At 38.3% G+C, this 253,025-nt stretch overlaps 2 protein-coding genes across 4 annotated transcripts; both read left to right on the plus strand.

Moving 5' to 3' along the window:
* The first annotated feature begins 53,269 nt into the window (after nucleotides 1-53,269).
* On the plus strand, nucleotides 53,270-209,901 carry kirrel3a (kirre like nephrin family adhesion molecule 3a). Of its 3 annotated transcripts, XM_059539536.1 has the most exons (17): nucleotides 53,270-53,672; nucleotides 136,011-136,160; nucleotides 150,360-150,509; nucleotides 160,677-160,834; nucleotides 170,104-170,254; nucleotides 180,299-180,404; nucleotides 185,803-185,951; nucleotides 186,096-186,223; nucleotides 187,721-187,847; nucleotides 193,275-193,375; nucleotides 195,142-195,340; nucleotides 196,741-196,848; nucleotides 198,516-198,599; nucleotides 198,788-198,897; nucleotides 199,945-200,031; nucleotides 208,484-208,992; nucleotides 209,115-209,901. In XM_059539536.1, exons 1-16 carry the CDS (start codon nucleotides 53,618-53,620, stop codon nucleotides 208,946-208,948), a joined length of 2,328 nt encoding a protein of 775 aa, XP_059395519.1. In that variant the 5' UTR covers nucleotides 53,270-53,617; the 3' UTR covers nucleotides 208,949-208,992; nucleotides 209,115-209,901. The 3 variants fall into 3 exon arrangements, with proteins under 3 accessions (XP_059395519.1, XP_059395518.1, XP_059395520.1); XM_059539535.1 differs by having other exon boundaries at nucleotides 208,484-209,901; XM_059539537.1 differs by lacking the exons at nucleotides 198,788-198,897; nucleotides 209,115-209,901 and having other exon boundaries at nucleotides 208,484-208,623.
* Nucleotides 209,902-235,451: 25,550 nt separating this feature from the next.
* Nucleotides 235,452-238,275, plus strand: smfn (small fragment nuclease). Its single transcript, XM_059538779.1, has 7 exons — nucleotides 235,452-235,705; nucleotides 236,123-236,206; nucleotides 236,476-236,553; nucleotides 236,660-236,771; nucleotides 237,247-237,355; nucleotides 237,523-237,576; nucleotides 237,733-238,275. Exons 1-7 carry the CDS (start codon nucleotides 235,475-235,477, stop codon nucleotides 237,848-237,850), a joined length of 786 nt encoding a protein of 261 aa, XP_059394762.1. The 5' UTR covers nucleotides 235,452-235,474; the 3' UTR covers nucleotides 237,851-238,275.
* Nucleotides 238,276-253,025: the final 14,750 nt, after the last annotated feature.

Genomic DNA, 253,025 nt, shown 5'->3' on the forward strand with positions numbered 1-253,025 from the left:
CTTGAACGCACCATAAGGTAAAGTTGTTTGAACATCATAAAACAATATGTCTCCCATAATGGTAGATTAAATCTTAACAATAATTTGGCAAACCAAGACTCAAAAAGTTTTTATACATAGTCAAACTTAAAAATATGTGAATATAATGTCATTTTAACCTTTTTTCAAGAAAAACATTTCACTAAAGAGTTTGTTTGAGTTAAAGAACATAAAAAAAAATTAGTAAGTGCAACCTGTCTCAGAACATTTTTTCTAGCTCAACTAATGACATACCAACTGCAATCAACCTCTTAATCTGGAGACTACAAAAAAAAAAAAAAACATTCCAAGACCATCTGCTCAGTCTTACAACTTTCTTGCTAATACACTTTCTCCCTCTCAGTTTCTTTGATAGGTTTTTCTTGCCATGGTATTTTTGCCAGGTTCTGTGATTTGCATCTGTTCTCTGTGCTGTACCACAGGCTGCTCTGCTGCTCTCATTAGAAATCACCCTACTGTGAGTGACGCACTGTGAGTCAGTGTCTAATGTGATCCGCAGCATTTAACTCTGGCTAGCCACAGCAATGCTTATCATGCTGCGACTCCATAGATCTGCACACACACAGAACAACAGAATGACTGACAAACAGGAAAGTATGCTGGAAGAAATCAGCCAATTTATATGGACACTTCATTCCAATTACAGGGTGGACGTTTAGAATTGTGTGTTACAAAATCTGATTGGATGGGCCACATTTGAACCCGCTGTAAAATAACCAATATATACACAACTGTTGTGCACATACTATTGAATTATAAGGATTGTTTATTTTAATGATTTTTTAATTAAGTGTCAGTCCCATTTGATCAACTTGGAATGGATGTATTTATTTATATCATGTTTTATGTTTATTTATTTATTTTTTTGTCTACATTAGTTGGCATAAACAGTAGAATTTTAGTATTAGCCTAATTTATATATATATATATATATATATATATATATATATATTTTTTTTTTTAATTTTATCTACATTTTTAGTCATTCTTGTTTTTGTCGTCTTAGTGTATGTGTGTGTGTGTATATATGTATATATGGTCTTAAATTCTTTTTCGTATTCAGATTTAACTTGCAAACAAGACATACATAGCTTGATTCCCACAAAAACGGTAAATTGAAAACTACACGGCAACAACCAGTGGTCTGAGTTTGGGGCAGATCTATGTTTTTTGTCCTATCAATGGTACACGAGAGGAAACCTGTTTGGTAACAGTCATTATTTTTGTGATTCCATGTGGCAGAAATGATGCACTTCATCTTTAAGTGTGTAATAAAGTGACGCTGGTCCATTATTCAGGGTTTTTCATAGCTTTTAGCATTAACACAACAACAGAAGCCTGCGTCATGAAATCGGCCGCCGTCTGACTTTTCGATCACATCTGAGCCTTTCCGAAGGGCTGCGAAGAGATGGAGCGGCTCTTCAATTCCAACTCCGCTCTCCTCTCAGCTTTCAAGCCGCTCAGCTAATTCCTTCACTAAGCTGCACCTACCCCGAGGAGGCACTGAAGTATTCAATACTCAGTCAATCCATTAGGAACTGAAGCAGCTGCCTCAGCTCCAGCCGAGAAGAGATTCAATTTCCATGGAGCTGAAGAGAAGCCTGAAACCTCTGAATGAATACAATAACAAATTCCATGAAATTAATAATTAATGACAGAGAAAGACTGCGGGGACCAGGGTGAGTCGATAGGAAGAATAAAACCATATCCCCGTTTCAGATATACACAGAAGCCTGCAGCCCTTAGAAAAACCTGAACGGGGAAAAGAAAACCCTATTTGAAAGCCTTGTGGCATTTTCTGTTCCTAGGGGCTCCCTTCATCTCTATCCGTGCTGTTCCTCTCATCGCTTGTTTTAAATTCAACCTTAAATAGAAGAGTTTAGACTCGAATGTCTGTTATTCACCTGTCTCAGTGTCAGTTATGGGGCCTATGTTAACTAAAACTTAACTTGTTTTTCTGTCAGATTCACTATATTTAATTGTTTTATTTTTTTATGCAGGACTGTCATACTCCATCCATCCATAAATGAATGTAGGAAGAAAGGAAGGGACAGCTATGGGGTCACTTGGTGCACAAGGTGTGATAAATCATTGTAATATACATATTATAAAAAGTCAAAAGTGCACAAATAAAAGCTAATTGAACATTTTTATAGAAACTTTTACGAATATTTTGAATGAGATTTTATTTTTACACTTGACTATATAATTTTCATTTTAATTTCAGTCACATTTTTAGTAATGTTTCATCTAATGTTTGTATTTTTCAATTTCATCTTTATTTGAATTGAAAAAGTTTTGGTTTTTGTTAACAATAATCCTGATCTGTATGATATACGTGACATTTTTTTTTAAAGAGACTGTTTTAGATTAATAAATTGACAGTGGGGAAAACAGGAGAATAGGAAGGAAAGCCACAACCTATTTATAACAGGCTGTTCCAGGTAAATTACAAGCAAGTTCCAAACGGAATACGCCTGTGTTCAAATCAGAAGGTGAAAAAACCCCACCACAGCGGCATGATCCTGGTACAAAAGCTTGTTGTCTCGGTCTCTGCTCTCCAGGGTCTAGACTCTAGACACACAGGAACATTTTCTTCAGATGGAAAAGGGGCTTGTTACCCCGCCAGTACCAGCAACAATGTGGGTGTCTCTTTCACACAGAGGATAGAGTTCCTAAATGTGAGTGGTAAAAGGACAAGCAGCCATAGGAGCACAGAGCCAATTAAAGCTGACAATAGAACAATACGGGAAGCCTCAAACTGCTCCAAATAGGTATAGGCCTCAAATTTAATAAACCCCTTGCTTTTGGTGAAATCAGTGTCATCTTTGTCTAGCAGACCTTGGAGAAGAAATATGAGAGGCTTTTCATCATCATTCAAACGGAGGAATCTGATTGGCTGCAACACATCAATAATTAGAACTGAAGCTGCATCCTTCAAGAGTTTTATTTTTAGGCCATGAATGATTGTATTTATAAAATGCAAACATGTGAACATCACAATCTTGTTATTAGCAGCAGTAAATCAGGAGGAAGCATATGAATTAAAGAATCAAGTTGGAAGTTAATTGGTGTTGATCATAATTGTTGTTGGCAGTGTGAATGCTGAAAGTTGTGAACAGAAGTAGTGTTGATGAAGACAACTCATTTACTTGGTTTTCTCTCCATATGGTATTCTCCAGAACACAGATTTGATCAGAGATCTTGCTGCGCCTAAATTAATCATGAGAGAGACTGAAAGGTACAGTAACTATACAGTAGCAAAGGTAATGAAGGTCACGCTGTTGTCAAGCTCACTCAAGCTGGCCTCCGCTCACTCTAGGCCTCCGGCATCTGCTCACTCAAGGCCGTGGTGTGTGCCACTGTTTCGTTGAGAGAGTGAAACTACTTTGTTTAGCCTTCCAAAAGAGGACACAACTAGAAATTATGTTTATATCACGTTTATAATGGGTTTTATGTTTATATCTCGTCGCTCTGGCCTCACAGGGGATCACAATATGGTAAGGGGCGTAACATTTCTGTCACATGCTTGAGGTATTCGGCCAATCACAACACACTGGATAGCTGGCCAATCAAAGCACACCTAACTTTTCCGACCGATTAGCCCTGTAAAAATCGACGCGTTTCAGAAAGGCGGGGCATAGAAGACAAACAAGAATGTACAGTATGTGGAAAATAATGCGTTTTGTTTAACCTTGAATAGCATAAAAACATTTCATTACACCAAATAATGTTCTTTTTAGCAGCATCATATGACCCCTTTAAAAATAAACCCAGTAATGAAATTAAACGTGAATGTTTACAATCAAAATACACAGGGATTAATCACTAGAAATAACGTGAAGGCTTAATTAACCCAAGTTTACGCAGGGTTACACTAATAACGTAAAATATTATTACAATTTAAATCATCTGTTGTGAATCATCACACGATCCTTCAGAAATCATTTTAATATGCTGATTTGAGACATTTACTATTATACGCAAAGCTGAAAACAGTTGTGCTGCTTAATATTTTTGAGAAAATAGGATTCTTGATTAAATATTTATTTGAAATAGAAATATTTTGTAACACTACAAATGTCTCAACTGTCACTTTTGATCAATTTAATGCATCCTTGCTGAATAAAAACATTAATTTATATATATATATATATATATATATATATCATATTAACCAATGGTTGAATGGCAGGATGTATTGTAGCTTGTAAAAAAATGCTGAGTTAGTCCTTAGATGCATTAGTAACACCAGAAAATGACAGCTCAATGAAATGAGAAGGAAGCAAACATTGCACTGCAGATCGAAAAAATGTGCCAAACTTTAGAAGCTTGATTTGAAGTTGCGCGCGTGTCCTCTTTTAGAGCATGTTGATTTATTCATATATGTTTTGCACCAGGCCCGAGGCTGCAGGGAAAAGAGGCCACTGTCAGCCCTTCTTCTCATCCTAAGCCCTGCACAAAACCCAAAAAACACACTCTCGCTGGAGAGCTGACAGTCATGTGTCCGTCTCAGTGGATCTCTCCAGATCACGTCACAGGCATCAAAGGCTGGCCCTTGTCACCACCGTGTGGCTCATGACAGTCGTCACACATAAGAATAATTCAGGGGATGAAGCCCACCGGGGAAATGGGCATGGGCGCACATGTGTGTGATTCTTTTCACCACACAAACTCGGTTTCTCTTCCCACATGCATTTGCCCCAGGCACAGAGGCTTACAAAAACTCACCTCCCCTTGCAGCTCACATGATAAATATGAGAGGTTTGAAAACCCCGATCAGGGAGTGACAAACAGGATTACATGCTGTTTGCACCTGGTTGTCATAATTAGAGCACTGATGACAAGGGAGGAGTTAATTGAGATGAAGATCACACCAAGGTGGGTGCGATGTGCACGCGGCTCTGCATGAACGCTCAACGGCTGTTTAGAGTGATAATTACTCCCTCGGTCACCTTAAATAGCATTAACAGGCTTTTCGACAGTTAAGGCCTGAAACATAATCTACACATAGACGTGAGGCAGGTACAAGAGCTCGGATTTGTGACTTGTTGAGATCTGGAATATGTCAGTTCACCACAAGGGGTGCTATAGTGTAAATAAGAAAAAATTCATGAGTGTGAAAGTGTCTGTTCCAATATCCACACTTGCTGTTTTTGCATTTGACCACTTGTCTACTTAAAAGGAGCATTCTGTCTAAATAAGCTGGGAATGCTCTACATACTCTAATCATTTGAGAGAATGAGTTTGGGGACTGGCTAAATATTAATATTACTTCTAATTTCCTTGTCATTTAGGTGTAGCATAAGGCTTACATGATAAAATGTTGGGAATACTGTATGTAACGGTCCATAAATTATTTATTTGTCACATGACATTCATTTTCTGCCAATCTGTTCCAGTTACAGAGGGATTCATGTGAGTGCATTCACAACAGCTTTGGCGCCTGTGCTCTATTGCTATGAATCACCATTACTGTTGCGGCTTCTCATTGGTTTATTGACATGTGGTTCTTTTCATGAGCAAGAAGGGATGTCAGTGAATTTCTTGCCATGTAAAACTGTGCTATTGCTGCCAGATTTTGATTACCGAAAATCATATTGTATTTGATGCAAATCTAGTGCAACTACGTAAATCAAATGAAAAAAGTTGTTACTGTATATTTTTGTTTTAAGCCAAGGTAATTTTGAAAGTCTGCCGAAAATGTATCATCTTACACTTTTGCTGTAGAAGAAGGGCCTGTTTACACCTCACTTAATGCATTTTCTCTGATCAGCTATCCGATTGTGAAAAGACCAGGTGTAAAGCGTTCTACATTGCACGATTTAGGCAATCCTATAAGATCATTGCAGATAAACACTGTGTGATGTGCATCTAATAAACTTGGGTACGAAATGCTACTATAGAAGAATAAAACGACATCAGATTGTGCTTGTGTTAAACAAAAAGAAATGCACTTTAGAAGCTGAAGTTTTCATGTGTGCTGAAAAATAGTGAAAGCATTGAAAGAAGAGGCAGAAGCGCTTGAGGAGAGCAGTTTTGTTTTAGTGCCATGTTGCACTGATTTCATATTGCATTTTTAATGGCTGCAATGATCTTGCTGAATTTCTGACACTGTCAGAAAATTATGCAAGTCTGTCTTTGGTCACAAGACCATGACAACTGCTGACTTTGAACTTCTATCACTGTATGACAAGACCCCAAATTAGGAGGCACAATCACAGAATTCACTGCAATTGTTTCTCGATGCCAATCTTTCATCTGGGACAGCCATGCAATGTCTCGAATGCATTATACAGCATGAACACATTCGCTGTATGCCATGGTGGATCGATTCGATCCATGATCATCATTAAGGGCTGCTTAAGAAGCATGCACATTAAATTATCCTGACTCACTATACCTGGATCAAATTGGTAGGATTGCATGTTGTTCATAGAACCGCTTTACCCCGGATTGATTTGTTAGGTTATTTCAAGTCAGGACTTTAATCCCCGCATTTCTTAGCATCTTGTTTGAAACAGCCCCTGGGTGAAAACAGGCCCAAAGTATGTCGAAGGTATAGTTGGTATCAACTTGAAATTTTGCTGAAATATCGCTATATCACTAATGTGATTTTTCAGACCTGGGATAGTCTTGGACACTTTTTGTAATGTGCATACGCTCTCAAGTGCCCAAGACTATGGGTAATGGGAAGGTTACTCAGAATATGAATTGAATTGGAATGACAGCAAGAGAAATAATTCTCTTTTCTTTTAAAAAACCTATTTCAGAATTTTTAAACGGTTCCAAATAATAATAATTATTATTATTTTTAATATTCAAACTTCCCTGCACTTAAATTCCACTTGCAATTTTTGCTTCCTCATTTCATATTCAATTAATTTCTGGATGGTGCACAACCCTGTCAGCTGCTTGATGAGACCGTGCAAGTTGAAAGGGATAGTTCAGCAAAAAATTGTCACAATTTATTCCCCCTCATGTCATTCCAAACCTGCATGACTTTCTTTCATCTTCAGAATGTGAGGAATGTTGGGAACCAAACAACACCGGAGCCCACTGTCTTCCATTGTATAAACCAAAACCAAAAACCAAAACCACCCACCTAGGTATTTCCCAAAATATCTTCATTTTATGTTTCACAGAAGAAAGACAAGTCATGCATTTTGAAATTATATGAAGGTGAGCAAATGATGACCGAATTTTCATTTTTGTCTGAACTATCCCTTTCAAGACATTTGAAGGTAACTCTATAGACCCCTACAGTACTGAGATTATAGCACCAAAGTAACACTAGACAGAAGTATACTGTCTAAGCATTTGCTTCTGTTTATTATTATGAGGTATGTTTCATGCCTAAGACAGGCAAAAAAAGTGTCTCTCAACAGTTCTAAGAAAGATGTCACCCTGATACTTTCTCTGACATTCTAAGACGGTGTTGATGTTTAACTCCAAACCTTTGTGTTTACTTTACAGAGCTCCTCAGTTTCTATCTCATTGACACACATATCAATACAGCCTTTGCCACTAAATTCCAAACCACATTAATATTTGAGTCTGTAAATTATGTAGATTGTTTTGAAAAACTGGGAACATTTCTCACATCAGTACTGGTTGAGCCGCTCCACTTGGGCATGTTTTGATGTGAACGTGGAAGGGAACGCTTCCATTAGCCACGTTCACGTTATTGATCCACACCTTTTTAGAAGGGAGCACGGGAACAAAGGCTTTTCAGAGCCGAATGAACTGCTGTTTGTACTGAGGAAAGGTTTTGTTCCCGAGCTACACAGAGTCGCACCCCCACAGTCAGAAATTCAGATGAAGAAACTGAACAAAGTCTTAGTTTACTAACCTAACACCTATAGTTTGCATCAACTTGATAAAAATAGCCTTAAATAAAGCAACTTTGTGTGAAAACTGTGTCTAGGGTTTATCTCACAGGCTCTTGGCAAGATATTTTCTTCAACAAAGCTTCATTTTCTCTAACATATTTGTCTTATGTTATGTGTGAGTCGTGCACCCAGCGTTTATTTGCACTATTGTGAGAGAACTCATACTGTCAAGACCTCACTATGACATTTATTTGCTCATCTCTGTTTCAAGAATAAATGCTGCAGTCATAAGTTTCCAGAGTTTATTTTGCAAAGGATGATCAATGTGCTTTAATGGGGTACAATAAGCTAAAAGACCTACTTATAGGAGTAGTTCACCCAAAAATGAAAATTTTCTGAAAATGTGCTCACCCTCAGGCCATCCAAGACGAGTTTGTTTCTTCATAGGAACAGATTTGGAGCAATTCAGCATGACAACATTTGATCACCAATGGAAACTCTGCAGTGAATGGGAGAAATCAGAAAGATAGTCCTAACAGCTGATAAAAACATTACAGTAATCCAATCCATCAATTAACGTCGTATGAAGTGAAAAGCTGCAAGTTTGTAACAAGCTTCTGGCTAAAATGCATGTCCTTTATTGCTTTCTCCAGGGAACACTTTTAAGGAACAAAGTGTATTGTTTGTATTTCATGTCTTTTAGTTTTTCATAACATATTGTCATCTAAAGCTTCGCAAAACTGCAATACTTTAGATCAAATTACATGACAATCAGTCGTTTGCCATTGCATTCCATGACCTCATCAAACTGAAAAATGTTGCTGTGCTGCTGCTAGCCTATATGAAGTGTTTCAGGAGAAAATAAAATCAAAAGTGCCTTTTACACCAGGGGGCCTTTAGCCCGTTGCACCCTACCCTCGATCAAAGCACTTAACCCCAGGTTACTCCATAGGGACAAAGTGTGTGCTGTATGTCACTTAGCAATTTCCACTGACCATGGTTGTGTGGAAATAAAAGCTAATTTCTATATATCGCTATGTGAATGCTGTCATCTGTACACAACACTCCACGGAAGGCAATGTATACTGTACATATGAGCTAAAGATATCAAAGCTATGAATATCACTAAACAGTTTTCTTCTCATATTTGTTTTATGGCATCACCTAGAAGAGGGTCAGTACAATGTGGTCATTTTGATCCTGAACAGCAATTAGGTAGATTATTTTTGAGCTGCACAGAGAAATGGTATAATTCATGCAATTTGCTTTGGCTATATTTAGAGAGTAATTGCTAGTGAAGGTACTCTCATCAAGAGCCACAAGTGGTTATTTCTACCTAGCCGCCCTCAGGTTTCTCTCCTTTATTTTTTTAAATAAATAAGTTCAGATCAAACACAGCAACTTTAGGTTCTTGTCAGAAAATAGTTGGCTGTGTTCGGCATGGCAGAAGCATTTGAGGATAGTATTGCTTACACTGTGGCTAAAGGTATAGGCCTAGGCTAGAATCTAGATGATGTTGTTTGTCTCTTATTGGCTTTCAATCACTGGACCATTGTGATATGTTCCCTACTGATGTGGTTCCAACTCTGCCTGTTTCACTTATGACTATGAATAAATGAGCAAAAAGCGAAAATTATGACATGTAATCTTCTGGCATTTTGGCAGTGCCATTTATATTTGCATTTGCACTTCTGTGTTTTGAAAATGGGATTTCTTTCAGGGAGAAAATAGCATTTCTTTCTGATGCAAAATTGTCTGGAAGTCACACTGAGAAATCCAATGAATGAGAATCAAGAGCTGAGAATTGTATCTTCATCATATTTTCTGTCTCGAGTCATTTTGCGTTAACTGGCGTGTTCTGTCGAACATCCCCCAGCTGAATCCGCATCACGCACGTGGTGTACGATCGAGCGCGCGTGCATGTACAGTTCAGCGCGAGAAGAGAATATCACAGCGCTCACCGCAATACTTCTGAGAAAATGATTTGTTTAGTTTCAAATGAGACACGCGCAATTTGCATGATACTATTTCAAGCCTCATTGAAACTGAACCTTTGGTGCACTTTCGGTGTCTGATAGGAAAATAGTGTATGGGGTCTTGTCATTTTTCATCAAGTCTTAAGATTTTTTGATCTTTTATGAGAACGCACTGTCAGGAACAGTTTACATGACAAGAAGGTTTGAAAACACATCAATCATTCCAATGATAAACATGGCTCATGTCATCTCCTCTTCCTGTCTGCTCTCTCCATTTATCCCACTTGTGAACGTGTCCTTATTATGTCACGTTCAATTAGTGAAACGCCTTTGGAAAATGGAGACCTCTTGATAGGTGACAGAGAAGAAGAGCCTTGGCGAACGGCAGGAATGTGGGGTATGGGTTCTGACGCTAACACACTGGGCTTCATGTCTTTGAACATATATTTCACGAGTTCACCCTTACATCTAATCAGAAGGCGAATAGTAGGCATATTTTGGCGTGCTGTCCTGGGGGAGCATAGCCCGAACCCAGATAACTCCCCCTATCCCTAATTTGGGATAAATAGATTAGAAGTGAGGAGTTGGGGTGGTGGAGAGATGTCGAAAAACTGTCGTGGGACAGGAGGTAGGAAGACTGGATATATATACACTTGTGTGCTAGTTAAGATGATTAGCTAAACGAGATGCTGTGCCAAATTGGATGATTATCTGATCATGCTCCTCCCGAACTTTGTTAATAAAACCATATATATATATATATATATATATATATATATATATATATATATATATATATAAATTTTTTTCACAAAGCCAGCTCATAAAATGTGTAAAATAAACCTCTAAAATTTTATTAACTCAAGCCAGCCCCATGTAAACACTCTTGAATTATAGTGAGGGAAAATATATTTTTATTTCAAATCAGCCAGGAGTGTAAAAGACAGAGGAGCACTCTGAAAATACGCATCAGTGACAATATGAAATTGAGTCTGACACCTCTAAAATTACCCAAACCTTTTCAGTCTGACAGCTGTAGCAGACTGGCACTTTAAAATGAACAGCTCCTGTTTTCAAAACCCAACAGAGGCTATATCAGCACGGCCACGGATAGTTTCGCAGAGGGCCGGTTCTAATCGTAAAGGTTCAGTGTTTTTGGCAGGAGAAGGCAGGTTCCAGATAAGGAGAGGATTTATGCACAGACAAGATTAGAAATCCGCGCGGCTCTGTCACGGCGCATGCAATGCAGTGATACTGAAACTAATCTCGCGGCAAACATATTGGAGATCCTGTAACACAAACCTTGATGGGAAGGAATGGGCTAATCTATCTGCATTCGCGCCATCGGACTCCACAAAGGACGATGTTTGCCGCGGATGCAGGCTATGACGCTGCGCAGATGTGGCCTGTGAATTAACCTTTTTTAAAAGAGAGATGATGCTCAGCCCCTTTCTATAGAGATAAGAGTGCAAATCAATATCTCCCGTGCAGCCAATAGCAGCTCTCATGCTATTCAAAAAAGGTCAGGTGACACAGAGGGAAATGCCATTGCTTCAGTTCTAGACTCAGTGGAGATGTTTCAAGCATCAAGATGTTTCTACTGAAATAATTGAAGAGAAAAATTTTTAAACAAGAAATGCAGTTATTGACTTGTTAAGAACGCAGATCATTTGGTCTTGGAAGAAATGTGTGCATTCATATTGAAATATTCAATGCCATCTTGGAGATGGGATAGGTCACCCAAAAAATGAGAACTCTGTCATCATTTGCTCACCCTTTGTTCCAAACCGGTATCAGTTTCTTTCTTCTGTTAAACACAAAAGAAGATATCTTGAAGAAAGTTGGAAACATTCAACAGTTGCTGGTAGCCATTGAATTACACAGTGTATGTCAGGCCAAGAACCACCTGATGTGCAACGCAATATTTGACCGGAAGGGGTATTTTCATCAGTTGTGACTCGTTAGCACTAGCATTCTGACCGCTTCACATTGATTACCACTGTGAAAATTTATAAAAAAAAAATAGCAAACATCATTTTTTTAAGTAAATTGCATTTAGAACAATGCTTATTTCACGTTCTAATTTTTTTCTTTGATTTTTTTTTTGTTGTTCTGGATAAAGCGGTGTGTTTAATAACTCTGCTCCGCTCATTACCAGTCTGAATTATATCACTTTGCACTAAAATATTTAACAACATGGGTTTAAGGGCTCATTAACAAATTGGTCAAATCAGCATCCGATAAAGAGGTCCATCTGTTTTACTGAAGGCCCCATGTGGGTCGCTATGAGATTCACAGCAGCAGAAAATGATGTTTTGTTTTTGAAATCTAAATATTATTGGATAAAGAGACATTTTCATTAGCCGATGCCACGTAACCTCTGAATCCAATAAAACTTCAGTTTGGATAAATATTGAGAGATGTTCACCACTGAAATGTGCATCTAATCTTCAAAATGACACTGTAAAAATGGAAGCTGATTCTCTGCTGTTCAGCCTCCATCTGGAAACCCATCTGTACCTCCTGTTTTATGGATCTGATTCCCACTGTATCCCATACTCACATGAAGGTTAATGACTGGACAAACTGTAGCATGCTAAGGTCATGCATTTAACCACAGACAGGGTCAGGAAGGGTAACCAGAGCTGTTAGCATATGGGTAAATATTGAATATGAAATAGGATAAGCTTAGGGATAGATCTATTGACAATGCTTAATGCGACCATACACGCTAAAGACAATCCTCTGGGATTATTTATTTATTTGTCATATCTATATTCTAGGGCAAAGCTATTCTGTGACATGAAGCAATTAACACTGTAATAAGATAACGTCTTTGTGAGGGAATGCTTGATTCAAAGCAATTTAGAATTGCTTTGCTGTGATCGTAGTTAAAGATCACTCATCATGTAATACATTTGACAAAGATACTGTCAAAAAGATACAGTGTCAATGAGGCTCTACTTCACATAAAATAAGAGGCACTATGATAAGGAAAGATTGATTACCCCATGCTTTAGGAACTTTTGATATTGTGTGGAGTCCTGGTTTGGAAAAGAATCATTAACTGCACCTGCTGTTGCATTACCTACATCTGTTCCTTATTACAGTGAAGCAAGACACTTGCTTTCACATGATGTGCCAGCTTGAAACATTAGCTCATAAGCGTTCCGGTTTCTTTGACACTATCAACGATCGACCCATAATTGCACAATTATCGGAAAAGTCGGCTGTTTAGATTTTGCTGAGAAATCTTGAAAATCAAATTCACTTTCATCATTTCTGAATAATTTCCATCAGCATGTAATTCTTTGGGATTCAAATACATTCAACCAAATCTTTTTATTTATTGGACTGAACGAATCTGTGTGAAACCCAACTGAATTTTTTTTTAAATATCGGTTTTATTTTTGTTAATTAAAAACAACAAGACACACAGGGAGGCATGTTTGAATCAATAGAGAAGAATAAACTTTTTTTATGTGGAAAGAGTTATACATAAAATCTGTTTAATCACAAGAGAGCAGAAGTCATTTGTGGCAGAAATATATATATATATATTTTATTTCTCTTTAAACTTCCCATTCTTCTATCCATCCATCTATCTATCTATCTATCTATCTATCTATCTATCTATCTATCTATCTATCTATCTATCTATCTATCTATCTATCTATCTATCTATCCATCCATCCATCCATCCATCCATCCATCCATCCATCCATCCATCCATCCATCCATCCATCCATCCATCCATCCATCCATCTATCTATCTATCTATCTATCTATCTATCTATCTATCTATCTATCTATCTATCTATCTATCTATCTATCTATCTATCTATCAAAACTTTATGAAGATGCAATTATTGTCAAATTAATTTAGGCTACTTTGCAGATTGATGTTGAGAGAGACAGCTTGTAATCTGAGGTCAACCATTACAGCATAAAGCCAGACAGTGTGATCATGACCCAGATGTGAAATGCAGGGGTTTTGTCTTACCCTGAAGTGTTATTTAAGCAATAATGACCAATGGAGTGTAGAATTAACCCACTTATTGCATGACTAATAAATCAATCAATATGAACTTCTATAAGAAGACAGACCGTGGCGTGATATAGTGACTAACCAATCAGAATGACGTATTGCAGAGAGCTGCATAATTGTGGGGTATTAATAAGCCAGTTTTTTTAGTTGATTTACCCGCTGTTCATTAGTATCAAAGCTCGTTTACCCATGAGCATGTTCATCAGCATGTTTTCTGCGATGGTGGCTTTTGCATAAGGGATCTGTGGATCTGTATCCGGCTGTGTTTAGAACGAATGCACATGTGCAGAAGGCACAGGGAAGATTATTCATCAGGGGTTTTGAACAACAGTACACATGGACAGCGAGGAGGCATTTATCTCCCCGGAACAACACAAACACAGAGCTGCTGCCCTGGAGACTTCAGCTGCATGCTCAAATCACCATCCCTCTTCATATTCCACTGTGTCTAATTAGCCAATTCAGTCCAGACCACATTTATAGACCCGCTGGAACATACAGGCACACACACTTATACACATGCACACAAAGAATCTGTCCTGGAATTCACATGTAAATTAGATTGTAGTTCAGAGAGCCTTGTTCCTACGGTGTGGGCGTCTGCCTGTAGACACTTTGAAGACGACGTAGTCGAAAGGACCTGGGCATATATTAGATTAAAAACATCAGACTCCGGATTTGTATGTTAATAAATGCAATAATGATATTCCAAACTCAAGTGATTCGAGACACAGCCAGCTAGTGATGCAGATTGGGCCAGTATGTTCTCTTGAGGAGAATCACACTGATGTCTTCTGACAAGCTTCATTCCACAGGAGAGAGGGGTCTGTCACCAGGACACCATCGCCCAAATGCTTGCCTGAGGCCATCTTCCCCACTGTCTCACATTCTACAAACAAGACACAAAAAAAACATCTTAGAAAAGGTAGGAAAAACAGCACGAAAAAGTCCAAAGTAAGATTTTTTTTCCTTCTAAGGAACTCTTTCTATTGAATATCTTTATTTTTTTCTCTATGACTTCATTTTAAATCAATTTGTTTCAAATAAGTGGCTGTGTAAGTATATCCAGAATTAAAAACCCTTTGCCGAAACTTTTACAAAAAGCAAAACTCAACAGATGTGACTCTAAAACACTGACTTGGACATCTAAAAAGAAAGCAATTTCCAGCATAATTCCAAATAAATGATTCTTAAAGGACACCATGCTGAGTCCGCTTCGCGTGTAGTTAAATTTGGAAATGATTCAAATTGGTTTAAATGTGCACATTAAAATAAACGTTATTTAATGTGCAGGAACAAACTTAAAGTGTGGATTTGCAGCTGATTTCACCTTATAATTGCAAATTAGATTGATATGAGTAACTTTAAGTTTGGAATTAGCATATGTTCCTGATTTGTCTGCAGCATGTCTGTTATACCTTGAACTCTGTTTGGACTAGAAACTTGTTTTAAAGCATTGTGACAACATTGCAACAAATGGAACTATGGGAAATCTTGTCCTAATGGAACATGGAGATTTTTGCTTTTCCATCAGATCTCAAATTTTAATGAGAATGTCATTGTAAAAAAGTCAATGATCAGAAGGAAGGGGGAACCGGCAAACATTCAAATCAAACTTTAATAACCAAATAAACACAAAACAGCATGACAGCCCCTCGCGGATGACTGCCGCGCACAAATAAAACCAAAACACAAAATAAAACCCAGGCCTGGTCCTCTCTCGTCCTTCACTATCCTAACTCCTCTTTTTATCCTTTTGGATCTCCTCCATGGGACTCGAGACCGGTGGGTGGCGCATGTGGCGCTCATTCCAATTACTCCACCGGCCTCGACCCATTCCCATGGCTCTTGGTCCTGCCCCACTTGTCACAGTCATCAACGAGAATGAAACTTTAATGTCAAAAACTTAGACAATATAAAAATTTACAGTTTACTGCATGTAAATGAAGAGTAAAAATAAAAAAGTAATTGTTTAAGCATAATTTTTTTTATAATTAATTAAATATAAATTACTGTCCTGGTTTGAATGCAAACAGAAAACTTCGCTCACTCAATTTAGTAAGATTATTATTATTTTTTTTATATCATGTTAATTTAGAAGATCTTGTTTCGTTGCTGGTTTTTAATTATTTTTAAATAACTTCTGTATTTTTGTGTTTGCTTGGTTTTTATTTTATGTAACTTATTCCAACACTTTTTTTTTATTTTTACCATAAATGCTGACATTGCAGTATAAATAAAAAACTACTCCTACTGACTTTAAATTTATGCAATTATTTATACAATCTACAGGCTTGAATATAGAAAAAAGATTAGCATTTTGAATTTTTCAGCCATGTATCTTGACAAATTTGTTTCATAGTAGTCCAGCATAAGTCGTAGTGTCGTGCACAAATAAAATACAAATCTGTTTTGGTCTCTTTAAAGGGTGAAAGCAATGATAAATCCCTGCAAGCTCACACTCATCTGCCTCCATACACTGAGATGTATGTCACAATATGAACTACTTCCTGTTCATTGTGACTTTAATGTGGCATTATAATATATGAGTAAATAGGCCCTTATTTTACAAGAGCAACTTACAGCCGATAAGGCAATGAGTTCACAGGTGACTTGCAGTGCTGGTGCTTGAAAGGAAACTGTAGGTGTGATTCATAGCCGGTGGCACCATGCCATCAAGACAAGCAGAGATCTGATCAGCCTCTGCTGGGGCACCTCATGATCATTTCCGATGATGAAAGTCTAAACACCCCAGGTTGAATCCTCTAATGATGTTCCAGAAAACTGCACTGAGCTTATTCATCTGCGGAGGTGAATGTTTTATGACTTTTTTTTTTACACAAAATAATGTTTTTATGCTTTATGCATTATGCAATTTGTACTCGAGGGTCATACATTCAACATGGCTTTTCTAAATTATTATTATTTTTACATTTTGGTGGCTATCCTTTATATTCAAATGAATGCACGACTTATCCCATAATTACGTGATAACTAAACACAGCTTTGCAACATGAAGACTTTCATTATAATTTCATTATAAAATATAGATTCGTACTCATCTTTGAAAATTGTTGATTAGCAAAAGCTATTCATAAATAAAAAGCCATAAAAGTTTACTGAGAACTTTCTGGGAACTTCTTAATGGAATTTTAAATCCAGATCTTCTGATCCTTACAGCGGATGGTGGCGAATTAAAAAATTTAAATGTACTTTGTATTTTTTTTTTCACTCATCAAATAAAGTTTACTTTAAAATAAATTAATAGAAAGCTTAACATACATGTTTAAAATCATATATGATCAGATGAGATGAAAATCCAGTCATGGGAAACATAGGTTTGTTTTACATAGAAAGGGTCGCCTCATGAGGGCCACCATTTGGAGATCACCCTGATGAATATTCTACTAGCTAATCAAAACAGAGAAATAATAGTAATAATGACTGTTTTCATACAGGTTTCCCAAATGTTCTTCCCATCTGCCATTGATTGTAAAACACACAGCCCCATCCCAAAGTCATAACATTATTTGAGTCAATGCTGCTGCATTGTTTCCAAGGGAATCAGCATACTAATGTTTTCCTTATAAATGTCTCTGCATATTATGCTGTGATAGGAGCATAGAAAATATTGCTTACTTCACCTTTAACCATATTTTGCCCACAAGGTTTCTCATAAACACTTCAGACAGCATGGAGAATAATCCCCATTAGTGCTTGGCTTTCTTCTATGAGAAACATCCTCAGGCAGATGTATAAAATCTATTCCAATGGTGCCGTTACAAACACCTCCACTCCATTTCTTACAGAAGTACCTGTTTAAAAGCCCTCTATCTCTTTCAGAAACTGTTAGTGATTTGCTGATGACGAATGATGCTGAATTTGAGGCCATTAGTTAATTAGCAGATCATAACATCCCTGAGGACAAAAGAAGCCCCAGAGTGGCTTCCTCTATCAGAACCGTGTGTCATTAGATGAGAGAGAGACACTAATTAGGGGCTGAAAGAGTCTAGATATTATATAAAGCCTCCCTGAGCTTGATGCTATACACACACGCACATTTAAATGTAATACAGACCTGTTTTCTCCCCGCATAGAGAATGCCTAAATCTAATTTTGGGGTTTTCAAAATCAATAACCTTTTGCTAAAAGCCAAGCTTGTTAGTGCGAGAGGTGCATCTGGGAAATGGAAGCTGTATGAAACAAAATTCTGAGGTGAGACTGAGATGTAATGCTTGTGTTGTTAGAACAGTAGATTTTAAATAGGCCATGTTATATGTGAAGGCGCAAATGAATAAAAACTGTCATTAGAGTCTCGCATTCACTAAGGCTACACCTCATGAACAGAATAGAGTAAATAGACAATTTTAATAATTTAGCTTAAAATCAATATGAAATGGTATTTGCAACTCATTTTGCTTTCATAATGTAAATATATATTTTTGGTAGAACAGGATGTTGTATGGTGGGGCTTGATTTAATTTTTAAGTGGAAATTGATTGAATCGTGAAAAGTGGGGTGGTAAGAGGGAAAGACCGGAAAATAAAGAGAGCTTAAATGAAAAGTGGACATAAATTTGTTTTAAACACAAACTTTCAACGTAACAGCGAGCGCCAATATTTTTGACTTGTCATTTGGTTTCAGTTATTTTAGTTGTACTAAATGGTCTTTTATGCTGTTTGATCTTATCACTTTATTTAAAATGATCATTTATCATAAACACACTGGTTTGTAGCAATAAATACACTTTGCTATTCTAGTTATTTACCTATACACTTTTACAAATTATTTTTCAATGCAAATTGACTGGTTTCCTAACCAGATGCCTAGAATAGTGTGTACACTCTTAAAAATAAAGGTGCATAATAGGTTCATCAGAGCGATGCCATAGAATAACCTTTTTTTTATTGTTATTGTTTTTGGTTCCACAAAGAACCATTCAGTCAAAGGTTCTTTAAAGAACCATCTTTTTCTTACCTTTTTATAATCTGAAGAACCTACTTTTGTGAAACAAAAATGTTCTTCAGATGTTAAGGGTTCTTTATGGAATCTTTTAGATGAAAAGGTTCTTCTGTATGGCATCGTGAAGCACCTTTATGTTTAAGAGTGTACTAGTGTAGTATTCGGCTGGTCATGTGATCTGAATATGGTAACCATCTTAATGTGGAATTAAACAGTTTTGTCTCGGCCACCGATGTGACTCACAAACACTTTATTTGTTGACAATGCTATTCATTTCTTTAGTTGTAAAGCCTTTCAAAAGTGGCCAAAAATACCTAGCACACCTCTAAGCAAATCGATCAAAACATCATCAGCGACCTCCGGCGTGACACACCCGCCGACAGATCTGATTCCTTTTATCAGTGTCTCATTATGAAATGGAGAGGCGTTTAAATATTTATTTATTTTTCTCGGTTCCTGATGCACGTCTCTGACAGGAAAGCACTAACCACAAGCGTCCGGTCAGTGTGCTGTTGCTCTGCTTTGAATCAATCAATATGCCCGGGCCTGCAGGTAGCACATACAGATTGAATCTTTTTTAGATGATCAGATATGCAGCACTGATGCGATGAGACGGGCGCTAAGGTGGACTCGACGCATGTGAGACTCTGCTCCACATGGTAATGAGCCAGCGAGTCTCTGATGCCTGCCTGTTCTTTGGCCCATCTGCCCGCTAACGAGACCCTGAATGCATCATCGCCTGACTGTCCGCATCTGTCCCGCGGTGTCATAATGAAGCTTGAGAGGCCTCACACCTCACAGACACCACTGCTCCCTGCCGCCCGATGCCTTTTAATGGCTTGTTTGTTTGCCTTTGTTTTATTCCTCCTTTTCAAAAGGCGACGGCATGCAGTCCCAACGAAATGGCCTGAGGCTCTCCTTGATGTTTATGTTGCATGGGAAGTGAATGGGATTGGAGCAGACAGAGCCGTTTATTGCCGAAGGCGAGTGACTCCGTACTCGATATCTGAATGGGGTTATTAACATCCACTGTTTGCACTTCTTGGATGGGATTTTTCAGCAATCATTTTCACTCGTGTGCAAGGCACTGGAACTCGAGAGAGAAAGATGCGCGCTTGTAGGTTCAGGGGTTTTATATAGATTGGTGGAAAAGTCTCTGAGCTGCTCCAGCGAGAGGTTTGAGTAATTCTAGCTTAAGTACAAGAGGTCAGCAGATTTGCAAACCTTAAGCAACGGACATAACACCTTCTGAATTATTCAAACCTTTCCGTATCGTCCTTGCTACAAAAAACGCAAAAGTCGAATAAAATCCTTTGAGACCAGCATCTTTCAGTGGCCCAGTAAATGTGTCTGTTTTGAAGTGGTGTTAAATCTGAAAATACCATGGCCTTAAAAATAAAGGTTCTTTGTAACTTGCTGCTTAATACTAACATTGAAACATTGATGTTAAATGATTTTTCTTTACGTTAGCCAGATAAATTTCAATTGGCTTTATTCTGGAGGTAAAAAAAGTTTTGGTGTCAGTTTTGTGGGCTATTTTTATGGGATCTTAATAGCGCCTTAAAAGCAATGGTCAGATGTTTTGTAGTATGAGTGTATGTAATTTATGGAGCAAAATAGTAAATTAATGTTAACCACAGACATTAATTTTGAAAATTGAATTGAAATTTCCGAATTTCCCCGTTTAACTAAATATCTTTATGTAGATTATTTTAAAGGGACTGTAAGTAGGAATTACTCCCATCTAGTGGTGAAATTGTATTTTGCATTCAAACTAATTTTGCTCTCCAGCGCCTCGCTTTTTCAAATGCGCGTTGCATCTACGGTAGGCAATATGTACCAAAAAGCTTTGACAGAATAATTTCCATGGAATGACTTACTTACCTATCTGTTCCACTGGAAATGCTTGACAATGCTGGAGCATTTGCCACTTGAGAACGTTTTGCCTTGAGGGGGGTTGATGTGTTCCTAATACAAAGGGTACTCTCATAACTGGACAAATCAGATGGGAAAATCAGATCAAGGTTTATTGACAAATTAATCTTACAAAAAAAAAAAGAAAATTGACTCCAGCAGTTGTTGACCCTCTTCAACGTTCACAAATAACACTATACGCGTAAGATACTGAATTACGGTATGCGTCTTTATTACATTTACATTTATTCATTTAGCTGACGCTTTTATCCAAAGCGACTTTCAATTGCTATATATGTCAGAGGTCGCACGCCTCTGGAGCAACTAGGGGTTAAGTGTCTTGCTCATGGACACATTGGTGTCTCACAGTGGATTTGAAACCAGGTCTCTCACACCACAGGCATGCGTCTTGTCCACTGCGCTAACACCACCCCGCATTATTATTCAATGCGAGGACACAGTATAACTGATAAATAACAGAAAATGTCAGATAACATTAACTTGGTAGCCTTAGGTGTGCAAACAATGCAAGAAAAATCATATGCTCTATTAAAATATTTCTATAGAATTTCTGGGTTACAAAAACTAAAACTTACAAATATAGTTTTTAGCACCTTCGCTACATTACTCAATAGCTGCTATTCATCAAATAGCCTGTTTAACTTTTAACTATAAATGTTCGTCTATCTATATAATAACAACCAAGCAAAGAAAAAATATTATAATATAGATTGTAACACTGATTTAAGTGTCGAGAAGAAAACAGGCCACTTCAGCGTCTCTTTTGACATCTTTATCCAGCATTAGCTCTTTCCACCTAGAAAAAGCTTCCCCGACATTAACTCTTGTTTTCTGTAATCTACAGTCACGTTTCCTTTTACGTTCTATTTTTGACTGTTTTGGCGACGATGTTTTCTTCTCCTGTGGCGCGGCATGCACGTCCTGATTTTGCTGAGTTAGATGTGTTCCTAGGTCAACATATTTTGTTGACCCTGGAACAACATTTTACTCCACAATTTTATTCTTGACCATATCCCTACACCTAAACCTAACCTTAACCATGAGTAATCCCTAAAATCAGAAGAAATGATAGATGAATGACACTGATGTACAAGCACCAAACAGTGGTTTTAAGCATAAACTTCACAAAATCTATAAACTGGTTCTTCAAATCTGATTCTGCCGCGCGGCATATGTATGGTCCATAATAAGAATGCAATCCAGACTTTTAAACTTGCCGGTGCAGTTTCAAGCGCCTCTCACTGCTCTGCACCTGCGTTGCATTTCTGGCTCTGACCGAAAACGCGTTGGCTTAGTACTTTTGTCCCTCTCTGCTATTATAGTTTTGCAAGATGGCGGAACTACATGGAAGCCTCCGTCGACCTACCCGTCCCATGTATATAAAGATAATAAATTCTTCATTTACGAGGATTAGTTTAAACATTGGCATAGGTATTTGTACACCATTGAGGGCATATTTATGAATAGAAATATTGATTTTAGATAATAAATTACCTAAAAAGTTACTTATTGTCCCTTTAAGATATATATAGGTTTCCGGGCTTTTTAAAGCCCCAGTGGAGAATTCAGAAGTTCTTTGTATAGATCTTAAAATGTTCCCCGGTGTTGCATCAGGCTGTAAAATCTTTTTAGTTTTTAATTGGAGCCTTTAAGTATATTTGAAATATTTTTGCATGCACATCATCTTCAAAGACAGAGGGAGTCTTGGATGAGCATTTACATCTACTGGTTAAAGGTCAGCAACTCATGCAATTACCAACATCATATAGAATTATATAGATGTTGCCATATAAAGCATTGGCAGTTTTCAATAATGCTGGTGAACCAGCAATTACAAGATGACTTTTTGTATGTGGGTGTGTGTATAGCCTATGTATGTTACATCCAAGGTTATATTCTTAAATAATGAATGCCACATATGCTGGTGCCATAAAGAACAGATTAAAACATGCTAAAGTCATGCAATCACTTCTAGGCCGAGACATCTGCAATCTCTAGTTTTCCAGTCCAGTGGACACTACATTTCCTTTCTGTTCGTAATAGACAAATCACTCAAAGCAGCCCAAATATGGTGAGAAATCTAATTTAAAACCCTTCAGCCTGGAATTTCAAAGCCAGATCAGCCAACCCAAAAGTGCTCCAGTGTCCTGATGACATATGAATGTAATCACATGACAAATCAGAAACGCAAGGAAAGACACGAATATCTTACCCTCCGCCACCTCCAACCCCTGGGGAAAAGTTGCAAAGAGGAATCCATTTACCTGTTGTATTGTCTTTCTAAGATGTGTCCTAAAGTATTTCAGTATTTTAGCAGAGGGAAAAAGTCTGGATGTACATTCAGTGTGCAACACTGCTACAAATTGAAAATTCAACTTTACTGTCAGAAACAAATGCGCAAAGAATGATAAATGCTAACATACATCGTTCTTCTTTGTGATAAAATGTCATGTTTCAAAACCTAGTGAACTGCTTTGTTGTCTGTTTCCTACACAGCCAGCTTCCTTCTAAGGCAAGATATACTGTACACCATATGGTTAGCAATTATGTTTTTAAAGCACAGAGTAGTTTTAACTGATGTTTGAGGTATGACAGACTTTCACGTTTTATTCTAAAACCACAAACCTTATTTTACAGTGGTATTCTAAAAGCTTCCTAAAAACCAATCAAGGGAACCCAAGACTTGGAATTGCTAATTACAGTATCTTTTATGACTACATTATGAAAAGCTTAATTGGATTACTTTATTATTTACATTTATCCAAAGCACTCCTGAGGAATCACTGCATTTGAGCTGTATATATTTCCTTCTAGTATTAGCTTGTTGCTAAGCTAACGATGCAATACATTGCATTATAAATAAGACTTGACTGTTTTTATTGTCACTTCTTGTTACTGAATGAAATTAATTGAAAGGCACCATCTTGGATGTTGTTTTGTAGAGCTTAGAATTTGTCCAGAACAAAGTATCTTAACTGGCAGCATGGTGTTGCATGCCTTTAATGTCTTAAAATGCCGTCTTGGTAGGGAATTTAGGTTTTGGAACAAAACTTGTATATCTTTCAGACACATTCACGTTTTTTTTTTTTTTCAGGTTGAGAGAGGAGAAATGATTTGTCATGCAGGAACAGTTCAGCTGTCCACAGAGATGAACAGTCACGTCAGTGAGGCTTGTCAAGCTGTCAAAGAAGAGCAATAGCTGCATCAAGCTATCTGAGCATTAATCTCAACACCAATCCAAATGGTAAAGATTTGGGGCTGGAGAGGTGCTCTAAGCCTCTTAGAAGAGCGCCCGTCATTTCAATTTCAGGTTAAGATGTTGGAGTCCTTGGTTATGCCAATCATGTGTTCGAAAACTTAAGATTAGACACTTATGACATTGCAATAAAGGCGCAGTAATCGAATTCTAACACGCCAGAGTCACATTTTCTTCATCCGTCAGCCCTCGTCAGTGTGCTGGCTTTATCTCTAGAGGAAGACATCACACAGAACTGTGAGTAAACCCGCACACACTTAAATTTATCAGATGACATGGTTTTCCTTCCATCAAATAATCTACAGCGAAGATAATAAAGAGATTAAACACTTCTACTTCTGGACCAGTTTCTCCGTAGAGCAGAGCCGAAACTGTTACGGATGGTGGAGCTCATTCATCGCGTAGTTATTTAGAAAGAGGGGGGAAATGGATTCTGCACTTTGACTATGACTAATACAACATTCAGTTAAATGTATAAGAAGCCAGCGAGCCGTAAAGAAGCAGTAGAGGCTTAACATTGAGCTGAATAACACACACTCATGCTCAAAGAGGTGGGAGGGTAAAATACCATGATTAACGATTTGTTTCTGTACGATGTTGGTATGTTGATCATCACTTGGCTGCTGGAGCAGAGAACTACTATAAACCCAGCAATATATATGCTCATGCAAATCAGATAGAGTTGTTGGCAGGGCCAGATTGAACCTGTGGCTGTGGAAAGAAAAACAGGGTTTATTAAATATTTTGTCTAACTGGCCCCTTTGCAAAGCTCCACCCCTCCTTGGTTACTGTTGCTCACTTAGATAAGCTTATCCATCTATACATGTATCCAAATCTTTTGTTACTTACTTACTCAGAACTTATATACTAATTAAGTTATATATGTGTAGTCTTTTTGTGTTCAAAGATTTGAAAAATAACAAAAAATACTACTGAAATCCTCTTTTGGGTACCTTGTGTCACTATTTTAAATAAGTTAAGTAATACATTTTTTTTGGATAATTTCTGTACAAATATCTGAAAAAACATAACACAAGCCTTTTCCTGAACCTTTTCTGGAAAATGGCAGATGGCAACACATGTCATAGTTGGATTGAAGGTTAATAATATGGTGGGGCTTAGCAAAGGGTCTGTTTAAAATGATCTCTCAGCTGCCAAAAAGACCAATCCAAGATCATTGTGAAACATTTGCTAGTGGTGACATCTCTGACAAACAACATTACATTGCTTTTGCATGTTTTGTCACACTTTCTAAGTGAAATGTTCAATAAGTTGTTCTAAAATTGTGTTCATTTTTATTTACAACAGATGAATGTGAATATGGCAGCATAAAATGTATTTGTCCCCTAAAGGAAATTTGTCTTTGGCAAAGAACAGTGTTGTTCTGAACAGACAATAATAATAAATAAATCAAATGAAATACAACAGTTAAAAACAATATATTAAAATACAAAAGTGTGTAAGTATAAAATGTAAAATATGTACAATGCAAAACACAATAAAGTGCTAATACGCTATAGGTAGGTTGTTCTTGGTAGAATTCTGTATTTTAATCGAGGCAGGAACAAATGAAAGCTTCAGTGTATTAGTTTTACACAGTTACATTAGTTTCTTTCCTGATGGCAGTGACTGATTTTAACTAAAAAGAGGATATTTGGAATCAGTACTGGTACTTATTCCTCTTCTCATCACTGCCTGTTCATGTAAAGTCTGAATGGACTCATATTGTTTTATTCCTATGATTATCATGATTGTTTTGTGGATACAAGCCAATTCAACAGACAAGTTTCCAAACCAGACTATGAGCAGGTAACATGTAATTCAATTTTTTATAAATAAATCATTAAATGTGACCCTGGACCACAAAACCTGTCTTAAATCACTGGGCTATATTTGTAGTAATAGCCAAAAATACATTGTATGGGTCCAAATTATTGATTTTTCTTTTATGCCAAAAATCATTAGGATATTTAGTAAAGATCATATTCCATGAAGATGTTTTGTAAATTTCCAAATGTAAATCTATTAAAACTTAATATGCATTGCTAAGAACTTCATTTGGACAAATTAATAGGCGATTTTCTAAATATTTAGATTTATTACATTTTTTTGCACCCTCCAATTACAGATTTTCAAATAGTTGTATCTCAGCCAAATATTGTCCTATCCTAACTAGGGTTGGGTATCGTTTGAATGTGATTCCCTGTTTCGATTCCAGTTCCTAACGATTCTCGATTCCGATTCTTTTAAGAGGCAGGGTCAAAAAAAGTTTAGGATATTTTAAATGATCTAGCTAACCAACGGTCTTTCTGAAGGAAATAGTCTGACCTTTTTCATCAATTTTAATTCTATGAAAATTTTACTTTTTTCTTTTAACTTTTTTTTTTTTTTTTTTTTTTTACTTATTTAGAGAGACGACAGACTCTGAAATCACCACGAGCGTCACGCGCGCTTCCGTGTGTGTGATGAATGACGACGCGCTTCTGCGCCATTCATTAACACAGACACGCAGAACATGCAGGATTCATATTTAAATAGACTTTTCCGGCTTAATATTTACAGATACTAGTCCATATCACTATTTGATGTAAGTGCAATGACCAACTTCTGATTAATTCATTAAAAATTTGGCAAATTATCTGACATTCCGCGTTAAACTGTAAATTCCGTTTTAATGAATGGATTCCGCGATTCCGTCCGCATTTTGTGAATCGCGGAAATCATAGGGTCTTACGATAAGAAACAACTTGTAAAACCCAGTATAGATTAGCAGCAGGTACAGTATAAAATCAGAAACAGTTCTTGTTTAGGAAAATTATCATATCTGCCTTCTCAGGCAGGATGCGTGAGCGTTCTGGACAGATAACTTTATTATCTCCTGCTGTGGTGTAGAAGAAGCTTGAACGCATAAATAGGAGAAAAAAGAAGCAGCGGAGGACGGTCGGCGCAGCACGTCAAAGACGGGGCACATATTTATTTCTACTGCATGAACTCAGAGGTGCATTATCATGTTGGACGTGCACCCTCCTATGCACGAAACAATCTTAATGCAAATGTTGCATTTTGCCGAGATTTCGTTCTGTTTAGGAAAGTGAAACCACACTTAAACTCGCTCGATTATGCCAACACTTCTGGTGTACGCTTCTTTGTTGGTGTTCAGCGGTTTCTTCTTCTTCTGGTCGGCGGACTAGGAATCGAAACTAGGAATCGAATTTTAAACTTTTGAACGATTCCGGGAAAATCGCAAAGCTAGTCCCGGTTCCAATCGATACTCGATACTCGATACCCAAGCCTAATCCTAACAGACCATAAATCAATGGAAAGCGTATTTATTCAAAAAATTTACCCTTATGACTGATTTTGTGGTCCATAGTCACATATAACAAAAATTTTCTCTGAATTTGTCTGAAAATGGTTGAATGCTATACAGCATTCTTTAGTTGTACTTTTTAAACACATTATATAGGTCAGCAAAATAATATGAACAGCTGTTTATACACCCTGAACTCCCACAACTTGGGTTTTCAATTTGAATCGCCATTTGATTTCCTTTCATGAAGGTAATGGTGATAGTTTGTAAAGACCTTTTTTTTTAACATGTAAGCAACAACAGATAATGTAGATGTTCTGGAAAAAACAACAACAGCTATGTTTCTCTTTGCTGCATGTTTAAAGCTTATGATCCCCTGAACTCGCAAACTCGGATATCTAAATTATTGAGTTTCCTATTCATGTCTAATTCAGACAAAGAAACTCATATTCACAATGAATCTGTTAGAACCTGAAGCCAGCATAACAGTCAGTGTTGCCATGATGCCCTGTGGCTCATGAATTGTTGGTCACACGGCATTTACAGTTCAGCTGATTGGTTCAAAGCAACCTGGCAGCTTAACTTAGCACCCATGATCTAAAATTAATGGAATTTCGAGTTCCCAGTTAAAAGTTCCTACTGGGAACTTGGAATTTCTGACTTCAGAGTACAAATGCAATGCATGTGTCCATATCCCATTCAGCTTGATGATGTTGTGAATGATTACAGATAAGCAACATGCAAATAATAAGCAGATAGATTTAATTGAAGCATCTGAATACATGTAATATATTGTGACTGAGTGATCAATTTGAAAAAAGTCAGTTCGGTAACAGGACCTTGACGTTGTGAAAGAAAGCATTTGGGTAATTTGCAAATAAAACCTCAAACTGAAATCTCCTCTGTAGACACACACCCACATACCTCTTCATAAAAGCCCTCAGGAGGCAGTCGGATGTGTCTGTTTGTGGGAGATAAAAACTCGTTCACCGGATCCCATGAGCTGGAAAGTTGGCGCAACACAATCTGGCAGTCACTCTACTCCTATAACAAGTACTGCCACTGAGTGAGTGAGTGAGTGAGAGAGAGAGAGAGAGAGAGAGAGAGAGCAGAAGAGAGAGAGAGAGAGAGAGAGAGAGAGAGAGAGAGAGAGAGAGAGCAGAAGAGGTGCTGGAAGAGAGAATGAGAGAATCATTCATTAATAGAATATTACACTTTTACAGTTGGGTAGTTATGTACAGTTATCAAGCCCACAATTGATATAAACTTAGTCCCCCCAACCTTTAAGTTGAAATTTTGTAGACCTAATGAGGGAAAGTATAGTTTAGATGCCTTGACCTTTTTACAGTTTATTTAAATTGTCCTGCAGTGTGACATTTTCTGAAGTAAATATCCCATGGAGTCTTCAGTTTATTGCGCATGTGGACCTTCTGGGAAATTCTGTCAAATCTTGTGCTATTGCTAGAAGAACTAAATTATAAATTTGTGTGTTTTAATGGATGCTTGACATATTGGTACCTAATTGTTTTGTTATGAACCGGTATTGTTGAGATTGGATATTCAGTTGTGCTTGCTTATTTGACATTATTTTTTCACTTAGATTTACATTTGCCGTCATCTAACGGTCAAATAATAATAATAAAACTAATAATTTAATATAAACACTAATATAAATATAATATAAATATGACTATCCTTTGTCTGTTAATGTTAGCTCAGGTCAAATACGGACAGATATTTAAATACAGATTTTTTTTTTATTATGTATTAGCACATGTTGAAATTAATGTTTGTTATGTCTGAAAATGTTCAGCATTGGGTCCCGTTGGACTATGTTTGGTTATGCACTGCGAGTGACAGGTTACTGTGCCTTTAAAGGTTATGGCATTGATTTATGGCAAAGGTCGTAGAATGTAAGTTTCACGTCAGTTGATAAACGGCAACATAAACAAAGCTACACGGTGTGATTATTGAGTCCTTCGCAAACACAACAATTGGCGAACGAGGATGTCTGAACTTGTCCTACCACCTCCGCCACCTTTCCTACCTGTTCCCGGTGATCCAGCTGTTCCCTGGGATCGCTGGCTGGCGTCGTTTGAGGATTATTTGCTGGCTTTAGGACACTCGGATCTAGCGGAGGCAAGGAAGTGCGCGCTTCTGCGCCATTGCCTCGGGCAGGAAGGACAGCGAATCTTCGCCACGCTTACCTTATCGGATGATAAGTACGTCACAGCCACGGCCGCCTTGAAGGCTCACTTCAGCTCTGGAAGAAGCCGGCGGATGCACCGTTTTGAGTTTCGTCAGAGGACACAAACGCCGGGTGAGACCGTTGCCCACTATGTATCAGCATTACGTGAGCTGGCTAGACTTTGTGAGTTTGGGGCTTTGGAGGATGGACTTATAGTTGACCAGTTAATAGAGAAAACGTCATGTAACCAACTGAGGGAGAGACTTTTACTAGAGCCAGACTCCACGACACTAGCGGACGCTTTAGTAATTGGGAAGCAGTTGGAAACGGCTCTAATGGAGGCGCGCAAGTTCGGCCGCGCTGCGCACGAGCCTATGACGTCATCACCACCATCAGTTCAGCATACAGGGACGGCAGCAGCGGCTGACAGGGTGAGTGACAGTTTGGACGTACAGAGAGTGGACAGGGGGCCCAGGGAGAGTGGGCACAAAAGCTGTAGCAACTGTGGTTCCCCTAAACATGCAACCAGAGATCAGTCATGCCCTGCCCAGGGAAAACGTTGTCGTAACTGCAACAAGTTGAACCATTTTGCACGCTGCTGTCGCTCCTCTCCAGCTTGCCATGATACTGCTGCTGTTCCCATAAACACTGTACAGACCTCACAGCCTTCGTTCAAGCTCTGCACTTGCCATGTGGGCACAGCTCTCATTCCACTCCTCGTGGACACAGGCGCTAAAGTGTCAATCCTGAACAAATGTACATATGACCGCTTCTTCAGTCACGTGCCTCTGGAAGCAGCGGCTAAACCCCTGTTAGGCTACGGCCATTTCCCCATCTCTACTCTGGGTGTGGCCTGCCTTCCCGTCAGATATGATCAACAATGTGCGCCTGCCACCAAGTTCTGTATTACCCGGAAGGGAGCTGACATTATGGGCCTAGACTTGTTCCTTGCCCTGGGTTTTACTGTGAGTGATGCTAGGGGCCTGCATGTCCTGCAGGTTGCCACCTCCTGGTCTGACCGCTACCCACAACTATTCAACGGCCTGGGCCACATGACTGGATTTGTACACCAGCCCACTGTTGACCTGGCAGTCCGCCCTGTTATCCAGCCCGTGACGCGTGACGCGGTGGAGGCCGAGCTGCATCGCCTGGTGGAGGCGGACGTTATAGAGCCCGTCGATGCCTCGCCGTGGGTGTCTAACCTGGTGATAGCCAAGAGAAAAGGGGGCGGACTGCGACTCTGTGTCGACCTCACAGACGTTAACAAAGCCATCATTCCTGATAAGTACCCCCTACCAACGGCGGAGGAGCTCACTAGCCATTTCCACGGCTCCATTGTTTTCAGTAAGATGGACTTACGTAACGGCTACCTGCAGGTTCCTCTAGCACCGGCCAGCATGGACCTTACAGCGTTTGTCACGCACGTGGGGGTTTTCAGATTTAAACGCATGGCATTTGGACTGTCATCAGCCCCGAGCTGTTTTCAGAAGATAATGTCACTCATATTGGCTGGTATCCAGGGTGTCTCCATCTACCTAGATGACGTGGTGGTGCATGCGCCCTCGACCACACTGCATGATGATCGCCTGGAGCAGGTCTTTCAGCGTTTCGAACAGCATGGGGTCACACTGAACTCTGAGAAATGCATGTTCGGTGTTGAGGAGGTCGAGTTCCTGGGTTTCAGGCTCTCAAAAGAGGGCATCGCCCCGATAATGTCACACACTGAGGCCATTCTGTCCCTACCAGACCCGCAGTCGCCATCCCAGCTGTCTTCCTTCCTGGGGATGGCCGCCTACTACCTCAGATTCATGCCACACTACTCTGACTCAACGGCCCCCCTGCGCCGGCTGCTCAGGAAGGATGTTACCTGGGACTGGACCCCGGCCTGCCACGAAGCTGTGCGCATCATCAAACGGCAGCTCACGTCCCCACCCACACTGACCCATTTCAGCTTGACCGCGCCCACCATGGTCACCTGCGACGCCTCCGGGGTGGCGCTAGGCGCTGTGCTCTCCCAGACTCAAGAGGGGGTGGAACGCCCGGTGGCTTTCGCCTCACGGGCACTTACTACAGCTGAGCAGAAGTATTCGGTGGGGGAGAGGGAGGCCCTGGCCTGCCTGTGGGCATGCGAACGCTGGCATGTTTACCTATATGGGAGGCCTTTTACCATCCGCACAGACCACCAAGCGCTGACGGCACTGCTGGCGACTCAAGGCTCGGGGCACAGGCCCATGAGACTGCTAAGGTGGGCTGACAGGCTGAACCAGTATAACTTCAGTCTGGAGTTTATACCTGGGCGGGCCAACACGGTGGCCGACCTCCTGTCTAGAGCTGTGTCGGTGACGAAAGATGCAGGCGGGGTGACATCAGACACAGAGAGCGATGAAGACTGGGTCCACATCCTGCATGGGCCTCTCAGTTCAGTAGTCACTCTGGCGGAGCTGCAGCAGGCCTCAGCTGCTGACAAGGCCCTCACAACTCTCCGTACCTACGTCCAGGACGGCTGGCCTGCCAAAGTAGATGACAGACTGCTCCCCTATTACCGCTTCCGCAACGAGCTCTCCTGCTGGGGAGCGGTGTGCCTGGCCCGTGGCCACCGTGCGGTCGTTCCTGAAATTCTCAGGCCCAGAGTGCTACACATGGCGCATGAGGGGCACCTGGGGGTGGTTAAGGTGAAGCAGCGCTGCCGTGACACAGTGTGGTGGCCCCACATAGACTCGGATGTTGAGGAGCTGGTACGTAACTGCGCTTGCTGCCTCCTGAGTGGGAAAACTGGTCAGCCTGCCACAGCCCCTCTCACCCCGACCTCTTGGCCGTCCTCACCCTGGGAACATATTCAGATCGACCTCTGTGGAGAACTCCACGGGGCACCGGCTCACGCTCGCTACCTGCTGGTTGTGCACGACCTTCATTCGAAGTGGCCAGAGGTTTTTCAGCTGAGCTCCATCACTGCTGACTCCATCATCGACCGCCTGGACAAACTGTTTGGGCGCTGGGGCCTCCCCAGGGTCATCACAACGGATAACGGGCCCCAATTTGTGTCTGGAGAGTTTATGGAGTTCCTCACGGTACGGTCCATCAAGCACATCAGGACGGCAGTGTATCACCCGGAGAGTAATGGGGGGGTGGAAAGACTGAACAAAACTCTCAAAAATGGAATCAGAGCCTGTCTGGAGGAAGGGAAAACCTTCAGCGATGCACTCAACCAAACTCTCCTGACCATCCGGGCATCCAAGCATTCCACCACGGGAGTGTCACCTGCATTGCTCATGATTGGGCGTGAACTAAAGCAACCACTGGACTGCTTGAGAGCTGAGCCAGCTCCTGCTCGTGGGAGCCCAGGGCTCCAGGAAGCCAGAGCTCAGGTAAAAGGTTCACAGGCTCGGATGAAAGAGAGGTTTGATGCCACGCACAGAGTGCAGATCCCCTCACTTTCTCCAGGGGTTTGGGTCAGGATCAAACACCTCCACCGCCAAAATAAGCTACAGTCATACTGGTCAGAACCCCTGAGGGTGACTAAGAAGTTGGGGCCGGCCACTTATAGACTGGAGAATGGGACTCGTTGGCACTCGAACCGCCTGCACAGAGTCGCAGCTCCCTCAGCACCTGCATCACCTCTGTCCACAGCAGCGGCTCTGGGTTGGCAGCCTAGGCCAAGAGCTAACCGGTTGGGGGGTAATCCACCAGCATTGCCTGACGCCTTTTCACGGCCAGCACGCCCTCAGAGAATGAGGGTCCCGCCTGTCTGGCATGGGGACTATGTGACAGGGTGATAGTGAGTGACACTGGGGAATGTGGGTTAAAAGTTATGTTACAGTTTCCAGGGGGGTGGGGGGAAAATGTTATGTCTGAAAATGTTCAGCATTGGGTCCCGTTGGACTATGTTTGGTTATGCACTGCGAGTGACAGGTTACTGTGCCTTTAAAGGTTATGGCATTGATTTACGGCAAAGGTCGTAGAATGTAAGTTTCACGTCAGTTGATAAACGGCAACATAAACAAAGCTACACGGTGTGATTATTGAGTCCTTCGCAAACACAACAATGTTAATATTTATTTTAAATAATAATAATATAATATTTTGCGTCGGAGGTGTTACAAACTGAGGTAGTGTTAAACGAAGACTAAAGTGCTTGAGGAGGATAAGGAATAAATGAGGAGTTTACTGACGATAACGAAGAAGATCAAGTTACATTTACATACAAGTCACATTTACATACATTCAGGTTTACATAACGATAATCACGGACCAGGGAGAATTAAACACACCAGGTATTTAAACACACAGGTGATGAGGGAACTGGAGACAGGTGAGGATCAATCAATTAACTAAAACAAGAAAAGGAAGATGACCAAATAAGGAAACAAAAGTTCATAAACGTGACAGGAGGGAGTTTCAGACATGCTTATAAATGGAATAACTTAAGTAATTTGTGGATTAGTTCACTAAGAAGACCTGGTTAAACAGAATGATTCATTTGTGATCCAGACATTACTAGACAAGACAAAACCAATAAAAACCCATTACAACCAGTGGGGAAATAATAACTGATAATAATGACTTGTATTGTGTTTTTACATGTTACGTTGCATATCGCGCTGCCTAAACATAAAACCATGTCTGCATTTGTGATCAGAAAAACAACAAGCTTACTGTACTTTGCTCAAACTCACGTTTGCATAATCATTGGCAAATGATTTAAATATGAAAAAAACATACTTACAGGCTGTGAGTCAGAAGCACCAGACTGTCCTTGCAAAGTTGGAACTGCGCCACCTTATAGAAACAGCCTTTGTGCCACAGACGCATTGTAGGCTACTAGTTCAGGAAACAGCCGTTTTCCTCCATAAAATGCGCTGCACACAGCGGTGTTATGCAAATCTTCCCACATCATGACGTAGACATGTGGGGGCATGTATAAACAAGGCATTTTAGGAGGTCATGGACAAGTCTTAACTTTTGTAAAGAACATCTCTTTGGATTTGAGACTTTAGTCTTTGCAACTTTACAGATTTTCCTTATGCACCAGGAGCTAGTAACACTCCAAAGAGAAACAATTTAGATAATTTTTTTAAAATCACATCATATGACCCCTTTAATACAAAGTGTCTCACACAGCTCCCTGGGGGGTGAACAAAGTCCTCCTGTAGTGAATCGATGTGTTTTTGTAAGAAAAATAACCATAAGCCTTATGTATAATGCCTTATAAAAGTAGTTTTATTGCATTAATTAATGCATTTTATAATGCATTGTACAATCTCATGAATAATTTTAACCACAGTTAATACAGTGGGGAAAACATTTATTTGATCCTCTGCTGACTTTGTAAGTTTGAAGGGTCTTTAATTTTTATAGGTTTATTTTAATGTATAGAAAACAGAATATCATCATCAACAACAACAACAAAAAAATACATAAAGAAAAGTTTATAAATCCAGAAAAAAACACATTTATAAAGGTTGAAATTGATTTGCATTTCAGTGAGTGAAATAAGTATTTGATCTCCTACCAACCAGCAAGATTTCTGGCTCCCACAGATTAATTTTTTGGTTGATATTCTGTCTCTATCTGTTAAAATAATGTTACCATAAAAATTACAGACCCTTCATTTCTTTGTAAGTGAGCAAACGTACAAAATCAGCAGGCGATCAAATAAATATTTTCCCCACTGTACATTATAACACTTATCAATTCATTGTTATACTATACATTTTAAATTTGGTTATAATAAATTACGAAAAATATAATGTATTACAATGCACATTATGAATAATTATAATGCATTATACCCTTTAATAACCCTTTATAATGCATTATACATAAAGGTTTTAAGTAAAGTGTTACTGTGACGTTTTACTTAAATCCTAAAATATGAGTTTTCGTATTGTAGCCAACATTATCATTTTGTGATGACTCAAATCACGTGTAGTGTTTATTTATTTATTTATTTTTGTTATTTTAGACAAATTAATATATAGTGAATAAAATAGTACAGAGTAGAATAGTTTCAGGGATTTATCAGCTGTTGGTCATTACATGACAATAATTATCGGCTTATCGGTATTGGTCAGAATTTTTCTATTAGTGCATCCATGAAAAAAAAACTGCATGGAAAAAGTAAGATATGTTCACTAATATGAAGTTATGTAAGTAAATTTTTATTTTTTGGAATCAATTTGAAGAATGTTGTTCAAAATGGATTCAGATGGAGTATGAAAAAATTCACATCGCAGGACACTGCTGTGAATTTCACAACTGCCTGATTGTGACTGATGACACTGATGACAACAGATTTTACCTCTTTTGGCAATTAATGGACTGTTTATGCAGACATATGCTGTACATCATCAGCCTGATAAAAGAATGACTTTTTCATATGGTCTGTATTAAGCTTTTTAGATAGAGGGTTAGACGGGTCTTTAAAACTCCCTCAACCTTCCATTTTCCTCTTAAACTTTGTAACATGTAAATGGATCTCTGTGTCTTCAGTGACAGTGATATTCTCTGTTGTGCAGCAAGATAGTTTGCAGGTAGAAAGATTGCGCTCCGAGGAACAATCAATATCCTTTAAGCAGCAGGAAGTAGGCAGAGGATGTGGAAGTCCCTTGTGTCTAATCCACGCGCAAAATACAAGCGCGTACTTAACCAGTCTAACCAGTCTTTCCGCAATTAACAAATTGTGCGATTCATAAATGTTTTATGGCGTGAGCTTGTCTTTGAAGCATTCTGATGTCACTGGGATCTAAACAAACGTCAGTAATCAAATCAGCCATTTGTGAATTGTGCGGCTTTAATTATCGTGCTTTGAAAGAAACTTTGTGCTTTGAATATCAAGTCCTAATCACAGCAAATGATACGCATACACGCTCTTTTGTTAAAACATAGCAGTATTTATGCCCCAGGCAAAAAAAATGTAAGCTTGATTCATTACCAATTATTTTATTGTAAAAATAAGAGGAATGTTTTTGCTGAGGCTAGTTTTGGCGGTCTTTTGAGATTTTATGTATGCACTGTGTTCTATTCAAACTGACATGAGAGCTAAAGCCCGGGCAAAACTAATAAAAATAAATGCCTGGGCAAAACTAATAAAAAATTCAAACGGTGAAACTGCACGGCTCATAAATTTACTCATAAACTCCAGATACCGCGTCAGTTCATTTGTTTCTTTATTTGATTCATCTCTAGCACGGTCCATTTCATGGATTGCCACACATCTTTCTCTGAAAACCATGTTTCTTTCTGTCCACTGTGCACTGATGCAGTTTACACACAATGTGATTTAGCCAAATAGGATATGTTCCTCCATTAACAGTCTTTATTGGTTCTGCAACAGCATTTTTTTTTACCAACCAATCATAGGCCAGACCCTAGCTCTAGCCTTACAACTCTTAAATCTGAGGAAAATTACACGTTTATAGTCAAGTCAAGTGATTTTGATGAAGATTCAACTGCTGGGCAATTTCGTATTTGTCTTTTTTTTACTTACTGACAACAACAGGGAGATATTTTTTTCAGTAGTGCAACAAAATAAAAAAGCAAATGAAACACAGAAAGTCTGTATTTTATCACTTATTGTGTTGCGACAGAGAATGATGGGTATTATAGTTTGATTGCCAAAATCTTTTAGTTAATAAAGCAGTTAAATGAGTAGTGCTTCCTGGCTAGCTTTGTTGCTAACTGTACATAAAAATTAAATTGTACAATCAGAATTTACTTTTACAACTTTTGATTCTGACTGGACAACAGGACTGCAGACAGGGCCAGCCAAGTGTGTTGTTCCAGGTTCATGTCATTTAAAATTCAGCACAATGTAAAGATCAAATATACATAAATAAGCCCCATGGAAATTGCCGGAAAGATTTGTTCTTGCAAGTGAACACTCTAGTTGAAGAAACATTATCTGTAAGTATAATCCTGTCTTTTAAAACAAGTTAATCTTTTATTAAGTTAATATAATGCGGTCTTCTCAAAAATTGAATAAGTGAAGTTCACTAATTGCTAATTGATTTAAGTGTTTCTACTCAGTAATTTCCTTTGATTGGCTCTTATCTAAATTATAATCATCGTCATCATTAATTATACTGTCATCATTTGACTGACTGAGTTAAACATGATTTAAACAAGTGCTCCTTGGTTTTTGCATAAGCTTATCGGTGTGGAGCAAAATGGCTTTTATTAAAGTCTTCAAACGAAGTGCTAACCAATCTATCTGTAAATGCACACAAAACATCTTAAACTAGCAATAGAGTGCAGATAAGATGTTTTTGCAGGCTAAAACTTGGAAATGCATTAGAATTTTTGCACTTCCGGTTCCATTGTCCCAAAGTCGATGGTTTCCAAATGGCTTTAAATGTCTGAAATAAGGTCTGTGGTTAACAAAAGTTCAAAATGGTTTTCACATTTTATTATATCACATAAAATACATTAATAATGCCCCCTTGTCACCTTTTCTGTAAAGCTTTTAAGCTTGTCTTGAAAAAGGCAGTTGTTAGCAAGTGCCTGAATGGGACTGAAATAGACTGAATGAATACTGAAGGAGTTGTCTGAAACTTAGTGATGGTGACATTTAGATTTTTACTTCTGGCAGCTGTATTTAGGCTTCAAAACACGTATTTGTGTTCATTTGTGAAGATTATCATGACAAACCAAATGTGTCAGAATCGTAAACTTTTGTTTCCGCAGAGCTCACTTTCGGCAACAATCCAAAAGGAAAAATACTATTGGGTTTTTTGTTGAGGAAACCAGCTTGATGCAAATTTCTGGGTTGGCTAACAAAAATATGTAATCACTGCAGCACTCTATTTGCACATCCCTCTTTTGAATTAATTCAAGTGCAAGGGCTTATGGGTATTCCCCCAAGCTACATAGCTCAGTATCACAGACAATATTATGAAGTTCATCGCTAAGCTTTAGCTTAATTAACGATGTATCTTTCTGCATAATTAGCTGCAGTGAAAACATATGGATTCGGTCAGATCAAAGACAGTGTGGTATTTCGTAACTGATCACTTAGAGATATTAACCTTACATTTGTGAATTTTTTTGAATCCAGAAGTTCAAGGAAATGTGACATTTCAAGTAACGTTTAATTAGGACAACTTGATGCGTTTTTATTAACTGACATTAGGGTTTACCGTGTGTCATTTAGCCCAGAGGGCCTTTTATATTGTTTTTGGAGAGTTCAGAGTGATAATAGTTGCTCTTGTGCATGCTCTGAGGCAGTCTGTTTCATTACTGAATATCATTTCACCTGCACAATAGGGAATTTTACCCTCATGGTCTGCATTGTCAAGCACTGACAGACCCCCTGTGGATTTGAAAAGAGAGACGTTAGAAGATCAAACGCTGAGTTGAGCTCTCAGAGATCCACTGTAGAGAATGCAGTGACTTCTTCAAATACGCTGTGGAGGTCTTTTAAAAGCTACATAAAAGAGCTGAGGTAAAAAAAATGGAGGGCTGTTGGTATTTGATGCTGCCAAGAAGTGAAAAACCTGAGAACGATCCGAGTTCGAACTTCTAATCTGTTTGGAAGTGGCGAGCAGCACGAGGGCAGTGGACTTTAGCTCCTCTGCATGGTTCCTGATGGTTGTTTTGCAATTAGACTTCATTTTCCTTACTCTTTTAGTTCCTGGAAGTGCTGATTGCACCTCGGACTACCTGTCAGGGCTGAGATTCTTGATCACCGGCCTTGAGTAAACCTTACACTTTTTAAAGATGTTTTAATGACATGTCTTGTACCCACGGCGCTCACAATTGTACTATTAGTGCAGAGGCAGATGGGGGACTAATTTAAGTGTCACTCTGCGTTGAATCCACTTGAACATTAAGTCTTTGTGCTTCCTTCCACATGCTAGGAGGATATTCCATTGAGTTGTACGTATGCATGACAAAAGCGCTGGAGTCTCAATGTGAATATCATCATACAAAGTCACATGAAAATAAAAATAAATTATTAAATTCAAGGCAACACTCTGGGTTCTTTCTATGAGGATATGAATGGGATGAGAAGACTGTGAGTGTCATTGAAAGATATTTTCTATATTACAGACTTTGTGTGAGTGGAACTGATTGAATGAAAACAACAAACCACCAATTGCAACACAAAAAAATGTCTGAAAATTTGAAGGTGTCTAAACATGATGAATGATTACAAATAAATATAATTGTGATTTGCGAATGTGCCTTTTAATTTAATTTTTTTTTTTATCTCAAAGGTTAGCATACAGCATTTCTACAGTAATTTCTACAGTATTTCTTCATATCCTTTCATCTCTGTTTCCAAACCATCCCTTTGCGCAACCTGGCGGTTGTTTTCGCGAATTATTTTAACATGCGACTGACTTGCAATTAACGCCACGGCCCTGCGGCGGTGGTGGTACACGCGGCGCTATTACCCATTCTGGTTGTTTTTATTCTTAAATCGTTCACGAGTCAAGAACCGGTTGCATCGGTTTTCGGATCACCAGTAGTTCTTTCGGACAGTTCGATTCAATAAACCGGTTGAAGAAAACGGTTCACCGGTTCTTTTGCGCTCGACATAATGGCGTCATTTGCGATGATTGCCCTTGATTCAAGCCTTCGGTTTACCCGCGCTCATAACACTAGCACAGAATCAGTTCAGAATCAATCACCAAAAGAATCAGTTCGGTTCAGACGATCTGTGTGTCAGTCTGCTTCACGCTGAATCACACATGCGCAGTATCATCAGCTCCTCGATTCTTCTTATCTGGCTCGGCTCTGTGTTTATCTTCAGTTCTCTCTTCACAGCAGTTCAGTCAGTGTACTGTTTGAGTACATTAATTACTCAGGAATATTGGTTTGTTTGAACTCAGAGGGAGTGTCAGCCACATTAAAAAAGTTAACAGCTTAAGTAATTTGTGGATTAATGCGTATTAGAGATGCGAACCGTTTAAAATGATTCATCCGATTCATCGTTCGTGAACCGGATATCCAGACTGCTTTGTTTTGAACTCTCTCACACAACAGACACGGAAGAGAAGACAATGCTGAATAAAGTCGTCGTTTTTGCTATTTTTGGACCAAAATGTATTTTCGATGCTTCAAAATATTCTAACTGTGTTCCAAAGATAAACGGTGGTCTTACGGGTTTGGAACAACATGAGGGTAAGTTATTAATTACATAATTTTGCTATCTGGGTGAACTAACCCTTTAAAGTTGCTATGTCTTCATAAATCAATTTTACCTATAACTTCAAGTTTGCATAGTCTGATAATTATATTTTCTATGATTAAATGTGAACACCCACTGCAAAACTGATCTTCTGATCTTATGGTAAACACTGGAGGTAACTACTGTTTTTGTGTGCACTAAATGTGTCATTTTTTTCATACCAGTCTCACAGCTTTATTACTTATAAAATCATTTCTCCAGGTTGATGTGTCCAGGTGAAACATGAATAGACAATTTGCACAATGTGCAACAATCTATTCATTCGACATCATTAAATTTGCTGTCACAAAATGAGGTGACTCACAGTTTCATCAAAGGATCTAAATGTAATGGTGATTGGTCCAAAATAGCCCACATTATTAGCTGTGTTTCACAGAGAAACATAATTTCCTGTAGCCTCTTCTTTGCCGCATATGCGAGTGTACCACCTCGTAGTCCAGAGCTTCTTTGGCCCACTGACAGATATAAAATGTCATGTTGCAAAAAGCAACAGAATGACAACAGTTATTTTTTTTTTCTCACATCCCGTCAGAATAAAAACAAAGATGGCAGCCCATTGCCGTCATTCCACCACAGTTCCCATGGACCTGTCAGAACTCTCGCTTTTCTGTGAACGCAGTACCAATCATCTTTTTCGACTCTGCCGATGAAATACTACTGCTGGCCATTCCAATGCTTTAAACATCCGCTGATATTTTATTTATCTCTAGCAGACAGGATCCAAATGGCGAGAGATTTGCACATCCTGAGAGATATATTGAGGAAGACACATGTCAACAGCCTCATCTCTCAGAATGAAATATTTCAGTAAAATTTTGATCATAAACCTTTAAAACTACTCTTTCAAATCAGATCTGAATTTGGCAGGTGTTTTATATGCAGTACGGCTGGTTCTCCAGAGGCGATTTAAGCCATAACCATGGGCACAAAAACTTGCATGAAAAAGATGAGTGGAAAACACAATGAAACAGGACAGAAAGTTTATTTATATCAGGTTTATTTAAGACACAAACACATTTTTAAAGATGCTGTGTCAAGGTAAAAACAGCTTCTTTCACTGCAATAACAGGTCTTATATTAAAGGTACAATTTGTAAGATATTTGCAGTAAAATATCCAAAAACCACTAGGCTAGTGTTATATATTTTGTCCAGCTGATTACTAACAATATCTCTAATGTTTTCAACTACTTGTAAATCAGGAGAAGGTTCCCATTCTAAACAGTGACACGGGGCAGTGCAGTCACCTGTCAATGACGTTAGTTATCCTTTGTTACCGCCTTTACTGACGTAGAAACCACATGACAACAGTGTCGTGGACAAATGCGGAAGTAGTGTCTAGCGTCCAGCAAACCACTGGCTTGCTTCAAGCAGTTCCTTATTTACTTCTTGCACGTTTTATGGTGGATTGTATTACTTATTTATGGAACATAATTACTGTTAACCGTCTGCCGCTGGTTCTGTCGACAAGGACAGCTCCCGTAAACGTAAGCGTACGAGCCAACCAAACGACCCAAGAAGAGTTTGGGACAAGAGGATAGAAAGAGCGAGGATTAATATCTGTGTTGCATTTTCTAGATGGAGAGAGCTTTGCGACAAACTTCAACTAGAAAGAGATGCCGATCTTGCTTGTGTTTTACTCAACAGGTGAGTTGTTTTGATTCCTATCTTTACAGAAAATGTATGCTATTATAACGATCAACAAGATTAGTATTATGGGGCATACACGCCAAACGTGGGGCATCGCGTCTCTAGACTCACGCAAGGAAGCGTCTGATCCATAGTCTGATAGCGTCTTTGCTTTTACTTTGTATGTTATCTACTCGTGCAAATCGTTGAAGTCACGTTTGCTATGTATGCCCAATTATTGTGTTAGAAGACAACAAATCCCATCATTACATGCTCCTTCTTTGCGTCATCAAACCACACAATTGTTATTGTTTTAGTAGTGCGTCCTCTAGTGGCAGGTCCCACAACCTGTACCTTTAATGGGAACTTTTTTTCCTCATGATTGTGACTTATAATATATCTCGCAATGTGTTTTTATATCTCTTTATGAAGAGTTTAATTCTCCTAATCGCAATGATATATATATATATATATATATATATATATATATATATATATATATATATATATATATCTTATGATTCCGAGTTTATATACAGTGTGACCATTTTTATATATATGTTTTGTCCTTTGTTTTTTGTTTTGTTTTGTTTTGTTTTTGTTTTGTCCTATATGTTGAGTTAAAAACTAGCTTCTATACTATTGGATCCTTTACGAATTTCTAGTGAATTTTAAGAATAGCAGTTGTAGTAAAATAAGACCTGCTGTAAACTTTTTACTGAAGATACTTTCCAATTTTGTTCTAAAAATACGTCATCACTGGAATTAATAAACAGCAGACAGGACCGATGTCTTTTTGATATTATTTGTGGTTTGTTTCATGCTTTAGAAATGTGATGTTATTTCCGGTAAGGGAGCATAGTGAGCACTGATGCATTGTGGGATTTTTCAGGGAGCGAACATTCCAGTGCACTGAAGGGATTTCACGAATGGGACAGCCCTAAAAAAAGCAGACTCCCTGATCATCTAATGATGTCTCATTCATTCTGAGTTATTTACACTGTTAAAAGAGTTGGATTTTCATGCTAAACATGGCCAAAGTTTAAAAAAAAAATTATTTGGACGTGTGATGGATTATTTCTGTGCCGAATACACTCCTTCCAGTTTTGTATAAGTTTCAGAATTTTTTTTTTCCATCAAGGCCCCACTTTTTCCGTGGTTTCTCTCTTCGGATAATCTGTCCGTAAATCCCGACTGAGACCTGAGTAAGTTATTCATCGATTTTGAGGATTTCAGGACCTATAAAGACAGACTCTTGAGATTAAAATTTCTCTGACTGATGAACATTTGTTAGATATTGTTCCATGCGGTCACTGTGGCAATTCAAATACATATTTATGAATATCGAACAGAACATAAATAAAAAAAAAAAAAAACAGGAAATGAGATGAGTAAAGTACACGAGACATTGGAGAATAAAACTATTTTCATAATCTGTTGAATTATTCAATATAATGTTAAGTCACATAGTTCTGAAATAGTTATACACAATCTCTATCTGTCACCCTGCTTGGAAAGGTCTATTTTCTGAAGGAACATGGCAGGTTTAGATGGTAATACAGACCAGTTTTGGCAACAGTAAATAAAAATAAAGCAGTTAATAACTTCAGTCTCTTGAAACTTTTATCAACGCTTTAAATGTTTCATGCATAATTTTTAGGCAGCTGTTCCATGTCATGTCTAAGTGATTCATTTCCAATGTCAGATGGCACCGAAAGAAAATGTATTTTCTTCTGCCAGGTGACCAAAACATGAGTCAAAGGTGTATAATGATTTTTAAAAACACTTGCTGAATCCTCATATTTTACATTCAGTATCTTGTTTCTTTTAGAAAGAAAATGATATGATGTATATACAAAAGCCCAGTTTGCCTGACTGCGATAAAACATTTCCTTCTGCATATCTGAAAATTTTTCACTTGACACAGAAGGCCTGCAAATTCAAAAGAAGTTCTGCAACTGAAATTAGTATGTTTGATTAGTTTCTATTCATAGAGTCACTTGGTAATTGAAAATAAGAGTGACTGATGTCTAAAAATACCAATGAAAAGCGGAGGTTGAAGTTCATGTGTTTGTGTCTTCTGTAGTGATGTTGAAAGAATGTCATGTTAAATAGTAAAACTGAGTGTGATTTTAAAACAGAGTTTCTGCAGATTTTACTTTTTCAAGACCAAACAAAGAAAATTTTAGGAATACATTTTAGGGTACATAATATGTCAGTATATTTTCTTAATGTAAATGTCTAGGAAATCTAACGAGTTTAAAGTTTGAGATACAACTTCGTATAGATTACCATTACTTTATATTTGTACTGTACCTTTTAATGACAGTGCAAAAAAAGTGCTGTCCTTGTGTTTTTTTTCTTGTTTTTCTTGTTTTCCAGTAGAGATGCTTAATTTAAGCATGAACTTGCTTCATTTGGTTCAATTTCTAAGCAAGACTTCATATAATAAGTTTGCATCTCAAGTAGCCTACATGTATCTTGATTTAAGGATGTTTAGATATTTGTACTGGAAAACAAGACATTATTATTATAATTATTTATTTTTTTGCAGTGCATACAAAATTGAAATGTCATGAGTTGAACATTTCTGCTCCGATTTAAAAACATTTTAAGCCCTTATTTGTGAACATTTTAATAAACACTTTTTAATGCCCACAGAAACTCTGTTAGTGCAGAAACCATTTATTCGTGCATTTGAAATTGGAAACAATATGGGGGAAGCGATTAAAAATAAGTTGTTTAAGACAACACTGACTAGAAACTACACATTCCTGGTTTCAAACGATTCATTACACATTTTATCCAAAATGCAAACGCTGTCTGTCTTTATAATCTTTCATTAAAATGTAATGTAACTTCCTATTTTAAAGAGACATTTTAGGTTGATGTCACCAGTTCCTTGTATTTTTCAAATCCTCACTTTAATTTTTACGATCCTGTCAGTTTCCTATGGATAAAATTACATCCCACCCTACAGTTTTTCTCATCTTGTCTTGTTTCATTTTAAATATGTCAGATTATCAAAGTAATGTTGTGAACATTGTTTCATGATGTCTTTAACTGAATGGTTGGTGATGAACTGAATGAGTACTGTTGATGATAAATAGCAATAAAGCTATTAAATCTAAATAAGAACAGACCATGAACGAGGAAGCCTATGTTTCTCTAGCTTAGTACTTGCTATGTTGTGATAATGTGATATTTAGAAATTCATTAGCTTGTACATTATGTTGCAAAAATGATGACATATTCACTGAGGATAAAGCCATAACAAACATAGTATGTCATGATGACATGGTTATTAAACTGAGATTTAGACACAGTCAGAGGTGAACATGTAGTCACATACAGTCTGTCACAACAGACGACTATTGCACCACAGTTTCTACAGAATGACAGCAAGTAAATGAAGCAAGAAAAGAGATAAGTTTGTGTATGATAGGAACTCATTCATTCAAAGTAAAGTCAGATTGAGGGGACCTTTGGCACGAATAATGTCTGTATTGTGAATTTAATTTTGGTGTATGTGGGCAACACTCATACTGTATATGTAAAATATACCTGACAAAATTGTTATTGCTTTAAAATGATCTTGTACTTTTTTCAAATGTGCATAAAATGCTGTTTGGGGTAATGTTAGGATTAGGAAAGGACCAGCCTATACATTAAGCTATTTAAGTTGTGCCTTGACTCAAATATGCAGCATTTTAATTTAATAAAACCGCTTAAAATAAGCTAATATCTTAATCTAGGCTATTAATTGAGCTTTAGATGACCATCAGCCCAGTCCAGAGGTGTTTAATTAACAGCAGTGTGCTAACAGGTTGGGTGTAAGTTCATGAAAAGACTGAGGAAGGCAGTTAAAACAAGTGCAAGCATTGCTTCTATCATCATTCGTCATAGGATGGAGTCTGAGTTTTGGTAAAAAGACTTAGAAATCCACAAAACGACCTACATACACAGTGAACCAGTAAGATATATAGAAAGAAAAGTAGCACAACTATAATGAGTAGTCAGTAAAACTGTGAGAAGATGTGAGTTTTCAGTGTTGGTTTCTGCTTGTTTTACTGATATGTCCTGACAGGAGGTAGGTAGCACAACCTACATTCTGTCAGCCAGCCTCTTTGATTTCAAAAAGGAAACATGAATCCAGAATGTTTGTAGAAATACCTTTGGGCAATGTATTGTATTTATATATACAATCAATAGCTAACCCCTGTTCTGTCACATCGTCCTATAAGAGAATTTGCAGCTGTCATAAAATCTGAAATAAGAAAAGAGCCTTTTTCTTTGGCCTGTGCTTTACTGAATCCTGACAGCAATTGAAATTGTCAAAAAGAGCTTCTATAGAAGCCTTGGCAATTTCAATTGTTGGCAAAAAGTTTGCAAGCTGCTATTTCTATGCACGGTTGGGTTACTTTTAACTAGACTAGTTTTTATTTGGTAAGGGGTTTCTTATTTTTTAACAAACCAGCAAGTACACAAAGTATAGTAGGACAGATTAGTTGCTTTATCTACCGATGTTTGGTTACTAGTTAGCTTATTTTTAGCCCAACTAGCCCAACTTTTTCAGTCCTTTTGTTTTGCAGCTTTTAATTTTCATTGAAACTGAGTGAAAATGTGAATGTGCTTTGTTATCTATCCATTTGGGGTACTAGTTATGCTATTTTTAAACCAACTATTTTTGTAGTTTTCCTTTTTTTTACTAATCAGCAAGTTTGTATGCGCGAGTCTCACGAGGACAATTTAAATAGCAACGGTCTTCAGAGGTTAGACACTGCAGAGAAAGATGTTGATCTGATTGGGTTACTATATAGCCTGTTTGCAACCCAACTACTGTTATTTATTTATTTATTTCAGTTAGTATGATTTACCATCGCATACCTTAACATTATTGCGATGATAAGACACTGAAACCCCCAAAACAAAAACATTTACCTCAGAATTCGATTCAGTTTGGCACGGCGTTTTGACGACGGTGTTCAGAAACCATCCAGCTCTCTTTCCTAAACTGAAAATGGTGATAATTTAATTCGTTAAATCATATTGCATGTCTATGGGGTTAGAATTGTTGCTTTATTCCAAATAAATAGATTATGATCCACAAATAAATGTAACAAGATTCACAAAAATATATCAAATTCACAAATAAATGTACAGAGTTTCACAAAAAAATATAAAACTCACAAATAAATAAAATGAGATTTGCAAATAAAAATATATATATTTACAAATGTGTTTAATGTCACAAACACAACTCTACCTGGTATTTATTTGTGAACCGCTGTCTGTGCATTTGTAAATCACTGCACGCATTTGTGGATCGGTTCCTGTGCATTTGTGGATTTGAAACACTTCTAGCGTCGACGTGCAGATAAATCCACAAATAAGTGGACTCCACCCACCGTTTACTCAAGCCAATCAAATAACGGCCACATTGAGCTGACCAATCGTAGCACGTTATCGCTTCAACCAATCACGTTTTGGCTTAAATCCAGGGGGGGGGGGGCGTCTTGTCTGATCGGCCATGTTGTGCGTACTTGTCTGTAACGTTACTTGTGGACTTGTGAAATGTCATCAGTCGCTGCCCAAGTACTGTTTCCCTTTTCAAAGTTCACATCTAGCCAAGTCCAGTTCAAATCCCCGGATGTGTTCTTGCTCCGCTCCTTTTACCGAGGATGCATGGAGAGGTGACTTGTGCGGACTTGATACGGGCCATAACCCAGAATTCAGCTCGAACCAGGTTAGCATCAATGGCGGAGGAGAAAACTCACAACTGTAAGTTATACATTTCGAAATACTATTGTTGTTTTATCACAAAATGTAACGTAGTTCTAAGAGTTTTGATGCCAGAATGTTGTTTAAACTTCAAAGCTACCGTCGAATTTTGAAAATTTGCTCAGACTATTTCGTTACGAGTTGAAAAGTAGCCTAACCCTCGGCAAGTCCTCCTAAAAAGTAGCTAGGCCCTGTAACATTTTGTAAAATATGGGGCTGCCTGTGTTGATTCTGTAGTGGATAAACATTTGATATATTTTGCTTTGGGTATATCTAATGGGCAATTGTTTTGCCTGAGGGAAAAGTTTCCTAACTAACGTTTGCCTAACGATACTTATATCAAATGCAAACCTTATTTTAGAGTGCTCTTGTCATTTTAACCAAATAGTTTGCTTGTCTTTATTTAAATTTTTTTTACAAATTCTTTTATAATTGTATTATTTTTCATCAACTTAAATTAAGCATTATTTTTTATCAAGGGACTGCTGAGGAAACTCGGGCCTTGATAGAGTGGCGGGCGGCCAACGAAAGGCTTTTCACCGGGAGGCGCAATTCCTCCAAAAGTTGATGGGAGTGAGTATTCATTTTGAGTGCTTGTATAATTCCCTGCATGTCTGAAGGTTTGGAGCTAGATTTGGACAGTCTTCATCCATAAAAATGAATACGTTATTGAAGTGGAATCATGTAAATCTTTATGGTTTTGTTTTGCCTATAGGCATTTTGTTCCACTTCTGGTTTGGCCATAACTGCCAAACAGGCAAAGAAAAAATTGAATAACCTAAAAGATAAATACAAGGTAATCTGCCTGTTTCTCTACTTTCTGTTACTGAAAGAGGCTTACCAAGATGTGTGTAAAGACTTTCCGGTCATATTTGAAACCTAACATAGATGCATTGGCCCTTACATTTTATTTTGTAAAATGTAGTTTACTCCGTTTACATTGTTTACTCTGAGACTGTAAAAAGAATAGTTCACCCCAAAATGAACATTCTGCCATTCACCTACAATTTTAAGTTGTTTCACACCTGTATACACTATTTATTTATTCTTTTTTTTTTTTTTTTGCTTTACACAAAGGAAGAATATTTGTAACCTAAGAGTTCTGGGGCACCACTGACATGTGTAATTTTTTGGTGCCTCAAACTGTTAGGTTACAAAAATTCTTAAGAATATCTTCCTCTGTGTAGAGCAAAAATAAAAAATGTCTAAAAGTGTGGAACAACGTGAGAACATGACAGCATTTTGCTTTATTTCAGGAGCTTAGGGACCCACCCACAGGAAAAGGGGTAGAGGCCGGTAGTGTGACTGCTGCCACTCGGCAGTGGTACACTGCAATGGATGCTGCACTCCAGGGGCAGCACTCAGTTACTATGCCCGTAGTTGTTGCATCAAACCCACTGCCACTACAGGTGGCTCAGTCAGCACACCAGGTTCAGCCCCTTCTGTGGAAGCCAGGAGTAGCCAGCAGTCAAGAAAGAGGCGACGGGACAGCCAGGCTCTTCTTTAGTTTCTAAAAGAACAGGCAGAGAGGGAAGAGGAGAGGGAGAGAGAAGCATTGGCGAGAGAAGAGGAGAGAGAGAGGGCAGCAACAGCCAGAGCAGAGACATATGTCTCTTTTTGAAAAACTTAATACATTCTAAATTAATGTTGTATTTAATGATAAATGATTTTATATAGATTATTTGAATAAAAAAAAATAAAAATGAATGTTTCAATTTCAACCCTGGCAAATCATTGTTATAGCAACAGTGTATTCTTTATATTTACAACAAAAACACAAATAATATAAAATAATGTAATATCCAATGTCTATAGTGGTATACAATTATTTACAATCATGCAGTTAAATCTCAAGAAGAACATACCAACATTAAGAAAACGTATAAATGTATCTATACCCATCTACTTGCACATTTATTCATACCTATCTTTCTAATTAATGTCATAGCTATTTCAACTGTTTATGTTGCTCTTTTAATGAACATGACAACATCTGGAAAGGTTTACTGTCTAGATGTAGTACTGTTCAGTTAGACACCCAGGCAGTTCCACGGGAGAAGAAAGCTGAGCAGCCAGACGTCCTCTGAGATGGTTCCCTGATAGGTCCCTCTCACCCACTGCTGCATTCTCACCATCCTCGCTGTCTTCTTGTCCTTGGCTTTCCTCCTCCTCCTCCAAGAGATCACCTCCCATCACACAGATGTTGTGGAGGATACAACAGGCACCAATCACCTTTGGGGCGAACAGTGGCCTGATCTCTAGGGCCCGCAAGAAAATTGCATGCCAGTGAGTTTTTAACATCCCAAAAGTGCGCTCGATGATGTTCCGTGCTTGTGCATAATGCCTGTTGTATCGGGCTTCAACTTGGCCTGTTAATCAAAAATCGTGTAGAAAATGTGTAGTGTATTGCAAATTCATAACAGTAAAAATTTGGTTTATCGTGTGTGTGTGTCTGTCTGTCTGACATAAAAAAAGTGTTCTTACTTGCGACAGGCTGGCGGTATGGGGTCATGATTGCAATAGGATGCTGCAAGCAAGGGTATCCCCCATCTCCCAAAAGATAGTATCCAGCTGGTGAATACAGAGCCTGCTGGTACATTGGTGATCTGCGCAGCACAAGGGCATCCTGTACAGAGCCTGGATTGCCAATATACACATCTATAAATATGCCTTTAGCATCACAGGTGCCCTGTAGAATGATGGAAGGGAAGATCTTTCTATTTATGTAGCATCTTTTTTGTGGCATTGCAGGAGGAACAATCCTGATGTGGCACCAGCAGCACAGCGGAATGCCTCATGGCCAGCAAGGTGAGCAAAGCCACCCCCCACCTCATCCATTTCCTCTGCTTTTGGAAAATGAATAATTTTGTGGAGGATGGTCATCATCTCCTCCACAACATTGTGAACAGTCCTACAAACTGTTGAAAGTGGCATGCTGAAGTCATCTGATGTGACCCTGTAGGATGCTCAACAGGCAAGCCAATAAACCGTAACAAGTACTTCAATTTCACGGCTCCATCCATGGGCTTTTTGACGGGGCAGCATCTGTACCAGCATGTTGATGCTGTTCCTGGAGAGCCTGAAAGCTGGCTTTAAATCCTCTCCAGAAAAAAACTTGACCAGGATTGGTACCTGGTCATTGATCTGTGAATACCTGCGAGTGGGACTTTGTTCCTGTTAAAATATATAGATAATATATTAAGAATGTTTTTACTTTTGTTGTATTATGTATTTGTTATATGTATTGCTTTTAAAAAGTTGTTACTATATGTACTGTCGTTGCATTGTATTTATTATATTTTTGGATTTAATATAAGCTATATACTCAGTTGTTTTAAGGATTTTGTCTAAAATTTACTAAAATCTGCCATAATTAAATCTCCCTCTAACATTTGCTCTTTTCGTGAAGTATTTCTTTATACTCTATTTCGGTTTCATTCATTTATTGATAAGCTCTAGCACAACATTCATCCCAGAGTCTAAAAGTTGTAGCCTATATGATTATTATAGATAATAAATTGTCCTGTTTGTGTTAATGCAGTAATATGATGTGCACCTAGCTATATAAAGATGATAAACTATCAACTTATTTGAGCACCACAAAGACAAATAAAAGGTGTGTGAAGTGTAAGCTAGTTAATTTAAATGTTATCAACTGTCAAACCTATTGTACTTGTCAGTTTATTTGGTATACTGAAAAATCTAATGTCTCATTACATCCCTGCAATAGTTTACATAACTTTTTGTGAGATAGTACTTTGTAGTCTGTTGATAGGGTGCCTATATGATACATTATAATAAATTTTTATTATGACTTTTCATTTGGATATACCTAACTAAGTCCACATAAGTATATGGGCAGTTTATGAAGAAAGAATAATTAGAAAAACGTACAATGCTAGAGAGACATGCTAATATGGCACGTCTCTTCGCCATCCTCCGCTGCATCCTGGCTTTTCTTTGAAGGATTCGTCTCCTCCGTTCGGCAGCCTCCTCTTCAGCATCTTGATAAATAGCAATTGCAATGGCAATCCTAAGCTGTTCCATTTTGATTTACACTTATTTACAATTGATTTACACCTTTTAACCGTATTATTTAAATTGTAGCTGAGTGGGTTTATTGCTAGATTGTTCTTAATGAAAAGAGGCAGTTGTTTCCACATATTTTATTTATTTTGAACGACGTAAATATAATCACAGTATTAATGTTACCTGAACCACATATTAATGTTTAATAGTTTTTAAAATAAAAAAGAGACAGTCGTTTAATATTATATTCAATTTCATTATAAATATAAAGTGAAAATAATCAGAGTAGGTAAATATTAGTTTTTTAATACTAATATATTTAATATATTGAAAATAAAAAAGAAGTTAATTCAAGTAAAACATGCATGCTGAGTGAAGCTATCAAGTACGCTGCCGTTCCATTTGTAGAATGACTGGACTCGCGTCCTCCCGTCCTCGAGAGTTCGTTCTTCTGAGTCCAACTTGGCATGTCCAAACTCGGAAGGACGGAAGTCCAGACTCTGCGAACTTGGTATTGAGAAATGCCCTGACTGTCTGTTGTTGGTCTCAAGTTCGGTGTCTATTCCCGCAGTTCCCCTGGCTGTAAGCCAAAACGTGATTGGTTGAAGCGATAACGTGCTATGATTGGTCAGCTCAATGTGGCCGTTATTTGATTGGCTTGAGTAAACGGTGGGTGGAGTCCACTTATTTGTGGATTTATCTGCACGTCGACGCTAGAAGTGTTTCAAATCCACAAATGCACAGGAACCGATCCACAAATGCTTGCAGTGATTTACAAATGCACAGACAGCGGTTCACAAATAAATACCAGGTAGAGTTGTGTTTGTGACATTAAACACATTTGTAAATATATTTTTTTTATTTGCAAATCTCATTTTATTTATTTGTGAGTTTTAAATTTTTTTGTGAAACTCTTTATATTCATTTGTGAATTTGATATATTTTTGTGAATCTCGTTACATTTATTTGTGGATCATAATCTATTTATTTGGAATAATGCAACAATTCTAACCCCATACATGTCTGTTACTTGTGTCAGAGACACTCTATGAGGAGCTGGGAGGAGGAGACGGGGGAAGGAGGAGCAAAGCAGTTCAGTGCTCTCCTCTCCACGGCTGCCTTATCCTCCGCTGAGTGAAGGAGAGAGTGAGAGAGTATGGAGCCAGCCAACTGTGAGTGAGCCGGACACTGATGCGCTCTGAGCGGCAGAGTGAGAGAACGCACACTAGCTTCGAGACACAGCGCATGAACAGCTCATATAGACTGCATTTAAGCACTAATATTAGTACAAGCAAGAAGAAAGAGCACAGAAAAGAAACAGGACAGGACCTCCAGAAAGAAAAGAAAGACCGTTTGGAAGAACGCGCTCCAAACTTTGAAGGACCGCAGTGAGCGCACTTCACTGCCTCGGTAACCACCAAGAGATCCTTACCGACTCCAGCGATGCGCCCCGCGGTGCTGCTGCTGCTGCTGCTGATCCCCGGGCTGCTCGGGTCCGGTATGTGAACGGAGTTTTTACAAATGCTCTACGCATCATATTCACCTGTCAGTTAAACGTTTAGACGTTTAGACGCAGAGTGCCTGACCACATGATGTTGTTTACTGAAAAATAAATAAACTAATAATAATTATATATATATGCTACTAAATGATTTGTAGTGTTACCTGTCTTGTGTATTTCGCATGATATGTTATTTGTTTGTGGTGGTACGCCTGTTTTATTTTAGGTTTATATCGCATTGTTCGCGGCATCAGCTGTGTTACGGACATGGCAGCCACATGATATTGTTCTAATCAGTGTAGACATCACTTTGCAACTTTTCTTTGGGTTTCATGTTTAGTGCTCATTGTTACTTGATTTAAAAATGTATATTTAATCAGACATAAATAAGCAGCATGCGAAGGTTTGGGGGTTCCGACCTCCCTGATTAAAATTCGAACCCTTCAAAATGAAGTCAACAAAAAGTCGAGGTCTTTAAAGAACGTAACTTTTCCTGGTTATACATATATTAAGTTCCATATGATATTAATTTTCACGTTAACCAGAAAAGTTAACAAATTAATATTTTTTTTAACTTATGATTGAAAACAGAAACTGTCTGAGCAGCAAACCATAAAAAATACGATAATAATAAAAATAATAATAATTTATGCATAAATTATTGCATTGAAATTTGCCCTGCTAAAATTAATACATTTACACCCCATCACTAAAAAGCCAATTCGCTCACCACTATTCAGTTTTGAGATATTTCCTGCCTAAAAATCTAACAAAGGGTGAGATGTGTATGTGTGAATTTTTGAGGGGGTTAGAATCCATTCTTAACCATTTCCATCTTCCTTGGTAATCTAAGCTTTTTGATATATTGGCAGAGATCATAGCCTGACACTCCCTTCAGCCCTCATTTGAGATTCTATGTTGTTTGATTGTGTGTGCTTGAAATAACCTGCAGACGAACCTCTGAACACTCACATTTAAGGTCCAGCATGGGCCAAACTCCTCTTTTGAATCTGAAACTGGCAATAAAGCCTCCGGTATAGCTCCCGCATGCACACTTGAGTGAATGAACATCAAATCTCAAGAGGCTTTCTGGTTTATTACTGCTTTTTATGAGACTGTTTGCCGAGATGTTAAGCCTCACAGGGCTGTTTCTTTTTCTTTTCTTTTTTTGTACCTCCCTTGTGTGAGTCTTGAGAGGGAGTGCTTTGCCATCAGTCTGAAAATCATTCTTTATGACCTGAGAGGAAACACTGACAGGGAGTTTTGCTGCAGAGTTGTGTTTACGCCATATGCACATGGTGTTGCACTTCATCAGCTCAGAACTTTGAGTTTACACACCGATAATATGCTGCAACCCCCCTTCTGCTCCCATCAAGTTTGTGTTACCTGACAGCATCTCAGCAAACCGAGATACGTTTCATGGACAGTTTCGAAACTATGCATAAAATTAACGATCACCTTCTTCCAGCCGTCTATGCGACAGATTAATCCAAGTAACGGTTATTTATACTCACCGTCAGAGAAGCTACTCCTCTGGTGAGCCGAGATGCTATCAGATGAGACTTGTGTTTGTACCAGTCCCTGGGGATGCTTTGTTAACCATGGCCAACTCTTGTGTTACAAATGAACGCCAGGGTTATTTAGCATCTCTTGCCAGTTGAATCACGGTGCTGTGTCCAGGGAAACAGAAGGAGAGGAAAAGTCGATGCGATCTGACACCCTTCATCTGATCCCTTTATCTGTGCCATGGCCCCGCTGCCTCCCCAGCAGTGAGGGGGAGCAGCAGATCTTTCCCCCGCAGCGACAGGGACAATCTCATTCACGCTTGGCCCAGACTCCACTTATAGCTCTCACTGAACAAGGAGCAGCCATGGACCCCGTGAAACGGACCCTCGGGCAGACCGGCTCAAAGAGACTCCAGAGCGGTTGCCAAAATAAGTGGAACTCTTAAAAAAATGTTTTAGTTTTAACTCCGTCACAGAGAGTCACAGTGTGTTGAACTAAGCAAATATTGAATTTCCCAGATCCCGCCCACCGCACTCCACAACTTCCTGATTGCTGCAGAAGGCATCATGTTTCCTCTTTAAGTGTCATAAACACCATAAGCATTGTCAGCAGTGGCTTGCAGCCGTGGGGGCAGTGGAGCACTGCACAGTTTTGTGTAGCCCACATGCTGCCATACAAGATGCTGTCAACGCTTGCTAACAATTATATTGTAATCAGAGCTTGTCTTTCATAAAACATGGACTGTGGGGGCATCTTGGCTGTTGTTTGACAAGCTACCTTGGCCTTTTGTCTGTAAGCGGCTTGGGTTGTATTATGTAGGCTAGATTTTTACAGCTGTGGCACTCTGATAATCCTGGAAACTGAGTGCCTTTATGTGTATTTTATTGTTTGTTTTTTCTCGATTATATTAGTTCATGAGAGTTCTACACCCTCAGACTTTTTCTGTCAGCCTGGTCAGGCCAGTGGTTCATATTGTTTACATGCCCTGCCAAACATTTTTTGGGAGAAAAAGAAAAAATGTATTGTTCACATTAATAATAGGGCTGTTACAATAGCTTAATTGTAGATATTAGTGAATTAACTTAACACCTCTCTGTTGGTCTGGTTGGCCTAGTGGTTCAGATTTTTTTCTTGTCATGCCAAAATGTTTACTCGAAAAAAGTTATTGTTTGCATCATTTTTGACCCATTCAACTTTGTATTTTAATAAATAAGGTTGTTGCAACCTTAAAGTTCAAACATCATTAATTAAAATAAAAAAAATGGCTAACAATAGCACAAATAAATACAACAGTACAACGATACAAATGAAATAAACATTTTATAGTTTGGTTTAACAGTAGTGTTAAGGTAAGAAATACTACAGAAAATGAAGAATTAAGTCAAATAAAAAGTCTTCTTCACTGTATGAATTAAATATGAACTGATATATATTAGACTGTGGTCATTTTTAAGACCTAATGCACAGTTTCAATATATTAATACATCCTATTTAATCCCAACTTTTTACATTCATAACTGACTGTGTTTGAGTGGATATTCACCAAGGTGGACATTTTGACATAATTCTGTCTATCCAAGTGTGATAAAATTCAAAAGAGAACTCAGTTTAGTACCCATGCGCTGTTTGAGAGGTGGCTTTATGTACGCGATTGCACAGAAAACCTCAGACTGTGTGAGAACTGTATTAAGTTTGCTTAAGTTCTCTTCCTCATTGGTCTTGAATGGTTTAAAATTGCTTGAATGTTTGCATTTGGCAAGACTTAAAACCTTGTGAATTTTGTCAACTGTCCCGAACAGCTTTCACGCTGACCCCGGGTCATCAGGCACTCCTTATTGTCACATCCTGAAGGGATAATAAGGTCACCTCTAAAAGACTTGTATTTCTGTTCATATTGAAAATCCAGAAAGCATCCATTGATGTTCATAATGCAGTATTATAGTGTTCGTTTGTGCTTTCCAAGGACAGCTTGTCCAGGAATTACAGATGCAAGGCTGTATATCTCTTTCAGTTGGTTGAAGCTTAAATTTCCTCCCACCTCTTTCTTTTATTTCACACATCTGTGAACTCTCCACAGCCTCAAAGCTGCATTTAAGCTTCACCCTGCAATGTGGTATTTAAGTGTAATCTGCTCTGTGAAGCACCCAGGTAAACACCAATTTGTTTCCCAGCTGGTCTCATCCCTCTTGCTGTCCGGTTGAGCGTGATGGCTCGACTCAGGCCGGGTCAGCCCGGGAATGAGGCAGAGTGCGTTCCCGACTTCGACTCGGCCCATGCGAATGGGGGTCATCCTCTATGTGCTCTCTCCTCTATTTGTTTTTTTTTGTAATTTGATTTGAGGCAGACAGAGATGGATCAGCCCATAAATAAGTGAAGAGAAAATCACAACTCAGAGAGATGGCAGAGATAAAAAAAAAAAGAGCTCAGTGTTATTTTCGCTGGCTTGCCATCATTCCCAGAGCATTTCCACAGATGCCGCCCGAGATGCATGGACAACACTCATAAAAGAAAAGAAAAAGACTTACCAAGACTTTTACATTTTATCAGTGTTTCTGGCCACCGTACATCTTGCAAACTGACAGTTGGGAGTGTAGACACACTGCTCTACTTGCTCCGGGTTAATTAGATCACATTAAAGCTCGAAGGTTGTCAGATTTTCTTAAATGTCACTTAACAATTTCCATCAAAGTTTCTTCCTCCTCACCCACACTGAAGCATTGACAGGCCTAATGGGATCTAAGCAGGTAATAACAAAGTCATTTCTTGACATGTTTTTATATGAGCAACGCCGTGTGTGAGTGTGTGTGAGGGTCCCTGCTGTGTGTGTGGGTGGCAGTTCGTCTGTGTGTATATGAGGTTTTTTTCCTCGCTCTGCACAATCAATCATTTGATCATTTATTTCTCTCTCTAATTTGCTGAAGGGGGTAGTTTAAAAAAACATCAGCATCATTTTATTCTTGCACTGTATTGCGGCTATGAATCAATGTGACGCTGCCACATATTTGCGTCACATTGCATGCAGTTGTTTGGTTGTCGTGCTGACAGACTCTGAGAAATAGACTTAAATATGCCTGGTAAATTCCACTCGGATTTATGTTGTTGAATGTGAAGTGCTTGATCTGATAAGGGTTTCTGTGTCTGCAGGAAGTTTATGCCACGGACAATTGCATACCTGGATTGACAGGTTTGGAGCTTGGAGTCTGGTGGCATTACATAGCGAGCCTGTTTACCGCAGCATGGATGAGTGCCACAATACAAGCATAAGCCTGGCTCATTTAAATGCAAATCAATCTTTTGACTACACAACAGCGATTTGAGGGTGGGGTAACTGTGCTCTTACCTTTAGATAATTCTGTGTATGTTTTTCTGGGGTAACAATGCATCATTAACAGCTGCCGTTGTAACTTCACCTTCCAAATCCCTGGATCGCTCTGTGGTCACATTTCCGATAAGAGGCTGACGGTGTGCTTCAGAGTGACCAATTTCACAACACAAGATGCTTTGCTGCAGAGGAATGCTTCTGTTGGGAGTGTTGTGTGATCTGAACCCCGTGAGGCGCGGTTAATACTTCATTATTTTGTGCTAGTAAACCGAATGCTTTGATGGCATCTTTTGATGGGAACTGCAAGTAGTCGCCACGGGAGCTTATAATAATTGTTCTCAGCATGCGTCTCTGTGTTGTCTCTCTTTGTTTGAGGCAGATTGGAAAGCCTTAAGGCATTTCCCATAAAGAACCTCTAATAATTTTCTTCTTGAAACAGGCCCAACACCCAAGTTTACTTTCCGGAGACCCTAGCGATGGACTAGCAGAACCTCGTTATTTTGTGTTTGGGGACATCTGCAGTGGTCTGATCTCTGTAAAACATGTGAAATATTTCACTAACAATGAGTTATTTCCTGCTAGTCTGAAATCAAGAAGCCTTTGTGGCAACTCTTGAAATAGACGTAATTGTTTGTTGGAGAATTGTATAAACCTTAGATGTTTTAGCAGACTGGTTCCCTCGCATTCTATCTTGCGAAATCAAGTAAGATATAGATGCATCTGGCAAAGCCTGTGAGACTGTGCTTTTATAAAATCTTGAAATTGAATCATTCCTTCACTCAGAAATAAAAAAAGTTGCCCGAGAGTGTTTGTCTTTGACTCACGTCTAAACCCCTAGACTACCTCGGAACAACTGAGCAACCTCTGTTGAGCGCAATACAGCCATGCCTTTTTCAGCACAGTAAACGAGGCCATCTGTACATTAAGAAGAGCTCATTTTGAATGGCTGCCTCAATTGCTGTGGTGCCATGATTTAATAAAGGAGAACTCTTATTCAATCAGCAGCTCTGAAACTCACACATGATGCGTGGACACATCCGTCCGGCACGCCTGCTTGGCTGCCGACCAAAGCTAAATGGTGCAGCTTGAGTGAATTGACTCCTCCTGATTCGAGTGAGCCAAAAAACACAAAACCATCTTCTTTTAATATCAGATACATCCCGCGAAGGAATGAAACGATGTAGGACGCTGGAGCCAAAGCAAGATTCTGTTAAGATCCTGTCAGTCATCTGCAGTTTGAGCCGAGTATGGGTTGATAAACAGAAAATCTGAGCTAAGTGCAGTTTATTGTCACCTTATCAATACTGATAATGGTCTGTAATGAAGAACGGCTGGGCAGTAATCTTATAAAAGGCATGAAGTCAGATCAGATAGCACACAGACAGATCCAGAGAGCACAGAGTTTTTTAAAAGTAGCCAGTAGGCTGAACCCCGTCTTAAGTGCGCTTTGAAAATTATTCATCTGTCGAATGACATCGCTTGAGATACAGCAAAGCAGGTGAGACTGAAGGTGACTATGTGTTCTTGCCTGACAGCTTTTCAGGACCGAAGGCTCCATTTCCTGTTTGAAAGCTGCTTTTTTTTTTTTTGATTGCTGGAGAAAGATGAAACAAGGTTGAGAAGGAGCTGACAGACATGCCTCAACTTTGACAGGCAGAGTTTGACTCTTTTGTGAGACAAAAGGTTTCTGCAGCATTTTGATAACAGATATATATATATATATATATATATATATATATATATATATATATATATATATGTCCAGGTAGAACATTAACAATAACTCAACTTAACATGTATTGATAGTTATTCAGCAGAAAACAAAGACAACAGAGAGCCGGAGGGTGCAGTTGTAATCTTGAAACTTCAATATTTATTGACAACCACAGAGTCCAGCTGACCTCTGCTAAATGGAAAGAAAATTATTTCTTCAGAGGTTCATATACAGCAGAATGGTGCTTGTATTTTCATGCTGCAGAAATATTTCCCTTCAGGCTGCTAAACCTTCTCGAACTCCTCAGCTGAAGTTATTTCTCCAAAGGACTGGGAGAGGAATATGTTGTAACTTTAAATGTTTATACTTGCATCAACAATTTCCAACAAAAAAATGAATAAAATGCTCTTTGCTATGAATTATTGTGCGTCTCGGAGGGTCTCGGTAGAAAATCTGCATGAAATGATACATTACCCTGAATTGACTATCATGAGCCTTGACTATATGTGGTTGTTTATCTTCCATTTAAGGTATGAATTTATTATAGAGAACAAAAGAGGGCCACTTTCAGGCAACTACAATGCTTTTGCACAAATAAACATTTTAGAAAACAAAACTAGAGAGTCAGGTTTGTCCCATAGGCCCTAATAAAGCATAAATACATAATTAATAGGCTCTCTGTCAGAGGTCCTCACATGAATGCCATCTAATGCCCTAAGCGTATGGAATGATGTAACACCATCTACACTTGTTAAAGATCAAGGTCCCAGAGGATGTGACTAATGTAGGTGGCCTTCCAGCACTTACAGCTTTCTAAATCAGAGGCAATGCTATATATATCTGAAGATGTTTTTACATTTATTGTCTACAGCCCTAGCAGTTTTTAGGAACATCCGCAAAGCTCCTTTTCAGGGACATGCATCAGTGCGAAGGTTGGGAGTCCTGCTAAATCATCTTTGGCTTTGAAGCACGATCATCCCGAAGTGAATTTTTCAGGTAGAAGAGAATTTCGGCTGGAGACACTCTGGCTAATCTGAAGCCTTTTTTCTGGCTGGGAAACTTTAGGGGAGGGTGTTTAAACTTGGTGCCGCATTCTCCTGAACCCCTGCAGCTCCTGATTGCTTGCAGCCCATAATATCTGCTCTCTCTGAATTCATTTGTAGCTTGGCTATATGGCACGTATTGCGGAGCTGGTGGTTGTACCAGGTATGTGGTCCTGTTTCTGGCCCTCGGGTTTCCACGTCCTAGTGCTAATGGTCCAGCTCCAGCCTCTGCTGTGCGTAAGATGATGGAAGCAGGTTTGGTAAATAGCAAAGGCGGACTGCCGTGTTCAGACATCCCTAATGGGACTCTGGTGCAAATTATCAACTGGGAAGTACAGATGACAACAGACGGGGAAAGAGGGAGACAAGACTAATGGTATTCCGTACTTGCATGTTTCCTTTAAATGGGACTAAAGGTGTGAAAACATTCTGAACAACAAATAAAACCACGAGAGTCCATTAGAATATCATTCACAGCTTTGGACTTTCATTTCATGCATCTTCTCTCCGTGAAGACATTATCATATATCTGCTCTCACTCCAGGTGTCATATTGAGCTGAGAAACATAGAAACTCATTCCTTGCTGAGCGTATTAAGATTTACACCTCCTCTCGTCTTCTCTCACTCATTATTTTGATCCATTATCACAAAAAAAAAAACATTCTTTTGAGGTGCAAACAGTCTTTAAGGAGTTTGAGTATCCTGTTAGACTCAGTGGAAGTTTTCATTTCTCAGAGACTGCTCTTCTATAGCTCAGGAGAGTTGGAGTGTGATCAGTTATGTTTCTTTTAGAGGGGTCATTATGAGAAATCTCATTTACCCTTCTAAGTACTATAAAAGCACATGGTAACTTTCAGATCCGAGAACTTTCTTCCAGAAAAAGACTGCAAAATGGATTGACCTGAGCTGATTTTTTTCATCTTACTTTCTTCAATAATTCCATTGAAGTTACTGTTCATGTGAAAATCATTAGTAGAGTTGCATATGTGCCTAGGTTTCAATTTAATTCATTTAAAGACAAAGGGATAAAGGGATGTATGATATATCAGTACAGTTTTTGAATAATAGATAGGTCTACTGGATAATGACAAAATTGATGTGCATGCTTATTTATTTATTTTTATTTTTAGATAAATTTCACCATCATCTTGTGCTCACTTAATCTTCAAAAACATTAATAGTACAATAATACTGTTGAATATAATTTTTGCTAGGACCCAACCGGTTAATAATGAAATAATAAAAAGTGAATAGTTTTACTTTAATTAAAATATACTGCAGTAACCTTAACACATGTGTAATGACAGTTTTAAATATTATGCAAATAATTACAATCTGTCGGATAATTAAAGTGATATAAATGAAACATGTTGTTCAGATAAGGGATTCTGTGTGCTTCCCAAGTTATCTAGGTTATTGTTATCCACTGTATTGACAGTTCTGGAATTGTTATTTTTTTTCTTTTTTGGCTTTACTATTTTTTTTTTTTTTTGAAAATCAGCCAAGGGCAAATTCAAGGTCAAGGTTATTTATATAGCACCTTAAAACAACAAGAATGTTGACCAAAAAGCTTCACAAGCGAAGCAAATAAATACAAATAAAACAGAACTGGAACACAAATAACAAGATAATTTAAACAAATTTGTAACACACACACACACACACACACACACACACACACACACACACAGACACACGCACACACACACACACACACACACATATATATATATATATATATATATATATATACACACACACACACATATATATATAGGGGTCATTATTTACTGACCCCTATCTTGATCCGAACGTTTTGAAAAATATGTTACCCTGGACCAAAAAACCAGTCATATTGAAATGGAGATTTATACATCATCTGAAATCTGAATAAATAAGCTTTCCATTGATGTATGATTTGTTAGGATAGAAAAATCTAAATTCTGAGAAAATCACCTTTAAAGCAATGCATATTACTAATCAAAAATTCAGTTTTGATATATTTACAGTAGGAAATGTGCTAAATATCTTAATGGAACATGATCTTTAATTAATATCATACTGAGTTTTGACATAAAAGAAAAATCTATTTTGACCATTACAATGTTTTTTGCTAAAAATATACCCAAGCAACTTAAGACTGGTTTTGTGGTCCTGTATTCCATCATGCACATTTGAAATGACATCAAATCAAGTAAATGAGGAATTAAATTATTTAGGTTGAACTATTCAAGTAAATGTAAATCTGGCTCTCATTTCAATCTAGGAGAAGCAGTTGTAACTTTACTACAGGGGGTTTCACCCATTCTTTTTTTTTCTTTTTTTTACAAACATAAAAACATGGTCCAGGACTAAAATATGAAAAGGTCACAGCTAAATATCTGAGGCAGACGCATGGGTATCGAGCCCATGGCAAGGTTGTTTTGGACCGCAGTGAGGTTTCCTCCTGGTGATGTAAGTAGGACAAACCCAGGGTACCTCAGAAGATCTCTGTCGTTTTAATTCTGCTAGTGTCCAGAGGGTTCAAGAGACGGAATCCAGTGATAGAGTTAAACCTTCTGCAGAGGGCATACAAGGAGATATGACACGCTGTTGTGATGGGTCTTTAATGCCAGATAGCAAATGGACACCAGGGACCCGTGAGTGTGTGCTCGCACGCTTACTTCTGGCTTTTAGGGGCGTGAAAGAGTATGAATGTTGACATAGGTGCGAAAAAGAGTGGAGACAGCATTTAATTTAGCTTGTCAGTTGACACTGGTCAAGCTGAAGGGAAAACATCTCCTGTGGCAAAGAGAGCTGATGTGAGAAGAAAGCATCCATCCATGTGTTGACTGGGAAAAATGTGAATTATGGAAAAATGCTTCAGAAAAAACATATAGTTAAAGCTCAAGTTGTCTTTTGACCACTGGGCAGTGCCATAGACTTACAACAAATAGCCTCGCTTGTGCCCGTGGAATTACAGAACCTGTCAAGACATTTAAATGTGAAGCAATTTGAAGTGACAGAAAGGATCAGACATATGCTTCCTTTGAAATCATTGACGGACAAATGTCTTTGAGAATCACATGTCATTCAGGGCTTCTGGAACTCGATGATTAGAAAACCTCTTTCTAAAGTGAAAAAAGTGAAAAGTGAAGTGACATTCAGCCAAGTATGGTGACCCATACTCAGAATTTGTGCTCTGCATTTAACCCATCCAAAGTGCACACACACAGAGCAGTGAACACACACACACACTGTGGACACACACCCGGAGCAGTGGGCAGCCATTTATGCTGCGGCGCCCGGGGAGCAGTTGGGGGTTCGGTGCCTTGTTCAAGGGCACCTAAGTCGTGGTATTGAGGGTGGAGAGAGAACTGTACATGCACTCCCCCCACCCACAATTCCTGCCGGCCCAGGACTCGAACTCACAACCTTTCGATTGGGAGTCCGATTCTCTAACCACCAGGCCACGACTTCCCCACGACTTTCTCTGCAAGATGCACAAAATTTTCAGAGACCGTCTCATGCTCAAGACTTCTCTGCATTACCCCTTTCTCGCAATTCGTACTATTCTAATCTGTCTTTAAGGGGTCGTGCTGTACATTGACTGTGTGTTTGGCAGATTGAAGAGGAGCACTGGGATGAAGCATGGACTCAGTGCTGGCGCTGCTGCTCTTTCTTTAACCCATCTGCCCTGAACTCCTCTTTCTTGCTGGCCAGAGAGAATGTCTTCATCGCTGAATTACAGGGTATAGGGGAGGATGGTCATTAAATTTAAAATTTAAATTCAAATATAGCCACACAATTTCTCTTCCACACACAAAGCTCACACATTCCTGACATGCCTTCTGAAATAGCAGGGTTGGATTAATGGGTTAGTTTTCTTTTCAGTTGTATTTGTTTCTACACTCTCATTGATTCAGTATTGGAGAGTGGAAGGATACTAGGGAATGGGGTCAGAAAATGATGTGATCCATATTTGAATCAGCAGGCCATGGCTTTGACAGTATTGGAAATTTTTAAGGGCAGGTCACACTACGCTTTTCATTCCATTGACTTCCATTCATACAAATGTGAATTGGGAGGACCAGAAATTTTTACCAACCATTTTGACATCTGAGGATTGTTCCAGGTTTCCCAGTTTTGATTTGATTCTGCTTCATAACATCATGATATGTTTGTCATCTGCTTGGCTATATTTCTGTTCATTTTTCTTACATATGACAGCTGCAAATGTTTTTTTATTCACAGAAAAGAACTTGATCAAAAGAGCCATTACTCTTTGAAACGGATTTTCAACTAATAACTCTTTCATAACATTTCATCAATAAAAGAACATAGTGTAAGGAATTTACATGACCTTATACGTTACTGGGTTTATTAAATAGAATCGGCGGAAGATTGTGCCGGTAAATGCACTGTGTGTAAGATGAGAGAGGAGGGGATTGTTGAGCTGTCAAATACACTGAGATTTCCCCAGAGCTCTTAATGCTACAGGGCAAACCCCAGCGGTTGACTTTACTTCAGTGCTTTATGACACAGGATTGCCTTAAGTCTTTTTGCATTTACTGTTCTTTTCTTGTAATTCTTGACAGTTTCTTACTAAATAACTTATAAGGAGATACATATGTTGAGCTTGTGATAATTATCTCAACAAGAAGGAGAAGTGACTTTGTCTTAGCATTCAACTTGAATGTGTTATTTTAGTTTTTACTAAAGCAAGCCAATCAAGGCCATGTGTTTGAATGCTTTAAATAATTTGTAGCAAACACTGTACTATAGAAATTAGATGATGTATCATCACAGATTATCTAGCATGTGTATGTGTAGATGTGAATGTTGTGCTATTTGTAGAAGACTGAAATTTGTCCATCACACATATGAGTAGTCTTTGCAGATCAAGCTTAGATATGAAGGTTTTGGCCTTCAGAAGGACTCGCAGTTTCCTTGGCACGGGCTTCTCTAAAACACTCAAAAGCTCTTGCCTTTTCTCTTGGGCTCTGTTTTCTGGCCAGTTGGACGAGACAAGCTGTGTCATTCCTATAGCTGTGTCAGACATGCTGGACATGTGCTGTTTTGATCTTTGGCTTTGATTGCTGGGGCGTGAAAGCGAGTCAGCAAAAGTGTGAAGTGTAAAACTGGCTGAGGGAAAGCAGGATGTTGCACGCCAACAAACATTTTGAATTTAAGAATTTTTGGGCTCGAGATCTTATGAAGACACAATTCTTGCAGTGCACTGGATATTTGCATATTAAACATTATACCACAGAGAAATAAGATACTTTGCAACAAAACTTGTTTATTTGCCCTAAAAGGTGGATGTTATTAAGTCTGTAAATGTTCGCAAATGTTCAACAAGAGACAGATACCAAAAATCCAAAGCATGCTTTGCTTTTAGACTATGCAAAAACAAATAATTACTTTGACTTTGAAGAATAAACATGTTGAATTAAGCTGTAACTAAAGGAAAGATACTGAATTAAATGAGTCTTTCTGTCTTTTTCATCCACTGAGTCTACGGTGTAATTTGTCGTGAAAACATGAAAAATACATTGTCGGCTGCAGTCTGGTGTTAAATAATTACAATAAACTGCCTCAGGTTCCTCTAAACCAGAGCACTTCAAAGAGCACAACTTATATTTGATGGAGAAAAAAACCTTCACGCTGTCATGCTCTATTTTTACATTGACTTCAGCTCCTGCTGAAAACTGTCTGTTTACACATCCCATAATCCCGTTGCCCCCTGTGCTATGTGTTATTGTGATATTTCATCAAAGCTCTTGGGAACAGCGGCGCTGGATGCTAGAAGGTTACTCTCTGAATGAAAACACTGAAATGATGTCTGCTTTACCTGAAAAACAGAAATAAGAGTAGATGATGGCAGCAGCTGTAAAAGTAGATGATGACATTAAAGGCGGTAACCAGAGGCCACACAAGCTCCACAGAGAGCTTTATACTAGCATCGGACCATTTTGCTTCAGCATATTCCTTAATATGTTTCTGTCCATAGGCCTGTCTCTCACAAGAACAACAAATGTTGATGCTGAGAAAATCTTTTTGCAGGAAATGCAATGTCTCTTAAGTTTAACAGGGTCTGCGCTCGGCCATCTGCTCGTGCTTGCATCATTCTGCTGTGATCTCTGTAAGTCAACATGAAATCAAAATTGACACTATCTAGTTTTTAATAAAAGTCCCAGGTTGAACTGAGGATGATTCATCAGTGCACTTTATTCCGAAGATAAACTTGTTTGTAGCAAATTGTTTCATGGAAATGCAATAACTTTTCCACCTGTGAAATTGCATTTCTGCTTGTGTAATCAAGACTGTGTGGGTGGGGAAAAATAATATTAACCAATGATATCGCAGCATGTTGCAATCCACTCAATTCCGGATGGGACTTCACTTTGAACATCACATTGCTGTTTTGTATTTAAAGGCTAAATTCTTTTTGAGCAGCAAATATTAATGTGCAGTAAATGAGCAATGTATTCACACATTCGTTTTGTTGTTAACAGATTAAAGGTCATGCGTGCGCGTACACACACACATGCTCACATGCAGTTCATCCTTTAACATTTTTAAAGTCACTCTAAAGATTTTTCCATTAAGTGACTCTGGGCTGTTGGCAGCGGCAGAGATGAGCGGGCAGAGACAGAATGATGGAGATCAGTAACAATAGAGGGGGATAATTGTGCCAGAATCACAACCATCTGGTCTCAGTCTCCTCACAGATCCCCCATGCACAGCTTGCAATCCTTCCTCTGAAATCCTTAAATCCTCACAATCTGCCACATGCTCTTCTTATGTGACTGCCATCACCCTCTCCTCTCCTCTGCTATCTCTCTTTCTTTTTGCTTTGTCCGATCTCTTCTCTTTCAATCTCTTCCCATCTCATCTCCTTCGATCTCGTCTTGTCTCCTTCAATCTCTTTGGCTTCTAGCTCTTCTCTTCTCTTCTCTTCTCTTCTCTTCTCTTCTCTTCTCTTCTCTTCTCTTCTCTTCTCTTCTCTTCTTTTTTTCAGTTTGATTCTCTTTTCCTTCAATCACCTCTTTTCTTGTCTCCACTCCATCAATCTCTTATTTCATTTGATCTTTTCTCTTCCTTAATATCTTTTCATCTCCTCTTGTCTCCTTCGGCCTCTTCTCTTCTCATCCCCTCTGATCTCTCGCCTCCTTTAGTCTCTCATCATCTCCTTTAATCTTTTCGAAATTCTCTTGTCTCCTTCAATCTCTCCTCTCCTCTCCAATTACCAGTTCTTTCTGATGATGCATGTGTCTCTCCATTCACCTGAGGAATACTCTATTGATTCCAGCTGGACTTAACAAGGACAGATATAGACAAAAACCTTTTGTTCTACAACCATGTTAAGCATGTACTCACAGAGGAATTCATTCCCACCGATTTGCCGAGAGGACTACAGAGCTATGTCCTCCATGGTCAGAATGCTTCAGTTTATCTTTGTTCTGTGTTCCGCTGTTCTGAGCTGCCTGATTCTTTGTATTCCAGGATGATTTATTTGTTTCTCTTTTGTCTCTTTAAGGTTTCTTGGTGAAACCCTGTCACTGGAGTGACTCACTGTTAGGTCTTCTGGTGCTCTGGGTGTACTAAATGATGCTCTGAATGAGGCATGACATTGCAAGTCAAACATAAGTTTAGATAAGTGTTAATTGTGTGAACCTGGCAGAATTTCTTTCCCGTCTTCACGGCTTCAGTTTTTTTTTAGCTCTATAAAGGTTTATATGTGATTTTATATACAACACTTTTGTTTTTACCCCCATTTTTCATGAGCTGAACTGACTTTTTCTATGTACACAAAAGGCCCGTTTCTCTCAAATATTGTTCACAAATCTGTCTAAATCTGTTAGTGAGCACTTTTCCTTTGTCGAGATAATCCATCCACCTCACAGGTCTGGCATACCAAGATGCTGATTAGACAGCATGATTATTGCAGAGGTGTGCCTTGCTGGCCACAGTAAAAGGCCACTCTAAAATGACTGCAGTTTGTTGTCGTAACCGACTTGAGTGGGCAAATGCTCACATTCAATGGCATCTGGCACTTTGGAGATGTGTTCTCATCATGGATGAATCCCAGTTTTCACTGTACAGGGAGGATGGCAGACAGCATGTATGGTGTGTTGTGTGGTTGAGCGGTTTGCTCTTGTCAAAATTTTGGTTCGAGTGGCCCATGGTGGCATTGGGGTTATGGTATGGGCAGGCATATGTTATGGACAATATACACAGGTGCATTTTATTGATGGCATTTTGAATGCACAGAGATACCGTGATGAGAACCTGAGGCCCATTGTTGTGCCTTTCATCCACGACCACCACCTCATGTTGCAGCACGATAATGCACAGCCCCATGTTGCAAGGATCTGTACACAATTCCTGGAAGCTGAAAACATCCCAGTTCTTGCATGGCCAGCAACATCACACAGCCATTGAAGAGGAGTGGACCAACATTCCACAGGCCACAATCAACAATCTGATCAACTCTATGCGAAGGAAATGTGTTGCACTGTGTGAGGCAAATGGTGGTCACACCAAATACTGACTAGTTTTTATTGGAATGTGGTATTCTTAACTGATAATTTTCAGGATATTTCTTGACTGTATATCATTCAATTTTATCCCTTATGTGGCCATTATTTTAAAGATTCACTTAAAAAAAAGAAAAAAAAAACAATTCCAGGACTAAGTATTAAAAAGATTCACCAAATAACTTTTTAATGAGGCATTTATTGAGACACCGGAGTCTGTTTGTTTTTCAAAGGTTGCAATGGTTCTAAAATGGATAATTAAGAAGAAACTTTCTTGAGAATAGCATAACAAATTTGTAAACGCAATCCAATTAAATCCTAATTTCAATTTAATCATTTTAATAGAGTAATATATTTTCAGATAGGGGGTACTTTTAGGTAGGAGGAATAAAATTGGTAAAGCTTAATAAATATGTACCCCATGTCGGGAATCAGTAGTCGACTAGTTAATTGTTGGACAATTAGTTGACTCTTGTGTTCCTTCAGTTCTCTTAAAAACAAAAAGCCTTAAAAACTTTCAGGCGATAGTTTTTTACCACCAAATGAAAATTCTGACATTTTCTTAACTTCATGTTGTTCCAAACCTGACTGAAGTTCTTCCTTTCAAACAACCTTTGACCCCAGTGTTTTTCATTGTGGACAAAAAAGAAAACCCGACCACTGAGACATTGTGTTCCAACATGGCAGTGAGTAGACTTAAATAATGATAGAATTTTCCTTTTCCCAAGGAAATCCATCTAGAACTTTTTTTAAAGAAAGAATCCATAGAGGAATCTGATATTGACCTCTGCTGACCTGCTTGCTAGTCTTTAATGTCTTTCCAAGCAAACTATATTTTGGTGTTTCTGTTTTTGCTAGATAATTCTTTTGATAAGCATCACTCTGTTAATATTGTTCATTCTCAGGGTGTTCTTGTGAGTGTGTTACAAAACCCTATGAACCTGATAGCATTGCCTTTGTTAGTTTCTTAGACTCACGCTGACATACAATAATGACCCTATTAAGTTAGAAAATGCTCAGAACCAGGGCACCTGAAAATGTTTTCCTGAGACTTTTGAGACTCCTTTGCTCTTTGTTACCTGAAAAAAAATGCTAGTTTTCTTTTCTCAAGCACATTATGAGGGCATAAGGTGAGAAATACTCAATCTCTGCTCACCGCTGATGAATTAAAGGTCTGATTCATTTTTTATAGCACTACATACAACCATTCGATCACCTGGACCACTTTCACAAGGCTTATGTGTAAAATAGAAACATTTCATTGATCCATCAACTCAAGGCTAGACCATTCATGGATTTGTTTCCTCATCATGAACAAAACAGAAAGTCAAACTCCATAAAGTTGGAGGTATATGCCTGGTAAAGTACCCTGAGACTCCACCCCTCTTTGTAGTCCTGTTCGGGGCATTCATTACCCTTTGACATTTCACTTTATCTTTTCCCAGAGCTTCCCAAGAGCGATGAATATTAAACATGCTGCCTGTTTGTAAAGCAGCTTCTGGCTTCGCCCGCCGGCAGAATGTAGAGCTGTTGTGAAGCTCCCCTCTCCAGTGAATAGGAGGATATTCGAATCCTGAAATTGCTTGAATAAGAGATTCAGAAATTTGTACCTCAGAGATATAATAAAGCATGAGGATCATATCTCGCTCTTCGACATAAAGTGGGCTCCAGTCAAAATGTATGTATAGTAAACGGGCAACGTGGGAGCAGAGTCTACTTTATGGGGGCGCTCTTTGGTCGAGGACTGTCATCTGCTGGCTTCCAATTTCTGTCCCCATGAGTCTGATTTTATGAGCATCACTGTTGTTCATAATCATTGAAACGATTTTGATTATTATTCTTTTTTTAATTTAACTAACGTCGACACATGTCATGGTTTGCCCAGGGCCCATGGCTGAGAAGTCAGGAGAGGTCAGACGCGAAATTCGTAAGAGGCACACAAACAAAACTGCAATTGAATTTGAATTAGCACCAGTCGATTGTAATATTAGCAGTGACTTATTGCCGGGGGTGTCAGATCAAATAATTAACATGCACAAATAGCAGTAAGTCTTATGGTAACATACTGTGTGTAACCGAGCAAACCTTTGAAAGCTTAAGAAAAAAATTTTTTTTTTGAGAAGGTAACTGTGTATTTGTAGCAAACAAAAAAGAAACAAGCAGACAAAAAATAGATGCAATAAGAGCATAAATAACATAATAAGTGTGCCTCGAAACACTTCTCCAGCCATTTATTTTCCCAAATTTTAATCATTGTATCAGGTTAATCTCGTTCCGTGTTCCTTTGGCCTCTTGAGCCCCAAACATCAAAACTTCTCGAATATTTTGATGCCTTTGGTCCTTCTGTGGAAGCTTTTATCCTAGTGCGGATGCATAAGTAAGTGACCCTCTTTGAATGGATTTTGAGACTGTCCTAGTTTGTTCTGCTTCGAGGAGGCTCTTCATCTTCTCATTTACATGTGATGAAAGCATGCACCACTTATTCTGACTCGTCCTACATCATCTGTCCATTAATTTCTTCTCTTTTTATGTGAAATTTTCTGAATGTTTCGGCAAAATATGGGCACATCTGGGTGGAAAAAATTTAAAACACTTAAATAACAGCTAGTCAGTTGTTGTTGTTGGGAGTTTATGATGTTTGAGCCTTTAGTATGTATATTCTGATTTGACACAGTTTGAACTTTACATGTATTGACTTAATTTTGGTAGACAAAAACTTGTAATGAAAAGTTTAATGAAAAAAATTCACTAGTCACTAGCTACTCTGTGAAAAAGAGTTACACCTATTTGTACTGACGTTGTACCTGTAGTGTACTTCAAATTTTAAAAGTACAGTGTATGAAAAAAAAACTTTAATTAGAGATAATATAACTGTACACTTTTTAAAACTGCACTTATTTTGTTGATTTAACTTACTAAAGCATGTGTAAAGTAACTAAACAGATTACAATTGTATTACAATGAATTTTAAAAACACTAAATTGAAACGGCATCATTACAAATGTGAAAATACAAATATATTTAAATATGACGTACAAATGTCAATAGAAATTATTAAAGTATATTTTAGGTTGCCATGAATACTTTTGTTAGTACACTTGGCAGTACATAAACTAGAGATTACGGTTTCTAAAGTTTTAAATATGGACATTTGTCTCACACTAACGCATCACATCACTTTAGAAGGCCTTTATTTATCCACCAGAGCAGTGTTGAGCACTTTTATAATGGATGGATGCACTTTTTTTGGACTTTAAAATCTCAACCCCCATTCACTGCCATTATAAAGCTGAGAAGAGCCAGGACATTTGTCAATATGTATTTGACTGAAAGAAAAAGGTCAAATGCACCTAGGATGGCTTGAGGGGGAATAAATTATGGGGTTATTGTTTTATTAAAGTATAAAACATTTTCATTTTAATTTATTTGTCTGAAAACATTGCATTTAGTTTGGACCTAAGTATATTCTTTAACTGTATTCAAAATTAATAAATACTTTTTAAATGCATGCTAAAGTTTACTTTTCACAATAGGAAGAAAACCTTCTAGAGCATCTGTCTTTAAGAATAATAACTACATGCCGCATGGGTATCCAAAACCTAACAAGTTTTTTTAAGGAGAGAAAAACAGAAGGGCACAAAAGGTCACATTTCTGATTACAGAGACAAACCACCTCACATTACTTCAGCCAGGCAAAAACAACACCTTAGTTTTATTGGACTGCTTCTTATTTCACAGCGAGTGAAGCAGTTACGGGGTCATAGTCAGCCGCCCACAAAATTAGTCCCGTGCTTTGCCCCCCACTTTAAGGGCTGTTTCATTAGTCACAGGTGACAGAGAGCTCCACTAATTACAATGAACACGAAGCTCGTCTCACTTTGATCCTCACCGAAAAATCAGCTTAAAAGAGAATATTTCAACACTGTACTTTTGTCGTGTTAAAAGTGTATATCAAAGACTTCATCAGCTCAATGCTAACGTCAGCTGTCTTTTGCTTATGTGATGTAGTTCCTCAGGATTGGTAACAGAAAATGGGCTATAATGGATTCACTCAGGAATGTAAATGAGAGTTTAAGCCATAGCAACAGTATTTCATTTTCAATAATTATATTCAGTGCATGCATTATTCTGAATAACAATGAATTTGCTATAGTGCTGGGTTAAAGTATTGATTGATGAACACTGATCATATATGGGTCAAAGACAAAAAGGGTTTTTTAAGAATTAAAACAATGAAAGTTTAATAAAGCTTTAGCCTATCCCACTTTTTTTTTAATTTTTTTTTAGAATTTTTTTTGTATTTCACACAAAAGTTGTTTAAAATATTTAAGACATTTCATTTGCATTTAATATGCTTTTGATATATGATATATGTAGAGCTCCTTTGCAAAAACCGAAAAACCGTAAAAAAAAAACCTGACTGCTGTGCATTATTCTCCACTTATTACAGATACTTATATCTGTGGAATACTTGATTCTGTTCAGTCAGGAATGACATTTCAGTAGCCAGCCTGGTTTCTAGTCACTTTAAAAAATAAGTTTATAATTCAGTATAGTTCACATTAACATATGAAGCCCACATTTAAGTTTTATTAGTGTTATAAGTGGATAAAATGCAATTGAAATGTAGAATACATCTCCGTAATTGATTGTGTTGAACAGGTTGAAATACGTGAATTGGTAAAGCTAGATCAGGAGTCAATAGTGAGACATGAACAGTTCTGCTCTCTCAGTGTTTTGCCTACTGCTTTACAATGGTTGTTCTCTAATGTCCAGTAATGTCTGCCGTAATCATTGTTCCATATAAACGGAAAACTTTAGCAAATCGTAATATTGCCTCTTAGGCTTTCCACAAGTTTGTTGTCCTGTTTTCAGAGTAGATTTGACATCAGTTCAATTTACCCTGCCTGCTCGAGTCTCTCAGATGTGACGTGCAACTGTGTGCCGTTCAATAACTCCATCATGAATTTGATAGAATCTGCCCCTTCATTTGTGCTAATGTTGGTCGAGGCTCATTAGCCAAGCTATGTTAACCTCTGTTGGCTGGCCTGACACGCACCGCACACCCTGGCAACGACAGGCTTGTTAGACGATTCACATTAACATTCTTAGCAACAAACACAACCCACTCTGTGAAAAAGATAACATTACACACTAACGCTCTTCTGTATCGACTCACAAACGTGCGAAAAACATTCACAATGCAAGACCTTGATGGGTTGTGAGAATTCTCCACCCCCTTCTTTAGAATTCAGCCTAATTGCATTGTAATGTGGCATAATAAATTATGCTGATGGTAATTACTGCACAGAGAGCATTGTGTCCGTACTTTCAGAGTGAAAGTTTCTGTGTTGTTTTAGATATTGTTGTTACAATTTATTTTGGGATGAATACCAGTTTTGTGCAAAGACCAGTGGGGAGTAACTAATTACAAATGCCAACACTGTAAACATACCAAAATTTTGCAGTAGTGCTGCATTTTCAAACGGAGTGCTTTTTCCAAAAATGTCAGAACGAGGAAATCCAAAGAGGAAGTTTGGTTCATTTTAGTGAATGGTTTCATTTGAATCAGTTTGTTCACCCGATTAAAACAATGATTCAGAGATTGATTTGAATTGTTCGTAGACACTGTTTGGGATTGACAACTGCATTAACTGATTTACAAATGCATAAACGGATTTGAATTGTACAGTAAACAGTTTACGGAAATATGAAAACTTCCTTAGCCAAGTAACACTTTGTAATAGAAAATAACGTCTGTAAGTGTAGTGGCAGTAACTAAAGAACATATCAAAGATTGCAATGTTCATTAAAACTGAAAGTCTTATCACAGTTGATACAGCGTTATTTAATAAACAACTCTGATCAAGGCGCGAGTTCATCTGTCAAATTTTAATTAACAATTAGAGCTTTACAGTATTGCACAGACTGATGACAACAGCTTTAGTAAAAAGACTGGATGTGGCTGGATAAATTTTAGATGACACACTGACTCTGTCTCTGTGACTTACTGAATTCTGACGTGAAAATGGCAACACATGAGACAAACGTATGCACAGTGCAGCACAGTATGACGTGATGGACAACTTGTTGTCCAGTGTGATTCTATTCACACAGCTCAGGCTTATTGAAAATGCTATGAAGATTTAAAGTGATAGATCACCCAAAAATTAAAACAAAGTTCATAAGATGTCCATACATTCATCCGAAACAACACTGGATCCCATTGACTTTCATTGTATGGACAAAATGAAGATATTTTTTAATTATCTCCTTTATGTTCAGCAGAGGAAAGTGAGTCATGCAGGTTTGGAATGACACGAAGGGGAGTAATTACATTTTTGGGTAAGCTATCCCTTTAAAGACTATGGGAAATGTGGTTATCACTCTTGTTAATGACCAAATTGTGTACTAATAACAATATTTAGCATTTTAAAACAGGGCTTTCGACCACATTTTGCTGCTGTGGCAATGTAGCAAAAAAACATGGGCTCCTTTTAATAGCTTCATTAACATAATTAGATACTATTTCTTGGACCACACCGGGTGCCACTTGAAGTGTAACTGACATTTTTCTTTTTAAAAGGTAGTGTGACTGTGGTTCTAAAGGTGTAGCAGCTTGTAGTTTTTCTCCAGCACAACACAGGCAAGTGTTTGAAAGTAGATGACTCCTGTGAAGGTTTTTAACTGCCTCTGCATGGTTCCACTCTATTCAAAGTTTCTTTTTGTTTAGTTTTTTTCCCCCTAATGTAATTTGGTTGGCAAATAGTCACAGTGTGACTTGGTAAGCACAAGACTCACCAGTTAAAAGGTGTATGCGAGTTCATTATTCTCCATGGAAACAGGACCCCTGTAGCAGAAAACGTTCTTAAGTGTCTGAACAATGCTCATTTTCAATCCTCACCTTTCTGCTGATCAAAGCAGATGAAACCGTTTATTAATTAACCTCAGGATTAGAGTGATTGTGTGAGAAACTGTGTTCACGAAAAAAAAAAAAAAATACTGATAATTACTCAACCACACTCCTACCTTCCTGGGGAGTAATTGTGGACAGTTTGAGATGGACAGATGTGGCGAGCAGCTGGCTGTTCAGAGTTTTACGAGAGGTCTGATCTGATGGCATACAATTATTATGGATTTTAATATGCCTTACACTCATTATCAGGCAGAGAAGCAGCACTGTTCAATTATTTAGTTTCTGATTCAGTCTATTTAGGTTGTCATTACGTCACATCTTTGTTTCTCAAGTGCTTCAGATGAAACAGACAGAAGACAACCAACAATTACACTTTCATCGCTAGAGTTTTCTGCCTTCAAATTGAACTGCAGATGCAAGTTAATCCACATAATGACTTGGGGCAGACGTACGATTGTGAACTGACAAGGAAACCAAATATACTTAATCTCAACTTTCAGTTAAAAACATTCAAGCTGAGATTCTAGTTAGGTAGTTTGACCTTTGTGGATGGATTGGACAATCTGTCTACAGAAAGAAAAGGCTGACCTTTTTAGGCACTTAGTCTCAACGGGGTATCAATTAGCAAGAGCCAAAGCTCTGACAGAGAAAAAGAAAACGTGTCGGATCAGAAACAAGCCTTTCCTCAATAATGAAGCATCTCTTTGCTGGAAACCAAAAATGTAATATTTGTGTAGCATGAGTGGGGGTTTTGCTGTTAATTATGGTGACAGGCATTTGACCAAATACCAAGAGTGTTCCAGGGAGCCGAGATCATAGCAGACACCCTAATGTGAGAGGTTTTGAGTTGCTGTTTGTGCAGAAGAACTGAAGAAAGCAATGAAATCTGAACCCAGAGAACGATAGATAGACAGATAGATAGATATTGTTTGTAATGCATAAGACATTTAACTGCAGAGCATTTAAAATTCACACTGCGTTTTTCCCTTTAAGTGCAATTATGTTTGTCACGCAGCTCAAACAAGAAAATGAGATTAATTACATTTGTTCTAGCAAGGTTTTTTTTTCAGTGTGTTTTGTTTGTTGACTTAAGTTCAGTTTGCTTGATCCTAGCAGGAACTGTTGTTGACAATGATATATGATGCATGAAAAGAATATACTTTTATTTCAGCTTGCTTTGACAGCTAAATTGTGTACATTTTGTCTAACCCATCCTTTGCGGCATCCTGTTTTGGTTCACATTTCGGATGCAGTTTGTTTCTCAGAAGCAGCTGTTTTTGTCCCTGACTGATAGACCTATGAATCATTGGGTATATTTCTCAAAGTCAACGCAAGTATCACAGGAACATTAGAGAAAATCACGCTCTTGTACATTTTCCTTCATTCACATTAAGATGAAAGAATATTTTCATGGTCTATTATCTATTCTGATGGTTTCTGTTTTGTTCTATAATGCAGAGCAGTATCGCTGTGAATCAGTGAAGAGCTGAAATGGGAAAGCATTATTTTCTAAAGCGCTGCCAAAGCTGCACTGATCTAAATGAAACTTGAGCAATTCCGAGACTGGCTCTGAATCTCCTCAGATGAAACAATCTGCACCAATAACACTGGATGATGATGCTAAGTAGTTTTTATGAAGGCATCATACAATGGCTTATCTTTTTCCTGTAAAATTGTAAAGGAATGGTGTAGTAAAAATAATGAATAAAGGAATCAGCCAATCATATCTGAATACAATCATATCAGAATACAAAGGTATTAACCAGTCCACTTAACAAACCAAACAATGGCCATTTCTTACAACTACCTATAACTATAAAGTAAACAAAGTGATTTGTTAGACTAATAATTCAAGAGTCTTTGTGACTGATCATAAAACTAATTTGTTTACTGTACTAGTCATCATTACTGTAATCATTGCTTTCCTAAAAAGACTCGCAAAAGAAAAGAAACTGTAACATCAGTATCAATACTTGGTTCCCAGAGGGTCTTGCTGAAATAAAAACCTGTTTCTTTCCAAAGTCAAATCAAAAGATTTGGCTGTACAGCGAGGGAGAATTTGTAAACGTTTTACACTTGATTAACATTGCTTTAATTTTCTGCAGTTAAACATCTGTGCGGGTAATTGCTTGGCTGATTTCATCCACTCTCCCCACAGTGCCCTCCTCATTTGATACATGAACCTGGGGAATAACAACACCGTTTGATTGTTGGAATTCTAATAATGAGCACTGCACCATGCATCCACAAATAAGACAATATGAGATATCTAAAAATCAATATATGCTTGAAACAAATCCAAGTGAGATTAGGTACAGAATGTGTGCGTACAAAATTATGATGCCATCTAAACAGTTGATAGAGGCTAAGATCTCAATCGAATCTATTTTAAGTCATGCTAATAATGAAGTCCAGGGACATGTCCAGACCTTAGAACCAGTGCAGAAGTCTAGATGCGGGTTCTGCGGTCTATCTGAGATGATGATGATGATGATGTTTTCGTGTCATGCAGAAATGGGGAAATAAAAGTTGTGCTTGACGTCCGCGCAGAGGGAGTTGTCAGGTTTGATTTATGAAGTGAGGCCTTCTGCCTGACTGCTGCTAACATGTCAGTCTCCACAAAATGGATGAAGCCCACAGCTCACTGCCTTCTGATTGGCTTTTTCCGGCTCACAGAAATAAGGTGCCCATCTTCATATAATAACTCGTTTTGATTAATCCAGGATCCCGTTGAAATGAGGGATGGTCTTTTGGCTGTTTTTGTTTTGGGAGCTACATAATTTGGTGCTCTTCTGAGGTCATCACCAAAAAAAAAAAAAAAAAAAACGCATCTCATTTTGCACCAGACAGCTCTCCTCTCAGCAACACTGGAGAATTTGTAATGTTGATCATCATGCCATGGTGTAGCACTAGTGGCCCTGATGTCTTCCGCTATCACATGTGGTAGATTATTCTGACTTGCATACTAATGAAAACAAACTTCAGTCAGACATTTCACATATCTGAAGCTGAGAAGTACCATTTGGCATTTGCGAACAACACAGTTATTGCAGCCCATAGATGTTTGTTTTTCTTGAACGTGACTTTTTACTCACAATCTGTTGTTTGAATTTCCCAAAGACAACGTAATTTAGTAGACCTTTCTGTAAAAGCAATTTATGGCTGACTTCTATTGATTTTGGTTATGTTGCTGACAGCCAATAACATGTGTTATTTAGCTTCCAGCAGTCTGTAAACAATCTGTCATCTGTTGTTGGTTTATTTTTGATTCCAGCCGCATGTATTGCGACCTGTCTTTTGCTTTAACGCAGGCATGTTTTTTTCTTTTTTTTCAGCATAGTTACAATATTTATTTATTTTCTGAGCAGATCGAGTGAACAATGAAGATGAGGAAAGAGGGAAAAATCAATGGTTTTCAAGCAGCCGTACATGACAGTAGGTTGTAGGGATGTCCCGATCAGGTTTTTTTGTCCTCGAGTCCGAGTCCGAGTCCGAGTCATTTGATTTTGAGTATCTGCCGATACCGAGTCCTGATCCGATACTTCTATAATACATAAAAAAAGAATAAAGAAGAGCGAAAAAACAGATCCAGGATGTTCAATAAATTACATTTTGAAATATATTCAAATATAAAACAGCTATTTTAAATAGGCTAGTAAAAATATTTCAAAATCTTACTGTTTTGCTGTACTTTGGATCAAATAAATGCAGACTTGGTTAATAGAAGGGACTTCTTAAAAAATAAAAAAAAAACCTTAAGCTTACTGTTCAAATACTTCTGACTGGTAGTATAGGCAACTTTTTTTTTCTCTAATTTCTAGCTTTTAATTGGCTTAGAAATCTATAAATGCTGGACAATAACAAATAATAATGATTTGTTTATATACTACAAACACTGTTTATCACATAATAATGCAGAATAGTTTCTATACTGTAATAAATACTATGTCAATCAGTAATGCATTGTTCATACTCTATTTAGCACCTGCTGGAGATGACTTGAAGAACAATTTATTGTCGTGATCGTATATTAACGTCTTCGTGTTTGCATAAATTTCTGTTTTCCTGTGCGCACCACAGCATAGCTGGACGCTTTTGTCCATATTAGGAGTTTCCTGATATCAGCGCGAGAGCGCGCTCCGGCTTCGAGTATGAATGAAACACACACTGCATGAGAGTTTAGCGCTCTGTGATGTTCATCTCGCTGTATCCTGAGTCCAAATGAAATATCAGGTCATGCGCAAACTATCATGTCTCTTTGAGTTTGAATCTATATTTATTCACACCAGCTCTTGAAAACAAAGTGATGTCATGCCGCACGCGTCGCTGTTTCTGTGTGGAGTCAAAAGGGTCTAACTCTGTGCCACCGCATAACAAAAGATGTGTTAAAAATTAATGAGAATATATATATATATATATACGAGTCCTGATCGGGAGGTAACGTCCGATTCCGATCGAGTCTGAAACCACGCGATCGGGCCCGATTTCCGATCACGTGATCGGATCTGGACATCCCTAGTAGGTTGTGTGGCGCAATGCATTAAATTTGAGCAAACTTTTGAAAACTTGTTCTTTGTTGCCTTCGTAAACCCACAGGAAACTCGCTGCTTCAGAAAGATGCAGCCACTCGCTTGTCAAACTGCTTTTCTCTCCGAGCTCTTTTCCAGCTGGCTTCAGTAAACCTGTAACGTCATTGTAAAAGAAAGATGATTTTTTTTTTCTTTCTTTTTTTCTGGATGGGTTTGGAATCTGACTTGTGAAGGTCAGCAGATAAAAGGAGAATCAAGACGAAACTTCTTGACAGAGGCAGTAACGCATGTGGAAGGCATCATCCAACCCCCAGCCCTGCTGGATCTGAACACTTCACAGAGTGAGTGCTGAGGTGTGTGGGTGGCCGCTTGCTATGTCTGTCCATGGGCGACACCGTAGAGCTGCTTTAACTGATTGTTCACCAAACGCAAGGACAGAAAGTGTGTTCTAAGGAAGTGATTCAGGCATAGTCAAGAGTTTTGTTTACGTTTAATATACTCTATATTCCTCCATTTCTCTATCTCGTTTAGATCTAAGACCTAACATTATGAGAGTATTTTGAGCCTGTGACCCCATTATATAATTCAGTTACTAGTTTTAGGATTTTTCATAGCCTAAAGGCATTGGTAAAAAATAGGGAGCTTTTTTTACTTTTTATTTTTTTTCACTTTTAGATATTCTTCTTGGGGTTAGTGTCATGGCATTTATGTCTGGCTTTAAGATGATTGGTTAAATGCTTTATTTGATTTTATGTATTTATTTTTAAGTGCGATTATATTTTCTGAGGCCATTATCTTCTACATCATTAACAAACAGCTGCAGGAAAGTGGTGGCAACTCCTGCTATTTTTCATTTCAGACATTAGCTCTTTGCACAGAAAACAGCCTTGTTACTTGCAGTAATTCAGCTACTTTTTTGTTGCCGTTTGCTTTTCTAAGAGGCAGTGAGTTGGAGCTCGTTAACTAAGGTTTGTTCAATCATGGCCTAATGAGAACTCTATTGTAACCCAAAGGCTAGAGGTAGGGTTAGATTAATGATCCCTTTTCATCTTCTCTTTGCATTTACTTATTTTTGCTCACTGACTTGTGTAAACCAAGAAAGGCTAATTTTGCCTTATGGTGAGTAAAATAACTAATTTTCTCTCTAACACTTCCAAAGGATGTTCTTGATTTTCACACATTTTCTTTGTCAGATGTATCTAACCTCTGTCTGTCTCTTCTTTGTCTCTCTCTGTCTTTTTTTCTCTTAACTGAAACCACAAATTCCCCATAAATCCAGTCAGACTTAATGGTAGCAGCAATTTTTTTGTCATCATTTACTCACCCTCATGTCGTTTTAATTACTTTCTTTTTTTCCAGGGATCGCAAAAAGTGAAATTCTGTATAATTATCCTTTCAATGAAAGCATATTGTGAGAAGGGGCTCTAAAACTGGACAAATATGCTGTAGAGTATAGTAGTCTTTATGACTTGTTTGCAAATCTTCAGAATTTTTTGCAGAATGCCTTTGTAGTTTGTGTGAGGAAAAGAGCAAATTTTATTTACTGATTTAATTTTCTTTCAGATATGCCATGTGAAAGTGCATCATGGCAGATTTCACTGATGCAGAATGCTGAACAGTTCCTAACAATGTATATACCAAGATGGTTCACTCATATTACTATGAATGAATGATAATAAATAAATCACGCTTTCTAAAATAAAAGAGCCAAAATCATGATGTCACACAGAAACAGTGTTCTGAAGGTGTGTTTACATTCAAACCAAGTAGCTTTCTTCTGGTCAACATGGTTAATCCATTGGGAGACCTGTTTGGAAATATTACCCCCTTTCATGAAAGTCCTGACTGTATGGATTCCTATTGAAAAGACTGAATTTCAACCAAGAAAACTGCAGAACAACAGTAAATGTGATGGCACCTTAAAGTGCACGCTCAGGTCTGCATATGTTCATTGAAATATATTATTTTTTATAGCAAAATATGTTTAAAATGTGTTATTTTCAGAAGTAGTTTTTGAGATTTTGGAATATCATCATTTAATTACATACTGTAGTTAGTCCTACATGCCCCAAAATAGCTACTTGTTGCAAATAGTGCCATCATGTCAACTGATTTTCTAGGGATTTTGATTGTTCTCAAGATTCATGTGATTGATCACAGTTAGACAAGGTTGAAGTTGAAGTAAGGGTGAATTCCTTACACAAAGCTATCACACAGCTTCAGAAGACACAAGTATGGAGATATGGGGCGTGATACAACATGAGGGTGCGTAAATGATGGCGGTTAAAGATCTGTCCTTTCTAATCTGCACTCCAAAGTTTTCTTAAAACTTTTCCAACTGGTAAGCAGGCACTCATTTTGGAGGTTAGTCATTTTAGGTGACATATATCTCACCATTTGGTGTCCGCACACATTTGTACACTCACACATCATAAAAAGCTCATTTCCCTCTGCTGGATTTTGCACAAATAACCTTATAGAACAGAACACAGCCAGCAGGAAAGAGCCTTGAATATATCATTATACGTTCTCACTTGACCAGCTCAACTGTATCACACTTATTAAAAAAAAAATACAGCCATACAGCGCCCGAGTTCTGCTCAGTCTATTACAATATGACTAGCCACCAGCTTCTTTTAAAAGAGCCTTGCGTCTGATCAAAGACAAACAAAAGTAACAGGAAAGCGTAATGTTCCAGATCATTTTGGAGTTTTCTAATTCTGCCGGGTGCTGTTTCTAGCGGGGGGAGATAGAGCTGAGCCCCGTCTGCTAATGAAAATGCACTGAAGCAGGTTAAATGCACAGAGCAGGAGCCAAAGGCTTCTCTGATTGTATTGCAGGCAACGCTGTGGCAGCGTGTCTGTCTCCCTGCTCATTTGCATCTGATGGACTTAATAGGAGTTTGTCTCCAGAATGCAGATGAATGCACAAACAAAGGGCTGGAATGGAACTGATTCTGCCCAACCCGCTAAGTCTTTCTGCCTCACTGTTTTTTTCCCCTCCTCCTTCTCTTTTTCCCTTTTCAAATGATCCGAGTTTGTCCACTCTCGTAGCTACTCTCCGTTATTAAAGCCGTACGCTTCTTAGACAGGAACGATGAACAGAATTAGCTGTTATTGACTGTTTTGTGTGTGCGTTTGGGGCTAAAGTGGCGCTAGTTAATTACGGCTGGCCCTTAATTATGCACAGATGCAACATTGAGAACTGCACGTTACCCTGTAGTCTGTCCAGGTGTGTGTGCGCGTGTGCGTGATTGTGTTTACTAGTGGGAGGGAGCGGGAAGAAGGACTAACCCGATGTGTTTATGATTCTCTGCAGTTGCTACATAGATTCATTTTCTGCATGAGAGCACATGGGTGGGACGAGAACATTTTACAAGAGTTTCCTAATGAACAGTGCCTGTGCCACACAATGCACAGTGTGTCTAAATCTCACAGGTACATTTGTGTGCTTTTTGCTGATCTGAGGGCTTTGGTTTCAGATTTTTCAGAAGCAAGATATTGTGTCATTTTTTCCATTTGCTTGCTGAAATGTTTGCATTTAGAAAAGTTTTAGGAAGTTTTGGGTTTAGTCAGATTTGTCCAACTGATGAACCCAGAAGGAAACTGAATAACTCATTCATATCTCAGGAGGCTGAATAGATTTTCCAGCTATGTTACATTTAAGCATCAACTTTGTTTCAGATGTTTCCCCTAAAATTGCTTAGGACAGTGGTTCTCAAACAACACGGGGGTAGCCTCAGGTGGTAAACAGCAAGACTCAAAAGAGTCTTTTTTTTGGAAAAAAATTAAGACTGTTATTCAGCTTCAAACTACAGATTAACTAATCAATCAAATCATTTATAATGTCAATTTCTATTTAAAATAAATGATTTGTTTTGAACTTCTTTTAATTGAAGAAAGCCCCCTTAAACAAATTTGTTGTGTTTTCCACAAAAATAAGCAGCACAGTTGTTTTCAACATTGATAATAATCAGAAAAGTCCAGAAAAATTAGACTTAAAATGTATCTTTGTATCACAGGAATAAATTACATTTTATAATATATTCAAGTCAAAAACATCTCTTTTAAATTGTGACATTATTTATATTTTTACTGTACTTTTGTTTAAATAAATGCAGCCGCGGTGAGCACAAGAAACTTTGAATGTTACAATATAAAAATATATTTTGAAATCATCTTTCATCCACTTGGTCATGTTACTTTTTCTTATTTTTAAATATCTGATTTCTATTTTAATATACTTTCATGCATCAAGGCTTGATGACTTGATTTGGTCATAGAAACATTGAAGTCCCATTGTACATGTTTCATTGAAATGAACATTACAGAATTTCAACGAGATGTGAAAGTCATTTCATGTTGATTTTAATGGTAATAGCTCCATTTAGATCACTTGGTCTTAGGGGTTTGAGTTCTTATTTAAATTTCTTGAAGATGATTGCACACTAAAGCAAACCTGAGCACAGTTTGAGACATTTTTGAGACCTATTTAAGGAGGCACTTGTGAAATGAAAAAATCTTTTTCTCCATAGAAAAACCTGAACAGCAGGAGAACATTTGTTCTCCATTCGATCTCATACTGCCTAGGAGAAACAATAGAGATATAAAAGTTCTTAATTTTGAGATTTAATGCATAGTTTGTTACTTTCAAAGTATCTATATCGTCCAAGCCTTGAAACTTTTAGTTTTTCCCACTCCAGGCTATAATCAAAACTTTATAAGTAAAAGTGTTTTATCTGTAGAACAGCTCTGCCCTGAGATGCTTTGAGGGAACCAGGTGAGAGAGATATAAAAAGCAGGCCGAGATTTTCCTCCGGATGCCATTCTGGCAGCTCCTGGGTCTTAGCGGGCTTTGGAACTGTTTGTTTGGTCAAACCCAGTGCAGAACGAGATGATCATTCATTTTAATGTAGGTTGATTAAATATTTAGAACATTTAATTAGAAATCCAGCTCTATTATTGAGAGTGTCTTGATTATAGCACAATGTTTTTGAAGAGTCCTTCATTAGAGAGTCTTTTGAGCATTGGCCGGGTTCACAGGGTCTCATTCTGAGGTTCTGGCGTTTGGGGCATCACCTTTCTAGTGCATAGAGCATCCGGCAGTGATGAGCCTGACAGGGAAGGAGGGATTTATTAATGAGGTGCAGTGATGTGGGGAGCATTACCCAAGCAAAGAAAGCCTTCCACCCAGGACAGCGCGAGGAGAACTAACATGCGCTCCCCTCTGCCGCCGCCGCCGCCATCAGCTGCCACCCAGCAGGAGTGTGATCATGCCACACTGACGGGTCGTTGACTGATAGTTGTGCTGCAGTCTCCCTGTTTCTCCATCTCCTCATTAAAACAGAAATGAGTGGGAGCAATCACTGTCACTCATGTGGCAAAGCTTCATGAGCATTAATAAACACTGAGAATCGTGGGGGAAAGAACCCCTCTGCAGTCATCTTAGCTGTGGCTTGAGCGAGGAGAGTTTTTGAACCTCGCTTCTTTCCATCACTCTTTGCTATGTGGTGGTCAGATGCTGATCGTGAGCTTGTGAATGGATGTGTTGATGCTGGAGATCTGATGTTTGCAGGACTGAATGTGTTTGCAGGGTGACAGTGGAAGCCACACTGATTCGTTCAAGCCCACTGCAGGACGAACACAACAAATGTGATTTGTCATTCGCTGCGCACCGTGCAGAAGCAGTTCTCCTGTGAGTTTTTGTTTTTTTAAACGTCAGGATGCTGTTCACAAAGGGCACATAGACACCAGAACCCTTCTGTTGTGCGTATACAGAGTTGGGGAGTATAGACAATACAGATATAGGCCAAAAAAAAAAAAGATTACTGAAAGGAATATTAATTTTTCATATCTTTTTTTTTCAATTTCATTTACCGTTGACCATTTCATTTTATATGCCATTCAAAAAATTTGGGGTTGGTAAAATTTTACACGGACACAGACATCCTTTCCACTTTACTACTAGTTATAACACTAAATAAATATTTATGAGCATCTTCTCATTTAATTGCTCAATCAGTGTTTCAACCACAAAGACGTCAAGAAAAGAGTTTGTAAACAAAATGTCCTACAGCTTTATATTTACCTTAGACGAGGCAGTCAGCTAGAGAAATTAAGTCTAGAGCTAACATTTAGCTAAATATTAGTGTGTATATTCATTATTTATGCTTAACCTGTTATTGGTGTTTTATTTAATGTATGTTAAAACAAATCTGCCACTGTGCTAAATTATTAAATATTTTATAATTAATTAAAAAATTTATGTAAAAACTACATTATATGCAATTAACATGTTTGCATACAAAAAAAGATTGTTATTTCTAAAAATAAATAGCGAAATTTAAATAAAAGTGAATTTAATAGTTTATGCATCTTCAAAGTGCATCATTTAATCACCTTTTGTCGCATCTGCACAATTAAGAATCAGTCCACTGGGTTTCTTTGCTTCCACTAAGCGCTGTCAGCAGCGCAAACTGGCATTGTGGATGGCATACAAATACTGACACACATAGCGTGTGTTGTAATTAACCAGCAAGACACACACAATGTACATACTCATCTCTTGTCCTTCTGAATGCCTCTCGTAGACGCAGGTCACTATCAAAACGGGTAAACAGGGGTTACGGCAGGTCCGGCAATGAAGCATTGTGGGAAATCATGTTAGCATTTCCTCCCCCCTTCTGATGGATCAGCCTCGCAGTGGATGCATGCTAATTAGAATTCTAGATTCAATTAAATAGCTCGGTTGATAAGCCATGGACAAGTGCCACATGCTGGGGAAACGTGCTCTCTTGCACTCTCTCACTCTTTTTCCCTGTTCCTCTGTTATTATGTTCCAGTCTGGATCTTTTAACAGAATTTTAAGAGAACACTGCCCGTTGAGAGCACAGATCTCTCTCTTGTTCTGCATGTAAGGAAGGAAATGAGAATATGATAATTGTCTTCGTTTTAAGTGCTTTGGTCCACAGGGGCTGCGTGCGCTGGATAAATGAATCTGTAAAAGGGAAATTGTGGGATAATCAGAACTTCTCTTTGGTTCTAGTTCATCAGCGAACACATCCTGAAGCTTGCCTGTACATTCAGGCTTGAAAAAAATGAATGAACTTGCTCAGAAATGCAGCGAATTGATCTTTCTGAAAGCACAACTCTGAACAACAGACTGGTTTTTTAAACAGATAGGTAATTTTCAACATTTTTTTTTTTTTTTTTTTTAGGCAATGCATTGGTGGCTTATACACTGTTTTTTAATGGAGTGGTCAGTCTTGAGATTTTGGGGTTATTTGGATTTTCTAAGATGTTGTTTTAGACTATTGTAAAGAAAAAAATAAAATAGAAAAAAACATACTTTTAAAGCAATAGTTCACCCTCAGGCCATCCAAGATGTAGATGAGTTAGTTTGTTAGTAAGAACAGAGAGATATTTAGCACTGCATCACTTGTTCATGAATGGATCCTCTGTAGTGAATGGGTGCCATCAGAATGAGAGTCCAAACAGCTGATAAAAACACCACAACAATCCACAAGTGATCCACACTACTCCAGTCCATCAAATAATGCCTTGTAAACTGAAAAGCTGCATGTTATTAATAAACAAATCCATCATTAATAAGTTTTTTTGAACTTTGAACTGTTGCTTCAGACTCCAATACAGGTCCTCGATCCATTATATTGCTTTCTGAAAAAAGAAAATTTCAGCAAAGTTTCTTTAAGTGTTATTTTCTTTTTTCATTATTAAACTGTCTATTTCATTTCTACTTTAGCAGCACTTATACCAAACATTACAGTTTTATACTATTTTTAAATATTTACAAAGGAGTTGGACTTTATCCGATGTTCAGACTTCTGGTCTTAAAATCTTTTCATGGATATTTAGATAATGCCTAATTTACATATTTAAACATAACATTTTAGAAAACTTGTACTACAAAAATGTTTGCAATTCTCAGTGTAATCAATCAACTGGTGAAGGATGATTACCCTATTCACCTTTCCTTAATGAGGCATTTGATTAATTTTACCTTTGATTTTGTATATCAGAAACAGCAAACTGTTTCACTGTCTGTCTCCCCGGTGCCTATGTGTCATTTTCTCTAGTAAATGTGCACTTTTGATCATTCCTAAGCGAAGGCATTGTCAGATTGTGCGTCTTGCACTCTCTTCATGCGTGGATCCCTTAACATAATATTTGAATCTCAAATGCACATTCAATCTGATGTAACCAGATTGTTTAATGTTTAAGCATTAAAGCCAGCCACTGGACCAAGGCCGGGGTCTGTGGTCTTTCAGAAGGGGCCGGGGGCAGATGGGGGCAATTCTTTAGATTGGGCTGACAGCAATCTGTTAATTAAACATCCTAATGGCTGTAATTGCAACCATTCATGGACCCAGCTGCTGTTGTAATGCTAGATTTGCCATGGCTGCCAGGATTCAGCTGTCTGGGATGTGAGAGCTCTTGACTGCTTGGCAGGCGGGGGGTCCATGTTTGACTCTGCTGCAGGCTGATAGCAGCTGCTTTGAGCTGGTCACCTATCTGCCTATGTTCACCTTCACCTCCACAACATGGAGACCAAAAGAGAGCAGTCTTCCAGAGCCAATGTTTGTGTGAATTTGAACATGTGAATTGACGCTTTCCAAGCGGCCCACAATGCGAAGCAGGTGCACCCAAACAAAAAGCACAAAACAAACATTGGCAGGTTGGTATTTTTTTTCCCATCTTCAATAATAGCATTGGATTCATCCCCAGTCCAAATGTCCTGCTGGCAGCAACAGGATGCTAATTAGGATGTTGGCACTGTTGACCCAAAATGGCTGTGTTGGATCCAGCCTAATCCCCTGCACAGTTCAAGCTGACCTTAAAATTCTGCATATATCAAATGATTTCCAGGGTTTTTCAGACTGATAAGACATTCTGAGTGGCATCCAAGACCTTGTATCTCATATATATGTCGGCATTTAAGTGCCTTGTATATTTATGTAGCGAGAACCTATTATCTGTCCTAATGTACCATGTATAAGTTTGTAATACTCCAATCAACATGGGCATGGACAAATATGGATTATTTATGCAAATGTATGTTTATTATTAGTGATACCATAGGCAACATAGAGCATGAAGACTAGAAATGTTTAAAGGTCATAGATGTTTCTCAAAGAATTTGTTAATTTCTATTATAGACACATGAAAAAATAACATAGAAATACCAGGTTTCCATTACTTCTTTCTTTGCACTGAGCAATTTACTTACACAAGCCTGTTTACATTTTCACATGGCAGGGCAGCTCACTTCTTCTGAACATGCTGTATGTACATTTATTATGTTGGTTTGATAAAGCCAACATATTACAACTACTTATTATTTTTCTGAGACCAAATTTTCCAACTCTAACTTGTCCTAGGGCTTTAATGCCACAAACCCCAAACTCGGCAGAGACCTAGGCCCTGATGTCTAGTAGTGTGCTATATCTTTTCAGACTGATCAGACTTAGCTTTCCTATAATTAATTATTTAAAATAAAAAATGTCCATAGGCTTACATTGGTTGACAGAAAATGCGCCCTCTGTAGGAGCAATTCCACTCCACTAGAGAGAGGAGCCGAATAAGTCCTCAAACTTGGTTTCATTTTAAAATCAGTTAAAAACACAAATAAACACATACATTTCATTCACACTGACAAGCTAAACCAACATATCTGATCATTACCAGGTCAGGACAAGATAATATTTACTGTCTGATGTCCAGAGCAGTGTGAAACATGACAGATATGTGACTGCTCCAATCAGCGAGAGCACTCATTACATGCTCACAGAACTACAGCATTTGCACATGTTTTAAAGCCGTTGAACTTAAAACATATCAGCTATTGTTTACAATCCACCCATTAGAACACATCAAGACCTAAATGCAGGTGTTTTTGAGCTGTTTTATGTGTAACTGAAAGCCTCACGTCGGGTTTTTCAGATTGCGAGCTCACTGCAGTTTCCTCATTAAACTTTTTTATTTGCATGTGTTTTAAAGCCTTGGACATTAAAACGCTCCAGCGATTGAAGACAATACAATTAGAAGAACATATTAAAGAGTTTAAATAAATACTTATGAGTGCTTGTAAGATAGTCTGTGTTTAACTGCAGAGCACACATCTGAATATTTGTGTTGAACTGTTCTGGGGCGTGGAAGAGGCAAAGGGTATGGACGAGGCAAGGGGTGCGGATGAGTCTTAACTTTTATAAAAAATATCTCTTTGGGTTTTTAGATTTTAGATTTTGCAACTTTAGGGATCTTATCTATTCACAAACAGCTTGTAACAACTGTTGTGATGCTCGCACACTCTTCAAAACGTTCTCTTCTCTTCTTAATCTGCTTCCACCTCCTCCTCCATCGACTCTTACAGCTAATGACTTGGCAGTTTTCTCCACAAATAAGACAAGAAACATCGGTGACCAATTCTCCACACCGCAGACTGAGGATAACTTCACAACGACTAAGGCACACTCTCTCTCCTCCTTCTCTCCACTCTCAGAGAAGAATGTTTCCAAACTAATCCTGTCCAATCATTCTACTACTTGTCCTCTTGATCCGATCCCCATTCACCTCCTTCAAGTGATTTCTCAAGCCATACCTTCACTTACTCACATTATCAATTCCTCTCTTCACTCTGGAACATTTCCCTCAGCATTTAAGCAGGCTCGGGTAAGCCCACTGTTTAAGAAACCATCTCTAAATCAAGCACTTCTAGAAAACTACAGACCGGTATCCCTTCTTCCATTCATTGCAAAGACACTTGAGTGAGCTATGTTCAACCACCTCTCTATGTTTCGTGTACAGAACAACCTCCTGGACAGCAACCAATCTGGCTTCAAAAGCGGCCACTCAACTGAGACTGCCCTGCTCCCGGTTACTGAAGCCCTGCGACTGCCAAGAGCAGCTTCAAAATCCTCAGTACTCATCTTGCTGGACCTGTTTGCTGCTTTTGACACCGTTAATCACCAGATTCTCCTGTCCACCTTCAGAAAGATGTGCATCTCTGGAACCGCACTCCTGTGGATGACACTCAACTCTACTTCTCATTCCAACCAGATGACCCGACGGTAGTTGGACGGTAGATGGTTGCATTTCAGCCTGTCTGAGTATCATTTCTAGCTGAATGAATGACCATCACCTTCAGCTCAACCTTACTAAGACAGAACTGCTGGTGGTTCCAATTAACCCATCATTTCATCACAACTTCTCTAAACAGCTGAGTTCGTCAACCATAACTCCTTCCAGGACAGCCAGAAACCTATGAGTTGTGATGGATTATCAGTTACGCTTCACAGACCATATTGCTACAACGACCCGGTCCTGCAGATTTACCTTATACAACATTAGGAAGATTAGACCCTTCCTGTCAGAGCAAAACCTTTTATAATCAATTGTTAGGCTTAGTGCTAATTCAATTTATGTTGTTGTAATGTAATTACTCATTAATTCAAATAATTGAATGTCTATTTTTCTTTTTATCACACTAGCAAATTCCTTTGCTGTCACCCAGTTAAACAGTCTTACTTGTACCTGTCTAATAATAATTTTAACTGTTTCAGAAAACTGTAAAAATTGTAACTGAATATTGTAAACTTTTTTGCGCTATTTTCATCTTCCGGGTTAAAATCTACATCGTGTTGATGCCACAATTTGTGATATGGCAAAGCATTATAGCAGATCGATGACATGTCGGAATCTATTAAATTATTCATGAGACTGCTTGTTCTTATCCTATGAGAAGACGCTTCACTTAATTATTCACAACAGCATGTGTTGATTTGCTATGACAGATGCTTCAGACTGTGAGACTGTGACATTAACTGAGAGAAACCTTCATGGATTGAATGAAGGAGAGCATTTGTTTTTGCTTTGTAATAAGAATTTGGCACAAACACAGTTCATTCACTTAGTGAAGTTTTTACAGTTTTTACAGCTCCGTGACACAAGCCGTCCAAAAGCATATATAAACGCAGCAGAATAAGCATAAAATGTTATCAGAGGTGCAACAGCGCGTTGGTGTAATATATATATATATATATATATATATATATATATATATATATATATATATATATATATATGTTTTCGATGCAGAGTGCTAATTAGGGATGTGCAGATCCGATCATGTGATCGGAAATCGGGCCCGATCGCGTGGTTTCAGACTCGATCGGAATCGGATGTTACCTCCCAATCAGGACTCGGATATATATACAACACACAAAAAATATATATATAAAACACGGGCTTGACTTTAGACACATGGAAGGCGGGGTGAATTCTCCTGTACGCAGGAGGGAGTTTGAGTCGGACTGTCACCAGACTAATAATCTTGGTGACAGGAAACGGGCCAATGAATTTAGGAGCTAACTTGTTAGACACGGATCGGAGAGGAATATTCTTGGTAGAAAGCCACACCTTTTGACCCATGACGTAAACGGGAGGCTTTGACCGGTGGTGATCGGCCTTGGCCTTCATGTGCCTCCCCGCTTGGAGTAGTGGTCGAAGTAGCCCGTCTGGGGGTTGGTTAGATGTCTTCTCGCACCACCGGGCTGGTGGTCCTTCGTGCTGGGCTGTGAACGGCTGGAGCGCGTCAACCTGGTCACGCGATTCAGACTAGCGTCAACTCTCAGAGCGAGTTCTATCAGTCCGTTCAGCGTCACTAGTGAGTCCATGGCATAAATCTCCTTATAAACGCGGTCAGCCAGCCCATGCAGGAACATATCCCACTGCACTTCCTCATTCCAACGGCACTCTGCGGCCAGGGTGCGGAACCGAATGGAAAAGTCTGCCACTGAGCCTTCTCCCTGTCACAGTTCGGCGAGTAATCTGGCCGCCTCCTTACCCGCCACTGCACGATCGAACACTCTCCTCATCTCTTCGGAGAGTGCCTGGAACGAGGTGCAGCAGTTGTCTCCGTTCTCCCACACCGCAGTTCCCCAAAGCGCTGCTCTCCCTGACAGCAGGGTCAATACAAAGGCCACCTTTGTCTGTTTGCTTTGGAAAGTGAGTGGCTGTAAGGCAAAATGCATGGAACATCTCGTGAGGAACGCTCTGCAAAATTCAGGCTCACCGGAATATCCCTCTGGTGTGGGTAGGCGTGGCTCCGGTCCCTCTGCTGCCACGGGCGTTGGTGGTGGGGGAACGGGCGGCGTGGGGGGCGCAGTGGGAGTCTGTAGAAGTTGTACCTGTTGGGTGAGCTCGGACACCTGCTTCAGGAGTGCTTGCACCACACGACCTGTGCCCGAGATATTCTCCTCTTGTTGATCCATACGTGAGATGCTGTGAGCGATGAAGTCCTTAAGCTGCGACGTGCTTGCTGCATCTATGGTGAGGTCAGATCGTTCAGTCAGGAAATAACAGGAAGATGCAAGATGCAGGTAATATCAGTTTATTAAATGACTGGTCAGATGAACAGACACAGGTCGGGGACAAACAGTCAGGTGGTAACTGAAGCAGGGACGAGATGGCGATCTGGTGGTGGTGAGGTGATAGCGTGCTTCTGAAAACCCAGGAACCGTGGAACATCCAGACAACACGAAGAACTGACGAAATCCAGATGACACGAAGAACTGACGAAATCCAGACGAAGAACCTTGCAGACGAAACGAGAGAACAGGACACATACCGAGGAACAACCACAACGATCTGACAACATGAGAGGGAAATTACTGGGGATATAAAGGAACCTGAAATGAATGACAGCTGGTGACACTAATCAACACAACGAGTAACCACACCCACACAATTACACTCACGCAGACACATCAGAATGAGACAGCTGATTCATGAACCGTGACAATAGAGCAAATCATTACCAACAGAAATAAACAAAATAAAAAACTACCAAATTAATTAAGTGGATCAACCACTGACTGTAATGTGGATTGTAATACTGTACATCTACCTGTTAATGCAATGACCTTCGGGAACTGTCGTTTCCACTCTCCAGAGACTGGACACACAGATTGTGCGTGATCCTGTGGAGCGGGCGTGAAAACAGAGCAGATTTGCGGAATCAGTGGAACTTAGCAGAGCGGGAAAAGAACGCTTTGAGCTGATGTGAGGTGGGGGGGGGGGGTTTGGCATTATTTTTGTGCCTAAACAATTTACCTAACTTTTCAAGAAACTTATGGAAATCTAAACTGAAACTGTCTTTGAAACTGGAAAAAAATATTTGCAGTTTTCTCCTCTTTTTTCACTGATTTTACTTACAAATGCGCTTTAAGAGTACTGTACAGTGCTAAATGTATTTTATCTGACAATGACCAATGCCATTTTACATGCAGAGACAATGTTTTGTTCATTATCTGGCTCGGCTCAGTGTTCACCTTCACTTCTCTCTTCACAGCAGTTCAGTCAGTGTACTGTTTGAGTAAATGAATTACTTCGGGATATTGGTTTGTTTGAACTCAGAGGGAGTGTCAGCCACATTAAACAAGTTTAAGTCATTTGTGGATTAATGCGTATTGGAGATGCGAACCGTTTAAAACGATTCAGTTCGATTTGGTGAACTGGTTCAAGAAGAACCGGTTAAATCTAATGATTCATTCGCGAACCGAATATCACAAACTGCTTTGTTTTGAACTCTCTCACAACAGACACGGAAGAGAAGACAATGATGAATAAAGTCGTAGTTTTTGCTATTTTTGGACCAAAATGTATTTTCAATGCTTCAAAAAATTCTAACTGACCCTCTGATTCGGAACACAGTTTAAGATATTTTAGATTTAGTCTGAGAGCTCTCAGTCCCTCCATTGAAACTGTGTGAACTGTGTGACATCAGATGGACTACTTTGATGATGTTTTTCTTACCTTTCTGGACATGGACAGTATACCGTTCACACAGTTTCAATGGAGGGACTGAGAGCTCTCAGACTAAATCTAAAATATCTTAAACTGTGTTCCGAAGATAAACAGAGATCTCACGGGTTTGGAACGACATGAGGGTGAGTTATTAATTACATAATTTTAATTATTGGGTGAACTAACCCTTTAATTTGGACTAACAAGCTCTCCGAACCACAACCTGTAAGTACGATTGATACGTTATGAGTACATTTTCAACTGAGTGCTCAAAATATCAAGTTTTTGTGCTAATATGTGATGTATACCTAGTGCACCTTTATGTTTCCAGCTAAAGCTTACCGAAGTACTTGATAATTCGCTGTGAACCCATTTCCTAAGAATGTGATGATTATTGTAAACTGATGTTGTTCTAATTACTTTGTTTAATAATAAAGAATGTAGTGTAGCAAAATGCATGCTGCGTTAATTATGAATTAATAAAATTAGTGCCGTTCATTTTGACAGCCCTAATAGATATATATATCCATACAGTGGGTAAAATAATTATTGCACTTTATATTTGTCACAAACACGCCAGGTTCCTCCTCCACACAATCACGACGCACACCCTCACCTGAGTACTAATCACCACCACCTGATCCGCATCACCTTTATCCACCTCAGCACCACAAAAGCCACACACACGCACTCAGTCATTGTCCGGTCACGTTCGCGACAAGATCATTCCTGCGCTAGCTATTAGGACTAACTCCTCTTTACCTTCTCTCCAAGGATAACCTCCGAAGTCTCTTCTTCCGTCTTCTCTCCAAGGATTACCTCCAAGATCCTCCCAAAGACCCCACGGTGCGTGTGTGTGGTACCCTCCTTCCCGGCACGGATCCCAGCACCCATCCACTCCTTACTTCCCGCTCCTCTGCTTGTGTCCATTTAATAAACTACATCTTTCATCTGTTACTCCTCTGTCTCCGAGGGATCCGTAACAGATGACCGGACCAGCACCGAGAGACACAAGCATGAGCTTCACGGATCCCTTCCAGGAATTAGTAGATGCACTCCGCCGTACACTTATGTCAGCACCTGCATCACCACCACCAGCGAGCACTTCCGCGGATCCTATCATCCCTCTTTCACCTGCCGTGCACGCCAGTCCCATGGCACGGCCAGCGCCCTACTCTGGTTCGGCGGAGGAATGCAGCGGATTCTTGCTTCAGTGTTCACTGGTCCTGGAGATGCAACCGCTCTCGTACCCTACGGATCGAGCCAAGGTAGCTTTCATTATCTCCCAGTTACAAGGCAAGGCTTTACAATGGGCAGACTCTCTCTGGACCAGAATAATCCTGTAACCCAGTCGTATTCTAGCTTCATCGAACACTTCCGGGAAGTTTTCGGCAAACCTGCCTGGGACTCCTCTATAGGTGAGAGATTATACAACTTGAAACAAGGGAATATGTCTGTCAATGATTATGCCTTGCAGTTCAGGACTCTGGCGGCCTCTAGTGGATGGAACGAACAGGCCCTTCTCACTACCTATCGCCAAGGATTGGAGCCCAGAGTGCGGTTGCATCTCGCTGCATACGAGGATACCATCGGCCTCGAGCGATTCATCCAGCTGTCCATCCGCCTCGCCACTCGTATGCAGTCGTGCTTAGAAGAGCACCAGGGCCAGGCGCATTCCTCCTCTCCGCTCTGCCGGCCAGAGAACGTCAGCTCCCCAGAACCAGCCAGCGAGCCCATGGTCGTGGACTCCTACCGCCTAACTATGGCGGAGCGTCAAAGACGGCTGGCCCAGAATCTTTGTCTCTACTGTGCAGCTCCGGGGCATACCATAGCTGGGTGCCGCGTCCGTCCTCCTCGTCCCATGGTGAGTGCCATCCTTCCTTCACGATATTCTATGAAACCACTCACCATGGCAACTTCATCTCCGGCGCCCTCTGCCGTCAATTCAGTCTCCCAACCTCGTCCACGGCGACCGCTTACCAAATCCACACCATCACCGGCAGGCCGTTAAGCAAGAAGTATGTACGCCACTGCGTGGGTCCAATCTCTCTCCAAACTGGACTCCTTCACCATGAGAACATTCATCTGCTGGTTCTGTAGGATTCCACCGCTGACGTCATCCTAGGGCGCCCGTGGTTGGAGCAGCATAACCTGGTAATCTCCTGGAAGACCGGAGAAATCCTGAAGTGGGCGAAGCCTGCTTTCAATCCTGTATCTCCGGCTGTCCAGTTCCCATGGAACGTCCCTCCGAATCACTACCAGTCTACACCACCTCTATTGAAAGCCCTGTCGTCAACCAATCCATCTCTATACCCCAGTGCTACGCCCCCTTCAGTGATGTTTTCTGCCCGAAGCGGGCCTCCAAGCTGCCTCCACACCGGCCATGGGACTGTGCCATAGATCTGCTGCCGGGTGAACCAGTGCCTAGGGGACGGATCTATCCCCTATCCGTTCCCGAGGAGAAGGCCATGGAGGATTACATCAGGGAGGCGCTGGCTCAAGGATACATCCGCCCATCTACCTCCCCTGCTGCTTCGAGTTTCTTCTTCGTGGCCAAGAAGGATGGAGGTTTGGGGCCATGTATCGACTACAGAGCCCTGAATAAAATTACTCAGAAGTTTCGCTATCCTCTTCCCCTCGTCCCAGCGGCCCTAGAACATCTCCGTGGTGCCACTGTATTCTCCAAGTTGGACCTCCGCAGCGCGTATAACCTCATCCGGATACGCGAGGGGGACGAGTGGAAGACCGCCTTCATCACCCCTACTGGCCACTACGAGTACTGCGTGATGCCGTATGGGCTAGTAAACGCCCCCTCTGTATTCCAGGATTTCATGCATGAGGTGCTCCGGGATTTCCTCCATCAATTCGTCCTAGTGTATATCGATGACATACTAATATATTCCCGGAGCCAGGCCGAACATCGACGCCACGTTGCGGAGGTCCTGCAACGCCTGAGGGACTTCCAGCTCTACCTAAAAGCAGAGAAGTGCTCATTCCATCAGCCCTCAGTGCAGTTCCTTGGCTATACCATCGACCGCAGTGGCATCCGGATGGACGAGGGGAAGGTAAGCGCCGTCCGGGATTGGCCCGTTCCTACCACCATCAAGGAACTACAGCGATTCCTGGGCTTCGCAAACTTCTACAGACGATTCATTCAGAACTTTAGTACCATCACCAGTCCTCTAACCAACCTCCTTCGTCAGAAGCCCAAGTCCCTGTCTTGGACTCTAAGCCCCCACCGAAGCCTTCCAGGCCTGGGGTGGGCCGAGTACGCACAGAACTCCCTCCGTCAACCCACCACCGGACTCACACCCTTCCAGTGCGTACTCGGCTACCAGCCACCCCTGTTTCCCTGGTCTGGAGAGCCCTCTGACGTTCCCGCGGTCGACTATTGGTTCCGGGAGAGCGAGAGGGTCTGGGACGCGGCCCATCACCAACTTCTACGGGCGCTCCGTAGACGCAGGATGGCAGCCGACCTTCGCCGTTCCGAGGCCCCCCAGTACCAACCCGGTCAGAAGGTCTGGCTGTCTACCCGGGACATCCGCCTGCGTCTACCCTGCCGCAAGCTTAGTCCCAGATTCATTGGCCCGTTCACTATCACTCAGCAGATCAATCCGGTCACCTACAAACTGCAACTTCCTCCCGAGTACCGGATTCACCCCACATTCCATGTCTCACTCCTGAAACCTCACCATCCTTCTGTTCTTCCCTCCACAGAACCTGGCGAGACGGAAGCCCCCCCTCCTCTCCTCCTAGATGACGGCGCAGCCTACTCAGTCAAGGACATCCTGGACTCCCGGCGGCGTGGTGGGCAGCTTGAGTATCTAGTGGACTGGGAAGGCTACGGTCCAGAGGAACGCTCCTGGGTCCCACGCAACGACATCTTGGACCCCTCCTTGCTGGATACCTTCCACTCAAGACACCCCAACCGACCAGCTCCCAGGGGTAGAGGACGCCCACCACGACGTCGGGGTCCCCGGCCCTCAGGAGCGGGCCCTGGGGAGGGGGGTACTGTCACAAACACGCCAGGTTCCTCCTCCACACAATCACGACGCACACCCTCACCTGAGTACTAATCACCACCACCTGATCCGCATCACCTTCATCCACCTCAGCACCACAAAAGCCACACACACGCACTCAGTCATTGTCCGGTCACGTTCGCGACAAGATCATTCCTGCGCTAGCTATTAGGACTAACTCCTCTTTACCTTCTCTCCAAGGATAACCTCCGAAGTCTCTTCTTCCGTCTTCTCTCCAAGGATTACCTCCAAGATCCTCCCAAAGACCCCACGTTGCGTGTGTGTGGTACCCTCCTTCCCGGCACGGATCCCAGCACCCATCCACTCCTTACTTCCCGCTCCTCTGCTTGTGTCCATTTAATAAACTACATCTTTCATCTGTTACTCCTCTGTCTCCGAGTGATCCGTAACAATATTATTATACACTATTATAGCACTTTTTTTTTTTACATTTCTCTTCTGCATTTATTTGATCCAAAATACAATATATTTACAGCATAATACTGTAAAATATTTGTACTATTTACAAAAATACTTTTTATTTGAATATATTGTAAAATATAATTTATTTTTGTGATCAAAGATCAATATATCTGGGCTAGTTGAAGAAACCCAACTGAATGTTCATTATCGAATCTGAAAACCAAGCACATGTGTTGGTTTGCCAGATGGATTTTCGTGGATGAAGTGTTGTGTGGGGGCGTAATTGGATGTTGTTTAAGAAAAGTGGTGACAGTGGAAATGAAGGAAGGAGTGAAACTGAAAAATATTCATGTCGTCTTTGGGATCATGCTGGGTTGCTTATGGAACAGCCAGCTATTGCATCTTGGTTTTAGACTTTACTTTCCTACTTAATGGGTTTCTTTTATGCAAAGCAACATGTTATTGTTGAGCTATTGACAGCATTTAATGCATGCTTGTGTGTGCCAATTCATGTCAAGGCTATATAAAGCCGAAGAAATGTGTAACTTTTTCATAAGGGATCATTTATATCCACTAAAAATCCAAGAAAGGTTGTCATTTATTTTAAAGTACTTTTGTTACTTGATCTGAACTAGTTAATTAACTTTTGTATTGTCACTTGTGTAACAGATTGGTTTAATTGATGCAAATGAACATGACTTTTTGTTTAATTTAAAGTACTTCAGCTCAAAATGCTGTGCTTCTGAACTCTCTATTCATCAAAGAAACCTAAAAAAAATTCTACTCAGTTGTTTTCAACATAATAATAAATTCTTTTTTGAGCAGCAAATCAGAATAGAAGAATTATTTCTAAAGGATCATGTAACTGGAGTAATGATGCTAAAAAATAAATCTTTGGAATCACAAAAATAAATTACATTATACATTTTTTAATAGTAAAAAATATTTCAAAATGTTAGCAGAAGATGATTTTTAAAAATATAAAAAATATTACTGTTCAAAAACTTTTGACTGGTAGTGTATATTAGCCTTATAGTTTGAAGTTAAATATATTAATAATAATTAGGTGAGTCTGAGACAATTATTTGACAGTGATTTCACATTTATTGTCTGTATGAAGGCTAAATAAAAAAACGCTAAACTCTAACTTATTTGTGCTGTTTTTTTCTAAAATATATGGTTTTAAAGGGGTCCTATTATGCTCTCTTACAAAGTCTTGATTTTGTTTTCGGGGTGTACTAGAACAGGCTCTCATACTAGGTTGTTCACACATTATTTTTCACATATCTTACATAATTATAATACCTCTCTCCCCAGTCTGGCATGAATGGCTCGAATAGTTCCTGTGACCGCTTGATTCACATGGATTTATTTTATGACACCTTTTTGGTGCCGGAACTTTCAGAGAAGGGAAAGAGACCTTTCAGGTTTCATTAAAATGATTTAATTTGCTCGTAGATTAACCTGTTTTATAGGTTTGGAATCACAAGAGGGTGACTAAATGCTGACAAAATCTTCTGTTTTGAGTGAACCATCCCTTTAACCCCTCAGCTACACCACCCTCCATAGGTATGTGCCTCTGTGACACACATCAAAGATCAGATGCAGAACACAAGCGCATGCATTTACAAGTCAATTACCCTTTATTTACTAGATCCTGAAGATTAAACACATATTCCGTGCACACCTCTCCTGCTCTCAGCGAATGCTCCATTTAGTTTTCTCTCTTCCATGCTCATGCCACAGGGACGGTTCAATACAAATTTGTAACGTACGTGGCAGGCAACAATTGCACAGACTTTAATAGCTGAATAATCACACGCAGAGCTCTGAGATTCTTCTGCTCATTTCACTCTGGAGGACCAATGAAGAGGTCCATTACCTGTACATCAAAACTCATTTGAACTGCCAGAACCAAGGTCGTGTTTACTGGGTTTTTTAATAACTGAGATCGTGTTTTAAGTGCATTAATGGATAATATTATGCAGTTGCTTAGTTTGAAAGTGTGGTAGTAGTTTGGTATCACTGTGACATGTGAAGCATGTTGCTCATTTCATATTCATGAGGAAAACCGAATGAAAATGCTATTTGCATAGTTCGCATTTTGCACAAAGAAAACTTTTCTGATGAAACTTCACACATCTGCATAATTTCACAAGAACAAGCTCCGTAACAAGATCAACTTTCAGCTCATTCGTATGAGACCCCCCAAAATAACATAAACGAATAATTATGTGTTTAAAGACTCCGCAGCTGGAGCAATATTACACTGCAGAGCAATCATTATGCAAATGGGAGATAATAAAATTAAAGGCGTATTGAATTTCTTGTCATGGGTGCGAGAGCACGTCCCTGTATCAAACTCTCCCGCCCATAACAACAGGCCGTCATATAACCTTCAGGTTGGAGTCAATAAGTAATTTCTCCAGACCGAGGCAGTATGTGTGTGAGGTAATTAGGGTGTGTGTGTTTGTGTGTATGTGTGTGTGTTGGGTCATTAAGGTGTTTGTGTGTGCGATGCGATTGTGGTTTAGAGTTGCCGCTGCTCTATGATAATGGGAAAAGGGGGCAAGTGTGCAAACTCAGCGGCCTGACAGGTGTGCAGCTGCTCTGATGAAGCTGTCAGATGTTACAGAGCTGCTGGGGGGTTTCTGTCCCTCTCTGGGGAGGAGGAGGTGGAGGAGGCCGGGCAGACGGTGCTGACGGCAGGCCAGAGGGACACAGGCTTGTTATTGATGCCGAGGCCGACTGTTGTCTACACAAAGCTCCACTCTACTCATCCGCAACACACCTGAGGTTTGCGCTGAAAAATGGAAGAGCACTCTGGAAGCTTTCAGCCAGAAGCCTTTTTTACCTTTTTGTATATGCTTGTGAGTAAGTGAACCAAAGATGTCTCTCTCAAGGTTAAGGTCACTCTTTGTTAGAAAAGCTCTCAACAGTACATTACTTTGTGTTGATACAGCGAGCAGTTGCTTAGAATGCTTATTTTTTGCCATGAATTAATGTAATTTTATTTGCCATTACCTTTTATGTTTATTCAGGATGTTTCTTGCACCAGAGATAATCACCATTTAGGGTACGTGACCCTAGTAAGCACACATACCAAAGAAGGGCACTTTGGTTTTGCTCTAGTATTTTGAACAATTAAAAATACATGAGATGAACTGATTCACAACAAATGCTAATTTTTCATTGCAGTAAACTGAATGTACAGATATTGCCAAAATGTCCTCCAAACACATGACTTTTCTACAAAACTGCATGGCATAGTTTGAATAATAACTTTAAAATTGAGAGAATAATAAAACAAATGCAACCTGTAGGCCTAGATGTATTGGAAGAACAGTTGAATCATCACAGGCAGAGCTCTGAAGTAGCCCATGGTTCCTTTGCTCATTATTACTCTGGAGGACAGTGAAGAGGCCCATTACTTGTTCATCAAAACTAATTTAAGCCGCCAGAGCCAAGCTCATGTTAAAACTTCCTCCAAACACACTGTTTTTCTAGTATATGGTCAAAAAAAAAAAAAAACTGTCAGAGTATGGATAATTATTTTCAAATTAAGGGAAAAATAAATCAAATGCAACTTAAAGGCCTTGATCTTCTGGCAGTAAACAACTTTCTCATTCTTCATTTAGGCCTAAAAGAAGTTCAAAATACCTGAGTAGTGGTATACTGGGACAGACAGAACTTTTTTTGGAAGTTTAAAACACACTTTTCACATTCTCAATGTAAAAACAAACAAACAAAAAAAAAAAACATTGTGTTAGTTTATGTCCAAAATATTATGGTATGATATAATACTCCCTTTTTTGTAATGCTATTTAGAAAGCATACACTTACATGGACTAAATAGGATCAGTTCCGCTTTTTTATACAAAACAATTTCCTCCCTTGGGCTGATTCTTGGGCTGTTAAACTGTTTTTTTTTTTAAAATATATGTATACAACCATTATTACTGACTAATTGCATAGGTACACTACTATTCAAATGTTTTTGAAAGAAGTAACTTACGCTCACCAAGACTTCATATGTTTGTTGCAAAATAAAGCATGATATTCTTTCGGTGCCAGTAGCCTTGTGGGTAGCATGCTGACATACAGCACAGTTGCACTACAGGAGTCCCGAGTTTGAATCCTGACTCGAGGACCTTTCCCAATCTTGCCCCATCTCTCTCCCACTTCGCTTCCTGTGAATTCTGATCTGCCTGTAAAAAAACGCATCCTGGTCCCCCTCTCCCTTGCTGGGCCCTTCGAATTGTCCTTACCCTATATACATATTGCGACCTTTTTTTGCCTCCGAAACATGATTTAATTTCTCAGTGTTCATGAAACATGCAGATTTTTGCTCTGTGCACAACAAATATTATGAAGTGAATCATACTTTTTTTCCAACTTTAATATTTGTTATGTCCACTTTTGCAACAATTAGAGCAGCACATCTCTCTGGCATAGTGTCAGTATATTTCCTGAGAACTTCAAAAGTAATGTTATCCCAGGCCTTCTGCACAATAGAGCTGTCCAGTTTATTTTCCAACTCCCTCCAAATTTGCTCGATGGGGTTGAAGTCTGGACTTTGAGGGGGCAAGTCCATCATTTTCAATGTTCCAGCAGATTCCTTGTATCACAGATAGTTCCAACAATAGTTCGTTTGATGGGTATTGTAATGGCCAGTTCAACAAAAACAACTGAAACCTCTTAAATAAGTGTTCTATCAAATTGGCCACTGTGTATGTACATGTATATACCTGTATGTCAGAGTCTTTGGTGTCCATCATTCATTGTTGTTCATAAATTGTCTGACTAAATTTGAGAGAACATTTTTTGTGCAGTTTACATAGATTGGCAAACTCTTTCATCTCAAAACAGGAAGGACAATTCAATCTGTATTCATGATATGCTTTGTTTAATAGTACCATGCATATCAGACATTCATCCATCAGCTTTGTAAAGACCTTCTCCAAATGAAAACCCAAAGAAAAAAAGAAAACTGCTTTGATTATCTCTGAATAGGCTAACTACATCCTGTAAATGACAGATAAAAGCTTTACTCTTGCTCAGAGCAGATCTTTGTGGAAAGGAAGTCAGAAATTAGAAAGCCAGAGAGTCCTGTGATTGTAATATCAACTCGCTGCTGAGAGTCCTTCAGTAATTCAGCCCATTAGACATCTGAACTACTTCCTGGCTGGTCATTGGCTGAAATGCTCGATGACTTTCAGTACCGTGGTATCAAAACCTGCATGCACAACAAAATTACTTAAACCATTTGGATTCAATGTTACTATGGAGACCGTTCTTTATTTTGCCCATTGTTGTAAATATTGTGCTTTCTTTGTTTTCAAAAAATGTACCAGTGTATTCATCATAGCATGACACGGCATGATGACACACAAGCCACTCAGGGAGATCACATTCCATGTCTGCTTTTAGCCCGTAAAGGACATTCTAGGAGACTGAAAGGGAATACTTTGTTTTGACGGACAGGAAGTGAGCATGTGAGGGCTGCCATGAAAGACATGACATTGTTGGAAATACCAGCTAGTGACCAATGTATCTTGTGTTTCCAGTGCTGAGCATATCGTTTTTGTGCACTTGATATCGATATTTATGAAATTAAATTGATCAAAAGTGACAATACATTTATAATGTTCCAGAAGAAAGCTGTTCTTTGAACTTTCTAAAGAATCCTGAAAATGTCACGATTTCCACAAGAATAATAAACCGGAAAAAGGTTTTTTTTTAATACATTGATCATAATAAGAAATGTTTCTCGACCAGCAAATCAGCATATTATAATTATTTTTGAAGAGAAATGAAGTCTTGGTGACTGTATGTAATTGTGTCGCAAAGTTATAACTTTGTATGAAGTATAAATCTGTGGCAGATATCAGCTGAACAGTACAAAAACACCTCCCTAGGAAGTTAAAACTTTAATTCTTCTTTCACTCTTGTTCATGCCATGCCATAATATACCATTACAGACCATTTTTCCTAGCAGAGTTACAGATGCCTTTAAAGAAAACTCTGAAATTCTTGTTAGAACTTCAAAAGGAGCTGTTTGTTTAAACTTGGATGCTTGAAGAATTTAGTGAAACATTGTACTGCGCTTTATTCACAAAAGTTTCCCCGCGTTTCACTTTAATACCGCAGATTCATGAACAAACTGTCATGCCTCTCCTCTGATGGTACAGAGAAAATCTCAGATGCAGCCATGTGGAAGTTTCATCTAATTGTTTACTCATAAAATAGCTGATCTAACGTCTCCGTTTGAATCTGGGCCATGGAGTACATTTTTAGCCGAACCTTTTCCATCTCTATTTTAAAGACATCCTTTTAGGATCTGACTTGTTCTCTGTGTGTTTATGTTGGCAAAAACATTAGATAAAAAAATTATAGCAGGATATTTTTTTGGAATGGCACTGGGTGGGACAATTGTTGGCCACCGACCAACTTGTCTATTAGTAAGGTCGACTAGTTTATTTATTTATTTTTGGCTTTAAGGGTGATGAATTAACGTCTTGGCGAGGATAGCGTGTTGTTCTGTTTGACTGTCAGCATGCTATGCTCTCTCTCTCAGAAGTTGTGTCTGTAATTTCATCAGCTGCCGCTACAGCCATCACAGCAGCACTTGTGTAACAAATTTACTGCCTTCAACAGTAAATCAAACAATTACTGTCAGCTGTCCAACAGCCTTCATTGAGGGAAGTTCTTATTATTATTCGTACCCCAAAGGTCTTCAGTTTTTTTTAGATTGATAGTTTTGTGCACTCAGATGCTTAGCCTATGCAATATATTTATTGATATCGGTTTTATTTTTGTTTATTTAAAAATGTGCACGCACACACACACACACACACATTTTCATATATATATATTAAAAAAACACTTCAGTTTTCACTTTTCACTAGAAAGTACTAGTCAGTTTTACAAATAATTATGAAGAAATGGCTGGTGACACACTGAATGAAACAAAATTTAATAGTAAGACTAGAATATTATTTTATTTTTTTTGTAAATCTTACTCCAATAATCTTTATTTTACTTACAACTTCAAAAAAATGTAATTTTTTTACACTATATTTTTATCGGAGTGTCTTTTTACACCAAGGGCAAGTAGCCTGCCTTGTTGGCAGTGAAAAATGACTCTGGTTAAATATCAGTTTCAGTGGTGTAGATTGTAAGGCACAAGCTTTTTGGGGCGATCGACCCGAGTTCGAACCCGACCTAAACTTTTCTTTCTCCCTTTTCAAATCTCATATCGCATCGGAAAGGTGTTTATTTTCCAATTACAATTTAAGGAAATATTCAAAAAGTAAAAAAAAAATATATATATATATTGGGTAGGGTAGGTGTTGGGAGGGCATTATTGTCCCAATAAGGTGGCATCAATTCAGTCATTTGAATTTAAATTATGATTCACACTCAATACGTTATTATTGCGTGATGTTTTATAATGTACTACAATACTGAGTTGTAGATGATTGCCACTAATTGCAATAAGTAGTATAAATAGCAGAAAACTTTGCTATTTCAACATAGTGTAAATAGAATCTAAAGCTATTTTCACTTAGTGTAAATATAATCTATTCCTTTTTGCACCTAGTGTAAATAGCATCTATCGCTAAGAAAATATGCTATTTGCACCTAGTTTTTATAATGTATTTTTAAAACAATATTAATAATATTTAATTAAAATGCAAAATGAATACATTTTAAACATTCATTTTCATTATTTTATTACTTTTGTATTTATAATATTTACATTTGATTGATGTTTTCTCTCCCAGATGTATCTTTGTCGTCCATACTTTTTTAGTGTATATTAGACTTTTTTTTTGTTATGTATGACGACATGATTGCAATGAGACTCAGTCCAATCAATAAGTATAAATGATTCGCACCAGGGTTTAATAAAAGGATTGTTTCATTACAGTAATGTGTTTCCACACGAGTATCGATCCATCTCACGTTTCATGCTACTGCATTATCAGCTCAGTACTTCACATGGCTCTAACACATTGATTGCTTTTGTTGGGCACCGCAGCCCTTGTGCATCGAGCTAAAGCATTTCTCATTACATCATTTCAGATCTCAAATGATATTCCATTGTCTTCCATTTTACGGTTTCGCTCGTTTAAAATAATTTGTGTGATTGTGCAGTTAATTAATATGAGCAAATGGAAGAAAAATCACTGCCTGTGGAGTGTGACATCTCGCTTGATGCATTGATTATCATATTTGTCAAGAAAAAGTCAGAAAGACTAAATCTAATCAGGAAGGCCTCCTTGATTATGCCACTTTTTTAAAAAATCCAATTAAAATGTGCAGATCAGCATGCACTGACAATTGCATTGAATCATAACTGTGATTTTATGGAAAAACCCCAGCGTTTCTACTCATTCCAGACACACCTGACTGGGTGAAGATGTCTTCTGTTTTGCACGACTAAGAGGTTTTGCTTTAGGCTGGATTTAAACTCAGCTGGGCAGTCGCCATGGTGACATGCTTTTTTTGGGCCACTTGGCAGTATAGCTCACAGATGCAAAAAAAAAAGTGTGATTGAGAAAGCCATTTTATGTGCAGAACCTGTCTGCTGATTATTTGGCTGATTGTGGTGATCAGGAAAACTGTGCCGAACTGGTTTGTTTCCAAAATGCAGAGCGCAAACGCCAGGATGCCTTTGCCCAGAGCTAAAGAGCTGTTATCCAGATGAGTGAATGCAATGTGTTCAATTCAACATACTGTACACAGGTTGACAGTAAAAATTTGAACAAAGCACAATACTTATTTACTATATTTATATAGTATTGATGTCTAAAAAAGTAATAAATTCGAAAGTAATTTTTTATGCATTTACACTCATATTGTTTGTTCCATGTTTTGTTGTACAGTATAATTATTTTTTATTATTATTATTCTTTCATTTATATTTGCTGTGTCCCATTACAGGCACTGGTTTCATGAACAATCTGACTTAATTTTATCTTGAAAAATAAAAGCTATTGTTAGAGCAATTAAGAATTGGTGTGTTGGCAGTGTTGTGCAAGTAATCTCCAAACTGTAATACATTATAGATGATTTGTTACTGTTTTTAAATGTAATTTCTTACCTTACAATATTACTGTCTCAGAATTGTAATGCATTACGTGACTCCTGTATTACTCTTAGTTACTGAGTTACTTTCACCAAAATAACTACAGAAGTAGTTAACACTCTAAAATGACAAAATGTACTGGAGGGCATTTTGCATCCAGTAGAGGGCATATGGGTTTTTTTTTTTCTAAAAAAAAGTGTTTGCTTTCCTACATTATGCCATTTTACATTTTTAGTTTTGTACATGGGGACAACCTATGAAGAATGAACAAATATCATCACAATAAAATACATTCAGTAATACTTAAAGATTTTAAGTGCTGGGAAAAGTTGTGTGAAGCATTTAAAAAACACTCAAAAGCATTAGACCTTTTCTGCCACAAGTTGTCCTGTAGTTTTACGATTGTTAAATCCACAGTGAATGGTGGTGGTGATTTGTGTTTATTGAACAATGTTTTTCCTGGTTTCCACATCAATGGCGTTTGTTCTGATATCTGTAGCTTCAACAGAATTCTGCGCTAAATTTGAATGCTTCTCATGAGATTTCACAGAGATGTTATTGATTCCGTGGTGAATTCCAATGCTTTCTTCACTGTATCTGTATATCGGTGTCGCGTGTTTAAGACCAGCCCGCGGCTCCAGCCTGAGTCTGCGTTGCAGTGCGGTTTTGCTGTTTTTTTTTTCTTTGAACAATTACATTTGTTATAACGCAAGTGTCACTGAACATGTACCGAGTAAAATATTACTGAAAATGTATTATTAATGCCTTACACTACTAGCAAAAAGTAATCAGTTACTGTAATGCATTACTTTTGTAACACGTTGTTCCAAACACTGTGTGTTGGTACAAAATAAGTAAAATAAAAAGAACATTCATGAATACAATCAGTGATTTTTGTATATTTTAACTAGTCCTTTGACTATAAAAAACAAAACAACCCCCCCCCCCTCCCGAGTTGGGGAAATCATGCTGGGATTTACTCATTTTGGACCATATACTAAAACAGTCACATTGTTCTTAGGCAATGACGCTTTGAATACCATATCACATGCTTTTTGCAAAAATTAATTAAACTTGAATATGAAGCTTCTGTTTATTTATTTTACATTTTTTGACAATGGCGTCATGCAATCGCATTGGTCATAGTTTGAAATCTTCCACCTGAAGTGAAAAATTTAAATTTTTGTGTACTGAAATTAATTGTCTCTTTCTCTGTGATTTATAAGCCTGCTTTTTTTAACAGCCTTTTGAAGCTTTGTTGCTTGTGTTGAAAATCCTCTGCGGTGGGATTATGCCATTAAAAAGGGAATTGAGGTATTTGTGGAAATTCAAAGCCCTTTTAGCTCTGCAGGTACTTGATAGTTTCAATTACATTTGCACATGCAATTCCTCTGTTTAATAACTTCTCCAGCAAACATACTCACTAAATTACACATCCTGTCGTCATTACTGCATCAAGATAGAGGCTATACATGGTGTGTGCTTGAATGCACAATCTGTTTGTACTGTTAATAGTATAATTTAAGTTTCAGTTGCGTTGCTGTTTATGAAGGGTCAGAGAGCTCTCAGATTTCAACAACAATATCTTAATTTGTGTTCTGAAGATGAGATGGGTTTGGAGCGATATGAGAATGACAGAATTTAAATGTTTGGGTGAACTTCTCCTTTTAAATATTTTACTAATAAATGGATAACTGTTTAGTCAGTGGAAACCCAAATTTTTGATTATCAACATTCTTCAAAATATCTTCTTAGTCAGTGGGAACCCAAAGTTGTTATCAATATTCTTCAAAATATCATTTGTGTTCAGAAGCATACAGAATTTTCATTTAGGTTGAACTGCAGTATTACATAAATCATATATATACAAATCATATAATATTTGTTTTATTGCAGCAGTTTCCTTCTATTTTTCAGTCTCTGCCCAGCTTTCACTCTATTCAGGAAAGCAGACAGACCTTATTTCCCCCCATGTCCGCAGAGAAGAGGCCAAAGGCGCTGGAGGGAACCGGCCCTTGGTCTGTCAGCGAGATTTAAAAGACCCAAAGCACAGCGGGGGTCCGTCAAGCGCGGGCCATAACCTGCCGTGACACCTGATGGGTGATGTAAATTGACGTTGCTGCTTTGGAGTGGCTCAGCCAGGGCTGAAAGTGCATTTCAGCACTGCTGAGGCCCCAGGGAGCAGTGCTCCCGATCCTCCGGCATCCGATCCAATTAATCGCGCCATGCTCTGGCTGTTTGTCTCACATTTCCATGTTAATACAGCCAGGAAAGTCTGTGTTTAGTCAGCAAATCTGTGATGCTGCAAAATACCAGAGACTCTAGTATCTCTAAATTAACTGAAAATGCATAAACTGGCTTTAGACCATGAGTAGAATCTGAGATTTCTTTCCCCCTGCAGAATGGTAGATCATGTAAGAATATAACATTGATGAATGAGAAACGGAGGATCAGTGAACCTTTCGTTCCTTCACCTGCTCCGTCCCCGTCCCCCATCACAGCCTTTCACCCCGAGAGCATTGAGCGTGTGCTTGCTTCCTCTTTCATCTCTGTGGGTCCCACTGCTCCAGTCAGAGCTAATCAGAAAGACAAGACAACACAAATGCTCAGCAATTCTACTGTGAGCATCCTACTCCTGCGTTGGGCTGTCTTGCATCTCTCTCTCTCAAGAGAGAAAGAAACAACCTGAGCCCGTGTTCTCTTCTACTCCACAGCAGAGCATTTAACACTTGTAGATGTCTGATTTTCTTTAAAGGAACAATCCACTTTTTCTGAAAATAGGCTCATTTTCCAACTCCCCTAGAGTTAAACAGTTGAGTTTTCCCATTTTTAAATCCATTCAGCCGATCTCCAGGTCTGGCGGTAGCACTTTTAGCTTAGAACGACTACAGAAGAGTCAAGTTTTAAATAGCAAAAATATTGAAATTCTGTCGTTTTTGAGCGAGATGCTTGCAATCTAATCAGATTCAATTATCTATGCTAAGCTAAGCTAAAAGTGCTACCGCCAGACCCAGATATCGGCTGAATGGATTTGAAAATGGTAAAACTCAACTGTTTAACTCTAGGGGAGTTGGAAAATGAGCCTATTTCCAAAAAAAGTGGATTGTTCCTTTAATGGCAAGCATTAGGAAAAATGGACAGTGGCGTATGACATACGCTTCATTACCAGCAAGGTCCTCCGGTAATAACACTTAATTTGCATTTCTTCTCTTGGATAATTTTTGAGCTTCAACGTCGGTTCTTTCATAACCAGGGTTGGACAAATCTATCTGTCATTCTGTAATTTATATATATATATATATATATATATATATATATATATATATATATATATATATGTATGTATGTATGTATAATGCCTGTAAACCTTCAAACTTAAAGACATTTCAGACTTTTTTTTTTAATTTTCAAAATCTTTTTAAACCGAACATTCAAAGTCTTTAAGATAAATTTAAATTCTACTTCCTAACATTCAAATTGATCTTCTGAATTAGAATTTGAAAGATATTCTCATTTCAGTTCAATTCTGAATGGCACAACCCTGCTCCAAACTAGTGTCATGAATCTCTGGGACCTCCATGTGAAAAGTTACACAGTGATATGTTGTGTGAATTTTCCAGTAATCACAGTCAGTGTTAAAAGGTCAGTAGAAAACGGAGTCAAGAGTTAAAATTGTTTGTATTTTGTATTTTATCTCACAGTACATTAGTGCTTTCGCTTTATAGTGCTTAGTGCACTGGGAATGTTAATGCTAGTCATGTGAAAGGGCCTTAAGTGTCTTCTTTAGAATAATCACAATGCCCTTTACCTCTGGCAGCGTTTAAATAACGTGTGAAGATACAGCACATCCCTTCTTCCAGCTAAATATTGTAACTAGCAAAAATGCTCACACATAAATTGGGTCTAAATGCTCTCTTGAGACATGCATTAGATGGTAATGTCTCAATAATTTTCTTAATGCTTATTAATTTGATATCATGATCATAGCAGAATGTTACACATAAAACCTTTTCTTTTTGTATCTACATACCTGCTCCAATTTATTTAAACTACCTTTTAAATTGATATAAAATCATAAGACACTGGATCTATCTAGGTATGTAGATACAAAATATAAATAATATACAAAATAATAAAAAGGTTTTGTACAGTAGTACATTACATTCTGCCATGATCTGATATAAATTTTATGCACTGATAGCACTGATTCTTGTATGACTTTTCAGTTTTTTTTTCAGACCTAAAGTTTCTGCTGAGGGCTCATGGTAATTCAGATGACAGGTAGTGACGGGGGACTCTGAGACTTGCTTTTACCTGTAGGCCGAGTTTTCAGTGTGTCAGATTATTATTTTTCTGGTTTTGTGAAAAACAAGCATCTTGCTTAAACAATCTTTGGATTATAGAAAGCATAAACAGCCTTGGTAAATGTCAGCTGCCTTACTAATTACTTTGTGCTTCGATTAATCGTTTCCCACTTGGAAAGTCTCCATGTCAGTCTTTCACTGTATGTCGTTCTCTCTCTCGACAGCGGCTTCAAAGACTGAGTTGTACTGACAGACTCTCCCCGCAGCATCTGACTGACCCCCCCAGAGAGAAAGAGACAGATAGAGCAAGAGCGGGATGCGGTATTATATCTGTGATTGCCTCTCTGTGTGGGCTTCCTGTGTGCCGTACTCTCCTGACCTGAGTCTAATGCTGTGTGGCAGCGCTCATGCTCTCCTGTCCAAACGAATCCGTCAGACCTCTGACACACTCGCACAGCAACCAGTAACTCCCTGCCTCCAGTGAGCCGCGGACCCCAGGTGGCACGCATACACGCGTGTCATGTGCTCTCTGATATCGCACACGCAGGCTGCCGTGCTCTTCACGTATCAGTAATTTCAAATTAACGTGACTCCTCATGTCTGTCGTTTTCGAGGGTTTGCACCGCCGGTCTTCTGTCGTAGCCTGACACGGGTTCGCTGGTTACGTGTACACCGAGTCTCTACTGTCTGATTGGCTGCGAAGGAGAGAACAAACTAATGGCTAGATGAAAATATATCATCTGTTCTGTCTATAGATGACACTTCGTCCTGATCTGTAATCCTAATTGCTTTAATGAATAGGGAAACCTTGTGGAATTCAAATCCGAGGGTAATTAAACAGAAACCTAATAAAAGAACAGCCGCCTTTGGCTTGCAAGGAGAAATAATTACAGCTTTCAAATGATGGCCACATCACCCTGCGAGTTTGCTTAAGTCTTTTAATCTAACTGAGGCTGATGGTCGCCTGAAAATGACATGAGTACAACATCACCGGTCCCAGGATATGTCAGGGGGGCACATCAAAGAATTTGCTCCACTGTCATGTCTGCTGCTGGAAGCAGAGGGCTTCTTATCTAATAATGAAAGATGTTAGGAGCACAGACTCCTAGTATGAACACCCCTATTCTGAACATTTTGGAGAACTTTTTTTTTTCAGGTTATGTTGGTTAAGTGAGGTTGTCTTGATTGTTAACATCCCTAGTTGGGAAACCAGCACTTTTGCAGTTGTTATGTACAAAGAAGCTAAGTTATAACTCACTATTCAATATTTTAATATTGCACCATTAGAGCAAAGTATTTAATTCCTCTATTGTTACCATTCATGAATATGTATTATTTGCTTGTACACTACCATTTGAAGGTTTAGAGTCAGGACGTTTTTTCTTTTTTACTTTTATTCAACAAGGACACATTAAAAACTCAAAAAGTAAAGACAAGATCAAAAGTAAAGACATTTATAATGTTACAAAAGATTTATATTTCAAATAAATATTTATCTTTTGAACTTTGGAAAATAAAATCCACAAATAAAATCAGACAGTATGGTTGTTTTTAGGCTGGAGTAATGGCTGCTAAAATTCAGCTATGTCATCAACAGGAATAAATGACATTTAGAAATATACTAAAGCAGAAAATGGTTATTTCAAATTGTAATAATATTTTACAATATTGTTTTTACTATATTTTAGATCAAATAAATGCTGCCCTGGTGAGCATTAAGAAACATCATTCGAAAACATCAAAAACATCTTTGGAACAGTAGTGTATACTAGTTATTTTAAATATAAATAAACTAATACTTTATATCTACAGTTTATTTGATTTCATTATTCTTTATGTTGTATTTTAGTAGAAATGTAATTTACATCTGACAGTTACATGACAAAAAATATGTTTGGAAAATGAAACATTTTCAAGCAGAACCAGTATTTTTGCATGGCACTTATGGGATCACTAAAATTAGTGTCAAATTATGCAACACATTATTTTATAAAGAGTATGTAATGTACTAGTTTCTGTAAAAGGATAGTTCACACAAACATTTAAATTCTGTCATTATTTGCTGTCCCGCATATTGCTTAAAACGTGTGGGGTTTTCTTTTATCTCTGGAAGACAAAAGAAGATATTTTGATAAATGTCTCTTTGTCAAATGTCTCATATGTCTCTTTAATTTGTCCATACAATTAAAGGTCAAAGTTATAAAAAAAAAAAAACAGTTGAAACATCCTTAAAATATACATACTTATGACAAAGTTGTTTCTGGGTGAGCTATCCCTTAATAATCTAATTCTGTAACCACAGGAAATAAAATCCTTCCCCTAGTACCAACATCCAAAACCCAGCCTGTGCTGGTGATCATTCATGGTGTTATTTTCAGTCACACTGTTCACCTGTCACAGGTGTAGAGGACCAAATCCCAGGTGATCCTACACCTAAAGTGATGTTCATTTCATGAAGTCTCACCACTAGCAGGAAATCAAATGAAGTCTTTTTTTCCATCTGCTGGTTTGTGACTGAACTTCAGGGATCAGATTTGCTCACCCAAAATCAATCCATTACCTCACATGTCCAGAATCTTTCAGATATGACATGACATGCAGGAAAATGAACGACATGTGTTAGCTTAGACCTAAAAATGGCACCTTTCTGACTGATGGATGATCTCCATTCCCCCCATCTCTAAGATTACCTCAATAATACTTGGGCACAGGAATCATTTAGCTTCCCTCAGAACTGTCAGCTGACACAAGCCTGGATAAATCACTCCATTCACCCATTAACCTTTTGAGTTATTTAGAAAGTGGGTTTGGCCCTTGAAGTTTTTGTTTCTGTTTCTTTTATGAACAGTAACACTTTTGTATTCTTTTTTTTTTTTTTTTTTACTTCTTTGCACACTTTTTGTTCACTTCCCTGGCACTCATTGCAGAAGTGTTTGAGCTGTGATCGACTTCATTTATATCTCCAGATATGCTGTTTTTTAAAGCATGTGGTACTTCAGTCGATCACCTTGAATGAACTTCACTAGTGCTTCATCAGTCCTTTTCAGAAGTAATGAAGCTAATTTAACTAGTGACATCAAAGTTTCATATCATTGGCAGTTTTGAAGATTGTGTATGTCGTTGTCTTCTCTCCATCTCTCTCTCATCTCATCTCTCTTTTGTATTTGACACAAAAGAACTCTCACCTTCACATGTTGACTGTATCGTGAGGTTAGTTAAATCATATTTTCAGAACCTTCATGCACACAACTCTCCAAAATCTAGCTTTGCCCCTGACTGCTCCAAACAGCCGTGACATTAACCTGACTATTAATAATCCACCATCAAAAGTTAATAATCCTGAGCAAACACTCCTGATATTTCACACCAGGCACCTCGAGAGAGTCTCGGCTGTGTTTTCAGAAAGCAAGTAATCAATTAAATGAGGTTTGGGGTTTTTGTTTTTAGTTTTTTCGAAACTTGTGACACCAGTAAGTTGTTCAGTTCATATAATTGTAAATCCTGAATATGTATTATTTTCATACACTTTATATATTTATATGCAAATATACTAATATACTTTTCATTTTATTATTACTTTAACATTCCAAAATCCTATATTACCAAAATCAAGCTTCACCCCTGACCACTCCAAACAGCCGTGACATTAACCTGACTATTAATAATCTGTCATAAAAAAGTCCATAATCCTGGACAAACACTCCTAATATTTCACATCAAGTACCTCGAGAGAGTCTTAGTCGTGTTTTCTGAGGACTTGAGGGCCTTGAGAAAGCATGTCAATGAATTTTGTGCTTTCCCATCCTCTGTGTATTGAAAGATTACCCATAGTCCAAAGCTTTCCCATTCAAGTGCTTGACTGACATGTGGAGAGACTGTTCAGCACAACTGCTGGCCCCTCTTTGACACTCCATTTAGTCCATTTAAAACACTCTTGAGAGCTTATGTGGTATCATAACCCTTATGATTCCTGCGTGTGTTTTCAGTATTGTCAGGGCAGGCCAAGGTGAAGTGGCCACAGTTTTCTTTTTGGCATTTAGGGTGAAAAAGACCTAGGAGAGAAAGCTTATATTGCCACAATTGTGAGTGTTCTGTATAGTACTGTATGTGTGCATATTCACTTGCATTAGTAAGGGCCTTGTTTCAGGTAGAAGTCTTTTGTGGACAGAGTCTGTTGTTGCAATGACTTAAAGAGTTAGTTTACTCATTGAAAATGAACATTGTTATTTTTTGTTCATCTTCATGTAAATCTAAACTGACTTTATTGTGAAGCACATAATAACAAGTCTAGCAGACTGTCTTAAGGTTTTCTTTTCCCTTCATGATAGAGAATGGGGATAGATACTGTTAAGTTTGACAAATGACAAAGAGAAAGCTTGAAAATGAAAGGAATTATTATAGTCATTCATATAGAATATAAAGTATTCTCATATAAAATATAAAGTATTCTAAGGTCATATAGAACAGCATGAAGAAAAAGACAGAAATTTAAGTTGTTTATTTTATTGATAAATGTCACCTTAGCTTACACTTTCATGTATTCAAACATGATTGGTCTTGTAAAAGTTTTTTGGCATGATAGATGTCGAACATAACATTTTTGAATAAACACATACAGTATGCTACCATTTGGAGTCTGTTAATGTTTTCGAACAAGTCTTTCACCTAGGTTGTATTTATTTTACCCAAAATACAGTCAAATTGTGAAATATTATTACAATTCAATATAACTCTGTTCTATATGAATATATTTTGTGGAAACAGTAATACTTTTTTTAGGATTCTTAGAATTAGAAAGTTCCAAAGAACATTATTGTGTAACAATTATAAATGTCTTTACTGTCACTTTTGATCAGTTAATGTGTCCTTGCTGAATTTTTGATGCAATTTTTTTTATATATAATACATTTTATTTTATTAAGAGCTTTCGGTTTATGGAAAAATCATTTGGTTTCCTTTTGTTTTTCATAGCAAAAGGATATTAATACTTAAGTAGGAGCTGATGCAATTACATAGATTTAATGGCGATTTGGTTGGGCTCTGTGAATGGTAGCAGTATACATAAAATATGTACTGATGTATGTACAAATGTGGTACCTCTACCAGAAAAGAAATATATCTTGCAAATTTACAGCAATTTCACAGGGTTCATGTATAAAAGTGCCAGTTAAGTTTTAGCATACAGTCTGTGTGGATTTGGCGTGAACCTGAAAAGTCATTAAACGCATTGCAAAGACATAATATTTTAATATTATAACACAATTAGTTAATAACACACATGCAGCAAACAGTTGTCTGGCTTTTAATCTGTCACATCTGATTCTTCTCCTCCTGCCAGTTAGTCCATTACTTAGATCCAAGGTTTTTTTTTCGTGTTTTTAAATCTTGGAATGACTCCAGTCAAATCTTCCAGCAGATTTCTGAATCGGTAAAGCCAAAAACAGCCTCAGTAACACATCATATATGGAGCTGGACTAGCATTAACTAAGACTACAATGACAGATCGTGACATATGTTCAGCTACTACATGCCAAGAACTGATCTATGTCTTCAAAAATCATCCAGCAACTATAGGGCTACAGAAAACCTGCTGCTCAACATCCCATGAGCTTTGCAAGGCGAATGTTTGACATTGAGAAATGAAACCGACTGAAAAAAAAACAAAAAAAAAAAAACTTTGCCCTCACTTTTTTTTGCCAAGTTATTTCCAACTCAATATAAAGAAAAAGTGGAAGTGCCTTGTGCAAGATGTGCGTAGTCTGCTGTGATTAGCAGCCTTTCTTTAACCTGAGAGTGGAAGAGATTGTGCGTCTGACAGGATTCACTATGACATGATTGCTGGCCCATTGAGCTTCAACTAATCACAGAAATGTGTGTTTCTAATTGCTGACTTACAAAGTCCCTGATGGCAATTGGAGGCTGAGCTATAATTTCTGTGCCATCTCTTTTTCTTTCTCTCTGAATCATCCACTATCATTCCACACACATTAGACACATACAGAATATGTACAAACACACACATAGTTAAATATTCACAAAAAAGACACACGCAAACCTGCACAAACAACACTGAATTCCACAGACACCTGCATAACCTAAAATCAGGGATCTGTTGGGCTGCATTGACTTTTTTGGCAGCTCTACTCACAGTCTAACTGAACATGAAGCATTGAGTGCATTTGAATGATATTTACCAAACATGTCATCAAAACTGACCCAGTTTTATTTCATTAATAAATGCTCCTTGTTTAATTGCACAGTTAATTGGTGTTAGTTATTATTAAGGTATAGATACTGATTTTCTAAATTAGATTCTGCTTCTGACAAGCTCTCAATTTAATTTCAACAATTCAGTTTGGCATATTTTAAATATCATATTTTCTCTTACATATGAATGTTCAGTATGCTAATACAGTGAACTGTATGGTTTTTGATTCACAAAAAAAAGAACCATTTGTTTGCAAATCTGACTACACTGTGTTATTTGATTATCTAAAAATAATTGGTTTGTAAGAGTCATATGTTTCTGACTTTGGCCACACTTGTTGCACTGTATTGGTTTGGGTTTACAAAAAAGAACCTGTTCAAAAGAGTTCTGTTTTTTTTTTTTTTTTGCATTTTGTACTACATTGGTTGTACAGTGTTATATGATTTGCTAAAAAGACTTGGTTCACAGAAGCCATTTGTGTGTAAATCAGACTACACTTGTTATACTGTATGGTTTTAATTCAATAAAAATAACTGCTTCATAATAGCATTAATAGCATAATAGCAATTTTATAGTTTGTGAAATCACCCCCCCCCCCCCCCCCAAAAAAAAGGAGCTTTCCAGAGGAGTCATTTGTCTTTTAGTTGGACTGCATAGGCTGCAGTGTAATCTGGCTCACTAAAAACAACCAATTCATTTGTGAACCTGACTTTTTTGATGGTCTGCACAGCTACTCCAGCCACTTTCTATATTTTATACCAAAGGAGCTGCTTTTTCTATATAAGGGGTTATTTAAAAAAATGACATGCAGCTTTAAATCTTCCAGTGTAGATTGACACAAGCAGCACAACCATGTTTCATATATTCTAAAGTAACCTTAACATTAACATATTTCAGCCCTTCTCTTTTATCACTTGCAGATGATCAAAAATGCAGTCTAGCCCTTCATTACTTCCCACTGAATACTATGTTTTACACTGTGAATGCTTTTTTCTTTTTGTTTTTAACTATATGTGTTGATGAAAGATTTCACCAGACAAGTGAGAGCTTGTAAACAGAAATGTTTCTCAGATCTCATTCTGAATTCCAGCAGCAGAAAGCTACCTCTCTGTATCTGTCTGCGGGGAACACTGCTCCATCGGTGGATGCGCGTCTTGAAGTTTATTCCCTAACAGCATTTGTAAGCATGCTTTGATTGTGACCCACTCAGACGCTGTTGTATTAATTCTTTCTCTCTGAGCCGTTTGCTGTAGCAGGAAGCTGACAGGGCACCTGAGCCCGGTTTCAGAAACAGAAGCTATTTTGAGTCACGAGATAAAGCTAGGCCCATCCCACGTTGTTTTTCGCGGCGGGTGGTCTCTGTTCCCTCATTGTCGGGGGTTGTTTATTGAAGGAGAAGGCAGGGCCGCTGCCAAGCGCGGTCTGTCAGAGACGAGAGCGGTCTGGTTATGACACAGCCTGTCGCATGTGCGTGTGCCTTGGGAGGGGCGCGTGACTGCAGCTCAAACACTACTTCTGACATTTCCATTATACACAGGGTTATGGATCTTCCTGGGCCAGGTTGGTACAGGAGAGCCATGGCAGTGTCACAGCCTGTCTGTTTTTGCTGCGAGGGACACATTACTTAACCTGCCACAGCAGCCCCGCTGACATTTGAGCCGAGACTCACAAAACAGAGCACTGAAAGAGTCTGTTTCACCACTAATGCTTTAATTGCCCTTTTCCTTTATGGATAACGAAGATACAGCATTGCCTGAACTGCATGGAGGTTTGTAGGTGTATGTTTATGTGCAATATTTACCATGGATAGGATTTCCCAAACAGGTGTTTGTGAACCCCTGGAGGTTTGTAAGGAAACTGCAGGGGATTTGTGAATTGCTGAAGAGCTAATTAAATAGTATGTAACCATGGACATGAAGAGAACAAGAATACAGAGTTCTGTCATGAAACTCAAGATGGTGCAGTCCGATAGGTCTAACTCAATCTGACATAATTATCACATGACACAGCTGATTGGTTCTCTCCTGTATCAGTAGCCAATGAGCTCGCTGCTCAGCATTCAAATATATGAGTAGGGCTTACTGTAGCAGTTGCAGTGTGATTCAGAAACCCTCCAGCTTCCCCAGCTCCACCTTTATAGATCTGCTATGAAGTGATTCATGTATGCTATATGGGGGTAATTTCATGTATCTTATATTTGCAGCAGCAATATTTCTTTATATTACCATGCCAATAGTTGTCATGACAGAAATGTATTTATTATTTATGTACAATCATGAATTTGTTCCTTTGATTTAGTAAGTTCTGGACATGTTGTACTAAATCATTCCCTCATTTTAACAAGACATTGCCAGAAATGTAGAATTTGTTCACAATCTATAAATTTGTTCTTTTGTTTTAGAATATTGGCCATGTTGTTCTAATTAATTCCTTTGTTTTATTTAAATCACGTTCACGAATTAAGAATTGTGTTCCTTTTAGTAAATCGTGGACATTTTGTACTGGATTGTTCCCAAAAATTAAATCATGAGGGAACAAATTAGTACAATGTGGCAACAATTTGTTGAGCACCTCTTTCCGTGCACACAATCAAGTGGACTATAATTTAAAAGGCTGTGCACATACACTAAAAATCTGTTTAAAAACTGAAGTATTATCTGGACTTAAGGGGTTCGACTGACAAAAAATGGGTTCCCTAGCAGGTAGTCACACATTCTTGAACAAATACTTCAAACATTTCTACCACGATAGCACTCAGGTAAAAGCATGCTGTTCCAGCCAGGTGTTGATAGGCACAGGAGCATTAGTCATGATAAGGTCAGACTGTCAGTTCACGACTACACTGTAATCTTCCCCGACTCGACCTTTAGACCAAAGATTAGCTCCATTAGTTCTGCTGGAGTGACGTTGTGGTGAGCAAAACTGTCGGTGTGGTAATTCACCAGATCCCGAGCTGGAGTAGAAATCCTTCTCTAGGCTGCGGTGCTTTACAGAGCTGAAGTAATTCACTGCGACTCGCCCTTCCTAAGTGGCAGGCCGGCAGGTGGGTACGTCAGAAACGTCGCAACACGAATCACATGGTACAGCGGGCGCGCGTGGGTTCCCGAGGCAAAAACATGCACCTGAGTTCATACATATCAAATCGGAGTGCAGCCCAGCATGATGAGTTGAGGCTGCACTGCGCCTTTCTGTTTTCCCCAGAGCTGCACAACATACAAAGCCATGTGCTAATGCAACATGAGGGCCAAGATGTCAGACGGTGAGTAATTGTGGACATAAAGGTGCTTTGAGAAATTGCTTGTCAAACAATTTGGTGTTTTATTAGGAGTAGGTGCCATGCCATACAAGGGACATCTACTGGAAATGCACAAGTTTCCACGGCTGCTTAGAGGTGAGGCGGTTCCTCAGAGTTTGTGGTCCCAGGTTCCCTCAGTAATTAGCCGTGTTGGAGCTCGGTCTGCCCTGCCTGCGTGGGACTTGGGCCCAAACGACGGCGCTAATGAGAGGAGTGTTTTGCCTCTTCAATTTATTATTTTTTTTCTGTCGGATTGGCTTTATGGCAGTGTTTAAACTGCAATTATCGCTTGTCATCACAGTGTGTGACAATTGCCAGCCTTTGCTCTGCCCTAAAAAGTAATTTGCGAGCGAAAGTCTAACAAACTCCTTTAGGATTCTAGCACGTCCTTGTCTCGCCTCGCCTCCCCTCTTTATAATTTAAGGACAATTATCAACTATGTAAAGAATAAATCAGTTTTAGAGGCTGTGTGGTAAATTTGTTCTCTGTGTGTGCCCTTACATGTGTGTGGAAGTGTCCTTGTGGCTGCTTTAGAGTTCTGTGAGTGAATGTGGAGCTGGTGGTGAAGGGAGCAGAAACCCGTGAAGCTCTTTGAGTGTGAGGCAGCAGGATTATTGCCCCGGGCAGCTCCGCAGGCCAGAGGGGGTGGCTGAATCAGGCAGGAATGCAGGAGGCCTTGAGTTTACATTCATCCATGCCCCTCGGTGTACACAGGAGCAGGTGGAGCTGGTTCTTAGCATTTCTGGAAGTCTGTATAAACACATATGCTAAACCTCTCAGTGGAAAAAACTAACAAATTTTGAAAATAAAAATGTAAAAAACTCTTTGAAGGGAACGACTAATTTCCTAAAGCATTACCTAGCGGTTTGCTTTAGGATTTGCATATGTGGACGCTTCGCAAATTACCATAATGTTGACAATTACAATTAGTAATTTAACCCTGGTCTAGTTTTGAACCATTTTATGTTCAGATGCACCTGTTTAGATCTTATTTGTCAGAAGAGCAGTTTAATTCAGAATTCAGTGTGGTAGTTAAACTAACTCTCAACAGAAGTTGGTTTCCAGTGAAGCCTCAACGTCTGTATTTAACATACATTTGGTGCAAAATAGTGCATAAAAAATGTGAATTTATTCATGTATTTATTTAATGGTGAGTGAAAGTTGGTTAATCTCAAGGGGTCGAATTAAATTTCAAATGAATTTAAAATTCAATGTATTTTATTGTTATTATTGTATATATTGCTATTGTCTCTGTTTTCTGTGGGGTTTGCAAACATAGAGTTAACATGAAAATTAATACAATTTAAAAAGAGAATTAGGTACATTTTTGTGCATTTTGTAGTTTTTGATAAAACAATTTATTTATGTATTTATTTAATAGTCGGTGCAAGATGGTGTTAATCTAAAAATAAAGATCATGTTCCATGAGGATATTTTGTAAATTTCCTACCATAAATATACCTATCCTATATATATATTTCTATAATTTCTATATATATATATATATATATATAAAAAAAATATATATATCTCGATCCTTATTTATTCAGCTTTCAGAAGATGTATGAATCTCAATTTCGAAAAATTGACACTTAAAACTGGTTTTGTGGTCCAGGGTGAGATATGGGATGAGGAATTTTTCTAAAAAATTAAACTTCAATTAATAAAAAAAATGGGGTAACATGTATATTTCCCCTTAATATATAATTTATATTTTTTCCTTGTACAAAAGTAAAAGTTGTTTACTTAGCTTTCCACCATCATGTAAACAGGGTCAAAATTATTTTTAAAATTTTCAAGGAATTAGTGTTCAATACAAAATGTGGCACACATGTAAATATTGCAATCCTTGTATGATTTTAATTGAATTATTGTATGGTTTTATTTTTTAGACACAAGAAGTCTCGAAATTCATGATCTCTGTGGTGAGACAGGCAGAAATCACAGTTTTAGGGGAAATTGTGAAGTGTATAAAACTAGCTATTTTTCAAATGTCCGGGTTCAAATGTACCACATTCAAGGAAATTGCCTTTGTTCTTTAGAACAGTGTTTGATGTTCGTATACATGGAGCTTTTCTCAGCATGACTGGGCTTTAGATTGGTCTTTAATGGCCTCTGTGTGAATTTTTGAGAGAAGGGAATTAAGCAGTGTGACAGTATTGATAATCTTTACAACACAACTTAATCTGATTCCCCAAAATAAGATATCATCTCCCCTCAAATGTGACTTCAATCTAGATTGTAAATCCTTAAAGATTTTTATTTTTATCTGAAGAATGTGTGTGCATTGTAGATTTCTGTATTGATGGACACTTTTTGAAGTCTTCCCGTACATTGATGCATATTTTCACTATGTAAATTGACCTCATTTAATTCAATAGCAATACAAAACTAAACAAATAAAAATGTTCTGAGCTATGGTTGCTGATTATTGTGAACTTTCACTGAATATCCATCTTCCTCCCAACAAGGCCACGATCAGTCTGAGCCAGACAAAAAAGATCAAGCATCTTTGGCTTCATTATTATTTTTGTCCTTTTGCGTCTCAAGGTTTTGCTATAGGGTTTGTAATCACTTTGAAGTATAGGTTAGTTAAGAAAGAAACTTCTTTAGCAATCATTCAAACACATTATTAAGATCAATAAATACTGTGCAGATTCATGTTAATTTCACTGGGCAAATCCAAGCCATGCAACACACAGAACAGCGATTTCTGCAGTTTCAGACCTAGGGAGTTTAACTTCTCAAGTGTTTTATGGCAGAAAAATTCGGACCATGTCCATCTTTTGAAGAGCAGAGAGGTCTAGGTGGAATTGGAGGCCCTTTGATTTCTCTTGGCCAAAACTTCGGTTTTGAATTTATGAGTTTTGAAGACTCAGTTGAGAAATCAATCCTGAAATCAAAGTGATTCATGTTCCACTTCCACTTCCATTCATGTTGTGCACTATGTATTTTGCTTGTAGTGGTGAGGACCAGGCCAGCCGAACCTATTTTCTGATATGGGAGAGCTCTCGCTCCTCGAAAGCAAGTGCAATTTTGCACAGCATTTTCCAAAACTACTCCCAATCTTTAAAGGCCTTCTTAGCGGAACAAGTTGTAGTCTGATTTTTGACTGCGGTCCTGAGGACAACATATCAGCTGTGTGAAAGTGATGCTTTAGTATGATGCTTTCATGGTTTTTATGGTTTGTTGATATTTTTCACTACAGGATTAGAACAATGTCTATATGTAAAGGCTTCTATATATACACACACACACACACACACACACACACACACACTGCCTTTCAAAAGTTTGGGATCTATATATATATAAAATAAGCCTCATCAAAACTACAGAAAAAACTTTGTGAAATATTTTTACAGTTTAAAATAATTTTTTTCTATTTTAATATGCTTGAAGACATTATTTATTCCTGTGATCTATTAGAATTTTCAGAATCATTACTCTGGTATTCGGCGTCACCTTCTATATGAAATTATGAGTTGAATCCCATTGATTAAAAACTTGCTATCAAATGCGTCACTCTACTGGTCATTTTCTTCCGCGCAGCTCAAAACAGAAATGCAGAACATTAACTGCTAACGTTTTAGGCTAACGTTATAATTATAACGTTTCTGTATAGAAAAGTCCGAAGCACAAAGGGAAGATAATTCTGATGCATAGTGAATTGTATCTGTGTGATAGTTTATTGAGCCTTTTAACAGTTTTAAATTTCAGTTACTGTGCGCATGAAGAACAATTCATAATGCTCTCTAGTCAAGTCAAGTCAAGTCACCTTTATTTATATAGCACTTTAAACAAAATACATTGCGTCAAAGCAACTGAACAACATTCATTAGGAAAACAGTGTGTCAATAATGCAAAATGATAGTTAAAGGCAGTTCATCATTGAATTCAGTGATGTCATCTCTGTTCAGTTAAATAGTGCCTGTGCATTTATTTGCAATCAAGTCAACGATATCGCTGTAGATGAAGTGACCCCATGATCTAACAGACACCCAGTAGAATGTAGCATTAACATGCTTAAGAAACAGCACTATACTCCAGCAAGATAAAGTCCTTTTTTGCAAAACCGCTTATCTTTATCAAGATCTTTATCTTTATTGTCTTGACTGTCGTAAACGAATGAGACACGCAGATTGAATACTGAATGGAGGATGACAGACAGCCGCAGTGGAGAGAAGAGTTTACTTGTGAACTAATGGCTTAAATGTTCATCTGTACTTCACATTGAACTATAGAATGCTCTCAGATCACCTGAAATATAGTGCAAGGAAATTTTATGGTGCTTTATAATGATTTTGTGCCTTTCATGGCGCTTAACAATAACACAGAATAGTATATGCACAATATTGGATTTAGATCAGTCTCGTCTGATTAATACCCTGATTCAGCAGAAAATGCAAGTATCAGAGCGATACCAATAGTGAATATCGGATCAGCGCACCCCTAATTAAAACATTTCAAATAATCGTTCCTTTGAACTTTCTATTATTCAGTCCTGGGGGAAATGTATCATGGTTTCCAAAAAAAAAATATATATATATATATATATTAAGCTGCAACAACTGTTTTCTTCATGGATATTAAGAACCATTATTATCAACTGAGCACCAACAATAGGCTAAATGATAATAATTGAGCACTAGTGATGCGCGGGTCGGCTTTTTTTCCAACCCGCGGGTCCCGCATTTATGAAATTATTTGGCCCGCCCCGCACCACACCGCACCACTGTATCTATTTTTACAACCCGCCCCGCCCCGCCCCGGCGACCATTAAATAGACATGCATTGTAATGGAAATGAAAACAGCCTTTATTACAGCCTGAAAGTGCAGAAACATCGCCCTGTTAACTGACAACAACAGACGATTAAGTATTAATGAATGAAATGAACCATTTATCAGGTCATGTGATAACATTTTTTAAACATTTACAAAGCAGCGTTTGTAATCATCTAATAGGCTGGCCAACAATTTACAACCTAGTACGCTACATATAACCAATGAACTTTTGATTATTTAGCACATGGAAATGTTCATTTGGCGTTTTTGCGTTCGCTGTGCAAAAAAAGAATGGCATCCACTGTACCGGGGTTTAATCTATTTCTCCTAGACTCCAGCACCCGGCCAGCAGAGCTGAATGTGCGCTCGCTTGATGCGCTTGTGGCCGGGATACAGAGTATCATTTTTGACAGCTTGGAAAGCACAGGAAAGGCGATTGACTGGGACTGCCAGAAGCTAAGAATGTCCTCTCCGTCCCAGCAGAACTGTCCCTCAATGTAGCGCTGAACCTCGTCTTTCTCGGCGGCAACTTCACTTTCATCCTCCCACTCACTAAACGCATCTCTTTTTCTTTTGACTCGCTCGGCTTCGTCAACTAAAAATAAAATATAACAATATTTAACCTTTAAAACATGCATTAGACCACTATAGCTAAAAAGCCTATTTGCTGGTGTTACAATACTCACCTCGAGGCATCGGCTCTGGCTCCCTCAGACTTGCTGGAGGTGTAAGCGGCGCACTGTTAAATTCCCTGACAAGTTTTCTGGCCTGGTCGTACACAGCGTTTCTCTCCTCCGCTTGAAACATCTTCAGGGACTTAAAACGGGGACAAAGAAACGTTCCAAGCTTGTGGGTGACGCTGATGGACATTTTCTCGTTTAGCAGCTGCGTTGCCTGAGCCCGAATATAAACCATGTACTCCGGATCACCGTATTGGGGCTCGCAGTGTTTCTTCACGACCAGCTGAATAGTTGGATACGTATCACCCTCCAACTCTTCACTCGCAGTTCTAAAAGGCAGCAAAAACTCAGTAACTGTGTTTAACACATCCAGCTGAATGCCATCCATTCTGTGGAGCTGATCTTTATCCTGCAAGGCCTGTTGGATTTCACGATACTGTTTACTGACTGACTGCATCATTGCAACTTTACTGTTCCAACGGGTTTCGCATTCCTGTGTCACAGTGTGAGGGAGTTGTACTACAGTCCCGGATTTTTTCAGGTATGTCACAAGGCTTTTGCACTTTGCAATGACATCATTCACGTCGCGCATATATGTTGGCATATATGTTAATGACATGGGCTGTGCACGGCACCCACTTGTAGCTGCGAAGGGCAGCTTTTATGTTTGCGCTCTGGTCACTTACAAACATTACTTTTGATATGCCGGCAGGTTCAATACCAAAGTCATGCAGCTCCTTAATAATTTGCTCGTGGATGTTGTGCGCTGTCTTTTTGAGAGTAGAGTCAAATTCAGCTGTGCTTATGACACGGCTCTCCAATTTCCAGTCGTCATTAATGAAGTGACCAGTAAACACCGTGTATGATCGTTTGTTGAACTCATCAGTCCACATGTCAGTGGTAATAGCTATGCCACAATCCAGAGCTTTATTTATCTTCTTTGAGAGGATTTCTTTTTTTTCTTTAGCGGTCGCTTTGGCTCTGTCGCAAACAGTTTGCCTGTGAGGGAGTACACTGCTGGCATCCACACGTCCGTAACGTGAACCAATGTTAATTAGACACTGGGCTACGGAATGAAATCCATCTCCAGATACTATGTCGAAGGGCCGCAGGTCTCGACAGCACAATTCAACACAAGCGTCTGTGACCTCGGACTTGACATGTGCTGGTACTACTTTACTTTTGAGGAAAGCGGTAATATTTTGAGACGTGCCACTGTCGTCCTTTTTCTTAGACCCCCCACAAACATGTCTTGACAGGCTGGAAGTGCCCGTTTTGTGGCTCTCGTGTTTATATATTTTTTCACACGAGTTGCACTTCACGTAGCCTATACTGCTGTTGTCTCCTGCTGCAACTATTTCTGAGAACCGGTCCCAAACATTAGATTTAGCAGCCTGACCTTCTTTTCTTTTAATGATGTATATTCCCGACCTCAATTTCTCCCTCACCTCGTCTTCCATCTCCACTTTTATTTTTTCCTTTTTTTGTAGCTGGCGGTGGGAGGCTGGGAGCTGTTTGACGCGCCGCTTTCGTGACGTGTCACGTGACGCCTGGGTAGTGGGGGAACATCACGCAATTTGTGTTGCGGCGACCTTCATATTGTAACCTTATCAAATAACCTAATAGAATATTAAAATAGATATTCGCAAATATTTAATAAAGGCTGACATTTTTTTATTTTGTTTTTAATGACCCGCCCCAACCCGCCCCGCAAATAAAGTGACAATTTCTTTACCCGGGGTCCGCGGGTTATGAGACGACCCGCGCATCACTATTGAGCACCAATCGGCATATTAGAATGGTTTCTGGAGGATCATGTGACACTGAAAACCAGATTAATGGCTGCTGAAAATTCAGCTTTGCATCACAGAAATAAATTACATTTTGAAATAAATTTAAATAGAATACAGTTATTTTGAATTGTAATATTAATTTACAATATTCTTGCTTCTACTGTATTTTTGATCAAATAACGGCAGTATTGGTGAGCACTTTTTTTTCAAAATCATTTCTTAATTATCCCCACGTAATGAGCCATTTTATCATCACAAATTTTTGTGGGCCAAGAAGAAAACCGTTTGTAATATTTCTGTTGCATGTTACATTAATCTGCCACCTGTTTCTGTACCTGGAGTAGCTGCTCACTTCGCTCATCTCACATTGATCTAAGGCACGGGAATGTTCGAAGAATAACAATAAAGTAATCTTGTTTCCTTCTGCTTTTGACCAATTTCACCATACCGTTGGAGGCTTATGACACGCAATTTCTAAACACCTCTGAAGCGCAGTGGTAAAGTAGTCCTTTGACAACAAGACAACAGAGCTGATTGCCTCTCGCACAAAAGGCTCCTCCATTTCTCCCTCTGTCTGTCTCTCTCTCTCTCTCTCTCTCTCTCTCTCTCTCTCTCTCTGTCTTTCTCTCTGGAGCTGGTAAGGATGCTAGAGGGCCGTTTTTTTTTAATGAGCTGTAGCATCAGCAGCACTCAGGCATAAATTGCTGATACTGTTTACTGCAGGCGTTTTGCTCCTCTCAGCTGACCCTTTAGCTTCCACAGCCACAGTTAAATAAAGCTGCTTCTGCTCCTCCACAGGTAAGATATTCAGACAGCACCTAAATCCACCTCATAAAGTCCAGATTAGTTCACGGATCTGATTCGTCGAGGATGAGCATTAAAGACAAGTGGAAATTGACTATATTTTAAAGCTGACCATGTTTACTTTTACGGTAAATATTTCTCGTTTTATTGTGTCGAATTCATAATCACTCATTATTATTATTAATATATATGTATTTTATTGTATGTTAATATATGTAGGCATACATATAGTATCCCCCCTCTGGTTTGTTCACAAATCATAGGGTGTGATTTGTGAACAAACCAGAGGTGGGATGTTTTGGAAAAAATATATAAATATATACATAACGCTTCAGAGGTTTGGGTTCGGTAGGATTTTTTTATTGTTATTATTTTTCATCTTTTTGAACAAGGTTTCTTTTGCTGACCAAATGTGTATTTATTTTATGAAAAATAATTTACAAATAAAAATATTGTGAAATATCATTAGAATTTTAAATAACTGTTTTCCATTTAAGTATTTTATTCCTGTGATGGCAAAAATGTTTTTTTTTGGCAGCCATTACTCCTGTCTTCATTGTCACATGATTGAGAAAATATTCTTATTATTAAAAACACATCTTACTGATCCAAAACATATCAGCAGATTTACGTTTATTTAATATAATTAAATAATAGTTCATATATAAAATAACCCTGCTCTTATTGCGCACAATTCATCATCGCCAATTATTTTAGTTATTCATATTATTCTGTATTTTTTATTAATTAACTTGTAAAAATATAATCGATTCTGGAAAAGGAAAGAAAAGAGAAGAAAAGCTGATTGGCTGTGCTCTATGGGAACAGAGCCATTTAACTTTTACAAGGCTTCTTGAAATGATTCCCAGGCAAATCAATTTCATGCAAAGATGTTGCATTATTACTCTGAGCTCGAGTCCTTACCAGATAAACAGTTGTTGTTTTTTTTTCAGGTAGCTTTTACGGTAGGTTTCAAAAGGGCAGTAATACAATAAACCCAATCAATCTTACATGTTGATCTCGAAAAATAACTTCCCCGTCATCTTGCTCTCGCTTTCATTCTGGCTTGGTTTCTTTTCTCTGAGAGCATTCAATGCCCTGCCTCCATGCTGTTTTTCTCTCCCTTTGTTACACTCAGAATTGACGTCTTCTGGGAGTGATATTTAAATCTGTGTCCAGGAAACGGAACCGCAGGAATCCAATAACAAAATTCATTTGTCTAGATTTGACTTGGGGTGCTTTGCCCACTGTGAGGGGATGTGCCAAGCCTCTGAATGTAATGATTGGATTTATTTATCTATTTGTGGCTCTCATTAGAGGTGTCCATGGATCCTAGAGCCCCTGCTGTGGATATTGGTCTGCTTTCATGAAACACAACTGCTGGGTCTCATAAACAAAAGATGCTGTGATGCCTTGGATGGAGGTGGTGAAGTGTATTTATCATTTTGCATCTGTTTGTCCAATGAAGATGATTTTCAGAATGTGCATTAAACGCCCTTAGATTCGGCCAGTCAAAAGTCACAGTAAAAAAGCAATGAATATCTGCAAGTGACAGACCGTTGACATGTATGTAGACTTGCCTTTCAAACAGTTAAAACATGATGTGAATAACCACACATCTTCACAAATATCCTTAAGAAAAACTTTCCCTATTAACTGTTTGATTAGTCTGAGTCTAACACAAAAGCTCTGAAGGCAGCGCTGTTCATTTGTTTGTTATTTTCTTTACACTATGTGGGAGAGTCTGGGCAACATCTTTGTAAAATGTTCGCATATTCAGACAGGTTGGCGGTGAAAGAGCTTCCTAAACACTGCCACTTTTGGAAGTTATTGCAGATGCACAATATTTACATTCCCACTCCTCTCTAATGCAAACTTTTAATGAAGTTTGCTAGTTTTCATAAACTTTGCATGCATTTATTACTTTGATGCTGGAGGACTGTCTGTGACATTTCATCATTGTGCACAGTCAGTTTCATAAGTATTTGAAATGCCATGTCAACCCTGAAGATCACTCAAAACACTGAATGAATGTGTGAATTGCAGTCTGCATTCTTCTTTTGGCTCTCACTCCATCGTTCATTGAAGTGATAGTTCATATAAATGCAGACATTACCTACTCTCCATCATTTACGCTATGTTTTTACTATTTCTCTGGAACAGAACAGGACATTTTTAGCAGAATGTTTACACTGCTCTTTTCAATACAGTGAAACTGAATGAGACAGACGTGGTAGAGCTCTGTCAAAATATCACCATAAAAGCAGTCAATATGAGCTTCAGATAAACACAAATGAGGTTTGACAGCTTGTGGTAGAAGGAAATAAGTTTTGAATGATGACTTTTGATGAAATTTCTGTTTGACTTTAGAAGACTTGTCATTTCTGGAGTTTGAAAAAAAGGGGAGATTTTAGTAGAAATTAGAAATTGGTAGAAATTTATTACGGGCAGCTGTGGCCTAATGGTTAGAGAGTTGGACTTATAACCTGAAGGTTGCAGGTTTGAGTCTCGGTGCTGGCAGGAGTTGTAGGTTGGAGGGAGTGAATGAACAGCGCTCTCTTCAGGCACTGAACCCCCAGTTGCTCCCCGGCACTGGATATATAGCTGCCCACTGCTCCGGGTGTGTGTTCACAGTGTGTTCACTTCTCACTGCTGTGTGTGTGCGCACTTGGATGGGTTAAATGCAGAGCACCAATTCTGAGTATGGGTTACCATACTTGGCAAATGTCACAACTTAAAAAAAAAGTAAAAAAAAAAAAAAAAAAAGGTGAGAAGTCATGGCCTATTGGTTAGAGAGTTTGACTCCTAACCCTAAGGTTGTGGATTTGAGTCTCGGGCCGGCAATACCATGACTGAGGTGCCCTTGAGCAAGGCACTGAACCCCAAACTGCTCCCCGGGCGCCGCAGCATAAATGGCTGCCCACTGCTCCGGGTGTGTGTTCACAGTGTGTGTGTGTGTGTTCACTGTGTTCACTGCCACTTTGGATGGGTTAAATGCAGAGCACGAATTCTGAGTATGGGTCACCATACTTGGCTGTATGTCACGTCACTGAAAGATCATATGAATCAAAGAATTCCTCATACGTATATTCAAAAGTGGAATACAAAAAAAAAAATCACAAACTATAGTGAGTATTATGTCAAAACCTTCAACAGATGAAAAAATTAAGCACAAATGCTAAAAATAATAGCAATTATATATAATTATATATATATAATAGAAACTTTTAATTAAATTAAAACATTTAAAATTTGTTTCTTGACAAAAACACATACAGTTTTGAGAAGAAAAAAGTTGAAATATAATGTTGAGAATAAACTCATTATATTTTGAGAATAAAGTTTTGTTTTGAGAAAAAAAAATTGTTAGATTTTGAGAAAAAAGTCTAAATAAAATAAGAATAAACTCATTACTCAAACTCCTGCACTGATCTTGCATTATAATGATGGTTTTGTTTATTTTCAAATGACACGTAACTGAGAACTCCATTAAGTCTGCTGCACTATAAACACCATTTGATAGCTTCAACATGGGTAGGCAAACAAAAGAAGTAAGTTTTAATGCTAAGCCTAAATATTTTTTCTTTCTTTAACAGAACTTAGATCAACTGTGCGAAATTGCTGTTATTCTTAAACAGCAAAATTAAACAGCAGCGTACAGAGAGGAAAAATATGCTTGGCGCCATCCCGCAGAAATCCTGCCACATCAGTGGAAGGCCAAGCGCTATTTATGAAAGATGCACCCCGCAGAGCTGCACTTTATTGAATTTAAGACAAAAATCGACCAAAGTGGTCTCGGGAGATGCGCAAGGCTCCTCCGTTTCTCTGATGTGTCAACTGTTTTCGCATTAAAAGACCAAAAAAGGTGACTGTTGAAAGGACAAGATGTTTATTTCTCTGAGAATCTTCTGTGAATATATTCTCAGAGAAGTACATATTCGCGTTCTATTGACGCTCTTATCCGCTTCCCCCCCGAATGGGAAAAAATAACTCTGTCTGTCTCACTCTGCAATTTAATGAGAAAGGTAACACGTTCTTTTCACCTCCCGTATTGAAGACTGCTTACCTTCAGGGCACTTTTTCATTTGCACCTCATTCTATTAGACATCGGAGCACCACTGAGCCTGTCATCCACCACTGGTGCGGTTCGTCGCAGGGAAAGTTATTTGGCCTGCTAAGCTGAGTCTCTGCGAGTGAGAGCAGAGTTTGAGGAGCTTCGAGCTGATTTATGCTGCAGATGCTGCAGTCTTGTGGATCTCAGCAGTGTCATGTTCAGCTTTCCTAACTGTGAGGCACCTACTCGTACTTCTGTGTGTCACTGAACTTTATTAAGGATTCCAGTGACATAAAGTTGAAATTTATAGATTTATTCTTCAAAGTGAGTTTTGGGAGTTGGAGTAGATTTACTAGAGCCATAATAACGATCCTCAAGTAAAAGGTAGTTTTTTTGTACATCCTCTGCCAGGGGCAGCCAGCTCTGACAAATTGTATTTGATGATTTATAATTGTGACCTCCCTTGTTCATTCTGTCTCTCTCTCTCTCTGTTTTAGGAAGCTCTGTTGTGTTTATCCAGCAGCCTCATGACCTGGTGGTGGTGGCCGGGCAGCCTGTGACCCTGCCATGCTCCATTACTGGATATCATGGTACGGTGCTGTGGGTCAAAGATGGTCTTGCTCTGGGGGTCAACCGAGACATGTCAGGTAAGAGCTTTTGCTGCACTTTGTTTCGTATCCTAACCTGTGGTGAAATAACTCGGCCCCTCGTGGCTTGTTGCTGTTTATCAGTTGCTTGCATATATGCTTGATCACATGTGCAAAGTTGGTTGATTGCATAATTGCAGTGGATTTATAATTGAACATAATTATATAATTGCAATTTATGTGTACAAGTATAAGAAAGTATAATCAAAATGTATAAATGTAAACCGTTACAAATCTTTTTTTCATGCTCTCTCATTGAAGAACAAAACCTTGGCCTTCAGATTTTACAAGAGATGACTTGAATCATTTAGAGCTTGATATGAAAACAATGTCTGTAATGAAGTAAAATATAAAACTCTGTTTAACTTTTAATAATTCATTTGCACTACAATTCCAAACGTTTTTCTTTTAAGTCTCTTATATTCTCATCACGATTGCATTCAGATTTTTATTTTTTTTTTCATTTATGTAACACTAAAGTATGGAGCCCCGCACATGACACGCAAGAAAAAGTAAATAAATCATGCGCATGATTTACTAATATATTCCTTCGATGTATAAATCATGTACACAATTTAGAAAATCCAGGAAACAAATTAGTAAATCATGTGCACAATTTATAAATCGAGGGAACGAAATAGTAAATCGTTCACATGATTGAACCTACAATTTTTTTTTTCCTGCATGCCATATGTCGGGCCCCAAACTAAAGCCATAAAAAACAAACAAACAAAATAACAAAAACACAGCAAATTTGCTAAAACTTAAACAATATAATAAAAAAAACGAATTCAAAATATTAATAAAAACTATAAAAGTGTCTCAGTTATACAAAAATATTGGCCTGCATTTATGTGATCAAAAATGCAATGAAAAAGTTAATATTGTAATTTTTAGTACAGTAGTAGTTTGCCGCTCTTAACCTTGGGGCTTGTATGTTTTATTGTTTTTTTTTCTCTTTTAAAATGTTTTGGCTTTTCAAATAAAAACACAAAACAATGAGATGATAGGACATAGCAAGAAAATAATCTAATAAAATCTGTCATGACACGGAAAGCTGGGATACTGGTTATATTTGCTACGTTACCAAAATTTTATACTGGGAAAAATGGTTCCTGTATATCAATAACCTGATATTCTTTTTTAAGTTTTTAAATAATTTTTAGTTACTCAAAAGCCGCATGCACAGAAGAATTTTACTTTTATATGACTGAAACAAGTATGAGGTTGGAAGGGAAGCACAAAAGTCAGTTGGTTACACAGTACTCATTTTGAGTGTGTTAAATAGTAATACAGTGAACCCATCGAACATGAAAGTATCAAAATGTGTACATAATAAACTTTTGTATTCAAAAATTAGCTTATGACCACGTTTATTTCCACCTTGATTTTTAAAATTGACATTCATACGTAAAGCACTTGCTCTGCTTTGCAGTGTAAATTACAGTCAGGCTGAAACCAAAGTCAAGACATTTGCTGCTCAAAACACCTGCGTGTCTCTGCCGGATCTGTTTGTATCATTACAGAGACGCTGAATACCTTAGACATTTCTTTTCTCCAGTAAGACACTATAATACAAGGACAACAGCCCATTCTGTCAGTTTGTGAATGCTTCCCCTGACATTTTCTTACCTAGCAGCCTTGCAGCTTTTTTTTTCCTCCACTAACTTTTACTGATTGTTGTGAAGGTTTTCTGTTTGTTTCAGAAAGTGCCTGTCAAAAGTACTGTCAGACTCAGCAAAGCAACAATCGAGAATTAATTGCATTTCTATCATTAATTAAGGCAAGCACTTCATCATCCGCAGAACCCCAGAGAGACGTGCCGCAAGTGCAGCTGTTTTACATTCACACAACGAGGTTTACAAATTAATTTCTGGGAATGGATTGAAATGTTTTTAGAAAGCTTCTCATTTATGCAAGGACAACCTTTAGGTTTAGGTTTGCAAAATCAGTTTAGTAAATCACAAACAAATCAGATATGATTACCCGACTCGCTTTCTTCACTACGCCACATTTATTGACTGTTTTATTTGCAATGGACTGTCAGATTAAAATGCAAAATGTCAAACAAACTTTGGTCTCAATCAAATTCACTGCACATTCGTCCCTTAAGCTTCAATTTGCTGAAAGTCGCTTCCAAATTTGCTTCAGCTTGCTTGAAGTTTAACTTATTAGCCCTTTGAAATATTTATTGTGCAACGAAGCATAATTCGTTTGATTTATTTCCATATCTAACCTAAAGGATAGCATTGAGATCCTATTTAGCTAACGTTACACATACTTGCTGGATCAAGTGGTCATTATTGCTAACAATCGTTGCTGATTGCGTTCACTTACGCACTTCAAGAAACGACCAACTAATATCTGAAGATGAGGCCTCATTTAGTTCTCTTGCGAAGTGTGATTCTAAACTTTAAACCAAGAAAGGATTTTCATTTTGGGCGGTGGTTTCTCCAGAAGTTAGTCATTTTTAGCTGTGGCCCCAGGCAGCGTTTAGTCATGGACGGTGCTCTTTAATTGAGCCTCTCAGGGCTTTAATTTCCTTTCCACTGCGTCTTTTCTTTCTTTGAGCATTTATAAGTGTCCAGGGACTCCTGGATATCATTGTACCATAGTATAATCGAGTGCAGAGCTGTGATACTTAACCGACACATGCAACTGGACAAAGTCTCGCTTCAAATTGGTTGTGAAAATGTCACTCACTAAAGTGAAAAATTAACTAAAGCGCTGACATAAACGGATATCAGTGTGTTCAAAGCTGCCCTGAGCCTACTGATTGTTCCAAATGTGAACAATTTGTGTATTTTTACAAGTTGTATCAGGTTTTTCTAAAATCCATCTCATGTTTTATCACCTGCAGTTTCACACCGATAAAATGACGCATCCTACGATCGATATGACATAGATATCTATATCTTTTCAGGGCTCGTGTCCTCAAAGCTTGAGAAGTTACAGATTTTGTGTCAGCGAGGCTGAAGCTAGCATAACGCTTGATTAGGATGCCTGTCCGTGTATCTCTCCCCCTTCAGCTTTCACATTCGCTTGCTCCGAGCTTTGATCTGCCTCCTTTCAGCCAAGTTTCAAGCGTGCTTCCATCCATTGGAGTGTCAGTGAGATGCCCACAGCGTGATAAATTCATGTCCCAGCTCTCTATCGCAGCTGCTATTGATCCAACATGAAGCCGAATCCATTTCGTAGGATTCATTACCTTTAATAGGGTCATTTCACATTGTTTCTTCTAATTGACAGCCATTGTCTGAAGCCGTCCAGTCAAGCATATTGGGGAATTCATCAGAGTTTATTGAGGCGCCTGTATGCCTCAATAATCCCTAATGAAAACAGCTCTTAAATAAAAGGCAAAAGAAGATCCAGTGGCAGGAAACCTGAAGGCAGTAATGACACTATCGATTCCTAATACGGGGCTTATTATCAGATAGCAACGGACAGCCAAACACTCTTTAATATAAAGGATCACCAGGGTTTCAGAGACATGCCATGATAACTCTTTAGAAGATCATGTTCAGATTTAAACGTGCTCCAGGCTGCGATTTGTTTTCTGATATGAGCAGATTAACTAAAAATGAGACATCTGTCTTGAGTAGAGCCTCATGTAGCATATTGCGGTGGTTCATAATTCAAATATACGGGGAATGTCACTAAAAGTTAAAGGTCCCATGACATGGATTATTTCCTTTTCTTTAAATGCTTTTTAATGTTTCCTTAGGTGTACGTATATTGTTAGTATGATTTTTACATTTAAAATTTAGAAATAAAAAGCATTTTTTATATCCTGATATTAGCCCTCTGGCTTGAATGCTCTGTTTGAAGGGGCGTGTCTGCTGTGAGACTCCGAGTAAACGACAACTGTTGTGATTGGCTGACATCTTTGCATTTGAAATGCGTATTACATGTGGAACCCTCTCAAATATATATATATATATATATATATATATATATATATATATATATATTTATTTATTTATTTACTATTACAGCTGTTGAGATTAACGAATCATGGATTTGTTGATTATATAATTATTTTTTCGATCTTTTCCCATCACATGAAAGACTGCAGTGATGAGTATTGAATAGACAGAGTCTGTTTATCGCGTGAATGCAGTGATCTCGTCATTATTGCAACACGTTTTCTCTCACAAAATGCTTTCACCAGAACTGACAGCAAACACATGAATACAGTACGAGCTCCGTTGTGCAGCATAACAGCGTCATTCATTGTAACGGCAGTTTAGGCAAGAGTGCAGATATACTCGCGATGTGTGACAGCTCCGAAAAAAAGGGAGTGTTCTTTGATCGCTCTCTGTAGTTAAATCACAATTTAAATAACAGATTTGTTTCATGCTACTAAGAGAAACAACGTGAAGTTGATCGTTTAGTCACTGGCTTGATTCACTGATGCATAAACAGTATTAAACGATTTAAAAAGAAAGTCTGTGTGAACTTGAATGATTAACTACTCATCAGAAATCACTGATCACAGATCAGGCATTAATGAACAGGGTTACTCACTGTTTGTGCCGGTGCTGTCGAATCCATATCATAAAAGTCTGTTTGTAACGCCTTTGCTGACATTGCGACTGAATTATATGTAAATATTTGGGCGGGCAAAGCAGAGAAAGGGGAGGTAACATTTCTCTTTACAACGTCACAAAGAGGAGATTCAAGATCAGCCCGTTTGAGCTTCCGTTTTCTCAAAGGCAGAGAAAGATAGCAAAATCTCGATTTACACCGATTAAAATTTTTTGAAACTTGGGGACCACATACATGCTAGGGGAAGTCATATTAATGTTAAAAAACCTCAGAAAGTGATATTTTCATGTCATAGGACCTTTAATGCTTTATCATGTTGGAAATATCCCCTACACTAAGCCCAACAATAAACCCACCCGATAGTATTAACAAATGCAAATGGTATAAAAACTGATATGTTTGAACTGTTTTGTGGAACTGTAGTTTCACGGGATTCGTACCTGAGCTCTTCACCTCTCAAGTTGAACTTCATACTGCGTGAGCTATCGAACAAACCTACTAAATATTAAAACCTAACATGAAGCTGGATATGTGACACTGATGTTTAAAAGTATCAGTTTTCAAATGTCAGCAGTGATTTGTATGTTTTGCAGAAATGTATTTAGAGGTTCTTATTTCCAATTAGCCTATGTTGTTTTTTGCTGATTTGCTGCTCAAAAAATATTTCTTATTATTATCAATGTTGAAAAGTTGTGCTCCTATTAATTTTTTTTATTCAGAATTTTTAAATGAATACAATGTTCAAATGAACAGAATTTATTCGGAATAGACATTTTTGATCATTTTTGGTCTATTTAAATCATCCTTGATAAAAAATAAATAAATTAAAAAAAAAAAAAAATTGGTAGTGTATATGTAGTGTATATGTATTTAAATATATATATATATATATATATATATATATATATATATATATATACAGTACAGACCAAAAGTTTGGAAACATTACTATTTTTAATGTTTTTGAAAGAAGTTTCTTCTGCTCATCAAGCCTGCATTTATTTGATCAAAAATACAGAAAAAAATGTAATTTTGTGAAATATTATTACAACTTAAAATAATAGTTTTCTATTTGAATATACTTTAAAAAAATAATTTATTCCTGTGATGCAAAGCTGAATTTTCAGCATCATTACTCCAGCCTTCAGTGTCACATGTAACATCCAGTCTATCACATGATCATTTAGAAATCATTCTAATATTCTGATTTATTATTAGTGTTGGAAACAGTTCTGCTGTCTAATATATTTTTGATGAATAAAAGGTTAAAAAGAACTGCATTTATTAAAAAAAAAATTCTAATAATATATATTCTAATAATATATTTTCTTTACTATCACTTTTTATCAATTTAACACATCCTTGCTGAATAAAAGTATTGATTTTATTTAAAAAGAAGAAAGAAAAATAATTACTGACCCCAAAATACTGACCAGTAGTGTATATTGTTATTACAAAATATTTCTATTTAGTGTTGTCACGGTACCAAAATTTCAGTATTCGGTACCGATACCAATGAAAATCCACGGTTCTCTGTACCAATTTCGGCACCAAAGCAAAACACAAAAATATGCTAATTACAAATAAAAATAACTTTTTAGCACTAAAAATAAAACCAATGCCATTCTTTATTCTTATTTACAACTGTGTTTAAAGTTTTTCTACAAGTTATATAATTATGAAAAACAGTAAACAAGTTTCACCCAAATTTAATTTGTCTTTTAATTTATGAAATTTAAACACATTTTATTTTTGGTAAATAAAGGGGATTTGCTATTCAAATTAAAACATGGAAGAAATATTGTGATTTATTTCTTTAAAAAATAAAGTTTTATAATTTTTTTCAACAGTAGTAGCAGTATCACATACATTTTACTAAATAATAGTAATATTTCTAGCACAATGCCTTTATGTAAAAATTAACTTTTAGGCCTAATGAATGCATATTTGTCATTTTACAGAACTTAAGACTGGTGGGGATGCTTAAGATATTTTTGGTCATTGAGGGTTTCTGTAAAAAAATAGTAATAGATCATATTAATTATTATTAAAAGATAATACTACTACTAATTCTACTATCATACTAATGTATATACAATGCACTATGAATTGATGAGCTGCTGGGTTCATGAATATTAATCACGTTGTCTGCGTTCGGTCAAACTGATTTGCTGAAATCAAAACAGGGACAGTACTAGATCAGCGCCAGCCAATGAAATTGCCATTTGCGCATTAGCTCCACCCACTACCGGAGAAACCGGTATGTCTTCTGCTTGTTCGAAAATAAATATGAATAATTCTATATGAATTCCATTATTTTGACAGGAGAAGACAACAAAGAATAGTTTACATATAGCGTGTCGATTCAGCGTGGTAAGACTCTCGCTCTCTCTCTCTTTGCATGTGTGAGAAACAGCGCTATCAGTAAAGCGACGGTGAGTTGTGCGCCTTTACAAAGAGTTTACAGAGCATCAAATACAGGTGCGCTGTGCGTCCATTGAGATGAACTGAAAAGTTCAGATCGCTTGATGGAGAGAGAACTCTGAAGCTCAGATGCTGAAATTAATACAAGCGTCATGCGCTTCGGTCTATGTAGTAAACAAACCCGCACGTCTCTGCCATTCATTAATTCACATAGAGACGCGCAGAACACAGATTCATATTTCAAACAACTTTTGCGGCTTAACATTTACAGATACTGGTCCATATGTAGATTTGAATTTATGCTAACTTTGACAAATTCCATGACTGTCCATATTAAAATGTAAGTTTCATTTTCATGACTGGATTTTGAGATTCCGTCCTCGTTTTCTGCTTCGCGGAAATCATAGCGCTGAACCGGGTTTGAACGGGACCTCTATGGGATTTAAATCCTGCCATGATTCAAAACTGAAAATACAGGTCTGAAAGGTTGAAACTAAGTGTTCGAAAACTCAAAATCTTACAAAAAAAAGTTTTGCAAGATCGAAAAATAAGATTTGCAAGCTTGCAAAATGTAAAAGAAAATAAAAATATCTATGCAAACATTGTTGTTTTTGAGATTTCCTTCTTCAGAACTGCAAAAAAAATTTTACGATGTTGCGCAAATAATTTTTCAGAGTTTCAAATTTGTCAGTGTTCTCCCACTGTATTAGATTGTTTTCCAGGTTTGAAACCTTGTAAATGGTGATCTGATAACTGGTGTGCGAATGTGTGAATTTTTTTTTTGAAACTCTGAAAACAAAGCTTTGCAGGCTTGCAAAGTGGTAAAAAAAATTACATCTCTTCAAACGTAATTTTGTTTTTGAGTTTTCCCTCTTCAGAAGTGCAACACTCTTTTTTATGGTGTTGTGCAATCATTTTTTCAGAGTTTCGAATTTGTCACTGTTCTCCCAGTGTATAGTTTGTTTTCAAGATTTGAAACCTTGTAAATGGTGATCTGAAAACTGGTGTGCGAATTAGGGCTGGGCGATATACAAAAAAAAATGATATCTCGATATTGCCAAATTTTTTACGATATTCGATATATATCTCGATATGTTTGCATTTGCATTTAAATAATTAAAAATAAAACATGATTTTCTTTTGCCCATTAAAAAAAACATTTAGATTAAACAGCTAATTTAAGCAGTTAAAAAATCTAGACCAAGAGATCACTTACTGCTTTTTATTAAATGAATACATGTAGGCCTATGTGTAACTGAAGCAGTGCAAATTAAGTAACAGTTACAGAAAGTGCATTCTGTCAACTTTTTAGTGCATGCAATTCACAATTTAAACTATGCAACTGGGATAAGTATTTTATTTTAATTTTTTTAACAAGTTTTTAAGCTAAGAACACAAGTCTGTCAACTGTCTGTGGTTTTAAGAGAAGCTCTGTGGCATGAAACTATGTTCCTACTGACACTAAAAACCCTCTTAGATGGGGAGCTAGTTGCTGAAGCACATAGCTATTTCTTATATATAAATTTATATAAATGAATACCAAAGACTTTTGCATTTTCTCTGTCTATATTATGGAAACTGGTAAACATATCAGTGAAATTCCCCAATAGTAATTCCAAATGGCCATAGCCTATGTTTCTCTATTCAAACATCAGCGGTCGAATAAGTGCATTTATTTTGCGATCACAAACGCAAACAATACAGTTGAGATCTCACGACAGAACACAGACCGGCTGAACGACGCTTTCATTAGATCGCTCAATTCCAGCTTGTTAGTGTTTTCAGATTATCGTCAGCGGCTCTTCCGCAATGAGGAGTGAGCACGTGCGCATGGTTGCCAGATTGCTTAAAATAAGCAAACACCGGGCAGAAAATGTATCCTTGTAACAGTGGAGCTCTGATTCGGAGATTTAAACTCTTGTTATCTGGCAACCGCTATCATTACAACTCTCGTAGTAGAGGGGCGTAGAGCAGTCAGCAGTTACAGGTTCCTTTTTTGGACATTCGGCGCGTTCTTTTGGGAAAGTATGCTTGAATTTGAAATATTCGATATTCCCGATATATTCAAATTGTACATCGTCGTCAAAATTATTCCGATATTATTGCTAATATTCGATATATCGCCCAGCCCTAGTGCGAATAGGTGAAAAAAGTTTTGAAACTCTGAAAACTGAGGTTCGAAAGGGCGAAACTTATTACATTACATTACATTTGCACTCCTATTGCAGACTATTTTTTCAGAGCTGAGTTTACAACACCCACTTTGCGGAGATACGCCCACACAGTTGCGAGCTTGCGTCTCACGTGATTTGTGGCAGTGTTGTCACGCAGCTCTGCTCTGAAACTCTGAAACTGAGACTGAGCGAAAATGAAGCTTCGCAACCTCGCAACTAAAAAAAAGCCTGGAGGGAGGGCCTTCTGCTCTTGGCCAATGCTTTGCTGTCTGCTGACGTACAGTCCAATCACAAGTCGTATTTACTGGAAAGGTGGGATTGACCGACTGCTCCGCCAATGATAAAAGCGCACAGGATACGCAAACAGAGGATGCACAGATTTCGTCCACAAGGCGGTCCCGTCGCGGTCCAGTTCTAAAATAAAGGTTTACCCCCTTGTCGCTGAAATTCACCATACAATTGCCAGTAGCCACTGAGTTTACCACTGATAGACCGGTGGTGCATCAGTATACACACTTGCGCCTTGTCTGGTTTAGGCCTGTCATTGATAAATAATGATGACAATAAAAACGCCAGTAGGTGACAGCAAAACCATGGTTTTAAGTAGGCTATTTATTGAATCGTTCAAATCAAACTTTTCGTTCAAAACGCCTGATTCTATTAGAAAGGAAACAAAAGAGTCCATTTGAATGGACTGTTGAATCACTGGCTCACTTGATTCGTTGAAAATCTGAGGAATTCAAGGAACAAAACACTGCGGTCCCGTCGCGGTCCAGTTCTAAAATAAAGGTTTACTCACTTGTCGCTGAAATTCACCATGCAATTGCCAGTAGCCACTTAGTTTACCACTGATAGACCGGCGGTGCATCAGTATACACACTCACCTCACTTCCTCAGCTGGCGACTCACTTTCCTCAAGCAGCGAACGATTCACTTTCCTCACGACTCACTTTCCTCACGCAGTGGACCACTGACTCTCTCTTCATGTAGAGACCGAATATTACAATTAAAGTGACTTCAATAGTGCATCCAAAAGAATATTTAGATATTATATTAAAATATTCAGAAAGGTGTACAGTGTATTTTTTACTTTTATTAAAATATTTCAGTAAAATTATAAATAATTGCCTATTACAAATTTATGAATGCATGGTTAACTTTTTTCTGCAATCACTAGAGGCTATATGTATTGAGACGTTTTAAAATCTATATTTTGTAAAAATAAACCTGAATTATAATCTAAACATCTGTATTTTCATATATTATATATATATATATATATATATATATATATATAAATAAGTAGGCTAATAAATATATAATGTTTAAAACATATGATAAACTATTTGTTCTCCACCACATGACTAAAATTGATACTGTGTGTGAGTGAAAAAGAGTGCTTTCTGCATTGAGGATATTCTGTAGTCTAAGACCTTCGTTTGGGTAAATCTTTACTGGATTGTCTGTACCCAATTCTTATCTTCAAGAATCGGCTTAAAACACATCTCTTCCAAATGTATTTGACCTTCTAACTTTAACACTCACTATTCTTTAAAAAAGAAAAATATTAAGCTTTCTATTATTTTGTATTCTATCGGTTTTCTTTTATCATACAATTAACAAAGGCAAAAAAGACCTCTAACTCTAGCTTGCTCTATTCTTTTTCTATTCTATCTGTTATCAGTATTTCTTTATTATATTATTTAAAAGCCTTTGTTACGTGTAAGCTAACAGAGACTTGTTATAGCACTTGTATATTTGTTGTTTTTTATTGCTTCCATTGTCCTCATACGCTGTTTGTGACGGATTGAGAAAGGATAGAGCTGACATTTTGAGTCACCGACTTTGCAAAAACCCAACAAAAACACGTCCTAAGAGTCCAAAAGCATTCACTTCGCAATGAAGCCTGTTAGAATTAATAAATACAGTTAGAATGTCCTTATAATTTAAGTCATGAAAAAAAATGGTGTACGTTTTTATATTCATTGAACATTAATTATTGAGTAAAAGCACGTGCGCGAGCAAAAATGTGCTATTAATTTTATAGCTACAACAGTGCATAGGAGCGCAACTGCCCGAGCGCTTTGGAAAGAAGGAGAAAGCGACGCGTATTTAGGCGCGACATGTGAACGGCCCTTAACACAGTGTTTTGTTCCTTGAATTCAGCAGATTTTCAACGAATCAAGTAAGCCAGTGATTCAACAGTCCATTCAAATGGACTCTTTTGTTTCCTTTCTAATAGAATCAGGCGTTTTGAACGAAAAGTTTGATTTGAACGATTCAATAAATAGCCTACTTAAAACCATGGTTTTGCTGTCACCTACTGGCGTTTTTATTGTCATCATTATTTATCAATGACAGGTCTAAACCAGACAAGGCGCAAGTGTGTATACTGATCCACCACCGGTCTATCAGTGGTAAACTCAGTGGCTACTGGCAATTGTATGGTGAATTTCAGCGACAAGGGGGTAAACCTTTATTTTAGAACTGGACCGCGACGGGACCGCCTTGTGGACAGAAAACTGTGCATCCTCTGTTTGCGTATCCTGTGCGCTTTTATCATTGGCGGAGCAGTCGGTCAATCCCACCTCCCCAGTAAATACGACTTGTGATTGGACTGTACGTCAGCAGGCAGCAAAGCATTGGCCAAGAGCAGAAGGCCTTCCCTCCAGGCTTTTTTTTAGTTGCGAGGTTGCGAAGCTTCATTTTCGCTCAGTCTGAGTTTCAGAGTTTCAGAGCAGAGCTGCGTGACAACACTGCCACAAATCACGTGAGACGCAAGCTCGCAACTGTGTGGGCGTATCTCCGCAAAGTGGGTGTTGTAAACTCAGCTCTGAAAAAATAGTCTGCAATAGGAGTGCAAATGTAATGTAATGTAATAAGTTTTGCCCTTTCGAACCTCACTTTTCAGAGTTTCAAAACTTTTTTCACCTATTCGCACACCAGTTTTCAGATCACCATTTACAAGGTTTCAAATCTTGAAAACAAACTATACACTGGGAGAACAGTGACAAATTCGAAACTCTGAAAAAATGATTGCACAACACTATAAAAAAGAGTGTTGCACTTCTGAAGAGGGAAAACTCAAAAACAAAATTACGTTTGAAGAGATGTAATTTTTTTTTACCACTTTGCAAGCCTGCAAAGCTCTGTTTTCAGAGTTTCAAAAAAAAAATTCACACATTCGCACACCAGTTATCAGATCACCATTTACAAGGTTTCAAACCTGGAAAACAATCTAATACAGTGGTAGAACACTGACAAATTTGAAACTCTGAAAAATTATTTGCGCAACATCGTAAATTTTTTTTTGCAGTTCTGAAGAAGGAAATCTCAAAAACAACATAATGTTTGCATAGATATTTGTATTTTTTTTACATTTTGCAAGCTTGCAAATCTTATTTTTCGATCTTGCAAAACTTTTTTTTGTAAGATTTTGAGTTTTCGAACACTTAGTTTCAACCTTTCAGACCTGTATTTTCAGTTTTGAATCATGGCAGGATTTAAATCCCATAGACCTCGGTACCACCGGTACTTAAAGAAACCTGGTACCATCACATTTAAATTTTTTTAGTACCGACTTGGTACCAAAGTACCGGGTCTTTTGACAACACTATTTCTATTGTAAAAACATAGCTTCCTTTTTTTTTTTTTTTTTTACTTTTTATTCATCAAAGTATACTACAAAAAAAACACATGTTCTGAAAAAATATTAAGCAGCAGAACTGTTTCCAACCTTGATAATGAATCATCATATTAGAATGATTTCTAAAGGATCATGTGATAATGATCCTAAAAATTCAGCTTTGCATCACAGAAATAAATGATAATTTAAAGTATAATACATTTAAAAACAATTATTTTAAATTGTAATAATATATCACAATATAAAATTTTTTTCTGTATTTATGATTAAATAAATGCAGGCTTGATGAGCAGAAGAAACTTCTTTCAAAAACATAAAAAATAGTAATGTTTCCAAACTTTTGGTCTGTACTGTATATATATATATATATATATATATAATAAGAGGGCTGGGCAAGTTATTTTATACTATTTTATAATGTATTAACACAGTTTCTTATTATTATTACAGATAAAAATGCTGATGCCCTGGCAGTGACAAATAGCTTTGGTTTTATATTTAATTTGATTACATTAATGTTTAAGTTGAGATTCACAAGAAATATTTTAACTGCTAATATGTAAAAGGAATACTTCTGTAAAATAATAATAAAAAAAAGCGCCTTAGTGTTTGCAAACCAAATATTATTGCACTTTTGTTTATATAGCACTACTTTTAAATGAAAAAGTGTGCAATACATTCGTTTTGAATTCAATTCAATTTTTTTTGCAAAGCAATGCGATTAAATCGTTGCCCAGCTCTAAATAATAATAATAATATTCCATCATACATAGTACTCTGGAAAGACTTATGAATCTTTGTACAAAGTAATTTTATGCTTACTATGTCATGTAAGTATTCATCTTATATGTAGGTAGTGCTGACAGTATTTGTTTCTTATTTATGTTTTGTTCAGCTCTGGTTTATTTATTTATTTGTGTGTTGTTCTTTTAAAAATGTAATAAAAAGAAAAAAATGTATTTATGCTGAATCAATAAGCAGATATGCTCTTACTTTCAATCAAGTGCCTTTAAATGAATGCTTAACTATTAATCAGTTTTTTCAAATATGAATAAAGCATATTTATGATATGGTATTGTGAAGCAGTTTGATCTGAGAACATTTTATGTCAGAAGTCAAGATTCATGTTTGTGTTGTTGGAGATCATTCAATACCAACTCCAAATAGGACTTGGTCCTTATTGTGCAGTGAAATATTTTTTCAGATTTTTGCATGCAGCTTCCATAGAATTTAACAATACCACAGCACAAAGAGTAAAATGAAACAAAACATCGCAACAACAAACATACCAATTAAACTGGATCTTTAGGATAACAAATATGCCTGGGGTAACTTACTGGCTTGAGGGCAGAAATTTTATTGCTTGGAAAGCAGTTTTTTCATGTTAATATTCTGTTTGTGTTTCAGGTTATCCACGCTATGATGTGATTGGGGACCACAGCAAAGGAGAATATCACCTACTGATCCAGAGGACCGAACTGACCGATGACGGCAGCTTTGAGTGTCAAGCCATCCAGGCTGCTACCAGATCTCGACCTGCTCGGCTCACTGTTCTGGGTCAGTGTCACCTACCAGAACTTTCCATAAAAAGAGATGACAAACAGACACAAATAGATGGATAGATCGAGTTCTGTGGTTCACTTTTTGCTTCTCTTTTTTACTTGAAGTTTTTATTGCATGAGTGCAGATAGATGGATTGATGGATGAACTGACGAACAGACAAATCGATAGATACTTTAACTAGAATAGCACTCGAGCAGTAAAGGAGTAAAAGAAAGCTAGGCCGAGAGAACGAGAAAGCATGAAAAAGAACTGCCTCTGCAATACTATGAATGTAGACAAGAACAAAGTCAATCTCTGAGTCAGATAAATGTGTGATATTCTGAAATCAGGGCTAATCAGCTTTAATAAGACACATTAGATATGTTTGCGATCGATAGAGGCCCTGACACAAATGCATTGCGTCAGCTTAGCTCTCAGGCAGCCCGACTCTGCCTGATTATCATTATCGATTTCTTTCTTTCCTTTGTTAAAACTATGATATATTCCAGAGGAATAAGTTCATTACGCCAGCCTTGGAGTAACAGCGTTTTAAACCAGTAATCTGAGTCTAGACGCTTAAAGCCGAGCGAAGATGCCTGCGATTCTAGGTCCATTAAAATGATTAATTATAGATGAGCGGCCGCTCATTTGTTTTTATTTTTTGCTGGTCCAGTGGCAGCAGAGACAAATCATCGTGCTCCCCAGGGCAGAGCCATTAGCCTGACATGTAATCCCACACAAACTGGCTTACTTCTGAAAAGTTGCATACAAAACCACAAGCGGCTCCTGAGCGAGGTAATGAACCTCATGTAGGGACTCCATCACCGTCAATCCCCTGTCACTTCTCTCCCTGGGGGGACGATGGCGCGTGACTGCAATCAGATGCAGCGTTTGGTTCGTTCGCTCGCTTTCTCTATCTCTCTCCTGACAGCTGAGATCCAGAGTGGTCTTTGTAACCTGATTGGATGCCTGGCCTGTGAAGTCTCAAACCTGTCTTCGTCACTTCTCAGAAAAATTTCTGTGGAGTCTGTTTGACTTTAAAGCCTGGTGTTTGGGCATGAGTTCTGGGCTCCAATGCGATGCATTAATATGCCTCGGTCTCAAATCGCGCTACGCTGCTGTGTATTAGCCACAATCAGTCTCAGTTTCACACATGTGCTTCTGCAATTACACAATTGCGAACTTGGCAGCGGGAGGGTGGCTGACCTGCCAGAGTGACATTTGAACTTTGAACATCCGTAGGAGAGTTGTGGGGTAACCCAGTTTGCTTTGTGGTGGCCAGGCTGCTGAATAAGACATGAGATGGGGTTGGTACACATTGCTGAAGAAGGACCCCTGAGGCTAATTAGATCCAAGGAATTCCCCTAAAGCCAAGGCGAGGAGCTGGAGAGAGAGCGAGAGCCGCGGCGCAACAACTCAGTGAACCGTGGGGAGAAACCCAAGCCACTTCCAAAGGTCACCATTGTTTAAAAAGAGCTACTGCAGTGTTTCTGTTAGCTCTCAGCATTTGTTCTGCTCATTGTCTTCGGAGTTAAAGAGCTTGTGAGATTTGGCTGCTTTCAGACTTAATTAGAGGCTTTCTTTCCTTCTTGATGCGATTTGATGCGAATGAAAACATGGCTTTGTGGAATAAAAGTACAGTTTGTTCAATGTGTCAAACTGTCTTAAAGTCAACATACAAGAAAAGTTGACCCACTCACATTTCCTAGTCTTATTAGAAACAGTCTGTTGGTTATTTCAAAGAGAAAAGTTTGAAAATGACTTGCTCTCTCTCTCTCTGAATTGACTTGTCGCTCTTGCGTTTCAACACCAACACCTGGTATGTAGTACAAATTTCTCACTATACAAACAATTCACATGGATAATCATGTGACAAGACACTTTTTTTAAAAAACACCAACCCAAACCACCTCTTTCAACAATAGTGCAGATGGGCTAAAAGCCACAATACTCTCATTTTGAATCTAACTGTGCAGTCATGCCACATTAATTAGATCTACATGTGAACTTCTCAGACTAGAAGTAGGAAAAGTTAGTGGATTAAAGCTTTGTACAAAATTATATCCTTTGCCTTAAAGGGGTTAGTTTACTCAAAAATGAAAATTAGCTTGCGTTTTACTCACCCTTGAAGCGTCCTAGGTGTATATGATTTTCTTCTCTCAGATGAATCCTGGTGGAGTTAATAATAAAAATTGTTCTGGTTGTTCAAAGCTCTAGCACTGCAGTCAGCAGGTGTTACAGTTGAACAGTACGTCAAATAAAGTCGTCAAATAAAGCACGTGCATTCAAAATAAAACGTGCCTCACACGGCTCCGGGTTCTGTAGTGAATGCATGCGTTTTTGTAAGAAAAATATCCATATTTCAAACGTAATATACACTTTTCTCTCCGTTCTCTCCGTTCTACACCGTTCCATCAGATGTCTTCGTACGTCGGCTTTGCGTGATTAGAGACGAATGAGGAGAGAGAACAAAACAAAAGCCGGCCACGAATTATAAGTACAAACCAAGGATTTGGAAAGAAAAATTTCGGTATAAACCAAAAAATACTGGTTTTCCTTCGCTAAAGTAAGCTTATAAGTAAAGTAAGTTTGCTCCTATAAATAAACTCATAAACATAAAGAAATTCATATACACCTAGGATGTTTTGAGGGTGAGTAAAACACAAACTAATTTTCATTTTTGGGTGTTCTAACCCTTTAGGAGCATGTTGAACAAGTCATGTTAACCTGTCCAAGAGGGAGACAAACATCAGTCCCAATGAGAGGAGCCGCCAATTACTTGTAGTCTTTCAAAACAAAAAGGCTGTTCAGTTCCTCCTCTTGTGGATAGGGCACCAGTCAGGGATCATCACCCGATTCTCAGAAAACTAGATTGGAAAGGTGCAGGTTGTCTTTTCCTCTTTTTTTATAGGTTTCTCACCCTTTCGCAGCAAGCTAACTCACCCAGCCCTGTCCAAATACGTTCCCCGTCTCCTCATGTTAATGTCAGCACCAGCTTTGGCCGCAAAAAGGCACATCGCAGCCAGACTGGGAACAGAGAAAGCAAACAACGCTGGGATGAAATTGAAAAAGTTCACGGATACCGGTCTTGACCCAAAAAAACAACCAAATGCCATTGTTCTTTGTCTCGGTTTTAAATGCAAGAATTAGCATCTCAGTCTGCAAGTGCCGTTAGTGTTAAGAATTTTTTGAAAAGGATTGAAGTTTGCAACAGCTGGCCCTCATTTCAAATGTTGCACTTTGTTGAATAGGCATCAGGCATGCAGCAACATCTGCATATCTGAGAAATGTGAATTCACAGACAGGTACGTCATGCTATTGTGTCACAGCAGAATAAAAATTCTCACTAATGTGACATAGGTGCAAAACTTCAGCTGAGATATATGCAGTGTCTAAAATTAACTTGCATGATGCCAAGTGTGATATACAATATGCTTTGGTAAGTAAATTATATTGCCCATTTTACGTTTACATATTTGAAAGCGACATATATTTATTTAGGGTTCACATTTGATCATTTCTAGCTTTACCTGAATAAAACCCATGACATTGGTGTTGCTAGTGTCATGTTCTACTTTTTAAATGCTACATAATAGTTTAAAAATGTAAGAGCAACTACATATTTTAATTTATTCAACAGTTAGCTTCGGTCTGTGTATTTGAGTGGTTGAGCAGTGTTTCACAATGAGACGTTTCACTATTTTTATTACTTACATCACACTTTCGTCTTGTTTCTGCAAATTGAATTATTATACTAATAGGTGGAGACAGGTGACTCTACTATGAATGATTCATTTGAATCATTCACTCAAATGATTCATTCAAAAACACTCGTATATTCTAGAACAAAACAAATGACGGTTTTTGTGAATGAGTCACTGAATCATACACTTATCCAATTTGTTCATAAGCACAGAACACTTCAAGTCTTTATGACTGATTCATTGATTCAGCAAATTGCTCATGAATGGTGATGAACAAGTTATTGATTAATTGTCTTTATGAGTGTTATTGATTTAATATTAAGATGTAATTATTCCTGTGATCAAAGCTGAATTTTCAGCAACATTACTCCAGTTTTTAGTGTCACGTGATCCTTCAGAAATCATTCTAATATGCTGATTTGCTGCTCAAGAAACATTTCTTATCATCATCATCAGTACCGCTTAATATTTTTGTCGAAACTGTGCAGTGCACTTTGTTTTTCAGGATTCTCTGATGAATAGAAAGTTCAAAAGAACAGAATTTATATCAAACACAAATATTTCTGAATACCTTTGCTGTCACGTTTGATAATTTTTTAAATGCATTTTTGCTGAATATAAATATTAATTTCTTTCCCCTGAACAGTAGCGCATTTTACATCTAGATAGTACACACAATATTAAACATACATACTATGTCTCTGAAATGACATATTCAATGATTAATGTTTTAAAAGTTGTCCATTCATAGATATTGTCTATCCAGATGGAAACAACTGCACAATACATATACAAATGCAATTAAGATCACATTGATATATCATTGAGAGTAACAGGGAAAGAAAAACTGCACCGCTCCTCCTGTACTGTAGATCTCCCACGGGGCATGTGGAGCGAGAGACACAGTTCTGATTAGAGCAGAGCGCTGTTGATCGCTGGCCTGTTCAGGCCAAAGGGCTCTCCATGCGTGTGTCCATGCGTGTCATCTCTGTACATGCTGTTCTGTTGTTTTGGGGAATCCTCCCAAGATTACTCCTGTTTCTGAGCATCAGACATCTCAGTGACATGCCTTCCCTCGCAGAGAAGCTTTTAAGGGAACTCGAGCAGAAGGAGTGGGATAAATCGTGCACTCTCAATTCAGCTTGTGTGTCAATAATGGCACCCTGTAGTTAAAGCTCATCAAGCTGGCATCTATTTATTTATTTATACTCTCTATTCATGTCATAACCAAAAAGCAAACATGCTGAACCTAAAGCGTAATTGAACTTTTAATATTCATCGTCTCCTCAATAGATTGAACTCAATACATGATTGTTGTTGTTGATTTATTAGACAGTAAAAAATAAATGCATAACATGAAGTCATTACAGTGACATTATACATTAATCAGAACTGTCGAGGATAACACAAGAAAGTTAAAAACTTATTTCCATTGTGGTCCTAGTTGTAGTCTGATAAAGATGGTCAGGCAAGCTACAGATGACTAAGGTATCTTGTACATTCAATCAGATCCAAAATATAAAAATAAAATAAACAAATACATACACTTCAATAATAAATATTCCTTAAGATCACATAAAAATTAAATCTAATTAGCATTTAGCAACCATTCACCACATGCTCTATTAAAACAATGATCTGACTGGCTTAACTTAATCTCAACTGGTAGTCTGTTCCATTCCATTGCTTTAGTGTACAAGAAGGTGTTTTGCCCAGAACAGCTCTTAAATCTACAAGGAACTATGTCTGTGGCACTACCTCTAGTTGAATAGCTATGAGAGTTCCTAATAAGCTTAAAATAATCTTTAAAATACTTTGGCTCATTCATATACAAAATCTTTCGTGTCAATCTCAGTGTCAACTGTCTCACCCTGTTTTCAACAGTCAACTATTTTCATTTCTTACGTTCGGGAGAGCCGACATGGTTCCTATTGTTGAGGTTTAAAATCAACCTGACTAATTTATTCTGTGCCATTTGGCGTTGAACTTTTATCCTATTTGGGGTGCTGCCGTACCATGTAATACAGGCATAATCGAAGTGTGGCTGAATTAAAGCATTTGCTAACATTTTTAAAGTTTCTTTATTTAGAAACTGAGCCTTACGTGCCAGGAATTTAATTATTTGGTTCACTTTTATAATAACCCTTTGACCCATACTCTCGCCGCTCACAGAACTATCCAAATCACAGCCTAAATATTTTACACAATTTTTAGCTTCAATCTGGGTGCCACCCACAGAAATTTTGAGCTCAGGAGTCCTACTCAACCTTATTTTTGAACCAAATAAAATAGATTCGGTTTTCCCCAGATGCAAAGAAAATTTGTTCTCGATCAGCCATTCACTTATGTTCTTTAACTCCTCACTTAAATGGTTCTCAATAACTTCTTTGTCCTTATGGGAGAACACCAAGGCTGAATCAACCGCATAAAGAAAAATATTACAATTGCAAACAGATTTCATATCATTTATATACAAGAGAAACAACAATGGGCCCAGGACACTACCCTGAGGCACCCCACACATTATTTCTCTAGCTTCAGACAGAGTGCTGTTAATATCAACTCTTTGATACCTCTCAGTCAAGTATGATTGAATCCATTCACATGCCATAATGTTAAAACCTAGAGCTTTTAGTTTAATCAGCAAGATCTGATGGTCAACGGTATCAAATGCTTTCTGGAGGTCTAACAATACCATGGCACAAAGTTTACCAAAGTCGATCTCACTTCTTAAATAATCTGTAAAATATAATAAACACATATCCGTAGAATAAGATGTTCTAAAACCAGATTGCAATTCATAAAACAAATTAGAATTACTAATGTAATTATTTATTTGCTCTTGTACTATTCTCTCCAAAACTTTTAAAACAACCCACAAAATCGAAACTGGTCTATAATTACCCTCTTCTAATTTGCTCCCTTTTTTATATAGCGGAACAACCCTAGCAAGCTTCAAATCTTTCGGAACTCTACCTGACATAATCGAAAGATTAAAAATATGAGTGAGATATGGAGAAATATATTCTGCAGCATCTTTTAAAAAACTGGCAGGAATTTCATCTAGACCCATTGCTTTTGAACACTTAAGTTCATTCAATAACTTAATAAATGACAGCCTGTCTTTATTTTATAATTAAGACACATTAATGTGAAATGACAATACTAGTGTTAACTGAAATTGAGAAAATCTTAATGATAGTCAATTATTTGATGCATTGGCCAGAGCTTATGGTATTAAAAGAAACAGATCAGCATCTGTGGAGACCTGGAGAGATTTTTTTCTACAAATGTTTGTGTATAAACGAAACAGTGCATCTTTAAAGTCTCACTTGAGGCTGTTTCAGTCAAACAGAGTGAACTATTCGCAGTTGAAAAACAGGCCCTAGGTCGGTCAGATGCTCTCGCATTGATAAGCTGACGGGAGAATGTAAGACAATGATTTCTATTACAAAACAAACAGATAGTTCAGTGCCGTAAGGCCGTTTGGGCACTGTGCTGTTTAGTCAACATTATTGCACAAAACTGACAAAAAAGTGCAGCGATAATGTTGTTAAATGTGCAATTCAAGGTTGGTTAGTGCTTTATGTAATGCAGTTTCCATTAGTTGTGTTAAAAAATAGTCCTTGATTTAACATTTCCTGCCCTTGAGTTAACATTTAAACTTTAAAAAAATGCTATTTCACCTTGTTTATTCGATTCTAATTTGTTTTCTACAGTTCATTTGAAACTAAGTGCCCCCTTTGTTAACAAACTGGCCTTCAGCAGGAACTTTCAAAAGGTGAAACAGCACGCCATCATTATCTGATCAAAACGAGCACGGTTTCAAACAACACAGAGGAATATTTCACTTCAAATGCTTTTATTCAAATAAATGTTTGTGTCCTGGTAACAAGATCACATCTGCTCCTGTTTAAAGGGCTTTTATGGTGAACCTCCGTGAGTATTTTTAGTTAATACACCTGAAAAAAATAAAAACAAAAAAGGAGGGATAATTGCTAAAGGCTGTGTGCCGCTGTGTGGTACAACAACTGAACTCAGGATGAAAGTGATTAATCCACCGTGCTACCAATTCCTGTGAGAGAAAGACGGAGAGAGGGAATGAGAAAAGGGAGAGAGAGACATCTCCAGATGTAAGACCAAATCCAGGTTCATTATAAAATAGGTCACATTTCCCAGAATGCCCCTTCTCTCTTGTTTCCAAAATGAAATTGCTCCATTTTTCTCCTTCCACATGCTGAATGACTTGAGGTGTCTCAAGGGCCTGGTGTATCAAGAGGGCAGAGACAGAAGTAATTCCATCCTGGCTGTTCGTTAGGCTCCGTGTGAGAGTTTCTCCCCACCCTGAACAGCAATTACGGCGGGACGATTAATCCATCGTGTTGACCAGCTCAAGGCTTGAAAGTGTCGCACCAGGGTATATTTGCAAACATGGCGGTCACGAGAAGGTTTAACATGGTTACGCCAGTCTCTGGCACTCGCAAGAAGAACATGAACCATCTGGGATCTGTGCCACACGGAGAGTCACAGGATGCCATCCAAAGCTGCTTAGAAATGGCAGTGTGTGAATTCACACCATAATATATTGGCACTTAGCTTTCTGGAATTCTGGGACTTGAATGTTGGACTGCAGTGCCAGCTCTCTCTCTCTAATTCAACCCCATCAATAACTGAAACTTGAGCAGACAGACTGATTGACTTAACTGTTGTGCTCATTTGCATACACTTAGCCTCTGGTCTATCAGTCCCGGAAAACAATCCCAGCATGCAATTGTAAGCTATGTTTGTATCACTTGAAAAAAAAAACGAATGAGTTTGCTCTAAACAGGCAAAGCACTTAGGCGTTAAAACAAGCCGTTAAGAATGGCTTTGATGTCCAGATGGGGAAAGGAGTATGACACTGACTTTAATTGCTCCTGGAAAAAGAGTGGATTCTGAGTGGAAGTACTTTGAATTATCTGACGCTAATTTAAATGCAGCAAAGGGGTTTCATTCCAGTTTCATATGACTGTTTTAGTGGTAAAACAAGAACCACTATAACTTTTACTCCTTTGCATATCTATCTATCTATCTATCTATCTATCTATCTATCTATCTATCTATCTATCTATCTATCTATCTATCTATCTATCTATCTCAACTTGTTCATCTAGGCTGCATTTATTGGACTAAATATAGTACAGATTGAATTACTGTTACATATTATTAAACTTAAATAATTATTTTAATTAAAAAAAATTCAGTACATGAATATATTTGAAAATATGATTTATTTTTGTGATGGAAAACATTTGTAACATTATAATTTTAAATTATACTTTACTTTTTACATTGACTTTTGATCACTTTTGCATCCTTGCTTAAAAAAAAAAATCTTACTGACCCCAAACTTTCAAACAGAATTGTGTATCTATTATATACTGTATTTATTTTTTGTTTATATAATTTTGATACCTATTTATAATATCAGAGCTGCCTGTGTGGCTGCACACAGTTAAACAGATTTACTTTTCCATCATGACAAACCAAATCAGTTTTCTACTTTTCATTTTTCCTCATTCCTTCTTTATCTCTCTCTTTCTCTAATCTCTCCCACTCTCTCTATTTTTCTCTCTCTCCAAACTGTGCTGACAACTAGAGGTGGCTGTGGCTTTTATACACGGAGGCAGATGGGAAAAACTGTTCAGTCGTTCTGAGAACCGTATGATTTTTTTCAAGCCGGAGGGAGACTTGATTGGTTCCAGGGAAGAAACACCAGCTAACAAATCGCACAGGACTACGTGCTCTGAGATCGTCGCGTAGCGCCAGGGACAAGTCTCCACGGTCTGATGTGCTACACAGAAAGATCTAAAGAGAAGATATCCGGCGTCCTCCTTCAGAGACTTTACTTTCATGAAGAAACATGGTCAAAACCTCCCCTTTGCACCTTAAACTTCGCTGTTACCAAGGCATCTTGAAGTCCCCAGTTGCTCAAACTTGTGAGTGCCATCTGATTGGCTAGAAATCTCAACGAGAGTATAAGCTGGCAGAAGTCTAATCAGAAAGATATGAGTAATGGGGTCTCAGCTTCCCTCTTAATGAAGCCAGCATCTCTGGGACGTCCCCCAACAACAACCACCCCCCAGTTGGCCCATTCTGGCACCTTCAAATAGTCCCTCCTTTTCTCATGTCTTACTGCCCTCTCTCTTTTTCCAGTGCTCTCTCTGGAGCGCTCAGGATGTAGCAGCTGCTTGTTGCCTTTGATTTAGACTTGCCCCAGATATGCTCCCTAATGAGCTGAGTGCCCAATCAATAATTTACCTGAGTCTGAGTGAGAAGCAGGCTGATCAGAGCTGTTTTTAAAAGAGAAGTGCAATCAGTGCTATTCAAAAAACCTGTTTTTTTGACTCATCCTTCCATTTCTCCGTTTCCCTCTCCTTCACTATGTGCCATTGTTTGTGTAACAAGAGGATAAACTTCTCTCTGATTTTATTTCCAGTTCCTCCCGATGACCCCGTGATAATAGGAGCACCTGTGGTGAGCTTGCGTGCAGGGAACTCTCTAAACCTCACCTGCCATGCCAACAACGCCAAACCAGCTGCCTCCATAATCTGGATCCGTAACGGAGAGGTACTAAACGGTGCGGCTTACACCAAGGTACGACAGATCCATGCTGCTTGCGATTATTGTAACAACAGAACACAATACTGAAACATGATGGAACCAGGGAGTGTGTCTCAAAATCGTCTTTAGGCATCAGAAATGTGTTCAAATTTTCAATTGAATGCATCTGTAATGCCCCCCCAAAAAATTGTTTCAAATTATACATTCAAATCCATCTATAATGCCCCATAAATGCTGTTTTGAACATTTTAGATTGTTTAAAAGCATATCTGATGCCCAAAAAATGCAGCATTGAGTGTTTGGTTTCAAACGGAATAATCAGAAGTTCCATTTGCAACAGTTGAACGCTGATTCAGTTCAGATGTACGAGTGACATCCAAAAGATGCCTGCAACATGCAAAAAGCTTTCCTCAAATGTTTCGACTCGGTTCAAAATGTACATGTGATGCCCAAAAAAGCTGTTTTAAAAGTTTAATGCGATTCAAACAGGCACTGATGCCCAAAACACATTTTCATTTCAAATTGAATGATCAAGTGATCAAAAGATTGTGAGTTCAAACATTTCCCAAGAACTGTCTTGAGTGTTTCATTTCAAATTGAATCATCTATCAAGCCCAAAATGTTGTTTTGAATGATTTAGATTCAGCTTGTGCATCTAATGCTCAAAAACGTCTGGAATTGTTTTTGATTCATTTCAAACTAGCATATAATGACGAAAAATGCTGTACCGAATATATATATATCAAAGTGAATGATCAAGTCTGTGATGCCAAAAAAAATGGATAAATTGTCTTATATTTAGTTTGAACATTTAGACGCTCCTATGGAAGCATATGGGTAGCAATATTCAATTTGGAATGTAATATGCAAAATGACAATGCAATATGTAAAATGGCAATGCATTTCTGTATTTACATTTACATTTTCCAATACATTTGTGCAACGTTTGGTGCAAAATGAAAATGAAAATTAAATGACACAATTTTCATTTGTCATTTCACACACTAGTTTTAATATGTAAAATTAATACTAATTTTAACGCTTTATAAGTTGCAAAATTAAAATGTATTACAGAAATGATTAGATATGTAAAAAATGTTCAAGCAAAAACTGTGGCAAAATTATCATTCAAATGCTATTTTTCTTAATTGCATTAACACTCACAGTCAACACTTACACAGAAAATCATCTAGTGTTGAAATCTTAGTGTTGGGGACTTTTAGATTTAAGTGTTAAAGTTGTGGTGTTGAATTTTAGAGGATTAACACTAGCTAGTGTAAACAGCCCCCTCTAACGGTGTAAATACGTAGAGTTACCTTTATTAACATTGTTGAGTGTTAATAGTCACATCCGGGACATTTGCTCGTGTGTGTGCGCCTGACCCATCTGAAATATTTTTCAGAGACGCCATATACTTTGCTCACGACGCGGCTCGTATGAGGACGGAATGCGGCGAAATAAAGTGTATAATCTTACTCATAAAATGGATTTTTGTAATATCATATCGTTTTATAACAACATTTATTTTCTGTGTGCGCATAAACTTTTCTCAACGACATTTCCTTTCGCTCGCGATGCAGAACAGACGAGGACGTCATTTATTTTCTATAAGGGGATTCTGAAAGTAAGTGTTTTTATCTCATTTAAAATATGTGTTTAATAACATTATATTGATTTATAGCAATATTTATGTTCTGTTCTCTCCAAAACTTTTTTCAAGCGAGATATTTTCTTTCACTCACGATGGGGAGAAGATGGTGAATTTGGTTTTATCAAAGGAAAACACCATAAGTAAGTGTTTTACCTCGTTTACATGTATTTTAAAGATGATTTTACTTTATGATGATATTTAAATGCTGTTCCTCGTTCCTCACAGATTTGAACTGATGTGCAGCGCAGACGCGGGTTAACTTAGAAACAGGAAAGACCAGAAGTAAGCGTTTATGGTTTTACCTAATTTAAAATATCTATTGTATAACATCATATTGATTTATAGCGACATTAATATGCGCTCCTACACTTTCCTCAGAGAGATATTTTCTTTCACTCGAAGCGGAGCAGACGGGGAAGTTTGTTTTAACAAGGAAAACACCGAAAGTAAGTGTTTTACTTCATTTACTATATTTATTTCGTAAAATAATATTATTTAGTAATGACATTTGTATGCTATGCGTGTCTAGAGTCCCTAGACGATCTGAAACGATCTTAATTGTTTCTACCATGTCTTGTGACCAAATTTTGTGATTATACTAAGCATTAATTTAATGAGTTTTCATTAAATATTCAATAATATTTTTGATAAATGGATGTGAAATTATTCAGTCCCCCCCCATTTTACAGGAGTACTTTTGTGATGCTGCAAGTCGGAGTGGATTTTTTGCTATTTGGAAACTGCAGAGAACCACGTCGTCTTATCTTGAAAAAAAGAAAGAAACTACTTTCTCCAAGGGGGTCCAAACGCCATTGGCACAGACTTTGTTCAGTGATCAGTAACATAACATACATTCAACCAGGGCTGTCCTTAGTGGGGTGCAACTGGTGCAGTCGCACCGGACTCTGCACTTGAGGGGTAAACGGACTGAATGAGCCCCCCACCTCACCCCGGGAACACTTCCTACTTCGCAACGGCCCCGAATCAGCTAAGTACGGCCCTGCATTCATGGTTGATGGTAATGAATGAGATGCTGTGGTTTAAGCAGATAAATGTAAGCACTATAAACCTGATTAAATTGAGAATACTTATGGACAAAATAATTTTTTTGTGCCTTTGCACTGATTTGCTTTGAAATTATTTTAATTGTTGTAAAGTATGTTCTTTACATGTATTGAAAACACTGAATGTGAAGACATTTTGGTGCAGGGAAATAAATAAGTGTAAACATGCATTGTTTTGTGGATTAATTTCTCTCTCTCTCTCTCTCTCTATATATATATATATATATAATGTTTTTGTTGTTGAGTTTAAAACACTTATTACAGTGTTGTTATTTAACTCTAATAGTGTTAAATTTTAACACCATAATGGTGTTGACAATATCAAATACACTGGTGTTGTGTGATTAAACACCATAAAGTGTTATATTTGTATTCTTAAGAGTGATAATTTCTCAACACCTTGAGTGTTAAATGATACACTAACGCAGTGTTTGAATAATAAACACTTTCGTTAGTGTTGTTTTATCACTAGCAAAGATGGACCTGTATGTTCACCCAGGAAGTGATAATTTTAACACCCATGGTGACAAATATTTTTGCTGTGTACGATTGCATTTTCATTCAATGTCCCGCAATGAATGTAGCAAAATTCAATGTGCACATTGAAAATGCATTCTGAGCCGATCATGTGTCCGCCCCCTCCCGCCATGTCAATCACTGCGTGAACAAGGCAGGGCTTGCAGAAGGTCAAGAGACTCAAGACTCAAGAGGATTCAAGTGAGAGAACATGGACAAGATAGTTGGTCCGTGTACGTTTTGATCATTTCGGTTTATGGCTTCAATATTTCATTCGCACTTGTGGGCGGAGCTGAAACGCTGCTTTCATCTGATTGATCGAATAACTCCACCTTCAGCTCGGTCTTTTCATTCTTTCAGGCAGAATAAGAGTCAGTGCAAGTGAAGCACTGTGATGTCTGAAACCACCGGTCACTGTTAATTAGCATAATATTTGAATCAGATGTAGCTGAACACACAATTCGTGCTGCTGCAACCTGCAAATTATTTCTAGGTTGTAGTATTGTATGAATATTGTCCCACTGATAAATACAGTGCAAATAGTTCTGTCTCTTTGGATAAAAGTGAAGTGGAAATAAAAATCAATAATAGACTGAACGGTTCCATGTCTGTAACATTTACCACTCTCATCAACCTTTAAGTCATAAGGCACTAGGTATGTGTGACATTAATAAATAATTGTGAAAATTAATATAGTTACATTTCTTAAATAAATTAGTAATATTAGTTTTATGACATACTAAATTGAATGATGTTTCTCTTTTTAGTCTTCTTTGTTGGGCTTGAGAAAGACAACATATATTTACAGTATTTTCCGGACTATAAGTCGCACTTCTTTTCTTAGTTTGGCTGGTCCTGCGATTCACAGTCAGGTGCGATTTATTTATCAAAATTAATTTGTCATGAATCATTATGCTGATGATACTCAGCTCTATATTTCTTCGCGGCCCGGTGAAACACACCAATTTGAAAAACTAATGGAATGCATAGTCGATATAAAAACTTGGATGACGAGTAATTTCTTACTGCTAAATTCTGAAAATATTAGTGTTAATTACAGGACCTAAAAATTCTGCTTGTAATAACCTAGAACACTGTTTAAGACTTGATGGTTGCTCTGTCAATTGTTCGTCATCAGTTAGGAACCTAGGTGTGCTATTCGATCGCAATCTTTCCTTAGAAAGCCACGTTTCTAGCATTTGTAAAACTGCATTTTTCCATCTCAAAGAAATATCTAAATTACGGCCTATGCTCTCAATGTCAAATGCAGAAATGTTAATCCATGCATTTATGAACTCAAGGTTAGATTATTGTAATGCTTTATTGGGTGGTTGTTCTGCACGCTTAGAAAACAAACTACAGCTAGTCCAAAATGCAGCAGCAAGAGTTCTTACTAGAACCAGGAAGTATGACCATATTAGCCCGGTCCTGTCAACATTGCACTGGCTCCCTATCAAACATTGTATAGATTTTAAAATATTGCTTATTACTTATAAAGCCCTGAATGGTTTAGCACCTCAGTATTTGAATGAGCTCCTTTTACATTATAATCCTCTACGTCCGCTACGTTCTCAAAACTATTTGATAATACCTAGAATATTAAAATCAACTGCGGGTGGCAGATCCTTTTCCTATTTGGCACCTAAACTCTGGAATAACCTTCCTAACATTGTTCGGGAGGCAGACACACTCTTGCAGTTTAAATCTAGATTAAAGACCCTGGCTTACACATAACATACTAATATGCTAATATGCTACATCATTATTCCGAGGGCACCAGATCCAGTCTGTATACAGATCAGAGGGTCACTGCAGTCACCCGGATCCAGTACGTATCCAGACCAGATGGTGGATCAGCACCTAGAAAGGACCTCTACAGCCTTGAAAGACAGCGGAGACCAGGACAACTAGAGCCCCAGATACAGATCCCCTGTAAAGACCTTGTCTCAGAGGACCACCAGGACAAGACCACAGGAAACAGATGATTCTTCTACACAATCTGACTTTGCTGCAGCCTGGAATTGAACTACTGGTTTCGTCTGGTCATAGGAGAACTGGCCCCCCAACTGAGCCTGGTTTCTCCCAAGGTTTTTTTCTCCATTCTGTCACCGATGGAGTTTCGGTTCCTTGCCGCTGTCGCCTCTGGCTTGCTTAGTTGGGGTCACTTCATCTACAGCGATATCGTTGACTTGATTGCAAATAAATGCACAGACACTATTTAACTGAACAGAGATGACATCACTGAATTCAATGATGAACTGCCTTTAACTATCATTTTGCATTATTGACACACTGTTTTCCTAATGAATGTTGTTCAGTTGCTTTGACGCAATGTATTTTGTTTAAAGCGCTATATAAATAAAGGTGACTTGACTTGACTTGACTTAGTCCAGTGCCACTTATATATGTTTTTTTCCTCGTCATGACATATTTTTGGACTGATGCAACCTATACTTAGGTGCGACTTATAGTCCGAAAAATACTGGTAACATTATTATTTATTATGAGAGTAATTGACACAGACTAGAACTTTAATGTTTCACCAAATTCAGCTCAGATCTTCAGACTCGTCTGACTCTCGTTGCTGTATTACTGGCCAGACTTACCTTCCCAAAAATAAATGTAACTATATTTATTTCCACTTCACTGTTATCCAAGGAGACAGAACTATTTGCACTGTTTTTATCAGTGGGACAATATTTATACAATACTATAACCTAGAAATAATTTAAAGGGGTCTCTTGCAAGTCACAGCAGCACGAATTATGTGCCCAGCTACATCTGATTCAAATATTACGCTAATTAACAGTGACCGGTGGTTTCAGACATCACAGTGCTTCACTCGCACTGACTCTTATTCTGCCTGAAAGAATAAAAAGACCGAGCTGAAGGTGGAGTGATTCGACCAATCAGATGAAAGCAGTGTTTCAGCTCCGCCCACAAGTGCGAATGAAATATTGACGCCATAAACCGAAATGATCAAAACGTACACAGACCAACTTTCTTGTCCATGTTCTCTCACTTGAATCCTCTTGAGTCTTGAGTCTCTTGACCTTCTACAAGCCCCGCCTTGTTCACGCAGTGATTGACATGGCGGGAGGGGGCGGACACGTGAACGGCTCGGAATGCATTTTCAATGTGCACATTAAATTATGCTACATTCATTGCGGGACATTGAATGAAAATGCAATCGTAAGTGTCTTGACTGTGAGTGTTAATGCAACTAAGAAAAATATCATTTGAATGATAATTTTGCCACAGTTTTTGCTTGCAAATCTCATTTGTAAGTCGCTTTGAATAAAAGCGTCTGCTAAATGATTAAATGTAAATGTAAATGTAAATGAACATGTTATACATATCTAATCATTTCTGTATTACATTTTCATTTTAATTTTCAACTTATAAAGCGTTAAAATTAGTATTAATTTTACATATTAAAACTAGTGTGTGAAATGGCAAATGAAAATTATGTAATTTAATTTTCATTTTCATTTTGCATCATACGTTGCACAAATGTATTGGAAAATGTAAATGTAAATACAGAAATGCATTGCCATTTTACACATTGCATTGTCATTTTGCATATTACATTCCAAATTGAATGTTGCTACCCATATGCTTTCATACCTATCATAAATTTACACAGTTCATTCTTCCTTCAAACATGATGATTGAACCATGACTTGAATGTGCCTATGACCAAGAATACACATTTCAGTGTTTAAACATACATACATTCCCCGAGAATAGTGTTCAAAAATATTTCAATTCAACTTGAACATTCAAGTGCCTCTACGACACCCGAAAATGCTGTCTAGGTTTTGAGACACAACCTGTATTTTTTAAAGCTTTTTTCTCTTTTTTTTGCCTACAGTTGATATTTTCAACATTACCCCTCTTTCACGTGTCAAAAAAAGAGTCTCATGAAATTCTGCACTTCCGCCTTACTGCGTGTCCTCGAAACGCTCAGCTCTGTCATATTAATGACAAGTGAGGACTAATTTTTAATTTAATCCTTGGGGCAAAGTGAAGCTGTAATGCAATGCTTTAAATATGTCATAATGGAAAGACATTCCAGCACTCCATTATAAATGTGTTCCTCAGCAATTTGCTCAGTTTGTCAGTTTTAGGGAGAAAATTGAGAGAGCAGGAAATGTGTTTAAAGGGCCGCTCATACTATGATTGGAGAGCATAATCTGCTCATTTTGAGTAAGCTGAACCCCTCAGCAGCCACCGGAGAGAGTCCCTTCATTAATTAACCAGATCTAATTTAGACACAAGCAAACTTGACAGGTTACCTCTTTTTTTTCCAACAGAAGTACAGCTCTCAAATCTGTTCTACACTTGGGAGACTCTTTTAATCCTTCTGAAATCAAGTGCCTTCATAAAACGGATAAAACAAAGCTATTCTCGTCTCAAAAGTCATGCCAGTGTAAACTCGATATTAGATGTTGTTTTAATGAAAACAGGAGTCTTATAAACCACTGATTCTGTGCTGGGACAGAACATCCTGCAGAACTGAGCGGAGGAATGTAAAGATGAATTACTTTGGATTAATCTGTTAAACATGTTCAGAGGTGCTGGTTCAACCTCCTGCTTCTTTCCATTTTCACAGTAAATGTGTGTTTTTCCTTGCCGCAACTTAGTGTGTCAACACGATTAAAGATGAATTTAGAACACAGGATGGTTTCCCACTGACTTTCAGCTTCATCTATTGAATCGTCACCACAGTCAGACAGAAAATCAACAGCGCTGAAAAAATATCCATACTGCATTTAATCACACACTCATTCGATGAGCTGATTTGTTATTTTAGTATCACTATAGGATATACATCAAATAATCTAAAATTCCATTTATTTACTTACTTACAGTCTTCCTGTTCAAACATTTTGAAAAATATTTTTGGAAAAAGTCTTATTTGATAGTAATATTGTGAAATTTTACTACAATTAAAAATAACTGTTTTATGTTTTAGTATATTTTAAAATTTAATTGCTACCTTTGGTGACAAAACTAAATTTTCGGTAGCCATTAATCCAGTGTTCAGTGTCACATGATCCTTAAGAAAAAAATGTAATATGTTAATGTAGTGTTCAAGGAGCATTTATTATTATTATCACAACCAGTAATGTTCATATTTATGTATATATTTATATTTTAATATATATTTTGATATATATTTTATAATACTGATAAAATGAACAGCAGTTGAAATTTGAAGAAAGTGTAAAAACACTGAAGCTTCCAACTCTAATCTGTTTCAGAGTGGAAATGTTGTTGTTTTCCAAACAAATGGCAGGTGGAAGTGTGGGAATGCTCTGTCTCATCTTTCACAAATCAGTGAAAAATTCTAATGTCTGTATTTTGGATCAAGTTTAACTCGATTTTGTGCCTAAAACTTTGATTTATAACTGAACACAGTGAATGTCTAATGACTGAAGAGCCTCGTCTCATCATAACACAATTACCTTTTAGAAAAATGTCAGATGATAAAAGCGCAAGAGATTAGAATTTTTCATTTTTCTCCAGGAATCGAGCTCCACTCTGAACACTCTTTATTGTGTTATTTGATTAATTCTGTGAGAGAATATGTTATAGCTGCGAGGCTGACGGGTGCTTTAGATGAAGTCAATATCCTTCAAATATCTGTACCAATTTTTTAATAATCTTTCCTCAATAAACACAGTTCCAAACACAGAGCGCAAAAGTGCAGGTAATATCGCTGTGAATAAGCTGCTTTGTGACTGACATATGAAGTGTGTAACTTCCAATGAAAGATTGCTCAATACAGAGCTAGTCTGATAACAAAGCAAACATTTCATGTTCATTTGGTACTCGAGACTCAGGAGTTGTTGGGTAAATGGTTTTTTTTGAGACTTCCAACAGAGAGGAGCTGATTGCATGTCCGCAATCTGTTTTTAACCTACACTCAAGAGGAATCCCAAGGATAGATCATCTTGAATTGTTTAGCTGGTTTTTTATACTTCTTTTCTGTGAATATCATTGACGATCTGCAAATAGCTGCCCCATGACACTTTAACCCTCCCGATGTTTGTGTTTTTATGCAGACACTGTTGCGCGACGGCAGACGAGAAAGCACGGTCAGCACGCTCCACATTTCTGCCTCGAACATCGAGAATGGCCAACAGATCACCTGCCGTGCTTCCAACAAAGCGGCACCCAATGGCAAGGAGGCCACGGTCACCATTGACATCCAACGTGAGTGAATCTTCCAACAACTGCGCTTCTGTTCAAACACAATTAGCGGCAGACATGCTCAAGCTCATGTTCCTCTTCCAAATCCTGTGACCTGCATTCTGTTTCTTGTGTTTTCCTGTCTGTGTGGATAAATTATTCACATGTGAGAATCCGCTATGTGCTGTCCTATTTTCTTTATCCAAACAGCCGTTGTGAATGCATGCAATCTGATGTCTGAGCACATGTCGTACTCCGCTCCACAGACACACAAGACTTGACACAATTTTGTCTTGGAAATGCAGTTGTGAAAGTGACAGTTTGTCTGTATGCTGCATACAGGGACGTTTCTAAGCTTTAAGCCGGTTATAGTGGACATACGTGCTAATTGTTAGTTTTAAATGTCAGAAGAATTGAACAAGACCATATCCTTCTTTTGTATACAGGCGTTTAATTTATTTTTATTTATAGCAGTCATAAGCTTCGCTGTCAAAAGTGTATCTTAAAGTGCTAAAATGAAAAGCCTTAACTAATTCAGCGCGAAGATTAGCTTTTGATGAAATATTTCTGACAATGTATGCATAGGGAACAAAGGCGTTCTTTCAGCTCTCTCAAGTGTTGAAAGATATTAAGTCTGACTAATAAAGCATAAAATATATCATATTGAAAGTTCCACAAGTTCTGACAGCTCCTTTCTTCACGTCCGTAAAGTCTGTTTTATTGCCCAGAAGGAATGCACCTCAGCACAATGGAGCTCAAATTCTGAATTGAAAGCATACAACGGAAAATGTTTGTGTTTTTTTCTTTGCTCCTCCAGACTCGGCCTAAATCGTTTTGTCATGCAAAACAATAGAAGAGTTTTACTGTAAGCTTCTTTCCTCCCTGGATTGCACAGGCGCCCCTGATTGGTCGGTTTTGATGATGTTGCCACTGTGAGGGCCAGTGAAATCCTTTGTTTAATTAATCATGATTGGAGAATGTCAAACCAGCCAGGGCTGAGTTTCCCAAAAGCTTCATAAGCCTAAGACGTTTGTAAAAACGACCGTATGACTGATCTTAATATTAAGGTCTGTTTCCCAAAAGCATCATAACTTAAGTAGCACTTGAAAATCATGGTAGATCTACGGGTGCTCTGGACTAATCGTAAAGCCCTAAGTGCATCGTAAGAAGACAGATTTATGCAGTCCCCTGCAGAACAATCAGCAGATTACACCTTTAACTTGATTCAAGTGCAATGTGATTATAATATAAGGGTTTGATTGTGCTTTATTGTACACTTTATGACTCGTTTTCTTTATTTTTGTATTAATTTATAAATGAAATAATTAAAAATGCCAGAAAAAAATAGAAATACACATTTAAATTAAATGAAATAAACGTATAAAAGAAGTAATGTAGGAAATGCTTCAAAGAATGGGGGAAAAAATATATGTCAATGACTTGCTGAAGTGCACGAAAACCAGCTTTGTATTGGACCCGGAAATAATGTCTCTCTCTCTCTCTCTCTCTCTATACTGTATATAAATAAATAAATGTATGCATTTAGCAGACACTTTTATCCAAAGGGACTTACAGTGCATTCAGGCTAACATTTTTTTTACCTAACATAATATATAAATATATAAAGTATATAAAGTATATAATATATTATTATGTAAAGTATAATATTATACACTATAATATAATATAATATTGTATTGTATCCAAGTTGTCTATCTGGAATGCAGCATTAGGTTAATATGTCAATAAATGATCGTGTATTACAATTAAGAGCCATTCTATAACGTGACATTTCAGCACTTGACAAGCGGATAGCGACTCCTAAGTAGCACTTAAAGCACAGCTACGTGCAATTCATTTACGTGCATTGTTGGGAAACGCACTTGAAAAAATAACAAACGAAATCACTCGTAGAAAACGTTCTTCAGTGCTAAGATCAATCGTTAGCGGGAAACCCGGCCCAGGTTGGCCTTTTTTCCATTCTCCTACACTACCAGTCAAAAGTTTGGAATAATTCATATTTCTTAATGTTTTGTCTCTTATGTTCACCAAGGCTCCAAAAAATGGAAACCGTACAATTACATTTTAAAACATAAATTTTTCTGCTCAAGAAACATTCATTATTATAAAAAAAATTGAAAACATTCATTTAAAAGTTTTGGGCAAGTATGAAAAAAATAATTATTTTATTAAGCAAGGATGCTTTAAACAAATCAGAAGTGACATTTACAATATTACAAAATATTTTGGTTTCGAATGAATTCTGTTCTATTGAACTTTATTCATCAAAGCAAAATTGTTCAGCAAAAACTCTTGTCAACATTAATAAAAATAAGAAATTATTAATAAACACTAAATCAGCATATTAGAATGATTTCTGATCATGTGACGTTCATACGACACTGAAGAATGGCATAATGGCTGCTGAAAATTCAGCTTTGTCATCACAGGAATAAATTACTATTTAAAATATATTCAGATAAAAGATTACAGTTCCTCTTCTAGGGAACTCCACGTTGTGCCCCCTAGGCATATCGGGGAATGCAGGCTGCATGACCAGTGTCTGAAGCACATGTGAAACAATGTCAGTCTATTGGTCCACCTGGCCCATGACGTCATAGACAGGGCGCCCAGAAGTATAAAAAGGCACTTGCTGAATACGTCATCCTCTTTGCTGTCTTCAGGAGCCATCTGTTGTGAGCAGTGTGTGACTATGTCTATCAACCCAGGTGAGCATTTCAAGAAGTGTGTGCCTCCATGTCCTAGGTATTTCACACCTGAGGACACGCACGACTTGTGCGTTATGTGTCTGGGGGAGGAGCATGCGCATACGGAGCTTGAGAATCTTTTTATATGTGAAAGCTCTGATTACGTTTGTCCCGTTTTTCAGTGGAAAAGGGGCAATCCTCTGTGCCTCATGGGTCAGGTCCCAAGGCTGCCAAGGCATAATGGAAACTCAGCCTGTGAGGATCACAGGTTAAGCTCGTGGAAAAGTTCAAGAAAAGTATGAATCTTTTAAAAACTTCTGCTGTGAGCTCTAGCGAGCTACGGGATCTAGACACTCTTTCATCGGGGTCATCTGATCCTGATAACCGCTGCTGGGCTCTTCTAGTCATAATGACAAAGATGAAGAGGTTGATGTGGTTGGTGATGATGATGAAAATGCGAGCACTGAGTTATCATCAACCACTCCAAGCCATGCATACGGTGATGTGATGGATGTGAAGGATTGCATCACTAAGTGGCTTGATCTTGCTTTGTTGCATGAGACTCCTAAGCCGGCTCGCAGCTGACTAGATGAGCATTTTTTTTGTCCTGTCTTGATCGTTCCGCTCCCCAGGAGTCTTCTGTTTCTCCCGGATCTGTGAGATATCTAAATCCTAGGGGGAAACCATATTCCTTTATACTGCATCCCTTTCAACATGCTGACTATGCTATAGTTGAGGGTGTGGTCGAGTGTGGAAATGCAAGGATGCCCCCTGTTGAACAGACGATCTCTCGCAAGGTAAGTCATCTTCTTTATAGACTTCTGCCTTGACGCCAGTAGCACTTCAGACCATCTTGCGCCTGAATGGCAGTGCATATGTGGCAGCCAGTCAGGCTGGTGGTGCTTTGCACACCATGGCGGCGTTACAAGCCTATCAGGCTGACTTCCTGAAGGATTGGGATTAGGGCGGAGGTTTTTCACCTGAGGCGGTTGAAGAGCTGCGCCGCACCACAGATTTGGCTCTCCGTGCCAACAAGCAAACTGCTGCTGCCATTGGGCATTCAATGGCGGTGATGGAGGCTACGGAGAGACATTTGTGGATCAAACTTGTGGCCAACAGGAAAAAATAACAATACTTTCTCCTCGACACTCCACTTTTGCCGACAAGGCTTTTTGGCGCTTCTGGCGAGGCTGTTGTGGAGAAGCTCAGGGAGGCAATAGCACAATAGGCTGCTTCCAGGAAATGTATTCCTCTGTACTCAAAATCCTCTTCTAAGGGGGATGAACATTCTAGAGCTGAGGCTTATAGACAAGATCAAAAGTTTAGCGTTGCTAACTGTGCCCATTCTCAGGTATGTGCTAGATAAGACGCACGGCCATCTTTTTCATCCCAAGGCTGGTGCTTCCTGATCTTCTTTATCCCACAAACCACCCCCTTCCCCCCAAGACCATATGTTGCTGGCCACTGCTAACATCAGGCTCTGATTCCGGACTAATGATGTTTTATGTGTTCACTCTAAGCAAATAATTTACTGAAAGTCTGAGTGTCCATCTTGTGAGTTTCCGTCCAATAACAAAATGGTTGCTAGCGTATGGGTATGACCCGGTTTGGGGACCCATGTATTATAGCCATCTGAGGATGGTTATATTCCAGCCCTGTTGTAGCAGGATTGGTTAACATAAAATACAGCCATTCGAGGCTGGCTGTGTTTTTACCTGCAATTTACCCCTTTCCCGACCATAGCTATCTGTGGATAGCTGTAGCAGTTCGGCTTTGACATCCACAACTTGTGGGAATTGCAGTGGTCCCTTTTCCTGGAGTAAAGATAGTTAGCTAGCTCGGACCCTGCTTAGAGTTTAAGTAGCGGTCTCTTTAGCCTTTACCTTGACAGTGCTGTCTCCCCTCTTGGGTTTAAGAAGATAGCCAACTCTCTGTGTTCTGGGTAATTCGGTCGGTCCTGCTTCTGGTAGCCCCTTCCTGAGTAGCTATCTTAGGATTTCTGTTTCACACGTGCTTCAGACACTGGTAATGCAGGCTGCATTCCCCAATGTGCCCCATAGGGGGTGCAGTATCTCGTTCTTTGTCGGGGGAACCATGGTTACATGCATGACTCAAGACGTTTTTACTGTATTGAAAAAAAATTAGCCTTAAGCATAAGAAACCTATTTTAAAAACAGTATAAATTTCTAAATTATTCCACACTTTCAATTGGTAGTGCTTGTGTAAGTCAGTGAAATTGCCACAAATAAGCTAACTGCTACTGTCAAGATTCATTTAGATCACAATCCATGGAGACTCACTTAAACTTCCCTTTAGCCATCTTTATCAGAATAATTTACGCCGTGTCCAACCTGAGCCTGTGCGCTCTGGCGTTTGAGATGAGATGTGGCAGGTCTAACGCAAGGAAGCAGTTCAGTGAAGTGGAGACCCCGCTGTAGGCCACACACTGGAAGAACATGTGCTGGGTAAATAAGTGATGACAGAGCAGAGAGGTGCTAGAACCTTTGGGCCAAGGCGGCTCATGAGGAGCACCATCCGGCACCAGGAGCGCTTTTCCGATGCTTCATGTCATCAATATTTATAAAAGACAGCTGTTAAGTGAGGTACCATGAAGAAAATGTATTTTGTGGCAGAATCAGAAGAGCTGACAAAATATATTTTCCACCGTTCACAGAGATTATTTACTGAAAACGCTTTCATTATATCTTGCATGCTGTTTTTTTCTCATTTATCTGTGTCTGTAGGTAATTGCCCAACAACAACAGATATAAATTGCGCTGTCCTGATCTAATACAGCGATGTGAAAGAGTTGCAAGAGTTCATCAGTGGAATGGGAGAATGTTTAGATTTCATTTAGTCTGAAGTTTTTGCTTTCCGCCTAAAATGTACCACTAATAAACAGTGCTAATATGTGGGTACATGAGTCACCAGTGACCTAAATAAGCTTGTTGCTTTTCACATTTCTGCTATACTCTGGCCCTTCTCTTCATACCAAACAGAAAACATTTGCTCCTAATCATATATAAGCTCTTGGCTGTGAAAGCACTGCCCTATTTATCAGGGTTCCTGCAGAAACTGCTTCATATACTGACCCTGCTGTGAAGCACAACCATTGCTCTATGACCACTTGGGTTGTTCTTCTGAACAACAATGATCTGGATCATAGTGAGCCTCAAAACATTTTTTAATTGTATTTTTTTATTTGTTACTGTCTTTCCGTATGACACGCACACACACACACACGCACAAATAGTAAGAGTAAAATATTTTTTAAAAATTGAGACGTAATTTAATATGTTAATGGTAGTAATATGATGGACAGTGCACATACAGTAATACAGTAATTCTGTGGGATTTCTATTCATTCAATGAAAACTAAAAGTTCTTTCAGGCACCAGAAATGCTCTCAGGTATTAGGTGGACTAAAAGTGCAGATGAAATTCTTCAAGAAATCAGCTGCTCCAGCGTCAAACCAGAATAAACCAACCAGGTCCACTTTGTAAATTCAGAGTGGTTTTAGCCGATCCGTTCAGCGGGGAACCCATTTCTTTCTCTGTGTATTTCTTTAATCAGTTTGATTCTGAGCAGATGGTCTTCCAGAGTTAAGGGCTTGTATCATTCCTCATTGATATGGGTGCTACTTTTTAATTAGTCTGACACCCTTCGAGAATTCTACTCTAGATTCCATTGATTATTTCCATGAAAGCGGATGTTTAAAAAAATGACTTGATGATGGTGAGTAATGGAAATTTTGAGAAGTTTCTTGGTGGTTCCTCTTGTCACTACACCATTCAATAAGGATCTCTGGACTCAACCAATCTTCATAGGCTAGATTCACAAATTAATCTGCAACGTGTTAACATTCACATCTCCAACACTCTCCTTTTTCCTTTAACATGTTCTCTCTTTAAAGGTCATCAATGCCTCTGAACCACATTCAGTAATTAAAACTTCCCCATTAAACAACACATTTCATATTTCATAAAAGCGTTCTCAAAACTAGCAACCCACATCAATCCGCGTCTACACTTCACTTTGTCCCATTTTGTTTTTTCTCCCTCTAACAACTCAAAAGAGATTTAACTTTATCGTTAAACTGGCTAATATTGTTCACAGCAAGTGCCGCCGATAATGTCGTCTGACCCTTTGCTCGAACGTGGTGTGAAGATCTTTTACGCCGTTAGCTTGTGGGCCTCGGCACACTGGTTCGTTTAAGAATTAGCACCCAGGAGAGCGGCTCTCTGCTTCTCAAAGTAATTGCCTTGTAAATAAGAGTGGGTTTGAAACAATGCTGTTTGTTAGGAATAATTAATGACCACATGTGCACATGGAGCCGCGTCTGGAGGCCTCTCGTGAGCTTCTGTCGGGTGAACGCACTCACTCCACACAAAGGAATCTGACAAGAGGTGCTTTATCAAGCTCAAGGAAACACTCACTTGCTTCCCCCCTCGAGTCTTCCAAAATAGATGCAGGCCTCTACGTTTGGAGGACGTGGAGGTTTTGAATGCATATTTGCATGTGATCCTTTTTTAGATTTACAGAAACCTGGAAAACCGATTCCTCAATCCAGTGCAAACTTCATTTAAAAATGAATGACCACAAATAGGGTTGTAATGATATACCGGCATGACGGTTTATCGCGGTTTGAACGTGCATGGTTATCATACTGTTATCAATTATCAGCATTCACTTGGCTGCTTACATGCATGTTCAGTGGAGAAAATGACAGAAACAGAGATTATGTCTAATCCCCATTCTTGCCGAAAAAAAGTTAAAATCTGCAGTATGGCAATAACGTTACTTCGTATATATATATTCCAAAAATGAACGTGGGGATCCGATTTGCAAAAAATGTGGACACAAAGTGGCTACAAAAGCAGGCAATACATCCAACATGCTCGTTCATATTCGCGGACACCATCCTTGCATGCAAATAAAGGGGTGTTAAAGTTAAGGTCGTATGATTTCCATGATGCAGAGCAAATCCCGGTACAGTCGTGAACTTGGAATTTACAGTATAACGAGGATGTCATGTAAAACACGCTGATGGATCCACATCTGATGGATGAATAAATCAAAAGTAGGTATGATAACATTGTGTCTGTAAATATTAAAGTGCAAAGAGACAGTTTTATAAATAATCTGCTTGTTTCTGCATGTCTCTGAGTAGCAGTGTTTTATCTACTAACGTTACACACTGAAGAACGCATACATAAATTATATTTTCAGCGTCTAAGTTGAGCTGCTCTGAGAGAACAATTATATAAATATTTCCTAGTTTTATTTGAGAAAAATCATTGTCAAATGCACAGGTCCGTTACAGCTCTTCATAATAAAAGTTTGTAAACAACTGACCATTACACACTACCAGACTTCCAAGTCATTCTGAACACAACAAATTCATGCAAAAACAAAGCTAAGAGACATCAGACAAATGGAAAAAATGTGTTATCTAAAATCAGCTCAAATATCAAACATGTTTGCTAACGTGTTTTCTGATGGAATCATAATTTTCTGTGAAATTTGTTAATTCAAACTGTTACAAATCTGCAATCTGGCTCTGACGTTCAGCAACTAGTATCAACTTTCCGAACCTGCAAATTTGGGCAGAAATGTGTATAAAAGTTGTGTAGTGCATTCCAGCCTTAAGTAATAGCATTGTCTACATGTTATTGTTTAGGAATAATAATTTAATGTACTTAACATTCATTTTAAAAGACTGGAATAAGAGCACCAATGCACACATTCAAAACTTGTTTATCAGTAAGATTAATTTATAAATGGACACCCAAAATGTACAAAGAAAAAAGAACGGTGTAGAAAGATTTTCACTCAGAAATTTCACAATAAATTACAAATAAATGCCAAGTAACATAATTAAATGTGATATTTTTAAATACAGTAAAAATAATTTAGAAATATAATTTTCTTGCAAAACATTCTTCAGTAAAAATTATTTTTTACAATGAAGACCGGTAAGTAAAGAAACACTGTTAATGAGAAGATGAACACTGGACTGCTTGATGTAAGGCAGTTTTTATTTATTAACATTTATTTATTTCCAGAATCCACCCTTGGAAATTACAATTTAACATTTCTGCTGGTTCAAGGTAATTCATTTTAACGCAGAGAACACAATTCATTGTTTTAATCACGTGACAGCCCTTAAAAGTAGTACTAATCTGCATTCTCCTGAGAAATTTACATGGTGCACTGAACAGAAATGTAGTAAAGCGTAGAACGTGGAAGAAGTTTGTGCAAGTAGTCCATTTCTCATTTGCTAACCACTTGCACTGTATCGCTGTTATTGTTTCCCTAATACGTTCGAATGAGCTGCTTCTTCCTTTCAGTGTTTTGCAGAAAAGCTGCAGGTTAGTTTTAAATGACTAGTCCCGCGCCATAAGGCATTATGAATGAAACATCTGTCCCAGGTACAAATACGTTGGGCGAGTGACGGGAACAGACTGCTAATGAGAAATCAGACCCAGTGCTGTGTCTGGGCTTTCCAGAGGCCTCTAATCACATTCAGGCCTGTGGGAGGTGACAGATCTGTCCACTGTGCTTTGACAGGACTGGGGCAGATTGTAGAAGCTTTTCCCATATTAAAGTTTCAGGGTTTTGGGGGGGGGGGGCAGCAGGAGGAACCACTGCTGTCTGGAATCGCTGTGATTTGTCGGTATGTCGCTGATGTTTCTACCGCTGGCCTAGTTAATGTCCAACATGCCCTGTGTCCAAACAAACACACGGCACAATCATGCTTCACAGACAGTTCCTTCGGCTCTGAAAGTGTCAGTGCCTCTCTGTCCACTGTCACTTCTTGTCTATCTGCTGTCAGTCCTGTCTGTCTGTTTGGGTTTGTGTAAGGCATGGCATCGCCTTGATCCAACCTATTAATTTCAAGCATATTTCAAACTTTCTTTTGTTTTAATTGAAACTGCTGGTTTTTAACGAGAATTCCAGCACTGCATTAACCTCAACTAAATAAATTGAAATTGTCGTCTGAAATGGCTCGATAAAAACTCAATATCGTTTTTGCTTAATGTGAATTTGGCTGGTGTTTGTTTAATTCGTGTAATCAATCTATTTGTTAATTTCACCAAAAACTCTCTTTAATCATGCTCATTTTAAAAGTTGTATAAATTCTAATCCAGCAATTAGAAGGCAAGTTGCAGCGGCAATTAATCTTAATGCAAAGTAGCTCCCATTACCGAGAAAAAGAGTAATCAAGCCGTTCCCACTTTTTAGAGTATTTTTAGTTCATTCTTTACCAATTAATACGCAATTAATCTTTCTGGCGAGTGTTTTTTAATGAGCATTTTGCTTGTAAGATGAAGTTGACCGTCCCTCTCTGCTCCTCCAGATTTCCCACTGGTGAACCTCTCTGTGGAACCGCAACCTGTTCTGGAAGGCAATCTGGTCAAGTTCCACTGTGCTGCTAAAGCGAATCCCCCTGTCACTCATTACAGGTGAGAGCTCACACACGCACATAGACCTGAAACTGGTTTTCTTTCTCAGAATCTCATTCTTTCACTCTTCCAATGTTTTTCTCCTGATGCCTTCTCGGAAAAACCACATGAATTTCACATGCGAACACATGTTCATCATGTATGCATGCAAAGCAGCATGATAAATTAATGTGTTTTTGCTTAAATCGTGATCATATGGAAATAGCAACAGAGGCACGTTGTGACACATTGAGAGCTTGTGATCTAAAACCACCCAAAATCAAATGCAAATGGAGTCATTTAAAATTCATGCATATTTTTACTTTTACATTACTTTGTTTAAAAAAAGGTGCTTATGAATTTTATGAATTTCTTATGATTAGCTTATTAATAATTAAATTGTGATCCAGTATTTGTATTTGATTAAAATTAGCTTTTTTTGTTGTTGTTATTTTATCTATTTTTATGAAATAAATGCATGTTTTGTTACATATGCACTTGTTTCTTGAGCAAGAAATATTTGCAAATCAGCATATTAGAATGATTTCTAACATTTGACACTGAAGACTGTAGGAATAAATACATTTTAAAATATATTAAAATAGAAAACAGTAACATTTTACAATATTACAATTTTTACTTGATAACAGACTTCTTCCAAATATTAAAATAATAATAATAATTACTGGCCACAAAGTAAAACTTTTATAATAATTTAATATTTATATATTTATTTTAAAATCATTTAATATTCTAATATATGTAATTAATATATTAAATGTAATTAATAATATTATGCAATTATTAAGGGAATCATTAAAGTGCTCAATTGTTTTTGATCATTTCATCCTGAAAACCTCCACTATTTCACACATAACCTGTTATTCAGGAACATGTTTCTTTGTTGTTGTGTTTTTACATTTTGTTTTGTGATTTCACTGAAAAGTCTTCAACATGTAGAGAGAGACAGTGTCACAAATAACATCTTTTTAATCAGCGTAGAGCGAGAGATGATCTCACCTGCCACCCCATCAGAGTTTCATACATTATTCATGTCAGAGAGGTCTAAAGAAGCACAACCCAGACTCTTACGCCTATGCCCTCAGCCAGCTGGACAAAGAATCTCCAAAGCTCAGAGGACACTGTATGTCTCCTGTCCCTTGACCCACTGTAGCAGACTTCAGATGCACGCTGTGCCACATACCGAACCCTCGGCCAAATGTAATGTCATGAAATCATCAATCAAGCATGAGGAAGCGCTCCACACGGAGACTGGCTTCTTGGAGAAACACAGCATTTGAAATCACACTGCAGGAACACAGAAGCCCAACTAATTACGAAGAAAGTCATTACTGATGGCGGGAGATTTCCTGTGGGCATTACACCGTTCCTCTGAGAGGATTAGAGCTGCCTCACTAGAAAGAGGCAGGATTATTTTCACTAGCCAATATTTTATTCATGTTCGTTTTGTTTACATAAATATGGAAATGAATGTAACTTTGTTTTGTTTTGTTTTGTTTTTTTGTACTTAAGACAAAATGTAACATTTCTTATTGGATGCGTCCAGTCCAGCCGCTCGCAGAAATAAAACCCATCACTGTTCTCCATTGGCATTTGAAATGAGATTAGTGAAGCTGTAAATTAATTAGCAGAAATAAAGCCTTTATGTTCGGCGGTCATGATGGCCATTTAAGACCCTGAGTATTTTTCATTCATGGCTTTTCATAATTTTGCAGAGCAGTTTTTATGTCTAATGGAATCTGGCATGACGTGATCTCGTAGCTCTACTAGTGATCGGCTCGTGTGGATTTTTCAGTGGCTGATGCCAATATAGTGGGGTGCAAAAGTAGCATTTTTACCAATTTTTTTCATTAAAAATTATTTATTATATATTATTAGCTTCATTTGAGTAGAATGGACATTTATTAGTATGTCGTATTTGAATGACTGAAATTTAAATTGTTGGTGTAGAACCTGATGATTTCAGAACATCTTGTGTTTCAGTAAAAATCTCTGACTATTTGTAAATGTCATACATTTCCTGATTTGATTGGTGACCTACAAATAGTGCAGAATAATATTTAAAAATAGTGTAAGTCACTACTTCTCCCACATTTAAATTCAGTGTTTTTAATCATATGTTCAGTGTAGATTCATACTTTTGAACTCCACTTTAAACAAGAATTTAAAAGTGATGGATATAACATTTATCCATACCCATATCACCACAAATGATATGGATATAAATATCCTGACATTGTAGTATTTACTAATTAAATACTATTTAATATTTATATAAATGCTATTTATTAGAAAAATTATCATAAAAATTTTTGCGTTAAGTGATAATCTTAATGAGTGAGTCATTTAATAATTCAGTCCGATTCATTCAAACACTGATTCATTCAGGATTTAAACATCTTTCTAAGTGAGTGGTTGACACATTTAATCAAACGATTCGTCCAAACAGAGATTCATTCAAGAATTAAACAAGTGAATTAATCATTGAATCATTTTGAAGAAATGTGTTGATCACAACGGTCAATTCTGTTGTGGCTTTGATTGGAACTAGTTTCATTTGTGCAACAAAAAAAATTGAAAAAGTAATAAACTTTTTTAAATAATGTCATTTGTAATATATATAATGTTGTAATAAATCATAATTGTCTTGCTCATATCATATGATATTGCTTAAGCATCACTACATGCAGTATATAAAATTGCTGAGAGTATTGTAACTGCCATTTGTGACACCAGTGAGCTGGACTCAGTAGAGAAAACTCCACATTGTCGCAGTGATGCAGTTTATATGTATGTGATGTAGTGCATTTGAAATCCACAGTGAAAGTGAAATCGCATAAAGACTTCCACTCTTCCTTTTCAAAGGATGTAGCCTTTCGTTCATCTTAAACCTAGACTTCTCTTCACCAAATAACACCTTGAAATGTGAAGCCGTTCAATAAAGAGTTCAATAAAAGCCACTGCGCTCCAAAATGTAGCCACAGCCTTGCTACAGAAAATAGCTTTTTTAATAAATAATACAGAAAAGTCTTTTAATTCTGGCCACGATTGTTTGTTTTCTTCTTGAACTCTGAAAATGGAAAAGTGGGGCGTGAATGGATGGAGTCAGGCACGTCACTTTTCTGCCTGTGAATAAAGGATGTGCTTCGTGTCCCTTCAGGGGCTTCCTGTCAGCGCTGGTGTTGGCGGCTTTATTCTGGCATAGGCGATTTGTCTTGTCTCATCCTCATTTGTCACCTCTGAAGTGTCTAATGGAAGACGCTCTGTTGGGCGTGTCGAACGTTTGATGTGAACATGTGGCTTTGCAGCTTAGCATCGGTGGGTATCAGCGTCCATGTGGCTGATTGCTTGTTTTGGTGGAGACGGTTCTTACCACCCAGTGTTTTAATTCGAAATGTGGCCGATCACAGACAGACCTCCTGTGGCATCTTAAAAAACAAACAATTGCTTTTCCACTGGTGTTGTATCGGCTTACACCTTTAGAGGATTCTTTCTTATTCTAGGGTTTGTCCATATACTACTGCTGTTGAATTATGTAAAGAAAGCAGTAAACACATGGATTTAATCTGTGTATAGTAAAGGCTTGAGAGCCAGGTTTGTCTTTCTGGCTGAGGTTTGGACATCTTTTTCTGATGTTTTATTTGTGGTTACTTTACTGTTTTATTCTCATGTCCCTTTCCGAGATAAAGTTGTCACAGCTCTGCGTAGAATACAATGTTTTTATCTTTGAATATGTCAAGATACAGCCCTAGTCTGAGCCAAAGAAAGTGTCTCCCTGGCAGGAGGATGCTGTAATTTCTCATACTGCTCTGGGTCTTGATTAAATGAAAGTAAGACAGTTAATCACTTAAATGTCAAAGATCCATGGAAATTGTTCATAGTATTTTCCTATTTTAGCACCAAATACAGGATTAAAATAATTTCATAAACAGCTTACGCTGACTACTGACACTATTGGAATTGATGAAATTGAATTTTTCTAACAGGATGTAATAAACCTTTTCTGGTGTTCGTTTGAATCCGTGATGAGACCTGCTGTGATCCGGAGTAATCTCTTCATGTTAGATGCTTTTGATGGTTAATCAATTGCCACTGGATTAGCTACACATTTACATCCCCATACATTTAAATGAAAAGCATTATCTGTCCATCTCTGCGGATAGAAAAGTTCTCTTGGCCTCTTTTTTCGCTCTCTCCAATTCTTGTCATATTTTCAGTTGGTCAGACTGTTTCCTCCTCAGACTGATGGGAGAAGCCATCAGCCCTGTCCTCAGTGTGGATCTCTCTCATGTGTTTGAGTTCACATGGAGGCTGCGGTCTCCAAAGGAGCCCAGAGGAAGCTCTGTGGAAAGAAAGTTTGGTGGTCAGCACACAAACACATTGAGCCTTGATGTGCATGTAGGCAATGTGAATGTGTCTTGAGATGCATTTTTAGAGCTAGTTTTAATTTTGACAAGTCATTTTAAAAATGGCACAGTGATTTCATGAGACTCAGACAAAACAATGAGCAAAAGACATCCACTGGATCCGCAGCAGTTCTATAATGCAGGAGCATGTCCTTAAACATTGCTGCTGTCAGTACATCCAGTGTATGTTTTATTTTCTACAGATTTTTGCATGGGAACATCACAACTTGGGTATTTGTGTGTAGACTACAGTTCAGATAAATGCTGTTCTCTTTAACTTTTGTATCACAATTATATACACTTATTAGGTAAGATATTATAATTATAATAAAGATATACTTTTCTTTTGACACCTAATTTATAAAAAATAATATTGATGAACTTTTCTGTTACACTGCCAATAAATATAATGAAAAGACCAAATATAAAATAAAAGAAATAAAGAAATAAAACCTGCACACAGTTGTGTCGAGTACATTCATTATGCCAAATTATTTTTTATTTTTGTAACACTGTCCACTTTAACTTCACAGATGCAAACAAAAGTCCATCTGTACAGTGCTTGATCTTGTCGTCTGAATCTGGAGCAGCAGCATTCGCTTGCGTTGTCCATGGTTTCTCACTTTTCTCCTTACATTTCACTATAATGACCGCAACATCAAAGGGTGCCAATGATAGAGGCAGCATCTAAAAACCTCTTAATGTGTTCCTGTTATTCTTCTGCCAAACAAGACACGGCCTGCCGACAGCACGAAAATGAAAAGACCCAAATAAAAACGTGGTGTCCTGAAAATTACGTTAGACACTCTGAAAGCTGCTTTTGTTGTTTCAGTACACCATGCAAATAAGACATGATCTCAGTCATTTGCCTGTGAAAAAATACCTTTCTTGTCGCCTTTGATCTTTAGATGAGATCTGGGAAAAAAGCCTTGGCAGCGTCCATCAGGTTTGCTCATTTTCTTGCTCTGTTTTTGTCTCTGATGGATAATTAGATGGGCGAAGGGGGGAAGCATGATCACAGATGCAACGGGAGACACTTATGAGGTGCTGGTTGATCATTCCTTCTTCACCGAGCCAATATCCTGTGAGGTCACCAATGCCCTGGGCAACACCAACATCAGCCGTAACGTGGATGTTTACTGTGAGTGTAACTGCTGCATATAGATGCATGTTTCCTTTCTTCTGGTATCTTAAAGGAATAGTTTATTAAAATATGATTAATTTAAGGATGTTTTGTCATTTCAAACCAAAACTGAATGAATTTGTGTTCGTATTTTTGTTGTAGTTGGGCCCCGTCTGGCTGCTGAACCCCAGAGCCTTCAGGTGGATCGAGGATCTGATGCCGTGTTCAGTTGCGCTTGGATTGGAAACCCTTCGCTCACCATTGTCTGGATGAAAAGAGGCCATGGAGTCGTATGTACTTTGCTCTGCACTACTGCTCATAAAACTTGCAACAGGGATGTGCAAAAATTGGCTCAAGCTCATTTATTTACAATGCAGCTAAACACAGGCCATTTCACGTCATCTCATTAAACTATGACAGGTGCAACATTTTGAACATTTAGAATTGTTGTTAATTTTTTTCCATCTAGTATCTATATTTTATATATACATTTATTTTAAGCTAACACAAAAAACCTTTTTGAAAGGCTGAAATATTCTGAAATATTTAACTTTTTTCAAAACGTTTAAAACAAGGACTTAAAGTTAAAAGTTTACATACACCTTGCAAAATCTGTAAAATGTTAATTATTTTAACAAAATAAGAGGGGATCATACAAAATGCATGTTGTTTAGTTTATTTAGTGCTGACCTAAAAAAACTAAATAAACATATTTAGTTTATTTAGTACTGACCTGAATAAGATATTTCATTAAAAGATGTTTACATATAGTCCACAAGAGAAAATAACAGTTAAATTTATTAACTTTTTGAATTTGAAGATCAGGGTAACTTGTGATATATGGCATATATGATATGGCAAAATAAGAAAAATGTAAACATCTTCATTTTGTTTAAAGGTTTTAACCCTTTTCTTCTGGAGCATCAGTGAGCATTTTATTACCTTCTGTAATAGTTGCATATGAGTACCTCAGTTGTCCTCAGTGTGAAAATATGGATCTCAAAATAATATAGTCATTGCTGGAAAGGGTTGTAATACACAAAATGCTGGAAAACCAAAGAAATTATAGAAGGGTTTTTCTGAAGAACAGCAGGCTTAAAGGGTTAGTTCATCCAAAAATGAAAATTAGCCCATGAATTAGTCAGCCTCAAGGCATCCTATGTGTATATGATTTTATTATTTCAGACCAATCCAATAAGAGTTGTATTAAAAATTGTCTTTGATCTTCCAAGCTGTTTCATAGCATTCAACTTTTTTAAACAAATACTTACCTATTTTAGTTTTTAATTTTGAATTTAAATTAATACAATCTTTAATTTTACTCCCCTCATTTTAATTCAGCCTTCAATTCAGCATTAAAGAATTTTACTGGAATTAAAACTACACTCTCACTTAAATTATGAATGACACAAAACCCTGATGTATAGAACTTTTTTCAGCTCTCCATCTGGGCTTGATGAATGTATCAGACACACACATGACTGATCTGTTTTTGATGATGATAACAGCTGTGACAGTTTAGTTTCAAGGGCTAATGGACCCTCAGTAGAGCACATTGTGTTGTTTGAGTTGTCATCTGTTAGGATCATACAACTGATGTCGAGATGAAGTCAAAACTCAAGAAAGAAGCTCTATTTGTTACTACAGTGATGGTTAATTATAGATGCAGTTCTGCTTCATATATTTGCTTCAAAAAAAAAAAAAAGACGAGCAAAAGAATACTTTTTAATGATGTCTACAAAGTTTAGACTGTGGCATTGTTTTTTTTAAAATCTATTACCTTGCAGGTGCTAAGCAACGAGAACACCTTGACACTGAAGGCAGTGAGACAGGAGGACGCTGGGAAATACGTATGTCGAGCTGTGGTGCCGCGAGTGGGAGTGGGAGAGAAGGAGGTCACGCTTACTGTCAATGGTAAATATTTTTCATGTTTTGTTTATATTCCGTCTGCCGGTCTGATCAAGACCCTTCAGCGAATTCTCATTTGCTTCTGATTTTGATTGCTTTGCCACACAAGAGCTGGAAGAGGCTCTCAAAAGCAGGATCAGGGCACATTTCACTCAGGCTAAAGGGGATGTTTTATACACTGTTTAGCTTTGCAATAACCGAAACATGTTCTATGACCCTCAGAGATATGGGAGCCGTAATCAGGAGAGATGATCTTGAATCGCTCTCATCATTTCTTCTCACCCGTCAATAGATGACAGGCTTTGGCACATGAGGCCATGTGATTTGCTTTAAGGACTCTACCAGGTTTCTGAATCAATACGGGCATATTGATTAACCCCACACTTCAAGAAGTGTCATTCCCTAAAATGTAATAAAAAAAAATATCAAAGGCCATTCTGGGCAGTTCGAATACTATACTAGCAAAGGCCATATACATATGTGTTTTGGTTGTTTTGCTTTGTCTTGCTGTAGGCATCATTTTATTGGTTATTCTCTCTCCAGAGGAGCTCATGAAAAAGTGTTATGGAGCATTGTATGCTTTATCCATTTGTTTTGACGGAAACTTTTAAGTCCTAAGGGCTTTGCAATAACACTGGCCTGCTCCTGTGAGGCAATAAGCCTGTTCAACGCTCTATGAATTCTTAATCTTTGCTGTTTTTCCTCTTGTGATGTTACAAGGTTGAGATCTGGGTCGGCGTGTGTGACTGTGGGCCTCCTTGGGTCCTTGTGTCTAATCCAGGCTTAAAGGAACAGTTCAGCCAAAAAATGTAAATTCTGTCATCAGTTACTCACTGGCATGCTGTAACTCAAAGGAGATATAGATCTGAAGGATGTTAAGCTCCGAAAATGTCATAGACATTCCAAAAATGACATTGAAATCACCGAAATCAGTCTTTGTGGTGGTATTTCTGGTGATAATACAAGCCTTCTTTACCTCACAAGCCGTTGTCTAAGTTTTTTTTTTTTTATACATTTTTTTGTGAGAGAGCATGACATACTTGAGCAAAACAGACACTATTTTTAGGAATCAGCACCCCAAATTTAGTAAGAAACAAGTATTGAATATTATTTCGCAAATAAGATGCAGGACAGTGTGCTTTAATGGCCTTTTTTGAAACTTGAAAAGCAATCATGACTTTATCACAATCTAGCACTGACAAATAATTTGAATTCAGTCAGATTGAACATTTAAAACCCAAATATTTTTGCACTCTGTAAAACCGCCCACAATGTAAATGAAGTTCTGTTCCTACTGCAAATCAAGAATCCTAAACGTTAAGGTCTATATGATAATGTAGCTCAGTCACCTCATTGTCAGAGATAGTTCTTGATGACCTTTTGTTTAGGATGTGAATATGGTAATAATGCAGTAACACCATGTTTTGGACACCAGTTTATCTGTGATGATCAAGCCATTTGATTGCTGTGCTTGCTTTTGTATAATCAGGTTACAAGAGTAAGTAAATGACAGAATTGTATTTGGCATTATACCGTTACAGTACAGCTCAACTTGAATATTTTGACATTATTTACTCCAAAATCCAAAGGCATTCTTCGGAATAGCAAATTGTACATTCTACAAAAGAAAGAAAGTCATACAGGTTTGGTATGACATGAGAGTAAGTAAATAAGAGCACTTTCAATTTTGGGTGAACTGTCTCTTTAAGAAATGTGCAGCCATATGCTAATAAACAGGAGACACATTAGTGTTTAAATACCAGAAATTAGATGGATTAGGCAGATGATGAACGGGAAATATGATTACTGATATTATAATAGATCATTAATGAATAACCACATTAGCGTCCATTAGGCTGCAAGAGAGTCTTTTTGACAAAAACAGATGATTTTGTATCCTTGATAACCAGACCCCTTAAAGACCTGCATGAATGAGACGCCTGATGGAAACAGATCGATATCACTGCAGTCACTATGCAGCTTGTGACCCTCATCTAAAAAAAAAAATGCTTTTAAACTTACTCAAAATATACTCCAATTTCTGCACCTTAAACTCCAAAAAGTCCAAAGAAACAAAACGCGCTCTGCTCTAATGCATCAAGGCTTCTGGTTCAGGCTTGGCTTTTATAGTGAAGTTAAAAACCAAAAGATCACATTGCTGTCTGCTAGATGGTGAATTTAACAATGATTTTTAACCTCAGTTCATTCTCTTTAAAATCAACAGTAAAAATAAACACTCATTAACAACACAGAATGCAGTTCCAGAAGCCTATTATTGAAGTGTTGTTGAATGAAGTTTGTGACCATTCTAAGATATTTTTCATGCTCATTAACAACAAATTGTGTCCCAGAACCACCCGTAACATTTTCTGAACAGCTCCCTGCCGCCCCTCTAACTTCTGCTGCTTTCTGTCCACTCATTAGATGATTCTTTTTACTTGCTAGAAGCCGAAAGTAAAGAAGGGATTAATGATAAGGTTTGAAGCACCATACAAGAAAGGAAAAGTCACAAAATAGAATGCAACCAAATGTGACCCAGCTACAACTTTTATTGCAGTGGTTTTCAACTTTTTTGACCCTTCAATATATGCTGTAAGTTTTTTTCTAGTATGTACTTGTTTTATTGCTTGTATGTTGAATTCATTATTATGATTACTAATTTTAATATATTAAATGCATTTACCCCTTGAAGGTTAAAAATTACTGTGAATTTAACAGTAAAAGACTGTAAAAATGCTACAGTAAAGACCTGTTAAATGGTTAACGGTAGTTCCCCTAATATATACGGTGGAAAACTGTATTGGACATTACATGTAATTTTACGATAGTATACCGTTTTAGGAAGTGTGAAAAACAATGTCTAATTTACGGCAAATAATGGTAAATTGACATTTCCAGAATTCCCTGCATTACATTTCAAATATGTTTTTTATTTTTATTTTTTTAAATATAACTATGTTATTCTTCTTTTTTTCTAATCAGTTTTGTAAATTAGGGTTGTATGTTTCATCTAATGTTGTTAAATTAATGTTTATTGCATTATTTCAGCTTCATGTGTGTTCCCATGATGGTGTTTATTGTTTTTGTGAATGACACTGTGCACCTTCTATATATTTTAATAATAAATAGCAGCTTTGGTTCATCTTGTGACTTTCTCATCACCGCCTGCTTTTGGTGGTTATCAGTGTAGTTATCACACTGAAGTATTACATTGAAGTAATTAATACTTGACCATCAATTTAATTTTTAAACAGTAATTTATTTATTTTGCATTATTATTATTAAATGCTATGACCCTCCATGAGACAGGAGTCGGTTGGAATAGATGATCAGGCCTTCAGTTCTCCCACCGTACAAGCAGAGCATCGCCGAGAGCCAGGCATGGAGTGAGACGTGTGACTGCACTTACCTCGTGCAGTTTGGTCTCACATCCCACTCTCTCTCCTTTCTCTGCTCGTTTCCCGTCTGAGCCTGAGAGATAAAGCTGTTTAATTACAGCCCTCATTTATGGCCATGATCCCCTGTCAGATTTGTTTGGCTCCCCCAGAGGACACGATCTGAACAGACTGCCGCTGAAGAGCATGGAAAAGGCATCCCACCCCTCTGCCCGACTGCAGCCTTTGAGCGTGCATGTGATTAAGAGGGTGCCGAGGAAAGCGAGAACATTGTCTCACTCTCTCTAGAGAGAAGGAGCTTCGGTGTGTACAGAAGACTCCTGCACGCTGCTGGGATCTGTAATTGATGGGATAGTACTCGCGCACTGAGACACCCGAATTCCAATTAAAATGAAAATCTGTTTTCGTATAGACACACATAATGGACCTCAATCTGCTGCGGAAAAAGAAATGGAAAAATTATGATTGTTTTTATTATGATTTAATCTCCCCCTTTTCTTTCACTTTTAGTTATTTATGAAATGATGAAGTTTAATCGAAGCATGATTTCCAGTTTTGTTGTATAAAATGCAGTGGGAAGAGTTAAATGACTAGCTCATCCAAAAACGAGAATTCCGTCATTATTTACTCACCCTCGTGTCATTCCAACCTCGTATGCCTTTCTTCAGTGGAGCACAAAATGTAAATTGTTGGAGAATATCTTGCCACTTTTCAATATAATGAGCACTGGAACTGTCAAGCTCCAAAATGGCAAAAAAGCAGCATAAAAGTGGTCCCTACAATCCATGTTCAAGTCTTCTGAAGTCATATGATAGCTTTGAATGAGGAACAGACTGAAATTTAAGTTGAATAACAAATCTTAACACCCTCCTTAGCTCTCTTTTGTTTATTTAAAAAAAAAAAAAAAATATTGAAAGAAAAGGTTGAAGTCGGTATGAAATGGAATGAAAATCTTCACTAAATCTATCTTTACTTAATAAATCCTATTGATCATATTGTGAATGATTCATCCATGCATAACTTTCATTTTTAATATTTTTTTAAAACATATTTTTGAAAGAATGGTTTGTTGAAAATTAACTCAACGTCAGGCAATCCGATATGTAGATGAGCTTGTTTTTCTATCAGAACAGATTTTGGAGAAATTTAGCATTACATAATTTGCTGTCCAATGGAACAGGATCTAAACAGCTGATTAAAAACATCACAATAATCCACAAGCGATCCACACGACTCCAGTCCATCAATTAACCTCATTTGACATAGAAAAACTTAAATCATAATCTTTCTGCGAAACATCAGATTTCTCCAATCATTTAGTCCATTTAAACCACACTTTTATCTCTGTTTAGATAATCTGTTTCACACAAATCACAGTACAAAACAGAAAAAAGTCAAGTGTTTGATGATGGCTGCTATATTTGGGAGTTAATTTGCACATACTCCCTCTTTTTTTAAGTGCCTGATTCCCTGAATGAAATATGCCAATCAGGTTGTGAATGAAGCGACAAAATATCACAATTGAGACACCTGAATCCTTTTTTTTTTTTTCTTGGATGTGTGCCGGGTTATAAAACCCCTTTCCATCATTTGATGAATTACGGCTGCAGTGATCAAGGGAAAATTAGTAAATGTACATGAACATCTCTTTTAAAGGAAATTGCGTTTACCGTAATGATGAAAATTGTGCCAGTCAAATAGTACTGAGTTTTTTTTACTAAGGCACAATCTATAATGAGCCTAATTTGCATAGAATGAAAGCATGTTTGTGTCAATGACTTCATTTCAATACTCGCTGGCTGGTTGTAAACTTGTGAGCGGTCAATGAATAAGAAGCCGTAAAATACAGCATGCAAAAGTTTGTCCTTGATTCTTTACGCTTCCACCTCCTCTTAAGATCGTCAAAACCAGTTTGGAGATCATGAAAACAGGAGCGTATGTCCTGTCATCTCTGTTCTCAGGAAAGATGTGTGCTGATATGGTGTGCAGGCGGTTCAGCTGTCAGACAGGAAGCTTGACAGTCTGTTGTTTGTTTCAGGGCCTCCCACCATCTCCAGCACACAGACGCAGCAGGCTCTGTACGGGGAGAAGGGCCAGATCAAGTGTTTCATCCGCAGCACCCCTCCTCCGGACCGCATTGTGAGTTCTACCTATCCATCCAGCTACCTGTATTCCGTGATCATTAATTTTGGAATCATGTCAGTGATTTTCAAATCAATATTTCATTTCCATTTAGTTGGATATAAATATTTTATGAATCTATTATATTATATATATATAGATTTTTTTTAAATATTTAAAACAATTCTGTAATAATAATATTTATATAATAATATGCATGTATGCATTCAGCTTTGTTTGTATTAATCCATCTATCAATAAATTTAGTGGTCAGATATTTCTCAATCATGTCAGTAATATTCAAATCTAGTATTTAATGTTTATTTGCTCAATATTATTAAAATAATAATAATAATAATAATAATAATAATAATAATTGCATACTCTACCGTAAAGTTTGGGGTCAGTAAGATTTTAAAGAAATTAATACTTTAGTTCAGCAAAGATGCATTAAATTGATTAAAAGGGAATGTAAAGACATTAATATTATTAAAAAAAGGTTTATATTTCAAATAATGTTGATATTTTTTATTCATCAAAGAATCATAAAAAACTATGATGGTTTCACCAAAAATATTAATCAAAATGACTGTTCTTAAACATTCATAATAATAATAATAATAATAATAATAATAATAATAATAATAATAGAAATGTCTCTTGTGCAGCGAATCAGCATATTAGAATGATCGATTATGATTAGATTTCACAATATTACTGTTTGTACTGTATTTTTGATCAAATAAATGCAGCCTTGGTGAGCATGAGAGACTTCTGTCAAAAGCATTAAAAAAAAGAATGATGGTGTAATCATGTAATTGTAAAAGCAGGTTTGTTCTAAACATTAAGTCTAATTTTATATTGATCTGTTTCTAAATGTTAAAAATTAAACATTATTGGTCACATGGTTCCTTTTGGTTTAAAAGGTCAGTTCAGAGTCTGGCTACTCAAGACTACTGTCTGTCTTTCTATTTAGGTGATGAACAACTAAGAAGTGCAAAATATGGCTCCACAAACCTTTTAAATCATTCAAATCTTTTAAATGTGTGGGTGTGTGTGTAATTTCTAGACGTGTGGACTTAAAAAAAACTGTACATGAAACTTTAATAAAGATTTTTTTTTTTTAATTAAATATCTGGATTTAACTTATGTCAAGTTGCCATGACTTCTAATGTAATTTTACCTCACATAATTACAGCAAGCAGCTCAAAGAAGAGTTCAGTGGAAATTGTTTTCTTATATTTACATGGATGCAAATTGTTAATTTAATTATATGCCCAATTTCGTGTTTTCTAAGGGAAATGTGCCTTATGTAGACGAAAGTGCTCATTATCCTAAAATATTGACAACAGCACATGATCGCTCACAAGACGAAAATACCACCACACACAGACCTTCAACACTTGGTATATGAAACAATCAATCACTTTAAATAGAGGAACAAACTCCTCCTGACATCCCAGGACAACGAGTGTAAATCAAATTGGCAAACCGTCAGACAGTGCAACTGTATTAATTATTCATGTCCCGATGCATGCTGGGAAGAGGCTGAATGGACTGAACCACAAAAGCATTTTTTCAACCTAGGCCTGTTTGAACTAAAAAGTGCATTAATCCACCTGACCTGCTGTGCTTGTGGGTTCGACTTTAGAAAAACAGAGTATGTCATAATAGCAAAACAACACTGAGTTGCTTTACTTGTGTTTCTAAACTTTGCAATAGTAAATAACACCCCCCCCCTCCCCTCATTATTTACTTATTGTTTATGCTTATAATTTATGCAGGCATGGTCATGGAAAGAGACAGTGCTAGAATCAGGAACATCGGGCCGTTATACGGTGGAGACTGTGAGCACAGAGGATGGTGTCATCTCCACCCTCACCATGAGCAACATCGTTCCTGCTGATTTCCAAACCATCTACAACTGCACTGCATGGAACAGTTTCGGCTCTGACACGGAGATCATTCGCCTTAAAGAGCAAGGTAACAGTCACGTTACACTGCATCCTAACCAACCGCACTGCAACAGATTCAGATTCCAGCCACAAGCAATTTGTCTGTTCGGACCAGCCGTGACAGCTAAAAGACGCAACGGAATTATTTGAAAATCAATCAGAAGAGCTCTCGCCGCTCTCTGTAATCTAATTAATTCATGTTAAAGCATTTTAATATTATTAAAAGTACATACTGAGTGACTGATGCAGTCTTTGTCATGAAATACGAAGATGTTCGTTTACATTGAGTTCACAGTTTTAACGTTCATGTTTCTTTCCTTTTAAGATCTGGCTATTTTTTTAAGATTATAGGTTTGGAGAACTTCCATTCAAAAAGACGGAAACAATTCATTTCAAATTATAAGGTTGCCCTCCATATAAAGCGTGTCTTTTTGTTTGACTGAATGAGCTATCAATTTTCTTTCATGTTTTATTTTCAGACATCATGACAATAACGTACCGCTTGGTATTTTAACATGTGACGTTATAACAAGAATATCTATGGCAAGAGCTCTTTCAGTCACTGCATTCTTTTCCTAATGAATATTTTCTTTGTTCGCTGTAATAGTATGAAAAAAAAACATCATATACTGCACATTATTGGTCTGTTCTCCTGATTTAACTTGCGATGTATGCCATTAATAATTCACTGGAATGCACAAAGAATCTCTCGTTTTGTTTGTTTGCACAGGTGAATAGGATTTATTATCACTTTGAAATAGTATCTCACAATGAGGAAGTTAATGAGCATTTTTGATCAAGGCAACATATGTTACCTAATACAGATATATATATTACTACAGTAATATATCACCTGTTCTTTATTGCTGGGGAAAGAATCGTGATTTTGGGGTTAATCATGGCTATTGAAAGTACCTTGTTTATGTTTTTACACTTTTAAAGATGATTTCCATTTTCGATGGTTGAAGGGTAAGTAGAATAATTTAATCTCATTGTACCCAGTTTAGAAAAAAAAAAAAACACGTATTATTGCGTTCATAGAACACAACCTATTTAAATCTCTGGATGTCCTTAATGGAATTCTGACATATTCAGAACTTCCATTTGTAATCTAATTTAAACAGTCCTTAATCCTTTTTACTTGCCTTTATGATTTCTTTGAAATATTTAAATAAAATTAGATGGTATTTTTTATTCAAATACTGGCCCATTTTCCTATAGTAAAGCCAACTCCCAAGGTGCAGAGTTGAGTTATTCAAAGAGATCAGCTTATTCCCAAAGGACTTAATGGGAGACTGTTGGAACATGACTTCATTATGTCTCTTCAAGTGACAAACAGGCTCCTGATCGGGACTTTGCACGTTGCTTGGCTTCTACGTTCTGTCACTGGTTGTCTTGATGATCCCAGTGGTTCTGTGTTCTCCTCAGGGTCTTTGCGCTTGGCCGTCATCATCGGGGTTGCAGTGGGAGCTTTCCTGGCTCTCATCGTCCTCATTGGGACTCTGGGGGCTTTCTGCTGTGCTCGACTGCAGAGGAGTAAGTGAGCTCATTGTTTCTACAGAGACAGAAACACAGAGGCAACTCGCACCACACGTCCACTGAGACACCCACCGTTTTTAGTCTCAACGTGTGACGCTGTGTTGCACCATGTAACACGACTTTATCCACACATACACAAAAGTGTTGGAATATAGCTAATTAAAAGGAGTGCCGCTTAACCACTTTTTTTTTTCTGTAGCATGACAGCAACTCAAATTAGTGCCGTTTTCCAATAATAAGTTGTTTGTTCAACAATTAGCATTGTTGCATGACAAACACTACTTAACTTTTTTTTTTGTATTATATTGTACAAAGCCTTACAGGAAAGTCTGAAATAAATATAATTAAATATTTAGCAAATAATTACAAAAATATTTTGCCATTTATCACTGTTTTTTATTTAGTTGTCTAAATAATGTAATCTTTTAGTTTTAATAGTTGTTTAATAGTCTTAACATCACCATAACTGAGATACTCATTGTAATTTTACTATATAAATACTGATCTAATTTTTAATCAATTTAATTTTTTTTATTTCTTTTCTTTTAATACTTTTAATTCTGCAAGGATGTGTTAAATGGATAGTAAAGTAGTGATAGTAAAGACTTGTATTGTTAGAAAAGCTGTTCTTCTTAACTGTTTATTCATCAAAGAATCAAAGAAAAAAAAAACTATCACAGTTCCAAAAAATATTAAGCAGCACAACAGTTTCAACACTCATAAATCAGTAAATCAGAATAATAGAATGATTTCTGAAGGATCATGTGACACTGAAGACTGCAGAAATGGCTGAAGAAAATTAAGCGCACAGAAATTAATTATATTTTAAAGTATATTAGTTCTAACAAAAATGAAAATTAACCCATAAATTAAGCCATAAAAAGCGCAAGCTAGATTAAAGTGATTATTACATTTTGAATATGGATATTTTTCTTAAACACACCAATTCGCTACAGAAGGCCTTTGTTCACCCCCCGGAGCCATGTGAGACACTTTTTTTTAATGTATGCGCTTTTTATTAAACTTCTCATGAACCAATGCAGTGCAACATCCGCTGAGTGGCATCAAACAGCTTGAAAAGATCAAAGACAATTTGTAAAATAACTATGACTGGATTCGTATGAAAGAAGAAATTCATATACACCTGGGATGACTTCAAGGCGAGTAATTCATGGGTTAATTTTCATTTTTAGGTGTGAACTATCCCTTTAATATAAGACGCCAATATTAGAAATCGCAATAATATTACTGTTTTCTGTATTTTTGATCAAATGAATACAACTTTGATGAGCATAAAATACTCCATTTAAAAAAAAAACATTACAAATCTTACTGATCCCAGACTTTTAAATGGCAGTGTACATGTATTCAAAAGGGAGACTTGACACTACTTCAAGTTAATCGTAGCTCAGCACGCCGCATTTTCCAAGTAGCTTCCCCAACACTGTACCGCAGAGTGATAAGAGCACACCTGCACCTCACTCATGTCTTATTCTATCTGAGGTCTTTATCGTCTTATCTTGCCTTTCGCAAATTGCCTCCATTAGCGGTGAGCTTCTGTTCCTTACCAGCAGCAGCCTGACTTTATCTGACCAGGACTCTAAAGACCTCATTTTTAAGAAGTGATATTTCTTTCTTCGCATGTTGTGAACCGTGCACCACAGAGGACATGCACCTGGTGATGTCATCACTCCCAGTGTCCCTCTCCTCTCGGCAGCGAGAGCTCTCCGGCACGTTAAAAAGTGAAAGTAAGCCCTTCTATCACCTCTTAGCGGCCAGGTTATGGGAAAATATAGACATGCATGTTGTTCACGAGCGATTGCTGCATGTTCACGAGAGTGTGAAGGGATATTCAGAATCATGTCAAAGCTCAGCGGAAGCTGTAGGATGTAGTGTGGTTCACATCACCGTGGCTAATCAGAACGATTTCCGCCAGATCTCAAAGGGGTTGTATCTGCTAAAAACGACATCCGAGTGGAGATTGTCCATAAGGACCATAATGCAGCCAGAGAACCGGAAGACCACAGCAACATGAAACAAATGATGGTGAGTTGGCACTCCAAACCCCACCCTTCACTCTTCTCTCTGCCTTCATTTATATCTGGTTTAAGCATCCGTCTCGGATGATCTGATGTTAACATCTCTGACTGCAAGTGTAAATCGGCTCCTATAGAGTATCAAAGTCAAGCTAGACGAGTTTGAGTACATTCAAACTTTTCATCTTGAAGATGCAATATATGATAGTGTATCTTCTTGTCGTTTGCCTTATTTTTTTGTTGCTGTAATGCTGGTTGCTAGTAGATGTTCCCTAGATGCCCTCACATTATTAGTGGGCTATGCAACTGCTCACAAATGAGAATCATTGGCAATAAAAATAAGACTTAATTCTATTTTGAAAAGTAATGTTTGCCTACTATGTGTTCTGGTGTTGGCAAAGTGTTTGCATATAAATTCTAGCAGTGCATAATACACCAAATCACAAACAAGATGAACAGTTATCAGATTTATTCAGAATGATGTCAGTTTCAACACCGTTTTCCCATCAACTAGATCTCAAAGAGAAAGGATCATGTCTTCACTACTGTTGGAGGTCGCTGAATCTTCTGCGTGATGAATCGTGGCTCATTTGCTTAAAGCCAAACTTTTCTCAGCCTTTAGTATGCTGTCACATTTGACAAATTCCAATCACATTATTGCTGTAAAGGTACAGTCGCATTTACCCTTGCTTGGTGAAATTTTGTGGGTGAAATTGAGTCGTTCAAATAGGAATCCGGTGAAAAACTTTCCCAAACAGATTTTGATCATTTTCAAGTGGGTCATTTGAGCTACTGCTCTGTATTAGGTTAACATAGTGTGAGCTGTCATAGTGTGACACCCTAAGTGTGAACATGAACAGTCTTCCTCCGCCTCTTCCCCTGCAGCATCCTTGAACTTTGACCGGGTTCGGATCAGACCTGAACTTTGAGGGAATTTCTGTTCTTGCTGGATGCTGAAATTCTTGTGTACATGCTTACAGGCTGAAATCAACACAGTCACTAGTGCTTCAGCACACGTCTGCTGCATCAACTCACTTTTCTCTCTTTCGGCATTTAGATGGAGCGATCGGAGTTTCAGCAAGAGTCAGTGTTGAAACAGTTGGAGGTCCTGCAGGAGGAGGAGAGGGAGCTACAGCACATTAAGGTGATGAACAGAGGGATGGAGAGAAGGGGGGGGGGGACTCTGCAGGACTCACATCTGTCACCATTAAAGAAACCCAGAGAGTCATTTCTCCATCATACTCATAAAAAACAGATTTAATAGAACAGCCGCGTAATCTCACGGAATCTAATAAAGCAGAGTTGTGGGAACTCTCGCTCTCTGACTTTTTCAGAATTCCTTGCCATGTTCTTTTTCTTTACAGAGTCCATTATAGAAATGTTCACAAATGGACGTGTTGTCATACTGACTGACTGCATGTCAGATCTCCAGAGCCCAAGTTTTCATTATATCCTCTGGTAATTGAGAAGTACTGGGGCATTTGGTAGAATGTGCATGCTAATTCATTTAATGAATGCTGTTTGGCTAGACTTCAGTCTGGAACTTTCAGCCTTTCAGATCATTTCAAAAGCTCAATATTTCAAGGACTTGTTAGGATCTTTGCAAATTGCATATTTAAGACAAAGCGTCCATCATCAGTCATATTTGCTAAGGCAAGCGAAAATAACCAGAAATGGAAACTTTGCTTTGTGAGTTGCATTTACAGAGAGGAACATATTTATCAAAGATAAAACGATATTGACTTTCCTTTAGATAAGTATGACTTACAATAAAATAATTTATTGAAATAATATATTTTAAATGGATTGTCTTGCAACAAGGTTTGTAAAACTAACCCTACATCATTTCGAAAAAAAAATACCCAAGGGTTTTTACGATTTTAGACTTTGCACCAGAGATTTATGAACATAAAGTAAAATTCTTTACCATCAATATTAAACGTATGCATGTAACTCGTTTGATTTACATAAATGGTGAATCGTGGGCTAGCTGAACACATGGCTGCTTGTAGAAATTTTTGTAGGGCTGCATGAAATGGAATCGAAATCGCGATCCGACAGAAGCTGCGATTGTCATTGCCTATCTTTCTGTGAAGCATGGTTCTGATCAGCAGTAGATCTCCATTCGAAGGCCAGAAGGCGATCTCTTGCTGAAAATCCAAATATGCCCTGAAGAAGAAACCCAGGAAAAGCCTATAGCGGTAACTGGATAAACAGAAGCTTTAACTGCTTTCATTGATTCAACGTGACTAATAAACACAGGATTGTGACAATATATGGTTCCTCTTTAGGAACTCGAGCTGCGTCAAACAACACTTTGGGGAATGCGCTTAGCGTTAGCGACTCTGAATATCGTATGTAATCAGTCCAATGGAAGAGCGTGATGTCACAGACGGGGTGACGTAAGCGACCAGGAAGCTATAAAAGCACGTGCCGCGCAGCTGGCGTCAGCTTCGCGTCTTTCAGCAAACGCTGTGTGTGTGAATGTCACTTGTTTGTCTTGTGAGTCTTATTTACTGTTGTCTGTCCAGCTAGAGCTCCAAGTCATGCCGAAGAGCAAGGTGAAATCAAAACATAGTGATGGCGATTCCAAATCACGTTATAGGTTGTGTGTTCCTCCCTGCCCGCGATATATAATGGCTGGGGATATACACAGCTTATGCGTGGTTTGCCTGGGAGCGAAGCACGCTGTGTCGGCTCTCGAGGGGGCCGACTGTCCGCACTGTGAGCGAATGTCGGAGCGGCTGCTTCGTACCCGGAGGGCCCTCTTCAAGGAGGGGGCCTTCGCCAGCGTTCCTCGCAGTGCTGGTCCCGCTTCTGCCGAGCCAGAAAGGCGGCTGCACTCGTGGGGTATGCAAGTGGATTTGGTGGAATGAAGACGGGCCAGTCCCCATCTCCTTCCACTTCCGCCCAATCTCTGGAGTCGGAAGCACGCTCTGCGGTTTTTCCACCCAGGGAGAGGGATCGACGCTCCGCCTCTCTTCCTCCGAGGACGTCGATGTGGAGTCTGTCGACAGGGATTCGCCACCCCATTTGCCGCAATATGAGGAGCTCTTGGAGGTGGATACTCAGAGTCAGCCACCTCCCAGCCGGGCCTTCCATTCTTTCCTGACCTGCATGATGAGATCGCCAGGTCGTGGAAATGCCCATTTTCAGCCCGCCTCTACATCCCCTCGTCTGACTACTACGGCAACGTGGTGGGGATGGGAGAGCACGGCTATTGAGCGATGCCCCGGGTGGAACAGACGCTCGCGAGCTATCTGTCCCCCAGCACGGCATTGTCTCTGAAGGGCCCGGCATTCCCCTCAAAGCCACTCAGAACAACATCGGCTTTGGTGGGCAAAGGGTATGTGGCTGCAGGTTAGGCTGGTGCGTGTCTGCACACCATGGCGGTGTTACAGACGTACCAAGCCGACCTGATTAAAGAGCTAGATGAGGGAGAGGAGATCAAGTACCATGATATTTCAGAGCTAAGAAGGACCACTGATCTCTCCCTCCGTGCCACAAAGGAGACCGCCCGAGCGATTGGGCGGTCCATGGCAGCTATGGTGGCCACGGAGAGGCACTTATGGTTGACCCTGTCTGATATGAAAGAGCGGGACAGGGTCTGCCTCATGGATGCCCCGATCCAGCCGACTGGCCTGTTCGGTGACGCAGTCAATTCTGTTGTCGACAGGTTTCAGGAGGCCCGCAAACAAGCGGCGACGTTCCATAAGTTCCTCCCTCGTCGCTCTCTCGGGGCATCTGGGCGGGAGATGCCCCAGCCACACCCTAGCTCCTCATATCGCGAGGCCCAAAAACAGACGCTCCCGGCCGAGGTCTTCTAAGCCTAAACAAGATCTTAGGGCAGTCATAGAAGCCAAGAAGTCCTCGGCCAATAAGCCCTGACGCCAAAAGCCCAGGGTTTCAGAGGGCAGCCTCTGCTGGGGTAGAGCGGTACACACCACAGTACATTGTGCCCGTCTCGCCTCAGCGCCCTCTGGGGGCCGATCTGCCAACCCTGCCAGTGTTCCAGGGTGCAGCGGTCCCCAGCGAGCATCGTTCTCAGTATCTTCCGCCCATGCGCGTAGCGGGGCTGAGATGCTCGCCGCCCCTGCGGGGGCCTCTTACACCAGACGTCAGTCTCGAGAGACTGATTCCCTTAGTAGATTATTTAGCAGCATGGGAACTACTGCCAAATGTATCTCAATGGGTCCTGCACACAGTAGAAAAAGGCTACCGTATTCAGTTCGGCTCTGCGCCGCCAATATTCAACGGGGTCATTCCGACGATAGTCAGCCCCAGGCAGGGTCTGGTTATGGAACAGGAAGTGAAAACCCTATTAGAGAAGGAGGCCATCGAGGTGGTCTTTCCTCAAGACAGGGAGTCCGGATTTTACAGCTGGTATTTCATAGTTCCAAAGAAGGATGGGGGGTTACGTCCGATTATAGACTTGAGGGTCTTAAATCGTTCAGTTATGAGATTTAAGTTCAAAATGCTCACAATCAAGCATGTTGTAGCTCATATCAGGTCAGAGGACTGGTTTGTCACAGTAGATCTCAAAGATGCATACTTCCACATATCCATCCTTCCACAGGAAGTTTCTGAGGTTCGCTTTTGGGGGTGAAGCTTACCAATATCGAGTACTTCCCTTCGGCCTTGCACTCTCAACCCGCACGTTCACAAAATGTGTAGACGCGGCTCTGGTCCCCCTGCGCATGCAGGGCATCGAGCATTCTCAACTATATTGACGATTGGTTGATTTTAGCTCAGTCAGAGCAGGTTGCGGCTCGACATCGAGATGTCGTTCTCGCACATATGGGGGAGCTGGGTTTGAGACTGAACGCCAAGAAGAGTGTACTTTCTCCGGTTCAAAGAACCACCTATCTAGGCGTAGTATGGGATTCGACCGCGATGCAGGCACGATTGTCCCCTGCTCGTATCGAGTCGATCCTCATCTCAGTTGAGAGAGTCAGAGAAGGCCAGTCACTTACTGTCAAACAATTTCAGAGATTGTTGGGTCTGATGGCAGCTGCATCCAACGTGATACCTCTTGGCCTGCTGTACATGGCTCAAGACCAAGGGATTTTCCCCGAGGGGCAATCCACTTCGCACTATCAAGGTCACGCAGCGCTGCCTCCGTGCCTTAGACATGTGGAAGAAACCTTGGTTCTTGAATCAAGGCCCGGTGCTGGGAGCTCCTTGTCGCTGTGTAATACTAGCGACGGACGCATCTCTCACCGGTTGGGGTGCAGTCATGAGTGGCCACCCTGCCCGTGGTCTGTGGAGCGGTCGCCATCCAACATGGCATATCAATTGTCTAGAAATGCTAGCTGTTTATCGTGCACTGAAGCACTTCCTCCCAGACCTAAGGGGTCACCATGTGTTGGTGCGCACCAACAACACATCGGTGGTCTCTTACATCAACCACCAGGGAGGTCTGCGTTCGCGCCCCTTGTACAAGCTGGCGCACCAGATCCTTGTGTGGTCCCAGAGCAAACTCCTCTCAATAAGAGCAGTATATATTCTTGGGAAACTAAATGTGGGAGCAGACATAATGTTGAGGCAGGGGCCGAGGCCCGGGGAATGGAGGCTTCACCCAGAGGTGGTGAAGCAGATATGGAGAGTGTTTGGCAGGGCTCAAGTAGACCTTTTTGCGACACAAGAGACATCACAATGTCCCCTTTGGTTCTCTCTAGTTCATCCAGCTCCTCTGGGACTGGACGCTATGGTACAGACCTGGCCGAGGCTTCGTCTGTACGCCTTTCCCCCTATTGCTCTGCTCCCAGGAGTTTTGGCGAGAGTACACCAGGACGAGGTCCGTCTGTTATTAGTAGCCCCATTCTGGCTGGGCCGAGTATGGTACGCAGACCTGGTCTCGCTCCTCGACGGCTCTCCATGGGAGATACCGATCAGGACAGACCTACTCTCACAGGTGCAGGGCACGATAATTCACCCTCGCCCTGAGTTGTGGAAGCTGTGGGTGTGGCCCCTGAGGGGGCACAACTATTAGCAGCTGGTCTCTCAACCGAGGTTGTCTGCGGAGAGTAGGAGATCTTCATGCCCTCTCTGTGGCCCCCACTTATCTTGAGTTTGCACCTGGCATGACCAAAGCGTTCATATACCCTCGAGCAGGATATGTTCCTAAGGTTCCCTCTGTTACACCACGACCTGTAGTGCTGCAGGCCTTCTGTCCTCCTCCCTTTCGGGAGCCCACCCAAGAGAAGCTAAATTGTATGTGTCCAGTTCAAGTGCTGGACACATACGTCCTCAGAGCTGCCCTGTGGAGAAAAACTTACCAATTGCTTGTATGCTACGGTCCCCTCAAGAGGGGTTCTCCTGCTTCTAAGCAGACTATTAGTTGTTGGATAGTCGAGGCTATCAACGCCACCTATGAGTCCTCTGGTCGTCCCCCGCTGTCGGGAGCCAAGGCTCACTCTACTCGGGGTATGGCGGCCTCCAAGGCCTTCCTAGCAGGTGTATCCATGCTGGACATCTGTCATCTCTCATCCTAAGCTGTGCTCTTCGGATACACACTAGGCAGGGGTTTGGTAGTTTGGCAGCGTTGGTACTTGTTCCCCAAAGCGTTGTTTGACGCAGCTCGAGTTCCTGAAGAGGAACGTCTCTAGGTTATGTATGTCTCGGAGCCATACCCCCGGCACCCCTGCCGGCGCTTGCTGGTACTCGAAGCTGATGCCAGCTGCGCGGCACGTGCTTTTATAGCTTCCTGGTCGCTTACGTCACCCCGCCTGTGACGTCACGCTCTTCCATTGGACTGATTACACACGATATTCAGAGTCGCTCACGCTAAGCGCGTTCCCCAAAGCGTTGTTTGACGCAGTGTCTCGTTCCCTCGAGGAACTAGGGTTACATACATAACCTAGAGATGTTTATCTGAGTCATTATTATTATAATTTTCATTAAAATAAAGTATATTCATAATGCAATGCCTTCATCACTGCTTAGAATACTATGAAATATGTTGCGTGCCTTATTCTGTGTAAGAAGCCACATCATCTCACAGAAGGATTTATTTCAAACACTTGACTGACGTTATGAAGTGAGTTTGAGGTAAAAAAAGTTATTAAATGTGGTATTTTCACATGCTTTCAGATGGAGCAGCATGTACTACCATGCAAACAGCTATGCAAACAGCTTTCATTATCGCAAATTATTTCTTAGATTCCATAATCATTACTGCTGATTACAAAACCAGCTTTACTGACAAAATACACGACAATCGCATTTGATTAATTGTGCAGCCCTAAACTTTTGCTAAAATATGACAGCTTAGGGAGATAAAGAACTTTTCCAAAGAGAATGCAAAGTTTCTCAGGGGAACACAAAAACTTTCCAAAGAGAGAACACATTTTTGTAGGGGAACACAACACTTTTGCAAAGATAAAGCATATTTTTTTCAGGAGAACGCAAAACTTTTGCAAAAGGAATGCAAAGTTACTTAAGGGAATGCAAAACTTTTGTGATCAGAATGCAACATTTATCAGGGAAACAACATTTGCAAAGAGAACAAAGTTTCTTGAGAGAATGCAAAACTTGAACAGCGTTTCTCAGGTAAATGTAAAAACTAGAATATCATAGAGAAACTAGAATATCATAGAGACTTGGAAACAGGCTCAGTCCAGTTGCTTTGAGTTTTGAGGCACCAGTCATATTTTCTTCAGAAAATGTAAAAATCGAGTTGGTCATCTTGTTTTCTCCCAACAACTACACCTGCCTTAACAATCTGTCCATGGCAAAACCATCATCATCTCTCAGTCTTCAAAGATTCCTTTCCATACAGTATGATTAAGCCATAGGCCCTCAGTCGAGATTCAGAGATGTTCAGCCTCGACTCTGACAGCAGTGAAAGTGCACAGTCACACCATACTATTTTTTTTTTTTCCAGGAATCCCTGAGTTATTTCACCTCAGCGTTCCCACAAGACCACTAGGATTAAAAAGAGAGAGCGAGAGATATATGTTATCTATATAGAAACTGGCCAAAAATAAAATGTGAGTGAATTTTATGGAGATTATTTCACATGTTTAATGCCGACATGAATCGTCAAGGCCCATTTAATTAGCTGATAACAGGATTTGACTGTTTATGCTGGAGATGACTGTTTCACACCACTAAACCATGTAATCTTCTTAGCGTGGGACAGTTATCAGTCTGTTCCCTAATTTCCACGTCACGCTGCCTATAATTAGTGTGAGCTGAACTTGACCTTGGCTTTTTACAGCTTACAAATACATGATGAAAATTACAGTTTCCTTTTACTCTTTTCCCTCATTTTGCTTTTAATTCAAGCTGAAAGTATATACTGAAAAAGTCCTGTTATATATAAATAATTGTTTGTTAAAATGAATAATTGTGCTAACAGACTTTGGATAAATAGATTAATTTGATGACAAGCTTTATGGAAACATCAAGCGAAATTCTTTCAAAAACAATGAGAAAAACAATGAGAGATTCATTTGACATGTGAATGATTTATTGACTACTTTGGGCGAGAATTCATTAAATGGTTTATTTAGCATGACAATTCGGTGCAAAAAGCCTGTTTTGTTATTTCCCTCACATAATGAAAAAGGTAACTTTGATTTCTTATCTCAAAATTCAGACTTTTTTTTAACTCAGATTTATAAGATTAAAATCAAAATTACCGTTTTTTATTTTTGTTATGTTGAAGATTTTTCTTTTCTTCTTTTCAAGCTTGTGAATTCCATGTTTATATCTCACAATTCTAACTTTTTTCTTGCAAATCAGATTTTCTTGAAGTATTTTGAGGTATACATTTTACCCTTTTCTTGCATTTATGAGAAAAGTAAGAAGAGTTATAAACTCAGAATTTCAAGTTTACATGTCACTGTTACCTTTTTTGTGGTTGAAAACAAGCTTTATTTAGTTTATTTCTCACAATTCAGACTTTTCTTCTCAGAATTGCAAGTTATAGCTCCAATTTAAGACTTTTTTCCCTTAATTGTAAATGTATATCTTGCCTTTCATACTTTATTTTTCTCAGAATTGTAAGAAAAAAAACTGAATTGTGAGAGAAAAAGTCACAATTTCCTGGCAGATAAACTCAAAAAAATGATTGATTGAATTTACAAATTTGTTAAGGAAAGTGGTTGCAATAAATTTATTTAAGCTATATTTAATATACATTTAGTTGACTAACTTTCACATGGGGGTGTCGGCATCATGCCTGTCATTTACTTTGAATAACGTAAAGCGTTGCCAAACTGAATTGTGGCCCCGTTGCATCGCATTGGGTCCATTACTCTCGGCAAAAGTTTATAACTTATTTCAAGTGCCAAAGCAGGTGTCAGCCAATCAGATTGACTTATGCAAATACCCTGGTGCAGACACTAGCCAATCTCGACCATGCAACACCAGAAAACTAATGTGATTGGCTGTTGTCACTATGATGGTCGCGTCAGCACAAAGCTTTAAAAACGCCCTCCATCAAGCGTCGAAGCCCCGTGTGAATGTACAATAAGAAATGGCATAATTTACATATACATGGTCACTCGTTTTGTTCCTATTGCTCATTTGCATACAATTCTTACAAATAATTTAATGACTGATGAAATGTATTTATTTATTTATATTAGGATCCAACCAACGGATATTACAGTGTGAACACCTTCAAAGAACAGCCGACCCCTACCATATCCCTGACAGCCAACCCGAACACAGAGGTCCGAAACCCCGCCACAGCCACCCTCGGAAAACACCGTGTCCCCACCGGCATGTCTTACACCAACATTTACAACACACTGGGTGCCGGTCCCAACCGCTTATATGACTACAGTCAGCGTTTCGTTCTGGGAATGGGTAGCAGCTCCATCGAGTTGTGCGAACGTGAGTTTCAGAGGGGATCGCTCAGCGACTCCAGCTCGTTCCAGGACACGCAGTGCGACAGCAGCGTCAGCAGCTACAGCAAGCAGGACGGATACGTGCAGTTCGACAAAGCTAGCAAAGCCTCTGTGTCGTCTTCGTCCCACTACTCACAGTCATCATCCCAGAACTCAGACCTAACTCGACCACTACAGAAACGAATGCAAACACACGTTTAACTAAAGGACTAAACGTCATACGTGCTTTTGGACGAACACTAAAGGTGAGTCACCTGTGTTTCATGCATCATTCGTGAACAGATCCAAACGTTTCAAGCTTGGAAAGACAAGGCCATCATCTCAAGCTCATTTTTCTGTATATTTTGAAAAGTAACGTGTTTTTTAGATCTCATGTTCTTTGCGGAAGACTTGTGAGTTTGGAAACTGAAAACGAGGGAAACCAAACCTTGGAGGTCGTTTCATAACATGACAATCAGGAGTCCATCCACACAGCCACCATTGACTATCACGGTGAGCCATGCAGGAACTTGGAACTGTGGGAGAACCTCGAGGGTTGTGTTGGTGTTTTTTTTTTTTTTTATGAGGAGCCAAACTTGGGCTGTTTAGCAGTTTTCTTTTACTGTGGCCCAAAGCACAAGGGTGTCGGTTCAATGCCAACCCGTGTTTCTCTGCTGATAAAGAGATCTAAACGAGGATGAATTATCCTCCGGAGGTCGTCGCTCAAAATTATCATTCTGTGCTTTTCTAAGGACTCTGTAGATAGATTTCACTTGTGTGCACTAAACTGTTTTTTAATTTCATCTCTCTTCTCCTTATGTGGTCTCTCGTCTTTACCATTTCATGCTTTGTGTTTTTTTCCAACACAATGTGAATGTGTAAAAACACACACGGCCAAACTGCATGTGTGGAGAGTTGCTACCGTGGACAGCATAGTGTTTACATGCGAGTCCAGAATGTAAATCCCAATATTTTATTTTCTCGATGCGTATTAAATGTGAGCGGATCATTTCAACACTTCATGGATAATAAATGCATTTACGTATCATGTCCTGTGAATTAAGACGCTCTGATGTTAGAAGCTTCTTTTATACCTCCAAACAATGTGTTGTTGTTGTTGTTGTTCTATACATCATTGCGCATAAACTCCACATTCTGGTGGGAGTATGATTGAATTCTTTTTTGTTCTGCTGTTCTGTTTATTTTAAGGCTGTCATATGTTTAAGCTCACTGTTTTAAGTAAGCTTCTCTTTCTCGCAGCCCCCTGAATGTCTGGCGTAAACGTTTACATCACTTAATTGGTTCAGGAAGTGCCTCCGATCGACGGATGAGCCTGCAGAACATTCAGAGCGTAACTTTAACTCGAGTTGTGCATCAGAGCAATTACACTGATCAAATAATCATGATTACAAAATAAGTGTTGAATAAAACAGTGTGTGGGAAAGCTGTGTGGTCATTAAAGCTGAGGCGGCATCTTTTTCATTTTTTTTCTTTTTTTTTTTACGAAAGGAGGGGCTTCCTGTCAATTTGGATTATGTCAACAGCAGGTCACCTCAAATGTACCACCTGAAATATGCATGCCGTAAAATGAATAGGTTATGAAAGTTTTAACTAATGCTTCCTGCAATTAGTTAGATATCGAACTTAAATAAAGTTAACTAAACTTATAATTTAAAGTCAAGCATGAACATTTTAAGTTGGTACAATGCATTATTTCTTATTTTAATGTTAAATTTTAAGTTTTAATAACTAATCAGTGGGAAGACATATCAGATTTTACTTGCTTTTTTGAAAGAAACAATGTTCTATTTAAACAGCCCAAAGTACTGACAGCCAATGCACAGCAAGATATATCATATAATAACACAATAATCCGAATATATAGTTATGTGCAGCTCAACTCAGCTTTACTTTAGCTTACTCAGCACAATGACAGAAATAAAAACATGAGTGACCACATTTATTTTCATTCTATGAAACTGGTTAAGACAATGTCAAATTTGAACACATGAATTTTATTCACTTCATTGCATTTTGTATGTAAAGAAGTAACAGTGCAAAAGCAACCTGCTTTATTCTAGTCATAAGTCATAGGATTGGCAATGATTATATAAATTACGAGTTTTTAAAATAACTAGCAATTTACTCATGTTAGCCATTCTTTTAGAATCTAAACCATACAGAACGGCCAGGGTTGTCTGATTCCCAAGCGAATGACTCTAATGAGCCGATTCTTTCATTTACAGGGCTATACAATAGGGCTCCTGGAGGGCCAGGACTGGCAGATTTTAGTTATAACCCTAATCAAAAACACTGCTTGTAATAATTTGGTTATTCTGAAGATTTTCTGGGTTGTAACCGAATCCACAAATGGAACAGAAAAACCCTGAGTTACAGGGTAAAAAGTAGCCTGTATTTATAATTCAACTACCATTAACCTACATTAAAAAACTCAACAAAAAAAAAAATTGTACAAAAATGTACAATGGTGTTCGTTGTTAGTTCATGATATGGCTAATGCATACTTAAGTGTAGAAAATAACCACGTTAGAGTCTTTAAATACAACATATTAAATCCTAAGGACTGTTGAGATCTTTCTATTTACATCTGATCTGAATAGCCCTCCTTGAATAAAGCAGCAGTCAAATACAGAGTCGAGGACATCCAAAGCTGATATAATCTCTCCGCGATACCATTAGTGATATTTCATAAACCCTCCAAACACAAATGAGTTCTGCTGTGGCTTTAATCCATCATCTTGGCTTTTAAAGGTTGGCCCGACCACGACGGATCCATCTTGAAACTAAATGGACTTCAAAGGATGATCTTACTCGAGGTACAGAGCCTCGTGTTTGCACTGGATTAAATTACAGTCCTTGTTGCTTCCGGCTTTGTCATCTTAATCGAAAGTCTAGTCACACACTTGGTAAGTGCAGCTATTTGGAAAAGCCTCCATCAGCACATTCTTCAGTAGGCCGCGCTGTGTGTGTGGGAGCCCTGAGTGTTGGAGCTGAATTTGCCTATCTGTTGTGACCAGCGCTGAGTAAATTACTTCTGCAGCCACTTTCAGGATGCATCTATTGATTCTGCACACGGCCAGAAGAGATGGCAGCTTAATGCTTCAATTTACCCCAATCCACATTGCACACAACTTCTTAGCTCGCGCCTTGAACTCTATCGCCGCTGCCCACGTGAGGTTGCGGACATTGGCGCGCGCGCCGAGGAGCAACTGCCTATGGGTCTATACGCGCGCTCGCGATGACAAAGTTTACAGCAGACGCTGGGATGTTTATGTAAATTAAGATACAAGTATGCACATTTATATCCCTCCAAACGCTCTGAAACTGATGATCACAGCATGCGGCGAGCCTCGGAAATATGACATATGAAACCCTAAATAAACGTCGTCATTCCTCATCCTGCGCTCTGCGAAACCTGCAGGAAAATGATTCGAGCCTCTGAATATATGATGAAACATCTACACAAACCCGAGCTTCATCCGGCCGCTTATGTGCACTCCATCCTCCCGAACGACACGGCGCATCTGGGTGCTTTACCGTTCTGAAAATTCATAACAGAAACAATCTTGAGAGGAACAGGAGAAATACTCGTGAAAGTATGTGATTTATTGTCTTTCTGCTCCAAGGTTATTATGGTACTAAGACGCTTTACACTTAAGACCAAATATGTTATCATTAGCCTAGCTAAGAAAGCTATTATGAAATAACAATCCTCACTTTTACAGCGCTTATTTGAAAGTTAATTTCTATGATAATAGGTTTGAAGTTTAAAATTAACATGCAAGTTTTTGAATATACAGTTTCTGATATGTTTTAGTATATGGCATAGGCAGATGGAACAGTTTGTGGGGCTGCTGATGAAAACTACAACTATTCTTATGCTACAGTAAATAAAAACATAATAAATCATTAAAAAAAAAAAAAAGTACTAATGAAATAAGAACCGTTTATGCCCCATTAAAACTTACTCATTTGAAAAGTGAAATTTGCAAAGCGATAATAATTAACCCCGGTTTTTGACTGATTATTTTTCTTTAGAACATCTTGAAGATTAAGTAGAAAACTTTTGTGCATGTGAGAGTGTAATGAAGCAGTGAAGTGTCATTTAGAATCAACCTGCTGCTCAACAACAGCACAAAGCAATTAGAAGCACAACGCAAAATATTAAAAAACGAATAGATTCAAAATTGCTCATGGAATTGTGTTGTTGTTTTTGTTTTTTCCACTGCTGCACATTCGGCAAGAGGAAGTCACAAAATGGATAGAAATCACTATGCAACCTTTATATAAGATGAGTTCAGGAACAGAGCATCTCATGACAGCAGAATAAGGTGATTTCTTCAAGATCATCTCTCCGTTAAACTGCTCTGAACGAGGTTAAGGGACCTCTGAGCTGCTGGTGGTGTCGGAGCTGTCAAACGAGAATGCTTGACTTTCCTGCTTAACCTTTTAGAGAGCAGGCCAAACAGAAACATTGTGGAGCACTCGGAAATCAGGGGGAAAAAGAGACGGATCAGGTGACAGAGGAACTCAGCTCAGTTCATTCATCATTTCCTTTCAAAGAAAACTCAAGGATGAACAAATAAGTGGGGCTTTTCTGAAGATTCACAGACAGTTACAAAAATTGCCTACAACTATCACTACATACAAGGTATAGTCTTTTTATGTCAAACAAAGAGTGTTTTATGGAAAAAGTGAATGGATATGTTCTGTTATGCTGTATATACTATGCACAGTACGCACTTTTTCTGGATGCTTGAAATACCTGGATGACTGTGAAATACGGTGTCCCACAATCAGGATTTACAATATCTGAAAAGTATCATTTTCACTCCTGGGAAAGCCATGGAAATTTATGAAATGTTAAAAGGTCGCAGAGAAAATATGGGAAATATCTGTGGTCAATGTGTTTTGTTTTTTTCTAGTTATGCTTGCAGTGTTCTGCTAGAAATGACTTTTTGTGAGTGCGATCTATCAAATCATTAAAACACAAAAAAATGTAAAGATAAAACAAAACAAAAAAAAGGTTCTATTTCGGGGCCGTGTGCATTGCCCTGTCATATGCAGAGTGCTTGCGCTTGTCGGGTTCTTTTGGGACCTGTCGAATGTCCTAGATGTCCTTAGATGTCCTATCTAATGTCCTCTCTAACAGATGACTATAGAAAAAAAATAATATTATTAAAAGAAAAAAAACTATTACAAAAATGTCCATGACTTTTCAATGACCTTTTAAGGTTTTATTCATTTCCATGTCTTTTCCCATATCTAATAAAAAGGCAAAATGTCAGTATATTAAAAAAGTGTGGTGCAGTGCATATGACTTTTTTTATTATTTAAATACAAAATAGAATGCAAATAACAATATGATCATGGTACGCTGCTCATATTCATCTTGATGTAATACAAACTGAAATTAAATTAAATATAAAAACAAATGTACTCTAAGCTAATTGCTAAGACAACATTACTTTGTTCTATTTAAAGTATTAAAATTGAAATGTAATAAACATTTAAATTTAGGAAAAACAACTTTTACTTAACACAGAATTACTAAAACTATTTATATTTACAAATACTATAATCGTATATAAAATGATAAATCAATTAAATCACTAGTCATGTGATGACACTGTACTGCTTTGTTTATCATGCTGGCTTTTCAGTGATTGGCTTCCTGTTCGTTATCTTCGAAAAAACAAAATGTATTTTGCATTTTTTATCTACTCTTGTGTGCTGTATTGGGCCTATTTTGGAAACACGTAACATGGGCTATTGATTTTACCCCTATTCAAGGGGGACATTTAGGATGATGGACAGGATCAGTATTGCTTAATTATTTGCCCTTGTGTAATTAATATCATATGCAGTTGAGCTGGTCGATGGCAAACTAACTTCTGACATTTAGTCTCTGAGGTCTCCAAAGGATCCTGACAAGTCAATATGCATGTCAATTTTTCTTTTTTAGCTCCTATTGTTCTCTCTGTTGACCTGAAGAATCACAAATATCCCCCATCCAGCCTTTTTCCACCGCTAAAATTACTCATAAACGAATCATTCGTTCCGGCTGAAAGAGGATTGATCATTATTCACAGATAATGACCATAATAGTCTACACACAGATGTTTTTGTAAAACTTCAGTTTTAATTGGCTCGCTCTGCTTTAGAATTTGATTGCTTTTTTGTCTGTCCTTTCTGTAACGTCTTTTGGGGAATCGGGAACAGGTTTCATTTCTGTTCGGGAAACAAACACCTTTGCATGAACTGCTCTGTTGATGATCAATAAAACGTCTCTCAATCTCAGACCTGCATTGTTGATGCTGGTATAATGATTTATTTAAAGATGGATGTTTAAGCTTATCCACTCTTTCAGATGTGGTGAATTGATCTTGAAAAATTAAAGAGTGTTCTTTAAATGAATCGTCTTTTTGCAGAGCATAAATCTTTTAAACCTTTATTTGACTCTATAATTCATATTATGAGATTTAAACTCAAGTGTTCTCTCCCTCAGGACAAACCTAATACTAGCATACGAGTCAAATAGGTGCAGTATGAAATTATTATTAAATAGCACCACAGAATGTCAACAGAGAGGAAAAAAACACAACAAAATCAAACTTTACCGAGCTCAAGCAGCCAAACACCCACTTCCCCCGATGGACAGCTTGATCACGCGTGATGAAAACCGATGAGCTGCAAATCCCCGTCTCCATCTCCTGATGAGGTCTGACATACCTCACGGCATGATACCTGCTCGCTAACCAAACGCTGACAATTACCATCTGTAATTAATTGTCATTTGTATTATGCACATGAGGACGGTCCAATAATTGTTCATGATTGCACAATCACAGACTAATTAGGTTGACTTTATCAGCATTTAAAAATGAAGAGACGGAGAGAGAGAATAAGTGGGTGTTTTTTCTTCACCTTCTGGAAGTTTTTGGACTCAAAATAACAACTTAGCAGCAGTTTAGCCAACTAGATTTTAATATTTTTGCATGCCAACACATTGCTATTGTGATTTAGCACGTTGCTAAGGTGTTGTGAAGTCTCTATGATATTAATGTAAGTTATTGCACAGGTTGCTGGGGTGTTCTGAGCCAGGCTGCCAAAAGTAACGAAAATTGCATATGCATTCATAGTTCTCAAATTACACGTGTACCCCTAAGTGTCGCTTTTGCTCACAGAAGCAGACATTTTTTTATGTGGCCACATATAAATAAATAAATAACACACAAACACACACACACACTGATATTGAACATACTTGTTTCTCTGAAAAGTTTAATTTGAACACTTATTCTGATTTTAAATGTGTGTTCCATGTTGGAATGCCTGTTTTTGTTTTTGGTATGTGTCGGAATCACTTTGTCAATTTACCCAATAGTATTTCATCACCCTGGGTTGCCAGATGCCAGAAACACAGCATGCTGCATCCATGGAAGACAGCATATAAACTGGGTGAGAGATCGTAGATTCTACCTGACCTAAAAAGCCATCCAGAGCCATATTTAAATGTGGATAAATCAACTCATCAACTTACAGTGTAAGGTTCAAATTCATATCGCTAGGTTCATTTATAGGGAAAAGCAATCTCATTTTCTTTTGAAAAGTCATGTGATCTAAGTGAACTCTGTTACATCATACTGTTTCGAACCTTAGCTTGTTATGCAAGCTAAATGATGTAGATGGAACCCATCCGAAGGGTGTAAGTGATCTCAGTTTTCTAATGTAAGTTCATATTTAATTAATGTAAAAAGGGATTCATTGACGTAAAAATAATATTTCATTGCTTCTAATTGACCTATTTACTACAGTGGCCCGTAGTGCACAACACAATGAAATTGCCACAATATAACGCATAGGACTAATTTCATTGTGTTGTGCTAATTTTGTTGTGTTGCAACTTATTTCTGTGGGTTTGTGATCATTTCGCTGTGTTGTGCCTTGTTTCTGTTGCGTTGTGGATATTTTGTTGTGGAGATTTCATTAACATAAAACAAATCACTACACATTAATAAAAGAATACTAATTTGACAGAAACATTAATACTGAGCTGTATTTAATTATTTGAGAAAATATTTGTGTAATATAGACTTTCTGTTCTTGTTGCATTGTTTGGACCAGTATGTTTTGGTAGCCTGCAGAGTTTTGAGCAGTTTGAAACAGAGAATCATTTGGTGAATCAGAGTTTCGAAAAGCTTAGTTTCTCCATCATTAGTAATCAGCTTCACCACTTTCATCAGAAGTTACGGTAACACTTTCTATGAAGCCCGAATTTTATAAGGGTATTCTTAAGGCATTATAATGAATGCATAATGCATTATAAAAAACCTTACAATATGTAATATCAAATCATGAATAATCATAACAACAATTATAATACACCATAATACTCACATATTTGGGGTTATGAGTTTAAGAGTATGATTATTTATAACACACAATGAACACCATATCCAATCTACTTCATTTACAGTATAATTGACTGTATCATATCTTGACATAGTTTATTTAAGATCTGCACAGTATCTTACTACAGCTTGTGAGTGGTTAGATGTTGAGTGTTATTTGAGTGTTTATGTGGAGCTAATGTTAATCAATTAATGTGAGCTGAATATTCCAACTTTAAACAAAAAAATGCAATGTTTTATATGGTTACATTTTATTTTGATGGTCCCCTTAATCAATCAACTGTAAGCAACTTTGCAACTACAAGCCAACTAACTCTCATTAGACTATCAGTATGCTCAAGAATGGTTGAATCTTGTACGGTATTTGACGTACTTGCAAAGACACTTATAGTCAGTTTATCTGTTTGTTGACCATCAAAATAAAGTGTTAGCATATATTTACAGTAGCAGACATGCTAATACTCTAATGACCGCTAGTTGATATGTAGTTAGATATGATACTTATAATACATTATAAGTTTTCTTATATTGGATTATATATAATTGGATTATATATAAGAAATATAATCCATTGTAAAAGTGAATGCAATGTTTTCATTGTGTTATAAATCATCATACTCTTAAAAGCTATAACCACAAATAATTAAACATATATTAATATATTAAAACTGTTCTTATGAATATTCATGAGATGATACAACATATTATACGTTTTTTTTATTTTTATAATGCATTATGTATTCATTATAATGTCTTAAGAATACCCTTGTAATGTATTATAAATATGGGCTTCATAGAAAGTGAGTCGTATGTCAGAGTTGAACTATGACATAGGTCCTTTGCAAATATACGATCAATCGTTCCAGCTGGCTAAAATAATAAAATTACAATCAATGCAAATGCAGAGAAATATGGTGGCTTATAAAACTCACTGGCCTTATATATGGAGAAATATATGAGACATCAATCTCAAAGGTCTCAATTACATCTTTGACACGGCCTGTGGTTCTGCTGACCAACAGATTAGCTGTGGTCTGTTTGTGTGGATTTTATGTTCTACATAAATTATCAGCCATTGAGAAAGCACACGAGCAGATGCTCCATCAACAGCTGTTATTGACACGGGGCACTTTGCAACTAGACTTTAAGATAAATCACCGTGTGCTTATTGACATTTGGAAAATGCCTTCACGGGTCGACCCGTACGCTGACAGCATACAAACTGTGTTCTTCCTAATCCAGTTCCTTACGAGCGTGTTTCAGTTTCATTCAGCTGAGGGATTTACATGGATTCATTTGGAAATCATCAGACTGAAACAGAGATGTCAGTGTCTGTGCAGATAAAAGAGTGGCATTTCCCCGACATGATGAAAACAGAGCACCAAATCTCAGAAAGATCCTCAATCACGCTGACTTTTAAAAATCTTCTAAATAAAAAGGTTCAACCTTTTAAATTCCCCATTGATTTAGGTGCTGTTCTTCTGTGCCTTTGGTTTTTTTTAATTAAAGTAAAGGGTACGAGGCCTTTTAAAATGAAGGTTTAGCTTTTAAAATCCGGGGTGAGAGCAATGCTTCTAGGAAAGAGTGCTGCGTTCATGGCTTATATTTTTTTAATGGACTGAGGTGAAAGAATTTCTTCATTGTCTGCACAGATGTCCTCTTGTATTGAAACCGAATTCTTTGAAAAGGAAATTACCTGGGCCGCTGGCGCTAATGCTAAAGATTGGCTGTGCAGTGGCAAAGCTGCTTTAGTATTTCTAAAACTGTGTGGAAAAGTCATAAGTTGGTTTCAAATGAATTTTAATCAGATGTCTTGAAGAGCAGAATGACTCAAAATGGTTTCCAAGGCTACAAACTGGTGACTACACAGTTTGAGAAATTTTCACTTGGTTTGTTTGAATGGTTAATTTTGTTTACATGCTCATCTTTTTTTCTTACAGGAACCCCTTAAAACTGATTATATAACAAAGATTGATACATCTTGAGTTTTTGATTGTGTTTGATTCATCAGTCTCACAGTTTAAACTCTCAAATGTCATTTGAATCAGTTCAACTCAATCATTCAAAAGAACCATTTCAAAAGAATGATTCATTCACATACATGTTGTGTTTCTGTGTTTGTTTCTTCAAAAGCTAATCCAGATTTTGTCTCAGGTCGTGTGAATGTCAGTATGTGCTCCGGGTCAGTGTGTGTGTGTGTGTGTCAGTGCAAGCCAAGGAAGTCTGTTTGTTCAATGGGTCACGGTTGCACTGTTGGGTTAAACATGGATTTAATTGTGCATCAAAGTGGATTATAGGACTTCTGGCCATATTTTCCACTATGATGTGGCTACAGATCAGGACTGGCAACTAGAAGGTTGTTTGTTCGATCATCATATGAAGTGAGCCATCATGAGCCTTTGAGCAAGGCACTTTGCATAATTTCTGTGCCATATGAAAAACTGCAAATTAATGTGACCACTAGCAGCTAGCTTTCTCCATATATTATAAATCACTTTTTTTCCAAGACGACTGTTCCTGCAAAACATGTGCTGTATGTCAGTTTGGATAAATGTGTCTGCTAGATGGCTGCTTAATTTGCAGAGCATTATTAGTCATTTTTGTGCTGATTTGAGGGAAATTTTGTGGAATTATGTTGAATTAAATATGATTAAATAAATACAGCTAAGAGCAATATAGTGTTATTGGTAGCTGAAAAAAGTGTGTATGTGTGTGTGTGCGTATCTTTCCATTTCACAAAAGGTTCTTTATAGTGAAAAAAACAACTTTAGATCTTTATACAAAAATGTGGCTCTTTTAAGAACTATTCACTACATATACATCGCATAATAAACAAACATGCAAGAGATTTGTAGAATTTAATGAATTTCAAATGTTTCTCTGGAAATGTTCTGTGGAGTTCTGCAAAACCAGATTCTGTGTTTATTGTTATTTTTTCAAAGCTATAACGAAGCTGAAGGCAATGGTCAATGGTACCATTGATTTCTACTAACTTAAACACCCTAGAATATGAGGTTTGGGGTATTAAGCAATGCTCAGAATGGCCCTAGACCATGTTATGGTATGAAATAATCACGAGTCATGTAGCAAAGCTGTCTTTAAAGCATCTTCTTTCAGTATTTCTGCAGTGACAGGTTTCACATAGGCCACTAAGCAATTTATCAGATTGGATTTCCACGTTTCCCAGGAAACCCCAGACTCTCACGCAGGGGAAGATGAGCAACATAAACCTGCATCTACCTGCCATCTATCAACCTACTGTTTTCTTGATGACTGTTACACCCACACGGCTGTGAGGAAAAGTTTATTCTCCAAAACAACACAGATGTCTCATCAGTGTCAAAAACACTTCTCTAACATGTAAATATGCATATCGCAGTGCAGGTTTATGAAAGTGTGGTTTCTGAGTTAAGTGCATTTGGTTTTCCCTTCGAGCAATTTTCCCCCAATCAGAAGTGCTCATTTTCATTCAGGTAGCATCTGGATAAACTAAACAAATAATTCTGCTCTGGTATTTGGGATTTCGTGAAAGGCCCTGCCCTCACCTCGGGGGCACCAATCACAGCAGACGGCCAACGGATGAGTGATTACAAGCCAAGCTTGATTTGACCTTCAGGCTTTGAGTTGGCAAGCTTTAAAAAACATGATCTCTTGATCTCCCTCCCTGTCTCAGCTTAGACAACAACACTTTTTCTTTTTTTTAAAAGATTCACTCCCTCTGAATAGAAAACAGCTTCGAATGATTATTTTCAGAGGGTTTAAAAAGTCTTTTTACTTTAAGCACTTGATATAGTTTTATTTTTGCTCTAAGACAGTGAAGTGATTGATTCAGTTTGTCACACTATGATGAGAGCTTGTGAGTAACTGTACTAAATGATCATCACAGGTTATTGTGTTCAATACAAACAGCATTTAAAGTTCCACTTTCCAGTTCCATGGCTGTGGGTTCACCTTAAACTTGTCCATGGCATATATATATATATATATATATATATATATATATATATATATATATATATATATATATATATATATATATATTAAAAAGTGAAACATTAACACAGTTACTGTTTACCAGCTGCAAACTGTATATATATATATATATATATATATATATATATATATATATATATATATATATATATATATATATATATATATATATATATAGAGTAAAGTTTTGAGAATTACATAAATATTAGTTTTCAAAAAGTTTGCTGCTAAACTGCTTTTAGATCTTTGTTTCAGTTGTTTCTGTGATGTACTGAAACATAATTACAAGCACTTCATACGTTTCAAAGGCTTTTATCGACAATTACATGACATTTATGCAAAGAGTCAGTATTTGCAGTGTTGGCCCTTCTTTTTCAGGACCTCTGCAATTCGACTGGGCATGCTCTCAATCAACTTCTGGGACAAATCCTGACTGATAGCAACCCATTCTTTCATAATCACTTCTTGGAGTTTGTCAGAATTAGTGGGTTTTTGTTCGTGCTGGAAAATGCATTGTTCTTCACCAAACTGTTGTTGGATTGTTGGAAGAAGTTGTTGGAGGGTGTTTTGGTACCATTCTTTATTCATGGCTGTGTTTTTGGGCAGAATTGTGAGTGAGCCCACTCCCTTGGATGAGAAGCAACCCCACACATGAATGGTGTCAGGATGCTTTACTGTTGGCATGACACAGGACTGATGGTAGCGCTCACCTTTTCTTCTCCGGACAAGCCTTTTTTAGATGCCCCAAACAATCGGAAAGGGGCTTCATCGGAGAATATGACTTTGCCCCAGTCCTCAGCAGTCCATTCACTATACTTTCTGCAGAACATCAATCTGTCCCTGATGTTTTTTTTGGAGAGAAGTGGCTTATTTGCTGCCCTTCTTGACACCAGGCCATCTTCCAAAAGTCTTGGCCTCACTGTGCGTGCAGATGCTCTCACACCTGCCTGCTGCCATTCCTGAGCAAGCTCTGCACTGGTGGCACTCCGATCCCGCAGCTGAATCCTCTTTAGGAAACGATCCTGGCGTTTGCTGGACTTTCTTGGACGCCATGAAGCCTTCTTTACAAGAATTGAACCTCTTTCCTTGAAGTTCTTGATGATCCTATAAATTGTTGATTTAGGTGCAATCTTAGTAGCCACAATATCCTTGCCTGTGAAGCCATTTTTATGCAACGCAATGATGGCTGCACGCGTTTCTTTGCAGGTCACCATGGTTAACAACGATAGAACAATGATTTCAAGCATCACCCTCCTTTTAACATGTCAAGTCTGCCATTCTAACCCAATCAGCCTGACATAATGATCTCCAGCCTTGTGCTCGTCAACATTCTCACCTGAGTTAACAAGACGATTACTGAAATGATCTCAGCAGGTCCTTTAATGACAGCAATGAAATGCAGTGGAAAGGTTTTTTTGGGATTAAGTTAATTTTCATGGCAAAGAAGGACTATGCAATTCATCTGATCACTCTTCATAACATTCTGGAGTATATGCAAATTGCTATTATTAAAACTTAAGCAGCAACTTTTCCAATTTCCAATATTTATGTAATTCTCAAAACTTTTGGCCACGACTGTATACACACACACACACACACACACACACACACACAAACACACACACACACACACACACTATAAAATACTAAGTCATAAGAGTCATTTGTTCTTGAATTGGACTACACTGGTCACTTTGTATTTTTGTCCACTTGTACAGCCTGCAAGTGGAACCCATTAGAAATATGCTTCTAGACATTATTTTGCAGTAGAGGTCTTATTATTGCATCACATTCGATGCAGACAGCTAAGGTAAAACATGATTTTTAGGCACTGAAGCGTCAGTGTGGAGGTGGGGCACTGAACTCATGAAAAGAAAATCATGATTTTAGGGACCAGAGGTTTTTAGGGAGGAAAGGACTGATCCAAAAATCCTCATTTAAGGGTTAGTTCACCTAAAAATGAAAAATCTGTCATCCTTTACTCACATCATTGCAAAACTGTATGACCATATGTGGGTTTTTTATTGTTGAACTATCCCTTCAAGTGTCAGCAAAGAGCTGAACTAGCATTTCAAGCACCATAAACAGCCTTCCTGTAAAAATCCTTTAAAGATAAAAGATCAACAAATCACCTTAAAAACATTACATGACACATCCACCCTCCATGTAGCACTCGGCTCTGAACATGAACGAACCGCAATTACACCTTACAGTAAGGTGCACACAGCCGACTCTCTGAAAATCAATCATTTGGGATTGTTTTTTACAGTTTTAATAGGTTCCTGTGACCTTGCGCCTTGTATTCTTTGGAGTGGAAAGCACTTCAGACTTCAGACTGTCGATTTTCCGATTTTAGAAATAAGTTGTGGCCAAATCATCCGGGTCAACAGAGACCCAGCCAAAAAGTTTAGAACTGGGGACTTCAGGCATTTATCCAGAAAGAAAGATATGCTTTTGAAATAAATGTCTCCATCGTTTTGATATATGCGGTAGCTGTTCGTGACAGTGGCAGTTTGTGGGTGAGCTGTTCTGTGCCGTGGATGATATCAGACGGCTGGCCTGCATTAGTCTGTCCACTTTATGGCTTCAGCCAGCGCTTTCCTTCCTCTTATCTGGCGAGAGTTCAGAAGTGACGGATGCATTAGGACATGCACTAGTAGCTTTCAAGAGCTTAAATCCATTTGCTGGATTATCACTTAGAGCCCCTGTGTAATGACATGGCTCAACCCCAAACATCTTCCAGGATGTCGGACACAAAGGGTTGATTTTTAACACGACCTGTGTGGCCCTTTTTAAAATGCCAACGCTGCTAACATTTGCATTTTTCATCAAGCATACAGAATCTAACTAATCTAATGTAGCTACTGTACATCTAACTCCTTCCTGTATCATCAAACAGAAAAGCATGGCGCTAACAATGCCAAGGTCATGGATTTGAATTTCCCAGGGAAAGCAAGAACTGATTAAATGTATACCTTGAATGCAATGTACTGTAATTGGCTTTGGATGCATCTGCCGAGTGCAAACTCTTGTATCAGGTTCAAATTCTGGGTACAATTTTTATGGAAGTCTAATTAGATTTAGTACAATTCGCCAAAAATCATATTATGCAAACACACAAACTGGAAAAACAATAGATTTTTAACACTGATACACATTCACACATTGAAAAAAAAATGAATATGAGAAAAAAAAAATTCACAAATATTAAACGAATATATATATATATATATATATATATATATATATATATATATATATATATATATATATATATATATATATATATATATTAAATTTTTTTTAAATGTAACATGTTAAACGAAGGATGTATGGAGAAAGCTCAAACAATCAGGGGAAGTCGTGGCCTAACTGTTAGTGAGTCGGACTCGCAATTTGAAAGGTTGTGAGGTCGAGTCTCGGACTGGCAGGAATTGTAGGTGGGGGGATGCATGTACAGTGCTCTCTCCTTCAATACCATGACTGAGGTGCCCTTGAGCAAGGCACTGAACCCCCAACTGCTCCCTGGGTGCCGCAGCATAAATGGCTGCCCACTGCTCCGGGTGTGTGTGTGTGCTCACTGCTGTGTGTGTGTGCAACTTGGATGGGTTAAAAGCAGAGCATGAATTCTGAGTATGGGTCACCATACTTGGCTGTATGTCACTTTCACTTTTTTTTTCTTTTTTTTATATAGTTACCCAAAACTAAAACTGAAACTAAAATCATTAAAAAAAAATGAATTAACTGAAATATCAATTTTTTTTTCATTCAGCTTGTTGCTGAACTATTTTTATTTAGTTTAACTTGATATACTAAAATAACCTAAATATTAATGACTACATATAAATATATTTATTAAAAAAATACATAATTATTAAAACGTAAACTAAACTGAAAATGGAAAATATAAAACCTTTTTATTAAATATTAATATAAGTATCTCAATGATACTGAAAAGCAGAGAATGGCACTCACAGCATCAAGATCATTGCTTCAATTCCCAATTAAATGCACTTTCGTTTGGTTTAAAGGTGTCTGCCAAATGCATGTACATACTGTAAATTTCATTAGTGGGCAGTTGAGATACTGACATGACATAAAATACATCCGGTTTTTATTTGGGGTCTTGCGAATGTATTTAAACGTGAGCGCTAATCCAACATAACTAGATGGAAGTTTCAGGAAATGGACTCACAAAATAAACTTCCAGAAGTGCGCAAAAGCCTCGTAGCCTTCAGAATCATTTGTGTTTTGTCGGCCAAAAATATCCATCCCACTTATAAGAGGCTCCATAATACTGCAAATCTCTTTAACATCTATTTGGGATATTCAAAGAGGTGTTTGACCGTTGAAATGTGAGTGCCTTATTTCCAGGACATTAATGCTCTGCAATTGAATAACAGAAGAAGTCAATATTAAGGGGGTGGAAGGGCGATCTTACCCTGAACTCAGGTTACCTTCTGTTTCATCCTTTTTTTTCTTCAGTTCGCTTGTTTGAATTCGTGCGTGTGCGTTTGCGCGAGAAAGAAACTGAGGGAGAGGAATAATGAAGCCTGTCTTCGCATCATGGGGCCTTTCCCATGCCGCATTACTCTAGTGCCATCAGACGGCGAGGGAGGCCATCAGCAGCGGTGCATCTGTACGACTCTGCTAATTATTCTCCTGCCTTTATTAGACTACAGCCATCAGAGAGAGAAGGGGAAAGACATCATCTCCAGCCTAATTCTCTCCCTCGCTATATCTATCTATTTCCCGTCAGACTCTGGTCTGAATGAGGCGCTCGCTTTTATCACACAGATTACTTCACAGGGTGACTCCAAGCCATTAAATTCTTATCTGTGTCAGAGCTGAAATATGATGTTTACGGGGTTGTCTGGCTATTAGTGTTAGAATTGAGATCTCATATCCACGACAGGCTCGGTAGACTGCAGAATTGATCAGGTGAGCATGTCGCTTGATTTGAACGTAAAAACACGCCAAATGATGCCCACCTGACATTAAGACCAACATTAAGTGTAATTATTAGAGACTGTTTGGCTGTGCGCAAATATCCTGGCAACATTTTGTCATAGAAAAGGTCATTAAACACTAAAGTAGACCATTCAAACCTAAACTGTGGACTTTTGGATTTCAGGATATTGAACGAAATACCTATGTGTGGTATGTGCCATATTTCCATATTTCTGTATGTATTAAGCTCCAGTGATGGTCCATCTGCGCCATCTAATGGCTGACGTGCGTTACTGCATCTATACTAATAATCATAGTGGATGTTTTGTCCATGTGGAATCAGATACAGATTTTTTTTAAAGTGTAATTTTACATACAGTTTATATGTAACATATGTTTAAACAGTTCATATAGAATGTATGTTTTATATTTATTTAAAGACCTGAATGGATAAAAACAACACATTACTATTACTACTATAATTTCTACAAAATGTAAATAAATCAATACATACATACAGTACACCTTTTTCAACGTTTCCCTTGAATGGGCAAGACTTCCGGTTCATGAGCTGCTGTAGGGAATAGCGAGAAGAATAACTAAGTGCAGTAAATGGTAAAACTGTTTGCACTACAAACCACTGTGTTCATAATTAAGATGATACATCAATATACTATAGTAAATACTTAAAGGGATACTCCACCCCAAAATTAAAAATGTGTCATTAATCACTTACCCCCATGTCTTTCCAAACCGTAAAAGCTTTGTTCGTCATCGGAACACAATTTAAGATATGTTGGATAAAAACTGGGAGGCTTTGGACCGTCCCATAGACTGCCAAGTAAATAACAGTCCAGAAAAGTATGAAAGACATCGTCAAAATAGTCCCTCTGCCATCAGTGGTTCAACCGTAACGTTGTGAAACGACGAGAATACTTTTTGTACACGAAGAAAACAAAAATAATTACTTTATTCAACAATTCGTCTCCTCTGTTTCTCTCCACATCACTGAAACTTTTCTAAACTTTGACAGTGAAACTTACTTGGCAGTTAATGCCACGGGACAGTGAAAATTGATATGCATTAAGAATAATCACATAATTCAAGATAAGGTGGCAGAAAATTTATATATCTATATCAATTCATATAGTTAATTTCACGTGAAGAGTGCAAAGGTGATATTGATTTTATACAACAGTTCAATAAACGATAAGATAATATCAAGAGAATTAGTTTTAGACACCATGCCTGCTTTTGCTCTATTTCGCCAACAAAAATCCTTCCAAACACAGCCACAGCACTGTTTTGTGTCTCTGAGCGACATGACGATGTTTCCTTCCTGAGTGAATCAATCGTTTAAATGATTCGGTTCAGTCGCAATGACTCGCTTATTGACAGTGACTTGCTGCCACCTACTGGCAGTTTAAATTGTTTTAATTTGGCATTCAATGTATCTTTTCATAATTTCAATCAGTATTCAACATTTAATGTTTTAAAATATCAAAACATTATTTATGCATTTGTAACTGCAGGTTAAAGCATTCCATGTCCTCTAAGCTACAACATGTGTAAAAGCCTACATCTAAATGCCACTTCATATGCAACTTCTGTCAATCAATTTAAACTTATTGAAAAATATTAATTTCTATCACTGCTGTGAACTGACCACACAGAATATGAAATATATCAAAAAACTTTAGGAGTCAGCTGTCCATGGTCTTAAGATATCAGCACAATAACACACTTAGCAAAATATTATCTAATTATATTTAGCGATAAAATTCCAGAAAATATTTAGATATTATTTTTTGTCAATATCACATACCTCTAGTTCTGACACAAAATGATTTGTAACGATCGCTTTGTCACGTTCAGTGTAGACAGCCTCAAGGTGTTGGTTTATTTCTGGGTGTTTTTTTTTTATTTTTTTAAAGTTGGTTTCACAACTTTTGAATAGTAGTGTAACAACCGCACGGAATTCAGGGGGCAGAGATCAGCACACTCGGATGTCAGTAACACACAATTCTTTATTAACTGTTAAAACATGACACCATCACATAAAAACACGTTACCCCCCTTTTTCAGTGTATTGGTCCACAAACAGACGAGCTCAACGTCCGACGAGGAGGAGACACAGAAAATCCCCTTCCACGTTTGCGTCACTCGACAGACACAAGTCAAGCAGTCTCGGCAGACACAAGCAGTCTCTCCAGTCTCTCTGTAGTGTACAGTTTATGGGTGCATCGATCAGGAGCTCTCCTAGCCGGCAGTCGTTCCCTAACTATCTGACACATTTACCCCCCCACTAACTGTCTGTCTTCACCGCCGGAGACACTAATTATCCCGAGCGGCCGTCTAGCGTGTCCCCACAAGTGAGAGCTCCCCGACTCTCTCTCTCGAGCAGCACTCAAAACGTCCTTAAATAATCCTCATCTCCTCCCACATCAGCTGTATACACTCATTTAATTACGCAACACTCATTCATTGCGATGAAGGGGGGCGTGTACATTAATTACCCCTAAATTCCCATCATTTATTTCTATTCATCACACTACCCCCATCCCAAGCGAAAAAGACTCGTCCTCGAGTCAAACAGATAATTCGTAGTCCAACAACCGGGCCGGTACCCTCCTGGGCCGCGACAAACGTCCCTCAGCAATTCCGTTATTTGTCCCAGACCAGGACTCACGGGCTACAGGTCCACTAGGCACAGCCACACCAGAGCTGTCACCAGAAAGGGCTGCAGGCAACAGGTTGGAAACAGAAGGCATCACAGCATCCGACACAAGATCAGGATGCAGAGCAGAGTCAGGAAGTAGTGCAGAATCAAAAGGCGGTGCAGAATCAGCTAGTAGTGCAGGGTCCAGATGCGGTGCAGAATCAGCCAGTGGTGCAGGGTCAGGATGCGGTGCAGAATCAGCCAGTGGTGCAGGGTCAGGATGCGGTACAGAATCAGCCAGTGGTGCAGGGTCAGGATGCGGTACAGAATCAGCCAGTGGTGCAGGGTCAGGATGCGGTACAGAATCAGCCAGTGGTGCAGGGTCAGGATGCGGTACAGAATCAGCCAGTGGTGCAGGGTCAGGATGCTGTACAGAATCAGCCAGTGGTGCAGGGTCAGGATACGGTGCGGAATCAGCCAGTAGCGCGGGGTCAGGATGCAGCGTACTCCTTTCCCCAACCGACATCCGATCCCCCCCAGCACTCTGCAATTCCGGCCTTCCTGCAAATACATTAGAAACATATGGCTTAAGACGATTAAAATGCACAACTCGCACAAGCCCTTTTTCTTTTGGCGCTATTCGATACAAGACATCTGTAACCCGCTCAATGACAACAAACGGCCCCACAAAATGCCTTTGTAACTTCGGACACAGCCCACGCTTACGCACCCTATTTTTCACCCACACCCATTCCCCTTCTGTATAAAACTGATGGGAAACCTTTATATCAAAATATCGTTTCTGCCTCCCTGATGCTTTTAGTTGATGTGCTTTCACAGCCTCTACTACCGTAGACAAGCTTTCAGCTACTTTCTCCACATAATCATTTGCCGAATCAAAACGTTCCGTCTCCCCCACTCCCAACACAACATCCACAGGCAAAACAATCTCCCGCCCAAACAGAACCTTATATGGCGAAAACCCTGTAGTAGCATGTGTACTGCTCCTATAAGCCATCATAACGTAAGGCAGAAGCGTGTCCCAGTTCTGCTGGTTACTATCCACAAACAAAGACAGCATGGACAGTAAGGTACGGTTAAAACGCTCCACCATGCCGTTCGACTGCGGATGATAAGCTGTAGTTCTTGTTTTATGCATCTGCAGCAAGCCACACAGCTCTGTAAATAACTTTGATTCAAAGTTTCTACCCTGATCCGAGTGAATACTGCGTGGGACCCCAAATCTACACACCCACTCCTGCACCAAAACTTCAGCTATGGACACTGCTTCTTGATTTGGAAGCGCAAAAGCTTCTGTCCACTTTGAAAAATAATCCCCGATTACCAGGATATACTTATTCTTCTCTCCAGTTAAGGGCAAAGGGCCCAAGATATCTACCGCTACCCGTTCAAAGGGCCGAGAAACAAAAGAAGTTTGCAAAGGGGCACGAGCACTCAGTGCTGAAGATTTACGAGATGCACACTCCGTACATTCCCTACACCACTTCTTTACATCCCCAAACCACCCAGGCCAATAGAACCGATCTTTCACCTTCGCCTGCAATTTTTGTACACCTAAATGACCACCCGTAGCAGAATTATGCAACATTTTCAAAACCTCTGGAACCATCACCTTCGGAAGGACCACCTGAATTTTTAATGCAGCATCTGTATTAAGGGGCGGTTTACGCACTAACCGCCCTCGCTCAAACTCCAGCTGCTCCCACACGGGCAAAAACGCTCTGACTTCTTCTCGTATCTGTGCTTCCACACGCCCCTCCTCCCCCCGTGACAGCAACTGTTCTACAATCTGTAAAACGGCATCCTTCTTCTGCGCCCCCACCATATCATCCTCAATTTCCCCCGAAGGAGCCGTTTCACATACAGCACAAACAGAAGCACTAACCTCCAGACATGAATCTGAAAAATCTTCACACTTGGCACCAAATGAGGGCAAGCGTGAAAGTGCATCAGCATTAACATGCTTTTTCCCTGGGCGGTGCACAATTTTATATTGAAAACTGGCCAACTGTTCAACCCATCTAGCCAGCTGTCCTTCCAGCCCCTGAAAATTATGAAGCCACCTTAAGGAGCTATGGTCAGTACGCAATATAAATTCCTTCCCAAGCAAATAATGCTTGAAATATTTAGTAAATACTACTAAACTAAGCAACTCCTTTTTCGTGGTGGCATACCTGCGTTCCTGTTTTGTTAAAGCTCGACTAGCATACGCCACAACCCGCTCCAAGCCATCCACCTCTTGTGACAACACAGCACCGATGCCCATATCACTCGCATCAGTGTCTAAAATGAATGCCTTGTGCGGGTCGGGATACGCAAGCACTGGAGTTGTCACAAGGGCTGTTTTAAGCTGTAAAAACGCCCGCTGGCACTCCCCATCCCATTTAAATTTCCGACCTTTCTCAGTGAGGCGATGTAATGGTCGCGCAATCTCAGCGAACCCTTCAATAAATCGCCGATAGTAAGATGCCAGCCCCACAAAACTTCGAACTTCAGTTTGATTCTTTGGTACAGGCCATTGTCTCACCGCATCTATTTTAACTGGATCCGCTCGTATTCCCTCAGCCGCTATAACGTGCCCCAAATAACGGACCTGGGTAGCAAACAATGTACATTTAGATGGCTTAACCTTCAGGTTCGCGCGGCGTAATTTACCGAGGACCTCATCCAGCCGTTGTAGATGTTCCCCGAATGTTCTCCCAAAAACAATAATGTCGTCTAGATAAACAAGGCAAGTGGTCCACTGTAAATCTGCCAACACCAAATCCATAAGACGCTGGAATGTGCTCGGTGCGTTGCACAACCCGAAGCTCAAAACATTAAATTCAAATAGCCCCTGTCGTGTTATAAACGCGGTCTTATGTTTATCTATAGGGTCTACCTCGACCTGCCAGTATCCACTGGCCAGGTCAAGAGTAGAAAACCACTGGGCATGGGCAAGGCTATCCAGCGCATCAACAATACGCGGTAGGGGATACGCATCTTTCCGCGTTACATCATTCAACCGCCTATAGTCAACGCAAAATCGAAGGGTCCCGTCTTTCTTTCGTACCGGAACCACAGGTGCCCCCCACGGACTACACGACGGCTGTACAATTCCGTTTACCTGCATATCCCTAATATGCTCAGTCACTTCATCTTGCAGATGAAGGGGAACACGACGCGGGTGTAATTTAATAGGTTTGGCATCCCCCGTCTCGATCTGATGCGTTATTAATTGTGTCCGCCCTAAATCTGCATCATTTAAACTAAAAACGGATACATTTTTGCACAATAACTCACGCACTGCACGCGTTTCAGCCTCTCCAAAGCCCTTTTCATGTAAATTCAGTCGATCTATAAGCGTGTCCACAGAAAATGTGGGCTTATTATCCATAACCCCGTCTTCTCCCTCTACCACAACATCAAAAAATAACTTACCCACTTTCATTCCACGCTTTAAAATATGAGTGTCATCAGTGACATTAATTACACGAACGGGCAAAATACCTTGTTCCACCCTACACACTACCCTTGCCACCAAAAGATCACAATGGTTATAAAGGGAGGAAGAAGGTTCTAACATGCCCTGTAAACTTTCAGACGCCCCCTCCACCGCCCCTGTAATCAAAACTTCACTACGAGGTGGAACCGGTGTATCAACGTGCACAATCACATCACAGGGCTGCATACCATTACTATTGCCAAACAAAAGGGGAATGTGTTTTCCCATCAATCGACAGCTCTTTTGATCGAGATTAATAATAGCGCCATATTTTAGCAAAAAGTCAGAGCCAAGCAGAATTTCCTGCGGCTCCAAATCTGCCACAAGAAACTCTGTAATGACAGTTAGGGAGTCAAATTGGCATACCGTTTGCCAACGACCCAAAATCGGCATCCTCCCCCCATTAGCCACTCTAACCACGCCCTCATGATGTTCAAGGTGAGCCCCACCATTCGTAATAGTAAGCCACCTGTGTTTCGGTATTATTGAGACTTGGGCGCCTGTATCAACCAAAAGTTTGACGTCACACCCACCTAATTTTGCAGCAAGGTAAATCCCAGGATTGCCTTGGACCAATGAGGCCAACTGAAAAAAATTATCCTGTATTGGGGCAGACATTCGGCCTATGATGCCTGCCCCCTCCCGTTTCCCTGCACATAAGGGCAGTCTCTCCTAATATGCCGATTACATCCACATTCCCAGCAACCACCCCCTAAAGGTTGCACCTGCCTTTTTCCGACCCCACTTATAGTTGACGATTCAACAATGTTATTTCTTAATAATGTGGGAACTGTCTCACAAAGTTGTTGTACAGATTTTTGCAACGTCTGAACTTCATTACGAAGCGCATCCACCACCTCCGTCAGTGCATCTACTTTACTTTCTGCCGCAGAAATATGTAAACCACGCACTCGAGCATCAGGGGTAATCGTACATTGTTCTAACCCCTGAATAAGTTCGAATTCGTTTGCAATATTAATTGCTTCTTCTAGAGTGATAGGTTTAATACTGCGCAATCGAATACGAGTCTCCGCATTTCCCACATGTGCAATAAAATGATCTCTAGCCAATAAATCCTGTGTATCTGCACCTACTGAAGAATATGCCTTAGTCACCAATCTCCGCAGCGCATTACCAAACTCACGTAAAGTTTCATTCGGCATGCGCTTGCGAGACGAGAAACTAACACGATTCCATTCTGCGGTTTCACATGGTTCAAAACATTTACCTAAAGCGTCTTTCAATAAAACATAGCTGCGCTTGGCCTCTAACGAGAGACCACTGTAAATATCTCGGGCGCGCCCTGATAATAAAAGAGCCATAAATTTCAATTTCATTCCGTCATTCCAATTATTCACCACAGCTGCCATCTCAAACTGTTCTTTCCAATCAGACCATTCCCGACCCGTGCCGGTAAAGGTCTCCGGCATAAATACCGGACGTGCCACAGACACGTTTGATGATGGCGCTGTGGCTACAGACGAAGATGCAGTAACAGCTGCTGAGGTAGATGGGGTAGCCACTGAAACACCCCGGTGCTCATCTCCGCCCTCCATCGTCCGGTTGTTTTATTATCATTAGGGATTAAATCCCACCGCTGCCACCAGTGTAACAACCGCACGGAATTCAGGGGGCAGAGATCAGCACACTCGGATGTCAGTAACACACAATTCTTTATTAACTGTTAAAACATGACACCATCACATAAAAACACGTTACCCCCCTTTTTCAGTGTATTGGTCCACAAACAGACGAGCTCAACGTCCGACGAGGGGGAGACACAGAAAATCCCCTTCCACGTTTGCATCACTCGACAGACACAAGTCAAGCAGTCTCGGCAGACACAAGCAGTCTCTCCAGTCTCTCTGTAGTGTACAGTTTATGGGTGCATCGATCAGGAGCTCTCCTAGCCGGCAGTCGTTCCCTAACTATCTGACACATTTACCCCCCCACTAACTGTCTGTCTTCACCGCCGGAGACACTAATTATCCCGAGCGGCCGTCTAGCGTGTCCCCACAAGTGAGAGCTCCCCGACTCTCTCTCTCGAGCAGCACTCAAAACGTCCTTAAATAATCCTCATCTCCTCCCACATCAGCTGTATACACTCATTTAATTACGCAACACTCATTCATTGCGATGAAGGGGGGCGTGTACATTAATTACCCCTAAATTCCCATCATTTATTTCTATTCATCACAGTAGTAATGGTCATGTGCTTACATATTCAGAGTTTTTAGAAGAAGAAAAAAATCATTTCATACACCTGTTAATATATGATGGTAGTATATGGTAGTATATGATGGTAATTAATGCCATTCCTTCAGAACTTCATTCATTAAGGAAACTGGCAATCATATAGTCGGAAAAACTAATTTAGTCTTAAAATAGTCTTATACTGGATGGTATAAATATGAAAGATAAAAATAATAATAATTTTCTTTCTTAGAACGATTTGCCAAATTTCCAGTGTTCCCATTAGGTTGTAGAGATCATAATTCAAGATGTTAACTAGAAAGAAACCTTTAAAATCTCCATACGCTTTGTATCACAAATAAAATTAGACAGGTATCATTGAAGATTGTTCATGGTATTTATCCTGTAAATCAAGTAATGGCAAAGTTTTGAAAAGACATTGACTTGAAGTGTGTTTTCTGTAAAGAGGAAAATGAGAGTGTTGTCAGTTTATTGTATGATTGTATTTCTACCAAAAATTTTGGTGTGTTTTTCTTTCTTTTTTCTTTTTTTTTTTTTTTTTTTTTTTTTGACAAATTACTAATTTTGAATTGCAACTCAAAGAAAATTACATTTTATGTTTTAATGAGTTAAAAAATGTTGACTTAAACATTTGGTATATTGTGAATTGAAAATTCTTTATTCACAAATGTAAATGTGTAGTGGAAAATAACAAATTTCACTCTTTTTAAAATAGAAATAGGTCACTACCTGTATATGTTAAAATAAACAAGAAATAACAAAGTAAAATTGAAAAGATTTTTTATTGCTTTTCATATTTTTTTTTAAGTATTTGTTTTTATTTAATTTAAACGTTATTGCCCTTATATGTTCTTAGTTCTCAAAACTGCAATTAAAAAGAAAAAAGTATTCCGTTGTTTCCATGATGTTCACTAAACAACATGTGCCGCCGACCTGCCTTCACTGTTGCGCCGCGCTTGAATTTACGATACTTTCGTTCGGAAGACGGCAGTATGCAGGCATACACGTGGATGGCAGCGAGAGTTTCTGCATTCAGAGTCCTGACTCTAGTCTGTGTGTCATCGCAGCGGGTTAAAGCACCCCTACCGGTGTTTACAGCCCACAACTTCTCTTTCTTCAGTCCATGTACCTCTGTGCTCGCCAAGGTTTTAATGTCAAGACGAGCTAACAGCAGGAGGATGTCACAGTCCTTGGCGCAGCGGATGGTCTGGGTAGATCTGGAGGTAAACAGCAGCAGATAAACACAATAAACAATATTAATCACTCAGTCGCTTTTAAGTCATGATCAAGATTTTTTAGCCTGTATGATCGAGTTTGACAGCTGGCTTTATGCTGAAAGAATTTGCATGTTTTTTTTTATAATATACGTTATGTAAATATAACGTTAGCAAGTCCAATACAAATTCTGTTCATGCCAAAAGGTCTTTGCGCAAGATTTAGAACCGTCACTGCAGCTGCTGACCTGCTTGTTTACCAGTTTTTGCATAGTTTTGGTTTCTGGTTCCACCCTACGCAGGAATTTTTTATCCAGGAATTTTTTACAGTTAAATATTGGCTGAAGTCCTCACAGTGATTGTGCAGTTATAGGATTGACATGTTTTCAGTGTTGCAAATTAATGCCACTCTACTTCGTGTTTCAGATGACAGGGCTGGATATAGAGAAGGACCAGATTATTGAGATGGCTTGCATCATCACAGATTCGGATCTGAACATCGTTGCAGAGGTGGTTTTTTTCCCATTGCATAAAAGCATAAACAGCATAAGTCCCATGCAGTTTGAATTAGAGTTTGTGGCTTTACTTGTCTTGTAGTTTTAAGGGTGATCTACATACCAGTGTACACGTATAAATTGACATAATTGGCTTTTTAGTTAAGTTTATTTATAAAGCATATTTAAAACAACAAATACTATACAAAAGTAAAGCTGAGCAATTATGTAAAAAAGATGGCAATGATTTACAGCTAGAAAATTGTTGGTTGTTGTTGTTGTTAGGGGCCAAATCTGATAATCAACCAACCAGACGAGCTGCTCGATGGCATGTCAGACTGGTGCAAAGAGCATCATGGGAAGGTTAGTAGTACAGACCGATGCACCTGCTGAGTGTTTCCTGTTGTGTGAATGAGCCTGTCTGTGCTTGATGAGTGTTGTGTGATGGTGTTCCTGTTTGATGTGCCAGTCAGGGTTGACTCAGGCTGTCAGGGACAGTCACATCAGTCTCCAGCAGGCGGAGTATGAATTCCTGTCTTTCATCCGACAGCACACACCACCCGGACAGTGTCCTCTCGCAGGTAACCAACCACACCAGCTGAAGTTGTTTCTTTTTTATGGTACAGGTGTAAAATATTATGGAAGCTTATGTCTGCCATGGAATAAAAATACTTAAAAGGGTAATGTGACTTTTGGTCTCACGATACCTGACTTTTTTTCCCCTCATAAATTCAAGTTTACATCTTATTTTTCTTAATAATTACGAGTTATAAACTTACATTAACATCTTACTATTCTGATGTTTCTGTTGTGGAATAAAAAATTAAAAAAGGTGATGGTGACTTTTTTCCATTCAGAATTGCAAGTTATAAATTCAAATTAAGTTTGAGTTATTACAAGTTATAATAATTTCACACTTTTATTATTCAGATTTCATATAATTGCATATCATTTCAGACTTCTACACAATTCTGAAGTTCTTGAAATAAATCTGAATTGTGATGTATGAACTGCTTCTTTATGCTACAGAGAGTTTGTGTGGTTCTTCCTCCACAGGGAACTCTGTTCACGCTGATAAGAAGTTTCTGGATAAGTACATGCCACAGTTCATGCGACATCTGCACTATCGTATCATAGACGTGAGCTCAATTAAAGAGCTGTGCAGGTATGTTCCCCATTTAGGTTTAATCAGATGACCGGACGACCGCTGTTGCCACATTAATGCATGCAGACGTGCTTCAGCATGAACTAAAGAGACTATTTTCAAAAGTACAGGAAGAAGGTGGGCATGTCAAAATACTTTCTCCTTTTTCCCCCCATTCTGTTGCTTAGACGATGGTATCCAGAGGAGTACAGTGTCGCACCGAAGAAAAAGTCTTCGCACAGGTCTGTGTACATCACACAGGTGTTCCACAGCTATATTATTGAATGGCACATTTAGCATAGCAAAGGATCCTTTGATGTACTCCTTAAATATTTAAGCCTAAAGAAGAGCTGTTTTGTCTAATCTCAGAATAATGTTGTGTCTGTTTGAATTTTCAGAGCGCTGGAAGACATCCAGGAGAGCATCAAAGAACTGAAGTTTTACAGAGTCAATGTTTTTAAAGTGAAGGGGAAGAGAAAAATAGTCCAAAATGGTGATAAGACATCTGCGAACTAATCTGCAAGCTGATCTGAGTGGTTTTAGGATCTTGTGCCGAATTCTCACATTTGGATGAAAGCCTGTGCGAATATTTGAGAGAATGAGCGTGAGAAGCTTCACGTTGACTTCACCAGTGTTTGTTTCCTGTTTTATTTGTTGACTTTGCAAATGGTTTAGTTTAAACAGAGAGAGAGTGAGAGAGAAGTCAAAAAAAAAAAACAATTATGCAAATAACTCTGTTTTGAACAAAGTACCATTTTATCCCTTGTGTTTTCCACGTTAGAAATATGATTTGTTGCTGGATCATGTCAGTGTGTAGTAAAGAAACAAAAGTGTGATTGTGTTCTTCAGTCTGAGAGTGTTTTCATTACACCCCTTGTATGTTTTTGTGTGTGTGTGTGTGTGTTTGTTTTAAATAAAAATCATTTGTTGCTGAATTTGGAGAGTGTTCAATGTGATTTTGCTGAAAATTTGTTGCTTTCCTATACATTTTCCTATATTTCCTACAGTAACCTCTATCATACGGCAGATGGCAGTATACATTCAGGTAATATCTGGAGCACGTTTGCACGGATGATTTAGTAGAGTTGTCCAGTGAAAATATAAAGTTTTTGAGGTCTTATATCCAGGTTCAGTATACGCGTAAAATAATATTAAATGGAGGAAAAAAGTGAGGATATTTTATTATCTGGAATCAAATGGAAAAGTTGGCTGAATGCAACTAACATATTGTATTTTCACAAATTCAGTTTCCGAATTCAGGCCTTTTTTATGGCGGGTGGATGGACGGGAGGACTTAGTGACGTCACCCTACACGGAAAGTTGTTTGAGGGAGTTCGTTACAAAGACTGAACTTACAAAGACTTAACTGAAGAGTAATGTGCGTTTGCGAATCTTGAAACAAATGTATATTAAGAAAGTAAATGGGACCAAACCGCTCAGTGATTCAAGTTTTTGTTGTGACGAGAGTTTGACAGTTTTCTAATCCAGTATTTTGAACTTGACATGGTCTGTTATTTGCTCAACTAGTAAAACAAAGCATGCAGGGGTGTCATTGCCTCTTAAACGCTCTGCCGAGGTTGGTAAATGTTGCTCTCAAAAGTCACTTTGTGTTTTATGCTGTTTTAATGTGGCAGGGACTGCTGGGACTTCAAATGCTGTTTGATTGGATCAGCCCAAGGTAACATGAGCACTCTGTCTGTCACTGCTGCCACTGGAGGATCGCAGGTTTGATTCTACAAGGGAAACTTTAAATAGAAAGACACTGGGCCCATGCATAAACCATGTTCTGTAGCTTCTCTCATCTCTCCCCCTCAGAATCTTTCTCCCAGAGGATGAAGAATATCTTCATTTGTGTTCAGGATACACAGCACTCATCTGGACATCTCTTTGTGACACTGAGTGTTTGCTCTGGTCTGGTCAGATGATTTAGAAACATTTAATCATTTAGCAGTTGCTTTTATCCAAAGCAACTCACAAATTAATAAACATCGCAAGACATTTCTCAAAAGACCCAATCATATTTGTAGTACAAATTTTCAAGTTTAAGATAAAGTAGTTGAAAATATACTTATTATATGTAATGGTTTTGTTTATGGTTGTGGATTAAGTAAGTCCTCATCAGGTTCTTTAAAATTCTGATGATCTCAACAGATCAGGTGAAGACTTTCATTCCACTCAAGGGAATATAGAAAGTCAAGGTTCTGTAAAGCAGCTTTGTACTATGTTGTGAGGAAGCAAACGAAAACCTTTTTAAATTTTACACAAAATGCTTTTCATTATTTGGAAAACCATCTATGTACTTGTCCTCTTAAAAATTAAGAACTCTATAACCTGCAATGCAACAGTAACAATTATTTATCATTTCAAAGAACCATATGCAGAGAGCTCTTTAGTGCATCTAATGTAAAATAGAAAGCAACCTTCATTTTTAAAGACTCTACAGTCTCTGACATGGTAAATGTCAGCTGCAGAAGAAATAGGTTCAATCTGCAGGTATACCAAGGCCACCCAAAACCCAGTGGACCAGACCATTCTGAGGAGCCAAAACTTCAACCAGTCCAGATAGATACCTTTTCTTAAGTGCTCATTCACCTAATCACGATTGTTTATGATGCAACAAATTTCTTCTATAAAATCTTCTAACCTGTTTAGCATGTTCTAGTGTGTGCTTGAAAATTGTAGCCTAGATAAAGTAATATATAATGATGTGTGATTGTTAGTCATTGTTTCTTCTGAAATGGCTTTGTATACTCAGGTGGGTATGTGTTCAGGCCACGTTGGGTTGGACTTCTGATTATTTCTAAATGGCCTAGCATACGAGGAATTTCCTGAGGGTGCCTGATGACTCAAATAAAAGAGATAATTATGACTTTTGGAGTGGATGAATGCAGTGTATCAGCTTTTCATACACCAGAGTAAAAACATTCTCCATGCTCACACACCGACCATAAAGTGGATTCTCTGGACCAAAAAGATAGTTTTCCAACCATTTAAAACTGTAATTTATCTATTTATGCTCTTTTAATTGCTTACTCTTGTATTTCTCCTATTTGCATCCATTCAAGAGCAGAAACAAGAAAGTCTGGATCGTGACGATGGCCTAAGAGCAGATCAATCCATCATGAATTCATAACCCTGAAACAACAGGAGCTCACGTAATTACTGACGAAGCCTTGTAATTGATCACTTTTATTCTGACAGGCTCTTTACACTCATTAAAGGTTCATTAAATTTATGCTCTGAAAAATAGCTCACATTTACGCTAATTTTATTACCTGCCAATTTTTTAGCACTTGAATTGAGTTGGTTTTAGGTAGACCTTATTATCACTGAATGCTCCTTGCGTTGATATTCCTATTTTTGAAATATCCAAAAAGAATACAGCTAGTGTCTTCATAGCTGTAAGTGGAAACTTTGTGTTATTTGTTATTTTTCATTATTTGCAGTGAGACATTTTACATCTCCTGAAGCCCTGACACAGATGAGATATGGATCAGATCGGCTTTGATCAGACCTCTAAATCAAAGGTGAACTCTGAACATGAATCTCACAGACGTTTGTGAAACATGCCAGGTGAGATAAGGTGTGTTTTTATAAGTTTCAACTATGTAAGTATTAACATTTCACCTGCATTTCATCGTAAGTAAGCATAATTTGAGCTGTTGTTTGGCAGTATATATGGGATGACATTTAGCTGGAAAATGAGTCTTAAGCACCATGAATTTCTGCATCCATCATTTGTCATTGTAAACCCAATCCAGTGGAAGAATGTTGGTCTTAAAGCATTTAGCTCTATTATGCTGTCAGTCAGCGCTGATGTCAGCATTGTTCTCTAGTCCTGCCTGCCAGTCCAGACCTTTATGAGGAGAGTTTGTCCAGCCAGGCCAAAGTGACAGACGCCACTCAGATACTCCCACCTGCAGACCCGCAACACTGACTGACAGAAATGTTCTGTGCTTGACAATACAGACACATATTGTAAGTATTAGCAGTATTAGCTGTTGTTTTATTAATGTAAACAGTTTAATCACTACGTGTTTGTGTAATGACATTTAGACATTCATATTGAGTGTGCAAATATATATATAATTTGGGAATAAACATTATTTTCCTAATTTTATCTACAGGAGTGGGTTTGATGCGAGCCGAGCATCTGTCACTTGGCACAGATCTGTTCGCAATACTCAAAACCTTCCTTTGAAATATGACCTGAAGTTTCATCATTGCAGTTGATTTAAGGTGAAGCATCATTAATAACAGGTATGTTTGGAGTGAAAAAATAGAAGAAAATTGTGTGGGGTAAAACAGGAGCACTGCAAAAATCCAAACTGCAGGAGCCTGAGGGAATTGTCCTTTAATGAAAGGAAAAATAGGCCACGTTACATGCTAAGTGAGAACAGGATTAGATGTGCAGAGAACAAGAGAAGTTGAAAGGAACAGGTCATGTGGTTATTCAAGGTTGTTCTGCTTGGAAACTTTTGCAGAAGTCTGACAGAGCACATTCAAACCACAAAATTCAGCTTTATACTTTCAGGCCATTTTAAATTTAATGAGGTGAACCAGGTCAGAAAATGATACGTCTGTTAAATCAGCTGTATTCAGCAGTGTCTGTCTGGATGTTTTCTTAGCAGAATAGAATAGAATAAAATAAAAGTTGACTGAAAAAAAAAAACTTGTTTAATTTCAGCAACATTCTAATTTTCATTTAGTTTCTCTTACTAACTAAAACTAAAACTGAAAGAAACGTACTGCATAGATATATGTAAAAAAAAAAAATAATAATAATGACAAAACACAATTATTAAAACTTTAAAATTAAAACAAAATATGTAAATATTTTAAAATTAAAAACTAATTTGTGGTTGGATAAAGTCTGGAAGTCGTGGCCTATGGTTAGAGAGTCAGACTCGCAATCGAAGGGTTGTGAGTTCGAGTCTCGGGCTGGCAGGAATTGTGGGTGGGGGAGTGCATGTACAGTTCTCTCTCCACCCTCAATACCACGACTTAGGTGCCCTTGAGCAAGGCCTCAAATCCCCAACTGCTCCCCGGGTGCCGCAGCATAAATGGCTGCCCACTGCTCCGGGTGTGTGTTCACAGTGTGTGTGTGTGTGTTCACTGCTCTGTGTGTGTGCACTTCGGATGGGTTAAATGCAGAGCACGAAATCTGAGTATGGGTCACCATACTTGGCAGAAATGTCACGTCACTTAAATGTAGTATTTTTATTTAATGATGTGATACATTTAAATAGGAAATGCATAATTAATTTTTAGGAAAAAAATGCATAATACAGTACATTTCTTTTTTTTAATAGTTAAATGTTTTAAAGCTAAATTTTAGTGGAATTCAGGTTGATTTGTATAACCGATTACAATGTAATGGTGATGAATGGCGATCTGTAGATTGGCTGAAATTGATGAAAGCTAAAATATTTCAAATTTAATTTGACTGTTTATATATGTGCGTTTATAATGTGGTCACAGATGCCACTGTTTCCTAAAGATGTGCCTCACTATAGGAACATTCATTTTTCCATGGAAAGCAGTAATTGAAGCCATGGCAGGTAACAAAGGCAGGTGTCATTCTGATCAGGTAAAGGTAGAGAGACATTTAGAAAATTAAAGTCACAGTGATCTTGTCCTAGACATCTCACAAAGGCCTGGCAGGCTCTTTATGTCTTTTTTCTTTTCTTTTATTAGAACGGCCTCTGAAGGTCATTTCAAACATTAGAGAAGCACTGCGCTGTTCCATGTGTCTTTGGGGGCTTTGGGACCGGAGGAATAAAACATCTCATCTGGAGCCTTTGAAGCGCTTTGCAGCTGGTAGTCTGACTCATGCCTTTTCTGCCACAAATCGACAGATCTTGTTTGGGTTTATCCAAAAATCCTAAATCATACTGCTGTAGTCCCTAACCTAATGCTATGCCCGTCAGGTAGATGGTTAGATGTGAGCTGGATTTTAATTAGACTAATCTCTTAGATTGCAAAAGGCAAAGAAGAAAAGCACTGACTGGTTGCAAAACACTGCATCTGTTTTAAGCTTTATTATTTAGTAAATATAAGATAAGTTGTACTTGCAACTGTACTTGAAGCAAAGTGTATTTAATAATCAAACATATTTCAGAATATTTTTTGTTACCAAATGCTGTGTTTTAGCATGACTAATCATTTGAATGCATAAAAACAACTTAATTAAATCAAATTTATTCTTAAACTAACCTTTTTTTTTTCCTTCAGATATTCTGTGTTGTGTACTTAAATTTTTCTGGTTATCAAATACAGGCATAAAACATGAATTTAATTTATCTTTTTATTTTTGAAAATTAAACAAACTTTATTTTTAGCAAACAAGTGGGATTTACTATTATTATTTAAAAAAGGAAGAAATGTTATGTGATTATTCCTTGAAAATATAGTTTTAATACATTTTGTAGTAGTAGTAGTAGTAATAGTAGTAGTATGTATGTATGTATGTATGTACATTCTACTGAACCATAGTAATATATTTCTGGCAAAATTTCTTCAAGTTAAACCAAACTTTTATTTTGACGGGTTGTTGTGAATAACTTTCCATTTCTAAAATGCTGATTAAGTGACTCTCAGAGCAGTTCTGGAGATGTTGTTCATGTATTTGTGTCTTCGTTTAGTGATACGACAGACACTAAAATCACAGAGAGCATCACGCACTTCAGTATGTTTGTAGTAAATGAAACAGCGCATCTGTGCCATTCATTACACTAACAAGCAGGATTCTTGTTTAAATAGTCTTTTTGCCACGTAATATTTACAGATACTAGCCAATATCACAATTTGATTTAAGTATAATGACCTACTTTTGATTAATTCATTAAAAGTTTGACAAATTCCTGAGGGTGCCTGTGTGTGTGTGTAAACACATACTGTATTGTACTAATTTCATTTTTGATTCAATTAATTAAATTCAATTAATAAATCCATTATTTCCAAAAAAATATTCATTTTGTTTTTAATAATTATTTTAATATCCGTTTATTATTTACTGGAAAACAAAAACAAAATACTGATTAGGCAAATTATTTTTTTGAATGTAGTGAATGTTCCACTGTTTGTTCAGGACACCCCACCCCACCAACCCACATGCACACAATTTATTCTCAACCTCTTTAAAGCTTCTGAAAAACTATGTCCCATTGATTTTGTAGGCGAAGAGCAGTGGATGAAAGTTCAGGCAGAGTAATGGACATACAGAAAGCTGCATGCCAACAAGAGAGAGAGGGCGAAGGAAAGATGCTGACGTGATTTTCTGTTCTATGTGATTGTCTCATCTTGTAAGTGACGTTATGGATTGACTATTGACATGCACTTGAAAAATCCAGCGCAACAAGGATGCAGGCATTAGTACAGAAATGCTCAATTGAGAGCAGCGTTTTGGAACAAAGCAGTCATGAGGAGAGACAAGCATTGAAGGAAGGTTGCAGAATGTCTGTAAAGGTTCTCGCAGGGGAACAGGAGGTTTTAAATTATGCAGGGCCAGCCAAATAGAGTCAGGATGTCACTCTGCAGTATGTTCTGTACGGGACAGGAAACGCGGATAGACGGACAGCTCTGGGGAAAAAAAAACAGAAGCACCAATCCTGTCAGTGGCTTTGACACATTAGTGCCGTTTATAAAAGAAGTCGACTCTCAATACGGACACTGCTGAAGTCAGCGCTCCACCTCGCCCTGCAGGAGGGATTGTGCCAGGTCTGATGTCCACTATTCGTGGTGCTATTAATCTCTTTATATGGCCTAGTTCAATGCAACAGATCTGTTTAGTGTATGCAGAACACATTTAGCGGTCTGTTTATTTAAGGTCTGTGTGCTCCAACTAATGCCAATCATTAGAAGATTACAAAATTGACTAGATTTACTTCATTATACATATTTGTTTTTTATTATACAAGATTCATCACTCAACATCCAAAGAAAGAAATGTTCAATTGCTCAGTCTCTAACACCATATTGTCCTTATCCAGTCAATTCCAGGTGCATAAAGCCACCAAAATCATTGAATATCTTCTTTGGTTCTGTTTCTATCACATTACAAAGTAAAATGGTTTGCAAATGCCAATTCATGTTGAGTTTAAAGCCTGTTCAGACCAAGAATGAAGCAAACCATGGACAAACCACTTGCATAAACAGAGTGATACTGTTTTCTAGTTTTCTATTTTCATATAATTTAAAATTTAATTTATTTCTGTGTTGACAAATGTGAATTGTCAGCATCATTAATCCAGAATTCAGTGTATCATAATCTTTTTAGGGATTATAAGGTTCTCTCTCTGTGTGTGTGTGTGTGTGTATCATGTATAGGGATTGACTATATTTTAGTAACGGTGACTTTGAGTTGATTAATTTAATGCATCCTTGCTCAATATAAAAAGAAAAAATCTTAGTGATATGAGCCAATCTCATATTTTTTAGTGTGAAATATTTTTTTTCTTTAGTAAAGTTTCCTCTGTAATGATTTGCAGGAGCTTAAGGTATTTGTCCTAGAGTGATCTCCACACTGCTACTCTGCTGTTGTTGTTTTTATGGGACGCTCTGAAATGGCTTTTTGATTGACAGCACTGGTTTGCCTCCAGGTCTTCTGAATTGAATATATCCCTGCGTACTCAGCATTCCGCTGTCTCTCTATCACCATGACAACTGCTATTGTCTGCTGTCACTCACAGTTGCTTTAAACATCTCATAGTTGGGTAACCTGTGACCTATTTTAATCTTTGCAATGTGATTTTAAAGAAAAAAATAATTCTTCATTCACTGGAGCTAAAGGCACTACAGAGTGAAACCATTTGAAAGACTCTCGTTGATAGTTAAAGTATTGGTGCGTCCATCCCATCTGGTCCTGTGGCTGCTGACTGATCAATAACTGATCTTGTGTCTCACTGACTCCAGATTGCTTTGCAGTCCCACGGCTTTAATTGAGCATCTTACTTTCTGTGCTTTTCTCACTGGTTGATCTGGCAGATGGTTTTCTATACTTGCTTGTTCTGAGGATTTCTCACACACTCTGAAATTCCCATCCATTCAATACACACATGGAATTCAAGTCTGATTCATCTCTGGACTAAGCGTTTTGAGCTTATTTATCTTTTTCTGTCTCTTCAAGTCTTCTGGTACAAAAGTTGTCACTACTAGGGTAGTACCCTTGCAAAAAGGACTAATATGTACCCTTTAGGTGCTAAAATGTACTTTTGAGGTACACTCTTCGGGGTTAAATAAAATACGAAAAGAGTAGGTTGAGCACACATGAATGTTACTGCCCAGAGTTGTCTAATGACTTTTTAAGTTGTCTTGGATCCAGATTTTATTTTATTTTTTCCTCATTCAATGTGCAACAAATATGAAAAATTGCACAGATTGCTTCCACAATACATAAGACGTATTTAAACTCCTGATGCACATCATTTGCTCTTCATTCTATAGTACTAAATTTTTTTCTTGGATGTGTTTTTAATTATTTACAAAAAGAAAAAAGTGAGAAAAAAAATATGACATTCTCCAAGTGTCTATTTTCTGAAAATAGATTTTGTCTATTTTCAAAATCTATTGAACATACATAATTTTATTAGTTAACACTTCTGAACTTGTGAGTAGGAACTTCCCAACAGGACTTGAAGGTGTATGTCTCTGGCTCAGCCCCTTTCTCTTCATCTCACTGTGATTGGTTTGTGTGCTTGTGCTGGTGTTTTTGTAGCATTGCCTCACACCAGCTGTGTGTGTGTGTGTGTGTGTGTGTGTGTGTGTGTGTGTGTATCACACCGGTTTGCTGCATTTTTGCTGACCGTCCGCTTTATGGTGTGTCCTTCAGGGATAGCTCCTCTAAGTCAGAGTCAATTCAACAAGCCATACATGAGTCAATATCTACCCTCACACTCTAAAAACACCCTCAATGCTCTTTAAAAATGCAATGCTCTCTGAGGTACCCAAACATCCGGGATATCAGACAATGTAATTGCACCTATTGATCAGGATTCTTATTGAAAGTTACAGCACAACTGTTGTTGACTTGATTCTAATGTCTTCATTCTCTTTTGTGTACAGTAATCACGACTGTCATAGTGCAGGTAAATTGCCTCTGCATTGTTTGCATGTGTATTTCAGTGCAGCTGTGCAGGAAACCGAGCTTCAAGGTGACTTCTGTAGCTGCGCTGGAGCCAGAGCCACAGAATGTGTCTGAGACGGATCAGTTACAGGGTGACAAATTCAGCACTGAATCACAGCAAGTCTGGACCTCTCACTGTCGCTTCCTCTCTCGCTTTCCCATTACTTAGACCACAAATCATTGCTCATGTCGTATTTCTCATGTCAACATCTATATCGCATGATATTTATGTGATATAAAATAATTGATGCACGCAGAATTGGTTGACAACAAAAGAGACTGATAGCAATGAATAATGAAGTCAACATGAATTCAAAATGTACTTATAATAAATCCTTTAAATAGATATTTTATTAAGGAAATGCATTAAATTGTTCAAAAGTAAATCCATCCATCCATCTGTCTGACAAATTGAAGTCAAAACTAGTTTGAACTTGTGCACTTTGTTACATAGCTCTTTTCAAGTGTAGACATGGTGTTCATGGACATTTCTGCACATGTTGGATCAGTAGGTAAAACATAGGTGACATCCATTAGTATCTTGGTTCTTGGAAAAATCAATCGCGTTCTATCAGAGCAGAAGTAAAATCAGACTGGTGTATCATGTCTTTGGTCTGTCTGTCAATGCTTTTAGAGCAGTATGCAGCTACTGCTGAGTGTTCTGGTCAGAGCAGAGCTGTAATCAGGGATCTCATCTGTTTAGAAAGACCACTGGTGTCAGTGGAGTGGATGTGAGAGCTGATATTACAGTACTGAAGCAAACTGAATCTCTGTTTAAAGTGAACTGTGGCCAGCAGGCGTGTGCCATATGAAGGGGGTGAAAAGTTCATTCTGAAACTTCAACTGTGGATTTTTCTCTCAAAAGACTTTAATGGTGAACTAGAGACAAAAACGGAGTTCAGAAGTTCAGTGTTATTTTTTCCCCCTCAATTTTCAGTCTTAAAATCTATTATTTTAGATGCTTCATAACCAAATTGGACTTGCAAAGTTTTACATATTTAAATAGTCTGTTAGATATTCTTACTCTGCGGTTTTTGTTGATTTTAAAGCAGTGTTTTCCATTCTTTTTTTTTTCATTTCCGTTTTCACATCACAGTTGGAAAGTTCTTGGAACGCTTTTATTCCGTTAAACAGCAGGGTATTGGAAATGAACAGCACGTTTAAGTGCACAAAGCCTGGCAGTGTGGCTCTCTGTTGTACTGAGTCATTTGATAACATGTCTCAGACTCTGCAGCAATCCAGGGGTCCCATGCGTGGCTTCACAGGAGATTCAGAGCTATTTTTGCAGGAAATTTGGGTCAGCGGTTTATTGTCCTCTTTTACCAGTGTCTTACAACCCCCGAAACGCAGAATATAAATTCTTTGAACAGCACAAAAGGTCAGGAAATAATCTGATTTCTTTGTACAGAACCCCAACAGACAGTTTCTCCCTTGATGGAACAACAGCTATATCAAAGAATATTTACGGCTTTTATTTTTGTGTACATTCAAAGGTTTTATAAGAAAATACTATTTCTGCCTTTCTACTAGAAAATGTCATATATAGTTCAATGAGAAACTTGCTTCTTTTTTTTCTCCTAAGTAAAAATTGTTTCTACACCAATTTTTGGTTATACTTTACTATAGGAACCAATTCTCACTATTAACTAGTTGCTTATTAGCATGCCTATTATAAACATACCGGCTGTTTATTAGTAATTATAAAGCACATATTCTGCGTGACAATATTCTGCATCCATAATCCTACCCAATACCTAAATTAAACTTTTAATAGGCAGCAAATTAGGATTTTAAGGCAAAAGTTGTGTACAGTCTGTATGTATCGTCTCTGAGTAAGGACAAAAAATTAATTGCTGGGTCTTAAACTGATTGCTGTTAAAAGATTTTGAATTGAACATTTTTCTTTTCACATTAGCCAAAGTTAAACATTCCAGCTTTGTCTAACGTGTTCAGAACACACACTTTCTGATTCATATTAGCCAACTGTTTGCTTGAACATAATTAAGGGCCAGGTTTGTTTGGAAAGAAATGACAGCAGAAGCCGTCCCAATGGGCTAATGCCAAACTAATTCTCCTTAAATATTATTCTCATTTCCTTCCCAAGTAACTCATCACCAATCAGCTAGTGCAAACAATGTGAGCAGAATATTCCCACACTGCTTTGAGAGACGTAAAATCCATGGCCATTAGGACCGGGCCACTGCAGCAACATCATCTGCAAGTCAAATGATGCTGGCAGTTCATGCCTTTGCAGTATTTAATGAATTTAAATAACCCAATTTAAACAATGACATGCAGGCACGGGGAGATTGATGTGCCTGTCAGTTAAGGAAGGTTTGTCTGATGATGTGGGATCCCATCTCACTGTAGTTCCCATAATGCACTGCTGGAAATGGTGTGTGTAGGGGGTAGGGGGCTGTGTGTTAAGCGAGGTTTGGCTGTTACTCATCTCACATAAAACACACATACAATGCACACCTACTGACCTACTAAGAAAATTGCTAAGATAATCGCTCAGGGGTTAATTAGTGCAATACCTAGTCTGCCATGTGGAAATAATCCGGTCAGATCTTTGATTGTTTCCATAGATTTTTACCACAAGTTAGACATCATTCAACATTCCTGTCTTTCAGTTTATAAATATTCATACAAAGACATTCTCTAAACTGCAAGTTATGCCATATTCCATGAAGCTTAGTGTTAAATCAGTGTTTCCCAATACTCTCTATTGTCTATCTTGTGTTTGGATCAATTTCATGCTTAGTTTCCTGTCTGTTGTGTTTAGGCTTCCTTTTTTCCCTAAATAAAATAATTGACTTTCCTAATACTCACTCTCATGTTAAGCATCTGTTTCCACTCAGTTTGATGAGCTCAGGTTTGGCACAAACCCTAAATTTTTCTGATATAACGCACATCAGTTGCAGGGGAAGTAAAAAAAAAAAAAAAAAAAAACTCCAGACAACCCTGAAAGCAATCACTTTAACTCACTAGGGTTTTGGAACAAGACTCTAATGTTTCTTGTTTTTTCTCTGAGGCCTTGAAAATGGCCTTTGAGAAAATAGACCTCATCTTTGAAGGGAATTGAATTGCAGGGCCTTGGATTTTTTGGTTTTTCTTTCATTTTAGTTGGTGTTCCCGGGGATATTAAGGTTGCATTGTCCCCAAGCAGACTTTTTAGAATTATTCCGTTTCAGAAGTGGTCCATAAAACCTTTGAATCACTCTGATCATCCAGGCAGCCACCTCATAGCCGTGTCCTGATTGTGCTTTCAGAATGAATCAAGGGAAAATACAAAGATGAACCAGTACCATCAGAGCTCAAGACTGTGGTGCAGACCTCCCGTTTTTCATCACCACAAATTCTAGCAACAACACATGCCAGAAAGATTGAGTACATGGGAAAATCTGCGGAAAAAGAATCACATTCCCACTTTAAGGTTAGGATATCTTTCAAATTCCTCCAATGTCGTACTGGAGAAGGATCTTGATTAATCCCTTCTATGCTCTCAGGGAAGGTTATTAATTGAGTGGTTTGATGAATGAACACTTGCCTCTGAATTATGGGTCTTCTGCAGCAGTAGAGAGCTTGCAGCTTTACAACGCTCTCTTGGTGATGAGGGGTTTAACTTCTCAGTCTGAAAAGCTAAAACAAGAGGAGGTTTTGGTAGAGCATTGTTGTCTGTCCTCCCTTTAATGTGTCTGTCAGAAGACCGCTGGCTAACAATTCAGAAAGAAAACTCATTTCAATCTAAATCTGAGGCTTAAGTCTCATTGGCCGCTCAACGAACCATCACTAGTTTTGCCCCTGACATTTTTCGAGTATTGGAAATGAATGAATGAATGAATGGATTGTTTTAAAGATTTAAGGCCTTCATGAATGATGCAATGACCTCTGTGTTCTAAAGATGCTTCGGAATTTCTTGTAGGGACACGTGGACATTTCGTTTTTAGACATTTCCTTTCTGTCTGACCTAAATTTAGTTGCTTAACTTGAGTGCCTTGTAACTGAGGCCGTGATGAATTAATAATCATGACAGAGAACTTTGTCCTCAATCTTCAGAACTCAAAATAGTCAATTGATAGTGGAGTGAAACATTGTAGTTTTTGTGGTTGGCTCCAGTACAAGAAACCAAACCAGCCTGGAAACTCTTGCGCTTGTTTTTCAAGCTGTCAGATGCTTTAAGATGCGGCTTCTGCCTGGTCCAAAATATGAACATTCTGTAAAATCGGCATCTGCAGCAAACTGTAATCAGGTCATGGCAATAAGTCCTGTCCTCCTTCGCTGCTCCTTTTCAAGAAACCTTCATGAATAATCAGAGGGAAAAAAAACAGGCCACTGTTGCTCTTTGAAGTTTTCCATGCAACTAAAAATAATCCCATAATGCATTATAATGAAAAACTATTTGTTGGTTCCATCACTGCAGATGTAGTCAGAAAGCTTCAGCAGTACACAAACCAAAATCCAGCCGCCTTGGAGAGAAACTGAGGACATTGAAAGTGTAAGAGGTTATTTGCATTTTGATTGACATGTAAGTGCAGGGTTAGCCATCAGATGATCACATACAAGTTATGAATATGAACACACATCCCACAGTTTTTTGCTAACTTATACATTTTTGCTATTTCAGTCCAATAACAGTTGTTAAATAGCAAGTGTTCCATTGTGAAATCTTAGTCAATTTAGACACCGAATAACCTTACTTTCATCATCCATAAAAGTTCTCTTCAACGCTGGGACAAAAAATTTTCCATTGTAGATAATTTAGTGATTTCTGAAGCAAAGCAGCTTTCTGTCAGTCAGAGTGGTTAATTAGCTTGACCAACTTGAACACTGAGGCAAAAATGTACCAAAAATAAATAAATAAAAATAATCAAATTAAAGAATACAATAAAAAAAGTTATGTTGTTGTTGTTTTTGTTTTGTTTTTTAAGAGAAAATTTGACAGAATGGTAAATGTGACCACACCACCTTTACTCTCTTCAATTTGAGCAGCAGGTGTGACATATTAAATATGTGAATTTATCTGGTGGGTTTGTTTGTTTGTTTACCTTTTTATTTAAAAAAAAATCTGTTCATCACTTTTCACATTTTACTAACAGATACTAAATGTTCTTAAATGAAAACCTAAAAAGAAAAACTCATTATATACTGTACTATCCTTCGTGTTATTCCTAATGTTTTTTTTCCCTGTGGAATATTTAAGATTTAATTTTAACAAAATGTATTCAATGTTTCTTTTCTATATCAGATCCACCGCGAACTGTTGATCACGTGACATTGCGAAAATGGCTTTGCTGGCAAAAAAAAGACTTAACATAGGCTACCTCTTCATTTTCATTGTATTCAGAATGCAAAGAAATATGGACTACATTTATGGTGTTTTTATACTGTTTAGATCCTTTTACTGTAGTAGGCTACTTTGTCACATTAGTCGCATTAAACTATCGATATGACCAGACAAATTAATTAGACTATAGGCTACTCTTTTCTTTGAGTCCATTCGTCTCTTTATGTATAAACTTTTAGACTTTAAAATGTTTAAGTAGGCTATAGTAGATTATAGATGTA

Source organism: Carassius carassius, chromosome 45 (genome assembly GCF_963082965.1).
Source record: "Carassius carassius chromosome 45, fCarCar2.1, whole genome shotgun sequence".
Taxonomy (NCBI): Eukaryota; Metazoa; Chordata; class Actinopteri; order Cypriniformes; family Cyprinidae; genus Carassius; species Carassius carassius.

Coding starts and splice junctions, on each gene's coding strand:
- kirrel3a (XM_059539535.1), top strand. CDS start 53,618: ATGCGCCCCGCGGTGCTGCTGCTGCTGCTGCTGATCCCCGGGCTGCTC. Junction 136,161..150,359: donor GGTCAACCGAGACATGTCAG/GTAAGAGCTTTT, acceptor TTTGTGTTTCAG/GTTATCCACGCTATGATGTG. Junction 195,341..196,740: donor CATTCGCCTTAAAGAGCAAG/GTAACAGTCACG, acceptor TGTTCTCCTCAG/GGTCTTTGCGCTTGGCCGTC.
- smfn (XM_059538779.1), top strand. CDS start 235,475: ATGCAGGCATACACGTGGATGGCAGCGAGAGTTTCTGCATTCAGAGTC. Junction 236,772..237,246: donor CGGACAGTGTCCTCTCGCAG/GTAACCAACCAC, acceptor CTTCCTCCACAG/GGAACTCTGTTCACGCTGAT. Junction 237,577..237,732: donor AAGAAAAAGTCTTCGCACAG/GTCTGTGTACAT, acceptor TTGAATTTTCAG/AGCGCTGGAAGACATCCAGG.